Genomic DNA, 244,385 nt, shown 5'->3' with positions numbered 1-244,385 from the left:
TATGAAAATTCAAGAACTGATAATGAAGTTATTTAACTAAAAATTTTGTAATTTATGTGTGTGTCTAATTGCTCTCTCTAACTGTCCATTTAGAGCAGTTAGGGGTCCAATAAACAGGGAGTTACAAGTTACATCCTACGGGGGCCCAAGAAGTCCAACACAGACATTCTCTGTTGAATATGCTATCCGACTGTTTATTGAAACAAGTGGGCCTTAGTTTGGGTGAAGCCGACTAAAGCTTGTCGAGGTTCATAATCATTCCAGCTTACTAATCCGCTGTTTGGTGGTGCCTAGAATTAAGTCTAGATAACATTTCACATCATCCAAATTAAGTATACAATAGTACCATATTCCCTTGAGCCATATGCTCAAATAATACCAGCACAAAAGTTGATTTAATTAACAAGAACGGAACATTTTTTTTTTTAATAAAAGGTCACGTGGTCAAATTTCGTTCTAAGAATCTCTATGAGTGACATATGATCTCGAAAGCATGTTTTGATCCGTGGCGATGATACGAGCTAAATCCACCCAAACTTTTTTTCCTTAAAACAAAAATTGTAAATAATAAAAATAATAATAATGCTATGAAGACCAGGAATGTTAGGATGCCAGTTTATTGAGTGTGAGTGTAATTCCAGTCGGCAACCCAACGTCCAATTCAATAGAAAGGTCATGCCGTTGCTGTCTAAGATAATAGTAGTAATGATTTTGTTATTCTTTAATTACTTTTCCGTTGATAGAAAGGATTCTTTAACAGTGGGTTTCGATGAAATAAAAAAAAAAGACAGGAAAATGATCGAGTGTGAAAAGTTGAGTTTTTATTGGCTGGTTTTGATCAAGTGTGACGGGTGGTATTGGTTAATTTTTTTTGTTTTTAATTATGTTGACTTAGTGGGATAAAGACACAAATAAAAAAACTACAAAGATGGTGAGTGCAATATTATCTAATTATAAAGACAAATTTGCTTTGTTTGGAGGAGTTGTTTTTTGGGATGTTTTTAAAATATTTTATTATAATAATGTATATAAAAAAATGTTACTCTAAATATTTTTAGTGGTGCTTTTAGAATATATTTTGTGATATTTTTAAAGTTTAAAAATTTTTAAAATATTTTTTAAAAATTAATACCACCGCTACCATCCTCTCTCTGCTTCCTCCTCCCTCCCTCCCTTTCCCTCCCCATTCTTGTACATTGAAAGAAGAAGAGGGTGTAGATTTTATTTTTAAAATTTTTTTTTATATATTTGAAGTTGTTTTTAATATATTGTGTAAATGTGATTTTTTAGAATTATATTTGTTTGTATATCACTATATCAATATATATGAAAAAATTGTTTTTAAAAAATTATGTATAAACCTTTGGGCACCGCCCTCCACGTCTCCTCGACAAAAACAAGACAAAATATCCCAAAAAAAAGAGGAAAGAAAAATAATAAAAAGGTGGGAAATTGGCCATTAGGTCCTTTGACCTTCTGGGCCCAAACGCCAAACCTTCGCTCTCAATAGAAAACGAAATCTTATTATTATTATTTTTTGTCAAAAGTCATTCATTTATATCATCAATATCTTTGATACAGTTGAAAAAAATAAAAAAATAAATAATGATATCTCACAAATCTCTCTTCTCGAGACTCTAGAACTGCAAGCGAGGATCACCACCAACGTGGCATGAAAGAGGAGCATATCCAAAATAATAAAAATAAATACTGATAAACACAATCCCAAAATAAAGCGTTCCTCAGAAAAAAAAAAAAAATCAGTTAACAGTCTTGAACTCGTCAGTCGTCACAGGCTCACAGCTCTTATCTTCAAATCTTCAGCATTTGGATCGATTTGGAAACCTCTCTCTTCCTCGATTCTCGTTCCTCTTAAAAAAAAATTATCCAATTCGCAAAATTATTTTTACTGCACACAATTTTTTCCAGCTCGGCAAGCTACCCGAAAAGTGAAGAAATCTATACCCTAGTTTTAGTCTGAAACCCTAATTTTCCAATCCGAGAGTAGGAATTAATACCCAGCGAGCTAAAAGAATTCTGGGTTCTTTTGCATTTGTTCCAGTTCTAAGCTGTGAATCGGATATCCTTGGCTCAGCTCTGCGGCTGGTATTCGAAATTTAGGATTTTGGCTTATTTAGTTGGTTTTGGGATACTGATCTGAGTGTGAGAATTATGATTTGTTCGTTTCGGTTAAATAATTTTGGGTTGCTGAAGTATTGGCGGAGGTTTGGTTTTTAGCTATATAATCTGTTTGGTGAATTATTAGGTTATAAGTAACTGGATATTTTGAACTGCGGAAATGATGTCCGTGGAGAGATCATTCGATGCATGGGAAGAGGTTCAAAGGCATGGTCAGGATTTAGCTGATAGGTTAGCTCAGGGTTTTACTGGCTTGATACAGTCTCATATCACTCCGCCGTCATTTCCATGGCCAAATTCGCAGCCGCCTAAGCTTTTTGATATGGAGTTTGCAGCTCAGAATTTTGTGAAAAGGGATTTTGGACTTGCTGTGGACAATTCAGCCATTAATGGGGTTTCTGCGATTTTCGATATTGGGAATAGGATAGGTCAGGCTGGGGTGGATTTTGGTGCTTGTGTTAACGGCATGGTTCAACAGTTTTTCAGGAGGTTGCCAGTCCCATTTCGGCATGAAGAGAATGTGGTGGTGTCATTGCAGACAGAGGCTAATAGCCAGAGGAATGATATGGGTATTAGTTTACAAGAAGATTTGGCATCAGTGGCCAAACGGTTTAGGGACTACGGGTTCACGGAAACTAAACTGGTTGCTGAGGGGTCTACAGATGAAGAAAATGCTGGTCTTAATGTGAAGGCATCAAAACTCTTTGGTAGATCACAGGTACAACTTGAACAGATAAAAGAGTTACAAGTGTTTATAGAATACTATAGTGCATGCCAAGCCTGTAATTAATGAATCCAATTTAATTTCTGAACAGATTGAGCTCAACTGTAGCATGTAAACAGGAGTTTTGGGTAATTGTGTTCAGTGGGATGACTTTATCGTTAAAAATATACACAAGTGCTTTATATTGTACTTTAGGGCATATTGTCTTTTCTGTGCCTATCAGCACATTGAACAAAACCTAAGTCTTTGTTCTTGTAGTTGACAAGTATGTAACATTTGATTGAGATAAATCTAATGGAGCATAAGTTTTTGACTCTTAATATAACTAAGATGATGTTTATTTCGGTGCTCTAGCTTAGAGAAATCTAATTATGTAACTTGCTTGTGGCATAGCTCTCTTTATTATAGAAAAGGACACAAATTTATTGATAAATAACTCTCTCTTGCGAGGCTGTCCTTGAATTGTTCAGCTTTGTTATCTGGCAGTTTGTGGTTAGCTCATTATTGGGTCATTTAGTGGATTCTAAATGGCTAATTAATGCCAATCTTTAATGGTAATCTGACAAAAATGTGATGCTTGAACGCCATTGCTTGTGATGTGGCTGCTTTCATATTTACATTCTAACATACATCAACGATACGGTGATTGCAGTTGTTGAAAGACAAAAATGGGAAAAATAAAAGCCTGAATCTGTGATATTGATACAGGTCAAAAGACATTCAGTTTTATTTTAGCTTGTTAACCTGAATCTGTCATATTTTAGCTTTTTATGTATATATTCCTTCGAGACATTCAGGTCAAAAGACATTCAGTTTTATTTTAGCTTTTTCTCTATATTCCTACAAGCCAGATTCTAGACTCTGATTTTTCTTAGGTAGGTTATAATAGGTTTGGAACCTTGTTTCTTGTCACAATGAGACCAAAATTGTAAAACAAAACTGAGTTGATATGTATGATTCCATTCCATTTACTCTGTTTGATGGGCAAATTATTTTATGTAGGGTACCATTAATGTTACGTCGACATATGAAAGTAGGACACGAAGTGTAGAAAGCTCTTTGGTGGCGAGGGGGGACTTGTGGAGAGTTGAGGCATCACAAAGTAGTTCTACATCTCGGAACGATAATTCGCTGTTCCTCGTCCAGCTCGGTCCAGTTCTTTTTGTTCGTGATTCAACACTTCTTTTGCCAGTTCACTTGTCAAAGCAACACTTGCTTTGGTATGGCTATGACAGGAAGGTAAGTTTAATATCTTTGTACATTCTGTTGTATATGGATTAAAGTCTGGTTTCCTTGCAAGAGCAAAATTAATGTTGCAGGACCTGAACAGGAAGTTTTAGATGTTGTGATCAACATCTAAAATCAGTTGCCACCATGATGTCATAGATGTTGGATCAACCTCTAAAATTTATTTCTATCACATGTTTGCAGTTGATAAGCTTTTTAACGTGGTTGCATTGTTGTCTATTCTGTCTACTTAAGAGCTGTTTAATGGGGAATTTTGGCAAATGTTCTAAAGCTTGCTTCCCATTTATGACTTGTAGTTTATATGTAAAGTGTAAAGATGATTACTTTATGCAGTTATAGAATGTTTGACCTTTTGATAACTTCATGCAGTTATGTAGAACGTGTATGGAAGGTAAAATTAAACTTTGTTTGGAGATGCTGTTCATCTCTTGATGTGATGCTCCTTATTTGCTGTGTATGTCTATTTTTGTGTGCAAGAGAGAGGATTGGTGGGGCAGGGAAGGATGGGAGTGTGCATATTGCTTCAGCTCATTGTGCGTTCTCAGTAGTGGCCAACTTTCTTTAATGGAAATTTGAAGCTGATATTTAACTTGTATAGCGCATCTCGATTTGCTTGTTATCTAACCAACTTGTCTTCACAGTTGTTTTACTATTAGACGTTCCTCGTATTAACTTTCATGTGAATCATCTTTAATAAGACTTTAAATTTTGCCTTCTAATTATCTCTGTGTGTTTTAATGAAATTGTTTTTTGCACTTCAGTTGGACTTTATCTGCTTCATATGCTCTTTAAGCTTTGCCTTTTTTTTTTTCTGGTTTTACCTAAATTAAGTTGGTTTCTTATCGGCTATGGGCAGAATGGAATGCATTCACTATGTCCAGCGATGTGGTCTAAGCATAGGAGGTGGCTCTTGATGTCAATGATATGTCTCAATCCTTTGGCCTGTGTAAGTATGATTCTGTAATTTGTGTCATACTCTTTAACTATTCTGTATCTGGCTCACTTTGGCTGGTATAATTAATTGGTACTGTCAAATGCGTCCCATGGAAGATATGAAGAAGGGAGAAAGCTGAATATTATGAAAAATTTAAAAGAGTGCTCGTACCAAAAGTTCATGAATGTGCTTTCCTTGTCTTTTTCAGTCTGTTAATATCATTCTCTCATTTTTGCTTTTAACTCGGGAAACTGAAATCTGAGCTCTAGAAGGAGAAGTAAGGACCAAGTATTATTGCTTGTTCTCAAAATGCAACTATCTTGCTTCATTTTCCATGCAGCTTGATTGATGGGTATTAACTGCACCTCTGGTGCAAATATTTCTGCATGATGCACTTCCAGTATTTCAAGAAATAGGTTTTCTTTCTGCAGATTAGCTTATTGACTTTTTGTCTCTCTCTCTCTCTCTATAGTCATTCATGGACTTACAGTTTCCGAATGGCCAAATAACCTATATATCTGGCGAGGGCATATCTACCAGTGCTTTTCTGCCTCTTTGTGGAGGTCTTCTTCAAGCTCAGGGTCAATATCCAGGAGAGATGAGGTTCAGTTTCTCTTGTAAGGTGAGTTGGTGAGAGTAGAAAATGCCTGGACAAGCTTTTGCTGTTTGAATATAATCCTCTCTTTTGGAACTTAGCCAAGTTACAGCTTGGTCTAGGAAGCTAATAAATGGTTGGATTTATCCAGAATAAGCTGGGGACATGCATTACACCTATGGTGCAGTGGCCTGATAAGTCATTCTCCCTGGGCCTGGCACAGTCTTTAGCTTGGAAGAGATCTGGGCTCATGGTCAGACCAACCATCCAGTTCAGGTAAATTTTTATCTACTACACTTCTTGTGCCTAGCTCTATGTATGTTTTGAGTGAAAATTTTCACTGTCATTGGGATATTGACAAAATTACATTCTTGTTATTTAACTTATGGATATGTTCTTTTCTGGTTCCTATTTATTTTTGGTTCATTCAATATTTAACATGCAAGAATGGTTTGTGAAATTTTTTTTTTTTTGCCTATTCATAAAATGCCAAATGTACAGTTTGTGCCCTACATTTGGTGGAAGCAATCCTGGATTGCGAGCGGAATTTACACATAGTCTGAAGGAGGAACTAAGCCTCATCTGTGGCTGCGCACTTGTTGATCGTCCTTCTGCATTTGCATCAGTTTCTGTAAGTTGTCCCTATTTTACATATAAACTTTGGCTTTCTTGTATTACATTGTTGACGCTTGATAGGTTTTCTATAGCTTAAGAGTAATTGGTAATGGGCTGAGGCTTGTGTTAGGAAGAGGGGACCTGTGAATTAGAGCGTGACTGAGGAAATTGACTGATGTGTGCTTAGCTAAGTGCAATCATATTAGAGAGCACACATCTAGTTTTGGAGTCTATTGAGGATAGAATTTAAAGTTTTTACCTCAAAAATTTTCGGAGCTCATGACCAAATATATCATTTAGTTTTAAGGAATCTATCTGTTCTTCTTTTTGGATTTGAATTTTCTTGCATCCAAGCCAAAATTTGAACTCTTGTACTCTATAATTTCTGCCGTGAGATCCCTGTGAACAGCGCAGGCTTGCTATGCTGAATAATAAGACATACTGCAGCAGTGTTGTTATCTTTTAAAAGATGCTTGTTTTTGCTGTTTGCTTTAAGAACGTCACTAGATATGGTGTTTGCTAATGAAGCAGATTGTTTTACCGTCACTAGATTCTGCTTTCCGTTTTCTCCTTGTATTCCATAATTACTCCTCTGACTTAAAATTCTTTTCATCCTCTATGTAGCTTGGCAGGTCCAAGTGGAATGGAAACGTTGGCAGCTCAGGGATAGTTGTCAAAGTTGAAACTCCTTTGGGTGATGTTTGCAGGCCGACCTTCTCTGTTCAGTTGAATAGTGGAATCGAGTTGTAAAGTTTCTGATAGGTTTATCGAAGTTTTGTACAGACTCCGGATTGTCCTTTCTTCTAGAAGCACAGCCTCATCACAATGCCCTAACCCCCCCCGCCCCCTCTCTCTCCTTGACCCCTCTTTAAAAGAGCCAAAGAAGAAAAAGAAAAAAAAAGAATTAGGAGGAGGAAATACAGGAATAAATATTTGTGTAGAAAATTGTATATATCTCATTGTGCATGATTGTCCTTTGGAATGCCAAGATTGACCTTCATCCTAATGTGTTTATTACTTTGTATGTTTCTCCTTGTTGATATGGAGATGATGGCTCGAGAACTTTCAGATTTCTTGTTTTCAATTATTGTAGGTAAAGTTGTATGCTTTGGGGTCTGCTTGGAAGGTTAGTTTTCCTTGTGTTTGGAAAAATTAAAAAAACTTTTTTTTTTTCCTTTTCTCCTTGCTATCGGGGTATGCTCATAAGAAATGCAACCATTTCCTATAATTGATCTTAATGACGAAGAAAAGAGAAATTTGTATCATTCATATTTTCCATCAATCCATGGACAAAAGTACAATGACAAAAGCAGTAGCTGGCTGCTGCAATCCTCCTGCTCTCATGTTCTGACTGAAAAAAATCTTATCCAGTGGGCATAGGAAAAGCTTCTTAACTATTCTTATAGCAATATTCAGTTGAACATTCAGGGATGGCGATCTTATGAAGTCTAATTTGCTACTTAATCTACAAGATTTTGTTTCCAATTGTTACACATTGTACGTAGAAAAACCAAGACCGGGAGGAGAAATATATATATATATATCATGACTTGCTTTCTTCATTTGACAATAAATCTATGACAGAAATGGCTTTGCAAGGACATGAACTTCCTTTCCTTTTCCAACGACATATCAGTAAGGGTTCAACTGAGGCTGCATTTAATTTGAGGGAGCAGAAGAACAGTAACTGAGGACTGTACGTTCGAATGTAGGAGACAACGGTTAAGTAGGCACAGTAAGGACGAGTATTACAATCCTTCTTGAAAGAAAAAGAATGTACGTAAGACATGATTTGCCCTGTGGCCTGCAAAAAGTGATACTCCCTCCCCGTCCCATTGTTAATGTCATATTTCCACTTTTTACTTGTCCCAAAATTTGAGTCACTTTGAAAAAGTCAAATCACTTTTACAATTATTTTTCAGTTATACCCTTCTATTGACAAGTCAAGATTGCACTAACCAATTCTGATGGACCCAGCCACAACACATCATCGGAAGTTATACCCTTCTGATTGTCTTTGCCTTTTAGTCAAAGTGACTTAATGGCAAGTGGTCCCACCAATTTGTTGTTTCACTCCACAAACAGCAAAGGGTACGCTTGGAAGAGTTAGATAAGCCTGTCCCGTAATGCTACTGTACATAAAAAGTGCGTTTCCCACGATGCATTTAAATATTTCTGGAAAGATTTCAGTGGTACAAAGCAGTCAATACATCAGAAAAACTATGATGTAACTATCAGAAGCAAAGTAGCAGGTTCAACAAGAAGTGGTAGTGGTGGTGGTACTTCTTTCCGAGACAGCCAATGGCTCAAATGCTTTTATACCATGAGAGACTTTACTTCTAGCACCGACCACCTTTATTGTTGATCTTCCCGGAAAAATAACTGGCCGACAAAAGATCAGAGCAATAATTAACTCGGTCAGGAATGTTATAATGCTGATCCATACAAATACAGATCTCCTCCAATACCATATCATCCTTTTGATCTGGGGAAGCTCAGATTCGATGTGCAGTGATGCAGCATATATTTCTGGGATACCAAAGCCTGCTTCATATTCTGCTCTCTGTTCAATTATCACCTTAAAGCAAGCAGTTGGCTCATATCCCTCTGTAAAGTCCATGACGCCTATTTTCAAGTGTTGGATTTCTGATTGAAAACCAGCAAGAAGAAGGGGACTTTTAAATATGGTCCCAACAAATCTTATTGGTTGACTTTTGAATTGTAGCATGGTGGGATAGCTTGAACTTGCAGTCACCTTACCTTCTGAAGACAAGCACTCTACCCTCACCTACATTAACAAAGCTGAGAACCATAAGTATTTATATAACCCCCATGAAAGGGACATTCTGGGCGGAGAAGTTTGCACAATTTTCTGGTTCAACTTCTTCAGAACTTTGAGAGTCACCTAGCTTTGTCGTTACAATATGGCAGATGTATGAGCAGCAGATCTTACTTAACTGAAGAGATAATTCTATTTTTGTGTCAATGCAATGAATGTATCTACTAACAGGTAAACTTACCTTGTTCTGAACAATGAGACGTAAAAGCAAGCAGTCAAATCCATAAGGGAAATCATCATTTTTGTTCCGTACTTAGACAAATAATTTTTTGTCTTAGAAGGCAACAATAGCCAAAACTATTCATGCATTGTCAATAGAATCAATTGCCTATATTACATAAGTCGTCATACCTGGAATATCCCAAGGTTTCTGTTGTACTCTGACTCGGGCATTGTCAGCAACACAGTAAGCTGTAGCTTGTGATTGTAAGGGATGGTGCGCCCTCCAGCACTCTTGGAAAACAGCATCCTGTCTTCAGAAATCAAGCCAGGGGACGCACCAGTGACAGGAGAGGATGTAACGGGAACAAAAGCAACCGGACTACTTGTGGTGTAGTCAAAGTTCAGATTTTCAGTTGTCTGTATGGATTCTACGACCAAATGTCTCATGGTTATGCCGCCAATCACGAATCCCATGATTAGCAATCCAACCAGGATCAGATACACGTAAACTGACCAGAAAAATGCCCAACAAAATCTTACAGCCACTTTCAGCATTGACTGTTGCAACTTCAACCGATCACATATAAAGTACATCAAACTAAACCAAAAGTAACTCCGCAATGTCAACAGCTTTTTCATTAAATGCTCTCTAGTTAGAGCTAGAGCACGAAATGGCAACGTTAGCATTGTGAGCCAAAAGTTGAATATCTGAATAGGTAATGTGAAGACGCTTGTGAACAAACTAAGTTGAGCACCACCGAGTTCAAGTATCAGTACTGTCAGGATTCTTAGAAAAGCTACAAAATCCAGTGGAAAGTTGTTATAGAAACTCGAAGGACATTCAATCATCTTTGGAAATTGAACATACATGTTACTGCTTTCAATTCCCGGATTTGATGAACTTGAACTTGAACTTGATTGAAGCGGAGAGCACTCGGACTTCCAACGTACCTTTTCATCCAATTGCATGGCACCTTTTCCTTTCCATTTCCTGACTAAGTCATTCTTGTCCTCGTTAATACTGCACGACTCCAGTTGAGAGGATAGAAATGGTCCTGGTGACTTTCGGGCCATCAACAATTTTTCAGCTCCAAGCAGCAAAGAATGCCTCATCAAGTTGATGAAAAAGTTGTCTGATTCTCGACCACGTTCATTGACATATCCAAATGAATCACTAGGACCTTTGAACGTCCCATGATTACCATCAATGTCATCAATATTTTCTTGAATGTTCGAGTCATCCATTGATTGTTTCTCCAAAGAAGTAATGAAATGAAAGAGTCTTTGTATTTGATCTAAATAATGAAAATGAAATAAAAGTGACGAGGGAAAATCCTGTTAGAAATGAATCAACGGGTATGCTGCATGAGGCCACTTTTATAGTCAACAGAATTTGCTTAGGTGGAAGGACCTCAATCTTCTTCGGGTGATAATTAGATGGTCATTGGACAGTCCAGATTGGTTGGCTCATTAACCAAGATTGGTTTCTTATCTGATGGTTGGGATTCTCTGATCGACTTCAATTCAGAAATTCAGGATAAATTACGTTGCAGAGTGACACACATCTCAACACTAGCTGATAAGTTTTGGACTGTCCAGCCCCCATGCTCCATACCACACGACGAGCCTGGCAGGTCTCATAGGAATCTAAAGCATATTACAGTTCTAAAATAAATATTTTTGCAATACCGCAATTGGGTGTCAGGCCATAACCTGGGATTGGCACACGTATCTAATTACGATTGATTTGGAACTGCCCGAATTCCAAGTCCAGTTGTTCCTTGAGTTTCTGAGCAGCCTTCTTTTTTTTTTCCGGCTCTAGGAGTCCTGCGGATGGAGGTACTCTGCTATGAAACCAGGATTGGAGTAGCAATTAAGAACCTTGATTTTGGGTGGGATTATTTTGGATATAGGCCAGTCATTTTGTGCTTAACAAAATGGAAGTGGGTTTTAGTGCCATAGGTTTCAGGACGTGCGGTGATTCAGATACATTGCAAGGAGAAAATTGATGAACACATACATACTCAGACTGAAAGAAAGAATATGAATTTTGTTACAAAGAGCACAGGAACTCCAAAGGTACCTAAAAAAATGTCAATGACAGAATCTGTATGGCACTAAATAATAAAAGTTTGCGATCCTGCAATCCTAAATCTCATCCTCATAAGTTACTCAAAGTTCGACATCATCAACACCACGAAAGAAGCTTGTTAGATGAAGAAAAATTGCGCATTTCATTCTCACTAGGAAGAGACACTGGTCTGTCAGTCCATGGTCCGTCATCTGTTGAAGTAGTCCGAGCGAACTGACTGTCAATGGAGAGTTTAGAAACATGGATTTGACTGTCTTGTGATAATTTCTCAAGGGCTTGACCCTAATGTCCTCATTCAATGAGGTGCATTTGATTAGTGGTGCCTGAACTGCAATTCTGCCTTCGAGCATACTCACTGCAGAAGACATGGATGGCTGTAAAGTAGGAGATGGATTAGTACATCATAACGCCAAATTTAACATCCTCAGTGCTTCATCTGTACTGTAGTTTGAACCAAGACTTGGATCCACAAGCTCTAAAAGATTTCCTCGTTCTTGCAGGACGTCACGTTGCCACATGGAACAACGGAAACTTAGTAACTCATCCATTACCACCAACGGATTGAGTAACAAAGAAATTCGCTAGTAGAATGTTAAGAATAGACACTCAACTCTATATTTGGTAGAATATTTGCAGCTATGATAAGAATGCACAAGCCAAGAACAACTCTATGATAGGTAGAACATTTCCTGCTATGATAAGAGTGACTAAGCTAAGCTATATTTCCTGCTAAATCAGTCTACGAGATTTCTTTCCAAGAGAGGAGAACGAATTCATGGAGGGATTGATGAATGGTATCTATGATCCCAATCATTGAGTTCTTAGGTCCTGTAAACACAATCTTCAGCCAAAACTCTAATTTCCCATTTTGTAATTTTGATGGTATTGACTACAAAAATTTTTGATAAAATTCATTAGTTTATACTTGCTGTCCCTCCTGCTTCCATCCTCTCCTAAATATTACCCACCAATGTTGACAGACACTCGCGCTACTCTTCATACTTGATCAATTTTTAGGAAGCTCAAGTAAGATGCTATTTCAGCCAACCCACTTTTAGGAAGAGACATGTTCATTCATTCCATAGGTTTCAAGTAATCAACTCCAATTTGCTAATTTAAGCTACAGAAGGTAATTTTTGCCTGATGGATAGAGCTGATATACGAGCTTACCCAATCAAGTGTTTGTGTTCTTTTCCCAATGAAGATCTCCTGGGCAACTACTCCAAACCTGTAAACATCTGCTTTATCCGTTAAGTAACCCTTCATAGCATATTCATGAGCCATTAACCTCTGCTGGAATAATTTATAATACAAATCATAAGATCTTTTCCATGGATAAATGTCATCATGTGTTTTGCCTAACTATGTACTATTACCCACCTCCTGCAATGAAATACAAAAATTTCAGTCAATTTTTGTTGTTATCAACGAAAGATCAGATGAAGAAAAAATTACGAATAAAAGAAGGAAATAGGCTCAAAAGCTGACATTGTTCCGCCAATTCAAGTGCTAATATATGTGTTCTCCACTTCATCAGCTTGGCCAATCCAAAATCAGATATTTTAGCATTGAGATCCTTGTCAAGAAGTACATTTGTAGCCATTATGTCTCTGTGGGCAATTTTCAACCTGAGATTATTCATTAAGATATGCCAAGCCTCTTGCTATCCTAAGCATATCTTCTTCTTTGTCGGCCAGTTTAGATATAGGCACTGTTCCATTCGACCTAATAATGTAAGGCAACAGGGAAAAGAATGTGAAAGTGAAATATCATATTGCAAGCTATGCTTTCTCATAAAGATGATACCAAAATGCTTACCAAATATTGCTCCAGAAAGACAGCCATTTTGCCAGGTATTCATATAGTAGCTACAAATCTATGCAACAGCCATAAGGCCTCACCAACGCTACACCCATAACAGCCATAATGATCTGCATAGTTGAGGAAAGATCACATGAAATCATACAGATCATAGGTGGCTCTCAATAATACAAGATGCCGTATAGGTTGGCAACACATAAATTGGGATTTTCCAAGTATGCAAGGTCCTTTAGATCCACCAAGCAATTCCGTGACACATACAGCCAAGGTCATCCACATGATCATGAACAAACCAAAATGAATGTAACAAAGAGACTTAGTATTTCAGGACTGACGAGTTGCCCGTTGAAGTCGAATAGCTGGAGGATAAGTTCCTGTTGAAGTACAAGATTTCTGATTTAAACCCTAAAATATTCCACCCAGGAAGAAAGCAAAGAAACGCTTACACAGTGCCAGCAAATTCAAATAGTTCAAATGCAATAAATGTCCGGTTTGTGCGCGTGCATGCATGTGTATGATATTTATGTAAACTTGTTTGCAACATTTGCGTCCATTCAACTTTTGGAGAAAAGAGGATATGTGTACCAACATGCATGTTCTGTCTGCTGTCCAGTTCCCAAATGGGTATATCTCCGCTTAATGCATTAGAAGCCAGAAAGCTGCACAAAACAGAACGGCATTTAGCTTGTTCCATAGTATAGGCCGTTATCCGATTATTCAAGAAAAGAATAACATGTTTCACATATTGCAAACAAAACTCAATTTAGAACAAGTGACTTACAGGTTATTGAAGTTCGAACTTTGAAAAGTATTTGGGATTGGACTATTGTAGCTGAGGTCCCTGTGAAAGCATTGCCCAACAAACCCAAAACCAGAAGCAATAGCAGTAGATCTTCTACTCCAATGCTTTTCATTTTTGTATTTGAACTGATCATAGAGCAAAAAATGAAAACCACATTCAATTGGTATACATACAAGTAGCAAAAGGTTCAAGTCTTAATGAAGTAAAATAATTTCAGCTGGAATAAACTAGCCCTCTGGTATAAGCTAGTTCATAAAATATTTAAATCGTTGGAAACAAATGGAACAATGATGCTATATCACTTGCGCCAACATAAGTTAGGCTCGATTGGTAAGAATGGGTCACTTGCTCACAGAAAAGAAAATCGTGTGTTCAGATGTGTTGATCCGTGGTGGTGATCAGAATCGAATCCAGTCAAACTTTTTCGTATAAAAAAAGGGCTATATCACTTGCAATGCAATCAGCTTTCTAATCAGTTCAGAGATTATCAATGACATAGTTCAACAAAATTGCACAAATGCCACCAAGCAAAACAAACTTACAGAGTCTCTAGCTTGAGCATGTTGCCTGTATATTCTGGGATTGGGCCAAAAATTGTGCAATTTCTTAATATTCTGCATCATTTGAATGAAATAAATAAGATTGAACGAGAATTATCGGATCTCTATTTGAAAGGCACAGCAACATCCTACTCACAGTAATTTGCAATTTGCAGGCCTTAAACATTGGGAAAGCTAGTACTTGATCCATTCAAGCCCAAGTAATCGGTTGGCCTAATTCCCTGACTCCAAAGGCCTACCGGGCCAACAGGCAAAACCCTGTCCAGTGGAATGGACTTCAGAGTCGAGACTATGTCCCTTTAACGATAAAAGGTAGGGGTGGCTGCCCTACTTGCTTTTGACAAGTCACGCAGACAACGTTGGCCCCAGTGGCCCAAACTACGGTCTTTTTCCACGGAGTTTCTTCATTGCCTTCACAACTAAGCAAGTGCTTTGTAGTTTAGGTTAATTCTCCATAAACCTAACAAAAGATATGGAGTTTTATGTTATACAAACCTCTCAAGATGTTAAGTAGGATGGAAGAAGCTCAAGGGAGATGGAATGAGCCATTTTGCCCATTAAATAAATAATAACAACATTACTGCTCAAAATTAGGATGTTCTTTTGACATTAATGATGGTACTTGTGTAATATCCATATTGAGATCTTATTTTAGGAATAAAATTACAAATTTTATTATAGAATAAAATGAGATGTTGAATGAAATTATGTTAGTGTTAATTTTGCAAAAGAAAATACATAAAAGAGAATTAGAATTAGCTAGAACTCTTAGAGTTCTATCTACCACCCTGAAGTTTAGAACTCTTAGATCTAGCAATTAAGGGTGGGAAAGGTTGTGAGGACGGGTGGGAAGTTTTAAAAAAAAAAAAAAAAAAAGGGAATGCAATTACGTTAATTCTAACGCTTAAAAGAAGAGGAAAATGAATAGAAAGAGACATCTAATCCATGCGAACTATGATGAGTAAACACAAATATTCTATTCTGGTTGTAAGGTTTTTATTACAAATATGATGGGTTATATATTAGGGAGGGAATTTTATTCCAGTGGTGGATTTAAGGTTGGGGCATGGGCTCTACTGTCCCCCTTAAATTCCTATAGTATCTATAGAATTTTGATATAAGTTTAAGTGTGCTCCGGAGTTTTCTTATGAAAGAAATGAAAGAATTATGTGGTTCTCTAAGTTGGTTCATGAACTAATATTCTAAAAGGATATGTGAACCACAAAATTCCATTTGAAATAAACTTAAAAAAGGTTTTTCATTTCAACTCATTGGTAAATATTTTTTTGCTTAAAAAACTAGAAAAGGAGTAGGAAAAAATTTTAGTATTGTTTTTGCTCCTACTGAGAATTTTTCCTTGCTCCGCCACTGTTTTATTCCATTAAAAATTAACGAGGAATTGTTTAAAATCTATTTATACGTAAAGGAAAAAAAAAAGGTGGAATACTACATCAACTCTCACGGCAAATTTTGGGATCCTGAAATCTCAAAATAATTCTCTTTTACAGACCTCAAACAGCAAGTCAACGATATTTTGGGTTTACTTTTGCCGTCTTCGTCCGTGTTTCCACTTTCCACGCTCAGTCTAGCAGCGTCGCAAGCTGGCCGGGGCCATGCATGGTGTCGGCATTCTGCCTCGTCTTCATTGTTACAATCAATACAAGCATTTTAATTCTTTCAGTGGCATTTCAAAATATTATTAATTGCAGCTCCACACAAATCCTAGTCCTGCAATTAACGAGATGACGACCTTTGAATGATAGATATTCTTGTGATTAGAGAAATCTGATTGATGATGATCAGTTTATGCTACTGTAATTCATCAAAAGTAAATTAAAATTGCTGTGCGTGTGAACTAATCTTGGTTTCTTGCTAAAGTGCGGATTATATGGTGAAAAAGATGGGTATTTTATGCTTAGTCTTTCCATGCAATTATTTGGGGTATTTACATAATAGTAACGATGATTGGAAACAAAGTTCATGAAAGGAAGAATGATACGTACCACTCAGGTAGCCAGACGCAAAATGTCACTTTCTGCAGAACTATTTATTTGTTTGCGGACTCTAAGGTAATTCAGCATGAAGTAGAGGTAGATTTTGTAAAATTTAACGCACATATAATATATACGCAGAGAGAGAGAGAGAGAGTAACCAAGAAGAGAAAAATAGCATTCATAAATGGAGGAAAAAGTGCAGCTTGTTCTCAAATGCCCCACATGATAATGGATAGTTCAGGCGAATACAAATACAAATGCCAAGACTTTTATTAGTCCAGAGCAAAACTCCATCCATTCATACGGCATCTGAACAAAGTCACCAAAACCAAAGACTATTTGTTAAGACCAAGTACAGCTCTCAAAATTTCCGTACAGTGTGTAATTTTACAAACTTTAGGGGAGGCTAGTGAAATGGTCAAAAACCTCATGTGAGGTTTCTGAAATTATCACTTTATTTTAAGCTTCATTTTCAAGGTTCAAGTTGCTGTCCTTTGGTTCCAGTTGACTTGACGCGCTGCTGAATTCCGTACAATTTTGTCAGTCTTCTTACTTGTAATACTCTACAGTAACTACTTCTTGAGGACGCGGGACTTCTTCTTGATGACACACAACAAGATGTTTCTCCGGTGTCATCCTGGATTCTCAGATGCTTCTGCGGCTGCAGCAATATTCATCTTCTTGCTGGTAATGCTTGCCTCTGGAGCCACTTTGGTATCAGATGAAGGTATATACACATATAGTACACGAGTATGAAGTTTAGTTTAAAAGGGCGTGGACGAGAAACACGACTTCAATTCTTTATCTCTACTTCGACTTAACGTATCATACCAGCTGATCATTGTCTGTTTTTTGGATGTTGGTTTCTTCTAGTGGAAGTTTTGAAGGAAATTGCAAAAACATTAGGGAAGACTGATTGGGATTTCAGCGTAGATCCCTGTAGTGGACAATCAAACTGGAGAAATACTACTGCACCAAAGGAGTTTGCGAATGCGGTTACTTGTGATTGTTCCTTTGAAGATAACACTACCTGTCATGTCAGTAGTATGTAAGTACCCCTTCCTTAGGCATGTACAAAAATCATGGAATGTATACCTGGCGTCTTGTGCCAAAGAAAGAACAAGGCATATCAAGAAAATCTGTAGTGTCTACATGAGAAGAACATTTTTGTTTGCCCATGTTATTCTCTACATGAAAAATCCAAAAAAAAAAAAAAATCCGATTTTTATTTTTTCTTCTTGCTCTTTCGTCTGAGGTACAGAGTATTGAAATCACTGAGTCTTCCGGGAACACTGCCAGCAGAATTGGTCAAACTCCCTTACCTCCGTGAGTTGTAAGTGTTCACCTTTTCCTATGAGAAATGACTACCAAATATTTGAGGAAGACTCAAGTCAAAAAATGGAACAAATTAACTCGCTAGAGTGTGTATTTATCTTCAATCTTTGCTATTTCAATCTAGTGATGTTTCTCGGAACTGCCTTTCTGGTAATATCCCTCCAATATGGGGTACCATGCAGCTTGTGAACATGTAAGATTTGCTCTCCTGTTCTATTATTCTGCATTTGTTGTTGGAAATTTATGTATGTCTCAGTATTCAGTACTGACGTGCAAGTTTATGGTTTTTATTATAGGTCCCTCTATGGTAACCGCATATCAGGAATAATACCAAAAGAACTTGGAAACATCAGCACACTTGTGAATCTGTAAGGAACCTCATTGACCCTTGTATTTCCTTTACAAACATATCCCAATTCTTTATTCAGCTTATGACTAATCTGTTTCTTGTATCTTAAACTTTCTGTAGAACTTTGGACTTCAATCAGTGGACCTATACCTCCAGAGCTTGGGAATCTTACACGCTTAAAAAAACTGTAAGCCCTTTTGAGTCATTCCCACGTAATTTGTATCATTTATTGGGTATTATCTGCTTTTGATTTCTTTTGTGTATTCTAGTTATCAGGTGAAGAGAATCTGTAGTCTTTTGCTTTTCTATTTTCCTTTATTTTTAATTGATTTGGGTGTGACATTCAAGAACTCTTACCTCGAATGATTGGAGTGGGGAGTTGCCTGTGACATTGGCTAAGTTGACCGCCTTGACCATTTTGTGAGTTCCTCACTTTCAATTTCAGTCCAACCAGAGGATTCTGAATGTGCAGCACGTTCTACTTCTGTTTTAAAACTGATTCATTTAACTTCTTAAAAAAAAAAAATTGTAGTCGGATTGGTGGCTGCAACTTGACGGGAAGTATTCCTAATTTCATCGAAAACTGGAAAAGTATACAGAATTTGTAAGACCTTGACCACCTGTAACTATTTAAATTCATCTTTGTCCCCCTGTAAATCCCGCTAAATGTTTCATTTTATTGTTCTTCAACTAAAATACCTAATCATGGCAGAGTGATCCAGGGTAGTGGTTTAAGTGGGCCAATCCCACCTGGCATTGCTTCTTTAACAAATTTAACTGATTTGTAAGTTTTTCTTATTTCTTGATTTGCATTTTTATGAAGTAGAGTAAAGGAATCAATGATACAATTGGTTGATATCTTGGCTCTATTGTTCTTTTTGTAAAACACGAACAGGAGAATTAGTGATTTGAGTGGAAATGAGACTGCTTTTCCTCTCTTTAGCAATGCGACTAATATGACGACGCTGTGAGTTATCTGACTTTGCATTTCCCTCTCAAGGGTAATAAATATTCAGTGGCTCTAACTTGTTTTACAATTGGCTATGTAGGATATTGAGGAGTTGCAATATAGCAGGGCAGTTACCAGACTATCTTGGCTCCCTGGCACACTTGAAAGTCTTGTGAGCAGATTTAGATATTTATTTCTTCAATTTTCAAAAACTTGTGCTTGCATCAATCTCAGAGACTTCTCCTTCATAACATGCAAAGCCCTGTTATAGTCTTTCGCTAGCACAAAGTTGATCGTTCCTCAGAACTGGCTACTATTGACTGCCCTGTTAGGATATGATACTATTGTTGGACCTCTAAATGCTAGTTGCATACGGTTAGTGTTTGTTTTTGAACCTTAGATATTGATGCATCAGAAAGTTAAGATTACAGCTTTGTAACAGTGTCCAAAAAGATGTTTTTATCAATTTGTTAAGGATAATAACTTCATTGTGTAAGGTAGCATGATGATCTATGAATTTGCTGCCCAGATTTGGGGCAGGAATTTATGATGCGACAGTAAGCGATTCAAGGATGATAGGATAGCTGCACAGAATGTTAATCAATATCTCAAGAGAGATCCAATGCACTATTTATTTTACCCCCTTGCATCTTGAAAAGTTGTTGGGTCTACTACTCAGTAAGCACCAAAACCTCTGCTGGGTACTGGTTTTCTGCACTTGGCGAATTGCTTCAATTTCTGGAAAATGATTGATGATCCGTTATTACTTATTTAAAATTTGGAGTGTTTGCCTCACCATTTTACAACCTTGATTCCAGTACGGGAAACAAAAAGTAAACGAGATGCAAATGATTCTCGAGTCTGGTTAAAAAAGCAGCCAACTTGATGACCGAAACCTACCCTAGGGTTCTTGAGAATTGTAATAACCTCTCCTTTGTCCTGTTGGTGATGACACAGAATAATTTTGTAATACTTCCTACTTTTAAATTACAATGGCATTCAGCTTAATTGTTTGTCTGGGTCATTTTCCATGTCAAATATTTAAAGGGTAGTGAGCTAATGGTAAAGCTGAATGTAGGCCACTGTGATTTACCCAAAACATTTAGAGTAGACACATAGAAGGAGAACTAGGCAAACAGAATGTACAGGTTACTACAACCAGGTGGGTAGAAGGTCAGGTCACTTGTATTGATTTGAGGGCATCCCTGATGAACAAAAGTACATCAACAATACCAATTCTGCTACTCACTGCTTATGTTTCTTTTGCAGGGACGTCAGTTTCAACAAAATTAGTGGACAAATTCCAAGAAACTTGGACACTTCAAACACGGTTTTCATGTAAGGAAATTAAGTGCTGAACCTTGATAATAAATGTGTTCACTTTTTCTTTAGTTAGTCTACTAATTCAGCCATGTTAAGAACCAAAAGATAGAACGAGAGCCTGACCTAAGTAGACAACGCTGGACTCCACTTAATGGATACTACTTTAATTGTGGTGGAAAATGCCTTGGAAGTCCTGTCTTTTGGTTAATTCTTTCCTTGGGTTTTGGGGAGGTAGTGACTAGAGTTCAGAAGATGATAGAGGAGAGAACTTTATGGTAGACTAAATTTGCTCCTCAGTCTTTTGTCCTGTAAGATATGACCCAGATGTGGGTAGCGGCCAAAAGTTCATTTGAAGTTTTAGAATGTTTATTGTTAGCTTTCTAATCCATGAATGTTGGTTTTGATAGGTACCTCACAGGAAACAACATCATGGGATCTATCCCTGACGGGATGCTCAATAGCAGAGTGTATAGGTAAGTTGGTCTTACAACGGAAATGTTCTAGCAAATTAATATAGTCCTTGCTTTTCCGAAATCGAAGTTTCACTTCAAAGACACCAAGAAAAATAAAAAAAATGACAAGTGCTATGACAGAATAAATAAAATTTCTTCACTTGCATACCTGGTTATATCTTCTTACAGGAATAAAATAGTTCTTCTTTTTATTGTATGTTGCATGTTATGATTTCTCGGGTTTTGATGTTGTATCCAGAGACGTTTCATACAACAATTTTACTCCTTCAAATTCAGGATCCTCGAGTTGCCAAGCCACGAACTTGTGAGATTATATTTACTTCTATTAAAGTAACAATTGTCCGACCAAGTTTTCTGTATTTAATTGACAAGTGCAGTAAATCTTTATCAGGAACTTATTCGCTAGCTCTTGGAAGAACAACAAATCGTAAGTCCTGCACCATGTAGATTTGCTAAATGCTTAAAATGTGACGAAGGTTTGTTTCCTGATTAATTAAATTCTGAAATACCACATACTCCATGTCATGCTGATTATTTCTAACATTGTATTGATTTTCAGGATCACGTTTCCATGCTTGCAGAGTTTCCAATGTCAGCAAAGTGAGTTTAATTAATTTCATATCATTTGGATTGTTTGGGCATGCAGTCGTGGTCCATCTATCCTGTTTAGTACCATATGACATACTTTATTTACTTGAGAACAAATTGCTTCCTTCCGTGCCACTAGTACTTGGAGAAGTAAAACTGAGGCAAGTCTCTTCATGACTACTGAGGCGTATTGAGCCTGGACTATTACTCAAGCTACTATTATGATTTAAATGGTTGTCCGTTTATCGAATCTATATGTAAGAGTAACGATAGGTGTATTCACTGACTAAAAAATGTTGCTTCTTTCAGGATCTAATCATTCTTTTTGATGCCTCTGCTATCTTTCATTAAAATTTCCTATTTTGTAGTTGGTAATGAATATTTCCGTTGGTTTCTCCAGACTGGTCCTCTTTACATATAAATTGTGGTGGAAGAGAAGTAAAAATTGGTGATACGAGCTACGAAGACGATTCACAGCCTGGAGGGCCATCAAAATTCTACCAGAGTGGAACGAACTGGGGATTTAGCAGCACTGGTCACTTCATGGATAATAAAAACGAGTCTCTGACATATGTCCTGAGTAATGGTTCAAGATTTTCAGGGAATGACGCAAATGATTTATACTCGGAAGCAAGACTTTCTCCTCTTTCACTGACGTATTATGGGTTCTGTCTGCTAAATGGAAACTACATGGTAAAGCTTCACTTTGCTGAAATCAAGTTTACTGATGATGGAACATACCGCAGCCTCGGAAAGCGCATATTTGATATACACATTCAGGTATTTTTTTGCTTCATGTACTTTCTGGAATGAGTTTTAGATTTTCAAAGCAGTTAATCGACACAGAGATGATGAACTTATAAGCTACAATTAGTTATTTCATGCAAATTCAAGTTTGCACCTTCATTGGGAATTGGTTGATGTTTTTCCAGGGAAAGTTGATCCGGAAAGACTTCAATATTGAGACCACAATAGGTGGCGTTTCAATAGGTGGCGTCAATAAACCTTTAGTTCTAAACATTCCTGCTGTAGTTATTGACAGTACATTAGAGATCCGCTTCTACTGGGCTGGAAAAGGAACGACTGATATCCCCTACAAGGGAGTGTATGGTCCTCTAATATCTGCCATTTCTGTGGATCACGGTAAGCTTCAAACCTTATAAAGCTTCTAGATTGAAAATTCAAGAATCGAAACAGAGCCATTATTTCTTTTGTTAGATTTGTGAGTGTTTCACAAATGTTTGTTTCTGAACTTTTAGAATGTGTTGAGAAATCGTGGAGAACAATAGAATGTTTTTTTTTTTTTTCATTTCATTTGAACAAATCTGATTTGAAAATCTCACTCCCCTAAATCTTGGGATCATGTTATTTCACCTTATTTTTCAACTTCTTATTATCTTCATTTATTTTCCTTTTCCCCATTCAAATTTTCCAGTACCATCACAACATGGCGTATCAGTAGGTGCTATAGTTGGGATTGTACTTGCAGTTTTGTTTACCGTATCTCTGGTTCTAGCCATACTTCGGTGGAAATTCCGCATGCAACCCAGTCGAACAACGCAGCAAGGTAAAATAAGCTTTTGTTCAAGCAGAATATTGGACGTGGTATTGCAAAACTGGAAATGTAACCCTCGCTTAAGAATTTCCGGCATTAGCAGATAAGTTACTCTATGAGTCCTTGAATTTCGTCTGGAAGTTTTAATTGAACTTCAAATTTCTTCAAATTAGTCCTTTATCTAAAACCTCCATGCATATACTAAATATGCCACAAGCTTTCGAATGCTAGAAGATTATAGTGACCGTTCCAAGGACGTAGAACGGTAGAAAAATTACCAAAGTAGTGCTTCAATGACTTCCAAATTGTGCTATCAATGTGTAGAAAGTTTCAAATATTAGTGAAGGTTAACACACTCTGTTCAAACCTAAATATAAACTTTTAACTACAGCCAAGGACAAATAGCCATATCTAATAAACTTTGACAAATTACCGGGCCTTTTGTTCTCCTAATGACTGTATTCACAGTCATAACGGTTTAACACTTCTTTAGTAATTCGTTTTATTCGATGGTAGACAGGTATCCTTGCACGGGATACGGGATCTCAGGGGAAATAAGTTCTTGGAAGTTGAGATGTATTCATTTCCTGCATTTATAACGAAAATTGTGTGTCAAATTTCAAATGTGTAGTGAATTTGCTCTAACTCATATCAGTTTATTTGGCAGATGTAAGAGGTCTAGATCAACAAACAGGATCATTCACCCTGAGACAAATCAAGTACGCAACAAACAACTTTGATTCTTCCAATATAATTGGAAAAGGTGGTTTTGGTTCTGTCTACAAGGTAACTCAAACCATGGCATACTTCCCAAATTCTTCATGTAGAGAAACTTGTGCTCAAGTGCATTCTAGACATCTGATATTACATTTGTTATGACATCACATCTTAATTGAAGGGAAATCTGTCTGACGGAACCATCATTGCGGTAAAGCAGCTTTCTTCCAAATCGACCCAAGGAAACCGTGAATTTCTGAATGAAATAGGCGTGATTTCTGCTGTACAACACCCTAATCTCGTAAAGCTCTATGGATGCTGCGTCGAGGGAGACCAATTGTTGCTTGTATACGAGTACATGGAAAATAACAGCCTTGGTCGTGCATTGTTTGGTAAGCTAAAATTGCATTTGTTTTTGTATATGCTTTGGTAATCGCACCTTCAAAATCAAAATATGCACATGTATTGGAATGAGTTGTACGTAGATATTATTTGATATGCATTTGAATTTCATACTAAAGATCAATAGGAATAGAATTAATTAGATTAGATTAGTTATCCAATTCAAATAGTGTCTAGGTTCTGTGTAACTTGCATTCCTGTGTGAGTATAGTTGGCGTATCATTGTAAATTCTTGAGAAAAACAGAAATATTTTCCCAAATCTTTTCCTTCTATGTTATAGCATGTAAGTGTGGGTAATGCTGATTTTTCCATAACAATGGCACACCTCTTAACTTACAGGTCTTGAAGAGCACCAGTTGGAATTAGATTGGCCAACAAGGCGTAAGATCTGTGTTGGTATAGCAAGAGGTTTGGCCTATCTCCATGGAGAATCGAGGTTGAAGATTGTCCATAGAGACATCAAAGCCAGCAATGTGCTACTTGATAAGGAGCTAAATCCTAAGATATCAGATTTTGGCCTGGCGAGGCTTCATGAAGACGAAGACACCCATATAAGTACCCGCGTTGCTGGAACCTTGTGAGTCCAAGCATGCAATTCTCTTTTTGGGAAGGGCTTAGTATGATTGGAGTCCTATGGGTGCCCCAGAAACATATCAATCTGTTTACAGTTTTTTTTTTTTTTTTTCATTTTCTTTTATGGGAGAACATGGTCTTGATTTGATTTGCTGATGTTGGATGGGTTATTTTTCAGTGGATATATGGCACCTGAATATGCAATGAGAGGCTACTTAACTGACAAAGCAGATGTCTATAGCTTTGGAGTTGTTCTTCTGGAAATTGTCAGCGGAAAGAGCAACGCTGGTTTTAAACCAAAGGAGGAGGAGGAGTACTTGAATCTTCTCGACTGGGTAACTGCATTTTCTTTCCCTCTTGAGTTACCTGTTACTTAGAATTTCTTGATTTAAGAATTCTTCATCTTCGTGCTTTTTTTTTTTTTTAATTGGTTTGCTTAAGTATGTGGTGTACAGCAACGGTGAGACCTGAGGCTCCTCCTTCCTGACATCTAATATCAATATGCTTTAGTTTGATGCTTTTATGTGCTAAATATTTTGATGCATCAGAAGAATTTAAGCCATCTGCAGGACAGCCCTCTCATTTCTTATAAGCTCAATATGTTTGCGCTGATATTCCAGCATGTTCTTTCTTTGATGCAGGCTCATCTCTTGAAGAAGGAAATAAAATTGATGGAACTAGTTGATTCCAGATTGGGACCAGACGTCAACGAAAATGAGATCATGTTGACAATTGAAATAGCCCTGCTTTGCACCAGTATATCTCCGGCCGCTAGGCCTGGTATGTCAACAGTGGTGAGCATGCTAGAAGGAAGAGTAGAGGATCAAAAGTCGATTCTAGACTCGAGTGCATGGAGTGCCAGTGTGAAGGATATCAGTGATGAGCAATACCTGCTATCAACTTTCGATGAGAGCCAGCCGCAGAGCACGTCAAGTGACCTGCCATTTACTGCATCTTCAACATCTGCTTCTGATTTATACCCCATCAGTCTAGAGACTGGTTTTCTGGACGACGAGTCATGAGGAAATTGTCATCTGCGACTGCCGAAATATTTTGGTAGTATATATTTAAATCGCTTCCTGTTGTTGTGGGAACAAAAAATAATTGTAGATTTTACATTAACAGTTTACCAATTTGCACAACCTCATTAGTGGAGTTGTCTCTACCACCCTGAAGTTTAGAACTCTTAGATCCAGCAATTAAGGGTGGAAAAGGTTGTGAGGAGAGGTGGGACGTAAAAAAATAAAAAAATTTAAAAAAAATTGAATGCAATTACCTTAATTCTAACACTTAAAAGAAGAGGAAAATAAATAGAAAGAGACATCTAATCCTTGCGAACTATGATGAGTAAACGCAAATATTCTATTCTGGTTGTAAGGTTTTTATTACAAACAAATTGGTAAACATATTTTAGTGATGAATATTATGGTTTTATATTAGGGAGGGAATTTTATTCCATTAAAAATTAACGAGGAATTGTTTAAAATCTATTTATACGTAAAGGAAACAAAAAAAAAAGAAAAAAAAAGAGGTGGAATACTGCATCAACTCTCATTCTGGGATCCTGAAATCTCAAAATAATTGGTAAGTTTTGGGATCCTGAAATCTCAAAATAATTCTCTTTTACAGACCTCAAACAGTAAGTCAACGATATTTTGGGTTCCCGCTTTCCACGCTCAGTCTAGCAGCTTCGCAAGCCGGCCGGGGCCAATGCCATGCATGGTGTCGGCATTCTGCCTCGTCTACATTCTTACAATCAATACAAGCATTTTGATTCTTTCAGTGGCATTTCAAAATATTATTAATTGCAGCTCCACACAAATCCCAGTCCTGCAATTAACGAGACGACGACCTTTGGATGATAGATGTTCTTGTGATTTGAGAAATCTGATTGATGATGATCAGTTTATACTACTGTAATTCGTCAAAAGTAAATTAAAATTGATGTGCGTGTGAACTAATCTTGGTTTCTTGATAAAAGTGAGGATTATATGGTGAAAAAGATGGGTATTTTATGCTTAGTCTTTCCATGCAATTATTTGGGGTATTTACATAGTAGTAACGATGATTGGAAACAAAGTTCATGAAAGGAAGAATGATATGTACCACTCAGCTTATTCTCAAATGCCCCACATGATAATGGATAGTTCAGGCGAATATAAATGCCAAGACTTTTATTAGTCCAGAGTAAAACTCTATCCATTCATACAGCATCTGAACAAAGTCACCAAAACCGGAAGACTATTTGTTACGGCTCTCAAAATTTCCGTACAGTGTGTATTGTTCGACTGCTCACGGTCAAATTCTTTTCTATTGCTTTGTAAAACCATCATGTTGCAATTAAAATTGTTAGTCGTCTCAAGAGCTAAGATCAAGTAAAGAAAAAGGGAAAAAAGAAGATATATAAATAAGAACTTCATGTGATTTGAAAAGCTACACAAAATTACTCATGGTTTGCAGTAAAGTGTTAAAATAACAGAATATGCATTTCATGACGGGGAATTAACTAAAATATCAAAAGTACTCGTATATAAAGTTAGAAATTATTTATTAACTACAGAAGGGGATTAGTTGGTAAAACACTAAATCATAAGAATGTTACATATATGGTAAATCACAAAACCGTAGGGGGTTTAAGTGGCATGTATATTATGTTTATATATTTTGGTCATTTCAACCATTTTAGTGTTTAAACACGGATCATCTCGATATTTCTGTGGATTTCGTTGCAGAGGTCCATTTCCATCATCTTAACACTTTAGTTCAAACTATCTGGAGGTTATGTATAGTTTTTAAAATCGCAAGAAAGTTACGTGAAAAATCACTAAATCACAGGAAATAAAGTGTATTTTACCCTAAATAAAAAATAAAACGAGAGGAAGCTGCATGCAAACCGATGAGCATACAATCAAGTTGGTGTATTTTGTTCGCCAGTAATTGGTGCTGGCGTACCAGGAGCTCTACCTGGTTTCGATCAGCAATTTAATGGAGGCACCAATTAACCGCTTCCAGATTGCTATCTAATTTATTAGTCTTTGAAATTAGGTTGCTACTAAATGCATCCTTACCTGTGGAATAGCGACTGATGGAGAGATTCATCCATCGGCCAAGTTACGTTGTTGTCGTGACTTTTGACTGATTCGCATGTCATAAATTCCATTGTGGGAAAACCTCTCGAGATTTATTACTACTTAATGCCAATCTGCCGGAAAACCTGTTGGCATGCTCCTTTATGCCTTGAGTATTTCGTTAGTTCTAGAACCAAATAACAGCCTAACTTAGTGGCCCCAGTACATCAAGCGGAAACTCGAGCTTTTAAAAGGCAAGAGTGTTGGGTATGGTGTTTTTATATCAATCCAAACAAGTCAAAAGCCTTGAGGCGTGAGGTTAAGTCTTTACAAATTTTGATTGATATTTAAAAATAAAAATTACAATAACATTATATAAATTACAAAATATACATGTAAAGGTTACTAGTAAATATAAAATTTTGATAAAATTAAGAAGAAGTACAAGAAATTATTATTGTCTAACAAGTAAAATTATAATATAACAAGTATAACTTGAACCCGTATATTAATTAATCACCTAGAGTCGTGTTAGCATAAAATAAACATATCTTGGTATTAAACGAAAAGAGAAAAAGAAAGGAAACAAATTAAGTGATGGATGTTTTTATTTTGTATTTAACCCAAACAATTTCCAAAGAGAAAATCATGGACTTCTTCTTAAAAAATGAGAAAAATAACAAGAAGGGCAGAAAAACAAAGGTAGGATGAAAGATTAGCAAACTCAAAGTTGAAAGTTAAAAAAAAAAAAAAAATAGAAAATGCCAAACTCCCGATACCCAAAACACTTGAGCATTTGCTCCGTGCTGTGGGGTAAATACCCAACAATACTTATGCCCCATTTGATTGCTCCAAGCATTTGGAGCTCTCCTTGAAACACCTTTTAAAATACTGAGCAAAGATTTCTCAAAACATATCATGAAGATTTTGTCCAAGAAAAAAAATGAAGATCTTTGAGAATTTGCCATAATTGTAATGGGGTTAAACTATGGGGAACTATCAGCCAATAATAATAATAATAACTCAATAATAATAATAATAACTGATGGAGTTAATTTCAGAAACCTCCCCTGAGGTTTATCATAATATCACCTAGTATCTTTAAAGTTTTAGAAATCTCACATGGCTCTCCTTGAATGATAATTTGTGTAACACTATTGTCGCCTGAAGAAGCACGGAACTTCCCCGGACCGAACTGACCTGATGAGTTCGGCGAACTGATGGAAAGAGCGCGTCCTAAGCCTGAAAGAAAAACGAGAGAGTGAACTAACAGGGGCCCCGAGGTAGTCCCCGAGGGCGCTCCGACGGTCAAGTTAGTTTTCCTGTGAGTGGGGAGTGTACTAACAGTAAAGCAGTCGGGAGGGAGTTGCCAATAGTGAGCGTACCTTGCGCAGTCATTGTGCGTTACTACTTATACCTTCTTAGGAGTCCGACCTCCGTACGCTTCGAGACTTGCCCTGAATAGCTCCCAATCCCGCGCTGAGGGGGATTCTTCCCGCCCTCTGCGGGGTAGCTCTCGGGAGCCCTACGGAGCCCTAGCCGCCGCGTGACCTGGGCTGGTTCCCCATGGGCCCGGGGTCCAAGCCCAGCTCGGATCGCCCTGGGCTGCCACGTGTACAGGCCCTGGACGGGGCCTCTGCACTAGCCCCCTAGATTAGGTCAGGCTCCCAGGCAGACCTGATCTATTTCCTTGCCACGTGGAAGCCCATCATCGCACTGCTCTGCTACGGTCACCTCCGGTGCAGTGCTGACATTGGGAAGTGGCGTCCACGTCCTTTTAGTTGTCGCGTCCCCTCGATCTCCGTACCGCTCTTGAATGCGTTCATATGGGACGGTTCAAATTCAAGCAACCGTTTTCCCCCCCCTTTCGTCTTCCATAAATAGGGACTCCCAAACTCTCTCAGACTCTATTTGCCATTTTTCCTTCCTTCGTGCATTTTCAATTTTCCAACAACAAGGCTTCCGGCTTCCAGCACCCAGATTTCGGCGACTTCTCCATCCTTTTTTCACTTCGATCATCAGTAAGTTCTCTCCCCTCCTCTTTCATGTTTCCTTTTCTCCTTTGGCCACCTTCTGCATTTTATGTCGGACCATTCCGGTGTCACTTCCACCGCATCCCAGATTCCGGTCCGTCGTAGAGCCCCCAGAATCTTCATCTCCTCCTCGTCCTCATCTTCATCGTCTTCATCTTCATCTTCTCCTCCTCCTCCTTCTTCTTTTTCTTCCAATCCCAATTTCTCCATTCTTGACTTGTTAGAGCCTATTGACATCATGAGCTCTCCATCCGCCCATTCTCCTTCTGCCCGACTCCTAGAGGAGGTGGCCGAGCTCGATGCCCTCATCGAGCAGCAAGCCACTTCCATCCCCTCCTCCAAGTCTCCACATAACTCCCCTGGCGGAGCCCAGGGGGGAGTTGGGGAGGACAGGGACTCCTCCGACGGGACCCCTGCTTCCGAACAGGGGGATGACCCTGAGTTTAACTACGATCACCCCGACCGGGAGGAGGTCACCCTCTCACCCGGGGCAGTGGCCGAGCTGGCCGCCTCTTTCTCCATCCCTCCGGCCTTCGAGCCGCGAGCCGCCGGACCCACCGTTCGAGCCTGCCGACCTCCCCCGGGCTTTGTAGCCATTTACAAAGAGCAACTGGTCGCGGGGCTCCGACTCCCCATTCCTCCGGCCCTGGCCGAGATCCTGAGCTACTGGGGGCTCAGGATCACCCAGGTCCACCTTAACTCGATCAGGATCATCATCGGATTCCTGATCTACTGTCAGATCTGCTCCATCCCCTACTCTCTCTCTCTCTCTTCCGTGCTTCCTATGCCCTCAAGGCTTCTCTCCCTGGGTGGTACTATTTCTCCCGCCGGTCCGCCAGCAATCGCGGCGGTAAGGGCACCCAGGATCTTCTCTTCGGGGTCCCCTCTTCCGTAAACAACTAGAAGGGGGACTTCTTTTTCGTTAGGACCACCCATTTTTCTCCCAACGCGTGGAAGGTTGGGGGGTCGGGGACGACCCCTGTCCAGAGGATCTGGACCCTGAGGCCTTCGGCCAGCTGCTGGGCTCTACGGTGAAACTGTACGCAGCCAAGTTCTCCACCGAGCAGATTTCCGCGGCCGGCCTGTTGGGGACGTTGTCCGGGTCCCCTGGAGAAGTGGCGTTCTCCCCCGCCGACCAAGATACCTGTAATACTGCACATGTTCCTTTGTTATCTGTTGCTTCATCTTCCCTTCTGTTACTGACCTTTTTTACTGACCTGACGGTGTTTTGCTGCAGTGAGGAAGCTCTCAAGGCTACTGGGCGCGCCAACCGAGGTGGCCGACCCTTCCACGCAGCAGGAGACGGCGAAGAAGGCCCCCGAGGCTTTGCGGCACCTGGGGGCAGCTCAGCCCCCCAGAAGGAGGCCTCCCAATCTCAGTCCCCCTCCAAGCAGACCGCCGGCAAAAAGAAGGCGACGGGGCAGAAGAGGGGCCGAGAGGACGAGCCTTCTCAGCCCGGCAAGAAGTCGACGCAGGCCTCAGCACAGCGCCCTCTCCAGCTGACTTCGGGGGTCCCTGTCCACTTGGGGGTTGGCTCTGCAGAGGAGTACGCCCAGGAGAGCGCCCCCCCGAGCTTGTGGCATTTCCCCCACGTGGCCCCCATGAAGCCGGGGCAGGCCCCCACGATGCACGATCCCCGGCACTTCTGCCTGTCCTGGGAGCTCTCCATCAATGACTGAGCCCAATTTCCCGTGGTGGCTGGCGAGCTGGTCACGGGCTCAGTCCTTCCACGCGACAAGAAGTGCATGGAGCTGGCCAGCCCGTCCGAGCTCCAGGACATGTACTACATCGCCCAGACCCAAGTAAGCCCTCTCCCTTTTAGGCCCCTTGGGTCCCTGTTCTTTCTCTGAATGGGGTTTGTAATATGCTGACTCTTACTCTCATTTCTTCAGGCCAACGCCGCCGGTGCTGCCCTGGTGACCCGCTTCTCCGAGTTGTCTCCCGACTTAGAGAAGATGCAAAAGAAGAATCGGGAGGCTGAGCAGAAGCTCGCCAAGGCCCTTAAGGAGGTAGACTCCCTTAAGGCCAAGCTGGGCAAGGCTGAGAAGGAGCTGGAGGGGTCCCAGGTCCAGCTCGTCTCCACCCGGTCCGAGTTAGACCAAGAGAAGAAGGGCGTGGCGAAGCTGATGGAGGAGCACGCCATTGAGCTCTCCGGCACCGTTAGCCGGGAGCGCAAGAAGGCTGTCCGGGATTTCATCTCTTCCGATCAGTTCCCCGAGGACGTGGCCCTCCTCAACCAGCCCATCCTCCAGGTCGGCGCCACGCGTGCCCTGGACAAGGTGAAGAGCCTCAACCCACCCGGCTTCAACTTGGTGGATTTCAAGGACTACAATTCGGCGGCCGAGGGGAAGCTGGACTGGCTCTTCGATGGGTACTGCAAGGGGCATGCCCTGATGGACCTGATGGGAAGGAGCGACGTGGGGGCCGAGCTGGCGGAGCTTCCCCTGGAGGAGGAGGAGACTCCTGGCAGAGCTTCCGGGAAGGAGCCTGTAGCCTAGGGCAGCGGTCACTCCAGAAACCCTTTCCATCCTCTCATAAGGATGTGACCATGCCCCGCAACTCATGATCTCCACAGATCCTTTTTAACATCCTTCTCCACACGCCCCCCCAACATGCTTAAGGTGTACCTTCAGCTCCCACCTCTCAACATGCTTAAGGTGTACCTTCAACTTCCTCCTCGAGCAGATCGCCAGCAAGAAGAAGGCGTAGCTAGGTTCCCCTTTCCTTGTATAGCTCGGTAGGCCTTGTAATAGATAGGGTCTGAATGTATATATGAGATGAAGTTTTTAAATGAAACTGTCTGATTTGTCTTTCCATTCCCTGCTAACGGCAAACTCTAGTGACCGAAAAGGAACACCGACCTCCCGGATCGAGCGCCAAATAGATCTTCCAAGGCGGCATGCCGACCTCTTGGGTCGAGCATCTATCGCCCTTTAAACTAACAGCTAAGTTGTCAGGGACACCCAACCATCAAGCCATCAGGCTGATTTGGCAGTCGAATTCCAAATAACCAGAGTGATGCGCCGACCTCCAAGGCCGAACACAAAACATCTAGGCTTCAAGCTACGCCAACCTCTAGGGTCGAACGTCAAACCCGATTTAATGAAACGGCGTGCCGGCCTCTTGGGTCGAGCATCGAGCCCCAAGGTTTTTGAGTTGCGCCGACCTCCTGAGTCGAGCGGCAAAGTTCCAGAGGCGGTCCTGCCGACCCCTTGGGTCGAGCATCACGTCCCAGACCTTGAAGGCCTTCCGTCGACTCATTATTTCGACTTGTCCCCTGGTCGCCGACCTCCTGGGTCGAACGCCCAAACATTTTCAAAGGTAATTATGCCGACCTCCCGGGTCTAGCGTCGATTCCTCAAACTTGAAAAAGCCTTTCACCCGTTACGATTTCTCACCCCCAGCCCCCCGCTAGGACACTTAGCTTGATCTGAGTGTGCTAGTGTAGAGGTGAAAGGTTAAACGGAATTGATAGTGAGAAGGGATCTAAAACAAGGAAACTGAGCATTTATTTAATGATGAAATGGTACTAAAATTCCAAAGAATACAATAAGATACCCTGGACAAACCTATCCTACGAATAACCGCAAATTCGAGAAGTGCCAAGTGCGGGGTACCTCTACCCCGTCTAATCTCGCAAGCTTACAGTACCCAACCCGACTTATCTCTAAGACCGTGTACGGCTCTTCCCAGTTTGGATCTAGCTTGTTGGAGCTCTGAACTCGGCTGACTGAGTTCTTTCTCAGGACGAGGTCTCCAGGCTTGTACTGAGTACTCCGTACCCTCGCGTTGTGGTAACGGGCGAGCTGGCTTTTGCACTTAGCCATTCGTATCGCCGCCTCCTCCCGCTTGGCCTCCAGCAGGTCCAAGTTGCACCTCAACTCTTCCTCGTTGGCTGTCGCAACGAAGTTTTGTGTTCGGGGCGAGGGGAGGCCGACCTCCGCGGGCACCACCGCCTCCGCCCAGTAAGTCAGGGAAAACGGGGTCTCGTGGGTGGCCGTCCTCGGTGTAGTGCGGTAAGCCCAGAGGACGCTGGGTAGTTCGTCTAGCCAGTTAGACTGGGCTAGTTCCAGTCTAGTCTTTAGCCCCTGCAGAATGGTTCGTTTAACATTCTCCACCTGACCATTGGCCTGGGGGTGTCCGACCGAGGTGAAGTGCTGGTTAATCCCGAGCTCTGCGCACCAGCTTTTGAAGGGATTTTCAGCAAACTGTCGCCCGTTGTCGGATATCAAGACATGCGGGATCCCGAAGCGACAAATTATGTGTTTCCAGAAGAACTTCTGAATTGCCCTTCCGGAGATAGTGGCCAGGGGCTCGGCCTCCATCCATTTCGTGAAATAGTCGATGGCCACCACGAGGTGTTCGTACCTACCCGAAACTCGGGGGAAGGGACCCAGGAGGTCTATCCCCACTGGGCAAAGGGCCAAGGACTGTGGATGGGGACCATCTCCCGAGTGGGTTGGTGGCGCAGCGGGGCGTGCACCTGACAGGCTCGGCATTTCTGAACCAGAGCCGCCGCATCTTGGAAAATCGAGGGCCAATAGTAGCCCAGGAGAAGGCACTTTTTGGCCAGTACCCGGGACCCCACATGCGCCGCGCATAATCCTTCGTGGACTTCACGGAGGACGTAATCGCCCTCTTCAGGAGTTACGCACTTTAGCCAGGGGGATGAATAAGACCTTCTGTAGAGGGTCCCCTCGGCGTAGGCGTACTTAGCAGCTCTGAGATGGAGTCGGCGGGCTTCGATTTTGTTGGCGGGGAGGTTTCCCGATCTGAGAAAATCTGCGATGGGGGTCATCCATGAGGCCGGGCTGTCTATGGCCAGGACCTGAACCTGATCAACGCTTTTTTGCTTGACCACCTCGACTAGGACCTCCTTGCAAATGTGGGCAAACGAGGAGGATGCCAATTTTGACAGGGCGTCCGCCCGCTTGTTCTGTGACCTCGGCACCCGCTCGATCTCGAAAATGTCAAACAGGGCTCTCGCCTCTCGTACCTTGGCCAAGTATCTCTTCATGACGTCTTCCTTAGTTTCGTACTCCCCGCGGACTTGGTTGACTACGAGCTGAGAATCGCTCTTGACCTTGATCGCGGTTACACCCATCTGGTGGGCTATCCGCAACCCTGTCAATAGGGCCTCGTACTCGGCCTCGTTATTGGATGCCGGGAAGTCGAACCTGAGCGCGTAGGTCAGCTCTTCCCCTGTGGGCGAGGTGAGTAGCAGGCCAGTTCGGCTTCCCTCCTTGCTTGAGGCCCCGTCCACGAACAGTACCCAAGGCTCTTCCGACCAGGCCTCCTCGGGCAGGGAGCTCGGCTCAGTTGTGGACAGACTGGCTCCTTCGGCGAGAAAGTCCGCTAGGGCCTGGGCTTTGATAGCGGTGCGGGGCTGGTAGCCGATGTCGTGCTCGGCGAGCTCGACGGCCCACTTAGTCATCCTACCCGAGACCTCAGGTTTTGTGAGTATCTGTCGCAAGGGCTGATCGGTCCTGACCACAATGCTGTGGGTCTGGAAGTATGGTCGAAGCTTCCGGGCAGCATGTACCAGGGCGAGGACCAGCTTCTCTGCCGGCGTATACCGCATTTCCGGACCTTGTAAGGCGCGGCTAACATAATATATTGGCCTCTGAGCCCCCCCGTCTTCCCGCACCAAAATCGCGCTGACGGCCTCGTTGCAAGCGGACAAGTACAGGAACAAGGTTTCTCCCTGCTCCGGGGCTGTCAGGGTGGGCAGCTCGACCAGATACGCCTTCAGGTCGGTGAAGGCCTTCTGGCACTCATCGGTCCACTGAAAATCCTTGGGCGCTTTTAGGATTCGGAAGAAGGGGAGCCCCCTTACCGCGGACCGTGAGAGGAACCTATTCAGGGCGGCCATCCTTACCGTGAGTCGCTGGATCTCTTTCACATTTCGTGGAGTGGCCATGTCCATGATGGCCTAGAGTTTTTCGGGGTTGGCCCGGATCCCTTCTCGGGAGACCAAGAAACCGAGGAACCGGCCCGACCTAACTCCGAAGGTGCACTTCTTCGGGTTCAACCGCATCCGGCTTTCCCAGAGGATGTTCAGGATTTCCCTCAGGTCGGGGACGAGCTGTGGTCCTGCTCGGCTCTTGACGATCATGTCGTCCACGTAGACCTCCATGTTCCTGCCGATCTGGTTCTGAAATAATTTCTTGACCAAGCGCTGGTAAGTAGCTCCAGCGTTCTTTAGCCCGAATGGCATCGTCCGGTAGCAGTAGGTCCCTTCCTCGGTGATTAACGAAGTCTTTTCCCGATCCTACTCGGCCATCTCTATCTGGTGGTATCCCTTAAAGGCATCCAGAAAACACAAAACGTCAAAACCAACAGTAGCATCTACTAACCTGTCGATCCTCGGTGAGGGGAAGCAATCCTTCGGGAAGGCCTTATTGAGATCTGTAAAGTCAACGCACATCCTCCAGGACTGGTCCTCCTTCTTTACTAGAACAGGGTTGGCTAGTCAGGTGGGGTAGTAGACCTCCATGATGATTTTGGATTCCAGCAGCTTTCCGACCTCCTTCCTGATCACCTCATTTCTCTCTGGAGCGAAGTTCCTTTTCTTCTGCTTCACTGGCTTAGAGCGGGGGTCTATGTTGAGGTGGTGGACGGCCAGGTCAGTCGGAATCCCAAGCATGTCCTCTACCGTCCAAGCGAAAACCTGGGCGTACTCCCTTAGGAAGGCCTTCAGGTCATCCTTCTCTTTGGGTTGTAGCGACGCACCGATGCGGATTATTTGGTCAGGCCTGTCCTCCTTCAATGGGAACTCCTCGATCTCATCCTGAATGTCCAGCTGCCGATCCTCCTCCCCCGGGATGTAAGGCTCCAAGCTGGTCGTCTGGGCGACCACCTTCTCGTGTCCCCGGAGCATGGTTAGGTAACAAGCTCGGGCCACCTCCGGATCTCCATACACCTCGGCAATTCCTCCCGGGGTGGGGAATTTGACGCTGAGGTGGAGCGATGAGGGAATCGCTCGGAGGGCATTCAAAGCGGGCCGACCTAGGAATATGTTGTACGGGGATGGCTGTTTGACCACCACGAAATTGACAGGGATGGTCCGGCATTTGGGTGCCTGACCTATTGTGACCATCAGGGTGATCATCCCCTCCGGATTGATGGGCGGTCCGATAAAGCCTACTAGAGGTGTCCGAACAGAGGTTAGCTGTCCGTCCTCTAGGCCGAGCTCCTTGAACACCCTGTAAAACAGGATGTCCACTGCATTTCCCTGATCGACGTATACTTTCTTCACCCGGTAATTATTGGTAACGACGTCTATTATGATGGCCTCATGATTTCCGGATGCCAAGGGAACCGCGTCCCTCGGTCCGAAGGTGATCTCCTCGTCCATGCGCAGACGCTTCAGTGAATCATCTCCGTCTGGGGGAGGTCGCCTGTTCTTCCGGGCTGTATGGCTGTCTCCGTGGGACCCCCAGCTATGGTGTTTATAACCCCTGCCAAGTTCTGAGTGCCCTGGTCGGGGGAGTGGCCTCGGGCCGCGTCACGCCGCTCAGGACGGTTTCGGCGGTAGCCTTCGCCCCTCTCTTTGCGGTAGGCACGTCCGCGCTCCTGGCCCGGCCGACCTGGCTGCACAAACCGCCCCAAGAAATCACGCTGGATTAGGTCTTCAATCTCCTTCCGCAAGGCCCAGCATCCCTCCGTATCATGCCCTACATCACGGTGGAAGGCACAGTACCGGTCCTGGTTCCTTTTATTCCGGGGCGTCCCCAGCTTGGGCGGCCGTCCTCCTAGACCCTCTGCCTCCATTACAGCCAGGATCTGTGCCCTTGGCCGAGTCAGGGGTGTATAACCTTTTTCCGGGAGTGGCGGTTGAGCGGGGGCTTTATCCTTAAAGAGGCGATCGAAGACGTTCTTCCTGGCTTGGCCGTCATTGGTTTCAGGGGGGTTTCCCCGTCCTCTTCGATCCCGAGTTCCCGATCTGACTCTCGTTTCAGGCGGACGGCCTCCTCTGCGTTGGCGGCGGCGTGAGCCCGGGTCAAGAGCTCTTCCAGATTTTTGGGGGGCTGTTCAGCAAGCTCGTAGTAGAGTTCCTTTACCTTTAGCCCGTTCATGAAGGCAGTCATGACCACCTTTTCATCCTTGTCCCTGATCTGCAGGCTCTCTGTGTTGAAGCGAGTCATGAAATTCTTCAGGGACTCGTCCGGCTTCTGCTTGATGGCCATCAGGTGAGCCGCGTTTTTCGAGTAAGTCTTCGAGGAGACGAACTGGGCGGCGAACTGTCTGGCCAGCTCGGTGAAACTCCGGATAGACCCTGGTGCCAGGCCCTGGAACCAGAGCCGGGCCTTACCCTTCAGAAACATGGGGAAGGTCTTGCAACGGAGTGCATCCGCGGCGGTTTGTAGACGCATGTGCGTCAGGAAGACCGAAAGGTGGTCTTCCGGATCAGTCGAACCATCGTACAGTTCGATGTTCGGGATTTTAAACCTCCGAGGTAACGGGTAGTCCTCTATCTCTCGGGTGAAGGGCGAGGCTGCGTAGTTGTCCTTGTACAGTTGCGGACGCAGGATCTGCTCGAGCTCGTCCTGGACGGGCTGCCATTGGGGAGGGTCCCGCGGCCGGCTCTTGATAGATCGGGCGGGGGAGCGCTCCGGCTTGTTCCGCGCAAGCTTCCACGAGGAGGGATTCCTCGGTCGGCCCCCAGCAGACCGGTCGCGAGAATATCTCTCACTGTCCCCGACCACCGAGGCCCGCGGCCTGGGAGGAGTCCGCGGTCGTTTCCTCCTGGGGGGCTGGTCCCGTGACTCGTCCTCCGAGGGAATGGGGAGCGACTCCCTCTCCTTCCCCTTCGCCTTAGAGGTCTGCGCACCCCCGGCCTCACCCCCCTCCTTCGCCTGCCGGATTATGTCTTCCAGCATGGGGAGGTTCTCGGTTACAAACTGATAGATCTGCTGTCTTCGTTCCCCTGAAAGGGCCGAGCCCCCGGCGCCTCGGGCCGCCTCGATCTCCATTCGCCGGGACCCCTCACCGGCTCCGGGGTCAGTGTTATCCACGGTTCGCTTGGAACGCGTTCTCGCCATCAACGCAAATACTCGTACCTTCGGTTCCCACAGACGGCGCCAACTGAAGAAGCACGGAACTTCCCCGGACCGAGCTGACCTGATGAGCTCGGCGAGCTGATGGAAAGAGCGCGTCCTAAGCCTGAAAGAAAAACGAGAGAGTGAACTAACAGGGTCCCCGAGGTAGTCCCCGAGGGCGCTCCGACGGTCAAGTTAGTTTTCCGGTGAGTGGGGAGTGTACTAACAGTAAAGCAGTCGGGAGGGAGTTGCCAATAGTGAGCGTACCTTGCGCAGTCATTGTGCGTTACTACTTATACCTTCTTAGGAGTCCGACCTCCGTACACTTCGGGACTTGCCCTGGATAGCTCCCAATCCCGCGCTGAGGGGGATTCTTCCCGCCCTCTGCGGGGTAGCTCTCGGGAGCCGCACGGAGCCCTAGCCGCCGCGTGACCTGGGCTGGTTCCCCATGGGCCCGGGGTCCAAGCCCAACTCGGATCGCCCTGGGCTGCCACGTGTACAGGCCCAGGACGGGGCCTCTGCATCGCCCTTTATGTATAAAAGTAATCTTAAAAAATGCATTGGAGGAGAGAGATTATATTATCCTTCCACTTTTATCCTTGTGCAAATTGATTTATGAATTTTAAAATATGACAAAAAAGACAAATAAGATGGAATATTAAATTTAGAATATGAGAAGGTGCAAGTGCAATAAGGAGGAACAACGAGGAAATTAAACATTATAAAAAGACAAAAATTTCAAGAGATTTGTCGCAACAAGGAGGAAATTTAAGAGTAAAGATTTCGTAGTAAAGAAACACAAAAATTTTGCCGCAAAAAGGGAAATTAGAATAAAAATTTTAGGAGATCAGTTGTGGCAATGACGAACATTAGAAGCAAAGATTTTTGAATCGGTTGTGGCAAGGACGAGCATTAAAAGTAAAGATTTTTGCAACAAAGAGGGAGAAAAATATTTTAGATAGCATTCTTGTTATTTGTTTTTAGATATTTTTGCTTATAGATTTTTTTAAAAATCTTTTCCCAACCTTTTGCTACTTAAAAAAGTAGGAAAACATTGGGGGTAACCTTCCTGTCATTTCAACGTCTCTAATTGGGGCATCTAATCACATCATATTAATTGATAGGAGAGGTAATTAAGATTTTTGAAAGTACCAGGTGATATTAGGATGAATCTCGGGGGAGGTTTCTGAAATTAACCCTAACTGACGATCCAATAAAATATCTGATCGATGATGAACAACCTCACAATTTATAAAGAAAGGCCATATATGTGCTTTCATTTTTTTTAAAAAAAAAAAAAGTTTCTATTTCAAAGAATCATGCATGTAATTCTGCTTTAATCATTTTCGAGGTATACGAGTCCCAAGTCCACGCTTTCACTGTCAAGCTCCAAGATAAATTGGTATCTCCATGGTGTCCATGAAATTCTCATTCACCGTCCTTATTTCTTGATCATCAGTTATCTCTTCTTTGGTATTACATAATCAATAGTCTTATCTCTTTCCCTTAAACAGCTCTGAACATGTTCTTCGCCCGGGTAGCATTTCTCCTTGCTTTAGCAGTTCTCCTTGCTTCTGGAACCACTCTTCCTCCTGATGAAGGTGCTTATACAGTACCATATTCAGTCTAAGGACAAAAGATTTTTTTTCTTCTCTGGGCATGGGAAAAGATAAAAGCAGAATCCTTAATGGTTATTTTCTGTTTCTGTTTGTTTGTTTCTCGTAGTGAGAGCTTTGCAGCAAATTGCTGGGACATTAAGGAAGACGGACTGGAATTTCAGTGTGGATCCATGCAGTGGACAGCAAAACTGGAGTACTCCTAATCCCATAGAAACTCAGAATGCGGTTACTTGTGATTGTTCCTTCTTCAATCACACAGTTTGCCATGTTGTCAGCATGTAAAGTTTATTCTCTCGTACTCAAATCATTAATCCTCTGTTGAAGTGCTGATACGTCTTCATTGGTTGTATTTTTATTTCAGATTTGAACACTGGTTTGTTTTGGTTTCTGATGTGAAGATGATTTTGTCTTCGCTGACTGGCCTGATAAATTTTGCAGAATTATGTGATTTTACAGCATTTTGGAGCTAAAGTCCATATGTTCAGCTCCGGGCAAAAAATTTTTTTAAAAAAAGTTCTATACGTACCACCTAGTTCTATGCCACACACACACACACATATATATATATATATGTTTGTATGTATATGTATATAAAAGAAACCAACTAAACGATCGAGATGTCCTGCAGAACTAGTTCTGTTAAACTTTAAAAAAAAAAAAAAAGGATTGTCAAAATCACAACAATGCCAAACAAATCTTTGTTGTAGTATGCGTTACTTTCAAAGTTAGCGTCTGTATGCTACTATAATAATAATTTAAAAAAAAAATCGTCCTTCGGAGTCATTTAGCAGGAAAACTAATCACTAATAGTGCGGACAGTTATCTATATATGAAGAAATTTCCCAAGCAAAGTGTCAAATTCCATGAAGATACTATAAACTATAAACTCCTCTGCTGTATGTTCTGTTATGTAATTCACTTCAATTAATGACTATCTTTTCCAAAATGCAGAATACTCAAAGCTCAGAATCTTCCGGGATCATTGCCGCCAGAATTGATCAAGCTCCCGTATCTCCGAGAAATGTGAATATGGCGGCCCTTACATTAATTACTGTGGATTAAAATCTTAAAGAAAAGAATGCAAACCCATGAAAAAAGATAAAATCTTTATCTAACTCAAATTGTCACTATGTAAATTTTTGTAGTGATCTAACACGCAACTACCTTAATGGTACAATACCACGGGAATGGGGTTCCATGCAACTTGTAAACATGTATGTTTTGCATCTTTCACTTCTTTCCTGTCCCTTTTTTTTTTTCCTGTGAAAAAGGTCTTTTTACCCCACCTTTTGTAAGGGCTAAAATGTGGCTAGGTTTGTTCACTGCAGTTCCCTGCTTGGAAACCGTATATCAGGGTCATTGCCAAAAGAACTTGGAAATATCAGCACATTAGTCAATCTGTAAGAATCTGTCATTGATTTCTCTCATTCCTCGTCATGTACTCTGTATTTCCTGTACTGTGTGATCAAAGTTGATTTTTTTTTTTTGTTTGAATTGTGAATAGAACTGTTGAATTCAATCAGTTGTCTGAAACTATTCCTCCAGAGCTTGGGAATCTCACTCTCATAGAAAAAATGTAAGACCCTTCAAATATATCGAGTTGTTATGCTTTATGTTCGACAATCATGTTGCTTTTCTTTTATTGGAATGGATATCAAGAACTAACAAATGTTCATTTTTTATTGTTCTAAACCCCTGACATTCTAAGACATTTAACCTCAAACAATTTCACTGGCAAGTTGCCTGGAACGCTAGCTAGGTTGACCACTTTGAAGGACTTGTGAGTTCCTCTTTCTGACTTTCACATTTCACAAGTGGATCAGAGTTTTCTGATATATTTCTGACTTCAATTTAGATACTGATTCCTGATGAATTTGTTTGGAAAACACAGTCGCATTGGCGAGAACCAGTTCCTAGGAAGTATACCTAATTTCATTCAGAGTTGGACAAACCTTGAGAAACTGTGAGACCTTGAGCCCTTTTTGATATTGCAACATTTTAATTTTCTTTACAACTTCTTTTCCACCATGTTTTGTTGATTATTGTGCAACTAATTTCTTGTGATGGCAGAGTGATACAGGCTAGTGGTCTAAGTGGGCCAATGCCATCTGGCATCGCTTTCTTGACAAAATTAACTGACCTGTGAGTTCATGTTTTTGTACTTTTCACTATGAGTAGTAAGCGTTTAAACAATATAATCTGTTGAAGTTTTGTTCTCTTTGAATTAATACAAACAGGAGAATCAGTGATTTGAACGGAAATGACACAAATTTTCCCCCACTTAGTGCGGCAACTAATATGAAGACGCTGTGAGTCCCACAAAATTCTGTTGCACTCTCAAGGGAGAACACCCATTATTTTGCTCTGACTTGATGCGGAGTTTGTCTTTTTATAGGATATTAAGGAGTTGCAATATTGTTGGGCAGCTACCAGGGTTTCTTGGCTCATTTAAAAAATTGAAACTCTTGTGAGTAGATTTAGTTCCTTATTCTCAAGTTCAATATGTGATGTTGCTATACAACTTCTGCCACACAACGTGCATACATTGTGCTTGCATTTGCAAATATATGACCCACATTGAACCCGATAGTAGAAAACTGTTGACCTGCATTTGTCTGTTGCAAGTTATGTCAAAAAGAACACCAATAGTTGATACATAAAGGAGAAGAGCTCTACTGCAGTAGTGTATATCATCTTGTACAGCATATTGGACACCCAGGAGGGCAAATAGATTCAGAATTTCAACCTGCTCCGTGTAAGAGTTTGTCCTAGCTAAGAAGTAATAGTTGGGAGGTGCTAAAACAAATAATTTACAAAATTTTCAAATTATCTATTATTATCTTTTGAACCATCATTCCTGGGGTGACTGTTGAGCAAATTGCAATGAGATACCAGTGAAATTGGTGAGCTTGCAGATGATAAGAGGCAAGATAGATTGATAACAGGCAATATAGACTTATTGGGAACTTTGGTGAGAAGAATAGAAGTTAATATGTTCCCTCAATGTTAAAGGTAGTATCCACAAAGAACTAATGAAAAGTACAGATGAGTTGCTGAGGCATAAACATCGTACACCAATACATGCACCTTTAAGGAAAAGGATATATCTACTTGTGCTTTAACTGATTAAACAGCGTTAAATGAAGTGGAATGCTGGCCAACCACAAAATTATCTGGGTAAAAAACGTAAATATGTGTTTGAGGCTGCTCCTTACAGAAGAACTGCTTTGACTAGATTAAAAGAACATTTTTCCTTGCCTCTTTTAAAACCTGCATAGTTATCTTTCTTTTGCAGGGACCTCAGTTTTAATAAATTAAGTGGACCTATTCCAAGGACCTTGTTTGGTCTACCAAAGATCGAAAATATGTAAGAATGTTGATCACTGTTGCTGGATTGATAAGTCTTACTACTGAAACTAGTCTATAGCTGAAAAGTTGCTTGTACAATGTAGGAAACAGGTAAGATTTGCTAATCTATGAATGCTGATTTTTCTAGTTATCTGACTGGGAACTTCCTCACTGGAGCAGTGCCGGACTGGATGCTGACAAAAGGCCAAGTCCGTATGTGAGTTCGTTTTCAAAGATTAGTGAAGTAAAAAATGTCATGGTTGTTTAATGGAGCATGGTTTCGGTAGCATCTCACGTGGTTAATCAAGTATGCGTATCATACGTTTCTTTTACAGTGAACTCACCTTTTACTGCAGAAAAACAAAAAGCAAGACCCTTGTGTTTGTTATCTCACTCTGATCATTCATCAATAAATTGTGTTGTCCAGCATCTAGTTCTTTCAGTCAATGATTATTATTCTGTTTAGAAGTGCTACTTCTTTTTCCTTTCGTTTTCATTCTCATGTCCCACATTGTAACCTAATATGGCTTCTGATGTTGGAGCAGCTTGCTAACTGACAATTTATCATTTTTGAGTCTGAATTGAAGGACTGCTAAGGATTTCCTATGTTTTTGTTTGGTTTTACTTATCATCATATTTTAACTAGGTGGAAATAACTAGAGTGCTTATTATATAACTACTCAGCAAAATACAAATGGTAAAGACTGAAATGAAAATTTTCTTTAAAGGGAACAGAAGACAAGGTGTATATGCATTCTTTAACTGATTATTGATCATGTCGTGAATTTTGATTCAGTGATCTTTCATACAACAATTTTACCAAAAGTTCTGGAGCGTCCGATTGTCAACCGACTGGAAACTTGTGAGCTTACGTTCATTTCTTTGAAAGTAATAGTTCTAATCTCAAGTTTCTGTAAGCTATCTAACATTTGAAGCTAATTGTTATCAGAAACTTGTTTGGAAGCTCCTCAAAAGGCAACACACCGTAAGTTTTCAATGTAACTAATTTATAATGCTACCAATTCCAGTAGATAAAGTAATGGACATAATCTCCTTCTTAATATACAACTCGAATCTCCACATGATGCAAACTAATAGTGGATAATTGCATTGTTTTTTCAGAGGCATTGTCTCATGCTTAAGGAGCTTCAGCTGTCCAGAGAGTAAGTCATCCTTGATTGACTGCTCTTGGATTTTAATAGTTTATGAATCACTTGAAAGAGTGTTGAACTCTCTAGAGAAGGCCAATAAGTTTAGACTTGAGCTAATAGTTATTATCAGATGTAGATCTAAAGAAATTGACAAAGTTGGAGTGAAAATATTGGACTCAATTCACTTGGTTTTTGAGTTTATTCCTGAGTGATAAGTTACAATCATTTTGACAATCAAACAGCTACTAATTGCATCCAACAGCTATTGACCATGTATATTCTAGACCTGAACATCTTAGCTCCGGGAAACTTTGAAGTTTAATGGATTCCTGAATTTTGAATTCCTTGAATGAGTGTCTAGACATTCAGGATCTGGTGGTATAGCATTTATAGTTCACCAAAAAACTAGCTGACTTATATATAAAGCCTTCAACTTGAGCAAATTAGATTCATTATTCTGATCTGACAACTAATTGTACATTTACTTGCTCAGGCTATTGGTTTTCATTTCACATCTTATTACATTTCTATTTTACAGCATAAATCGCTTTTTCCTTTCCTTGTCAAGCAAACAACTGGAGTACCACCAATTCAGAAAGATGGTGAAATATGCATGTGTACTAACTTGGTGTTATAACGCTGATATTCCTTGCCTATCTGTTTTCTTCTTGGTTCCTTTGCTTTACAATTGCATTCATTTTTCTATATTGATACAAGTGCATAGTATGAATAATACAAGTTTCATTTAGGTGGAATCGTACTTTTCTTTTTAGTTGCACTTTTTCAAATTTTGCTTTCTTTTGTTCCAAATGATAAAAAACTTTGAAATTGCTTTATACTAGGTTGGTACTCTCTCCATATAAATTGTGGTGGAAGAGAAATGAAAGATGATGATGATATAAGTTACGATGACGATATAGAGTCAGGTGGCCCTTCAAATTTTGTCCATAGGTTTCGTAGTAACTGGGCATTTAGCAGCACCGGTAACTTCTTGGATGATGACCGCCCCAGAGATTCCTATATTTGGACAAACAATACAGGCATATCTGGGACCAACTCGGGATTATATACAGAAGCACGACTTTCCCCGCTTTCACTGACGTATTATGGTTTCTGTATGCAAAATGGGAATTACACGGTAAACCTTCATTTTGCCGAAATTATGTTTACTGATGACAGAACATATAGTAGTCTGGGGAGGCGCATCTTTGATATATATATTCAGGTATCTTCACACTGTATTTTACTTGTTTCATATATATGTTTGCAGATTTATTCAAAAGAATCAGGAATTTTTGGATTGAAAAAAAAAAAGAAAAAGAAGCTAGTGACCTTGGCAGAAGTATAGAGTTTGAACTTGTGCAAATTTATTGGTTTACTTCTACCTTAGATATTACACATTTCTGCTTGCTTAACCATGCCTGATTTCTGTCATTAATTCAGGAAAACTTGATGCTGAAAGATTTCAATATTGAGGATGAGGCTGGTGGAGTTAATAGACCTGTTATTAAAAAATTTACTGCAGTAGTAACTGACACCACTTTGGCGATCCGCCTCTTCTGGGCTGGAAAAGGGACAACTGGTATTCCTTTCAGGGGAGTTTATGGTCCTCTGATCTCAGCAATTTCTGTGGATCCTGGTGAGCTTCAAATCGTCTAAAGCTATTATTTTTGGCAAGAGGAAAAATAGAACTTTTTGAGTTGGTCCTAATTTTATAGTTTATTTATGCACACCCAATAAGAGCTTCTGTGGAAAGGAAAATAATAATGCTCTAATGACCAGATGTGTTTTCTTTTCACCAGCCATTACTATGCAGAGGGAATTTTATTTGGGGATGATTATAGTTTTCATGTGATTCTTCATTACAGAACATGAAACCCAGACCTGTTGTGATGTGCACGTATGTTGTTTCCAAAAATAAGTTTTTAGAAATCTTTGAAGAACATGGAGCAAAAATGAAAATTTGCTAGCATTTTACTTCTTTTTTTTTTTTCCCATTAGAGATGGTTGGATAATCTCTCTCTCCCCATATGCAGACTTTAGACCACATGGAAAAAGCTTACCAGCTAGTGCTGTAGCTGCGATTGTAATTGCAATTCTGCTTCTTGCCACAATTTGTGTTCTTTGGTGGAAAGGTTGTCTGTGGTGCAGAGATACCTTGGAAAATGGTAAGTCATCCTATTTTATTCTCAGTGCAATATATTTGTGTTTTCCTTGAGGGTTATTAACCATTAGAAATGTCCAAATGAGAGATGATGAGCAGTAGCTTGGTCTATCTACTGGTTCCAAGTTCGGGGATATTGATTTCTTTGGATTTTCTCAGAATTTATGAATCAGATAAGAGATGCTCTCCCTGATAAGTTCCTTTGGCAGATTTAAAGGGTCTAGACCTACAAACTGGATCGTTCACTCTAAGACAAATTAAAGCTGCTACAAATAATTTTGATGCAGCCAATAAAATTGGAGAAGGTGGCTTTGGTTCTGTCTACAAGGTGACCTATACCCATGGTTATTTTCCCCAAAATTCTAACTTTTTTATAACCGTACTATAACGGACCCATCTTCATTTTCTTTTTAAGGGTTCTAACCTGAGATTTCATCTGTACTAAAGGGTCATCTGGCAGATGGCACTATCATTGCTGTGAAGCAGCTTTCTTCCAAATCAAAGCAAGGGAACCGCGAGTTTGTGAATGAAATAGGCATGATTTCAGCTCTACAACATCCTAACCTTGTGAAGCTCTATGGGTGCTGCGTCGAGGGAAACCAATTATTACTCGTATATGAGTACATGGAGAATAACAGCCTTGCTCGTGCATTGTTTGGTAAACTAATTTGTAATCCAACTACAAAAATCATGTGCAAGTAAAAATTTCATCTGCACTCAAGATAATTTATTTTTCATTCTTTGGATGCACATGGATACCGACAGGTCCTGAAGAACACAAGTTGGAATTAGATTGGCCAACAAGACACAAGATTTCTGTGGGTATAGCAAGAGGTTTGGCTTATCTCCATGAAGAATCAAGGTTGAAGATTGTCCACAGAGATATCAAGGCCACCAATGTGCTACTTGATAAGTATCTAAACCCCAAGATATCTGACTTTGGTCTGGCCAAGCTTGATGATGAAGAAAGCACCCACATTAGTACCCGTATTGCTGGAACCTAGTGAGTGCATGCTCGATACTTTCTTGTGAAAGGCTGTAGCATAATAGTATAATACTCTCTCAAAAGGAAGCTCAGCATTCTTTTTTTTGTTTTTATTTTTGTTCTGTGCCAATATGTGTCCATTTATTGGTAAATGAAATGTATTAGCTATGAACCACCTTTCATACTTGAATAGTTTATGGAGGACGTTTTGGTCATGACTTGTCAATACATATCCTAAATCCATAATTATGATTTTTCAGTGGATATATGGCACCTGAATATGCAATGAGGGGCTACTTAACTGACAAAGCAGATGTTTATAGCTATGGGGTTGTCCTTTTGGAGATTGTCAGCGGAAGGAGTAATGCCAATATCAAACCAAGGCAGGATGGCTTCCATCTTCTTGACTGGGTAGGTTCATTATCTTGTTCTCTTGCTTTTATTTATCTTCTAGGATTTTTGTTGCTTCATTTTGAATACAGCCTAATCTTAGGCATGAGAAATAAGAAGTTTTCATTCTTTGCTAGTAGCTTTGGACCTCATTCTTACAAGATTAGGTATTTCTTGCTGTTATTTGAGAACTGTTGATGCAAATATCTTTTTATCATGTATCACATGAAAGAAAAATTATAATTATACAGGCTTACAAGGATACAATTTCTATCTGCTGAAATCCTAGTTTGCGGTTTCTTTAGGCTAAGCTGCTGAAGGAGGAAGGGAAACTAATGGAACTGGTAGACCCGAGACTCGGATCAAACTTGAATGAGGAGGAGGTTATGCTTACAATTCACATAGCCCTTCTTTGCACCGATGTCTCACCAACCGTTAGACCTGGCATGTCGACGGTGGTTAGCAAGTTGGAAGGGCGAGCAGTTGATGCAGAGCTCCTTTCAGAATTGAGTTTCTCGAGTAACAAGGTTGAGCCCAGCAAGGAGATCACCAATCAGCAACAAGTGCCAAATTCAGATGAGAGCTACGCACAACATGTGTCAATGGAAGTGCCGTTTACTGCATCTTCAACATCGGCGGCAGATTTATATCCAATCAATATCGATTCTGATTATCTGATGAAGAGATTGTGACGCCCATAATTCTGTGCTTTTTGTGTTCCAGTCTTTCCATCCTTCCTCTCTTGTTGAAACATAACTGTAAATCTATACCTATGTGTATATATATACATATCCATATGAATCTATCTCCTTATAAAAGTATTTCATTTCAGTTATGATACTAATTAAATGAATGAAACATTACTAATTGATTCAATTTGTTTCATGGGGATATATTGTCGGAACGGGAGGACCTCAAGGAAGGCCTTGATGCATCCTTCATTTTTCTTGGTCTTAGGGAGAGTCACAATTTCACGCTAATCGCAATTTTTAGTAATCTTCACTTCTCCACTTCTCAATTCCAAACTACAAATTCTTAGAGAATTCCAATTCCAAAATATTTACAATGCTTACACAACCGCATTAGTTTTGTTGCAAGAGAATATGAATTTTGTTACAGAAGAACACTGCACCTCCAGAGGTACCTGAAAAATGTCATGAAGAATCTGTATGACATCAAATAACCAAAAAATTTGCGAGACTGCAATCCTAAATCTTGTCGTCATGAAATACTCAACAGTTTGACACCATCTTGAAGATCAGAATCGAAGCTTGCTAGATGAAGAAGAATCACGCATTTCATCCTTGCTAGGAAGAGACGCTGATGAGTCAATCCATGGTCCATCATCCATTGAAGTAGTCCTAGGGATCTGGCTGCTGTCAATGGAGAATGTAGAAACATGGGATTGACTGTCTTGTGATAATCTCTCAAAGGCTTTGAACCTCATGTCCTCATTCAATGAGGTGCGCTTGATTAGTGGTGCCTGAATTGCGATTTTGCCTTCGAGCATGCTCACTGCAGAAGACATGGTTGGCCGAAGAGTAGGAGATGGGTTAGTGCATAGTAATGCCAAGTTTATCATCCTCAGTGCTTCATCTGCAGGGCAGTCTGAACCAAGACTTGGATCCACAAGCTCTAAAAGATTTCCCTGTTCTTGCAGGACGTAAGCCTGCATGTTCCCACGTAGAATGAGGAAAAGGCTATATTATTAACTCAGACATTGGCGTTAACAAATTGAAAAACAGAGAAATGTAGGCAGAATATTAGGATATAATAACACCAACATTTGCTGATAGGATGCATAAGCTAAAATAGCTTTCCTGCTAATTCATCCTACAAGATTATTTTTCATGAGACTACGAGTTGATGACAAATTCATTGATGGATTGATAGCTATGATCCTTATCATTAATTTATGAAATCTAGCAAACAAAATCCTTATCATTAATTCTGGTAGTGTTGACTAAAATGAACTCTGATAAAATCCTTGTTGTCACTCCTGCTTCCACCCTCTCCTCCAAATTACCACCATTGTTGTCTAAGTACCCTTGATAGTTGATACTCTTGATCAATTTTAGGAATTCAAAACAGTAAGAATGCCATCATTTCAGCCAGTTTAATTTTAGTAAAAGACATGTTCATTCAAACCATCGTTTTCGAGTAATCAGCTCAATCACTTGTGTGAGCTAAAGAAGGCAATCTTTCCCCTGGAGGATAGAGCTGATATAAGAGGTTTACCCAGTCAAGTAGATACACAAACTCCTCTTTGGGCCTGTAGTTAGTGTTACTTTTCCCACTGACGATCTCCAGTGCAACTATTCCAAAACTGTAAACATCTGCTTTGTCCGTTAAGTAACCCCTCATAGCATATTCAGGAGCCATATAACCTCTGCAAGAATAGATAACAAAACAAGTCAATAGATGTTTTCGATAATAAATCCCGTCGTATTCTTTTCCAAATAATTTACTGTTGTCCACATCATGCACTCACACACAAAAATTCCAGTCAATAATCTTGCTGCCAACAAAAATCAGATGAAGAAAGAATTACAAATTAGAGAAGGCAAAAGGCATGAAAACTCACATCGTTCCCGCAATTCGAGTGCTAATATGGGTGTTCTCCTCTTCGTCAAGCTTGGCCAAACCAAAATCAGATATCTTAGCATTGAGATCCTTGTCAAGAAGTACATTTGTAGCCTTGATATCTCTGTGGACAATTTTCAACCGAGATTCTTCATGGAGATAAGCCAAACCTCTTGCTATCCCTAAGCATATCTTCTTCCTTGTTGGCCAGTCAAGATATAGCAGCAGTTCCGTTCGACCTAAAAATGTAAAGCACCAGGGAGAAGAGCATGAAAATTGAATATCGTGTTGCAAGCTATGCTTTCTCATAAAGATGATACCAAAATGCTTACCAAATAGTGCTCGACCAAGACAGTTGTTTTCCAGGTATTCATATATTAGCAACAATTGGTTGCCTTCTATGCAACAGCCATAAAGCCTCACAAGATTAGGATGCTGTAACGCAGATATCATGCCAATTTCATTAACAAATTCTCGATTTCCTTGCCTTGACTTTGAAGAGAGCTGCTTGACCGCGATTACTGCACCATCTGATAATAAACCCTGGGAATAGTAGCATCATTTAAGCATGATAAAACATCATAGTGGAATTAGTTGGGTCAACATTTGTTTCCCTTATGTCCTTGGTCCAGCACAAGCATGGCTAGGATGAATTTTCCAGTTCTTGCAATGTCAATATTCAAATGAAACTAAATCAATCAGAAGTTCAATTGTAAGTAGCAACCTTGTAAACTGGCCCAAACCCACCCTCACCAATCTTATTGGCAGGGTCAAAGTTATTTGTGGCAGCTTTTATCTGTCTCAAAGTGAAATATCCTGTTTGTAGATCCAGAGCTCGAAGTTCTGAAATGAAACGATAGAGGTTCACTCCTCCAGAATGAAAGATAAAGAAACTTAAAGTGCAATTTTAAACATGTTTTTAATCATCTCCCTTTCGTCAACCCACGACATCCATAATGTGACTTCAAATCTTAAATTTAAGTACATTTTATCTCGCTGCTAACTAGATTGTAAAACTACAGCATAAGCACCGGCAAATATCCACAATGTTTGTTTGTCCAGGGGCAAACTTTCAAGACACATGGACATCCCTTTCTAACACTATCGTCTCCAGAACACAACATAAATAAACAAACTAACTTCAATTGTATGTCAGCTGGCATTTTTTTTTTTTTTTTTATAAAATGGAACACCTAGTTGTTTTTGGTTGGTTTTCTTGAACTTCCTACAAAAATGCTCTATTTTCTATACAGAAGCATTGCTTCAATGATCCTGCTCTCACAAGAAAAGATTCTTTACTTTTAGGCCCTACTCGTTTCTTTATCTCATCTTATCTTATGGTACTTCAATTGTTTGATCACTTTCCGGATAGCTGACAATCGATTTTTTGTTATAGTCAAAAGAAAAAAACACATTACACATCATCTCACCTTTATCTTCAGTGTCGTCTCCTCCTAAATATCCTTTCAATCGCAGCAAAACTAAAATTAAACATACCACCACACATGAAGCAACTACGATGCCAATAATAGCTCCAACTGATAGCCCTGTATGAGTGTCGAAATCTAGAAGAAGATAGAAGGGATGACTCAGAGATGTTTCTGAAGAAGGAAATATAGAATAAACAAGAGTCAAGATAAACTAACTTGGTGTCACAGTAATTGCAGATATTAGAGGTCCATAAACACCTCTGTCAGGAATTGCTGTTGTCCCTTTTCCAGTCCAGAATAAGTGGATCTCCAGAGTGCTTCCATTTACAATTACATCCTTAAAGTCCTTGGTAATTCCTATCCCAACACCCTTAGCTTCCTCAATGATATTAAAGTCCTTGAGAACTACATTTCCCTGCATTAAAAACTTTCGACTAAGATACGGCAGAAGTGTTTGTGTAACTTCTATCCCAATAAGTTTCTTAAAGAAACTGATTTCAAGCTACGTGATATGCTAAACCCAGAAATTAGCTGCTGGTATTTTCTTACTTGAATTGATACATCAAATATGCGTCTCCCAAGACTGCTAAATTTCTTGTCATCTGAATACATTATTTCGGCAAAGTGGAGGCGCACTTTGTAGCTACCCTTTCTTAGACAAAGGCCATAATATTTAAGTGAAGCGGGGGCCTGGCGTGCGGTTCTGTATATCTCTCCACCAGTCAAATTTGATGATGCGGAACTAGTAACATAATTGGCATCATCTTTTCCTATGAACACTCCTGAGCTTGTATAAGCCCATTTCTCTGAGGAGGAAAAGAAATAAGCTGGACCACGGTTAGTTTGGTCATCTTCATATTCATTTCCCTCAAAACCAATCCTGCTTCCTCCACAATTTATGAACAATGAATAATCTGCATATGCGAGCAAGAATCATTCATGAAATCACACGGATTACAGGTAACTTCAAATTAATAATACAAGATTCCATAAAAAAGGAACAGAATGGTACTTTGGAAAACATACATTGGGATTTTCCCGAGCAAGGAAGGTCCTTCTTCGAACACCACGCAATTCTGTGTTGTATGAAGCTAAGGTCATCCACATGATTTTATTGACAAACTAAAATGAAATCTAACAAGAAGACTTAGTATTTCAGGACTCACGAATTGCTTGTTGATGTCGAATAGCTGGAGGCTAAGTTCCTGTTGAAGTACGGGGTTTTTGATTAAAACCGTGAAATATTCCACTTGCCAAGAAAGCAAAGAAACACTTACACAGTGGATGACTGGCAGCTTGTTGTGGACGATGGAGTAAAATTGTTGTTAGACAAGTCACTGCCAGCAAATACAATCATGCCAAATGTGAGAAATCTATGATATATATATATATATATATATATATATATATCTCCGTATGTATGCTATACATGCACTTGAATTGCAACTTCTGCATCCATTCAGAATTTCAAAAGACAAGAGTATACAAGCACCAACATGTTCTCTCTGCTGTCCAGTAACCAACCGGGTATTTCTCCACTTAATGCATTAGAAGCCAGAAGGCTGCAGAAAATGGTATAGCATTAGCTTTTTGGGTGGCAAGGGCTTTAGATGTACGCAAACCCCATTTGTCTGAAAATCCAAGAAAAGTATCAAAGTTTTGATAATTGGGCACAAAATGCAATTTAGATAAAGTGACTTACAGGTTATCAAAATTCAACCTCTGAAATGTATTTGGGATTGGACCAGTCAGGTTGTTGTAGCTAAGGTCCCTGCAAAAGCATTGCCCAATGAACCCAAAAGAAAAGACATAATAGTTGAGATCAGTCATTACAACTGGAAACACTAATCAGTCACTAGGTTCTCCCACCATTTAAGTAGAAATCTTGGCCTGTTGTGTATGTTAAATCACTTCTTCTGAATGTAAATTGGACAGAACAAAACTTGTCTTAAACCATACTTGAAAGGAAAGGTATGCTTTAACCTCAATCAGAAGGTCTAAATGCCAATTTCAGGCATGAAAGCACTGCTTGTTTATGAGAAAAAGCTAAATCTGTCCACATAATGAATTCTCAATCGGGAATTTGATAGGTTATATTAACTAACGTTCTTAGGCTGATGTTTTCAACTTCAGAATATAAAACCAAGTGAACGGTTCAGTAGATATTCAATATCAATTCTTTTCATGTTGGACTAAAGTTGATTGCAGGACAAAAAGCAAAACTACATTCATTTAGTTAATATATAAATAACAAAAGGTTCAAGTCTTGGTGAAGTGAAATAAGTTCATCTAGAATAAACTAGTCCTACAGTAATAAGAATGTTCATAATGCTGTCTTTGTGTATTTAAATAACTGCAAACAAATGGAACAGTGAAGCTATATCACTTGCAAAGCTATATATTTTTGTTGTCTTAACTTAGATTTATGATTGCACTTGCAATGCAATTAACTTTCTAATCAACTTAGAGAATGTCAATGACAGAGATCAATAAAACTACACAAATGCCTCCCTGCAAAACAAACTTACAGTGTTTTTAGATTGGCCTTGATGCCCATATATTCTGGGATTGGGCCAAAAATGGAGCAGTTTCTTAATATTCTGCATCATGAGAACAAAATAATTAGCAGAATTTTAAAAAGGGATAATTTCAGAAACCTCCCTTGAGGTTTTTAACAATGTCATTTAGCTCTCTCAAGGTTCTAAAAATTACACATACCTCCCTTGTTCCTTAAATATTTTTATTGAAATTCCCTTGTTTGGGATGCTTATACTTAGAATTACTGTTGAATTTATTTTTCATTTTTTTCCTTCGTATTCCTTTTTTTAAAAAAAAAAAAAAAATTTTGCCAATAAAACTGTATAACTGCACTATTATCTCTAGTTTCTATCGTAACCAAATGTCGAACTAGTGATTTTTCTAATGAGTTAATTTATATGTAGTCCAATGTTTTTACTAATCTTTGTTTTTCTATTTTTTGGTATTAAAATTAACAATAAATAAAAAGAAATGCCCTAAAACCACTACTAAATTATGATAATCCCATTACTCGAAAAATTCATAAACTCTATATGAATTATTTCAACATTTTTTTCTATCTTATAAATCTAAATCCATAATAAAATACCATCAAAAGTATCCTATCATAGTGATAAAATTATTATTATATAGTTGTTTATCAAATGGTAGATATGGATATGAAAAATTGATATATTTTATACTAGATAATCTTATAATTGTATAGGAAAATAAATTAAAACTCATTACACAAGGGCATTGTTGGGTATTCATTTAAAAATTTGACCAAATCAATATTATTTTAAGATTCTGTTACTAAAACTATCAAATCAAGAGAGGTAGGTGTAATTTTCCAAACTTTAGGAGAGCTCAGTGAAATTGTCAGAAACCTCAAGGGACGTTTCTAAAATTATCCCTTTTAAAAAAAAATTAGCAGATATCTATTCCAAAGGCACAGCTAGATCCTCCCAACTCACACTGTTCTTATATTTTCCAGGTCTTGCAAATTGGGAAATCTAATACTTGAACCACTCAAGCCGAGTATCCTCCTGAGAACCACAATTTATGTGATCAAGAAGCAGATGTCAGAATCCAATTGAGCATGTTGTAGTAAAAAATCTAGTAAAGTCTAAACAGGAAATTGTCTCACATCTCATATAAATTTGTCAACCGGGAAATTGCAGGAGTAATTGGTCCTTGCATTAACGTGCCTTGCATATGTCTGCGAACAATTGGTTCCGCTTGATGTAAGACAGCATCACCATAGTCCAAAAAGCAAATAAATTTATTCCGAACAGGGAGAAAAGTTGCATCAATGATGCCAAGAAGAACACTCACAGTCTCGTAAGTTTTGTCCAATTGCCAATAAAGTCGGGCATCTTTCCAGAAATTGCATTTCCATCTATCCTACTGCAAACAGCAAAGAAAGCTCACAAATATTTTGAGTCATCCCATTAGGAATTTTATTTTCAATTTAGGAGGAAAAGAAGACTTGAGAGTCCCCAGAAAATCATTTTCTTGTGCTGGGCTCTGAAAGAAAATGAATTCTTATTTTGTTTTTGTTTGTTTCCTGTTACAATTCGGCACACTTAATTGAGTTTTATATCTACTAAAAAAGAAGGAGAGGATATGTAAAAACAATACTGTTCCTTCACATCACAAGTATACTTTACCATCATCCCCACAAGATTTAGGATCCAAATGAAACCTGAAACATTTTTAATTGCTTAAATGTAATGACTTACAAATCTGTCAAATTCGTCAGATTCCCAAATGTCTCCGGTATTGTTCCTGTAAAATTGTTGGCAGAAAGCAGGCTGCAAGAGAAATGTTCATCATCGGTAGACATATCCTTACGACGAAGGGAAAAACAGAACTAATTCAAGTTGAATTTGGTAGAGAATTAATGTTACAACATAGAGTCCATTGATGCAAAAGCAAAGAAATGGTGTCTAAATAAGCAGAAAGGAGAAAAGAATGCCAATCTTGGAAAATTGCATTGTTCCAAGCTTTATAATCAACTGCTGAAGCTGTCTCACTTCTGAAACCTCAGCAGGAGTAGTAGGACTATAGAACCACAAATTGAGAAATAAACGATGCATGAGAACCACCATTAAGTGTTTTACAGTAATAATTAACAACACGATCATGCTAAATTTATCATGGACGGAGTTACCAAATACAACTTCAACTTGTTCTAATGGGAGATTCTCGTTAACTTAAAAGTGCGTGAGATTGCAATCATTTTGCATGTACGGTAAGATTGCCTAAAATGATCGGATAGTCTTACAGTCTCCTCAATCCGCTTAGCCTTCCAAGATTAGCGGGAAGAGGTCCACCAAGCTGATTATCTTCCAAAATCCTGCAAAAACATAGCCCAGTTGAGTATCCCAACTATTTGAATATGGCGTAGACACTGCTCATCGTCTCCACTTACAGATCTTCCAAAGTAGAAATATCACCTATTTCGCTAGGAATTGTACCGTTAATCCGGTTTCCCAATAGTGACCTGTAGTTGACTGACTTGTTAGTGTATCCAAGAAGTCTAAAGCAAAATGCAGAACGACCCTGGATTATTTGGAACAAGTGACTTACAGATTAGTGAGAGGAAGCCGAGCAAAACTTAGTGGAATTGATCCACTGATATAGTTACGCGAGAGGTCTCTGAAAAAACAAGAAGCAAAGTAAGTCTGTGGACAGAAACTCAAACAAAAGAGAGCCGGGGTAGTTTCCTGAGATGTTGGTCTAAGTTGTCATATGAATCTTAGATGAAATAATTCTACTTTAAAATGTGGCCGCAATAATTTTGTCCATCTTACTCGTGATCAAGTTTCATATGTTTATTTTCAGTTATCTTCCAATACAAGTGCCATATGATTTTTGCCAGCTGATAATAATCGCAGAAATTTGGGCATCATTCTGTCAATTAGAACTCCATTCAGGGGAGAATGATTTTGGCATGTGAGAATTAAAATGACCACAAATTTAGTCCCTTTACATCTCCTATTTTCAATGGAAAACAATCATATTGAATGCTTCCCTGGGCTGCCATGCTGGTGCAAATTAATAATCAAAGGAACCATTGCCGTACAACATCCATCTGTTGAACTAACAAACTTAACATTCTCAACAGAATTCCTTACTAGCTACAAAGAACTTACATTTCCCGAAGATGACTAAGATTTGCAAATTCTGCAGGCAAAGTCCCAGTCAAATTAAGGCCTTTCAGCTCTCTGAGTCACCCAAAGCAGAAAAAAAAACATGTATGAGAATACAACAGCAAACAAAAAAAGTCTGCATACCAAGTAGGAATAAGCTCAGAAACATTAGTATGGAGTAGAAAAAATTAACTTTTGACATCTTGAGATGTGGACATCAGAAGGAAAACGTTACTATGTCTATGTCACTGATTCATGAGAGACGTAACCGGGCAAAATCACCCTCCATCCATTTAAACAGCAGATATTTAGTATAGAACGTCTAAACCTCAAGAAACCTGACATTCGCTCAAGAGTCAAGAGTGATAATAGCAAAAAGATTAAGAGCATACATGCTTGTGACATGGCATACAGTGTTGGCACTAAAAGAGCAATTGCAGGTCACATTGCTATAAATGCCATCGCCAAAGGTCCGGTTGAGACCGCTACCCTCACTACAAGAGCTCCGGCTAAGATTCCAGTTTGTGATCTGCAGCTTTGATGATATCGTTTGAAGAACTTGCACTGCAACATGAATTTGCGATCAAAACACAATAATGTGTAATTAATAACATGCATAATTATATTTAAATAATGATTTCAACTATTTTTTTCTTCTCTCTTTTTTTGGAGCATCCTGAAGTCAATTTCTCGATAACAAGTTTTTTTTTTTTGGGAAAAGCTTTGCTTCGATTGAACACCGTAAAGTAACAACTGTAACTCCAGTTGAATAATTTAGTATGTGGGGCATTTTCAGTAAAACACATAAAAGAATAGAAACTGAAGCAAGTTCTTGTAAGAATTGATTCTTTTTTTTTTTTTAGATAAATAATTGTTCTTTTCAGGCAAAATTCCTAGTTAACTTGTCCTTTTCATTTCAAAATTGTGACAATTCTCTATTAGCTTGTCAAAAACATCTTAGATTAGTGGTTATCTTGATCTACTGTATGAACCTAGAATTGTCAAATAAAAACGCCTCCCAAAACTTTCACGGCTAAAATTAACTTTTGACTTGGACACGTCAAAGCCAGCATAACAGTCTTCGCATACTCCATACTCAGATGTCAAGAGGCATGGCAAAGTCCCAATATATGGCCTGACCAAACTCCTCCCAAAGGTTTTGGCCAGTTGCTCATAAGTTCATCTTTGAACCTAATTAAATATTGGACTGACAATTCCAATGCAGAAAATTTGATTATCTGTGTAACTCATGAAACGAGGAAAAAAGTTGCATATATATACACGATTGGTGAAATTAAGATAAACTTAAATCAACCCAAAAATAGAAATTCTGCAAAGAGACCATTCCTGTGAACCAGCCAATTTAACCATATCCAATCCTTCCCTTTCATGTAATAAATACTGCATGTGACGGACCGCAGTTTTTTCACTTATAGTAGTGCAATTGCAATTTTGGGTACATGACTTATTCAATGCAACAACCATAAGGCTCCCCCTCCATCTCACCTAGATTAAGACCAAGCCAATGGTGTCCCATGCCCCTTGGTATAATGCAATTTGCTACTGATCAATATCAACTCTTGGCATCTTTTGTTGATATTTTCATTACCAGTCGTAAGATTAAGCCCCTCAAATGAGTTAGGTTGTCGTGCCAGAATGGGCCGACATCTCAATAATTCATTGAGAGTGGACAGTATGTGATTTTGGGAATTTCCAAAATCGATCTATATATCTTTTAGTTGGATTGGTTTTTCCTGAATTTTGATTCTTTTATCATTGCCTAACCCAGAAAAAGGAAAATTCAATAACAGTATGCCAATAAGGAAAAGTTAAAAGGGTAAGTCTTGCTATGTGGACCTGTGCAAGTAGTGCACTTGTAACATTTTCTTTTCAAGATAGCCATGTCTGGAAACTCCTCCTCCAAAATAAAAGATGCAAAGAAGGCTGGGGAAAAAAAAATCCCCTCGTAAAGGCTGCTTTCTTTCTAGTTTCTATCTCTTGCAACCTATGGATGTTCCTGGTCGTTAAACCCATAATTGTTTGCTAAACCAACAAAACTTTTGTCAAATAAAACTCTATAAATGTTAAAATCCTCAAAAAAAAAAAAAAAGAACCCACAAACATCATGCTTCACTGACCCCGGAAGAACAAATAAGAAGTGAAAAACAAGAGAAAGATTAAGCAAATTAAATGATGTCCAATCATACAGATGCTGCATGTTTGATTGTCAAAGATATAAGTTTGTGGAGTTCCATCTTACCTTCTTCTTCAGGCAATAATTGAGCGAAGGATCTTAAATCATTAGTACAACTGAAGAACTGCAGAACCAGGACAAAATAGACGATGCTGACATGTATCTCCTCAGGAAGTGTCCTTCTTGATGTAACCATTGTTGTACTTAAGAACAGAAGGCTCCGTTGATCTATGCAGCACTTTCTCCAGTACAATTGCAGATGTCAAGAAAACAAGCAAACTAAATATTACAACGTATGACTTCTGAAGAAAACAGACGTTGTAATAAAACGAAAAGTAGCAGTAAGAAACAGAAACAGAGTATTTTAGGACAGAGCACAGGCACAAGCAAGAAGAGGGCGTGAGATTTTTTGAGAAAGAAAGAAAACGGGCCTTGGCCTGTGGGGCGGGGGGCAGCGGTTAAGAATAAAGGCGCGGAATTGGAAATTTTCTTTAACTAAAGGGATAATTTTGGAAACCTTCCTTGATGTTTCTCTTCATCACTCAGCATTCCGAGATTTCTAAAATCTCACTTACCTCTCGTGTCACTTTGACAAGGTTAGATATCCCTTTCAATGATCACAAATTGATAATATTACCATTGCATTCTTAATAATTAATTAACCAAAAATTCCAAAATAAAAGAGAATTTTTAACCCAAAAAATATTAATAAAAATAGCCAAATGACTATTCAATATTAGTCCATATTTCTCTGTATTCAAATGGTGGTAAAGTAGCAAAGGTAGTGGTTAAGTTAAATTTAGTAACGGCAATCACTTCAATGAATTTTGGTAAGTAATTTACACCTTGAAGAATTTTGCAGGACGGATTTAAGGAAGTCAAGCAATGTTTTTTAGCAAGTATGTTTTAATACATGATGTAATTCAAATTGTATTTTATATTAAAAATTTTTATATGTGGAATTTGCATGTAAAGCCTACTTATAGAAAAAAATTATAAATAAGCTAGCATTAATAAGATTAATCAAAAAATGATCTCATGACCAAATATCAAAATATTACCAAAAAATTTTTTCATGTAAAAAGAAAATAGGCAATTTCTACATATTTTCAACTTTACTTATACCCTTATTTTAATTTTTATTGTTCATGTAAGTTTCATAAATAGGATAACATAAGAGTTGTATTGAAAGGAAAGTTTTATCTCTCTTACTTTTCTCCAAAAGGGGCTAAAATGTTACAAAAAAAAAGTCAATCTAAGAGACGTAAGTGAGATTTTAAAAATTTTAGGGGTACTAGGTGATATTATGAGAAACTCCAAGGACAGTTTCTGAAATTATCCCTTAGTTAAAATAATCAAGTGTGTATGTCCCTTCGCCAGCAGCACCGGCAAAAAAAAAAAGGTATTTTGTCCCTTTTTGAGAAAAATGGATTAAGGGTTTGGAAAGTTCAAATCAGAAGAGCCGAAGATCAAATCAAAATCGAATTCTTTTAATGCAAAATGTATGCAACAATTAAGATGGACGCAGTCTTTATAGAAGAGGTGGTTGGGATGTTGGAAATTAATTAGTAAAGAAAAGACCGGTAACTCCTCTTAGACCAAAAAAAAAAAAAAAAATTAAAACTCTTACATCAATCTCTACTGAGTCTCAATTCTTTTTTTTTTTTTTTTGGTAATTCTGATGATAGAAATGATTCCTTATAACTAATAAACTTAATCATTTAGAGAGAAGCGTGTCCGTATAGTATCTCAAACATTACAAGGTACCAAAAAATAATTCAATTTTACGGATAAAAACTTTAAAAGTATTCATGTTTTCCCTACAAATTACTAAATGTGCTTTCACTAACCAAGAGAAAATATTCATCTTAGGTTCAATTTTAGAAAAATGTCTTTTTCATTCCTAGTAATTCATAGAGAGTCAATAAATACATGTGTTTACAAATAATTTGATTACAATCCCTGATAAAGAAACAAGTATAAGCCTAATGTTTCAAGAAATTTAGTCCACTCGTGAGTTTTTCCATCACATAAAATCACACTTGCAGTTGCATCCTTTTATGTTATTTGTTAAATACATATGTCATAACTTATACCTTCCTTACTATGTAAATACTATTATTATCTGCTTCTATTACTAAAAGAACTTTTTCTTACAAATATTAATAGCATTCTATTTATTTTTATGATAGCACTCCATTTTTTTTAAATAATAGCACTCTTACTATCATTTGTATTATATAATTTTTATTTATTAGATTATATGATAAAAAAGATAGTTAGAGTGCTATTATTAAAAAAATGGCTATACAAATGATATTTTCTTTTTTTTTTTTAATTTGTGCCCCACTGAAGGAGGTAGATGTTATATAACTCACCGAATATAAAGTAGGAATAGGTGTAAAATAGAAACTATCGTGTCTGATCAAAAAAAAAAAAAAAAAAAAGAGTACGACCTAGATACATCGAAAGCAAACTTTTACTCTTCAGATTATAGCAAGAGTTCAACTTTTTCCGTAGTATTTAGAACCTTCTATGTTTAATTGTTTTTAAGTTTTTGTTTGCAGCAAAATAGTACTAATCAAGCTTAACCTTCTTTTGACCATAATTAGGGTCCCTTTTATTTTTTCCAACTAGAGTTGTAAAATTTTGACATGTTCCTACAATTTGAGTTTGATCTTTCTTTCCTTTTCTTCCAGATGTATTAGTAGTTGGACTTCTTTTTATTGATATGGGAACTATTTTATTTAAGATCCTAACCTAAATTTTGGACTAGAACAGTATGTGAATCCTGGTTTCCACATGTATGCAGAAGAAAACACCTCGTGGGCTTTTTATTTGGCTATATTTCAAACACAAGAAGATTTTTGAAATTTCGCCACCCTTTACCATTAATGTTTAAAAAACAGTAGATTATTCAGAAAACATAAAACGAATAATTAGTTCCAGTTGATTTTGATAGGTTTCCAAGTCATTTTAAAATGCACCTTTTGTTTTCTCTTTTTTCTTTTGAGGAAAATGGACATTTTAGAGGCTCATAAACCCCTTATCAGGCATGTTAAACATATTTATTGCAAAATTTTGAATTGACATATTAATTAGATGTTTTAAACCTGTAATTCTCTTCCCGAAAACATGGAGAAAAAGGTTGATAAATGCTAGCAAATAGCAAATACAATCGGCAAATAACCTGTGGGAAGGATGCCCTTGGCATTCACACGCTAAATCTTCTTAGAGAAAAATTATCTCTTCAGGAAATCTTCTTAGTGCCGCACATGCACATACACAAGGGCGGATCTACGGTGGGGGCATGGGCCTCCACTGCTCCCCTTAAATTTTTATAGTACCTATAGAAATTTGATATAATTTTAAATGTGTCCCCTGAAGTTTTGTGTATCCATTGATTTATATGTTTCTAAAGTTGGTTTTGATTTTATCTATTGCGACAACTACCGGAGAAAGGGCTTTTTCAGTTATAAATATAGTGAAGAATTGATTACGAAATAGAATGGAAGACACTTGGATGAATGATTGTTTAGTTACTTATATTGAAAAAAATATACTTCGTGAAATTCAAAAATGAAAAAATTGTAAATCATTATCAAAATATGAAAATTCATCTTGAGTAATTGTAAATGGTTTAGTTTGCTTTTAAAGCAAAATTATTATTACATAAATAATTTTGAGTTTGCCTTTTTATGTTTTTCATGGAACATATGCATCATTTGTACTTATTGGTGAATATTTTTTCTTAAGAAACTAAAAAAGAGTAGGTAAAAAATTTTAGAGTTGCTTTTACCCCAATGAGAATTTCTTCTTAGTGCAGCACATGCACGTACAGAATATATATATATATTACAATAGCTGTATGATTTTTCAGAAAATGAACATTATGAAATTGACCGAAAAATAAAACTCAGCTAAGGCTACTAGTTTTTGCACTTCAATTTTTATTCATTTGAAGCAGGGATGGTAAATGCCACTACTCTGAAAAGTCTAAATTAAATGACTTTCTGCAGCATCCTGTTTAATCTTTATCTTTATGAAAAGAAAGTGCAATTCTATGGTCAAAAAACGTCAGCTTAAAAATGATCACGGGTAAAATAGGAAAGCCGCCACAGAAAATTCCAAACTGGAAAAGCAAAAGGGTCCCGAGATTTGGCTCAGGTCGGTGGAGATGGACCCCAAAGTTACGTGCATGGGTGCATCCAATAATTTGTTTTACTACGTTATATAAAACAAAGCTCCGTTGTCCTTAGCAGATTGCTAAAACAGTTGCTAAACTTAAAAAATAAAATCTGTAAGGAATCCCATTTGACAGACCTCTCAACCAACCGCAAACAACACACATCCATCCAGGATCTAAGCGAAACCCACGGCCCAACTCAATAGGCATACTGACTTTCAGGTCACACCGAGGAGCTTAAGTCCTACGCATACACATCACTTACAATCGATGTGAGATTGAAGGAAAGGGGGAGGGGAAACACCAAGACTATTGCGAAACGGCTCACCAACGACTTTTAACCACTCCTAATTCCTTTTCTCCATTTGACAGACCTCAAATGCTTATTTTTAGGCAGCTTTGTTTTGTAGGTAACAGTTACTGTACACATCAAACTTGCAGCCAGTAGAAATTTGATATGATACAATTTAGAGATATCTGTACAATGTACAAGAATATATGCACCCAGGGAGTAGATTGGCAGATTGTGTAAATAATTTTTATTATGTTCTGAACTTCCAATTTTACATTTAGGAAAAAAAAACTAATTTTTACGCTAATTTATTTAATAACATTTGCCAACATAATCACCTTAAATATTGTGACTTTCAAATTAACTTTATCTTATTGAAGAAAATATTACTGATAACAAAATCTGTATATTCATTAAAAAAAAAAAAAAGTCATTTCCAAATTGCACACACACCAATGTGTGCTGACACTAGTGAGAATAGGGTGATTCGTTGTTGTAAATAAGGAAATTGATCTTTGCATGACAAATAAGTGCTCTATAGGTCAATTTTGAAAACTATTAGTTGGATTTAGGTATCTGGAATATAAAATTGTACCCACTTAGTATTTCAAATTAATATTAATTTCTATACTTCCCCTTAAGCCAAATTGAATGTTGCCTCCTTGATCCCTAAAGTTATTCTGTCCACTAACTCTTGGTCTTGGAGTCTATTTTGGAATAGCTTACCCCATGAGGTTAGTTTTAAGGGTTCAATTGATAGAGTAGTACGATTGTTGGACAGCAATTTTTTTTTTTTTTTCATTTTCTTCTTAATTTTAGGAAAACTATAAAGAAATGCTTGAATAGAGGGAAAATTGTACGGAAAAATGAGATAAATGAAAATGAATTTTTTCTGTTTTGAAGAAAAAAATTTGAGGGAGAATGGGAAGTTAGTGACAATCATTAAAATTTTTGTATAAGACCTTCAAAATCGCTGCCAACTTTGAAGGATATAAAATACGAGAAAGTGAAGACAAGTGCAAGAAAAATTTTCAACCTTTTGCTAACTAAACATACATACATGAACGAAAAAGTAATTTACTTTCCTTCACTTTCCCACACCTTTTCTTGCAAACAACAGTACCCACCTTTTGGAATCCTTTAACTTATGGATTTTTTTTTTTTTTTTTTTGAATGGCTTGACCAGAATTGCCATGAGTTGCGTGGAAATTTAACACAGTGAAAAATCATCATGAGAACACATTTTAAGTCCAATTGACCAAAATGATTCATCCCAAGTCATTTTGAAAAACCATCTGATTTCTGATTCATTGATCGTTCATACTGATTTAACTTCATGAACTTGGTAACAGCTTGCAATTGCTGATCAAACAAACATGTCATGGCATAACATACTCCTTTTTTGGCCTTTGTCACACAGATTGCAAATCCGTCTTATCAAATCCTGCTTCGAATTTTATATATATATGCACTCTTCCTTCATTAAAAAAACAAAAAAAACAAACAAAAAAAAGGGCTGACCGAGAAAGGGGTACGTAAAGCTGTCACTATAATGAAACAGGCAGCCAACGATGAGGTTGGTTTCCATGGCAGCAACCTCTCATAGTGTCGGCGCACACACACACACACACACACATATATATATATATATGTATGTATACACGTATAGAAAGTAAACAAGCAAGGAAAAAATAAATCGACCAGGATTCATAGACTCGTTGTTTTGAATGTTTGTTGTACTCAATTGTATTCAGTTTGAGGAAGTCTCAGGTGAGTTTGATAAAATTGAAATCTGAAATTTGAAATTTGAATTCATTAAATTATTAAATATTAAATTCAATACATTTGAGTGTATATCACATTCAGTGATAAGTCAATAGCTTATCACTTAATTTTAGGAACAGGTTTTGTCTAGAAAATTCAGTGCTATTTAATTAATTCAGATATTTAATTTTGGTTATTAAATAATTTGAATATATTAAGATTTAAATTTATTAAATTTAAGTGCTAAATTGAGTCATCAAACAGAGTCTTATTTCAATAGTTAAAATTGAGATTTCAAAAATTAAAAATTTGGAATTTAATATTCATATCTCTTTCCCGTTTCTTAAATTCCATCCTCTTGTATTCCAAAAAAAAAAAAAAAACCCATCAAGTGAGAGGTCCCTCTCTTCCCCATTTTCTTAAGGAAAAAAAAAAAGTCTCCTATCAAGTTGTCCTCTATCTTAACTAATTTTCGTTATTAATGATTTCCACACAACATCGCTGTAGTTGTGAATTCAAAAAAAAAAAAAAATGCAACTTGTTCTGGAACGCCCCCCACAAAAGAATGAATACCACAGGCAAATTTAGTCCAAAGTACAAGGCCATCCATTCATACAGCATGTGAACAAGTCACACCAAAACCAAGTACAACTACGGCTCACGGTTTTGCCCGTACGGCATTTATTGCGTCCCACTTCTCACGGTCAAATCCTTCCTATTGCCTTGAAAAGCCAAATTGCTATCAATTTTTTCTTGGAAGAATTCAATTAAGAGCTATGGTCAAGTAAACGGATAAGCCAAATAAGAGGAACTTCTCTTTTGGAGTTTTGACTTTTAAGTTATATCTCTCGTGTAATTTACCAATTTGAATAAGCAACTCACACCTATTCGGACGAAATACGGAAAGATGAAAAAGGGTTTCGAGTTGGTTTGTTCTTGTATTTTTTTTTTCCAAACGATAGAAACAAGTTGGTTTGTTCTTGTATGATCTATCATTTTCATGACTTCTGACGATTTTGTATCAAACGTGGTAAATTCTATTGTCCAAAACGTCTCTATATTTGGTTCCTTCTGCTGCTCTTCTTCTAGGAGACTTGTTAACCAAACAGAACATGCATGCTCCTTACTTACTTTGCGATCGCGTATGAAAGTCAGAAGTTTGACCAGTCTGGCTTATTGACCACAGTTTATCAAGAGAAAACTCTGAGCAAACCTGACAAGAATAGACAAAAGAAGAAAAAGGGGTGCTCAATAAAGTCATGGAATGAAAAAGTATGGAAAGAATTTATCGATAGTATTGAATCTGAGGTCTGAATTTAAATCATGATTAACTATAACTTCTATAAGGGGAGTTGGAGCCTATACTATAGCAGATGATGAACTAACTTTGTAAGGATTGAAAAATATATTTATCATGTGAGCCGAATGATCATAGCTGTACTGTATTTGGTACGGGCAAATAATTCAGCATTGCAGCATTTCGAGGTCTACGAGTATTGGCTCCAAACCCCCATCTACTTCTGAAGTCTATGCTAACAAAGTCCACGCTTAATTTAATGTCCCAATTGCACTGACAAGCTACTAAATTAGTACTACTGATTGTTATTCTAACAAGAGAAATGGTAGTTATCGGGACTAGCTACATAAGATTTTGAATCACCATTTTATTTCTTGATCATGAGCTATCTCTTCTTTGGCATACACCATCAGCCATAAACATGTTCTTCGCTCGGGTAGTTCTGCATGCTTTAGCAGCTGCATTCTCTTGCCTTGCAGGTCTGGCTTCTGGAGCCACTCTTCCTGCTGATGAAGGTACATACATGCTTTATTCAGTAAGTTGTCGTAGTACAAGATAAGCAGAACTAAGGGTCATTTTCTGTTTTTGTTTTGTTTGTTTGTTGTAGTGAGAGCTATGCGGCAAATTGCGGGGACATTGGGAAAGAGGGACTGGAATTTCAGTGTGGATCCATGCAGTGGACGACAGAACTGGGCTACTCCTAATCCCGTCAAAGGATTGGAGAACGCGGTTACTTGTAATTGTTCCTTCGTCAACAACACGGTGTGCCATGTTGTCAGCATGTAAAGTTCATTCATTCTCTCATACCCAAATCATTAATTCTCTGCTGATAAGAAAACGGAGTAATGATACATATTGGCCTTAGTATCTGTTTAAACAGAATAGTTGAGTTGCTTATTACTTCGAAAACTCGCACTTAATTCATTAGACTTGATCAGACAGTAATTAGCGAAAAATTTCTCAACAAATTTGCCTGTGTTACTTTCGGTCGACTAGCTCTCAACAATGACAGAATAAGTTCAGATTTGAACATTAGTTTGTATTGGTTCTGATGTGAAGATGGTTTTGTCTCCGTTGACTTGGCCTAATCAATTTGGAAGAAATATGTGATGTGACAGTTTATTGGGATGATAGACTGTTATGCGCCACCTGGATACTGAACATTTGATGCTTGATGAATCATATTTTTGTCGAAAAATTTGTACCGCCACCTAGAAAAAAACACCAATGAAGGGTGATTTGAATCCAAGAACTCTAGTTCCAAAGCCTCAACTTTGGCAACTAGGCTAAAGTCTCTAAACCAGTTCATTTAAGCTCTAAAAACACACCCAGAAAAGAAAAAAATTACGAACTCAAGAACTAACTCAATGGGTAGAACCATGCCGTGAGGTACTTGATTCCACCGCTTAGAGACTGAACCAAAAAGAATGAAAAACCCTGAACTCCATGTTCAGGAGATCGAGTTCAGTTGAACAATTGAAAAAGAGAGAGAGAGAGAGAGAGAGAGAGAGAGAGAGAGAGAGAAGCTTCCTTCCTCCTTAAACCCCTGCATCCGGTCATAGTCATTTAGAATCCGCAAATTCTTCTAACAAATGAAATGTTTTCTCAACTAATTAGCAGTAATATGGACAGTTCTTCATATACTTGTAGAAGTTTCCCACTGAAAGTGTCAAGTTCCCAGAAAAATAGTATAAACATCTCTGTTGTATGTTCTGTTATTTGATTGAGTGCAATTGATGACAATCTTTTCCAAAATGCAGAGTACTCAAAGCTCAAAATCTTCCAGGAACATTGCCGCCAGAATTCGTCAAGCTCCCTTATCTCCGAGAAATGTAACAGCACCTATATCCCTACAAATTAAAATATTAAAAAGAAAACAAAACTATCCAAAAGGTAAAATTTTTATGTATTCACTGATGTGAATTTTGTAGTGATCTAACCCGCAACTACCTTAATGGTACAATACCACTGGAATGGGGTTCCATGCAACTTGTAAACATGTATGTTATGCTTCCCCTCACTTCCTATCCCTTCATGTTTCCTTGTGAATAACGGTTCCCCTCTCCATCACACACCCCCCCCCCCCCCCCAACTTTTGTGAAGGCTAAAATGTAGGTGAATGTGTTTACTGCAGGTCACTGATTGGAAACCGTATATCAGGGCCATTGCCAAAAGAACTTGGAAATATCAGCACATTGGCAAATTTGTAAGGACTTGTTATTGATCTTTCTCATCCCTTATCATGTATTGCATATTTTCTGTACCGAGTGATCAAAGTTGATTTTTTCAACTTCTGGATGAATTGTGAATAGAACTCTCGAATTCAATCAGTTGTCTGGAACTATTCCTCCAGATCTTGGGAATCTGCGTCACATAGAAAGAATGTAAGACCCTTCAAATAGATCAACTGTTGTTATGCTTTGAGTTCAACAATCAAATTGCTTTATCTTTCTTTTACTTGAATGGACTACACGAACTGATAAATGTTCCCCTTTTTTGGTTGAAATTTTTTAACCATGTCGTTGAAGACTTTTAACCTCAAACAATTTCACTGGCGAGTTGCCTGCAACACTAGCTAATTTGACCACTTTGAAGGACTTGTGAGTTCATCTATCTGAACATTTTATAAGTGGATTTAGAATTTTCTGATAAATTTCCATTCACAATTCTGTGTACTGATTCTGAGAAATTTGTTTGGAGAATGCAGTCGCATTGGTGAGAACAAGTTTGTAGGAAGTATACCAAATTTCATTCAGAACTGGATAAACCTTGAGAAATTGTGAGACCTTCAGCCCTCTTTGGTATTGCAATATTTTTCATGCTAGCTCTTTTCCACCATGTTTTGTTGATTTTTCTGCGACTAAATTCTTGTGATGACAGGGTGATTCAGGCTAGTGGTCTAAGTGGGCCAATACCATCTGGCATTGCTTCCTTGACAAAATTAACTGACCTGTGAGTTCAAGTTTTCACTTGTTCATATGGAGTTCAGTTAGTGTTTAAACAATACAATCTGTTAATGGTTTGTCGTCTTTGAATTAACACAAACAGGAGAATCAGTGATTTGAATGGAAATGACACAACTTTTCCCCCACTTATTGGGGCAACTAATATGAAGACGCTGTGAGTCTTACAGAATTCTGTTGCACTCTCAAGGGAGAACACCCATTATTTTGCTCTGACCTGATGTGGAGTTGTTTTTAATAGGATATTAAGGAGTTGCAATATTGCCGGGCAGCTACCAGAGTTTCTTGGCTCATTTACAAAATTGAAACTCTTGTGAGTAGATTTAGATTATTTCCTCTTGTTAAGTTCAATATGTTGCTGTTGCTATAGTATTTCTGCCACACGATGAGCATGATTAGAAGGCAATTTTTCACATTTGCAAAGATTTGATCTGCATTGAACCCAAGAGTAGAAAACTCTTGACTTGCATTTGTTTGTTGAAAGTTATGTCAAAAAGAACATCAGTTATAGATACATAAAGGAGAAGAGCTGTATTATAGCCTATACCATTCATCTTGAACAGCTAGGCAAATAGATTGTGAATTTCAACCTAATCTATGGAAGAGTTTGTCCTGGCTAAGAAGTAATAGTTGGGAGGTGCTAAACCATATAATTGACCAATTTTGCGAGTTATCTACTGTCTGAACCATCTTTTTTGGGGCGACTTTTGGGCTAATTGAAATGTGATGCCAGCGAAATTGGTAAGCCTCAGATGATAACAGGCAAAATAAGAGCTATTGAAAATAGCAATGAGTAGAATTAGAAATTACTGTTTTCCCTGGATGTTAAGCTTATATCCATAAAGAACTAGTTAACAATGGGCGACAAATGAGTCGTCGTGCCGTAGACATCGTACACCAATACATGCATCTCTAAGTAAAAGGATAGACCCACTTGTGCCCTAACTGATTAACTACCATTCGTGATATAGAATGCTGGCCAACCACAAATTATGTGGGGAAAAACGTTGGTATCTGTTTGAGGCTGCCCCTTACAGAAGAACTATTATCACTAAATTAAAAGGCTATTTTTCCGTACCTCGTATACAACCTACTTATTTATCTCTCTCTTGCAGGGATCTCAGTTTTAATAAACTAAGTGGACCTATTCCAAGCACCTTTTTTGGTCTATCAAAAACGGATAATATGTAAGAATGTTGATCACTGATCCTATATTGATAAATCTTATTACTGAAACTAGTGTGTATCCGAAAAGATGCTCGTACAATGTGGGAAACAAACAAGATTTGCTAATTTTTTAATGCTGATTTTACTAGTTATCTGACTGGCAACATCCTCAGTGGAGCAGTGCCTGATTGGATGCTGAAAGATGGTGACAGTATGTGAGTTCAGTTTCATATATTTGTACAGTACAAGATGTCATCGTTGTTTAATGCATTATGGTTTCAGTTCCATCTCTGGTACAAGTATGTGTACCATAAGTTTCTACTTTAGTTACCTCACCTTTTACCCAAGAAAAATAAAAGCTTGAGTTTTCTGTTGTTTATCACCTCTCTCTGACCATTCATCAATAAATTGTGTTTTTCCATTATGTACTTCTGTTTCAGTCAATAATCACCATTCTGACTTGGAAATTCTACTTTTATTTCCTCTTGTTTTCCTTCTCGTCCGACATTGTGTCCTAATATGGCTTCTGATGTTGAAGAAGCTTAATAACTGACAATAGGACTGATAAGGTTTTCTGATGTCATTCTTTGCTTTTAGTTTTGCGACATTTTAACTAGATGAAAAATAACTAGACTGCTTTCTAGACCACAACTCAATGAAAACTAAATGACAAAGACAGATATGCAAACTTTACTTAAAAGGAACAGAAGAAAATGTGTAAGATGCATTATTTAACTGCTTTCTTGATCATATATTTGCCATGAGTATGCACAGTTCTTCTACTCAGTCTGTCTTAGAGGTTATAACTGATCATGTCTCAAAGTTTTATTCAGTGACCTTTCATACAACAACTTTACTGGAAGTTCTAAAGCATCCAACTGTCAACCAGGAAACTTGTGAGCTTACATTTAGTTCTCTGAAAAAAATATTTCCAATCTCAAGATTTTGTGTACTAGCTAACATTTGAAGTTAATTGTTTATCAGGAACTTGTTTGCAAGCTCTTCAAAAGGCAAAACATCGTAAGTTTTCAGTCCAACTATAATGACACTTCCAATTCTATAAACAATACAATATTGATATGATCTTCTTCTTAATAAACGATTCCAATCTCAACCTGACGCAATACTGGATTGCTGCATTGTTTTTTCAGAGGCATTGTCTCATGCTTAAGGAGCTTCAGCTGTCCACGAAGTAAGTTATCATTGATTGACTGCTTCCGGATTTTAAGCATTATTCAATTGTGAATCACCTATAGGGTAATAAACTCTGTCGAGAAGGCCACTAAATTTAGACCTGATCCATTATGAAAATCAAATTAGCACAATGGCCTCAATTGCAAAATTATATGATACAATTTAACTGTTAAACCTTTTCTATTGTGAAAAAATATTATCACATGTAGACCTAAAGAAATAGACAAAGTAAGGGTGAAATTCTTGGACTCAATTCACTTGATTTTTGAGTTTATTCCTGAATGATATGTTTCAATCATTTTGACAGTCAAACAAACACTAATTGCATGCAACGGCTGTTAATGATGTGTGAATAGACCTGAGCATCTTAGCTCTAGGAAAACTTGAAGTTTATAGAATTCCTGAATTTTGATCTCCTTGAAAGAGTATCAATAAATTCAGGATCTAGGGGTAATAGCATTTACACTTGACCAAAAAATTAGCTGACTTAGTTAAAGCTTAAGCTTGAGCAAAATTAGATTTATTATTCTGATCTGATATCTTATTACGTATTTATTCGCTCAGGCTATTGTTCCTACCCCACTTCTTAATTACATTTTCATTTTGAGCATAAACTGCTTTTTCCTTTTCTTGGCCTGATTTAACAAGTCAAGCTAGCAACTGCAGTACGGCCAAAGTAGAAAGATGATGGAATAAGCATGCATACTAAGTTGCGTTGTAACCCTGATATTCCTTGCCGTATCTATTTTGTTCTTGGTTCCTTTACTTAATCGTTGCATTCATTTATATATCTTGAAACTAGTTTCAAAATATGATAGTACTATTTTTTCTTTCTTTTTTTTTTTGGTGGAGTCATACTTTTCGTTTTGGTTGTATGTTTTTCACTTCTTTTTTCTTTTGTCCAAATGATGAAAAGCTTTTGAATTGCTTACACTAGGTTGGTACTCTCTCCATATAAATTGTGGTGGAAGAGAAGTGAAAGTTGATGTTAATACAAGTTACGACGACGATATAGATTCAGGTGGTCCTTCAAAATTCTTCCAGAGTAGGAGTAACTGGGCATTTAGCAGCACTGGTAACTTCTTGGATGATGACCGCCCCAGAGATTCTTATACTTGGACAAACAATGCAAGCATATCTGGGACTAACTCGGGATTATACATGGATGCACGACTTTCCCCCCTTTCACTGACATATTATGGTTTCTGTATGCTCAATGGGAACTACACAGTAAACCTCCATTTTGCTGAAATCATGTTTACTGATGACAGAACTTATAGTAGTCTGGGAAGGCGCATCTTTGATATTTATATTCAGGTATCTATACACCCTATTTTACTTGTTTCGTATAGAAGTTTTCATATTTTCAAAAGAATCAGGAATCTCTGAAGTGGGAAAAAAAAAAGAACAAATTCGCTAGAAGTATAAAGATTTTACACTTGTGCAAATTGGTTGGGGTAACTTCTACCTTAGGTATTATGTATTTTTGCTTGCATAATTATTGATGACTTCTGTAATTATTTCAGGAGAAGTTAGTGCTGAAAGATTTCAATATTGAGGACGCGGCTGGTGGAGTTAATAGACCTGTTATTAGAAATTTTACAGCAGTTGTAACTGACAACACATTAGCGATCCGCCTCTTCTGGGCTGGAAAAGGGACAACTGGTATTCCCTATAAGGGAGTTTATGGTCCTCTGATTTCAGCAGTTTCTGTGGATCCTGGTAAGCTTCAAATAATCTAAAGCTTTCATTTTTTGTGCAAGGAGCAATAAATTTTTTTAAGTTGGTGTTAACTTGTTATAGTTTATTTATGGACACCCAATAAAAGCTCCTTTGGAAAGTAATAAATAATGCACTTCCACTAGATGTGTTTTCTTTTCGCTAACCATTACTATGCAGAGGCAATTTTATTTGTGCATGACATTTGTTTTCATGTGATTCTTCTTCACAGAACATAATACCTAGAACAATTCTGATGTGCTTTTATGTTGTTTCTGAAAAAATTTGCTAGCCTTCAGAAACCTTTGAAGAACATGGAGCAAAAATTAAACATTGCCAACATTTTACTTTTACCTTCACAAAAGAGATGGATAAGTCACACACTCTCTCTCTCCCTCCATATTCAGATTTTACTCCACCATCAGAACATGGAGATAGCTTTCCTGTTGGTGCTGTAGCTGGAATTGTACTTGCAGTTCTGTTTTCGATCACAATGGTTCTAGTTATTCTTTGGTGGAAAGGCTGTCTGCGGTGCAGGGATTCCATGGAAAATGGTAAATCAACCATTTTTATTCTAAGTACAATAATTTGTGTTTTCTCTTGAGCATGAAACATTTTATTTATGCATAAGGGAGACAAGATCAACTGTAGCCTGGTCTATGTGCTGGTTTCAAGTTCAGGCATATTGATCTTTCTGGATATTCTCAGAATTTATGTATCAACTACGAGATGCTCAATCTGATAAGTTTCTTTGGCAGATTTAAAGGGACTAGACCTACATACTGGATCATTCACTCTAAGACAAATTAAAGCTGCTACAAATAATTTTGATGCGGCTAATAAAATTGGAGAGGGTGGCTTTGGTTCTGTCTACAAGGTGACCTATACCCATGCTTATTTTCCCCAAAATTTTAACTTTTTTATAACCGTACTATAATGGACGCATCTTCATTTTCTTTTTAAGGGTTCTAACCTGAGATTTCATCTGTACTAAAGGGTCATCTGGCAGACGGCACTATCATTGCTGTGAAGCAGCTTTCTTCCAAATCAAAGCAGGGGAACCGTGAGTTTGTGAATGAAATAGGCATGATTTCAGCTCTGCAACATCCTAACCTTGTGAAGCTCTATGGATGCTGCATTGAGGGAAACCAATTGTTACTTATATACGAGTACATGGAGAATAACAGCCTTGCTCGTGCATTGTTTGGTAAACTAATTTGTAATCCAACTACAAAAATCATGTGCAAGTAAAAATTTCATCTGCACTCAAGATAATGTATTTTTCATTCTTTGGATGCACATGGATACCGACAGGTCCTGAAGAACACAAGTTGGAATTAGATTGGCCAACAAGACACAAGATTTCTGTGGGTATAGCAAGAGGTTTGGCTTATCTCCATGAAGAATCAAGGTTGAAGATTGTCCACAGAGATATCAAGGCCACCAACGTGCTACTTGATAAGTATCTAATCCCCAAAATATCTGACTTTGGTCTAGCCAAGCTCGATGAAGAAGAAAACACCCACATAAGTACCCGTATTGCTGGAACCTTGTGAGTGCATGCACAATGTTTCCTTGTGGAAGTCTGTAGCATAATTCTCTTTCAAAAGGAAGTTCATTATCCCTTTTTTTTTTTTGGGTCTGCGCCAACATATGTCCATTTATTGGTAAATGGTGCATTTTAGCTATGAACCATCTTTCATTCTTGAATAGTTTATCAAGTACGTATTGTGACTTATCAATACATACATATCCTGAATCCATATTTATGATTTTTCAGTGGATATATGGCACCTGAATATGCAATGAGGGGCTACTTAACTGACAAAGCAGATGTTTATAGCTTCGGAGTTGTCCTTTTGGAGATTGTCAGTGGAAGGAGTAACAGCAATATTAAACCAAAGCAGGATTGCTTCTATCTTCTTGACTGGGTAATTTCGTTATCTTGTTCTCTTGCGTTTAATCTTCTGGGTTTTGTTGTTGCTTTAATTTTGAATACCAACTTATGTTAGGCATGAAAATAACCAAATCTCATTCAGTGCTAGTAGCTTACAGCCTTACACACGATGATTTTTTTTTTATCTGCTGAAATCCTAGTTTCCTGTTTCTTTAGGCTAATCTGCTGAAGGAGGAAGGGAAACTAATGAAACTAGCGGACCCAAGACTCGGATCAAACTTCAACAAGGAAGAGGTTATACTGACAATTCATGTTGCCCTTCTTTGCACCAATGTCTCACCGACCATTAGGCCTAGCATGTCGACCGTGGTTAGCATGCTGGAAGGACGAGTAGTTAATAAAGAGCTACTTTCAGGATTGAGAGTCTCGAGCAACAAGGTTGAGCCCTGGGAGATTTCCGATCAGCATGAAGTACCAAATTCAAATGAGAGCTGTGCCCAGCATGTATCAATGGAAGTCCCGTTTACTGCATCTTCAACATCGACTGGAGATTTATATCCAGTTACCATCGATTCTGATTTTCTGATGAACAGATCGTAAGGAAATTTGTCTGTGCCTTTTATGTTTCAGATCTTTCCATTCTTTCTTGAAATTCCACGTAGTTTGCCAAAAGAACTAGTACTAGTTAAGTGTAAATCCATAGAAATGTGTAGTAGGTTTTTCTTCGTGGATTGCTGCTGTACATAAAACAACTGAGACTTCTAATCATAGAGCTCATTTCTGTCAGCCTGGATTTTCTCCAATTTTTTCCCCTTGATCAAGTAGTCCCCATCTCCCGTAGAGCTGCTGGGGAGTCAAAATGTTCATGCTGATCTAGAATAGAGGAAACGAAGGCACAAAGTCGTCGTAATTCTTATCCATCATCATCAACCCAGCCAGAAGCCCAAAGGCAGCATTGACTTTTGCCCAAGCTTTCAAAAGGAGACTTTGAGGACTCAATTCTCAAACTTTGAGATTAAAAAAAAAAATGTGTGGTCTAGATCGATTCTGTTATAACTTCTATTTACAAAGACCTCAATATTTCTTCACAACAGCACATTATGAAGAAATTGAATACATCAATGTCGGTTATAAAAGCCAGGCGAAGATGGTTGGGAACAAGGATGCAATCATAGAAACAGATAAATATAACTGGTACCCAAAATCACATCCGACTAGGATTGATATCTAAATGGTCAAATTACACTTTACCCCCTGTAGTTTAGTATTTTTTTTAACATAACCTCCTCCTATGATCTCAAAAGTTATACATAATCCCCTTATGGTTTGGATTAAAGTATCAAAGTAACGGAGATAATCCCCTTATGTGTATATTTTGAAAACCATAAAGAGATTATATAGTAAATCATTAAACTATAAGGAGATTATATATATGGTAAAACATAAAATCACATCGGGTTAGTGTGTCATGTATTTATAAGGGTAATTTCAATATTTTTAAAAGTTCCATTACGAATGATCATTTCCGTCACTTTGACACTTTAATCTAAATCACGATGGGTTATGTGAAAAAAAAACACTAAACTACAAGAAAGTGTCATTTGCCCTATCTAAATCCATAACATCATCTGCACAGGTGTGTGACTGAAGAGGTATGAAAGGTACCTTTTTTTTTTTTTTGATAATAGGTATGAAAAGTACTTTGGAATTCTCTAGCAAGATTCTTACGTTGAACAAATTTATTCTTACCCATATGTCATAATCTACTGTCAAACCGAGACAAAATATCACCAGTGGCTGACTTTTCTATTGTCATACAGAAAGGAAATCATTAGGGCAATCAGTGCCTGTGTGCATGTGAACCCGGGTGTAAAGCTGGCAATAATTCTTGATTTTTCAACTTGCATTTATTTATTTGATCGGAAACAGTAATGCTATACATCGTCAAACCAAAGCAACTGACTAAAGCCTACGATATTCACCAAGTCGAATATGGCATTTAATTTCAAGTCCTTTCAGCTCATTAATTTGTAGATTAATTTCACCTCATACTTGCCTTTACATATATATTCAGCTTCTGTTTGGCATGTTTTTGACTTGGAATATAGTAGTATTGCTCTGCAACTACCTCTTCTTAATAATACTCAGAAAAATGTTTCTTCGGGGTCGCCTTGGATTTTCAGTTGCTTCAGCTGCTGCAATAATATTCATCTTCTGGCCGGCAAAGCTTGCTTCAGGAGCCACTCTTGTACCAGATGAAGGTATATCCTTGCTATACGAGTATGAACTTGGGTGCAAAGGGCATGCGCTTTCAATTCTTGATCTCTAATTTTGACTTGCTGTATCATACCAGATGACCAATTTCTGTTTTTGGATGTTGGGTTCTTCTAGTGGACGTTTTGAGGGAGATAGCAAAAACATTAGGGAAGACGGATTGGAATTTCGGAGTAGATCCCTGTAGTGGAGAATCAAACTGGAGAAATGCTACTGCACCAAAAGAGTTTGCGAATGCTGTTACTTGTAATTGTTCCTTTGAAAATAGCACGACCTGTCATGTCGTTAGTATGTAAGTACTCCTTACTCAAGCATGTACAGAGATTAAGAATCCATAAACCTGAACGTCTACATGAGAAGAATATTCTTCTTCTTGGCCCATGTTTTTCTTTACATAGAAGTAGCTCGCACACAAAATAGAAGAAGGCAAAAAAAAGAGAACCATGATTCTGTTTCTACAAGTCATGTATTGCCAAATTTTTTTTAATTTTTCTTCCGGGTCTTTTATCTGAGGTGCAGAGTATTGAAATCACAGAGTCTTCCAGGAGAACTGCCACCAGAATTGGTCAAACTCCCTTACCTCCGAGAGTTGTAAGTGCTCACCTTTCCCTATGAGAAAATGACTAATAAATTAAAGACAAAATGGGTCGAAAATGGAAAAAAAAATCAACCAACTTGACCGTTCCTTTATCTTCAATATTTGCTACTTTGATCCAGTGATGTCACTCGGAACTACCTTTCTGGTAGCATCCCTCCAATATGGGGCACCATGCAGCTTGTTAACATGTAAGTTTTGCTCCTATTTTAATTTTCCCTATATGTTGTTGGAATTGATGCATATCTGGCTATCTGAGAATTCAGCGATAATGTGTAAGTTCGTGGTTTTACCACAGTTCTCTCAACGGTAACCGCATATCAGGAACAATTCCAAAAGAACTTGGAAACATCAGCACCCTTGCAAATCTGTAATGATCCCTTTTGACACTTCTTATTTCTTTAACGAGTATGTTTCAATTCTTTAATCAACTTGTGAATAATTTGTTTCTTGTCACTAAATTTTCTGTAGAACCTTGGACTTCAATCAGTTGTCTGGAACTATACCTCCGGAGCTTGGGAACTTATCCCGCTTACAGAAACTGTAAGCCCTTTGAGTATGCCTTATTGGGATTTCTCTGTTTTCGCTGTCAGATTGATTGATTTCATTTGTGTTTCTCAACTATTAGGGAATGAGAATTCATCAGCATTTTTTCTCTTCTTTTTGCCTTCTATGTTAACTAATTTGGTTGCTTCATTGAAGAACTCTTACCTCGAACAATTGGACCGGAGAGTTGCCTAGAACATTGGCTAACTTGACTGCTTTGAAGATATTGTGAGTCCTCTTTTTGAATTTTGGTCCAATGGGTTCTGAATGTCCTATTCATTCTTTTCCTGTCTTAAAACTGATTCCTTCAAGTTCTTTCAAAAAACTGTAGCTGGATTGGTGACTGCAATTTCACGGGGAGTATACCTAATTTTATCGAGAACTGGAAAAGTATTGAAAATCTGTAAGACCTTGAACTACTGGCAACAGTCAATATTTTCTTTAACTTCTGGTTTTCCTATAATTAATTTCTGCCGAAATGATTCTTCTTATTGTTACTCAACTAAAGACTATACTAAATAATGGCAGAGTGATCCAGGGTAGCGGTTTAAAAGGGCCAATCCCACCTGGCATTTCTTCCTTAACAAATTTAACTGACTTGTAAGTTTTCTTTATGTCTTGATTTTCATTCTTACAAAGTAAAGTTCATGAATAAACAATACAATCGGCTGATGTTTCTGATCTATCGTTCTCTTTGAAAAATACAAACAGGAGAATCAGTGATTTGAGTGGAAATGACACAACTTTTCCTAACCTTCGCGGTGCAACTAATATGAAGACTCTGTGAGTGTTCTGGCATTGCATTGCACTCTCAAGGAAAATGACTATAAGTGGCATTGACTTGTTTCTCAATTGGTTGTGTAGGGTATTAAGGAGTTGCAATATAGTTGGGCAGTTACCAGACTATCTTGGCTCACTGACAAAATTGAAAGTCTTGTGAGTAGAATTAGATATTTACTTCATTGTTGTTCAAAGTTGAACTTCTGCATGCTTCTCAGGGACTTCTCCCTCACAATATGCACAGCCTTATACTCTTTTGTTAATGCAAAGTTGATCGCTCCTCAGAACTGGCTACTGATGACTGCCCTTTGTTGGGTATAATACTAAACGTTCAGATGCAATTAGTTGCATACTGTTCGTGTTTGTTTTTGAACCTTAAATTTTGATGCATCACAAAGTCAAGATTACAGCATTGTGATAATGTCCAAAAAGAAGTTTCCTTAGATATGTGTAAGGATACCGACTCATATTGTACAGAGTAGCATTATAGTCTATTAATTTGATATCCGGATATGCAGTAGGAATGTAGGAACGCAACAATAAGCAATTCAAGGATGATACAATAGCTGTACTCAATGTTAATCAACATTACAAGAGGGATCAAGTGGATTATTTATTTGATTTCCTTACATTTTGGAAAGACTTTGGCTCTATTATTCAGTAAGCTCAAAATCTCTATTCAATACTGGTTTTCTGCACCCAGCATAAGGCTTAAATTTTTCAAAAAATGAATGAATTATCCAGTTTTCCTTTTTTTTTTTTAGCATAAGTGAGAGGTCTCGAACTTGGGACATCTCACTTACATTCTTTCCCCCCGTACTACCCAATTGATCTCTCCCCTACTCAGTTATCCAGTTTGTCCGTGTCTAAGATTAGGAAGTGTGCACCTCATTGTTTTACAACCTTGATCCCTGTGTAGGAAACACAAAGTGAGAGATGCAAATGATGCTTGGGTCTAGTTAGAAAAGCTGCTGAGTTGATAAGCGAAACCTCCCCTAAGGTTTTTGAAAATTGCACTGACCTTTCCTTTTGTACTTTCGATGATGACACGAAATAATTTCTGTAAGATAGCATACTTTTAAATTACAATAGCTTCCAGCTCTTTTGTCTTGGTTTTTTTCCATGTAAAAGAATTGGAGGGAAAGGATAAAGCTGATGGTAGGCTGGTGTAATTTAACCAAAACATCGGACTAGACATATATAAAGAGAAGTAGGGAAACAGAATTTATAGGCAACTACAGGTATTTGGATACAAGGACTTGGGCACTTGTATTACTTTGAGAACATCTTTGATGAACAAATGGTGCTATTGACAAAAGAATATGAACAATGCCTAATCTATTACTCTTTATGTTTGTCTTGCAGGGACCTTAGTTTTAACAAAATTGATGGACCAATTCCCAGAAGTTTAGATGCCCTATCAAACACAGTTTTCATGTAAGGAATTTATCTAGGAATCTTAATAACAGAGCTGAAATTTTTTTTTCCTTCCTGTGACTTCAATACCACCAATGTTCTCTGCTATTAAGTGAATCAAGTCATCTGCCTTATAGTTCAGTCCCTTGGTTTTTTTTTCTGTAACTTGGTTTCGGGGAGGCAGTGACAAGAGTTTAGAAGATGTTAGAGGACTCTATACATCGACAACAGTAGAACTTTATGGTAGATTAAATTTTGCTCTTATGTTGTTGTCTTGGACGATATGACTCAGACGAGGATACTACTCATAAATCCATTTGATGGTTTAAAATGGTTATTGTTAGCTTACTAATCCTTGAATGTTGGCGTTGATAGTTATCTCACAGGGAACAACTTCACAGGAACCATTCCTGGGTGGATGCTCAATACGGGAGAATATGTGTAAGTTCATCCTACATTGACAAATGCTTCAGCTAATTAATCCTTTTCTGGGATCAAAATTTCAGTTCAAAGGCACCAAAAAATAAAAAAGATTGACAAAATAACTTAAATTTATATGATGCTGAACTGTTTGCATCTTCTTACTGGAATAAAATAAAATTACTCCTTAGTGTACATTAGATGTTGTCATTGCTGAGTTTTTTTAGTTTTCTCCAGAGACCTTTCCTACAACAATTTTGCTCTAGCAAATTCAGGATCCACGAGATGCCAAGCCGGAAACTTGTGAGATTACATTTGCTTTATTAATAATGTATTCAATGTCTTTTAAGCATTCTGCATTTAAGTGACAAGTGCAATAAATCTGTTTCAGGAACTTGTTTGCAAGCTTTTCAAAGAACAATAAATCGTAAGTTTTCACAATATGTATTTACTAAATACGCATCCTGATTAACTCAATTCTGAAGTTCCACATCCTCCATATGATGCTGACAGTTCCTAACACTGTATCGTTTTTCAGGAGCACCTTTTCATGCTCGCAGAGTTTCCGCTGCCAGCAAAGTAAGCTAATCTTCATTTCAAATCGTTTGGATCATCTGGATAGGCACTTATGAACCATTTATTTTGTTTAGTATCATCTAGAAGTTCCCACTAGAGCACTAAGAGACATGGTCCTAATATAACATACTTTACCAATTTTAATTGAGAATCAATTGCTACCTTCCATGTCACTAGTTCTCCAAAAGTAAACATAGAAGTGAAACTGTGGAAAGTCTCTTACATGATTGTTGAGTCATTGTGAGCTGGGAGTAAAAGTTAAGCTACTATTATGGCTTAAATGGTTGTCCGAGAAACTACAAGTGTATTCAATGAACCAAGAAATAGTTGCTTCTCTTAGGCTTCCGTCGTGCTCTTTCATGCCTCTGCTATATTTCTATTTGATTTTGTTGTTATTTTGGTTGCTTCCTCCAGGCTGGTCCTCTTTAAATATAAATTGTGGTGGAAAAGGAGAAAAAATTGGTGACACAAACTACGATGATGATACACAACCTGGAGGGCCATCAAAGTTGTACCAGAGTGGAACAAATTGGGCATTCAGTTCCACTGGTCACTTTGCCGATGATAATCACAACTTGGACTCGTATATTAAGAGTAGTGATTCTGGAATTTTGGGGAATGAAATGCAATTATACTCAGATGCTCGACTATCTCCTCTTTCATTGACGTATTATGGGTTCTGTCTGGTAAATGGAAACTACACAGTGAAACTTCACTTTGCTGAAATTATGTTTACTGATGACAGAACATATAGCAGCCTTGGAAGGCGCGTATTTGATATATACATGCAGGTATTCATTGGCTTCATGGTACTGTCTGCAATGAAGTTTCAAATTTTCAAGAGAAAGTAACTGAAGAAGAGATGATGAAATCATAAGCAACATCTTGTTATTTCATGCAAATTTGAGTACGCACATTTATTGGGAATTGGTTGATATTTTTCTAGGGAAAATTGATCCAGAAAGATTTCAATATTGAGAATGCAGCAGGTGGAGTCAATAAGCCTGTAGTTCTAAATTTTACTGCTGTAGTAACTGACAGTACTTTGGAGATTCGCTTCTACTGGGCTGGAAAAGGAACCACGGATATTCCCCGTAAAGGAGTGTATGGTCCTCTGATTTCTGGAATTTCTGTGGATCCTGGTAAGCTTCAAAATTGCTAAAGCTTCTAAATTGAAAACTCAAAAATTGCAAGAGAATCTTTATTTCTTTTCACTGATTAACGAGTGTTTCATAAATGTTGTTTCTGAACTTTCAACATGCATTAATGTATCGTGGAGAAGAATAGAATAAGTTATCATTTCATCCAAACAAACTGATTTGAAAATGTCACCTCCCCTAATACTTGGCATAATGTTTAACCTCCTCATTTCAACTTCTTATTCTTCATTTCATTCTTCTTTTCCCCATTCAGATTTTCCAGTACCTTCAGACCATGGCTTGTCAGTAGGCGCCATAGTTGGGATTGTACTCGCAGTTTTGGTTATCATATCTGTGGCTCTAGCCATTCTTTGGTGGAAATTTGGTCCGCAACTCCGTCAAACACTGCAGCTAGGTAACTTAATTTCTTGTTCAAGCAGCATATTGGACGTGCAATCTCAAAACTGGATAACATGTTACCCTTTGGTAAAAATTTCTGGCATTAGCATCTTGGTCCTTGTGTGAAGAATAGCTATTTTAGCAGATAAGTTACTTCATGAGTCCGTGAATTTTTCCAGCAGTTCTACTTGAATTTTAAATTTCTTCATTTCGATCCTTTGAAAAACTTCCATGCAGTCACTAGATATACCACGAGCTTTTGAATGCTAGAAGCTTATAGTGACCGGCAGTTAAAACAAAATTTGTGTGCCAAATTTCAAATGTGCAGAGAATTTCCTCTAACTCATGTTAGCTTTTTTGGCAGATTTTAAAGGTCTAGACCTGCAAACAGCATCTTTCGCCCTGAGACAAATCAAGTACGCAACAAACAATTTTGATTCTGCCAATATAATTGGAAAAGGTGGCTTTGGTTCTGTCTACAAGGTAACTCAAACCATGGCATACTTCCCAAATTCCTCATGTAGAGAAACTCGTGCTCAAGTGCATTACGGACATCTGACATTACATTTGTTATGACATCGCATCTTAATTGAAGGGAATTCTGCCTGACGGCACCGTCATTGCAGTGAAGCAGCTTTCTTCCAAATCAAACCAAGGAAACCGCGAATTTTTGAATGAAATAGGCATGATTTCTGCTCTACAGCACCCTAATCTCGTAAAGCTCTATGGATGCTGCATTGAGGGAAACCAACTGTTGGTTGTATACGAGTACATGGAAAATAACAGCCTCGCTCGTGCATTGTTTGGTAAAGTTGCATGTTTTTTTGTAGGTGCTTTTGTTATCATACCTTCAAAACCAAATACACGCATGCAAATGCAAGTAACATGATTTTTTAATAATCTTCACACGCCTGATAATTTTCAGGTCCTGAAGAGCACCAGTTGGAATTAGATTGGCCAACAAGGCGCAAGATCTGTCTTGGTATAGCCAGAGGCTTGGCTTTTCTCCATGAAGAATCGAGATTGAAGATTGTCCATAGAGACATCAAAGCCACCAATGTGCTACTTGATAAGGAGCTAAATCCCAAGATATCTGACTTTGGCCTGGCGAGACTTCATGAAGAAGATGACACCCATATAAGTACTCGTGTTGCTGGAACCTTGTGAGTGCAAGCATGGCATTCTCTTGTTGGGAGGGGGGGAGGGGTTTAGAATGGTTGGAGTTCCATTGGAGGCCCAGATAGATATGAATCTGTTTACCATTTGATTTTTTTATTCTTTTTTTGGGAGACCATGGCCTTGATTTGAGCTGCTGATGTTGAATTGGTTATTTTTCAGTGGATATATGGCACCTGAATATGCAATGAGAGGCTACTTAACTGACAAAGCGGATGTCTATAGCTTCGGAGTTGTTCTTCTGGAAATTGTCAGCGGAAAGAGCAACACTGGTTTCAAACCAAAGGAGGAGGAGGAATGCTTCAATCTTCTCGACTGGGTAACGTCATTTTCTTTCCCTCTTGATTAGCCTGTTGCTTAAAATTACTTGGTTTAAGAATTCTTCAGCCTTGTGCATTTAGTCAATAGTAGCTCAGAATTCCATTCTTGAAAAACTCTAGTGCCTTTTGTTGGTTTACTCGAGTATGTAGTGTACAACAAAAGTTAGAACTGAAAACTCCTCCTCAAGAACATCTGAAATGAATATGCTTTGATGCCTTTGTGTGCTATTTTGACGCATCAGAAAAATTAAGCTATTCAGACAGCTCTCTCATGTCTTATCATATAAACTTGCAAAGGCATGGCAATTTCCTCTTCAAATCAAAGGCAATACTTTTGTGCTCATTTTCTAGCATGTTCATTCTTTCGTGTAGGCTCATCTCTTGAAGGAGGAAATGAAGCTGATGGAGCTAGTTGATTCCAGATTGGGAACAGACATCAACGACCGTGAGATTATAGTGACAATTGAAATAGCCCTGCTTTGCACCAGCGTCTCACCGGCTGCTAGGCCTAGTATGTCGACAGTGGTGAGCATGATGGAGGGGAGGGTAAAGGATCAAAAGTTGATTCCAGACTCGAGTGTTTTGGGTGCAAAGGTGAAGGAAATCAGTGATGAGCACTACCTACTAACAACCTTCAATGAGAGCCAGCTGCAGAGCACGTCAAGTGACCGGCCACTTACTGCATCTCCAGCATCTGCGCCATTTACTGCGTCTTCAGCATCTGCGCCATTTACTGCGTCTTCAGCATCTGCGCCATTTACTGCGTCTTCAACATCTGCTTCTGATTTATACCCGATCAATCCAAAGAGTGATTTTCTGGACAACAGGTTATAAACTTACACGAGGAAATTGTCATCTCTGACTATCGAAACATCTTGTTATTATTCTTTATATTGCTTCCCATTCTTGTGGAAATATTATCCGTAGAGTTTGCAGTAGTGCATATGTTTAGCGGGAACAGTTAGTTGCAGATTTTGTAATATTGCATGTAATTGTCTTTAATTCTAGATTTTACATTTACAGTTCATCAATTAGTAAAATTGTAGTTTGTATCCATTACTGAAAGCTAGAATTTTGTACTATCAACTATCAAAATTCTCCTTTATCCCACAAACCTGACAAAAGGTGTGGGATAAAGAAGTTTACGCTGAATGGTTTATTCTTAATGTAGTTATAGCCACATTCAAAGGAAAATGGATTAGAATCTGATTCCGTTTTTAGGCAGGAAGAGAGTCCAAGCCTGGTGTTGACAAGATTTATTCCAAATCTGTTATGATTCTGGAAATAAATATCAAATTTTGGGATACCTCGCTCTTATGGCAATGATATGAATTTCTAACCCTTGACACTGAAATTTTCTGCAAGAGCATGGGCGCATGTATTTATTTACCACTTTACATATAAAAAAGCACGGAATTATCTTCTTTAAGCTACTTCTATAGATGACGTCTCTCAGTCTCTATCTTTCTGCTTTATAACTTTCCTTTTCTTTATATATATGTATAAATATATGCTGCACAATGCCACAATCTCGATCCTTACATTCAACTACTGAATCCATGTGTCAGCAAAAAATTGGAAACAGGAGCAAAAAAGGGAAGTGAACTTTGTTTCCTTTCTTCTTAATTGAATACGTTATCATCCTATGCTGAGAAGGAAAATGAATAACGAGTACTCGAAATGTGTCCACACTTCAAATGAAAGATTTTCTCTTTATTTGGCAATGAAGACTTTATGTGGTGAACAATTAGTTGCAAACGGCATAGACACATAAATACTTGCAAACACACATATATAGCAGGCGAGACAAAATTTTCTGAGTTTGGTTTCCTCTATAGCATGATGTTGCTTATCTATTTTCTTCTCTTTCTTGCTTTTCATGTCCTCGAAGCCCATGCAGCAAACTGCAACTTTTTCAGTGATGGATGTTGGGTTTTTGATTCATCCTACCCACTCTACGATTCATCTGCATGTCCCTTCATACAGCGTGAGTTTGACTGCCAGAGAAATGGCCGGCCGGACCAGAAGTACCTCAGTTACCGGTGGCAACCTCAGGGCTGCCGGTTGGCAAGGTATACATATATGTTTGTACATGCATGGATCATAAATTAGTCCCAGCGACAAGAGAAATAGAGAATTAGGAGCTCATGAGGATACTAGCTATAATATTTCTCATTCTGGTGAGACATGATGACAATGGACTAATGCATGAATAATAGTATATTATTGGATTTTTCAAATCTCAATTAGGAAGTAGATAACACTTTTTCATGAAACTGTGATGTTCCAATTCAATTCCAAGAATTTGGCTTAAAATCTACAAGACCATATTCACTATTGTTATGTGTCAAATTGCTATCTTCATATATGCTTTTGCGTGTTGACCTAATCAATTGGATAATTAAGACTTCTTCATAACATCATGTGATTAATTTTTTTTTTTCCCGAACAAAACCCTTTTGTTTATTTAGTACATAATCATACATTCGTAATTGAAATTTCTAACCGAATACATAAGATAACCACGGTGGAATGGAACATGTTTTTTCAAGTGCAGATTCGATGGCGGTGATTTCTTGCAGAAATTTAGGGGAAAAAGTATCATGATCGTAGGCGATTCTTTATCCCGAGATTTGTATCAATCAATTCTATGTTTGCTATACTCATCAGTGCCCGGGATAAAGTATAATCGAAACAGAGTTGGCTCCATTTCCACCGTCACATTTTTGGTATAGTTAATCCGTCATATATTAAAAAAGTGTTTCAAAAAAATAAATAAACTTCTAAACTTCCCTGGATGCTAATTTTTTTTCCAATGACATTATTAGGACTTCGGAGTAAAAGTGAAGTACGATTTGAATCCATTTTTGGTGGATTTGATAGCCACAGAGAATGGTACGTTGTTGATACTAGACTCAGTGGCTGAGAAAGCAAATCTATGGAGACAGAATGATGTGCTCATCTTCAACACCTACCAATGGTGGTTTTACAGGGGAACCAAACAACCGTTAGTAGTCTGATTCTCTACCATCTCAATTGCACCTCTTTGATCACTCCATCTCTGAGAAGCTTTATGCATCTTAACTGGGTGAATTTTATAATTTCATTTTTAGGTGGCAATTTGTTAAAGTGGGAGACAAGATATTGAAAGACATCGACCGAAATATTGCCCTCAAGAGGGCACTTGGTACATGGGGTCAGTGGGTAGACAGCGACATGGATCCTGCTAAGACCAGGCTGTTCTTTCAACCGGTTTCTCCATCACATTACGAGTGAGTACCTTACTATAGTTATAGCTTATTATAACTTTTTCTACATAATTCTGTTGCATCCAAAATTTCAACTATTATGTTCCGTAAATGTTAATTATCAATTTGTTTTTTTTTTGGGACTATCTAAATCTACGCTGCTACAGTCTAAATCCACAGCCCTAATACATTAATGACCTCTACCATGAGCATTGATAACTTGTATCGTATGTATTAAAAGTTGCATTTAAGATGGAGGGGTGCGGATTTAGTCCCTCCCCTTTTTTTTCAATTCAGGATTGGGCGCGATTTCAACTAGACCATGTTGCTGGTGGCTATTCATATTAGGCCATATTAATCTGTATTTGCGATTATGTTACAAAAATTCTACCTTTGAGAATGTCTTCGTGAATTTTTTTTGTGGGCTTATTTTGGCAACAAACAGTGGCAGGGATTGGAACCAACCCGAAGCGAGGAACTGTGCAGACCAAACGGAGCCAGTGCTAGGCTCTGTATATCCAGGAAGGTTGCCGCCAGCTTTAGGGTTGCAGAAGGAGGCATTGAGCTTAATCAAGAAGCCCGTGACATTGTTGGATATAACACATCTTTCGCAGTTTCGCAAAGATGGACATCCTTCCGTTTATGGGCAGGATGGAAGGAGTGGAATGGATTGCTTGCATTGGTGCGTAGGGGGTGTTCCTGATATTTGGAATGAAATCTTGTACAATCTTCTGTTCATCCCATGATTAGTTAATTCATTCGGGAAAAAAAATTACATCAAATTCTAAATGATATAAAATTCGGGCCATGAACCATTGAGAGAATCTGGAGCAGCGACCATATTTTATTGTCAAAACCATCAATGATGCAACTAATTATGAGCGTTAAATAGAAATAAACCAATTAATTTGTGTCAAATAAATGCTATGAGTGGATTTCTCAAAATACTAGTTGGGATATCAGAATGGTTTTTCAAATTCCAAAAGTCTTTCCTTGCCAAAATGATTCGTACGTGTATATTTGGTTGAGTTGTTGTATGCAGGTTCAGCGATAGAAATAAGTTTTATGCAAATGCTGCAACTAGCAAATTAATTGGTAAGTAGAAATTGATTGATTTGGTTGCTCAGTACGAGCATTTTTTAGCAAAAAGGTGCATTATGAATTTTGTGAAAAAGTAAAATATTTTATTTTAGATGTGACGAATAAAATTTACCATTGGTAAATATATGAAGGACAATTGGTGTAATTTTCTATTGTGAATAATTGAAAGTTCATTGAATATACAGTGTTGGTCGAGTTTAGCTTGACTAATCAAATTCGAACGAACTGTCACCAACTTAAACTTGATTTGAGTGCCAACTAATTTAGTTCACCTTTCAATCCTAATTGAGCATAAAGATTGTGAGTTTTAATGAGCTAAACTCAGGTCATTTGACTCGAACCAAACTTGAAAGTTCATCGACTATAAAGTGTTATTCAAGTTTAATTTGGTTAGCTAGTGAATCAAGTTCGAACAATTTCTTATTAAACTGAATTCAATTCGAGTATCATATAGTTTGATTTATGTTTCAGTCCTAATTTAGTATAAAGATTGTGAGTTTTAAAGAGCTAAGCTCCGATCAAACATCTAAAAACTCAAATAGACGGAGCTCGTGTTGGACAAAGCTTGGCTTAAAAAGCCCAATAAACATTCCCAGATATATTTTCCTAACTAATTAATTACTACAACTTCATCACAAATATATTCTTCTTATTTGGTAGTGAACTATTCATCTGTTGAACAGTTAGGTTCCGTTTGATAAAACTGAATCTGAATTCTAAAATCTGAATACTGAAACAATTAATTTGCTGAATTTTAAGCACTGAAAAGAAATATATGAATGTCTGAATTTTAATGCTAAACCTATTTATACTGTTTGATGCTTAATAAGTTAAATTTGACAATTTTGCCCTTATATCTTTTCATCCAAAAAAGAAATAGAACCTATGATTTAATTAGCTAAAAATGTTAGGTATGAAAATGACAATATTTATTTTTAAATCAAATTAATATAAAAGATGAATTATATTATACGAGGAGTATGGAGAAGAAGTGAAAGTCATTCAAAAGGGAGAAATGAGAAATAGAAAATCATTAGATAGAGAATATTAAGTTGTTTAATTATACAAGAATTTTGAATATAATTAATAAACAATGATAGATTTGGTAGATAAGATAAGGTAGTTGAAGTAATTCTATTGATTCTTATCAGAATTAAGCATTCAGTTAGGATTCTTGTGCTGAAAAAAATACACACAAGTTCAGCACTACTTAACAAGTTCAGCAAATGGATTTTCATTTATCAAACATTCAAAACATTTGAATGTCTGAAAAAGTTCAGATTTAGCACTTTTTTATATTATCAAACAGACCCTTAATCGCAAATGCCGTATCCACATACGCAAGTTAAGTTGGTTCCGTCTCAAGGGTGATGCTGCTCATTTCCTTTCTTCCATTTTTTCTTGAGCATCACTTTTTCGCAGGCCACGCACCAAACTGCAGTTTGTTCCATCGAAGTCCGGAAAAAATGGAACGAATTCTTGTGTTGTGTGTAGCGGGTTCCTGGTAATTGGAATGAAATCGTGCACAATTTTCTTTTTAGCCCCGAATTTCGTTCGGATATTCATTTGCTCCGCATTTTGTTTTGATTTTTCAGTTATTTTTTATCTTGGATATATATGATACTCCCCCTCCCACGTCCATTAATATAGTAACTGCCTATGATAGATACAACAATGTACTCTTTAATAAATTAGAGCATCAATTATCATATCCAGGTGATCAAATAAATGAACAGATACACCCTTTTAATTTCTTCTCTAAATTGCCTCAAAACCCATAACATTACCGACATAAATATGGATTGCTAGAAAAGTGTCGAGGCTGCATTAAATAATGGCCTTTATTTTGTTTGGAAAGTATTTAATATCTTTGACACAAGTCTCCTAACATAAGAAATGTAAAACAATTAAAAACCCAAAAGAAAATAAAACAAACAAATCCACGTTATCCACGACTAGAGATATAGAAACAAAAGCCAATATAGATAGGAGAAAGAGAGGGATTAATTGTTAGTTTCAACCATCATGAAACTTGTAATTTTGTATCTCCTCCTCCATCTTCTTCACATATACCAAGTCACAAGTGCAGAATACTGCAACTTCTTCAATGGAAGTTGGGTGTTTGATTCATCATACCCACACTACAACTCAACTACATGTCCCTTTATAGAGCATGTATTCAACTGCCAAAGAAATGGCCGACCGGATGAGATGTACCTCAAATACCGGTGGCAACCGCAAGAGTGTCAATTACAAAGGTACGAGTTTTCTCATTTCTGGGCATCATCAATTCATTCATTGGAGCGTATTGGTTCCTAACACTTTTGGATGATTGGAATGATTTTAACATTGCAATGCATGCATGATCGCATATGAAAGTACAATTGTAGTATTAATCGTAGACACTTGTATCCGTATGATGAGTTCTCATTGCAAGAACATGGAATTGATAGAATATTTCGATTGTTCTTACAGTGCTTAATTAGCAACAATGTAGATGCTGATTCTAATACTACCGGCAATAAAGCCAAAATGGCACCTAAAAAGAAAACTTTTTTGGGTCGCGGCTACATGGACAACTAAGAAATTTTAATCTCGAGCGAGGGAATTTGTTGTATAGAGTTTTTTATTTTGGAAGCTGAATTAGTGCATCCAGAAACCATATTACTGGTTCTTGAAAAAATGAGGTAGTATCAGAAGCTGTTGCATCTGTGATCTAACTGACAAGTTAGTATTGGAAGTGTGCTTGAATGTTCCTTTTCCTCCCCTTTTCAATTGGGATTTGCTGATGTCTTTTGAGTAACTAAGAATATGATTTTTCCGTAAAATTTTGAGCTAAAAGACCAGAATGTTCTTAGGGAAAAAAAATCAAATTTTCGTTCTTTAACGTTGGGGTGATTGAGGAAACCTACTCCGAAAAAAGACAATTCTATTCATGGGGAGTAAATACTGCCACACCCAAGCACAGTAAGATTTGTTTGTTAAGGAATTCAACCCTTGGACGACATGTAGCAAATTGTTCCACTGTGATTAATTTATTTAACTCGTGTCCTTTCCATTGTCTGATTTTCTGGGCAACTTGTTAGGAATGATATCTTAACTCTAATCAGCAATCTTGTCAATCAAAGAATACATTTTTTTTTTGGAAATTTTCAACCGGAAAAATATTTTAGTCGTGGTCCAAAATGTGAAATTAATTTGATGCACTGCAGATTCTGTGGCTTGGACTTCTTGCTAAGATTCAAAGGGAAGAGCATCATGTTTGTGGGTGATTCTTTATCACGGAATCAATACCAGTCGTTATTATGCTTGTTGTACACATCAATGCCCGGAATCAAGTACAAAGAGATGAGATCAGGCGACATCTCCGTAGTACATTTCTTGGTAAGTAAGCTTATCCTGTAGCACAACTTGAGCTCAGATTACTCGTTTATTTGTTGAATTAAATTATGAATAGAGAAATCAAACTCAGCACAAATTTTGGAAAAAAAAATGGGAAAAAATTCAAGTTTATAAAATGATCAAGATAAGTCTATGAAATTAATTGTTCAACATTGCGTTAAACTCCAATTGATTATGTTCTTCAAAGAAACGTTCAGAGCAATGTTATCAAAATCGCGAATCGAATCATAGGATCGTACAATTTGAAATTTTCTTTTCCCATTCTCGCAAATCCTCCTTTCTACCATCTGCTAAATTTCGGAACGAAGAACTTCTTCTGCCCATCAATTATCTTAACCTTTGCAGGATTATGAAGTTCAAGTAAAGCTTGATAGAAATCTGTTTTTGGTGGATGTGGCACGAGACAAGGACAAGATTGGTAGGGTATTAGTATTAGACTCAGTTGCCGGGAAAGCCCGTCATTGGCTGGTAAATGACGTGCTCGTCTTCAACACATTTGCTTGGTGGGGAAGAAGAGGATCTATGCAACCGTTAGTAGTGAAATCCCGTCGATCTGTTAAATCTACGCATAACGCTTCTTAGCTTGAGCAAAATTAAATATTGTTTTCAACATTAATTGAACAGACTTTGATGTGTAATCGCAGATGGGATTTCATTAAACTCGGAGATAAGATAATGAAAGACATGGACCGGCTAGCTGCTTTGGAGACGGGACTCACGACATGGGCTAGATGGGTGGATGCAGCTGTTAATCCTAATAAAACAAGGGTTTTCTTTCAAACCACCTCTCCAGCGCATTACAAGTGAGTTTCCTAAAAGAAATCACTATATCTTTCTTTCTTTTTTTTTTTGGGTAAGATGATCAATGTATAATATATCCACAACACATCACACGTCAAATTTTATTCTTGGTGTCAAATTTATACCATAAACGAATGGGGGTTTTTTTTGTTAATCTGAATTACAAGTTTGATTATAGTTAGACTATCCCCGTCCTTGGTCTCATTTCTATCTTGTAATCATCCGTCAAAGCAGTGGCAGCGAATGGGATGAACCTCACACCAGAAACTGCGGTAGGGAGACGAAACCGGTCCTTGGTTCGATATACCATGGAAATTTGCCGTGGGGTTTAGGCATACAGAAGAAAATATTAAGCAAGATCAAGAACCCTGCCTTCAAATTATTTGATATAACACACCTCTCGCAATTTCGCAAAGATGCACATCCATCTGCTTATGGCGAGTTTGGAAGAACTGGAATGGACTGCTTGCATTGGTGTGTAGCCGGAGTCACTGATACCTGGAATGAGATTCTGTACAATATTTTTCTCTAGAATGATTCATGTTATAGCAAGATAACTAATTGCCTTTAAATTTTGGACCTAATAAACTTATTTCTCTAGAATGATTCAATCAGTTGTTTGACAGGTGGCTGAATGATACCCAAACTTTGAAGTCATCTTTAATTAGCTACAGATAAAAGATAATCCTTCCCCGGTCCTCATTCGTAGTTGAATTCATTACTGTGATGAGGACATTAGGAAATTTAGTTAGAGTTGTTATGTCTAACATTAACTAGAAAACATGTCATATGATTGCATGCATCGAAATCTGGCAAACTGATCAATAATGTAGTTTTTAGAGTAAGTAATGCACCTAATGTTGATTGGGTGTATTTTGCACCTAATGTCTTGAATTAAAAAAAGTTGGTTTCTAAAATTTATCATCAAACACCTTTTTGAAGCTCGAAGAATATTCTGCTTAAATTCAAACGGTGAATGCATATACAGGAAACAGGCTTTTATGATCATGTCGGAATATCTTGCCGGCCTTAAGTCATCTGCTCGATGGTTGCCGAGAACCCAATGAATTTGCTGATATTATTTGTTTGGGAAGGATTTTCTTTGTATTCGTATTAATCTAATTAAGTAACCAGATTTTCAACGATCCCTAGAGTAGAACGAGAATGAATATCTAATGGTTTTGGTAACAAAAATAAATAAATATTCGATATTCATGTATCAGAGAAACAAGAAAGGATGTACGCCAGATTGTTGTTTTTCTTTACTTTTTGGGAGGATAATCTTAGTCCTTGGTAGACATAAATTGAGTCAAAATTCTAACATTTATTAATCAAATACGAAAACAGAGTCGGTGACTCTGTTTGGATCCCTCTGTTTTTCAAAAATTAGTTTTTCAAATACTTTTTAAAAAGTACTCTAAAAAGTAGTCTAAATTTTTTTTAATGTTTAAAAAATATCCCAATATATATTTTAAAAACTCTACTACTCTTGAATATTCCAAAATATTTTTTAAAAATATCCCAAAATATACTCTAAGAATTCTGCTACAGTAACATTTTTCAAAAATACCCCCAAAAACAGCTAATTTTTCTGAGCATTTGCTCTTAGGATGGCCGATGATTAGATGCCTAATAATGAAGAATTTTTCTAATGTGTACCTAATTATGCATTCATTGTCACACTTAAATTACGCATAACTTACTATATTAACACATGCAATCATAATTAATGCACTCTCCTGCATTTAGACTTTTTTTGAATTAATTATACTTTTCTAAAAAAAAAAATATAATTACTAATAGTATTCACTAGACATTCGTTAGTCAAACTGAACGAAAGACCAATCACTTCACCGAAAATGTTCATCTGGGTTCTCTTTCTATTGCTCAAATTATGTACAATTAGTTTTGATTAGTTTACGTAAAACAAAAAATGGCTACTAGTAAGTTCAAGAAATACGTGATAGAATCCTTTTCCCCCAAAAAAAAAAAAAAAGTGATAGAACTTTCATTCTATATCCTTTTCCTTTAATAGTTCTTTTTTTGGGGTGTTTGCTTTCATATTAAATACTTGGATGTTACATCCGCTGCAATCATTAACAGTTTAGTAGCAACAGCAGAAATTGGCATGAAGTAATTGACGTTTGACATGCTTCCAAGAACTACCACTATCTGATCTGCCGCTTCCGACTGTCTATTTGCTAACAATAGCTTCCTTAGTCTTTTACCTGTGTACCTACCTGCATGGGAGAGAGGGAGTTAGTCATGCATTTTATTATTTTTATGCAATCAAATTTTTTTTGAATTATCCTCGTCAACAAAGACCAAAAAAAAAAAAAAAAAAGAGAGAATATAATACGAGTTAAAACAATAAATTTGATTTAAACCTGGTTTTAGCTTTACCATATTGTGATTTTAACCTGGTTTGTCATCAAAACAATGAATGGCATAAAAAAAAAAAAGTTCAAATGCTTCTATTAACAAATCTGTTGCCTACATAGGATTTATCATTGTCCGCTGTTGATTAACATAGTAATTAACTGGCTTCCTAAAATGCCTCCAAGAAACTGAAGAATCCAGGTGGACCCTTAATATGATTCCCACCTCCCTCTAATCTCAGCCCCATCCCCTCCCGCGGTATTTGTTGCCAACCAGGTATATATATATATATATATATATATATATATACGTGAGGAAAATAGATAACATGAAAACCAGAAGGAAAGGAAAGAGGCTCGATCGAGGCCATTCCTTAAACGTTTCTCTCTTGACCAACCGCCAAGAATTCTTGCCTTTTCTCCCCCTCAGAGAGAGTAATTAAATTGTGGGTTCGCTCCATTCTTTAGCATGTTTTTCATCGTTTCTCTTCTTTTTCTTCCTCATCTTCTCCGAGCAAATGCAGAAAACTGCGACTTCTTCCAAGGAAGTTGGGTTTTCGATGAATCATATCCTATGTACAACTCCTCCATTTGTCCCTTCATAGAGAAAGAATTCAACTGCCTGAACAATGGCCGGCCGGACCACCTCTACCTCAAATACCGGTGGCAACCTCAAGGCTGCGATTTAGCAAAGTATGTATCTTGTCCTTTACTGTGATTGGCTCATCCAATTTGTCCGCATTAACCTGATAATGAACCATGAACAGCAGTAGCTTTATTTAAATTCAGGTGATGCATACAACTATAGTATTATATGCATATGTACTAAATCAATGAGAAACTATGGATAATGAACTTTGATAAAGTAGGCCAATTCCCACACACTAATCTTATTACAAAACTTTTTCACCTTGCGTATGTAAATCATTTTCGAATTCTTATAATGAATCCAAATGGGGCCTGAATTGTCTTTTCAAGGACAGTAATAAATTGCTAAATAATTTAGTAAATTCACTTGCTTTATTTGGGAATGTTTTTACATTAAGTGAATAATCTTTTATTGCATAAGCCGTGTCGGATTAATGATTGAATGCCATACGTAACTAATTATCTCCAGGTTATAAGTATTGACTCGTCATTGCACTTGGCTTTGTCATATTAAAGCTAGTTGTGGCGGTTGCTTGAGCATTTTTCTTTTTTCTTTTTTCTTCTTTTGGAGCTAAATTCTTTGTTTGTGGAACTTATCCTAAAATGTGAATCGAGGGGAAAAGGAATAGAAAATGAAATTCTTAGGGAAGATGAATTTCTCCTTTTGGATGTCTCAGCTTCAAAGATTGGCAAAAAAGCTACTTGGAGAAATGACCATGTGATGGTTGGAAACTTGATGGAAAGGCTCCCATTTGAGTAAAGCTATATACCTAATCAAGAACAATTAACTCACTTCAAGCGAGATTAAGAGGGGTAGCTGAAACCATAACCAACCTTAATTAATCATGTAAATAAGATACAAACTTCATTGTAATTTGCGGGACATAAGATTCCCAGACAAGGAATCTAAGATCCATATATACCAATGATTGCCACTATATATACCGTACCAAAAACAAAGATTGCTGCTTTATTTTCTCAAAGAAGTTCACTAATGACTAAACTACATGAATCCAAAACAATAAAAATTCGTGCACTGTTCGGAATCGAAGCTGTTCTGTGAAAAAAAGAAAAGAAAAGAAACGAAAATTAGATAAAGCTGTTCGTTGCTCAGAAGCCTACACACCTTAAAGACTTGGTTTTCTTTTTCTTTTATAATTTTTTTTTTTTGGTAAAGAACACCTTAAAGATTTGGTGGTATTGTCATTTGTTGCTTCATCATTTTTCTCTACAGTCTGACTCAACCATTTAAATGTTATTATGTTAATTAACTAACTTATTAACATATTCGATTGCCCATAATCCCTTTTCTCTCCTCGAGTGATTACCAGGGTATTTACTCCATCAACTCTTTATAATCTGCTACTCGAAAAATACTAAAACCCCAATGTGTGAAAGCGTTGCTGGTCTCATGCAGATTTGACGGCCGTGCATTCTTGCAAAAGTTCAGGGGAAAGAGCATTTTGTTTGCAGGCGATTCTCTGACCCGTGATCAGTATATGTCCCTGGCCTGCTTGCTCTACACTAGCGTGCCGGGGACAAATTACAACATGACAAGAGTAGGCCTAATCTCCACCTTGAAATTCTTGGTAAGCTTAATCTCTTGGCCTGCAGTCCGCAAATGAATGTCATTATCCACTAATATAAACAAATGAATACATGATTGAAAATCTGAATTGAAAAGTTTTGAAGTGTGGACCTCTAATTCTCCAACTAGTGGATAATGATTGGGAAAACAAAGATACAAGCAAGAAGCGTGTAACAACGAATCAACCAACCAAGTTGGCAAGTTGCTTCAAGCCAACTTTGTCCTGGTTAGGCGAAAATTGTTAAGGTGGTCCTCCTGCAGTCCCTTTCTTTTACTAGTGCAATCCTGCATCTGAAACTTTAGGCAGATTTTTCACCTAGCAAAAACTTTGATCTCTATTCTATGCTGAACAACCTGTAGCTAGCTTCGTGAAAATCAACAATGATAATGATCCCTTATCTAACATGATGGTCCAACAATAATTCAATCATCGTTGACATAATTTTATCGGATTTGACGACCAGTTTTAGATCGAATTGAAACTAACCAGACCTTAACCAGTTTTAGATCACCTGAACTGTACTAAAAAATTCAATCCAACTTCAGAAAGTACCTGTTCCTGCAACAACTTGAACTACTAATTCTGCCGCATCAATTATAATTTTCAATTGTATGTTGTCACAGGACTATGGACTCACACTGATCCTTGATAGAAATGCCTTTCTGGTGGATCTGGTGCCAGAAAAGATCGGTGTAGTTCTAAAACTAGATTCAGTTGCAGGAAGTGAAAAGCTATGGTCAGGTCATGACCTGCTTGCCTTCAATACATGGCATTGGTGGGGCTACAAAGGAGCTCAACAACCGTTAGTTCATGTCCCAACAATTTTGATAATCTTTCTTTCCATACTGTATTTGCGAGCCAAGCTCAAGAATTCTTCAAGCAATTGAATTCTTGAATAACTGTTGAATGTGCAGGTGGAAATATATTCAGATAGGAACAAGGCTCTTGAAAGACATGGACCGGATGGTGGCTTTTGAGACCGCACTTGAGACATGGGCTAAATGGGTGGACACAAATGTAGATCCTGCTAAAACCACCGTTTTCTTTCTTGGAGTTTCTCCATCCCATTACAAGTAAGTGCTCCAAAATATCACTTCTCATTTTCGAGATGAATTATGGAGTATCGTAAAAAACATCCTTCGCTTGCGGGGGCCCCAACCAAAACAAAATGTCTTCTTTGTTGACATGATTAGATAATGCCTTTTAGTCACTGAATTATCTTAGATTTAATTCTCATGTCAAAAACCTATCCAACTACCTACTGCTTAAACAACTTTCATGCAGACATATATCAACAAAGACAGTTGAAAAATTGAAAGGCGGTTCTTGTTTCTTCTTTAACTAGTTTTGTACCCATTCGTTGAATGGGAGTTGTTTAAAAATAATAAATTATTTAGTGTAGTTCATAAAAATATTTGCATAACATTCAAACTTATTGTATGATCTATTATAACCTTTCTTAAATATATTACTATGTGCACATTGTTATTCAAAAATAGTCTTATAATGTAAATTTAAACATCTATTTCAGTGATTAATAATTCAAAAATGCAAAAAAAAAAAAAAACATTCGATGATATGATAACATTTAAAAACTTGAAAATAGGCAAGATCAAATCTTGGCTGATCTTCTGTAAACAAAAGAATGGCCAACCCGTTACCAAAACATCAATTTTGGTACTTAATATAAATGGCTTAAAGGTTAATGTGAAAAGAAAAGAAGCCGAATGAAGTATTAATAAAAGATCAGAATTTAGAATCAATCAAGTCATAGGAACACAGTAACCTTCTAAATCTGTTCACAGCTAATAGAAGCAAAATGAAAACATAAGATGTATTGTGCTTTTAAGTAAAAAACATAAAAAATCTAAATAATCCGATGTATATTGCATGACGTGAACTGCTGTATGACAATGAACTTGATGCCTTGCCATTTATGTAATCAGTGACACCTTCTTGTTCTTTACAAACTTTCTACCAAAGTCTAAACAAAAACATTGAAAACTGCACAAAATTTTTTTAACCCAAGAAACCTAGAAAATAAAAAAAAATTAGTACATTGTTGAAGACAATTAATAAATTGTCAAAGGCAATTAAAAAATCGTGTCACTACCCTTCTCACCCCCCCCCCGGCCAACTACCCTTCTCACCCCCCCCCCCCCCTTCTCATGTCAAAAACCTATCCAACTACCTACTGCTTAAACAACTTTCATGCAGACATATATCAACAAAGACAGTTGAAAAATTGAAAGGCCGTTCTTGTTTCTTCTTTAATTTGTCTAAAGTTAAATAAAAAAAATCCTTAACAAATCCACTTTCTTTTTTTTTTTTTTTTTGCCAGTTAACATAATTTAAGATCAAAAAAGAAAAGAATATAGAAACACCTACTATAGGATACTCTATTTTTTATCACATTAATATTTTTTCAAATATCTTTTTATCTCACACACAAAAAGAAAAATACTATACTCTTATTCCGAAAAAATCTTCTATCCACTGTAAAGTCCTCTATACAAAAAGAGGTGATTCGTGATCATGTACCTTTTAAAAAAAAAAAAAGTGTGGAGAAGGGGGAGGAGGAGGAGGAGGAAGAAATTAAACCCAGAACTCTAATTTTTAGTATCTCAACATTAACAACTGCACTAAATTGATATTACTTTTGCCTTTTTCATTGTGAATGTTACATAACCTATAGTATGAATGTGTGCAATTACAATCCGATGCTGTATCTTTCTCTCTATGTCTTCCCCCATTTCACTTCATTCTTTAACTGGTGAACAACAGGGGGAGTGATTGGAACCAACCTCAAGTGAAAAACTGTGCTGGGCAAACTCGGCCGGTGCCCGGGCCAACATATCCAGGAGTATTGCCACCAGCTTTAGCAGTGCAGAAGAAAGTATTGAGCGAGATGAGGGTTCCTGTGAAATTGCTGGATATAACCACCCTTTCTCAATTCCGTGTAGATGCACATCCGTCCTTTTATGGCGCTGCAACTGCTGCTGCTGACTGCACCCACTGGTGTATAGCTGGACTGCCTGATACCTGGAATCAATTACTATATAATCTTCTTTATTGATATACAGAAAAGAAAGCAAAAAAAAGATATCAGAATTAATCATGGATTTCACACCAAATAGTAGAAAACAAGTACCATACAAAATTCTCTCACTTGGGCTGTTGGTGAGATTAAAGAATCAAACCTTGCCTCCTACCGGCCACTACACCTGGCTTGCCACTTTCAGTGGCTTTCTCCGACGGTGATTTTCGTTGGTTAGGTTTTCCTTTCTCCTAGAATAGGATATTAGTAGGTTATAGAAATGTTATCGTTGTGACAAAAAATTAATTACTGTACAAAATTCTCAACTTTGAAGAATTATATTATCATACTGTACAATACAAAGGAGCACCAGAGAGGCCCCATTCATTCAAAATCAAATGTAATCCAAAGGAGTTCTTGATTTTTATTTTTATTTTTGTTTTGTATGTCAATTATATAGGGAAAGATTTCCATGGTGCTTCACTTTAATTTTTTTTTTTAAATTTTTGTCTATCGCAAATCATGAACGGATTTGGTAATCAATGTAAGCAACTTAGGACCGGAGTTAGTGTTATACTTGTACAGCTTAAAATCATGAAATTTGAGAACTCTTTATTAAAAATAAATAAATATACCTTACCAAAAAAAATTGTTCAGAGCTAAATTTTGGAGACGAGCAATTGAGTACCGGACATTTGGTGCCCCTGCCCGCATTGGTACTACTTTCTTCTTTACTTTTACATTTTAATCACAGTTTTTTATTTTGCTGCCATAAAATGTTACATAAATCTAAATTAGTTTAGTTTTAACTAGCTAAGATTGCTTTCTAACTTCTTCCTAATATGGACTTAACATTTCTTTTAAAGTTACATATATACACCTTGAAATGAGAACTGAAGTTTGTTCACGGGTGTCCATCGGAGCGTTCGTTAAGATATATTTTGGAAATGTAAGATTAATTAGAAAAAAGTAAATAAATACAAGTAACGGAAGGTATGATTAAATAGAGAAAGTATATAAATGTACGGGAGGATAATAATTATTGATATGTGTAATATAATAGTAGATTAAGTGAATTTTAAATTTGTTAATAAGTGTCTTTAAAAAAAACTTGTTTCTTTTTAAATTCATCTAAATTAAACAAAGATGTGTGTGGGAACAATCAATTATATTATTCATACTAAATCTAAATTGTGAGTTGCGGAACAATATTTAATTATTCACATTAAATAATAGATTCTTTGTCTCCACCACAAATATACAATATGTCTCTGTTAACCAAAACGATAAACTTGCCTTGTTTGAATTGCATTTTTCTGGATTTTTTGTAAAAAAATTATTGTAGCGATATGATATATGTGAGGTAAAAAGGTGATTGGGAAATATGTTCACGAAAAACGTACCAATTTTTCTTTGAAAAATTGTTGTCCAAACAAGGCCGACCGGTGATGTATTATGTGGCATGTCCTATTAATCTTATAGCGAACAATTATGTTTACAACATTTGAGAATGTTAAGCACCTTAGATTGATTTGGTTTAAGTATCCAAATTCATCTAACCCGGAATAATTAACTATTAAAGAGCTTGTGAATGCTCTCAAAAGATTAAATCTTCAAGACTCTTTACTATTACTGTTAAGGGTTTTCCTAACAGGGTGCCCAATTGACACCGATCAAAACACCTAAATTTTACTCAACCCATTATGTATATATACATACTAATAATTACTACCCTCATTTGCATTTATACATTTTTTATAATTAATCTTATCCTTTTAAAAGTCTAAAACTTGAAATACATTTTAATGAGTCACAATAAGCACTCGTTAGACAGACCCTAATGTTAATTGCTATTGTCCAAACTACTCTGATATGGAGTTATCCAAAAATGTAAGGGTATAATAATTGTAATTTTATATATATATTTAAATGTTAAATTAACTGATCCTTGATAGAGGACCACGGGTTCATTTCACCCTTTATGAACGTAAATATGCGCTATTTTAGGGTCCCAATTGCTTTGCTCTTTTTCACATGACATGACAATTGACACCAAGTTTATTCTTGCAAGCTGCAAGTTGTCAAAGGGACCCATTTCCAAACCAAAAAAAAAAGAATATATATATATATATGTCAAGCGGACAACTCCCTTTATCTAGAACCAAAATTAAAGGGACCCTATTTTCCAAAGCTGTTACACTTCCATTTAGCCATACCTCCCCCAGTTACGAACCTAAAAGCAGAAAAAAGCAAAATGAGCTAATAGGAAATCAAGAAATATATGTCATAGATATGGACGAGGGGCCTCCAGGCAGTTCATGGCCTGGATGAGGCCTCAAAAATTTGTGCAATTCAGATCACGTCTTATAACTCGATTTTCACGCCGTGTGAGACCCACAAAAATGTTGTTCTAGTGTTACTCGCTGTTGTTCTATTGTTACACCTTGTACAGATGATGTTACACCATGTACAAATGATGTTACACCTTCCGGAGCGGTTGTTCTGACAACCGCTCCGGCCCGCATCCCATAGATATACATGTACATGTCCTCCATATAACTATATAAGTGGCTATGTAGAAAGATCACTACAATGTGTGTGTGAGAGAGAGAGAGAGTGGGGGCTGCAAGAAGGCAGGAACTTGTGAGTTTTGACATTTCTCTCTTCACTCCCTCTCTCCCTCTGAAGGCATTTTGCTTTTTCTCACTGCCCTGAAGGAATGAATTTTGTCTGGGCTCACGGCAAATTGGCCATGCTGCTCATTCCTCTTCTCCTGCTTCTCGTTCTTGAGCTTCACCAAGCAAATGCAGGGAGCTGTAATTTCTTCCAAGGAAGTTGGGTCCCTGATTCTTCCTATCCTCTCTATAACTACACAGCATGTCCATTCATACAGAAAGAATTCAACTGCTTGAAGAACGGCAGGCCCGACCAAATGTACCTTAAATACCGGTGGCAACCCCTGGACTGCCAATTAGCAAGGTCTGAGCTCTTCTACCTGTGCATATCTCTGATCATTAGTCTTCTTTTCCCATCTTTTATGAAATTTTGGGTGTTTTGTTGCTGTCCCTTTCAGTATTATCATTACAGACCGCTACTACTGTGCAGTGGCTCATTAAGTTTCTGCAGCACCATAAAGCTGCTCAGACTTAGTCTGCAGAATATTAAAACCATATGTGCCATATTTCTTCCTCACAACATATTAAGTAAAGGTCGACCATTTATTAGCTCATCTTAATCCTGCCTTTCTTGTACATCAGCATAGAGAAATGGGGTTGGCATATGCAGTTTGAATCAGTATAACTAATTAAGAATGTAATTACATGGTATTCATGGGATAGTGCTAAGTTCTAAATCTACCTCTAATTGCTTGCACTAATTTTTCTGCCAACTTTGATTAAGTAAGTTAAGATGGCATGTTAGTTTTGAGTTGTTTAGTTAGGCAGATTATGTATGACCCAACTGTCAAGAACCAAATTGTCACTATATGAGTTATGCGCCTCATGTGACCATAAGATTGATTAGGGTAGAAACTTTTTTGTGATTGTACCTCTTATATTGTGTAACACCAATCAAGTGGTAACAGCAATGATCACCTGATGGGAATCTCCAAGAAAACAATTAAACCAATGCTTGACAGCCATTGGCTATAGGATTCTTCTCTCCCTGCATTTACAGAAAGGCAAATAAATTACTATACTAGGTGATTAACAAACTTATATCTACCAGAAGAGTTAGATTAGTGGGACAAAATGAAGGTTATTGTCTAATCTAATTGCATATTACTTGTCAAGAAAAATTACTCATTGATTATAGGTAGAGAACGGTGAGATGGGATCCTTGTGAATTCCGGCTCTTATTCACGTGGGAAGGAAATGAATTAGATAGGTTATTATTATTCATTGAATCACATCTTACAAGGTAGAATGTCTTGTAGCATTATTCCTGTGCCCTATGTTAGCCGCAGTTTTGGAATTCTTGGCTCAATGTGAATCACATACTAAAACATAATCAAGTTTGGTGCTAAACTAATCATAACAATTTGACGACTCTCGGGTCACCAACAACATCACTTTCTTACCTCACTAGCAATTCTTTTTCGGTCCACAATTATCAATTCCACTTCCCTTTTTTATACTTCTTCCCTTGAATATTACTAGCCCGTTAAGTACAAACAAAATGTATTAAAATGAGACCGTTTGGATTGTTATTTTCTAAAATTTTTGTACAAAAATATACTGTAACAATTTTGAATATAAAAGTCGATTCTCTTTAAACACCATGAGTGCTTCGGTCCAAATATTTGATTCAATTTTGCCATGTTTTTCTTAATGTCATTCGTGATTCATAATGTGACATTGTTGGTTGCAGATTTGATGGTCGTGAGTTCATGCAGAAATTCAAGGGGAAAAGCGTCATGTTTGTCGGTGATTCATTGAGCCTAAACCAGTGGCAATCACTAATTTGCATGCTTTACACCTCCGTCGGTAGGACAAAGTACAATGAAACCAGAGTAGGAGACGTCTCCATTTTCACCTTCATGGTAATTGCTTGATTCACATGACATATTCAATTGCAGCATTTTGCTTTCTTGAAAAATTCAAAGTTTTTCAATTATATCTTGAAGTTTTCCAATTGGATAGGATAAGCTCTTATTTTCACGAAACAAATTTGGTAAATTACCAATTTGACTGAATGAATTAATAATTATCATCCATCATCCACAATTTCAATAATGATTTCATTGATGTAAAAATGAATTTGCCCATCAGATAATTTGGGGTTTCTTGGATCGACTCATGTGTGTATAAGAACAGTAATAGGAGGTACTGGTACAGATCAAGATCAAGGAATGTCCAATGTCACGTGAAATTCTATTTTGACTAAAGGACCTCAACAATACTAAATTGAGAAAATAAAGGAAACAAGAAATGTTGTGGTCCTCCATCCCAAGTCCAATATGAACAGTTGGTCTTCTGGATATGACTGCAAGAATTGATTTAAATCAGACATCAATTACAGAAGAAAATGCTGGCATTGCCAGATGGGTCTTTTTCTTATCACATGCTTGTCCCATAACCCTTGGCTATTAATATAGGTGCCAGAAACCTCATATTAAATCAGTTAAATGCCCATATTAAATATAGGTGCCAGAAACCTCTTATTAAATCAGTCAATTATTAACTTGTAATAATATGCGGTTGTGGGATGAATTTAATTCCTCAGAATTTTAATCTTTATCCCAAGCTGACAACCCCTTTAAATTTGTCTCCTTTTGATTAAGTGAGGTTTCCAATTTAGCAACAAAAAAAAAAATTGTGATGTACAGAACTTGGGACTTAGAATGTGTACTAATCCAGAAAATTTCTTGGAGTGTATGTCTTGTGGCGACATGTATTTATCGCCTTGGAACCCGTTTGGATTGTTTTTTTAGGAAATTTTATAGAAAAATATACTGTAATGATTTGATGTATGTAAGATAAAACGATAATTGAAAAACAGGCTCACGGAGAATCCAAAAATTTTTTGGTGGAAAATTGCACTCCAAATTTAAAGGAAATTTGCATTTTCCTTATTTTTGCAGATTACAATAATTTGATACATGTAAGGTAAAAAAGGCAAATGAAAATGTGTTTACGGAAAACCCAAAAAAATTTTGGTGGAAAATAGCGATCCAAATTTAAAGGAAAGTTGCATTTTCTTTATTTCTGCAGTGAATATTCATTTTAGCCAACCTCTCATGTGATTGCTAATCATATTTTAATTATTTTTAAGTGTTGTTTTTGAATCACATTTGGATTTTTTTTCCCTTGGTAAATACATGTATGTTGCAGGATTTTGGAGTAAAAATTATGCTAGACAGAAATGTGTACCTGGTAGATGTTGTGATGGAAAAAACTGGCAGGATACTAAACCTAGATTCAATTGAGGGTGGAAAGCTGTGGAAAGGCTTAGACGTAATAATCTTTAACACATGGCATTGGTGGAACCGTAGAGGTGAAGGACAACCGTAAGTTCATACAATATACTCCATGGTGTTCGACTATTCTGTGATAAATGATGAGCAAACACAAAACATTGATGAAATTTATGTCATTTGTGAAAATATACTGCTCAGATGGGATTACATTCGAGTTGGAAATCAGACATTCAAAGACATGGATCGGATGGTTGCCTTCGAGATGGCACTCAATACTTGGGCTAAGTGGGTGGATGACAATATTGATCCTGCCAAAACTACTGTTTTCTTCCAAGGAATTTCTCCCTCACACTACAAGTAAGTATTTCTAATGGAAATCCCAGAAGAAGCTGCCAAACATATGCATGTATCAGTTTAGAAATTTCAGAAATCTTGATTTAGCTTTACTAAGTAATTTACGATTTTGCCAATTGAGTAGCATATTTTGGAGGGTCATAGTCTAAAAATGCAGTCTTGAATTTGTCACTTTACATTCTTAATCTAACTATCTTGTTTTGCCAATTGAAAACGGTCTTTGATTAATAATGTAAAGTGGAACTGATTGGAATGAACCGACGGCCAAAAGTTGCGTGAGACAGAAAGAGCCGGTGGTGGGCTCAAGATATCCAGCAGGACTACCACCAGCTCTAACAGTGCTAAAGAGAGTACTCAACACAATAAAGAAGCCAGTGAAATTGCTGGATATTACAAACCTTTCGCTGCTGCGAAAAGATGGACATCCTTCTATTTATGGGCTTGGCGCAGCCACTGGGGGAATGGACTGCAGCCACTGGTGTCTTCCTGGAGTTCCTGATACCTGGAATCTGCTACTCTACAATCTTCTTATTCTTTGATTACTTCAGTAGCCATTAGCCATTTTGATATCATATCATTCTTACTACAATAAATTTGGACTAAAAATTAATAGTAGAAATACAAGTTTGATTGAACATGATCATGCAAGAACGTCTATGTAATGTTGCTATTCTATGCAAACATACAGTATATTTCATGGAGAAGTAGAACTAGTTTTTTAGTTGAATTGATTGAGTCACATTTGGATAATTTGTTTTCTTCCTTACTTAGATGTTACATTATGTAGTCTACGTATGCATGGGACCAGTGAAAGTTACTGCAATAATGCTCGGTGGGTATGACTTGACAAAAGATTAGCATCATATTTGTCTTTTGCAAATTTTAGTAGATATCTCCTTTTTTTTTTGGTGATCGGATGTTCATATATCAATTCATTACGGTACATTTTTTTTATTTAGATAGTCAAATATCCCTTTTTTTGGTTTGGATTGTTATTTTTCTCAAAAAAATTTTCGTAAATTCATTTTTTTACCTCACATACAGCAAATCATTATAGTATATTTTTCTATAAAAACTCCATAAAACAGCAATCCAAACGGTGTAGTTAGTCGTTTCCTAGCTACTTCTGCCATTTTTCCCCCCTCCATGAATATTATTCAACACCGGGGGTTTCATTACGGGTCAAACCACAAACAGCATATTATATGCCTTCGTAATTAGGAGAAATATGGGACCCCATTTTCATGTTAAAGTGTAACAGTCAAACTTCTGGCTAATGTAACAGGCAAAATTATGATCAAACAAAAGTATGTAAAAGAACTACAGAAACAATAAATGTGGTGTCAAATTAACTAGCTTTAAACTGAATAATGAAGAAACAGAACAGGAATATAACATTAACTTCACAACTTTAAGGTTTCGAACCCGTTACCTTCCAGACGAAACCGATATTAATTGTCATCTGTTTTTTATCTTAGCGATGTTGTTGCCATTGTTTCAACAAGCTTTGGGCCTCCCTTGTTTCTTTGAGCAAGCAAACCGGAAATAGAGGAAAGAAGGCTTTCCGTAGAAGACTAGATTTGAAACTGAAACAATCATGGAGGAGGAATGATGGATAAAAAGGAGTATACTCCACTGCAAGGACACAGCTCCCACCAATAAGTTCAGCTGCCAAAAGGAGCAAAACAGGCCGGGGAATCAACCCCAAACCAATAAAAAAAATTGCAGATCCCCCCCCCCCCCCCCCCAAAGCCATTCAATCTAACAACTCAAACACCACTAGGCACCAACTAACAGCCTATCAAACTCATCTTATATGGCCTTTGTTTTCTTCATTAAAAGCTTCATCATGCTGCATTCTCCCTTAAGTTCCCTCACCTCATCTCACTCCTTTTCTTCTCACAAGATGGGAAGTGGTCAATTTCGTTCTGTGAATACTTTTCTTCTAATTATATGTCTTTTTGTCATATTTGTTCAACAATCATCCAATGCCTTGTTGCTAGAGCTTTCTCATAACTCTAAGAGATCATCAGAATCAATTAGCAGCGGCTGCGATATCTTCCAAGGAAGTTGGAGCTACGATGACACATATCCCCTTTACAATGCGTCTTCTTGTCCATTCATCGAGAAGCCATTTGATTGCCAGGGAAATGGCCGCCCTGATCAACTCTATCTCAAGTTCAAATGGAAGCCCAACCGATGTGAATTGCCTCAGTACGTTTCATTATAGTTTACGGTTTGTAGAATAGTATACCCAAGGAGAAAGGGATATCTTTTGTTGTAAGAGTTAGCACAGTTGGTAAGGCGTTACGTGCACTAAGCACAAAATAGATGTTGAATTTTAAATCCTCATCCCATCCCGGCTTGATGATCGCCAATTCCAAAAAACCCAAAAAAAAAAATTTAATGTTTCAACTATAAAAGTGTTTTATTTTTGTGGTGATCACATTTAGTACCATTTTTAAGTTTGACATTTAATTTGATAATTAGATAAGGAAGGCCAAGAATGTAACCTTCATGTTTTTTTTTTTAAATGCAGATTTAATGCTCCACATTTCTTGAGGAAATTTAGAGGGAAGAAGATATTGTTCGTAGGGGATTCACTGAGCCTCAATCAATGGCAGTCCCTTGCATGCATGTTGCACGCAGCTCTGCCCCAATCAAATTACAATCTTCAAAAGAAAGGCAACCTCTCTACTTTTACTTTCAGGGTGAGTTTCTCTGATTTTATGTAGGCTCATCTATTAATTTTTGATCTCATGCATGCCTTTTTAGCTTTGATCATTTAGTGCAAGAAAAGCAGACTCTTCCATTGATTAATTAATTAATCCACATTACGTGAATGATGGCAGGAATATGATGTTTCTTTGATGCTATCTCGTAACGCATTTCTGGTGGATTTGGTGGAAGAGAATAACAGAAGAATTCTGAAGCTTGACTCCATACAAAATGGGGATGCATGGAGGGGTTATGACGTGCTTATTTTTAACACTTGGCATTGGTGGCTCCACAAAGGAAGATCAAGATCGTGAGATTGTGCTACCAATATTCTTCAATTAATGTTTAATGTTCTTGAGAAACCAAACCTTTCTGTTTCGACAAAAATCTGGGTTTTATTCAAGATCAATCTCTATATGGTTTTTAAATCCCAACTCGTAAATTTCAAAAATAAGAAACAAAAACACCATGAATCTTGTTTTTTTTCCTCCTTGGTAACGACTTTGTTTAGGAATACAAGAGTGCAGACCGATTTACCATCACTAGACATTGACATGCATAATTATAGGATCAAATCTTGGTAACAATTGATTAAGATACATTTTGGAAAGGAAAATGCCATCATTGTTAGCAAGAAATTCAACTATTTTCAACATTGCAACAGCTTGTGAAGTCAACCCCTTCGGTATTTTTATAAAAAAAAAAAAAAAAAAAAAAGAAGTAGTGTATGTTCTTACTAGTGTATTTTTTTAAAAAATTTTTTAGTAAAAAAAAAAAAGAGAGATTTTTACTTACTGGTCTATTTTGGATGTCAGGTGGGATTATTTTCAAGAAGGAAACAAACTTTATAAAGACATGGATCCTTTGGTTGCATTTGAGAAGGGCCTGAAAACATGGTCCAGGTGGGTGGACTCTAACGTGGCTCCTTCCAAAACCCAAGTCCTTTTTCAGGGCATCTCTCCAACCCATTACGAGTAAGCCCTTCTTCCCTAACAAACAAAGAAGTCCACTATTGATCAGAGTGTAGTCCAATGGGACTTGTTCAGTCGTTCTGACTTGAAATTATTTATTTGCTTGATTTTAGATTTTAATTTTGAATCATTAATATTTTTGATGTTCTTATTTTTTTTAACACCTACAATTTAGAATTTTTGATAGAAATAAAAAAAAAATTTTAAAAAAAATCTAGAATGGCTTGAATTGATTCTGATCATTTTCTATAATCACTTTCTGTATGTAATCAGCATTTGCAAAATAGAAAACAGACCAAAACAAGCCTTCATTTTGCCCCCTTACTTCTAACTTCTACTAAGATTAATGAAATGACATATTCATATTATCTTCTCTTTATTTCCTCCTTCATATTGTATGGTATTATAGTGGCAAGGAATGGGATGCTCCAATAGCAAAATCTTCATGCATTGGGCAAACTCGGCCGATCCTGGCTCCTGAATACCCTGCCGGACCACCACCACCTGCGGCGGTGGTGAAGAAAGTACTGGCTAACATGTCCACCCCGGTGACTTTGCTAGATGTAACCACACTTTCACAGCTAAGGAAAGATGGGCATCCTTCAATTTATGGTGATGGCCCTGATAGCCATGAAGGAAAGGATTGCAGCCATTGGTGTCTACCTGGTGTTCCTGATGCTTGGAATGCACTATTGTATGGAATCCTTGTGAGAAATGGACAACTAAAATGACAGTTGATTCATTCATTGATTCAATTAATGCAGCTATCTAGTGAAGAAAAACAAACTATTGTTGAATTTTATCCTTTTCTTTTTGGATAGAATAATATTATTTGTTTTTATTTGGTTGAAGCTAATGGTGACTCTTGTACGTGACAATTGCAATCAAAGGAGCATATATTTGCCCTTTCGCCTGGTAATCAGTACAAGGCAAAAAGTCAGAATTTTAATAGAATTTGATACTCTTCTGATTCTCAAATTAGACAACTATGCCTCAAAAATTAACAGAATTCTCTAATAAAAGCAAGAAGTTAGTGGATGAAATGAAAATCCATCTTTCTGGAAAAGTTCATTACAAGAAGTTTGACACTTGAATAAGGCAAAATGCCCCTTCTAGATACATAACCACTGGATCTGCTCTGTCCATTTTTTCAGTCATTTGCATCAATTGAAGTGATCACTTCCTAATATTTAATTGATACTATCTCAATGATGAATTGTTTGCTATTCATTATTAAATAGATGAAAGCTCAGGTTTCCTTGAATTATTGCTAATATATAGAAACATGCCACATAATATCCACAATCTATTTTTGTAAGCTGCATGGCATCCAAGCCTCCTAGGAAACTGTAAAGGACATACTACTAAGAACAAACTTCCACACCCTGTAAACACTTGGCATTTAGGAGATGCCTTAATTGCTGCTACTTATTTTAATAATAATAATAATAAAGTTTCGTTACTCCGTCAGAATTTAACTCTCTCTCCATAAAGGACAAACTTTACCGAAATGGGTACACATGCTTCTCGCTGCAAAATTGTGGTACTCCTTGTTACATTTCTGTCTAACCAATCAAATGTGGAATGTGAAGATGAACAAGGAACACGGTCAGAAAGCTGTGATCTTTTCAAGGGAAGTTGGGTTCTTGATGATTCATACCCGCTTTATTATGATGCATTGAGCTGCCCCTTCATCGATCCTGGGCTCAATTGCCAGAAAAATGGCAGACCTGATAGTATGTACCTAGAGTACAGATGGAATCCGATTGGTTGTGAGCTTCCAAGGTAATTGAATATATCCATTTAAGCTGCCAAGATTGATTGCATGTAGTTTAGCTGTATTTGCTAATATCTTTCATGCCCCACATTCCAGAAGTTCAAGAACGTGAAACTTTGTTCTCTTTTTGTTTCTTTCTGTCCTTTTCTCCAAAAGCTGCTGAAGTTTTTCCTCTGTTGTTTATTAATGTCAATCTGCTAACATTCGAAGAGGGATGCTTGTGAATTTTTTTTTTTTTTGGTTAATAGTATATCTTGCTATGGCGTTTTTGTTTGTTGGGCTGATAATGATGATGAGGACAACTTGGCACAGGTTTGATGGGCAAAACTTTCTGCAAAAGTTCAGGGGTCAGAAAATTATGTTTGTGGGGGACTCTTTAAGCAATAACCAGTGGCAGTCACTAGCCTGCATGCTGCATTTTGCAGTCCCGAGTTCTAATTATACCTTAGTGAGATCTGGTGGAGGAGCACTCTTAAATCTTTCTTTTCCGGTAGGTTGGCAACTTACTGTGGAAAGAGCAATATAATCTGATGAAATTCACTCAACTTAACTTGGCATGAGATTTTAGCCCCACTTTCACTGATACTCTGTTTTTACTTGTGGAAGGAATATGGGCTGTCGACAGCGTTCTTGAAGAATGGATTTTTGGTGGATTTGGTGGTAGAGGAAGTAGGCCGAGTTCTAAAGCTTGATTCATTAAGTAGAACTCAGCACTGGAAAGGGGTTGACATTCTGATTTTCAACAGCTACCACTGGTGGATACACACAGGAAGACTTCAAACGTACAGTTTTATATTCGACTGGAATTATTGAAAACGACTTTGAAATCCGATGAAACAGGGAAATCTTAATTCGAGTACCTTGATTCTTTGTTGCAGATGGGACTATTTTCAAGTTGGTGAGAATTTGATCAAGGACATGGATCGCATGGAGGCATACAGGATTGCCTTGACAACATGGGCCAAGTGGATCGATTCCAATATAGATCCTGGCAAAACTAAAGTTTTCTTCCAAGGAATTTCTGCTGTTCACAATCAGTAAGCTCCAATACTCCTCCTTGTAAAATATTTGGCTTGTCTTAGTTTTAACATTTTTCAGAATATGTTTCTGACTTGTTGCTGGGAATTATATCCAGTGGGAGTGAATGGAATGAACCAGCAGTGCAGGACTGCAGGGGACAAACTAAGGCAGTAGAAGGAGCAGACTACCCAGGCCAACATTATCCAGGGGAAGCAGTGGTTAAGGATGTACTAGGTAACATGACCAAGCCTGTCTACCTGCTAGATATAACATTGCTTACTCAATTAAGAAAGGATGGACATCCATCAAACTATGCAAATGGGGCTCTTGATTGTAGTCATTGGTGCCTTGCTGGAGTTCCAGATACCTGGAATGAACTCCTGTACGCAATGCTGCTAGAGAGCTAAGTGTAATTTTCCTAGAACATCCCAGTATACCAAACTCACTTTGCGTGAAAATCTTGAACTACAGAATGCACATTTCGGCATGCCATTAACTCATTGTTTCGTCAGAAAGGGGCAAGGATGGTTTTCAGTTGCAATCTAGTTTTCGATCACTGACAGAACCGAAATAACTTCTCAGGCAAAATAGAACGAGCTCCCTGTTTGATAGGAATAAATATTTGGCCATCCTGTCCACTTTGCATGTGAATTTTATTAAACTTAACAGATATCATCAAAGCTGTTTTTCTTTTCCTTCATCACCTGGTAAAGAAAGGGAAAATCATTGCTGAATGGAATGGAACTGTTGATATAACTCCTTGACGTGATTTTACCCACGTGTCATGACCGTGTGTATGCAAATAGGCATCAGACATTTTGTTTTTAGAGAATCTTTCTCTCAAAGCTTCAAAGCTAATTAAGAGAAGTATGCTGTATAAGTACCCAATTGAATCTGGTTAATACATCAGTTAGACAAATGAAACCTACAAAATGACCTCCAAAAAAGGTGAAATTTTAATTAGATGCTTCAGATAGAACTGACGAGTTGCTGAACCAAAAGAAGCAGAAGGTAAACTGACAGCTGATCACCTGATAGATTTGGATACCATCTACTTCTGTATCCTTTTGTCCCTTATGGGCAAGTCAACGGGTTTTTGTGCCTCGTGAGGATGGTTTGGGCCTTTATATACTTTCAGATGATTGAATAATGCTCTTCCGAGCTGCATATAGAACAAAGAATGTGAATAATTAATGGCACACATAAGATGGGATAAGCAACAAGTGATTGTTATCTGTGAACTTTATATTGAGCGCAGTTACTCACCCGCCCTTTTGGAAGCATGCCACGGACTGCATGCTCAATGATTCTTTCAGGAATTCTCTTTTGAAGCTGATCAAAGGTTTCCACTTTCATCCCACCAGGTCTCCCTGAATGCCTTCTGTAAAGCTTTTGGTTCCTCTTCTTGCCAGATACGGCTACCTTTTCAGCATTAACCTTTGACATATAAATAGAACATAAGTGCTCACTTGAAGGAATAAGGCAAGGCATTCAGGTTAAGCCATCATAGTAATGTCCTTGGAGACAATTCAAAGACATTAAACAACTATGTCAAAATGTGGACAGTTACACGAAATTACAGGAGAAAACATATCCCACTACAGACTAAAAAATATCAGCCATATAGGCGACACATGCTTTGTCCTGGATAGAAATTTGGGGGAAAAGACAACCTCTTCCCCAACACCATTTCAAGCAGCCAGAAGAATCCTTGCTTCCATCACCTTTAGTTTTCCCAAATATAATGCTTTAGTTTGACTAAGCACAGTATTGAGAAAGTACTGAAGAAAGAAAAAATGTTCAAAATAGAATGAGAAACATGCGAGGATCATTCTATAACTTAATGTACATATGGGAAAAACCAGGAGTTTTCCATGACAACCCACACCAGAAAGAGGTTGGCGGCCAAGAATTAGCAGAACTTAAAACACACAGAAACTCCAGAGTATAAAGAAAGCATACCACTATGACAAAGGCTCCCATGTCCACACTAGGAGTATAAGTTACTAGATTCTTCCCTCTGATATAGATAGCTATAGTTGAAGCTAATCTGCCAAGAATTTTATCAGTCGCGTCAACGATGTACCAGGGTTTATCAGTATTTACATGATCTGCAGCTTTGGGATACCATGTTGTGTTCCAAATATCCTGGACAAGTAGAAAGAGAACAAATGGTTATCAAATTCTCGGTTAAGCACGACATGGGACATCTATATGCTCTTTCCTACAGAATCAACAATCACACTGCATCAGAAAGGCACATATGTAGATGAAATATTAACACTTTTCACCCAGTACTTCCAATACCAATTTGCAAGTGAGAAAATCTATTAGAAGACACACGATCAATGGAGAATCATTAAAGAAACGAATGATGCCTACTTAGTGAGTCAAGATGAGAGACCAAGTATACGACTTCGAAAACAGTCAATATCACATATTATGGAATCAAGTTCTAATTGCAAGGAAGCCATTCTCTTTAGACAGTAAACAAAAGAGTGGAGCTTTCTCAGTAACGTACTAATTCGAATGCGGCAAAAAAATTGGACTGAAATTTACCCAATATGGTCCTGAAATCGCATGCTGAACGATAATTACCATAATGGTGCCAAGGTGGAGCATAGTTCTCTTCTTTTTACTTCTTTCACAGAAACATTAGATTGTTGAATGTCTTTCCCATAACTAGTAAAGTTCGATAGATACGGGCACAGGGGAAAACAAAACTCCCTACTTCCAAATGGTGCTATAATAACTTCCAAGGTCCTTCCCATACAAGAAGGTGCAAGCTGCAAATCTTCTTACATAAACATCCCAAGTTTCTAACAGGAAAATATCATCTAGCAGAAATGCGACAGTTGATGAGATACATCTTTTCTATTTCCTGGTAATTAAACTAACTTTTGGCATTTAACTTCCTCAATACACGAATCCAACAAGGGATTCTATACCCAGTGCAAAATACGAGTCTCAGAAATCACTCTCCATACTGAGTTTATCCAATTATCCACCATCTATATCGTCCCTAAAACAACTTAAAAGTTGCAGATTTTTAAAATAGTAAAAAATGTGGTAACATCTCATTGCTGCACAACAGCTAGAAATTTACTCATCTCACTTAATCACTGTTGCCTCCTAACAAGCAAGTTCTACATCAGCATTTTCGCAGCTTATAGCCACAAAGCTAATCAAAATAGCAGCGAGAGAAAACCCAGACTAATATCATGTTTCCAAAGAATTCAACTGATAGAACCATAAAAATTAAGCGAAAAAAAAAAGCTCAATCTTGAGGTGCAAAAGAAATTCAATTGGAGTTTCCATCTCTTTCCAGCAAACACCCTGATGATGAAAAGATAAAATCTTTTTTACATAATTAAAATGGCAAGGAAGAATTTTTACAGGGCCATTAATTTCAGATTCTTCAAACATCCATCTCTGGTCCACAGGGATGTGAACAGCAGCATCTTTACTTTGGCAGCGGACAAGAGCATTTGGTTTGGTTCTGATGAGGGACGGCCTTGTTGATGATAAGGCGGCAGAAATTGAGAATCCCAGAAAAGGGCTCTTCTTTACAGAAGAAGAAGAAGAAGAAGAAGAAGAAAAGGCCACTGGCGAAGAGGAGCTAAGAAACAGAGAAGATGTAGAACATTGTATTGCCATTTTTGCTGAAAATGGACTCTACTTCTTCCTGTTTGGCCTTTGCAGAGCTCTGCGGGAACTACTAGCAGAGAGTCGCGATAGAGAGGTGAAGATAAGATAGGGAGCAAAAGGACTTTTGCTTTTTCTCTTTTCTTTTTATCTCATTTTCTGTCATTTGTTTTTTATTTTATTTATTTATTTTTTTGGCGTTGTTAATTTGTTGTTGAGTTAAAGAGATCAAAATGTGATTTTGCATCACAAAGAGATTTGTTATGCCAAAATCTCTGTCGAATCCCTTTGACTCTCTTCTCACCATTGTCAAATAAATTGTGTGGGACGATTTTTTGGATTTTGAGTAATAAAATATCTTTTCTATAAAAAATATGTTTCAGAAAATCCAAATACATTAACCCTTTAATTACGTATTCGCCCCATTACATGCAATGATACAATGTATTAGAATTTCATAATTTATTAGAAGAGCTATGTATTCTCTCTTTATAATTGAGTATTCTATTAATCATCATATTCTCTCTTTATAATTCAGTATTTTATTAATCATCTATGTAGCACACATCATGATAATTACGACATACTATACTCTTTTCTTTTAATCAATACTCAAGTATTTAAATTTCATATTCAATTGAAAAAATAATTTCACTATTAAGCATTTACTCATCAAGCCAACGTCATCCCAAAAAAGTGGAATGAATTGAATTTATGAATAACACCTCATTGATAGTTCTACAAACTGGACAAAAATTGTAATTTGATTAATTATTGAGGAACTATCATCAACTGAAATTAGAGGCTTGTTAGGCTGTAATTTGAATGGCATTATTATGTCAAGTTTTGTACTTACTTAACGAATCATCATTAGGTCCTTTGTGCACTTAAAAAAAAGGAAAAAAGAAATATTAATAGTTTTATAAGGATACTAACATCTTCATTTGCCTAAATCTTAAAAAAAAAAAAAAGGGAAACACCATAAAGAACAATAAAAGTTGATTAGATTATTAGACTATCATTTTAGTTGTTGTTGTACTGGTATTTCAAGTCCTTTACGTGCTCGAGTGAAGTCATGAACCAAAATTATGAACAAACCATTTCGGCTGCAATTATTTGTAAAAATATATTTATTTGTATTATCGACATATTTTTTAATTATTTTTTATTTTACATATATTTTATTAAAAAAATGATATAATATTTTTTTAAAAAAATTATTCTAAATAATCTATTACCCAAATACACTAGTATGGATGCAGAGAATGCTGATTTTAGTACATTTACTTCTGTACTGCCAGAAAGTTTTTGTTAGGCAATACTGCCCCTATATTTTCTTTAATGAGTAATTCCTTCCTAAGCACTTTTGGCATCTTCTTTTCCAACTTCAGTCAGCCACTCCAAGTCCACAGTCCCAAAGTGTATGAATCTTCTCAAGGAATGGCAATTCCTTTGTCAACCTTCTTAAGTTTCCCATCATCACCACCATCTCCACCGTTCCTTCACCCTCAAAAACCCAAAATCACAGCATTTCCAACTCATCTCCCAATACCCTTTAAACCCTCTACTTTCTCCCTGAATCCCAGACCAAAAACGCCCAAAAAAATGCTTACCACACCATTAGCTGCGGCCACCGATCTAAGCCTAGTACAACAGGCAATTAAATTGGTCCAATCTTCGCCACCAACATGGCAATCTTCTCTGCTGAGTAATCTCCTAATCTTTATTCTGGGCAGTCCAATTCTGGTCTCTGGTTTGTCTCTATCTGGCATTGCAGCTGCTTTCTTGCTTGGCACTCTCACATGGCGCGCTTTTGGCCCATCAGGGTTCTTCCTTGTTGCTTCGTATTTTGTTATTGTGAGTCAAAATCAAATCTTATTCGATATTTCATGAAGATGCAGTTAAGTTGATTATGGTAACGGGATTTCTTTAAATTTGATATGAGTATAACTAGTTTTGGATTGGCTCCATTTTCTGTTCTTGTGAGTAAAAAGCAAATCTTTATTGATCTTTATGCTGCCGAGTTGATGAGTGTTCTTGGAGGTTTTTCGTTTAATGCTTAAGTTAGATTACACCTGGTTTTGGATTGCGATTTCCATTAAAAGGAATTTATGCAGTTATGAATAGGCTATCATCCTTAAAAAATTAATATAAACCAATTAATGCTAATCCTTGATCCATCGATTGCATATAGAAAGGACATTTTTCTGGTACTTTGATTTTCTTATCTGTTATTCATTAGTGTGTAAATCAGTCTTTTTGTTGTTGTGTTGTTTAAAACTGTTTCAACGCATACAAGTATGTGGGACTGGATAGAAAGTAGAAATATTTGAGAACTTGATCAGGAATCAATCATGTATTCGTGCTACTACAAGAAAGTAGATTTATGAATATAAGTTTGTCAGGGCACTGCTGCAACAAAGGTGAAAATGGCTCAAAAGGAGGCTCAAGGAGTTGCTGAGAAGAGAAAGGGAAGGAGAGGACCTGGCAGTGTGATTGGTTCTAGTGCAGCTGGATGTGTTTGTGCTGTCTTATCGATTTATAGGATAGGAGGAAAGGCATTTTCCCCGCTATGGTTGCTTGGATTTGTTGCTAGTTTCTGTACAAAGTTGAGTGACACCGTATCAAGTGAGATAGGGAAGGCGTATGGCAGAACAACGTGAGTACTGTCTCTTATTTTTCATTGAGTTCTCCTAGTTTCCTACAGGAAGAAACCAACTGAAAAGGGGAAAAAGAAGAAACACATGTCAATTTATGCATGAATAAATTTGACTTTTTATTTCCTAATTCCTTTTGTTTCATTTCACCTAAATTTAATCGTTTAGGTAATCAAAGCTTGCTTTTGGTGTATGTTCTTCACCAGATGTGTCCATCTAAAAGATCTGCATTTATCTTAGAGGGGAGATGAAGAGTTATTCTGGATTAGAAGTCATGGCTTTTTAGGATGTATGTTTTCCTTGCTCTCATGTTTCAACTGTCAATCCTTGAATTGCAGATATTTGGTCACTACGTTTAAGGTGGTACCTAGAGGAACAGAAGGTGCTGTGAGTGTTGAAGGAACATTGGCTGGACTACTGGCTTCAATTCTTCTTGCTTCAGTTGGTTGTCTAATGGGTAATGTATGTCATTTCCATCGGATTCTTCTTCGTTTGGCATTCTCTGTCAATTTACTTTATGCTAAATTTGTAACCTAGAAGTCCTTTTGTCTTCTTTAGACCACACACGCATTAATGGAGTATAAAATACAGGCAACGGTTGATACAATAGAATCAAATGGACTGTCCAGGTATTTGGAGTTTACTCGCAATGTGCTCTGCTTTTTTGTTGAATGTGGGTTGGATTGAGGATGCGCATCACATATATAGGCGTGTGTTATATTATGAAGGTGTCAGGGGGAACTAATTACACCTCGATTATGCAGATTGAAGTAGCAATAATGCTGAGGAATTGTGCTTTTCATCATATGAGGAACATGATTACTTCTGTTAGTGGTCTATGTAAGTGAACGCACTGCATGCTCTCACTAAGAAAATTTCTCTTTTACAGATTAAACCATCCGAGGCCATTATATGTGTAGTAGCTTCCCAGATTGCTAATCTTGGAGAGAGTTTTATTGGTGCAGAATTCCAAGGAAAAGAAGGATTCAAATGGGTAGGTGCTATCTTGAAAATTCTGTTGTCACAATAAGATTCTGCAGCACCCAACCCCTCTCCCTTCCCTCGTCCCACTTCTCCCTAGGGGATTGCTTCTCCCTTGTGTGTTTGATCTATGTCTACAAACTGTCCCATTCCTTTGCTTAACTTAATCGCCTTCCTCCCTTTCGCCGGTTTGCAGCTTAACAATGATGCTGTCAACATCATCAACATATCCTTGGGCAGCATTCTGGCAGTCCTAATGCAGCAACTCATACTCCAAAAGTAGCAAATTTACCGAAAATAGTTCATAGATACACCATCATTAGGAAGCATGGGCATATGATTTCAAGCCAGTTACTGCTTGTGTCAGCAACAAGCAATCGTGCATGGAAGAAAGCAGATTCAACACTGGACGCCATTGAGGGCAACTCCAGGATGTAGCCTGCTATTGTGAATTCTAATGAGAAACACATCCTCGATGAGTGACCCCTGAGATACAACGTAGTGATTAACCCAATCTCTTTATTTAGTGCAAGTGTCTGAACCTTTTCTTCTGAATTCGTTGTACGTCATTCTTCACCGCTTGTAGAAAATTTTCCAGCCTGTAAACTTTAGTGGAACTAATCATTAACTAATTTTATGTACTTTCATGCTCTGTTATTAGCATCGACTATGTGCTAGATGATTGGCAAGAAAACATTTTTAACTTATTCTCTTGCTTTGATACATTATTTCGTGCTTTTCAATGATTGGGTTCATATGGTAAACTTTATAATCAAGAAGAGTTTCAACAGTGCATGCTGATTAAGAAAATGCAGCATTAGAGGACAAATTTGAGCCTGGAATTGGACCCTTTTTTTTTTGTCTTTTTATTTAATTTCCGTTACTAAAAATATTCTATTAGAGGCATTAACAATTTGTCGATTACTTAAAAAGATGCAGAGTATTGGCTGGATCTGGCGATTGTCCAGTGCTCTTTTTGAATACCTGCTAAGTGGTTTCTTGATCTCAAGTTCTCAACTAGTGGGTATTTTAATGTACTCTTTTTCTTGAACAGAAAAGATAGCCTGACGTAGCTAAGGCATCAGCTTGACATCTTTGTAAGAATCAGATTTTTGTGACAAGTCCTTTCTTCAATTAATACGTTTTGCAAATCTGGCTGCAAGGTCCATAATTTTCTTCATTGCAAATTCGAAGAATTGTCAAGGCGTAGTTTTGCAATATGCGAAGGAAAAGGAGGTAAATACTGCCATTAATCAAAATGCTAAGGGCTGATCAAGAAAAAGCAGAAATGCATACATTAGCATGATGAAACACGATGACGCAAGAAAACTAAAGGTTGACTTCAGACAGAAGGCAGTTTCATGTAACTCTTATTCGACAGGCCTAGAAGTTCCATCTGGATGATTATGTGTCTGTCAACAAAATATACTATATTGGACAGTTTGTTTAAATCAACCAGTAATTGCCCTTTACTTTTTTTTTTTTTTTTTTTTTTGCCAAACGATAACAGATGAATTGCCCTTTACATTGCCACTTTGTTAGAGTATATTAAAACAGTTTGAGTAGAGAGCCAACTCCTTTTCTAAGACCAGTTTCCAGCAGCTACATGTGTAAAAGCTATTAGAAGCATGCCCTTCTCGTGTTAAGCTCACACTCTTCATTCGAGTTTCCGGCCTGAAAATGGCATCATTTGTGCAAGAGTTTGTCCTTACTAGCTCCCCTGATGGTCGAATCACTGCTTATGATGCTTACTCAGGTTCTAGCCTGGGTCAGTACAATGGCAGTAGAACGCCTCGTAAAGGGCTAACCATGATCGGTAAGAAGCTGATTGCTGCTTCTCATGTTTGTTCAGAAACTGGCCTTGGCTCAGTTCACCTCTATCACTGGTGGTACTCCGCTCCCTTCCATCAACTCCCCATGCCTGAACCTGTTGCACCCCTTGTTGCTACTCGAGACGGATCGTATCTCTTTGCTGGTGGTGTATCTGGTCATGTACACTCAATCTCACTCCCTTCAGGAGATATAATTCTGTCTGTTGCTGCCCACTCCAAAGCCATAACCTGCCTGGAAATCAATGACGATGGATCACTTCTTTTCTCAGGCAGTGATGACGGAACCATTGCGGTGTTCCTTATACATCAGCTTGTGGATTCATTTTCTTCCAGAAGTTCAAGCTATTCGCCACCACTGCAAAGATTCGTTGGCCATCAATCTTCAGTAACGACCATCACAACAGGCACCGGCGGATGCAATTGCACCATAATTTCGTGCTCGTCAGATTGCACATGCAAGTTCTGGGGCCTCATGCACACATCACCTCTCCGTTCAATTACATTTCCATGTACAATATGGGAGGTGAAAGTAGACCCCCTGGAGTCAGAGTTCTATGGTGCAGGATCAGATGGATTGGTGTACAAATGTGCACTTAAGGTGAGATCCAGAATGATGATGAAACAAGGACCTCAATTGATCACTTGGAAGAGGCAGCATGATGATGCAATCACATCCATGGCCACAATGAACTGGGGAAAGAATCTTGTTACAGCATCAGAAGATGGAAATCTTTGCTTTTGGGACGTGGGACGAGGAGATTTGATCAAAGTTGTTGATCAAGAGAAAACGGGAAGCATCAGCAATGTGATGGCAGTAGCCGCAGGACTAAATGGTCATGTCAGTGCAGCTTTGGCTAGGATGAGAAAAAGTGTTGCTGGTTTTGGTAGATGGGATTTGGGCTTCTCTGGTAAGAAGGACCTGTATGTTCCAATCACGGAGATGAAGGAAATGGAAGAGCATTTGGCAGTTTCAGTAGTGGACAGGAAAAGATCCATTGATACACTAGAATTGGCCCTTGGAGCTTATGAGAGAGTGTTGAAGCTCATGCACAAGGAAGTAAAAGGAAGTGCAAGCAGCAGTAACAGTGTTGATCAAGACAAAACCGAAGGCAACTAAAATCAGAAACAAGATTTGGATTAAGTGCAGAAAAACAAGAGTTAATCATAGTATATTAGTGTGGAATCTTGTTTTCAAATATATAAGTCCTAGTAGAAATTGGAAGCCAATCTCTTTTTTGGGCTAGACAAGATTCGCATTTGGACCATAAGCTTGCTAATTTTGATGACGGAAAAAATAGCTTTTATTTCCGGTAGTAGCTGTGTGATCTCTGTATTACACCTCTATTTTATCAAGTAATTTTGTTGGATGATTATTCTCTAAACCTACAAAATGAAAATTTTGAGGGGGCCATATGCATGTTGCTTTGCTTTACTGCTAGCTTGTGAGGAAGGGAAGGAGTAGAAAGAAAAAGTTTTGAAAAGATATGAAACTTTTTCCAATTATTTGAGAGTAAAAATGAAAAAGACTAGGAAAGATCTGACTTTCCTTAATCTCTTTGAAAACTTTTTCCCCAAAGTTGGGTGAAAAAGAAAGGAAGACACGTAAGCTTTAAGTGAATTTTCGAATATAACAAATATTACCCTTAAAATCGTGATACAAAAAAATTTTAAACTCCGATGAATCCCACCATTACAAACGGCCAAATCTCCATTAGGTTACTTAATTCACATTTGTTTATAAGAAGGGCATATTTGTAAAATAACTTATTTGAGTATATATTTTTTTCATTTTTCTTCAATTCCCAAAAAAAAAAAAGAAATCATTTACTTTCTTTTCTTTTTAAAACTCCCAAACAACTTAAAAACTTGGATTCTTTACCTTCCTTTCTTTTCTTTTCTGACTTATTCTTTCTCTTTTTTTTTTTCTTTTCCATTCTAAACTCCCGAAGTAGTTATTGTGTTTGGATTGCTTGTTTCCGTCGGAAAATATTATCGTTTTCCGTGATCACATCTCCCTATCACCTTTTTCCCTCACATATATCAAATTGCTACAGTAATTTTTCATGAAAAATGACGGAAAATGCAATCCAAACACCTTTTTTTTTTTGGGGGGAAGGGGAAGAACAGCAGAAGCTTCACTGTGCAGTTTTTTCACAGGGGAGAGAGGTGCTCCCTGCATTACTAATTTCACTGGCCGGAGACCATATATTTGGCTTAAGACGAGCTGCCACCACAGCCTTTTGCTGTTAAACTTAGAAGCCACAAATAAAGAAGATGATGATGTATAATTACAGAACAGGTACTCTTTTGCTGCTCTCTCTCTGCATCTTTCGAGAAAAGAAGAGGATAAGATAGCCCACAAAGTAGATAATCCCCTGATGTTTCACGGAAAATTTCATCTCCGCGATACCAACTTGCAGAGAATTATGTTCATCATCCATTTTTCAGGACCGCTAGTACTCCACGGAGGAAACCCAAACTAAATATTATTCATTCACCATTAAAGATCCTTCAAATGTGACATAAATTCAAACATGGGGAACTCATCCAGCAGACAAGTGTCAGCTTCTGACATAATCTTTTCTCCTCACATAACCCTTTTTTTTCCCAAAAAAAGTGTGTCTTTGGACAGAGATTATTTGAAATAATGCTGTGAGAAAAAAAATAATTGAGAATATAAAAATATGTTTAAAAAACTTGTTTATGATGTAAGTAAAAAAATTTTTGCAAATAAGATCGTATCCAAACAAACATTGGCTTTGTTTGGATACCCCATTTTTTTAAATGATATTTCACTTGCATCATAAACGTATTTTTCAACTCACTTTTTTATATTCGCAATCACTTTTTTATCTCATATACATCATATCATAAAAAATGGTACAGTAATTATTCCAAATAACACTCTATCCTAATAGACCCAATATGTTTTCATATCAAATATAATGCTCGTAAGTTACCCATACAATTTTGAAGTAATCAGTAAATAAATAAATATTTTAAAAGATCTTATTCCACATTAAAAAATCAAACGGACTTTTCATCACTTTATAATGCTTAATTTTTTTATTGAATTTGTGTTAGATTGGTAATTAATATGTATTCACGTGCATGTATGAGAGAAAAGTTGAATTAAGCCGTTTTAATACAAACTGATGGATTTGCACCCTTTCTGCACGTGAGTTAAATACGGCCAAAGATAATTTTCCCGCAAGCAAGAAGTAAAATTTATTATTATTATTATTTTACGTTTTACATATTCTCTTCAACGTACACTTTCTGAACCCTATAAACAGCAGCTACTCCCATTTTAAAGAGCACACTCAAATTTTTTTCGGTACACTTTCTGAACCCTATAAATGGCAGCTACTCCCACTTTAAAATGGACACTCAAATTTTTCTTTTACGTTTTACATATCATTTCCAACGTACATTTTTTAAAACCTATAAATAGCAGTTACTTCCACTTTAGGAAGCACACACAGAGCTGACAATATAAACTTTCCTGACAGCTTTCTTCTTCTTCTTCTTCTTCCACTATCTGTTGAATTTACGTAACATTTGCTAGTTCTGATCCTTCTTGTTTATAATAAGAAGAAGACTTATTTAATCCTCGAAAAACATTTCAAGAAAAATGCTTGATTAATTCTAGAAAAACATTTCTACCTCTTGAAAAAATTTCTTAGAATAGTACTATTACGCACGATTCAAACCTCATTTTATTAGTTTTAATTAACATTGTTTTTGGCTATTTTTCCTACACAATGGTCATGAAATTCAAGTAAACATCCTTGTCAATATCCAACGCAGATCTCATTTCACTCGGAGACATTAAAGACACAGCATTTTCATGTATTAATTTGACAATCCTACATCACCCAAATGGAACAATAACACAATATATTTACAATAAGGTAGGAGTGACACCAAAAGCAAATACAAATTACTATAACTGCTCTAAATCTAAGGAAACGAAGCTACTTTCAAACACAACAACACACCAACTTATGAGAGAATTTTGATCCTTTATGACCTAAAGCAAGGAAAATTCAGAGGACGCCTACATCAGAAATGCTTTCGCCTTTTGAAGGTTGAACCATGTGACTGATGATTGTACAAGTTCTGCATAGGGGAGCCAGATATATCAGGCACAAAGACCGCAGTGTCAGGTGGATTCTGATAAGCCTTCTGCCAATAGAGTCCAGAGGCAGTAGGTGGGGATGGAATTTGTGGCACTGCCCAGGAAGCTTCTGGTACCTGACCTAAACAATCATCACCATCTAATTCTTCATCAGCAGCCCTTAAAATTGAGGAGCAATCTGAGCCTCCAAGCTTCCCACTATCGGCCTGGGAGAATTCACCGAAAGAACAGGGGCAATTAGGGCCTGCATCAGCTATTATTCCCTACAGACCTCTACAGGGTCACAGTAAGTTGAGAATGTTGTCTATGAAGGTTACAATTGGGATTTGAGAGGAGAAAAGAGCAGTTCCAAAGGTGCATCAAAAATGAAATACAAACAACAAACAAGGCCTATACATATATCCATTGGAATAAAAGTTCAATTCCTCCAGACAATTAATGTACTGAAAGGGTTCCAAATCCTCTCCTAGTGTGTCCTAATTCTCTTGTTGGGTCAGTCAACAGAATAGCCAAATCAGCCATTCCCAAACCTTTCTGCCCCTTAAACACCTGAAATTGCAGCCTACTAGGAACTGACAAAAAATTCAAGAAACCAAAATGAACTAGCAAGTAAACAAACACAGGGCTGAAGGGTACATATTAAAAAGTACGATTATATATCATTGACCTTAAAAGAACGGTTATATATCATGAACTGCAAGTTCCAGAAAGATGAGGGAAATGGGCTTTTTTTTTTCCTTTTTTTTTTTTTTTGGGGTATGAGGGAGGACCACCACGAAATACTGGTCACTTGTTGAAAGACATGCAAAGGGTTAATTTCTGTGCCTCTCCAACCCCTCCAGGCTCCAACCTTTTCCCTCTTTCATTAACTTTCTGCGTCTTTCTTTTCCCTGGTCGATGTCTTTCCAAGTTGAAGGAAAAAGATTGCATGTTCATGTGATTGTTTACTCAAAAGTCCATAAGGGCACAAGCAGTAAGATATAAGCTCTAGTTTCCAAGCACCATGAAACTTAATGCACCTGAAAACTTAAGTAAATCCATTGCACCTCTAGATTAGCAATAACCAACATTGAGCCTAGACCTCTACCTGAGTGATAAACCCATCCAACTACATTTGCTAATCCTAGGATTCTGAACACCATTTTGGACAATCCGTATATCCTCTGAATCATGCCCAGGCCTTGCGTTTCATGCAAACATTTGAAAACCGGGTGCAATACTTATTTTGTTCCCTACTAGATTCTTGAGTGATGTAAATATCAAGCAATGCCATGTAACATCTGCTGTATACAGGAAGACTGGAGTTTGTTCCACTCCAAGAGATTGTAACACATGTCCAGTTCTCCATGCAGTAACTTCACCTTTGACTGAAAGCAAGTTCATACACAAGCAACAACAGACATATGCAAAGTGCAAATAAACAATTACTCTGTGTGTAATATACATACTCTGTAAGAAACTAATTATCCATTATCCCTATGGAGAATTGTATGATCAAGAAATCAAATGAACGTTGCCAGTGGCCGTAGAAATAGCCTATCACCTATGTTGATCAAAGAAATGCCACAAGATTCATTATGACCTGAATCATACCTTAGATGAACCATTATCAATATAATTGTAACTCTGATTGAAGTCATTTAACCCAAGAAACTCATCAAACTGCCACTGTGGAATACTTCCAGCTGCGGAACCTCCAGTTAAACGAGTCTTTGTTGGGACAAAATCCCCAACCCCATTGACCTGGGTGGGTAACACCTTATTATACTGACTACTGGAGGAAACAGGAGCAGGCCTCCTCGAAGGGCGGAGTTCAGGTTCTGATATTTTCTCACCAGAGTGAGAATTCCCTGACAATGATGATGACCCAGGTTCAGCAGGTTCAAGCCCTACTTTTACTCCAGTAAGGAGGAACCTCTGGTGAGTGGAAACATAGGTATTGGCTGTATGGATGGCAACATCACATTTCCTGCAGAGCAAAGCTCGATCCTCTAGACAAAAGAAGTATCCAACTGTCTCCTGCAGAATAAAGAAATTCTTCATTAACATTCAGTTTTTAAGTTGATTTAGAGGATTAATTTTCATCAGGAATCTTAGCAGTTAAGAAAGTAATAGAGACATACAAATACTCTGATTGTTTTGATGAAAAATGTAGATACTGAGAAATCAAATAATGAAACTTAACCAATCTACTACTTCCTAGTAAAACTAAATCATTGATTCAATACTCGACGATGAAAGCTTACACCTATATAAATTATTAATTCTCATGCTTAAAGGTGGGCCAAAAGCAAGGTCTTGATGAAACTGACACATTGATACAATAAAATAACATGGCAGACCTCAGTGTAAAGCTCAGTATAAACAAGCAAAGCAATTCGCATATCAAAGCCTTGCACATAATTTCCACAACATATCAAAACTGTTGCATTAGATAAGGAAAGAGATTCGTCACGCATAACACTCGGCAAGAAAAAAATATACAACCTTTACCCAATTAAATAAGCCATTATAGGTGTACCAGGTCTTGTACCAGGTCTATCGCTGTCCTCTTAATATTTCAATACCACATAAAAAAAATAGAGCATCTATTTCCCATATCGTTCCTAATTTAGGTACAGCAAAAGTTAGGGACCAGAGGCAGCTTACACCTATTTATAGTTCAGCAACTACCAACCCCCGAAAGCCATTAAGAGAATATATAAAACCAATCTAACCACTCAATGGATTAGCTAAAGGACACAGCATGCAATCCGACCATTAACCCAAAAAAATCGTACCATACGCTTGATAACAACCACAAGCTAAGTACAATAAGGTTGAAAAATCATCACTTTCTCAACCAATCATGAATTAACATGTCATACCTCACCTCTATATAATAACCATAGAGAAGACCAATGGAGAATAAAAAATAAAAACTTTTGCAGTAAAATAATCTTATTCATCAGATATTTCAACCACTAATCAAATTAAATACAAATTTCAGCATCCCATTGTATCCCATCACATCAAGAAACATATTAACAACTAAACATCAGAACTTTTTTACAAAAATAAAATATTAAAGCAGGAAAATGTCCAATAACCATATCATAATTTTTTTAAAAAAAATAGAACTTTACCAATCAAATAAATTTATCCATTCGGGATAGTTTCAACTACTGATCAAATTAAATGCTAATTTCGACATTCCAGTTGCATCCCTTCATACCCAAAAACGAAATTAACAACTAAAAACCACAATCCTCATCAAATTCAGCTGAATTAAACAGACCAAAAAAAAAAAAAAAGACCCACAACAAGAAGAAAGAAATCAAACCTGGCAGATATCACACTTGGGCATCTGAGAAGAAGAGGTAGAAAGAGGAACCCTTTGATGCTTACTAGCAAGCTTATTAGCAGCATGAACTTTTTCATCACAAGCCCAGCAAAGCGCCGCCTCATCAGCACAGCACAGTACACTTGCTTCAGCTACCTCACATACGTTGCACTGAATCTTCATCCTACCTATCCTAAATCTCTCCACCTCAAAAACCCACTTGGAAATTCAATTCAATCTTTTATTTTCCCTTCCCTTTTTTATTTTTATTTATTTATTTATTTATTATTATTATTATTATTATTGGGTTGAAATGAACGAACGAGGGGCGGAGGGTGGAAATGAGAGACTGAGGAGGAGAAAGTGGGCAGAAGGGTTTAAGGAAAGAAGAAAAGTGGTTGTCTGTGTGATATTTTTTGTGGGGATTTTTGGGAAGGGTAAGGCGGTTGCTTTGCATGCGTGTCGGGTCTTTAATAAATTATGAATGCGTGGAGCGAGTACGGATCTGACCCGCTGAGCTGGCACGGGTTGTTAGAATGAGTTGGGATCTTTTTTGAAGACTGGCACGCGCCTTGCTGGAACTGGAAGCAAGCAGAGGACCTCATAAATGTGGCAGCAATTGCTATTCATTTGAAGGACCAAAATCAAAAGATCTTATTTGCTTTGTCCATCTAAATATCTTTTTGGTACTTTTACTCAGTCAAGACTCAAGATTCGAGTTCCCGTCCACTAGTTAAAATTATACTAACAATTTGTATAATTTTTTTTTTTTTTCCGTAGCAGGGGATGGATGGGACATACAAAACGGGAAGAGGGTGGGGGAATTTGAACGTAGAATCTACGGAATTTCTAATTCTTGAAATTTTAATCTCAATTACTAAATCAATGTTTCATCCGCGAGTTTTGTATAGTTGTTTGATTGATTTAAAAATAAATTTTTTCTACGGTAATACCTCTACCTCTTAAAACTTTTTAGTGTTTAATCAGTAGAATGTAAAGAGAATATTCAATTATTTTTGGTAAGGAAAAAAATCAGAAGTATATGAATACTGAAAAGGGCCCTGTCAAAAATAAAAGCTTAGGCTGATCTAGACAGTGTTAATGCATAAATCGAAAAAATACACTTCATGCTAAGTCGTACAGGAAAAGGACCAAGAAACTTTAATGATTTTACCTGGATATTAAATTTTTACCGCTCAAAATCTATTTTAGTACCATGCAGTTAGTATTAGGGCATGCCGACGACGTGATTATGCTTTGGTCCCAATAGTCCTTTTCATGAGATAGGGGGGGTGAAAAGTGTGCAATTTGTGCTGAGAATATCTTCTCCGCCCAAAGCTTTGTGCTATCTTGAATTCTTGAACCCTACTTGCTATTATGGAGAAATTTTCTCAGCCACAACAACTAAAATACAAGATGAATGAAAGAAGCAAAAGACGAAGAGGAATGAGGAAATATGCTATTTGGCCAACATGATGGAGGCTCTGGATCCTTGTCACATTCACGCATTTGGTTGTTATACCTTTTTTACACTGTCTGATTAATTGTTTGATTAGTGTATAAAAAAAAGTAATATTAAATGCATCCTTTTGTTGAGTTAGTGTAAATCAATATTCGATGTGACTTGTATATCGTTTTTGATAAAAAAAAAAAAATGAGAGTATAAATTACATTAAGGGTCTGTTTGATTGAAAGTAAAATGTTTTCCTTGGGAAAATATTTTCCGTGGAAGTAATTTTCCATGAAAATCATTTCCCTTTCATCATTTTCAGGTGTTTGGTTAGCTTATTGAAAATATTTTCTTACTTCATTTTTCTGGTGTTTGTTTAATTTTTGAAATATTTTCACTTTTATCTCTATCTTTACTTTCTACACATTATAACTACATACTTCTTCCCATGCAAAATAAGAAAATTTATCTCATTGTTTAACTTTAAAAAATCTTGGAGAAATGTATATATGAATAAAAAATATCTCCTTAAGCAATAAACAAATTGCTGGCCATTTAGTGTCAAATATCAATCACATGCAATGCTTATTGTGACATATATCTTGCACTCTCACTGTTGAAAGTTTCTCTAGAAAAGAATGTCCATATTATACACAATTAATTACTAGCATAGGATGAGCAGAATGAGGTTTTTTTTTTTATTTTGAATTTACTAGGGGGAGGGTTGGGTTGGGTTGGGTGGTACAGGGGAGGGAGTGTAAGGAAGAGATCTTGGGTTCGAGTCCTCCTGTTTACACAAAAAAAAAAGAAGAACATATTACAAGATGTTTTCAGTAAGTTTGGAACATACTACAGGCGGGATGCATGCATTTCGGAAAACAACTTCAGTAAGTTTGGAAGGGAAGTTGTTTTCCACAAGATGAGTGAAAATATTTTACATAGGAAAATGTTTTCAGTAACTTTTGTGCAACCAAACACGGGAAATTAGGAAAATATTTTCCTGGAAAACATTTTCACCCAAAACAAACGGACCCTAAATATTATTTTATGTCAATTCAGTAGAAAAATACATTAAATTGTGCAAATTTTACACCAATTTAAAGGAGTGTAACACATTCGTTACGGAGAATCCAAACTCATGATAGAGTGTATGGGGTGCAAATTCAAAAGGGATAATTTCAGATACCTCCCCTGAGGTTTCTGATAGTCTCACTTTCTTCCCTTGTGGTTTCAAAAATATCACAAATTTCCCCTGTCAGAATTTAGTTCCCATTTCTTACATCATCATGGTCAAAAAGACTTAAATACCCTCACAAGTCAGCTAATATTTCGTGATTATCAGGACAAATACATTCTAACTCACGTAATTACTTTTTTCTACGCTATATCTAATATCCCTTTTACATGTATACATAGTCAAATAACTAACACCTAACATGATGTACATTTTTTTAACACCTAACCATTTCAAATTTATGCGTACCATTACACGACCTTCTTTTATAGATATATACGGTCAAGTAACTAACATCTAACATGATGTATATATTTGTAAACTGATTGTAACTCATAGATCACCCCCCTGTAAGGTGTTTATAGGCAAATTAGTATTAGTCATATAGATAAAATTACATACCCATTACAGCTTATAAGGAAATGTACAAGTGGGTCAAAGTACCAATAACCATTCCAAATGTATACATACCATTGCATTATGCATATTGCTGCGATGACTAATTGCAATATGCATGTGAACAAATAACTGCATGTTCAATAATTTCTATGCATCTTACTTGGTCAATAACATGGTGTACATTATTTCAACCAGATTGTACATTCACTAAATATTTATATACATGCTACTTGTTGAAGTAAATTGTCTCTCTACTAAATATTTAATGCACTCTCATAAGCACTAATGGTTAATTTAATATGCAATTGGAACAAATAACCATCTAGTAAAGCTTTTGATATAATATTATTGATGAATAACATATTATATCTGAAATTATCCTTGTTTCTAATTTATTTTTGGCTTTTATTAGTTTTCATTATTTCACTACTATAACTTGTACACGTACCTCAGGGCATTTATGAAAATAAAATTCCCTCTCTTTCCTGAAAACACTTTTTTATGTTCACTTTTGACATCATGAGATGATTTTGTTACAAAATCCTAAACCTTAGGGGAGGTTTGTGATATTTTTGAAATCACAAAGGAGGAGAGTGAGATTGTCAGAAACCTCTGAGGAGGTTTCTATCTAAAATTATCCCAATTCAAAATACAAAAATATAAAAAGACTCGTACCTGAGTAGATTCGATTTTCAAAAATTCAATGACTCAAATTGTATTACACCATTTACCGAGTAATATGGCACAATATGAATCATTGTGTATTTGAAAATGAATCTACCCCATGTTTTAGCCAATATAAAAAACTCGTACAAAAGCAATGGAGCAACTTTCAAGGGTCCCATTATATTGATGAATGAAGGTGGTCGGGGAACATGGTAGAGATTCATATTCCACGAGATGGTATTCTAGAAAGTTAATTTTTTTTTTTTTTTTTTTTGTCGACACAGAGGGTATTCGGGTCAATCTTTACGGGGCCCGACTAATCCCCTGCGACCCGGGCCCGGCGCCCCAACCCGGCCCGAACGCATAAGCCGTTAAGTGCGCAGAGGAATCCAGCAGAGCGGAGACTCGAACTTGTGACCTCAAGGTTCACTGGTGAGAGGCGCTGCCGCTGGACCATTCACGCGGGGGCCTAGAAAGTTAATTAGACAACGCGAAATTGTGGAGTTATGTACCTATCCCGTTGTGACTGATTGGACTGAAAATGACTACAATGCTTGGCCGAAAATGACTTCTGTTAATTATACCTTCTTTTTTTTCAAGAAAACAACACTATTGTTCAATGTAGTAGAAGTAAATTAATTTGGCTCAAAATTAAGCATGATAAAATGTAATTTATAGGATGAGAAATGTAATTAAGCATGATACAATAATCTGATCTTTTTGCTCCTGAAAAATGATTATGATGTAGGTCATGTGATAGATTTAGCGTAAAAAGTGATGAAAATTTAGGTTAGAATCAAATTTTATGGACTCAAATTTGTAAGAAACATAATTTTATCTTTTTAAAAGTAAATGACGAAAAATTCATGTGACGAAATTTTGTATGCACGGTCAACCATGAAATCACCCACAAAATGAACTTATTAATTTATAAAGAGAGGCCAACTTAAGTTCAAAAGAGACATTAAAAAAATTTTACAGAGCACAACATTATTTTGTTAATGAGGCCCTATTTTTTTAAAACTTTTTGAATATTTTGCTTGGACAAAAAATAGCACCATACTTGTTTGGATAAGAGTTTATTTGGATGATTTATTTGAGATAATTATTGTAACACTTTTTGTGATGTGATACATATGAGATAAAAAGGTGATTGAAAAGATAAAAAAGTGATTGAAATTTGTGAAGTAAATTATTTTATTTCAAATCTTCTCGACCCAAACACACCAACGTACTATCTTTTATCACATAATCACAAACTAAAAACGAGTGCCCTTGCAAAATGAGGGAGCATCATAAATATTTTTTTTGTACATAATTTGCAAAGCGTTACTCTTTTTAAAAAAAAAAAAAAATTTGTTGGTTTGGGTTAAAATTAGCGCTATTAAGGTCTGAACAGAAGCCTATTAATTAATTATTAAGAGGCCTATTTAAAGTATAAACTCCCGCCATTTTAACATTTACTTGAACCCAAACGTAGCCAAAGGGATAGAGAAAGAGAGAAGTTCCGATTCCGTTCAAAAGCAATTCCAGCTTGGGTTTATAGTTGATTCAATTGCTAATTCCGTAATTCACCTGCATTGTCAGAAATTTGCGATGAGAATGATTTGATTTGATTTAATTTTCAGATACATTTCGATCAGAAAGCCATTCGTAAGTTCTATTGCGAAGCTGTCAGTTTCATTCTCTCTCTCTCTCTCTCTCTCTAATTTTTGTGAGTTCCAGATTTCGCAGCTAGGTTTTTATGAATATCACACTGAATTGCACTTTTGTTTTGTTTAAGCCTTGAAATTTCAGATTGAAATTAGGAATTTTGCGAAGAAGCGAGCGACGGAGTTAGTTCGTAAGAAGAACTTTCTTCTATCATCTGGTAAATAAAATTTCTATCCTCTTGCTTGCAATTTCTGCTTTTGCATTTTGTTGAGAAATTTCGCATGATTTTAATTTCCCTTATTTGCTCCCCTGCTTGATTTAGTAGATTGAAAGTCTTGAACTTGATTAAAGTTACATTCAGCTTGTTTGGCTAGGTGATTAAGAGAGTAAACTGCAAGGAACAAAGTTCAATCTCAAGTTTTCCCCAATTATTGTAGATGATGTTTCTGTTGGAGGAATTTGACTTTTCACAGTTAATTCTACGTCTTACTATGATGCCTATTGCAATTTCAGTGCCATGCTGTCGCATCTGTATTTGCAGCGTTGAATTTGCAGGATTAACTCCGAATTGTCTTTTTTCCTTGGTCTTTTTACCAACTTAATATTGGAATCTTGCTTCTTTTTTCGGTTGAATAGAGCAGGTTCAAGCTTTGTTTAATTGCTTCTATCTGCAACTGTTATGAACTGCAAGTTAACTCAGGTACATGTGCTCAAGTGTCGATGCATTTTGGTTAATTGTTAGATTGCATTGAAGTTACCATTTCCAAGTTTTGATTTTCTAGTTTATTCTTGGTCCTACTAAATGATTTGGCTGTTAACATTGTTAGATCAGTAGCCTAACTAGGAAAATGAGGAACATCAAAGCATATACTTCTCTTATTGTTTAAATACGTATTTCTGCATTCTTTTAACAGTTTTAACCTCCACCTCCCTGAATGCAAAATATGGAAAAAAAAAGATCATTCTGCATCTTAAGACAAAAGCCGTCTTACATCTGGATCATGCTATCAGCTTAGCACTGTAGCTTGTGATTCCAAATATCACATCTTAAAAATGAGTTTCGACCCAAGCTTTTATTGTTTCTGGAGGAAATTGATTAATTGATTTGTTGCTTGAGTTCTCTAAGTTGTCTTCTTTGAAACTAATGGATCACAGCATAGTAGAGACACAAATCTATGAGAGAAGCATGTTGAAACTTGGTTATATTGATCAGGTCTTTTCCCTGTTGTACCTGTCTATTTGGTCACCTCTATCTAAACATTGAAATGAGATGCAATGCATGCTGGCGAGAATTGGAAGGACAGGCAGTTTCCACCACTTGTGGCCACCTTCTTTGTATCCCAATGCAATAGATAGTGCAGATCCTTTTGCAGTTAATGTAATTTCCCCCCCTTAAATTTAGAATCAGTAATAGTTGGGCAAGGTACTCCTTAACAACATTAACAGGTCCCGAGGATGCCAGTAAGATTCTCAGCAACGATGCTGCTTGCCCTATCTGTGATCAGGTGCTCTCTAAAAGGTAAGTAGATGCTGATGGTGAACATAATAGCTTTTTGTTAGATAACCTGCTTGGACATTGATAATGCATGTCTCATGTTTCATGGATTATGAAACTAGCAACGCCATACTACAATAACACAAAAATCACTCTGTTCTTCTCTTTTGGCATTGGACTACTTTACACAGTTTCAAGGTGGACCCTATACTAAAGCTAGTTATATGACTAATATCATTAATTCTGGCATTAGCTAATAACTATGACATTCCACTGATTCTGTTGTACCTATAATGAATTATGATTTTCCAGCCTCATGAAATCGGTGGATATCAATCCAAGTGATGAATGGACAAATGTAAGAATTCCCCTCCTCGAACTATCTTTATTTATTAATTTATTTTTGTGGCTTGGCTTTCTTTCGTTGCTAAGACTTATCATTGCTGATGTTTAAGTATCAAAACTTGGTGAATTTTCATTTTTTTTGCAGATGGTCATGGCTGGGATATCACCACAAATATGTATCCTGAATAACTCTTTCAGAATTTTCTGACATTCATTATTCAGAATTGGCTTGTTATAAGCGGAAACAGGGTAGAATTCTTGGAATATTAAAGAGTAATACTTCAATTTGGCTAGTCATCTGGTGGAATAGGGCAGAAGTTTCTAGAGAACTGAAAGATATGCCTTTTGAACCTTATTATGGTTGCCAAATAGTCCAAAGCTGTAGATTTTTGCTCTTGCAGGCTAGTTAAATGGATCACTTGAACTTTTGAGCTGTGTAACATGCAAAAGAAGCACTTAGATTTGTCAAGGCACATGCTTTGTTTCAAACTTTTTGTATGAGAAACAATTTTATCGGATCTTTTGTTTGATTTTCCTAAAAGAACATAGTGATGAAGAGTGCATACAGAAGTGTGATGTTCTACATCGGGCAAAAGGAGTTGGAGATGCAATTTAAAATGAATAGAATAGTAGCTCAGTGCCGGCAGAAATGTGAGGTGATGCAAGAAAAGTTCACTGAAAAACTGGAGCAAGTACATACAGCATACCAGAAAATGGCTAAGAGGTGCCAGATGATGGAGCAAGAGATTGAGAGCTTATCTAAGGATAAGCAAGAGCTCCAGGAAAAATTTGCAGAAAAGTCTAGGTCAGTCTGAACGTCATCCTACTGTGACTCGTTGATGTGGATTTTACACCACTGACCAGTATTATTATCAAACCATCCCAGACAGAAAAGAAAGCTGGATGAGATGTATGACCAATTGAGAAGTGAGTATGAGTCAACGAAACGATCCGCTATTTAACCTGCACCCAACTTCTATCCAAGGGCAGAGCATGATTTGTTCTCAAATCCTGCCAATGTGATGGATAACAGAGACCCTATCAGAAAAGGTAAACCTGTTCTTTTTATCGCAATCAACACTTGATGAGATGGATTTTTGACATTCTGTTCACTGAGTATATTTAAGCACATATTGCGCAATATACTATTCCTTCTTCAATTGGCCTGGTTGTATTCAGCCAAGAAATACTAGTAACTTATTTGTGGCAGATTGGTCGGTTCTCACTCCTGAAACTCCAGGACCAAGAGAGGATATATGGCCACCAGCAAGGCAGAACAGTTCAAACTCTGGCCCCTTTGACATCTCAAGTGGTTCGCCTGCGCTACAATCTGGAATCCCTGTTGATGCTGGTAACAAAAGGGCTGGTGCTCGTCCTGTTTTTGGCGCTGGTGGAGGAGCTGGTGCTAGCAACCCGTCAATGACTTTGAGGAATCTCATCCTTTCACCAATAAAGAGGCCTCAGCTCTCTCGAAACCGCGCCCAATTGTTCACGTAAGCAAAAATCGTATAATATTATGCTTAAAGTGTTCTTGATTCAATACTGAATTTACAAGAACTTTTCGTTTTTCAGGTTGTAGATTGGTGGCCTTCTTGTTGTTGACTCTTTGATTGACAATTTCAATAGAAAAGGGAAAAGTAGGGCTCATTGTGCAGATGAGATTTTCTTTTTATCTTTGACACGAAGGAAATTGCTCAGAGTATACTTGTTGATAAAGCAACTGCTCCAACTAGGGGGGAAATAACAAATACGCTGCTCTATCAGCTAAATGATCATTGTAAATTTGTAATACAAACCATGGACAAGTCATAATGGAGTTCTAGACTACAACTCTGTGCTTCGGATGTGTTATGTATGTCTACTAGTCTACCTGTATCTCATTGCAATTCTTTGCCTTGAAAGTCGGTTAAGACGGAAATTCCGCTACTTGGATAGAAGGTGATAAGAGTATTATAGGTAAGCCACCATAAATCTTTACAGCAAGAACGTGGGCATTGGTTATAGATGTCTTTGCGCTACATATCATATTCTAATTCATTTATTGCCGTGGAGAATAGCTGACATGTTTTAATGATGAGAACTACTTACAACTGAAAGGAGAAGGCCAAGGAACCAGTCTTCGAGCCACAACACAAATAGTGTACAACATGACATTAAAAGAAAATGAACTTCTCATTACCTAATCAAAAAAATTTATTTGTAACCATTGCAATTTACAGATGCATGAAATGTACACAAATGTCTATTTCTTTTGTACAAATATACCCAGAAAATTCATGGATAATTTATGATAGGAAGTGCGAAGGCAAAAAGACATTTAGTGATGGAGCCTTGGGAGATAGTTCAATCATGTCCCCAAATTGAACAGAAAACACAACGTGGGAACCATCGATGTAGATTAGCCCTTCTTCAGAAAACCATTTGATTTCCATAGATTCATTGGACTTTACAACTCCATGCACACTGGAGTTGGCTCCAGGAGATATTGGCTCTCTCACCAAGTATTGGAGATCCCTAGACAAAATGGGCATTCGAAATCCACCAGCAGAAAGCATTGCAGCTGTTGATCCAGCAGCTGTTGACACTCTCAGACCACTTGATCGGCTGTTCAGCAAAGGAGAACATTGCTCCCCTTCTCTCCAGATTCTGTCAACAGAGAACAATATAATTATGCGACTGAAACCAGCATAGAAATATAGCCATAGTTGTTTTATTTGCAATCTCAGCTTGAAGCTCATACTATGACAGAGGAGAGCTTTCCTCTTACCATTCTAACATTCCTCATTTTAAAAGAGCCCAAGCACATGCAAACATTGTAAAGGGTGGCGCAACAAATTTGTGCCTTAGGATCTTAAGTTGCTATAGTTAAACAATCTAAAATTCTGTATTACCTATATGGGCGAGATTTACCTGAATGAGAATCTTGAGACTGTTGCAGGACATGGATGTGCAATTAAAACGTCATTAAGAGGAAAAATTGAAAGCTGTTTAGAGTTGACATTTATGGACATCCTTGCAACTTCAGAAGGTACAGCCCGATTCTCAAGGATGTCATCCAACATCTGCAAGATGATCACAATCAAGAACTAAGCTAGAAGTCTCATGTATCCAGGGGGTAAAATGATCAATTCCATTAAAAAAGGAATGTTGCCGTAGCTGGTCAAGTTTTACAGATTAAGGTTAGTTATTGCTGTGTACAACAACAGCAGTAGAAGGTCCAATTGACACCTTTCAGACGAGATATTATCAGAAATAGATTACTGTGGCTGTGGCAGATTAGGCTTCACTAGAAAATAGGAGTAAAAAGGATTATTAACAAGCCAAATTCCCAGTAGAAGATGCTCTCTAAAGTATGCACCCGCAATTACCAGTTTCTATTCCTAGTTTATAGTTAATTGTTCTTTATTATTATAGTTTAACTGATCAAGTTTGGATTAGGTGAGTGTGAATCTCACCTGTTCAAAATTTTTAATGGTTGCTGCACATAGATGGCCTGTGCTCCTTGTAGCATCAAAATCTTCACTGTGTTCTTCCACCTATATTGCAAATGAAATGAATTTGGTTTTACACAATCACATGTACCTTAAATTTATCAACTGATGTGGTAGAAATTTACAGAGTGAAACACAAGCATCCCAGGTTCATATTTATTATTGACATAACCTAACCTCTTCAGCTTTAGTGGGGTCGGAATTTATGCCGAGAATTGGGATTGAATTATCCATGAAATGGCTTGCCTGCAACAATGTACCATCACCTCCTATAGTGACAACCAGATCTACATCACGGATTGGCTGAGATAGATTGCTCCTATAAACAGTGTCCCAATCAACAAACTTTTTCTTCAAAATATTCTGACAGAAGTTTATCGCATTACTGTGAACTGTGCGCCTATTGTCTAGATAATTTATGACCTGTGTCATCTTCAACAGAAAAGATATCAGACATATGCGACTTTAATAGAAACAGAAAACATATAGGCACCCAATAGCAATTTGTAATCCGCTGGGATAAAAGCTGTAGTAGCTGGAAACGTATTAGTTGCAAATAATGGATAAAAACAGAAACTTCCGTATGTAATTTCACTAAGCAATTGCTGAACTTTTCTGGTCTCCCAAAACTTCACACCAGTCCCGTGAAATGCAACGGTCTTAAACAGTCCATGCAAAATATTCGAAAAGCAAAAGGAAACTTCTTCTCTCGGTAATACTTTCCTACTTATACTACCATATCTCATGAGCAAAAGGAAAAAAAAAAAAACCAAACAAACAAACAAAGAACTCTACTAAATTCTATTGCAGACAAACGAAAAAGATCAAAAGTAACAATTAACAGTAACATATAATCAAACAGTTAGTCTTCAAGCAGTAAAGACTTTGAGGAAATCCAATATAAATGTAAATGAGGAAATTAATGGGTTTATTGGATTCTTTTTCTAGTCTTCTTGTCTCTAGTGTAAGCTGAGATCAAAAGGGTTACGTACTTTGGGGCTGGTAAAGCGAGAGAGCTTGTCTGATTGGTGAGAAGGGTACACATCTAACGGCTTCAAAAGCAGCAATAACCGCCTCCTCGCCATATTCAATCTTGCTACTGTAATATATTAACGAATCTGATAGGGATATTGTGATTTTGCTGTTTCACCAAACAGGTGAATATGTATCTTTACTGGGATTTTTCAAGTGGGATTGCTTGATTTGGCGGCAAACTCGGGCCAGAAATGGAGGACTTTGATGTCGGACCAGTCAATTTACGCTTTTGATATTTAGATACTTCGCTTGAAGCGTTTTTACCTTTAAATGGAAAGCGTGATAGGTCATACTTACCGCCGAAAAAAAGGCAAAAGTGGTAAGTTGATAATAGTTTTCTGCATTTAATAACAAACGGTTTCTCGCTTCTGTACCAAGTTTCACCGTCTAAACGGAGGGGACAGGAACGGTTGCTTATGAAGGTTTTGTACAAAGTACATGGCGCGTAACTCTTTATATATATATATATATATATATATATATAACTCACTTTTAATAATATGTAATTACATAATAAAATTTTGTGAGTCTCACACATGATATAAGAAACGATGTACAAAATGCAATCTGAAGGTTTTGTACAAAATGCATAGCGCGTAACTCTATATAAATATAGTGTAATTTACTTTTAATAATGTATAATTACAGAACAAAATTTTGTAGGTCTTACATATGGTATAAAAAATGATGTACAAGATGTAATATGAACCACATATTTTTTTTTTGTCAAATCTTGGCCATGAACCTTCGAGAACTGTTATCGTTCCTACCCCCTCCCCCCATCTAAACATAAATAAAGGATTTTTTTTTTGCTAAAATAACAAAAAAGAATCGAAGTTGTCACATGAGTTAACCAACCAAGTGACGAATAATTTCTGATTGGTGGAGCTCAATGGAGCTGGTGAAATTCAAGAAAGAAGGAAATATGGTGTTTTACTTTGTATTTGAACCAAAAGATCGATAGTCAAATTTTCAATTGAACAAGTTTAAGAATACAAAAGACTCACTGTATTTCAAATCTTTCACTTGTAATAGTTATTACAGATTTTTACTGACAATATTTTTAAAGGGGTAGCGAGGTCAAAAGTCAAATTAATAGTGAAAGTAAAAATGAAATATTCCCTACCTAAAACGTACCAAACTATTTCTAAAAGAGAGAAAGGACGGAAAATCCCAATGACAAATTAGATGTTACTGCTATCTATTTTCATAGACAAAACCTAGTACCACTATTAACGGAGAGTAATTATAAGTGGTAACTAGCGAACAGTAATCCAGAGCCCAAGCAGGTCCGGCCCCTGCCCAAAACCCGCATTATACAACCTAACCCAACTAACCTTAACCAAGCCGGACCCAGAACCCACGGTTAGCTCAAGACTACCATACAACTCCTGCGTTGACCCATCCATTTTACCAACCTACCCACTGGGTATACCCAAAATTTCCCCAGATTCCATTTCCGGATCAGAATATCCATTTTCCTCACGACTCTGTAATCCGTATCCTATTCTACCGCTTTTCGGACCCTCCGATCGGATCCTTCCCTGTTAGCATCACCGATTTCTCTCATCCAGCGCCAAAAACCTCAGCTTCAGATCCGGATTCTTTTTCTCGATCCATGTAAGATCCAACCCGAATTCGTTTGACTTTCCGGTTTTTGTTTTTAATCTTTTTTTAGATTATAATTTTTGCAATTAAATTAGCAAATTGACGTTATCTGTGCTCTGAATTTACCAACTGCTGAGAAATTTTTTTTTTTTCCTTTCGCGTGAATTGTTTTACCTTTTTCTGATTTTTGCTTATTGTGACTGAAATTTCTGAATTCATTTTCCTTTCGGAGTCACTGCGTCTGTGTGTGTGTGTGAACCTTTATATTTCAGATGTTTGGATTAGAACTTAGTAACTCTATTCTGGAATTTCGAGGTTTTTAAGGATGATTAATCTATTTTTTCTTGTAGATTTTAAAAAATCGTTGCTCAAGGATCTGAATGTAATAGGTTAGATGAAAATTCTGGTTAAATTTATGTTATCCACTGTAGAAAGTTACACTGTCAAGGATACTTTTTTCAGTGTTGTTGATTGGTGGTGAAAATTTTTTCGTGGAAGTAGTGGTTAATGGGATGTAAACGAGCTTAATCAAATAGAATACTACATTGTTTAGCATGAAATGAATTTATGAATGAGCTTGACACTGAGGCAAGCTCAAGTAACTTTGTTACGTTTATTGAGCTAAGCTTGAACTGTTGATCAGCAATAAATGTTTTTCTGGGCTTGGTTTGAATTTTTGAGGAACTAATTCTCCAACAAGCTCTTTCCTAGTCCAGCTTAGTTCGAGCATTAAGTATTTTGTTTTGCTTTCAGTCCCAGTCAAGAATTAATCTCCATGTCTTAATGCAGTGAGTGCAGATATAAATGCTTAATAAGTAAGTCCTTGCTATGGAAATTCCCGTTGAGACTCCTGCTAAGAAGACGAAGAGGTTGACGTCTGTAGTGTGGAATCATTTTGAAAGAGTTAGGAAGGGAGAAATATGTTATGCTGTTTGTGTACATTGTAAGAAGAAGCTTAGTGGATCGAGTAACAGCGGAACAACTCATTTGCGGAATCATTTGCTAAGGTGTTTGAAGAGATCCAACTATGATGTTTCTCAGATTCTAGCTGCTAAGAGAAAGAGAAAGGATACTGCTGTTAGCCTTACAAATTTCACATATGATGAAGTGCCAAGAAAAGATGAAATTATCACCCCCATTGCTTACAGAATTGATCCAGAACCTCGAAAAGAAGAACCTAGTCAGGCTGTCAGCCTGGCAAGTGCTAAATTTGATCAAGAGCGTAGTAGACTGGATCTTGCCCGTATGATAATGTTACATGGTTATCCACTAGCTATGGTGGAGCATGTTGGATTTAAAATATTTGCGAAGAATTTGCAACCCCTGTTTGATGTTGCGAGTAATAGTGCCACTGAACTTGATTGTATGACAATATACGGGAAGGAGAAACAGAAGGTTTATGAACTGGTACATAATCTGCATTCCAGGATCAGTCTTGCCATTGATATGTGGTTTTCATCAGAAAATGCAAGATATATGTCTTTGACAGCTTACTATGTTGATGGGGACTGGAAGCTACAGAAGAAGATACTGAACTTCATTACTTTGGATCCTTCTCATACAGATGACATCCTTTCTGAAGTTGTTATCAAATGTCTGACAGAATGGGCTGTTGAAAGGAAATTATTTTCCATGACATTTGATGATTGTTTTGCGTATGATGATATGGTCTTCAGGATTAAGGATTGGCTTTCTCAAAACAAACCTCTTCTGAAAAATGGTGAATTGTTTGATGTACGCTGTGCAGCACAGGTTCTGAAATCTATCGTTCAAGATGTCATGGAAGCACTTCGAGATGTGACGGATAAAATCCGAGAAAGCATTAGGCATGTTAGAAGTTCACAAGCAACACTAGGAAAATTCAACGAGTTCTCTCAGCAGATTGGGATTAGCACAGACAGGCATCTAGTTGTTGATTGCCCAATGCAGTGGAACTCAACTTATTTGATGCTTGAAGCAGCAGTAGAATACAAGGGAGCATTCTCTCTCCTACAAGAGAACGACCCTTCCTATATGGCGGCTCTATCTGAAACAGAGTGGGAGTGGGCAAGTGCTGTTACTGGTTATATGAAACTTTTCCTTGAAGTTACCAATGTTTTTGTTGGGTGCAAATATCCTACTGCAAACATGTACTTTCCAGAGCTATGTGATATTCACATTCAATTGATAGAATGGTGCAAGAGTCCTGATGATTTTCTAAGTTCTATTGCAGCGAAGATGAAATCCAAGTTTGACAAGTACTGGAAGAAGTGCAGTTTGGCGGTGGCAATAGCTGCAATCCTAGATCCCAGATTCAAGATGAAGTTGGTGGAGTACTATTATCCTCAGATTTATGGTAGTGATGCTGTGGGTCACATCAAGGAGGTTTCTAATGGTATCCGGGGACTTTTCAGTGAGTATGCCGTAAGCTCGTCTTTGCTGGATCAAGATTCTGCTCTGCCTGATGGTAGCTTGCCTAGTACTATTAATGGAACTAGAGATCGACTGAGAGGATTTGACAAGTTCCTTCATGAAACTTCAATAAGTCAGAGCATGATATCCGACCTTGACAAGTATCTAGAGGAACCAGTCTTTCCACGTAACAATGATTTCAACATATTGAATTGGTGGAAGGTTCACACCCCAAGGTATCCCATCTTGTCCATGATGGCTCGTGATGTTCTGGGGCTACCTGTTGCCACGCTTGGACGAGATCTGGTATTTAGCAACAGAGGTAGAGTGCTTGATCATCATCGTAGTTCGCTCAATCCAGACACTCGAGAAGCTTTAGTATGTGGCCAAGATTGGTTGCGCGTGGAATCAGAAGGTATGTTAAGTAGCTTCAATTGAGTTTCTTTTTAAATATATTTTGTGATAAAGGACTCATTTTTTTTTTCTCTTTGCATCAGAAAACCAAGTTTCCTTGAGCCATCCTGCTGTATCACTTTTCATCGAAGCAAAGTAAGATGATGATGATGGTATGGCACCTTAATTTACCTCTCACTCTCTTTGCAGAATGTACTCTACATTTCCCCTTAAATTTTCTTCATTCTGATGCTTGAGTATTTGTCTTTGTGCAAGGTTGTCAAATGATGACCAAGCAAGCTAACAGGTGTCAAATTATTTTGATGCTTATGCTGGCATAAGCATAAGCTTATGCTTATGCTTATGCTTATGCTTATGCTTATGCTTATTTTGATGCTTATTTTTAGGGGATTTCTTTTATGTGTCAATCCGTGCTGGGGAATGTTACAACTTACAAATAATGCAGGAGAGAAATTAAAAATATAAAACAGCTATTTTTATGACAAGTTGGTTTAAGGGCTAACCGTTTTAGTACTTGCTGCATAATACCAAATGTCATTACATAATTTTGTTTATACATACATATTTTGAAAATATAGATGATTCAATTTGAAAATGTTGTAAAGAACTAAGTACCCAAAGTTGTAGTATTATTCAAGCCGGAATGGAAGGGCAAAATGAAAAATCATTCTTCTTCATCGAGCAGTCTTTTTTTTTTTTTTTTTTGATCTTTTGCCACATAACATTGTAATCATCCAATATAATTAAGGAACCAAATATAATTAATTGGCCAAAATGTTCCTACTAGGGCAATTTCTTCCCCTGAGTCTCTATATACTAGTGTGTGTGTGTGTGGACGGGCGTGCTCAAGCGTATCTGCATGGTGCGGGCGCATGCGTAGAAACAAAAATGAAAAAAATGCTCTCTATGCGATACGTATATCTCATCTTCTTTCTTAATATTTAATCTAGTTTGTATTAACCCAAAACTTCGCATCTCCTAAAGATCGTTTGTTTATCGCTTATATGCAAACTATAGAGAAATTTAGAGTATAATTTGACTGAACATCCTCTAGACTCTGGGTACAGAATAACATTTATTCGTTGTTCAAATTCACTTACAAGATTGTGTAATCAATCAAACACAATTGATTTACAGCAACTTGATTAATCAATATCCTTTCCTTCAATGATCAAAAATAAGATTAAACAATTGCATGAAGCAAAAATTCATTTAGAATTTCTCAAGGAAATACCACCATTTTGTTGTGTATCAAAGATAAACTAATTAGATGTGAAGCAAACGCACGGGTATTTTAATTTTAACAAAAGTTGTAATGAGTGCATTGCTCTTGTTGATATGCCCCAGTGTTGTTTTTGTGACGCATCCTTATACTATATAAGAATGAGTTGTGGTTAAAGAGGGCTTTGAATTTCAACACATAGATAAGGGTTTTTTGGGAATGTGGAATATTGTGTAGTTTTTTTTTTTTTTTTTTTTTACAGTTTTTGGTACAACTGAGCACATCATGTGTTTAGGTATATTTACTGAAATGTCCTCATTTTGGTACATTTCAAGTTTTGATTTATGGAGATATTTGAATATTTCTGAAATATGAAATTATTTTGCAACCGTTTTTCCATTGAGTACAACTCATATAAACTTATGTGTTGGTGTGATTATTAAAATGGTGTTATAGACATATTTAATTGAAGTGTGACTTTTGTTGTGCAATTAACACAAAAATATATTAATACGTTACTATAACTAGCCGTCGGAGGGTATTTCTTTGTCTGAAACAACTTATGTCTCTTCTTGGGCGATTTTCAACTGACATATTGTAGGGGTTTTTTGAGTATGGTAAAATTGTAAAAGTATTGATAAAATAAAATGTACAAGTGTGTGCTGCAATTAGAATGTACTATTATTAGTTTTGTCATATTTAATTAACGACTATGTCTTTTCAAAATGTACTATTATTTGTCCAATGAAAAATCTTCTTTAACCAGAGGTACTAAACACCCCCGCGATGCACGAGCACTCCCCACTCCCCTTTAGTAATTTGATACAGTTGGGACTTGATCCAATGCATTTGTTTTGTAATTTGGACGATGTGGTTATCAATTTGGCAAATTTTTTTTTGGAGTAATTGAATAACTAATTTTTTCAAATAATATTTTGCTTGCATCATAAACACATTTCCCAACTCACCTTTTTATATTTTTAACTATTTTTTATTTCACATACATCGCATCACAAAAAGTGATACAATAATTATTTCGAATAATACACTATTCAAACACAGTGAAAACATGTGTTTTTCGTTTAACAATAATCTGTGTTCTTCTCTTTAATCTTCCGATTCTAGAATCAAGTACTTGGTGGCAAGCACGTAGATCATTGTGGCCCATATGTGATGGAAGCTGGTTTATTCTGAGACTATTGGCTTTTGGGGAAAGCAAAGAGAATTTTTTTTAAAAAAAAAAAAAAAACTCTTCTGGAATGTATTTTGTTAACACTATGGATCTGTGGGTAGGTTATATGGTTTAATTTATTTATAATGCCTTAATTAATGGTTAGATCATTCTAATTTGCTTTTATGTTCCATAATCCATAGAAGTTCTATATATCGTGCTGCTAAAATTTTGTAAATATTACTATAAAATTAACTCTCTAAGATTTAAATATCAATAATGTCATGGACCCCCCGGAAGCCTAAAAGTGAAGCTGAGGCATTGATCACCATGACGACCGACCAGTTGCCTTGCAAAGCCCACAGCTTCTGCAGGAGATATGGTTTTCTGAGGACAGATATCGTGAAAATTTAAATTATGCATTTCAAAAGAACCAAATAAAGGGTAAAAACAGCTGTTAATGATCAAAATATTTATAATTTCTTTCGTTCTCTACATTTTTCTTCGCTAAGAAGGTGTATTCTCAGAAAGTTCTTTTTTGTCGAAAAGAGGCATTTGCTTTGGGAATATAGGGTACATATGGCGCTAGGATTCCCGGTACACGTTTGGAAAACAGCAGGAAGAATGCTTATCCAGTCATATATTCTTTCTTTCTCCATATATATATATATATATATGCTTGTTAAAGGCAGGCAAAAGTTCTAATGGGAATCTTTTTCAAATGCCTAAATTTGCAAATCCAATGCGCTCACCGTCAAAAACAATTATCAGGTCCAAATCGTACAAAGGAATGCAAATCGTCATCATCCACCACCAAAAAAAGAAAAAGAAAAAGAAAAGAAAAGGCAGAGTGGTCTCATCTCTCGAAGATAACAAATAAGCTTGGATCCTTCAGTTCAGCCCCGTAACAAAATTTCCACTTTAATTTGTGGAGAAATATTTTTCCAAAAACGTATTTCTTGGACTAGCATATAATAGTAAATTAGGCAGCCTCTTTGATTATTCAATTCGTTTTTGCAAGACAAGGAGGGAACCAATTTGTCGAGAATATTACTGCATGCATGGAAATGGAATAGATATCGAAATCCTCTTTCCAACAAAAGATAATGATTGTGTCAATTTCAGGGTGTCATCACTCATAATAAGCGTATATGAAGCGACACCTGCCTTCCTTTTTGTCTATTTGCCTTAGTTCCATCCATGGTCTGTCCAATATTCTCGATGAAGGAAAATTAATGAAACCAAAAAAAAAAATGTTATATATAAATTTGTCAAAAAATGAAGCACAAAAAATCGTAAAATGGGACTAAAATATTCGCACCTTTCCATCTTAAATCTGCACTTAGATGTATCGATGACTTGTACTATTAGCATCGAAATTTACACAGGATGTAGATTTAAAATGGAGATTATTGTACTGAAAACTTTTTCTTGAAAACACAAGCTGTCGTATGAAGTGCTAAAAATGTTATATATAAATTTGTCTAATTTGATTCTTGAACGTTAACAATTTACAAATTCATGAAAAACCAAAGAATGAAGAACTTCTAGTTAAGCATTATGCAATTTAAACTTGAAAGCTATAAGGTGATCTCATAGATGGTTAATTATTGAAAATTTTGATTTCATATAAAGTTGCCACAAGAAGGAAAAAATTTCTGAAACCTGCCCAATTAATATAACTTGGCAGAGGGGAGGTTGGGTTGGGTGGAACGGGGGAAGGGAGTGTAAACAAGACGTCTCGAGTTCGAGTCCTCCCGCTTATACTAAAAAAAAAAAATCAATAAAAAAAAATAATGTAACTTGGGATATGAAAATCATGCGAGTTTCTTGAAACGACTAGAAAGTGGTGAGCTGAGATTACTTAATCGTCTAAACAAGCATCATGCATTGTCCCAAATCAAGCAAATGTGACAGGAATCTCAAAGTTTTGCAAGTTGGTCATGACAAAAGTGAAAAGGCAATGCTTTTTGTAAAGCCACACATCCAACTTTTCTCATTCTGCATTGCATGATGGAGTACTACCGCAACACAGTAAAGTGATCAACAGTTCAACACATAGAAAAGCACGTACGGTTGCAAATTGGCTCTAACTTGTTTTGCTCACAATAATATATATACATACAGATATATATATATATATATATATATATGTATATGTGTGTGTGTTGGTTGCAGAGGGAAAAAAATTATCTTAACAATTAATATAATGGATAGCCATAAAGGTTCTGCCACCAAAATAACTAAAAAGCAGAAGCCCATGAAATTGTGCGTGAGCTCTATCTATGAGACCAAATAGTAAAAGGAAGAGGGAAGCAAAGGTCCACTATACGTACTGAAAGAGATCCCCCATGCCATGATACAGAATATATGGATGATTATTGCAGTTGACTCCTCAATGTCTGTTAGATATCTACGAGGACTGGCTGTTAGATCAGATAGATGGTGAAAATCAAGTATGAAATTTGGTATTTGCTGGAACCAGTTTAAGTTCTTCCACATGTATTAATTTGCAGGAAAAGCAGTTAAATTAGTATGGTTCTGGGCCGGGTGACTAACAATAATATATATATGTTTCTTTAAAGTCATCACAGTGCGTGCAATTCTAGCTAGAACCATTTTGGATTTATATCTTATCATCATGAAAAAAGAAAAAAGAAACTGAAAAATGGATGCGATCGAGAAATGAATTCATTCAAATTGTTATTTTTAAGAGTTTTTATAAAAAAAATACATACTATAAATGAATTATTGACTATATATATATATAAGATAAAAATATTAATCGAAGACGTAAAAAGTTTTCCATATATACAAAAAAAAAGCTCCAATCCAAACAAGGCGAATGGCCCCGCACCTCAAAGTGATTGAAATTCACATCTCATAGATCAATTCGGGCCGGTGAGAGCAAAATTTCGGGTGTTGAAACTTGAAGAAACACACGATGTACGTCCCCGTTGATTTCGTTGGGTTACAGGCATGCAGGACTTAGAATATTTTTAGTTTAAGCAAGAAAATTACGAGCAAGAAACAATACTTAAAAAAAAAATAAAATTAAGGATCAACTAAAGTAGGATTTGATGCATTCCTAGCTAGGCCAGAATGAAGAATCAACCATAGGTCCTTTTTACCAATTAAATTGTGGGCCTAATTTTTTTTGACAATTAATAAAATATTTCAAAGTGAACTGAGGGAGAACAAATTCCCTCCATACTGATACGGTTGATCGATCGGTGGCCACCTTTTGGTCTTAATCCTCAAAAAAATTCTTAAAGCAAAACCAATGTCACCATGCCTACTTGTTGGACATGTCTTGAGCAGCCTAAAAGTTCCCGTCCTCTCATGTCTGCTAACCAAATTCACTTTTTTAATCCTTCTCATCTCTTTCTTTGCTGCAAATTCGATCATAGCTTTTGTATTTTCTGATCCCTAGCTATCGTTGATTTTTATTTTATCCTCCTCCTGATTTTTATACTTTCATTTTACGAATGTCGTTTAAAATTCCAAACTATACAAGTAGCAAACATGAATATATATATATATATATATATATGTGTATATATATATATATATATATATATATATATATATAGCAGAAATGTATGTACGTACTGTAAACTGTAAAGTGTGCTTGCGCAACAGCAGCAACAATATACAATAGAGGAGCCTTTTTATTTATAAGCTATAACCTTACTTCTCCAGAACTCTTCGATCGTCTTCTACTTTCAATAAAAAAGCGACTATCCTCTCTTTCTCTCTGGTTGCAGATATCTCAGTAAAAGCTACTGCTGAAGTTCGTCCTTTCCACCATATCTCTTCGCTCTTCTTCGATTTAGAGGTAATTAAGAGCTCTCTCTCTCTCTCTCTCTACAGAAATATGTTGTATCTGCAATCTGCATGTACGCATCTATATATTTAGATATCTTGTCTTTGTTTCCTTTTGTAAAATTCTGTTAAACCATTTTAGAAGTTAAAATTTTTCTGCAAGTAATCGAGTCTATTTCACTTTTACGTAAATCGTAAGCTTTAGTCATTCAACAGAAGCTAGCTGGTCAAGTGTACCTGAGCTTTTCCTGTTCACGCTCGGACACACACACACACACACACAGAGATCAGCCAGAAAGGGAAGGGAAGGGAAGGGAAGCAAGCTGCACGCAGTTGGAGGTGTGGGTGTGAGAGTTTGACAGGGTGAAGGTTTTACTATCATTTATGAAGCATTTCCTCGTGGCTTAGAAAGTTTGGGTAGGTACAAGGTTGGCACTGAAGGGTGAAGGGGCAACTTTAGATTTATGAAACTGTTTTTTTTTTTTTTTTTTTAGATCATCTAATGTTTCGGAAAGAATAAGGCTAGCTTATCTAGCGTCCTCCCTCCCTTTGCTGTTGGTAGAATTATGGTCTACGTGTGGTTTTTGAAGACTAAATTACGACTGTGAAGTAACTTGGATTCTTGTTCATCAACTTGGACTGTCAAAGAATAGGGTTGGTTAGGTTTACCTTTCGGTGGCGGTGGTACGTTATTGTTTTGGTCCAACCCTACATTTCTTTCCATACTAGGTTCTATATATGAGCCAAAATGCCATATGATAGTCAAATATATCGTAAAAGAAAAAAAAGAGAAATTAAAAAGATTGCAATGAAACCTCGAAAGAGAGTGGTAAATCTCGACTTGTAAGTTTACCTGGAACCTCAAGAGGCTAAATTTCCATCCCCTGACTAGATGGCTGCTTCACAACCAAGGTTTTGCTTTTTTGGAGAAACAAGAAGGGTAACAACTAACCAATCCGTTAAAAGCATATTAGTGTCGATTAAAAGTTTAGACAATCACCGAGCTTTGGCTCAGTGATCACCTTAAAGGGATTAAATTTCTCTTTGACATGTAGATCGGAGATTCGAATCTTATTTATAATGGAAAAAAAATTAAAAGTTTGCTGCGGCGGAAAAAAAAGGAGAGTTTTCTTATACTAACATTTGGAAAAAAAAATCAGGTATCCCAGTTTTTTTTGTTGTTCCTCGAAAGTTCCCTACCTAGTCACAACCATCATGTCATGTGACTGCTCAATTTTAGCAGGTAATTATACCACAAATGGTATATAGATATGTTTCTGGCTGGGTTGGTTCATCTTCTTATCCTCACCTACCCTGTATGCTTCTATGGATTTGTTTTTTTAATTACACTATGATTGTATCAACCACGAATTAATAACTAGTCGAAAAGGGCACGACAAAAGAGATTCAATCTCCAACATTTTTGGGCTCTATTCATCGTATGAGACAAAAACTCTTTTTTTTTTTTTTTCCGGTTGGCTGGAGCTATGTCGTCCAACTGAAAAGAAAGCTAAACAAATGTTTTCTTAATCAATAGATGGATTCAAAACTTTTGATTAAGACATTTTTCTGTTGCTTCTCGACAAATAGTATTGATTAAGACCTTCGGATTCCAAAATTAGAATAAGCATATGATCATTGAGTTGCAACTTGAGATTCTTTTTTGTCCAAGTGTTATGTTTTTACAATATTTATTCTCTCAAATATAAATTTGATTTGTCCTTAATTTTACTTGGATCGCTAAAAGCGTAAAAACCAACCATCCATCCATCATGTTAATCTTTTTGGGGTATTTACTCATACAAGCAAAAACCATTCTAGTCTAGTCTCATCTTCGACAGATTTCTGGGTCCATCCCTAGCTCCATGGTTCCAGTATATTGGTTTGAGACCCATAGAGCGAAGAACGCATAAATATATATTCTCCCTGGTGTGTCATCTTAATCTTTACATGAACCTGAATTACGAGACACTACTGCTCATTTGGTAGGAACATGTAATTTTTCTCTGTTCTCTCTAAAACTCATTAGTTTGTCGATTGAAAAATAAATAATTTGAGAAGCACTATGAAAAGAGAAAAATAGAGAAATTTTTTTTAGCCAATACGTACGTAGTCCAGGAAGAATGGACGGACGGACGGACTACTTTACTATAGGATAGCTTACACATTCGCTTGTAAGCAAATTATGGTCTCCAACGTATATTATATTATCGCTGGTAGTCCCTTATAAGCGAATTGTGGTCTCGAGGAGAGTACGTGTGACTGAAATCGAAATCACTGAGTTTTTTTTTTTTTTTTGGGGCTCAAAAGGCCCTTGAACAACAACTACTATAAACTGTTTTTACTCAATTGAAAGGCGAGGGCAGGGACACGGGTGGAGACAAGCCAGCGGGCTCGCGCGAGGATTCTGGTTCGCAGGTTCAAAGGAGAGTGGCACTCCACTTGAAAACTAAAAAGAAAATTTGTGAAAAGGAGGGCATCCGCATCCGCATCCATCAACAAATTTTGGTGGCGTCTGCATGGCTGGAAGGCTTTATGCACCGTGTAAAACGTACACGAGGATTCTCTTTTTCTCTCTCTTTGACAATTCTTTGCCACCCGGAGCCAGAATCTTTTTTGTTTTCCTCTTCTTCGACCCCTCTCTCCCCCTCTCTCTCCCTCATTCTATTACTTGGTATGGTACTTCACTCTTAAAATCACCGCTTTATCATTTGCCTTCTCACCCTTCCACCGCCTCAAATTTCTGGGTTCTCGATTTTAACTCAAGACCCTTGTCATTTTCGTTCGATTAAGGTAACACCCATTTGGCCTGGCATTGATTTTCTTGTTTCTTGTTCTAAATTTGAGTGTTGATTTTTCTGTTCTTTTTTTTCTTCCTCCACTGTTTCTTGATTTTTTCTCTTTCTTTTTCAACTTACTGGCCAGAATTATATTGCATAGCTCTCATAAGTTAGTGCGATTCTTTTGCGTGCATTATGTTTGTATGTTTTTCCTTTTTTTTTTTCTTTTTTCTTTTACCCTCCCCATGCCTCCCTACACTCTTCCTATCTCTCTGGCATACAATTCGAATCTTGAACGTGAACCTGACAGCAGCATTATGTTTGTACGTTACCGTAACAGGATGAGTTGGAAAATTTTCGGCAAAGTCACTTGCTTTCCTTCAACATTTGTTTCCTATTTTGGCCATTCTGATCATGGGGCATGCTTACATTTTCGTATTTATCAAAGGGGTAATTTTGTTACCTGTCATCTCTGGTTTTTTCTTGCACTGAAGTTGGGACTTGGTTCTGTGACCCTATGAATTTTACAGCTGGTGTTATTCTGGAATCTTGGGATATATAATTAGAGGAGGACTTAATGGTAGACCCCATTTTTGCCCTCATTCAATTCTGTGGATCCCATTATCTTTGTTGTCTCTTTGTTTATGCTTGTCCTTTTTGCTAATATTTATTTACCATGAATGTTGATGGCCCTCTTTCTTTTGCCCTTTTCTTTGTCATCACTGTAAAAAGAAAAGGATGGAAAGTTGTTGTACTGCTGTAGAATTTTGTTTTACATTATTCTGTTTTAGGAAAACTGGCCATTATATTTGTCCTTAGTGTCACATTTGCTGGAAGTTTGTTTTGATCTGCGCATGTGCTAGTAATTTGTTTAGTCGATATGCAGGACATTTGGTGGTTCCTGGGAAACAGGAACTCTATTAAATTTAGTATTCGGAGGTCCAATTCTAGATTGCCCGTATGCCTGGAAACAAGTACAACAGCAATTCAGCCACCCCCACATCTCGAATTGAGAGGCTTTTGAGAGTAAGAGAGTTACGGAAAAGCAGCAGAGCTTCTCAGTCAAGTGATTCTATTGATGGCAACATTAGGACTGAACTCTCTGAACACGATTTGCGCCTCAGAGACGGGGATGTCTCGGGAGTTTCAATAGTAGAGCAATATTTGGAAGGTGCCTTGGCTGCACTAGCACTTAATGATGGATGGGAAAGGATTGATGGGAAGCCCATCAGGCAAAGGCTTTTGGTGGTGGCTAATAGGCTTCCAGTCTCTGCGGTAAGGAGAGGTGAGGAAACATGGTCATTGGAGATAAGTGCTGGGGGTCTAGTCAGTGCTCTACTTGGTAAGCATTCTTTTTCTCTTCTTTAGACTTGACTTTATCAGCAATAGGTTCTATTCATATTGTTTTGCTACCTGTATTGAGGATGGCAAACAGAATGTCTAATTCCTGGAAACTTTGAATCGTTCAAGGCGTGAAAGAATTTGAAGCAAGGTGGATTGGCTGGGCTGGTGTAAATGTACCAGATGAGGCTGGTCAAAAGGCACTTACTAAAGCATTGGCTGAGAAGGTGCAATCTATAGGCTTTCTTTTGCAGTCGGCTTTTAGGCCTTATTGATCTTCATTTTTTGCAGGATTCAGCAAAATTATGTTTATGGATGTTGCAGTATAACTGGAATTTCATGTCTGAGGAATGCTAAGTTAGATATTTATCTTACTGCCTCATTGATGTTCTGCAGAGGTGTATCCCCGTCTTCTTGGATGAAGAGACAGTTCACCAATATTACAACGGGTATTGCAACAATATATTGTGGCCTCTTTTCCATTATCTTGGACTTCCACAGGAAGACCGTCTGGCAACTACCCGAAGCTTTCAGTCCCAATTTGCTGCATACAAGAAAGCAAATAAGATGTTTGCTGATGTTGTGAATAAGCATTATGAAGAGGGTGACGTTGTTTGGTGTCATGACTACCATCTCATGTTCCTTCCAAAATGTCTCAAAGATCACAATAGGAACATGAAAGTTGGTTGGTTTCTGCATACACCTTTTCCATCTTCTGAAATTCATCGCACATTGCCATCTCGTACAGACCTGTTACGTGCAGTACTACATGCTGATTTGGTTGGGTAAGGATTGGACAAACATACTTATCTATGTTTTCTGTTGCAGTGGTACAACCCTATCTTGTCAGAAGGGTCATGGATCGAGCCTTGAAATCTAGGAATTCAAAGATAATCTAGTTTCTTTTCTTTTCTTTTTTGTTTTGGAAATAAGTAAACCAAAGTACACAAAGCAATGACTAATTTTTATTTCACACAGCTTCACTTTGAGAGAATAATTATCATTTATCCACCCAAAAGAAACTGAAAAAGCAATACAAGAGCAGCTCAGTAACATGAATGCGGAGTTTTGTCACTGCTATGTTCATAAAAGATACCCTACAGATTATGCTTTGATACCAGCTAGCTTAATCAACATGGATTCCTTAAGCTGACAAAATTCTTTGTGCACAAAGCAAGGCCTCATATTTTGCGCGAGTCTATATATTCTGATGAGTCATTCCATCATGCATATTTGTAGTCTAGTCTGTTATTTAACTGTTTTTCTGGGCTCTGTCTCTGTCTCTGTTCCAAATTAGGCACTGCTGGCATAGTCCAATCTAACTTGACAATGAGTTCAACCTGTTCATGGGTGAATTTCTGCTGGGAAATCCCTTTTCTACTCTCTCTACTGTCTAAAATGTATTTCTTTGTTAATTACCTCATCTTTCATCTTGTAATTGCCACATTCAATGATATCCTGCACTTGACTCAAGCTATTGCATACATCATCCTAAAGTCTCCTTTAATATACTAAGATTGACGTATGGAACTTGCAAGCTGAGTTTAAGCTGAACACGTTTTGCAGCTTCCACACATATGATTATGCAAGGCATTTTGTTAGTGCTTGTACTCGAATACTTGGATTAGAAGGTACCCCCGAAGGAGTGGAGGATCAGGGACGGCTGACCCGTGTGGCTGCAGTATGATAATCTAATTTGTGCTTCTTTTCTTCTTTTTTTTTTCATTCATTTTCTCCTGTATAAGTAATTATTTTTTTCTTTTCTCATTCAATTTTTGTGTAAAAGTAGACTGAAGACTGCGTGATTAGTTTAAACTGCTTCGCTCTTGTAACCCTTGCATCTGTTCTGTTTTGGTGGAAAATAGTTTCCCATTGGGATAGATTCAGAACGATTCATTAGAGCACTTGAAGTTCCTCAAGTTCAGGAACACATCAAAGAACTAAAAGAAAGATTTGCTGGGAAAAAGGTACTCTCTCTCTCTCTCTCCCATACCCTTTTGCCTTCCCATATTTTCTTGCCTTATTGTCTCTATGGCCTTCTGATCTTAGTGATAGAAGCCACTGCTTTATTTAAGTTTGATGAAGTTGGGTAATTCTGTGTGATGTTTGTATGTTTATCTTCATATATGATCTGCATTTGGAGTCCATATGATTGATAAAGTATTAGATTCCTGTATTATGATTTGTATAAATTGGAAAATCTGTATTTTTGTTTGAATGTTTACATCTCATATCATAAGATTTCCTCTCTTCTTCTTTTGTATATTGATGAGCATGCAATATGTATCAGCTGTGGTTGTTCACAATTGTATCCACCCCCTCTGTCTCACTCTGACTTTCTCTCACACTCTCACACACACAACACACACACCCACATCCACCCACCCACCCACGCACACACCCTCCCCAGCCATAACCATACGCACACCCATGGATACATGCATCTATCATATTTGCATAGGCTGTGCGCTCACAAGAGTATCTATACAGACATGTAGGATATCAGCACATTCCCCAATCTTTTTATCGATCTATCGTGCTTTTAGTAGCTTTGTGCGCAATATTTTTAAGTGATTACCCTAATTTTGTATAATTGAATTTAGGGTGGACTATTAATTATATATGCTGCTTTTTACTACATTTTTTTGGCACTATTTACTTTGATTCTTACCAACTCGTGGCATTGAAATCTGAAAACTCAGTTATGTACCATGTTTAGTATAGAAATTGAGCAAAACATGTTGTCAAATATGCTTTGATAGTCATTTCTTCTTGTGTTCATGCACGATCTGATTCTAGGATGTTCTAATTTTATAACCCAGAATGTTTCTTTCAGGTTATGTTAGGGGTTGATCGGCTTGATATGATTAAAGGAATTCCTCAAAAGATATTAGCATTTGAAAAATTTCTTGAGGAAAATTCCTATTGGTGCGATAAAGTGGTTTTGCTGCAAATTGCTGTGCCAACAAGGACAGATGTACCTGAATGTATGCTTTCGAAATGATCAGCTCTTTTAAGTTCTTCTCTTCTTGGCAAAGCCATTAGTGCTTCTCCAGATATCAACTCTTCTTTCTTCCCTTGGTTAGCACATTTTGTATTTCCTTATTTATATCTTCTGCAAAGTGATATTTCTCTTATCTGGTCTTTACAGATCAAAAGCTTACGAGCCAGGTTCATGAAATTGTTGGACGCATCAATGGAAAATTTGGAACTCTAATTGGGGTTCCAATTCATCATCTGGTCAGTCTTTTCATTGATTTTAACGAATCTATTCTTTGCTTTCTTCAATTGAGCACTAGACATGTTTACTACTGAAAATAAACAGTTGTTCTTCCCCTTTGGGCAAATAATACCTTTCACAGCTTGGTGTCCTTAAGTTGATCTCTTACATAGACTACAGTTTTTTTGGTAAAACCAAGGATGGTGGCACTGTTTAATGCATCATTTCCAACTGCCATAGCATTTAGGTTATAGTACACTTTTGAGATTTCTTGCCCAAGGTAACTCACATGCTGTAATGTGGGCCTATACATAATTTCATGCCCAACTTCTAGGTCTTTAATCCTCTTACCATCCACTTATGAAGAATGACCGAAGTATATTCCCTATAAAGTTACTCTGGCGGAAAATCAGTTTTCTCTTTACCATTCTCTAATATTTAAAAGATGAAGAAATATTTTGCTGCTTTTTTTTTTGTGTATGTGTGATTATAAGCAACCCCATTTTCAGGTATCATTTGGCAAAAATATGAATGTAAAGTATCCATCCCTAAAGCAAATTTTTTTTCCTGCAGGATCGTTCTCTTGATTTCCATGCACTCTGTGCGGTCTATGCCGTTACTGGTACTAATTCTATGTTCTCAAGATCTTCAAATCCTCAGCTTTTGGCAGATAAGACTCTGTGTCCTGTATATGGCTAATGAACCTTTCAAAATGTAATTAATATAGTTACTGCTTAGAAGCTAACTGGATTAAGAGCATGATTACCTAAATTGTTCAGGAACGTTTGTAGTCTACTTTTGATTTTGGCTGATTTATTGCCACACTTTGCTTTGAGTGATGCAATTTGTGTGCTAACTTGATTTTGCTGGCTCTAATACATTTTTTCAGTGTTTCATGTTTCTGTTCTTTCTTTAGCACATTGAGTATTTGTAATTGGAACTGGCTACTTGTAGAGAAGAGGTAAATTGAAGAAAATTGATTCTTATTGTACTAAACGTGTATAACTGGTAAAAAGCAAATGGAAAATAAGGGAGAAAAGTTTCATTTGTTTGTTTATAGTTTCTAAGAAATTTTAATTTGCATTTTATTGGGCATGAGGCTTTGGCGTTGACACGTCTTTTCGTCACCTGTCCTCCTCTCAATTCTTTTTAGGGCTGCTATGTAAATTTTCGGTCACCTTGAACGTGAAATATGAGAAGCGATTCATTTCTTTTCCAACTTCGTCATTTTCAGTCCAAGAAGTTACCTTAAACTTTTTTTTTTTTTTTTTGGTTTAATGGTTTCTAGATTCTATGTCATCGGTTTCGTCCACTTTAATCATCTTGAATATTTTTATTTGTGGAACTAGAAATTAGTTGGACACAATGAACTGGTTCATTTTCAGACTTAGTCTTTAAGTCTTAATTAAACTGTGTTTTATGCAGTCTAACCTCAAGCATTTAGGATCTTGCATTAAATTGTAGACTTGTGACCAGGATTTGATGGCTTTGCTGCAATGATACTTAGATGACTCACTTTTCCTTCTCATACACTACCAGTCTCAGATGTTATAATTTGCTAGAGGCATCAACGTCCTCTTCATGTACTTAGAGTATTCTAACCTGTTATAACTCTTTCATATCCTTATCTTCTTGATGAACATTAATTTTTACACATACTAGCTGTCTAGGCATTCACTTATTAGAATGAAAGTAATTGGGTATAGAATATTATACTAATTTTTTTCTGGAACATATTGGGATTATTTCCCCATTTCTGTAATCTAGTCTGAGGGCATGATTCTGTAAGAAACATGTTCACAGCTGAAGCAGGCTGAACCACTGAGCGATGGACCATCTGTGCCCTAAATGATTGGACTAGATTAGGGCCTTCATCATCCTTAACATGTACCTATAACAAGATAAAAGTAAAATATGTGTGTGAAATATTGGCAAGTTAGGTGGTTGTGTAAGCAATTACGAGATAAACATGTTTAATTTTGTTTGAAGGCCTAAAGTAAAGTATGAAAGAATGACTTTCATCATTTCTGAAAACAACTGTCAGCTATCTAAAATTTCAGTCATCTTGATTGCAGAAATTATACTGATATCACCTAGAAGGTTGACTTTGGAAACCACAGTGGAGTTTCCCCAGTATTCATGGCTATTTCACAAATATTTGTTGCATCTTTTAGATCATATTATGCTTCAACCAAATGGTTAATTCTTTTGCTTCAATAGTGCATATTGGATTATAAGAGATGCAACCCTCATATTACTTTAGAAGTATTTACAGTTTTGTTGTCTCTCTTGATCTACATCTGCCTTTAGGCCTTTTAACACTTCCAAATTCCAATCATCATCTGTGTCTTGCTGATCAGATGTAGCACTTGTCACATCTTTGCGAGATGGAATGAATCTTGTTAGCTATGAGTTTGTTGCTTGTCAAGATTCCAAAAAAGGGGTTCTCATTCTCAGTGAGGCAAGTACTGCCAACTCTTTGATACTGAAAGTTGTTTGTGATGATTTAGCGATTGAAAAATGAAGGTCATTTTCAAGTATATGCCCTGAAGGCAATACTTTATGCATCTTCTTGTTAGTAATTAGTTTCATTGGACTCTAGTTTGCTGGTGCTGCACAATCTTTGGGAGCTGGAGCAATCCTGGTGAATCCTTGGAATATTACTGAAGTTGCTGCTGCAATAGGCCAAGCATTGAATATGCCTGCTGAAGAAAGGGAGAAACGTCACCGACACAACTTCGCACATGTGACAACCCATACTGCTCAAGAATGGGCTGAAACTTTTGTTAGGTTTGTGAACTTAAGAGTGTGATTATAGTCTCATTTCTTTTGAAACTCCATAAATGCTTAACTTGTCTCTGCTGTCTAATATGATAAAGATTAGTAAATGTTGTACATATTTATGGATAGAAGACAACTGCTAGACTTCCTTTTCTAGATTTTGTGCTGATACATTGTGAGAATATACCAATTGGTTTTCTTTTTCATTCATGCTACATATTGTAGCCTTTCTACCTAAATTGCCTACATGACCTATTTAAGAAGTAATTTTGTTGCAATTATTCTTCTTATGAGTCTAAATGCTTGAGCACTCCATGACTAATGACCAGTGCTCAAACTTCCAAATTTTAGTAGTAGTTTTGTGAAGGTTTTAAATACGTCGACCAAACTACAATCATATACCAGGAGTACCACTCATATCATGATGGCTTCTTTGAGACCACATGAAAGAATGCCTAATCTTTCTGTGTAAATGTATATAGGTATCTTGTTGGTGGAGTTGGTTCTTTTGACCATAAGAACCATAAGAAACCAATACTTTTGTTTTTATCAGCGCCTTTTCATCATACACTACCTTACCATATACTTTCCCTTCTTTCTCGGCATGTCCAAAAATAATGCCTCCTTTCTAGAAAATTATGCTGATTTAACAGACTTTAGATTTTTATCGACACTATTTTTTTCCCAATTCCAGCAAGATTTGAAATAACTCATCTTTGAACTTCTGAAGGGTCCCAAAACCGGCGCGGAGAAATGTTACAACACTTCACATCTCTTTGGAGTAGATGGTAGACCTTTCTCTCTTTATCAAGAGATTCTTTGATGCAGAATTCATAGTTTGGGGAATCCCACAGAATGGTGAATATGTGGGTTTCTAGTGTCTCTACTATCATTTTGATTTCTTTTTTCTTCTTTTGGTAGATTTCTTTGCACTAGCATTTGTATCATCATCTATTGAAGTTTCGATGGCCATCATACATCAATTTCAAATATACATTTTTACACTTTCCTTATTTATAAATAGTCCTTGAGAAGCTGGGCCTCCAAATATTTTCTATACTACTAAATCTTTGACTTGTAGTGCTTTTACAAAAGATATTATATGGAATAAAATCATGTCAAGTTCAGTCGTACCTTCTAAGAGTTGCAGAACTCTTGTCCTCTTCTTGGCTTGTATTCTTTTACCAAATCTATCTTGTCTACAACCCATCTATTGTGCTTCATCATTTTTCATTGGCCCTGTGTTTGTTATATTAATTATGTGTCCTTGGCCTTGAACCATGGGATTAAATTTCACTGAACCAATACATTCTGGAATCGGCCTCAGTAGTCACCTCCTATCTTTTAGTGATTGTGCATGTGGTGACTGTCAAAAAATAATTTACTGCATTGTTTTTTCCCTTACTGATTGGCCTCTCTATTGTCATTATTTAACTTTATGCAAGTTATAATGATGGCTGAAAACATAAAACATTGAAGTAGGAATAGCATGAAACAGGATGATGTGCTTCTGTTGTAATAAATAATTATCGTAGCTACTTCGTTAGATGACACTCAGTTCTATTCAATATGATAGGATTTGATTTGACATGAAATAAGAAAGAGGAAATGACGTAAGGAATTTTCGGAAACTGAACTACTAGAGTACTCATTCTAGAGTTTGAAATTTGGTTTGCAGAGATAGACGTCTACTTGAAATTGTCTGCTAGTTAACTTTGACCTTTATGTCAATTCAGCCATTGAAGTTACTGTTTAATGGTTGAAGGGAATGGGTAAGATCAGGATCATGTATAAATAAATTGGTTTAGGAGAATTAAACGTATTGTAAGATCCCAGAATAGAATGCATGTCACCAAACAGGTAGGATAGAAACACAGAAATTTTGATTGCAATTTCTGTGTCACACGAAATCCATATGGAAGAGACTGTGTTGTTCAAAAGCTTCAAAATATTCCAGTAAAGTCCTTTTGTGCATCAAATATTAATTCACTATACTGATCAATCAGGACATCTTTACTTGGACATCAAATATATTAATGTAGTTTGAGAAAATTTGAAACATATCTTCGTCCTTTGCATGATAAATTAAATTTCATTTCTAGTATGGATTTGTATAGCTGTCACTCTCTCAACCCTTGGTATAGATTCTATTGATGGAATTAAAATGGTAGAAAGGAGGTGATACGGTTATAATGCGTGAAAGTGGTCATGCAATAGCGAAACTTAGTACAAGGTGAAGTGATGGTGATGGATAGGTATTTATGTTGAAAAAACACTCCTTTTATTCCCTGCTTTGGCATAAATTGTCTCATGCACTTAAGCTGATGGCGAGCCAGAAGCAGATTAGAAGGACTAGGAATGTGTTTAAACACAACTGAGGTCAGTATTGATCATCAGGTGATTGTCAGAAGGAAAACTACTTTTACCCATATTTATCTAGAATTTATTAGTAAGTTGAAAAAGGTAGATTTTGGCAAATGTTTTCAGCTAAAAATACTTAATACAATTTGCTTTGACCAAAAGAAGTGTGATGAATTTGTTCTGTGCTATGAATCTAGAATTTTTTGAGCCATTGATGCTCTTAGCAGGCAAATATAACATTGCCTTGAAGTTAGAGTTTATTGGTTTCCATGCAAACAAGTGACCATTAAGGATCGACTTGGTATAGTGATAACCTTTATCAATCTGCATATAAGTAGGTACAATTGGAGTTGAATCCATTGCTTCGCAGTTATTTTGGCTCGACTTTGTGGTTGTTATGAGTTGATCTCCAAAATCTCATTTTGGCCAAAAAGCCTAATTTAATCCACATGATAGAGGTAGTTCAGTTCTGCACAATTAACTTTTTCAACATTGCTACACATTTGATCTATTTAAACTGTATACGCAGTTGTCAGCCATGTGATATAAACCTCTTCTCTAAGAACTTAATATGCTCTAAACTACTATCCTTAAGTTGCAATTTGCAGAAAAATGATTTACGTACAATTATTATGTGCACTTTTCATTTTTTTTTTATGCCTCTCTTAGGGGATTCTGGCGAGTTCATTTATTCTTTTTACACGTTTATGGCAGCCATAATGGATTCCTATAATGTTTAATTAATTCAATGCATTCAAATGCGGTACGAAAGCAAAATCTGCACAGATTTGTTGCTTTATCAAGAGCTATCAACTTAGTGTGCTTCTGAAAACATTAAAATTGTTGTGATGGTTCAGATAAATACCCTAGCTATTTATGTTGTCTCAATCTCCATCTTTTGCTTTCTTTGCTTAGAGCTGATAAACTGAAATTGAGTGTCTTTTAACTGGTTTTGCAGTGAATTAAATGACACTGTTATTGAGGCTCAGCAGAGGATAAGAAAAGTTCCACCACCGCTTAATGTCACTGATGCAGTGAAATGCTACTTGCAGTCTAATAACAGATTGCTCATACTGGTATAATGATGTCTTTCTCATTTGATTTTTTTTTTTTTTGGTTGATTGAGTAGATTTTGCTGTATTGGGCATTTGAGTTCATAAAAATTGAATGATACAATTAGTACATGCTTTTGGTTGTGATGTAGTTAGTAAGCAATTTTGTCAGTTATATTACGGTATAGAAACAAATACAGACTTGATTTGCCTCTATTTGCTTGTTTCTTGTATTTTACTGATAAAAGTTCTTTGTACAGTTATGTTGTGGTACAGTATCACTTGCTTACAAGTGTAATGTCTTTTTGAATCTTTAAGATATTTTTTTTAGTATATGACATGAAGTGACACATCTGCCAAGGTGTGATATGGAAAATGATGAGAAGAATAAGCTAAAGAAAGTAAACATCAGGATTTATCAGGTCACTGACTCTACTAATTTTGGGAGTTTGTGATATATAGCATATTGGGTGAGCATTAACAAGTAGAAAGAAGCGTCTTTTGAATAAGTTGGTAAAATTACAGGGTGCTTAGTTCATTTTTCTACCCTTACGACAAAGTAGAGAAACTAAAGAACAAAGAGATGAGACATATATAAACTTAGCTCATGGTGCAAGAAAGTAAATGATCGAAAATTGGTAAAGCAAAAATTTAATAAGTGAACTTTTTGATGCATTTTATGCTATAATGCTGAGTTTCTCTATTGCATATTTTCTTTCTCTCTTGCTTCTTGATTTAAGTTATAAAGATCAAGCTTGTTTTAGCTGGTGACATATGTGGTGTAGATTTGGCCATATCAAATCCAAGGATGACATCATGGACTAAATATCAAATATCTATAATGTGGATATTTAGGGCACCACTCATGTATGTGTGTTAGATCGTACCATGATTTCATGGCTGTTGGTTTTAGATCCTATTATGATTTCATGTCTGTTGTTTTTGTTCTGTTGTGAATGAACCAAAACTGTAGGGTTTCAATGCTACACTAACTGAATCAGTAGATACTCCTGGAAGAAGAGGTGGAGATCAAATTAAAGAAATGGAATTGAAACTGCATCCGGAGGTGAAAGGACCATTGACAGCTCTTTGTAGTGATCCAAAGACAACAGTTGTTGTCCTCAGTGGAAGTGATAGAAGTGTCTTGGATGAGGTACGGGATCCCTTTTAGGTTCTTTACTTCAGAATGTCTTGTACGTCATTGTGAAATGTGTGTCTTTGCAGAACTTTGGTGAGTATAACATGTGGTTAGCAGCAGAGAATGGGATGTTTCTGAGATCTACCAAGGGTGAATGGATGACAACAATGCCAGAGCATTTAAACATGGATTGGGTTGACAGTGTAAAGGTATATACATATATGGTGGTATTTTTATTGCATCTTTTTGCCTCTGATATTTGGATTCTTTTGTCTACTTTTCAGCATGTCTTCGAGTATTTCACTGAAAGGACACCCCGATCTCATTATGAACTCCGGGAAACTTCACTTGTATGGAATTACAAATATGCAGGTAACTAATCTGTTTCACTAGTGTTCATCCAAGTTTGTGTTCTTGCAAATTCCCATTGCTACAGTTTTTTTGGTTATTGTCTTCTTCTCTTGGTTCCATGTTAGATGTGGAATTTGGAAGATTGCAAGCTAGAGATATGCTGCAGCATCTGTGGACAGGTCCAATCTCGAATGCATCTGTTGATGTTGCTCAGGGAAGCAGGTCAGTTGAGGTACGAGCAGTTGGCGTGACAAAGGTGAGTGGATTATTCTCCTGTTTTCTTTTTTTTTTTCCCAGCTTATTTTTTCTTGGTTGGAGAGGTTAGTACTCTGCCTGAAATGTCTAAATCTATTTTAGCTTAAAAATTGTCACCAGCTCCATCTTTTACATTTTTAAACCCCCCCCCCCCCTCTCTTTTTCCCAAAAAATATACAGGGTGCTGCAATTGATCGTATATTGGGGGAGATAGTCCACACCAAAGCTATTACAACTCCAATTGATTACGTGTTATGTATAGGTCATTTTCTGCAGAAGGTACATTTATCTAATCTTCCTGAATACATTGAAATTTTCTTGAATTTTTTGGCATCATTTTAAGTACTTCTAGTAAGATTCTTATTTTGCATAATGGAAGATGTTGCTCCATTTTAGTATCTTGGCTAAATGAATAGGTGTTAGACTTTCTTTCTGAGAATGTTTGCCTTGTTTTTATATGATTGCTCTTGGAATGAGTAGCTTCCCACACTTCAGTTTCTCTCTCTCCTTTTCTAAACCTATATAGAAAAGAAAAACTCAAGTGCTAAAAATTACATATCAACAGTTTTCAATCCAAGTTAGCTATACAAGTGGGCTATGGATTCTCCAACTCCACCTGGCTTTCTGCACGGTCCTATGCTGGATAATGGATGATGGGTAAACTGTCAAATTAAAGCTAACATGAGAAACATTTGTGACCCTGCAGATATCATTTAGGGATATGTGAAAACAACAAGTGAAAGCTCCTCTTGCAGAATTCATCACCTTGAACTATGATCATGGAATTAATTCCTGAGTTATCTCTGTGCTAAACAAATAGGTGTACAGAAAAGGGACAGGAAGGATATGTAGCCTGTATTTCTCTCTGTCCTTTGTACTACTGATATTTTTTATGCTCTTGCTGCGTATGTCAGAAAGATTTCACACTATCAGCTCATTCTCTTTCTTCAGTGTATTTTAAACAGAGAGAGAGAGTAAGAGAGAGACCTCCTTTATCTGCTTCTTCTCAGGTTAATTTGGGATATTTTTGAAGTATTTCTGCATGATATTAATGAACTTCTGCCGTCCAATTCTATATGTCAGCTGTTACCTGTAATATGCTTGTCACCATTTGGGAACTCATAATCAGTACTAATAAATATTGCGCTGCCTGAAGATGGCATGAATTTCAATATATCACTAGAAAAGTAATAAGCATGTTCTGTCGGGAGGCTATTGCTTCAATTATTAGAAAGGCATGTCAGTCAGTCAGAACATATAAATACAAAATGCAGAACTGAAAACATCTGTTGTTGTAGAGGCTGCAGTAAGAACCTTGTGAACCATCCCCACTATGCTGGTGCTCATACGCTGGTTGCCTGTTGCTTATTTTCTTCCATGTTTGACTGTTGCTCTCTTTTCTTCAGGATGAGGATGTCTACACATTTTTTGAGCCAGAGCTTCCCTCTGATGCAATGAGCATTCCAAAAATCAAGGTCACTGATGCAATGAAATTCCCTGTTGAACGACGGCCAGCTCCAAAGCTTCCGACCGGCAGGAACAGCTCAAAATCATCCCAGCATAAGTCTCAACGACCAGTCCTCAACTCTGGGGGTGGGAGGCGTTCATCCCCTGAAACAACATCGTGGAATGTGCTTGATCTTAAAAAGGAGAATTACTTCTCCTGCTCTGTTGGTCGCACTCGGACAAATGCTAGATACGTCCTGAATACATCCGCAGAAGTAGTTGCATTTGTAAAGGACCTGGCTGGAACATCTTCCTGAAGCTCCTTACTAAAATGGGATAGTTATCATAACACCTAGGTCAAAGTCTGGATGCTATGTTATGAATGTGTAAGCCAAGATAGCTTCTAGTAATTCTTTTCTCTACTAGTAGGCTAATTGAAGTGTCGTTGTCAAGTCTAAAAAAAACCACAGCAGAATTGTGTTAGTTTTTATGCAGACATCTCAGTTTTTATCTCGATGGAGACTTTAGATGCATCGAAATATATTTATGTGCAAAATCGCATCCTGAGGATGTAGATTTCTACAGTTACAGTTGTAACTGTGACTTGTTCAGTTGCCTTGACATTGGCTCCAAGATGATTTTATCTAGTTGTCCTCTTTTAACTTGCATTTTTTAAGTTTTCTTGTATACGTTGGTGATGTGAAGCATCATTGCTTCAATTAATTATATGTCACTTGCTAAATGTTTAAGCCATCGAAGACCCCAAACGGGCTATGCTTGGAGCTAGTTTGCCCAGAAGGCATGATGGAGGAGACCAAAAATGGAGGTGTATCCAAGAATTGTGTCATCTGTTCCAAGAATTGTGTCACCAAAAATGGAGGTGAAAAAAAAGGAACGAGAAAGCCCAATTCCATAGCAGAAAAATGGATTGTGTCATCTGTTCCTTTCTTATCTGTTGCAAGAATTTGAGCAAAGCTCATGATGCCTGTTAGTTTGATTAACCCTTTCTTATCTGTTGCAAGATTACATGCCACAATTGATATGAAAATATTCGTGAACCGATAGTTTTTTTTAAAAAAAAAAAAAAAAAAAAAAAAAATCCTTTGTCTACTATTACTGAATTGGCAGAAATGGTGGTGTATTGACAAGGTTATGATATCTTTATATTGTATAAGTATTGTTTACCTGTTCATAACTTTTACTTGTTGAACGGCATCTCATGATTATTTATCTTGCAATAACCAGATTATAGGCGAGGGGAAAACGTCACAAATCATACACAAAGATTCATTTTCGCAAGATTATGCCCAGTTTCTGCTTTAAACAAAGGCATCATTCAAGCTTGGCTTCGGAATCAAACAAATCAGATTAGAGGTAGCAAAATGGGTGACTTGGGAGGGGGGGGGGGGGGTTTGGGTTGGATAATATGGGTAATGGGTATAAGTGAGTCAACCCATTTATATCCATTTAATTAGATGGATATAAATGGGTAAGTCAAAAAATGAATTGGGTAACCCAATTACCCATTTATAATCCATTTATTTTAACTTTTGTAACTCATTTAAATTCATTTTTGTAAACTAACTTATCAATTTATACCGCCTTTTGCACCCATCATTAGTTTTAAATATTTACTTATAATGTTCAATAAGCCTAATTATCAATTTTTTTCCTTTCCGTACTTTATGTCGCAAAGTTGCATGCTATTTAATAATTGAATAATAAGAATACAAAAATTTGAACTAAGTACTATAAAAACTAACATAAAAACTTAATCCAAAAATTTTGAACCCCTAACATTTTTTCATGTATAAATTGGTAATGCTGAAAAATGAGCAAGTTAACAAACTAAGAAAAAATAAAATGATAAGATAAAACCAACAAATAATAATAATAATGAAGCAAAAGTAATTAACATCATGACAAAATGAAAAATCTGAAAAAATATATATATAGGTGGAGGAAGACAGGAGACTTGGAGAGAGACAATTCTAAATGGGTTAATTAGATTTGATGGATTACCCAATAATACCCATTTATACCCATATGCAAAAATTTTAAATACCCATATCCATCTATTCATGGACGGGTACGGATAAATTTAATTAAATGGGTTGATTTGCCACCTATAAATCAGACGAACAAGTAGTGTTATAATTGAAACCTTAGATCATCTACATTAGCGCCCAAGGCTGACAAATGTCTTGGGACGATGAATGCATCCCACGTATTATATCGATGAAAATATAGAGAGGACAATTGAACATATATATCATATGATAGATTCCAACTGTTACAAGCCTTGATGATAGGGCAAGAAATTTAAGAAAGCCCTACTCATATGGGAAAGAACTAACTTTTAGTCCGTAGACAAATGAAAAAGAACATGATAATATTCCTACTAGCTATCCGGAATCTGTAACAATGGAAAAAAATGAGCTGACGCTAAGATGAGAAACGGCTACAAACTAACGTACAAAATCATATAATCTCTAATACGGAAAATGCAGAATCAAACCCCAAGAGGTTTGCAATCGTTCTATGCAGAAGTTTTCTTGTTTGGTTCAAAGACATACTTTATCAGCGACTCCTTGATTGGTAGCAACTCAGGGAATTCGGTCTTCAATTTGGTAGCATCCATCTCATTATTGCTTCGAGCGGCAACTATCACCTTTGCTTGTTCTTCAAGGGTAAAGTTGGCCCATTTAAATTCTGGATCAATGTATTTTTTGTACATCTCCAGAATCTCATTATGGCTAACCACCCCAGGATTTGTGAAGTTCCATATGCCCCTGAGATTTCTTTTTGCCATCTCAATTGAGATAGGAAGAAGTTCATCCAAGATAGTCATGCTGTTGGGGATGTTAACCACTTTATTGTAGCGGGATATCTTGGTAATGAAGTTTCGTGGATTGCTGAGGTCTGAAGATATTGGCATCCGGACCCTGAGTGTGCACACATTGTCATATTCTTTCAGCAGCTCTTCAACCTGTATGGAAAAAGAGAAGATCAATCAGCAACATTCTATGTGTACAAGTTCTTCAAGACACGAATATTCTGTCAAGGAAAGAGACGTTACCATGGCCTTGGTCTTTGAATAGAAAGATCCAGCAAAATTAGGTATATCTTCCTCCTTAAACCCGATACCAGATCCCTCTGGATGAGCAGCATCATATTCAAATATACATCCAGTAGCAAAGTTCATCATCAGCAGACCATTGTCTCTGCATACATCAGCTAAGGTGAGAGTCCCCGTAACATTCGTACGAATTGTTTCAGTCTTATGTGACTCGCACCAATCAACATTGGGTCTGCCCGTAACACCAGCAGCATTGAAAACATGTGTCGGCTTGACAGCTTGAATGTCTGCCAAAAGCTGTGACCGATTTTCCAGCCGCCCCATTCCATACTCATAAGAAATCCCTTGTTTCTCACATAATTTCCCGAGCAGACCACCAATCCACCCTGTCCTACCATAAATCAAAAACTTGAGGACTGGTTTATTTGGTGGGTTGCTGCTCTTAGCAGTAGGGACCACCATTTTGCTCTGATGAGAATTCTCTAAGACTTCAGAAGATCCAGATTCATCTAAATGCCTTTCAATTCCACCAGGCATCATCAACATTCTAGGATGAGGAAGCAGCGCTCCAGTGACATCCCCCCACCAATCTGGGTTGCTGATATACCATTCCATAGTCTTTTTTAGTCCTTCTTCCCATATGGTCCTCTCTGACCAACCCAAGTCCTTCAGCTTCTCATCATCCAGGAAGTATCTCTGATCATTGAACGGCCTGTTCTCCACAAATTGGATGTTTGTCTCAGGATCCATGTTAAAAAGTTTGCATATATCTTTAGCAACGTCAATCACTCTTCGCTCCTTCTTAGTTCCAATGTTGTATACATGACCAACTTCTCCCCTGTGAAGAATAACTTCAAATGCCTCGGCAACATCCTCACAGTAGAGATAACTTCGTACATTAGAACCATCACCGTGAATGGGAAGAGGCTTCCCTCTCATAGCCAAAAGGATAAACTTTGGGATTAACTTTTCTGGAAATTGATTAGGACCATAAACATTATTTCCTCGCGTAGTTATTACAGGTAAGCCATATGATCTACCATATGCCATAACAAGCATTTCAGCTCCAGCTTTGGTGGCAGAATACGGGTTTGTAGGAAGGAGTTGTGAGGCTTCATGGTTTCCCACAACGGCATCTTCATCAGTCTCACCATAGACCTCATCAGTGCTCACATGTATAAATCTTCTCACACCGCCAGAAACTTTGCAAGCCTCTAACAGCACATGTGTGCCATAAATGTTGTTCTTGGTGAATTCAAAGCTATTGCCAAAGGAATTATCAACATGGGTCTGTGCAGCAAAGTGCATAATTGTGTCAATTGACTCAGTGATAAGCAAGTAGTTGACAAGATCAGCACTTGCAATATCCCCTTTAACAAACTTGTATTTTGGGGATGATTGAGAGGGAAGCAGGTTCTTCATATTTGAGCAATAGTCAAGCTTGTCAAGGACAACAATCTTGTAATCAGGGTAGCTTCGCACCAGCCGGTTAGCAACATGAGATGCAATAAATCCAGCTGCCCCAGTAATGAGAATATTCTGTGGCTTGTATGGCGCCATTTCAATCACCTCTAAAAATAACAAATCACAAAAACACAGTTCCTCATATCAAGAGACAGTTATAGGAATATACTTAAGCGATAATATCAATTACAACATCCATTTCAAATAAACATCCCCTGGCAATCAAAATATGGAAAATCTTATGCACGACTCCTAACAATCCCCTCCCCACCTGCAATAAGCCCTTTCAAGACATTGTGCTAGTAGTTGCCAATACCATAATGCTATTAACGGACACTCACAGCCAACAGTTATAAAAAAATTGCTACAAAACAATAATCATTGCCCCCTAGCTTTGTGAGGGTGCTTAAACAAAAATACCTCATAAACAAGCATAAATCAATCAAAAAAAGCCCGACATCAGTACTCAGACAGCATGATTCAGCACTTTCCTTAAATCTTTCAAGGTAGCAACAACTTGTTGACAAGGAAAGATTACAAGACCAATTTTCTCCCAACATACATTCAAGAATGAGTAAATAGTACTTGACCACGCTGGAAACGTTAGGCCAATGAAATAACAAGCACTTCAATCAGATCATAACCATCTTAAACACCATAAGCATCAAAAAGCAAACAAAACTCAAAAACTTGCCAAAACAAACGCATTTAAATATTAAAAAGGAAAGAGATAAAAGAACCCCCCCCCCCCCAAAAAAAATTCGGAACAAACTTGCACCTGATTCTATCAGATCCATCCAATAATTTCCGAAAACAAAAACCAACCCATTTTTCCTTTCCCTCCCTTAGTTCAAATCTCTGTACCAATATTAATACCTGCAGCTTCCCAAACAAATTTGCAAAACCCACAAACAATATGCAAAAATAAGATCTGGATCAAATGAAGCAATGCCAATCACAGATCATACACAAATGCATGAGAATTAAGCACATTTCTCTAAAGATCTAATCTATTTCCATCATAACCGAACCCCAGATAATAAATTCCATCAGAATTCTAAAATCAATAACCAAAATATTTTTTTAACAAAAAAAAAGAGCAAGGAGTTGAGTTGGATGGATGATAAACTTACAGGTAAAATTCAATTCAATTGAAGTCTAACCCAGATGAAACAATGCGGAGCAAATATATAGAAAAAAAAAAAAAGAGAGAGAAAAATTTTTTGAGCGATGAAGAGACACCAAGGCGAGAAGTGAGGATGGTCAAGCAATGTCTTTGTTTCTCTCCTTTCTTCTTGATTTATAGGACTACATGCAGTACAAATACGATCAAGGGGAGAGAGAGAAATAGAGAAAGAGAGCAGTGAAAATTCTCATTGCGTGTTCGGATGGGACCGGTTGGGGGTGGATCGAGGGGGAAAAAACATGGGTCGTGTGAAATTACGAGAACGGGCTTTATATGGTGTGGCAACTGGCAACTGGCAACTACGTCACGCGGTTTTCGCGGTGGTGGTGGTGCTGGCCGGGGTGTCGGCGGCGAGAAGAACTTATGCATTCCGTGTGACAAGTGCAGATAGTTACTTGCGCCCACCACACTCATCTATCAGGGAGTTGAGCGCCACGCGTCGGCTGATTTTGGGGGGCAAACATGGAAAGTGAAAAATAAAGCCCCCCTGAAATTGGAAAAGTATTTGTCTAGCCCAGTGTAAATGTTCACATAATACGTGTAAACAGTTAAAGGATGAATGCACATATTTAATTGTAAATCTAGATGGGATTTCTTATTAGTTCTACCAGCAAATCTAAAATTCAATTTATATTTTAGACTGCAAATTGTTTCTGGAGTACAATTGGCTGCTTTGGGCAAGCAATGGTTGGTGTGGATTGTACATTGGTCACCCTTTGATGGGTGGAATGAACAGATTCTTTGTTTCATATTTTTACGAATCTGTCTAACACGTGTCTGCACGATACTGCTTAAAATATTAATATTTTAAAATTTTAAAATTAAACAGGAAAAATGTACAAATACAAAGTACGATAATAATTATTAGTATGCATTCACGTGATAGATTATGTATGATTGAAGTGTTTTAATAAGTGTTAATTGAGTACCCGTTAAAAAAGTCATATTTTATTTGACTCTTTTATTCCGTTGCTATTTCACATTTGTAGGAAACTTCAAAAACAAATAGGGATTAGCCGTTTTTCATTGAGATGATAAACTAAAAGTAAGAAAAACTTTAGGAAGATTTTTTTTTGTCTCTTTAGGTTCGTAACTTTGTATAACAGGCATTGGTTAATGGGCATAGGTAGTAAAAATTAAATCAAAGAGTATATAAAGGTCAGAGTAAGAGAAGTGACAAATGTAAAAATGTATGCAGATAAAAGGCCAAAGATAAACCCGTATTATCCACCTGCCAATTTTAGGCAGCAATCATTAATAAAAGACCAAAGAAAGCTTATTTTGTTTTCATTTTTTTTTCTTTTCCAATTTTCCTTTGGTCTTCCCAAAAAATCAGTATTATCTAATTAAGATTTCAACATTTTGGGTGCGTTTGATAAAATTAAAATTTAAAAACTGAAATTTAAAATCTAAAGTTTGAATCCATTAAGTTATTGATCTGTTAAATATTAAATCAAATACATTTGAATATATATATCATATTCAATGATAAGTGAATAGTTTATCACTTAATTTTGGAAGCAAGTTTTACCTAGAAAATTCAGTGTCATTTAATTAATTTAAATATTTAATTTTTAATTATCAAACGACTTAAATATATTAAGATATAATTTTATTAAATTTAAGTCCTAAGTTAGGTTATCAAATGGGTTTCGTGTCCCTAGCGAAAAAAATATAATAAGAAACACTCTCAGCAATCAAAATCCCTGCAGACAAAGTCCACAAATGTAAATAAGACTGGAGATTGGGTTGGGCTGGGCTGGGCTGGGTTGGGTTGGTTTGTATCCAGAGGTCCATACTCCGTAACGTGGCAGATGATGGTTGATAGATGCTACTGGCCTTGCTTTTGCTCTTCTTCAGATGGTCTGCCACATCCATGATCGAACCTCAGAAATTCGATGTTGAAAAGTCTATGGCCATATCAAAAGCAGAACATGCACACGTACTATGCCAACGCGATGCAATGGACGATAAAGAGATGCCATAATTTTTGAATGTTCTACCAGCCTAAAGCCAATAAGCTTTACCAACCACTAGATATTATAAACACGTGTTGGTGATTTTTAAAAGTGTCAATTGCAACCCAATTATGTTGACTCAGCCAAATTCACCCACTAATAATTTGCCTAAATCCATTCATTAATTTTAAATGAGTACCTAATTAAAATCATGTAATTGGTGGATTGTATATTGACTTGACTCACCCGTTTAAAAATAATTACACATTTAAATTCAACAATATTTAATGAGTGTTAAGCAGATAAATTTGAATTCATTATCAATTTCATAACAATAAAATACTGTTATTTCTTGTCAGACAACATACAAAAAAATGAAAAATAAGTAGATCGGTAAGTGACTTATAAATGGATAATTGGATATACCCATTTATACTCCATTCATATCCATTTCTTTAAACGAATATAAAGGGGTTGATCCAATTATACTTATTACCTAATTATCACTGTCCAACTCTGTCCAATTCATCTATTTTGACACCTTCAACGATTTTGTTAATACTAAATCTAAGAAATTTTTTTTTTTGCTCCTTTCCCCATTACACATGAATTCGTAGCTGCAAAATCTTGAGTGAACTTCAACTTTGAGATTACTCTTTTCTATTTCTTGTTGGGGAACTTATAATTTTCAGTTTAATTAAGCATCTAATATCTATGAAAAAGGTTCATCAATACTTATGTCAGCTGTAAACTATATATAGCAAATTTCAGTCCATTGTAAATACTGCAATGACAGGGTAGGGTGTGCAGAAGTAGGTTAGAAGCTAGTTACCTTGAGGCACGCCCATCAAACTCTGTTCCAAATGGTTGCATGCAACTTGGAACCTGAAGATCTCTTAATTAGTATGGTTTTTAATTCACGAATGAAAAGAGAATTAGGGTCTAATAGGAATATGATGATTTCCATGTGATTGAGATTACGCAGGAATTGCCCCCGACGGGTTGCTCGGGTGGTCGTGTAGCTCTCTTTAAGGTGAGACGGCTTGGGTTCGATCCCGCGCTCAGCAACCCGGCGTAATTTCCTGAGAATCGATGGAGCCCGCTCTCTTCGGGGTTGGGGGACTAGTCGGGTTTAGTCCCGGACACCCCCAACTGAAAAAAAAAAAAAAAAAAAAAAAAGAGATTACGCAGGAATTGTGGAATTGACTAAAGGGAGAGAATTGTGATGATGACGTGAATCCTTTTCAAGAGGGTAATCTATTTATGGGATGTTGTGTAGGCTTAAAAGTTACTCTACTAAACTTCATTGAGTCGTGGAGACCCAAGAACAAAAAATTTATTACCCTTATTTATTTATTGTGTTAACTTCTCTTGAGGGACAAATTGCACTTTATAACATTCTTTTTTTTTATTATTATTAGATTGTGCTTTTTAACTTCTAAGCATGGTACAGTATTCTGGGAATTAACAACGTGTGTGTCAATGAGAGATATTAAGATGTGACTAATGATTTTGTGTGACAGACCGGAAGATTGCAACTCATCGATCACTTTGCACGAAATATGCCCAGCAAAATGCATTTTTTTTAAAGCAGCCAAACAATAGTGGCCCAAGCAACGTTGTCGGCCGCGATTTGAAGCCTGGAAGAAAAGCACATCAGAGCAGGTGATTGATTATGGCAGGCTTTCAATCTTTAATGTAGTCCCATTTTATAGAAATTAAATTCTTGCTTCTGTCAGCAACGTAATGGGATCAAGTTAGTTAACCTGGGTCCTGTTTGCATCTTTAGTTTTTTGGTGAGTTTTTTTCTGCGAGTTTTTTTTAAAAATAATTTTAACTACAGAAACCCTAAATTTTGATAATATTCCTTCTAATCCTGCAATTGCCCCCTCTAAAAGTGTTAAAACTTTTTGCAATTGCTCTTACCTTTTCTAATGGAACCTTGAAACAAAATATACTACACAATGTTACGATTTTTTTTTCCCTTACTAATGTTTTTGATTATGTAATATTGAACTTTTTTAGGTGTTCAATAATATGAATTACAAGCGCAACAAACATCCCTTTAACAGTCCAATTCTGTTGTACATTACTAGCCAAGTTTAGACACTAGATCTTTACTTCTTGTAGTTTTATGCACATTTTAAAGTTTTATGCAATTTTATAAAATAACATGACCTGATAACTATTGCAAATGGTTAATTACTAGTATAAGATTTTTTTTTTTTAAATGTAATATTAAATAAATTAATTGGTGTACTTATAACAAATATTTAGTGATACTAAAAAATTCTAGACCAACACATTTTACATTTAGACTAACATTAGTATTGCACCCCGTGAACAAAGGTCTTAACTCCGCCACTGCAGTCTCCATTCATCGAATAGGAGCGATGAGAGTAACACTTGATTAGACTTGGAGTTGTAGAGTGCCCTTTAGATTTGACTTTTGAGAGTAACTTCAGCCAGTTTTTTCTTTTGTTTTTTTGGGTCAAACATATAGATACACACACGCACTAAACAATTTAAACCGTGACAACACGCGGGAAGCTAATTTCCCTAATGTCTTCAACCTATATAGTAAAAGCGCGAACGGATCTGTTAAGAATGGTGGTTGTTGTGCTGATGTGGTTGAATGGGATTGGTTCAAGCGTGGTCGTCTGCCACGGGGATCTCACGTGCTGAAGCTGAAGAGAAGAATTGGCTACATTTTCCTGTTTTTCTTTTCTCTTGCTTTGAAACAAGTTGTTTTCTTTTACATCGAGGGTTGATTCTTTTACCCAATGTGAGAAACCCATTTGAAAGTCACCAGGTCCGTGTCTACTTTGTTGTCAGAGTGATTAGCTTGATTTATGACAAGTGGTGGTGTTGGGCTCAATGCTAATTTGTTGGTTTTACAATTTTGACCTTACTCTTGTACCCAAAATTACTAGTGCTGTTGTGAATCCTTTCTTGTCCCCATGGGCTTTTGAGTAAAAATTGCTTCTACCGTCACTATTGCAATCTGCCAAATAACAGCTTTTACCTCTTTTCTTTGATGGATGAGAAGACTAATGCAATTTCTCTGCACAATTTGCACACCGACCAATATCATCATCAAGGTCAGTGATAATAGTTCCTTTCTTCCGTTTTCCTTTGTTGCTTTGTTGCTGTTTCTTGCACTCTGGTTAGCTCAGCTCCTTGCTTTCTATTTTCTAAATTCAAACTGTTTCTTGTTTCTCTCTGCATAAAATTTACATTGTGCTGCTGCATTTTTTTATGCCTTTTTTTTTACAAGGTTTATTTTGCTAATTAAACGTTATTTCTCTCCTCTCTCTGTGAAAGATAAATTGAATCTTCTCCATCTTTATCTTCTTCATTTGAACAGGTGAGTTTTTTGGTCGGTAAGTATCTCGATTTTCTTTTCTACTGCAAGAAATAAGACAAAAAAAAAACAAGGAAGCCATGTGGAAACAAGAAGCAATAAGGGAAAAAATAGGTCTTCGGCATCTTCATCAGAACATGTGATTTTTTTTCTCAGTAAGTATTTTTATTTTTATTTTTTTGTGAAATTTATCTTTATCGTCAGTTTTTTGCTTCGTAAGTATTGATACTTTTTTTGCCTGCAAGAAAATAGACAAAAAAAAAAAAGCCACATGGAAAGAAGCAGACAAGTTAAAAACTGGATCTTCAGCATCTTTATTTTGTGAAATTTAAAAAATCACATGTTCTAAGCAAAAAAATCCAATCTCTTAAAATTTTTGAGTTTTTTATTTATTTTTATGTATATTGTTAGTCTTGTTTCCCTTGTTTAGATCTCATCAGAGAGATTAAGAAAGCAAATAAGGATGAATTTGGATATGGACGCCTGTGTTGACAAGATCAAACAGGAATATCCGTTTATTTTTATGTATATTTGTTAGCGTTTTTCTTCCTTTATCGGATCATATGAGAGAGATTAAGAAAGCAGATAAGGATGTGTTTGGATATGGAGGCTGTGCTATTCATCTACCCATAAGATTCAAACGAGACTTCATTTTCTCATCCACCAATGTCCTTACCTCCCGTACCTTTCTCTCAAACTCTCTTTTCAACAAGTCTCTGTTGCCACAGAAGGAAGAAGTTGATTGATCTGACATTGAGGTACCCTACCATGCTCAATTCTAAATCTTAGATTTTATTTTATTTTTACCTATTTCGCATCTCATCATTTGCTCAATTTTTTTGTGGTTTTTTTTATTTAGGTTGGAGAAATCATCAAAAGGTAAGCTTTTTGTGCCCTAATTTCTTATTTTCTTGCTTTATGTATTACCTTTTCCCCCTTTAATTTCTTTGCTTGACGCCTCTTAGATCATTATTAGGTTTCTGCACAATTCTAATAATATAATGAAGTTTGAAAGGCATTTCTGCATTTAAAACAGTAGTATTTTTTCAGCCAAAAATAACAAAAGATGCAGATATTTAACTGCTGACCTCCTGTTTTCTTAACAAAAGACAAGAATTGGTGGCTTCATGTTATCTTAGTGTTTCTGTCGCATTTTTAGAGAAGTTTTTTTTAATGATTCTACTATATCTGCTAGCTTGGTTAGGGTTGATGTGTAATTATCATATCAGATTGTTTGGAAAGTTTGTTATGTTGTTATAGGGAGTACAAGAACTTTACAAAAATGCTAATTTATTCTTTGTAATTTTTCCTCTTCTGATTTCTTGTGTATTAGTGGAAATCTTATGTGATTCTATGTGTCCTTTCTTGTGGTGCATTGCGTTGTTGTCCACTTGCTTAGGGTGGTTCAAAATTCTTTCATGTGTTCGCCTATGGTGCAACAAAAGTAACTTTAAAAGTTTCTAAATTTTTAACTGTTTGCTATTTTAAGTTTTAGGTTTTTTGTTATCTGTTTAAATTATAGACTATTTGTTTTCTTCTTTTTGTTATAGGTGTCTTTATTTTCTATTGGATTTTAAATGTTTGTTACAGGTTGAGCTATTAAAATTTGCAGTATGGTACAAAATGATTAGGGAATTTTTTTTCTCAAGGTGAGTTTTATTTGGGTGTTTTTCCTAAACCAAAAGAAGAAAAAGGGAAATGGTCTGTTTAGTGCAGATCTAAGGTTTTATCTTCCTATTTTTTTCCTTGTGTTAACAGATTTTTTTCCCAACACTTTATTGTAAGTTTTTGCTATCTTTATGCTATTATTGGTCTTTAGAAAGGTGCAGGATGAAGATTAATAATAATGACCTATTTTGTCACTTTGTATGTTGTCGAAAGAGGCAACCAAAATTTTAATGATGTTTGAATGCTGTTAGAATAGTACATGAGTGTATTGTTTCGTCATATTGTATACCGCCACAACATAGAACAGGGAAATGATAGCAGTAAATTCGGACTTTGGTAATAAGCCTGATATAGAAACAACATTTTTAAAGTGTGATCGTTTATCATTCTATTTATTAATTTCTAATATTTTGTGAAGATTGCCTTTTCATTCAGTATGTGCTGCGGCTGCTTCTTTTTATTATACCAACTAGCTGGCTAAAAATTTTGTTGGGATTCTTAGGTTGTGTTTCTATATTTTCGCCCCTTGTTAATTTGTTTTGATTTAGCTTACCTTTCTTAAGATCCATTGTTTTGTGCCTTCTGGTATTGTCAAAGTAAATCAATGCTTGAGAAAAACAAGAATTCGTGACTTTGTGTTATATAGATTTATAGACAGTAGTCTTTTTTTCTTTGTTTCTGCAGCATGAAGCCAATGGTTTAAACCATATGGAATCAATTTGAGGAAGCTCACGATAATCCTATTGCAACTGAGCATGATCCCTTCACAATTATCATTGCCATTAGAGTCAAAGTGACAACAGCCAACTATAACCATCTGCACCTTTTTTTTCCCTGCGTACTTAAACATTTTAAATTGAACATGTTAATAGTATCAAACATAATCTTTCCCTCAACTTAGTCATTATCAGTGATTCTTATAATTCCACGTTTTCGGGAAGTTGTGAATCTACGTGATTGTTATAATTTTTAAATTGTCCTGTGCACTGATCTCATGATCATTATTGGATTTTTTTTTTTAAACTTCAAATCAGGTTTCAAAAGAGTGAAAACTAGAGAAGTAATATAGATATTACTACTGGAATATAGATGTTTGCTATCCAGAGAAGTAATGATGCTACTAAGAGTTTTTTTTTCTTTTTTTTTATAATACTGAATGTCATAAGCATCTACTATGTCCTATGAAGGAATTATGTCATTGCACGTGTTAGAGTTTGCTGGGTTTTCACAAGTAGAAGAATCAAAATGTTACATAAATTCAATTGTAGTACTTGTTATTTGCATAGAATGGTAATTTTTGCCGTACTATAAAAAATACTGTTCTGAGAGTGTATGACCTTTTTAGAAAGTTGGAAGGAGAGAACTGCAATTGGAGTTTTGGTGTTTAAATTCGATTTAAATATGAATTGCAAACTCCTCTCACTACTAAAACCTATCTATTGTCTATGTGCAGCTTCTCTCTGAGACCAATAGTCCATCGCAAAAGAGTGAAAAGCTTTACCTTCTAACTGTTGGTTGTTATAGAAGTGGTGAGCATTCAAGAAGCCTGCAGCTTGTATAGAAATGTTTGGAGGTTAGTTCTCTGCTCCCATTAGTGAAATTGCTCATAGTTTAACATGCTTTACCAATATTAATTGTCAAAAGAAAGAAACTGTAGAACTTTTGGTTGTATTCAAGAGTGGTGCTTTTATCCCATTGGTTTTGTCTTTGTTTGCTAGATTAAACTTGATTGGAGGTAGGCTTTGTACCTTGAGAAGGCAGTAAAAGAACAAATTACAAAAGGTGATAACATATTACTTTGAATCCTCAGGATTTTTTTTTTCGAGTATGGCAATACATGAAATAAAAGTTTAACTTTATGGTGCAGATGGTGTCATTGGAATTGGCATTTCAGTTACTGCTGTGGTACTTATAGCTGGTGGAATTATAACTGCATTAACTAGCAGAAAATCATGACGACGGATTGTTATTTTAAGAGTAATTTCCCTGATTTGCGGTTCCCAATCTTCGAAGATGATGCATTTTAACCCTGCTAACTATGAACTGATGTCCTTTCTATTACTTTTAGTTGAAGTTAAGACTTTGTAAATATCTATTTCAATGGATTTCATATGGTACCTCCGGATCGAAGCATATTATCTCAACTAAGATGTCCCGGCACTCTGGGCAAGCTGAAAAGTCCTATGCGCGGTGTTCACCTCCTAGTCCTCCAAAAATGGTGGAAACAAAAGAAGGCATTACATCAAAAAACTATCAAATCTTAGTTCCCGTGCTACTGCTTCTTTTGCTAGAGCATCAACAAACAGCTCGATTCTCCTCTCCATATTTAGCCACAAAACCTTCGATCAGAAGCCTGATTCACCTATGAACCACCATTAATTTTTTCTCACTTTTATATATATCCCTTGCCTTTCTTGATCTTACAATCTTAGATTAGATTAGCCATGTGTTTATGAGGCTGAATTACTGGGGGGTCTTAGGAATGGCCTTCAAATTTCTCCTCCTCAAGTTCTATTCATTCATTCATTCCCTCTGTTCATCTTAGACTAGATTAGGCATGTATTTATGACGCTTAATCACTTTGGGGTTACATGACATGCAAAGTCATTTGAAACGTCTTTTTCTTAATTATACCTACAGCCTAATAGCCAGCCAGTCAAATGAAGAGCACAACTTTGCTTCGTCCCAGACCTACGACCTTATCATGTTTTCCAAAAAAATCTTGACCCGCACTCTAGCACGACCATTCCAAAAGAAAAGCCTAGAGACCTCAGAACTCGGGAAGCTTCAGTCCTATTGCAATGAATAGTTGGCATATTTTCTTTCCTTCTTTCTTTATTTGAGAAGAAAATTGTAGCAGTGGTTCTCTGATTGCAGTGAGGTAAACTCGATGGCATTGGCTGCCAATAGATCAGATGCAGAAATTTCTACACAAAAAAGAGTATAATTGAAAGTGCAGAGCATTATTTATTGACAAAAATAATAAGGTTGAGGATATTATAGATGTCAATTGAGTGTTTGGAAATTCTCTGATTTGCATAGAAGACGGTAGTATAACTAAACATATCTTGGATTGGGAGGAACTTTTCTTGCATTTTGTGAGTTGTTCCATATTTTGGACAGGGCACAAAAGATGCCCGACATCTAATGCTCTCAACAATTTTCTGATTTTAAGAATGAACTTCTTCCCTACTAATCATATTAGAATTCTTCTATTGCGTGCCTACTCTTGGTTTAGCGACAATTAAAACTTTAACACTAAAGTATCTTCAATTCAAAATTTTATCCTCACAAATGATATCGTAACCAACTCTCTATACAAGGCTTGTTCTAAAAAAATCCAACTCTCTATATTGATAGGAGGTCAAAAGTTCAAATCTTGCCTTCTATCAATATGCCTCTATATAAAGGTTGTTCTAAAAAAATCCATACGAGTGCATCTGGTCTGATAGTGGTTCAATCCCCATTAGATTTCTCCGACTCAGTTGGACCGTCTCTTAGAGTAGGTCCCAGTAGGAATAGATTGGATTAGATACGTCATTACGTTAAAAAAAAAAAAAAAAACTCGCTGCTTTGTTCTGCTTATCATGTGCTCACAAGGCACAAAATAAAATAAAAAAAAAATGAAAAAGTATGCAAATTTTCATTTATATTCTTCTTGTCACATGAAACCATGCTACGTGGAGGCTCCTTATTAATTTTCAGCATGCAAGTCCACTTTTCCACCGTTTACCTCCTTTATGGCGAGATGTCACAGCTTACCAGCTGGCTTCAGCTAGTCGAACACATTATTCTGATTTCTTCTTTTATAAAAAATTGCTAATGCCTTGTGAACCAGAAAATATGCTCTATAGGAAATATAAGGATATCTATTTCTTTTCCTTTTTTAATTTTTGTTTACCAATTATTGTATTTTGTGGTGTTGCCAAAATTTGTACTACTAGCTGTTTATCTAGGTCCATTCTGTTTGAGAGCCTAAATTTAATTTTAACATAGTCCTACGACCATACTTGAAAATTATCAAATTCGGACATTTTCTCCCTCCCATCGGGCATGAATATGCTAGAATTATTCCATAAAAGAGTTTCGGCCGAGGTTGACTTGAAAAGAGCACAAACGAAAAAAACGTGCTATAAAACTCTCTCGAAAACACTCTTCGAAAGAGAGAGACACAAAAAGGGCAGAAATAAAAGTAGGCTGAGACTGAGAAAGGATTCTATTTCTTGATTTTGATTTGTAGTGGTGGAAACTATATTGGGTTTTTGTTTTTTCAGTAAAAAGTTGCAATCTTTGATGGTTTCTCTGGCTTCAATTCAAGTTCTTGAAATTTGTAAAGATGCAGCTGGAGGTGCAGGTATCTGCCTTTTATCTGTATCTCTTCGTTTCTCTTCTTTCTTTATTATTTTGTTCAATTTTAAACATTGCATGCAAGTCACATGCTAAACAGCTCAGAGATTGAAATTCCTCGTTGCTGCTCATTGGTTTTCCGTTTAGATGAAAGTGGCCTAATATTTGGTTTTGCTGGTATTAAGATAAAAAAAAGGATATGTTAATTGATAATTGCATGAGGATTTCTTTCAAAAATTACCCTACTGTTCTTCCTCTTTGGTTGTTCTGTTGGCAGCCAATCTTGGCTGGTGCTTAAAGGGAGAAGATAATTGGCTGAAAACGAGCAAAAGCAGAGACGTGTTGGTCTTTATTTGCATTGTTGGTCAAATTCAACTGAGTTTACCCTTCTTCAATTTCACCTTTTGGTTTGCGAGTGTTTGATATGCAAAGTCCTTACGTTTAGGAGAATCTGATAAAAGAGTGAAATAGAAGATGGTGAATAGAGAGTTGTTGCTGCTGAAACCGGGAGGGAGGTGAGGGGGGGGGGTGCGGTGGGGGAGTAATTTGTTGTTGAACACATAAGCTTGGAAGTCTACATCAATTGTGCTGTTGTATTTCTTTATCCTGTTTTGCTTTCTGTTCATTGTCAAATCAGTGTAATTCCTAGCAAATTGTTCAGCATAAACTTTATCAAAACTCAGGGGGCTTGTTGCAGACTTTTCTGAAATAAAAGACGTGTTTTTCAGAAGACGCATAATTGTTCTTATTCCGCACTTAATTAGCTCTGCGAACATCTACATTAATGTTTCGGTATTGCATACCGCATTTGATTTACTAAAGCGATCTTAGACCTGATTGACGTTAATGTTTTACTTTCTTGCTTCTTGTTGCAGGAAACATCTTTGCTTTTGGTCTCTTTGTATCTCCCATGTGAGTGTTGTCCTTGATCTTTTGATTGTTGTTGACAGAAAATTACTTTCACTGAAAATATATTAGATAAATTATTAATCATCAACCAGCCTCTCTCTGACTGAAAATCTGTACAAAATGGAAAAGTTTTGAGTTCTCATTTGTTGTTCGGTTTGCATCTTTATATCCAGACCTACATTCCAAAGGATTATAAGGAACAAAACAACTGAACAGTTTTCTGGGTTGCCGTATATATATGCTCTCTTGAACTGCTTGATCTGTGCCTGGTATGGCTCACCTCTGATTTCTCTGGACAATATACTGGTTACCACGGTCAATTCAGTTGGTGCAGTTTTTCAAGCAGTCTACATAGTCCTATTCATAGCATATGCTGAAAAGGCTAAAAAGGTTAGGCACTATTCATTTACTAAATAGTGTTCTATTTTAAATCCACGTTCTTATGTTTTCAATTAATGCTTTGTTCACATATTGGTTACAGCTATGGATGCTTGGATTGCTGCTAGCTGTTTGCAGTGGATTTGCGGTTATTGTACTTTGCAGCCTGCTTATAGTTGATTTTGAAGTTCGACGTATCGCCATTGGTTTTCTGAGTTGTGCTTCCCTTATCTCGATGTTTGCATCCCCACTGTTTGTTATAGTATGTCAAACCTTTTATTTGAGAAGTATATCTTTGATTACTTGTTTAATAATGTTCATTGCTTTGTCCTGATCAATGTATTTCCGCAGAATCTTGTGATCCGGACAAGGAGCGTTGAATTCATGCCATTTTACCTCTCCCTTTCCACCTTTTTGATGAGCACATCCTTTTTTCTGTATGGCATCTTTAACTTTGATCCTTTCGTATATGTAAGTTACATTAATTCATACCATTTCACTTGATTTCATGCTTTGGTATGGGCCCATAGAGTACAACCGCACAACAAATAGGGGAATTTTTCTTTCCAATCTTGTTTGCACCGTCACCCTCAGACAGTTGTTGACTGAATTACAGGTCCCGAATGGAATAGGGGCTTTCTTGGGAACTGTGCAACTAGTATTATATGCATACTACAAAAGTGCATCTGAAGAAGACACTAGAGAACCCTTACTAGAGTCTTGTTCATAAACATGGAACAGATATACAGTGAGGTACATAAATCTCTGCTCCATAAGTACTCTATGATGATTAGGCCTTTCATTGCCTCTTATGCTGGTGAATTTGATTTCTGAACATGGCGTTGATAGTTGTCTCTGCTTGTATCCCTAAAATTTTTTATACATATTAGACTGCTTTGTGATTGGTTCAGAAAAGTTTGTGTTCGTAGTTTCTGTTTTATCCAGAGGAATCTTTGATGTCTGTTTGTACAACCAATATGAGCTGATCTTACTGCTCTGAAATGCTTGAATTGTGCTATTTTTTGTTAGGTATTTCTTGATGATCTACACCCTGAATAACACTTTGCATACCTTCAAATCTCTTGAAGATTGATGAAAGTTCCTATGCAACATTGCTTTATGAGCTGCCTGCAACCAATCCTAGTCACATCCCCATCTTAGGTGGTCTCGAGAGTCTGGGTGAAGGATTGTTACAAATATATCAACACTTCCTGGTTTGTCCGACGTTCTGGTTTTCATGGTCTTCTTTTGCACTGAGCCTTTTTTGTTGTAATTATTACTACTCTAAATGAGCATGTCAGTAATCTTTATGTACATGATTAAGATTGAAGCCGGTGTGTAAATTCATCCATTACAAATTTTTGAAAAAATTCCTGTTATCGGTGCATTTAGTAGGTTTGCAGAACATCATAGCGCAAGTATTTGAGTTACAATTCTCCCACTGCCCAACAAAATGACCAAAAATACGATCCAGGTAAAGAAGAAATGAAGAATGCCGGTAGCGGTGGGCTGCTATTTTGTCATGGAGAGAATATTAGACTGCATAATTAGAGTGGCTACCCCAACCGGCCTCTTGACCTTTTATGCACGCAAGATACTTTTTTTTTCCCCCGGAAACGATAGATGATTTTATTAGATTTCTGTATGAACTATAAGTAGTGAGCAAAGGCTCCATTAGAGCTATACAAGTGCCTAAAGGCACTGAGGAAGTAACCACTCCTCATCAAAAGACATGCTTACTGCATGATCACAAATGTCGGTTGTTCTAACACTAATTTCATTCCTAGCTAGAACATATGAGCATCTCACAAACATTGAGCTTAGATCCTTAACATACTGTAGATGAGAAAACAGTCTCATATCTCTAGTCTTGTTGGTTTCTATCATCCTCATCAGCTGCCTCTGTGGGATTCCTACTTCAATCCTCCTCCACTGTTGTTCCCTTGCTTTGATCATAGCAACTTTGAGAGCCATAGCATTATCCATCAGGCTATTCCCTCCACTGAATTCCTTTAGCGCCCACTAAGCCACCAACTGATTGTTTCTAGCCATTGCGTAGATACCAACTCCCATTTGACTGTCTTGTCCTTTGAGTTTTGACAGCAAAACTGATGTGGATTGGGGTCTCTTTGTCTCTGCAATCTTCCTGTGTTGCCCCAGCTGCTATTGTTTCTGGCATGCTCATCATGTTCTCTTTTGCATTTGCATCCTGGAATTCTAACCACTCCATTTGAGCTTTCTGAATTATCTTGATTGAAGATCTCCTGTTTTCCTTAAAAACTTTCCCATTTCTTGCCTTCGAAATCCGCCAAAGAATGTTTACAGTTAGTGCTATAAGTTCCATTCCTTCAGGTCTACTTCTGGCTTCTGTTAGAGTGTTCCACCATCTTTTGAAGTTCCCGCTTTGGTCTTCAATTCCATTCCATTTCACTGGTGATAGATTCCATACTTCCTCAGCATTTCTGCAATGGAAAAGTAGATGCTCCACAGTTTATATGTCTTCACCACAATTTCTTCATATTGGAGACCTCTTCTTTGTCCTGCTGAATACTACCTCGTTCACAGGCAAGGCGTTGTTCAAGCACTTCCAGATGAAAATTTTCAGCTTATGCTTTACATTGAGTTTCCACAGATGATTATCTTCCAAACTTGTCTCATCTCCTGATTGTCCTCCTTGCTTTTGACCGCCTCCCCTACTTATTGAGTTCCTCACACAAGATACTTGTAATACCACCTGTCTGGGTAGACTACTGTACCATAAGGTTTCTCCTTTGATCGTTAAAAGTTTGTGCAATATTGTCTTTATGCTATATGCATTAGAAGATAGTACATTCAATGGCATTGCAACATTTCAATGCATAATTAAGGGCTATGGAATAGTACAGGGTTCAAGTTTTCTCCATGCTGGAAAACAGCATCAGAGCTGGATGATAATTGAACCTAACATCGATCATAGTTGTACTGCTATCCACTTGGTCTGTTGGTTGAACAAGTGGCTGTGACAAAATTCGCCTGCTCAGGATTCGTTGTTTGGACGTTCCTAACAAGTGGAAGCACAACCGTTCTCACTTCTGCATTCTTTGGGATTTTGTGCATGAAACTAATGAAAACGAAAGTCCATTCCTGGGTTGGGGTTTTCTGGCATGTATTAATGGTGCAACTCAGCAGGGGAAAGCATGAAAGAAAGTAAACTGTAACAATCGCAAGAATTCAGCTGTAGGAATTACCACTAAATTCACATTGTGAAAGTTACTTGCATTTTCCCATTTCTTGTAGAAAGGAGTGATTGAAACTGCAAAGGGTCCTAATCTTACAGGCAATGATGGACAAGCTTGACATCAGAAGGTGCTGACCTATTTGTTTTACTAAAACGCGTATGCTGATTGCTGAAAGAGTTCTGCTTTCATTTATCGACTATCTCTGCTGATTAAACTTGCCTAGCATCGGTTGATCATGATATCAATAAAAATTGTCTAAGTAATGTGATAAAAGTAGTAATAAAATTATAGTTACACTTCTTTTCTCTTGCTGGCTAATTATACGTTTTTGATATTCGTGAGATGCAACGATTGCCTAAAGCACTGACCACCGTATCTCTATCTGAAACAGGTAGGTAAGAACAAGAAAGGTACATTGTGCTGAGTAAAGCCAAAACAAGATCTTCATCATACAACTATTTCAAGTTTAACATCCTTCTATGTCAAAAGTCAATCCATGAAAGATGTGCTCTAGAATCAGGTGGGACATAGGACTGCAAATGCATAGTGCCCTGTTGTTCTGCACAATTAATGAAGATGGTGGATCATTTGGCTACGCTGATGATATAGATGCTAGCAAATAAAAATTAAGTAAAGCCGACCAGGGAATAAATTGAAAGGAAGAACGTCCAGCGCTAGCTAGTTTAACCAACTTTTATGCGAAGTCTTCTTTCACATTTTTCTCTTACGGTTTCAACATTTTTAGCACCCAAACACACAGACCTCTCTTTAGACCTGTAGCACACAAATTGCAAACTTATAATCTAAGATATAAGAGCAATTCATCATATCATAGTTCACACAAAAACATTATAAACAAAAGTTCAACCCCAGATTCAAGTGTTGAGTATTGACTGATATCTGTTACAGGAAGTCCCTCAGAGTAGTTCTAACAGAAGCAGATGGTCTTTCCTGATCACCCTGTCACGAATACATACACATCAATTTAGACGGAAATGAGCCTAACTTAGGCCTGCAAAAGACCCTATCACAAGTCTTTCAAAATCTATACTCAAGAGAGTTTATAATCAAAGATGAATACCTGAAAATCATCAATACTTTGAATGTCACCGTGCTGATCGAGTGGCCTTCCTCTTTCATCATAGAGAATAAGCCCACTAAACCTGGGCAACTCACACTTCTCCCCCATCAATATAGGCCTTTGCCACACCGCAGAACTCGAATTATGACTCAACCTTCCCAAATTTTCTTCACACTTTTCCCCTCCGACCACCGGCAATGGTGCAGCTCTCTCTCTCTGACTTCCACTTAATCTTCTTTCTTCCAACTTGCTCACACCACTCCACCTCACCGAACCCATCAGCAACTCCTTCACAGCTCCCCATTTTTTCATCTGTTTCTGATCAGACCGCTTTGCTTCATCTGTTGCTTCAGTATTCATGCATGGTTCTTGATGAACTAGTCCACTTCTTTTAGCCCTCCTCTTTAGGAATGTGGCAAAGCAAACTCCAATGACCAGAAAAGCAGTGCATGCAAAAAATGCTACAGCTTCTTGGGTTGATAGCTTCCACTTATCTTCTAATTTCCATAGAGCTTCCATTGATTTGAGAATGATTAGAGAATTTCCTTTTTCCCGACGTGAAATTTTGGACAAAATTCCAAGGGAAAATGTAGCGTTGTAATGCTGAATGTTTTGCAAGGGTCACGTGAGAGTCACCGACAGATGGGCTTGGGCCGTCGGTCTCTATATCGTGGGCCATACATTGAATTTTTATTTATTAGTAGCCGTTATGCAATTACTCACCGTTGAAGTCGGATTGATCAATTTCACGGGAAACTCCCTATTAGAAGTAAATAAAGACATCAGCTACTGTGTTTTACTAGTATACATTTGTATTAGACTATTAGAATTCAAAGCAACAGTCATGTTTTTTAAGTCAGTTGTCATTTCTTGTTGTGATCAAGCAATATTCTCTAACCAAGAAATCTTTCGCTCCCCAAGTACGCTACAAATTAATCAACCATTCAATGCATTCCCTGTCTTGATATATAAACATAGATTGTAAAGAACAATATAGAAAATTCAGATGCAAGCATTCTTTTTTTTTTTTTTTTTTTTCCAGCAACGATAAATTGTATAACGTACTTTATCCTAATGTAGGGGGAGGAGGAGTCTAAGGAGGCTTGTGTTAGGGGCTAGTAGGTATACAGATCCAACTAGATCAAGGGAGCGCTATAACACTATCCTTAGATTTTTTTGCTGTAGGTGAGGAGGGACTTTATCCCTCCCTGGTGGCCACTGAGCCAAGCTCAGTGGTTAGATGCAAGCATTCAATTGTACCAGAGATTCATATGGTCTGGCTCAGTAGTTAGATGCAAGCATTCAATTGTACCAGAGATTCATATGGTCCAAAAATTTGCATTTATATCAGGCAAAACCAGTCCATGTTATAGCATTGGATCTTTCAAGAACTTCATCAGTGTTCTGTTAGTCCATACTGATGAAACAACCTTGGAGCACTATACAATGTACATTGCATGATGCAGCGGCAACCATATCTCAAACTTGCTGCCCTCATTAACATCAGATGTGAACCTTGTCAGAGTTAGGAAAATGATTTGGTAGTAAAGAAGGAAGGGGCTCAACAATTGCAAGAAAATTGTTTTCTGAAATTGGAATAATGTAGACAATCAATCACCTTCTTACACAATCATTAAAAATTGGAATAATGTTAGCCCAATTCTCATGCGTAGAATGTGCCATCTATATACATATATTCAAGTGTACAAGGAAATATTTTTACATAAAAATGTTTCAATGTTACACCTCTTTAATTGTTGAATAGTTAGCGTTTGTTTAATAAAAACTAAAATTTAAAATCTGAAATCTGAATCCATTCACTTATTGAATGGTTAAGTAATAAATTTGATACATTTAAATATATATATATATATATATATATATATATATATATATATATATAACATATTAAGTGATAAGCGAATAACTTATCACTTATTTTTTAAAGCAAGTTTTGTTTAGGAAATTCAGCACCATTTAATTAATTCAAATATTCAATTTTTTGTTATCAAATGCATATGAACATGTTAAAATATGAATTTATTAAGTTTAGGTGTTAAATTGGGTTATTAAACAGAGTCTTAGTACTTCAGGTCCTCCTATTATTTCAAAGTGCCCCAGTAAAAAGAAAAAAATAGAGATGTCAATTGGGTTTTGGCAAATCTAGACTCGACTAAAAAATTATACGAATTTTTCAATTTCAGGCTTTTTTTATTTTTGGTTAAAATTAAAAGGTTTAAACTCAACTCACACTATTATATGAGTTTCGAGTTCAAAAATTGGACTCGACCCATGTTCATAATTAAAAACATTATTATATATAATATATATTATATAATTATGAATTAGTATAAATTTATATATATGTGTGTATCTGTATATATATATATATATATATATATATATATATATATATATATATATATATATTAATTGGCCCACCCAATTGAAGCATAGACTAGACGGGTTTTTTTTGGGTTGAGTTTGAGTTGGTTCAACTCTACTGACAGTCATAGAAAAAGAGAGAGTGATATATAAGATCGTAGCTGAATTGAATTTAAATTAGTTAATCTTGAGTCCAAACGCTAAGGCCCATTTAAAAGGATCAAGCCAGGACTTTTCTGATATCCCAATTAAAGTCCGATGCGTTGCTATGTGATCTCTCCGCTTCAGAACAATGCTATACTGTATTAGAAGCAATTGTTGCAAAAGAAATACAAATTAGTAGTATCTTTTTTCTTCAATTTTATTTACTTTAGTAATAAGCTTTTAGGTAAATTACACTTTTTAAAATATCCTTTTCTAAAAATAGAAGTTTAACTTTAAGTAAGAAATTTTATTCTAATAAGTTTAGTTAAGGATCCAATATTTAGAGATTCTCGATTCAAATCTCTCAGCTCTTTCAGTTTTCTTAAACCTCATCTCTCCCCAAAGTTTGACTGGTTGAGTTCGTGACTGCCTGAATTGGGCTGGAAACTGAATATTCTACAATTTTGGCGGAACTTGGACTTGGCGGAACTCTAGTCCAAAAGTGAGCCTTTCTGGTCAGGCCTAATCTGCTAAATAAAGCATGGGTCAGAAAGCCCAAAGAGCGGCTTAGAAAGATTAAGAAAAGAGGAGGCAAGAAACAGCATGAAAACAGAAAAGAAAGTCTTTCAAGTTTAAATGGGTTTAAATGCTCATCAAGAAAAGATTAGTGGGGGCAACGTTGATATTCAGGGTAAACTTCAGCAAAGGTTTGGTGACAATTTCATCAATAATCAGTAGTTAATACTGGCCTGAACCCAATTGCCTGGGGTTTATACTTTTGATTACAAAAGCAAAAATTCCAGTTTCAGTTTGCTCTTCCTTCGTCTTTCTCGCAAGCCCCATCATCAATTCCAGGCTTTATAGCTAATAAAAGGTTAATCATCAGATTACCACTTCTCCCTTTTCTTCATTTTTCTATCCTTTTCTATCTGTATCCCTTTTGCGCTCATCTGCATATCTAGCCTTGAATGTGTCTGCTGAATTATCTTTACAGTTTTACTTCTTGATTCTGCTGTTAATTAATCTAATCTTATACTGGATTTTCTTTATGTTCTTGGAAAGATTTTGACTTTTCCCCCCTTTTTTTTTGGGAAGGCTGCGTTGGCTTGTATTAATTGCATATATTCTCCATGTTTGATGGTGTAGAATCTTGATTCTGTTCCTTGGTCTGATAATGTCTTCTCAAATTATTGACAAATGCATATTTTTCGAAGATGGTTTTGCGTTAAATTCAGACTTTAACCGTTCTTTGGCGTCAAAGAGCGAAACTTTGACGATTGTTTATTGACTGGAAGATGACATTTGGGAGTTACGATTGGTTTACCAGAATACCTGCTACTAGGAATTTTTCCAAGCTTCCACAAATTTAAAAGAAAATATTTAGCTAGTGATAGCTTTGGTTTTTTATTTATTCAATTTGATTATCCTTCATATGCTGACTGGCAAATACTTGTGCATCAGTGCCTAATTTATCCGCCATTCAGCTAGTGAGTTTTTGTAAGTAAATCAAGTGAAAAAAAATAATGGCTGGAAGAAATCGTGGGCCTCCTGTGCCAGTCAAAGGTATTGCACATGGTGGGATGCTTCCACCTGTTCACGAATCTCCTCAGTTTGTGAGAGGCCGTGGGCCAGTTCCTCATCCTGCATTGCTGGAGGAAATGAGAGAACCACCGATGGGTATGGATCCTAGACAACTTCTTCCTCACCCTGCTATTATAGAGGAGAGATTGGCTGTTCAACATGATGAGATTCAAGGTCTGCTGATTGATAACCAGAGGTTGGCTGCAACACACGTGGCGCTCAAGCAGGAACTGGAAGTTGCACAGTTTGAGCTTCAGCGCACGCATGAGTATGCAGGTTTATTGCATGCAGAGAAAGATATCCAGATGAGAGAACTTTATGAGAAGTCTGTCAAAATGGATAGGGATCTTCAGGCGGTGGATAGCATGAGGACTGAACTTATGCGAGTACATGGTGATGTTAAGGAACTAACTGCAGCAAGGCAAGAGCTTACAGCTAAGGCTCAATTGATGACTGAAGATTTGGCTAGAATGACTGCTGAGTTACAGCAGGTCCCTGCGATAAAGGCAGAGATTGAAGGTTTGAAACAAGAATTGCAGCGAACTAGGTAGGAACTTATGGTGCGTTTTGATTTATCTTTAGACTTTGCATCTGTATTTTTACTTCTTTCTTTCTTTCTTGGCTTTTAGGACTGCTATTGAATATGAGAAAAAGGGGTATGCAGAGAATTATGAGCATGGTCAGGTGATGGAGAAGAAGTTAGTCTCAATGGCAAGGGAGCTAGAGAAACTTCGTGCAGAGATGGCAAATGCTGAAAAAAGAGCTCGCGCTGCTGCTGCAATTGGGAATCCAGGTACCTGTGGGTATTTTATCTTGCCTCACTGATAAACTGTTAAGCAATGGGCATATGAGATATGTCATCTGTTGCATTCACAAAAAGTTTAAATCTTGCCTCATAACTTAATTGGACGGGATTTTATAGTATGTAAAGGAGCTGCACATCTAAGTGCTGAAAAGCAGCCTCTATGAATATTTTGTCAGGGGCCTTATATTTTATGAGTTGAAATATGCAATTTCAGGTCCAGGTTATAGTGCAAATTACGGCAATGTGGAAAGTATTTATCCAGTAAATCCCTATCCTGCTAGCTATGGCCTGAATCCCATGAATCCCATGCATCCTGTAAGTCCTATCTCTGGCCCTCTCTATCAAACACAAATACGAATACATTCTGTACGATAAAAACGCTTCCACTAGGCAGGGCTTCCTTTGAGGCCCTAGACTTATAGTACCTCTAGGAGACTAACATTTTTATGGCAGGTGCAAACTCCCATGGAAGGTTATCCTCAATATGGACCTGGACCTGGTACCTGGGGTGCTTATGACATGCAGCGAGCTCAAGGACCCAGATAAATAAGTCCATGCTAGACCGTGACCACTTATTTTACCTTACTAATATCTGGTACTACAAATTGGATATTGGCTTGTGTTGGATATGCTGTGTCATGATAGACTTCTTAAAGTCATGTTGGACATCTTTTTTCCTTGAGCAAAAGTAGACATTTTGTATGATTTTAATGCTATGTCCTTGCAAGGAAAAATAAAATGTTGGTTTGTCCTGGCATATATCTACTGGTTTTTCCCATTTGTTCAAATAATTATAAGTTTGTCTCTGTTTGGGAACGTACGATGTACTGATGTGAGCAGCAGATTGTGCGATTCATATGTCTGAGAGCATAGAAAATGTCCTAGATGCTAGTCATTTATATTTAAGTTGGTGCTATGCCTTATTTTCTTCCATTGCTAGGACCAGTAGGGCATTCCTCCTTGATGAATTGAACTACGATTTGAAATGAGTAATAGGTAGACACAATAGCTTATTGGGTTTATAACATTGCATCCTGTAGGCGTCCTGTCTATCAATATTGGAGGTTATATCTTGTCTCCTTCATGTAGTAGTTGAAGTGATGAGATGGAGAAGGTTTCTTTTTAGGTTTCGACAAGCTTCTGACCCTTATAAATGTAGCTTTTGCTTCCAAATTCAAGCAAAAACTAGAGCCTTATCAGTTTTTTTCTTATAGCTGAACTTGTGGAATGAGGGCTTTTAGTGGAGAAGGAATTTTGAATATCTTAAGACTTTGGTGCATTACAGATCTGTAGGCAGGTCTGATTTATTCTGCATACATCCTTGTATGTTGGTTCCATGTTTATGTATTCAGGAGGGGGGCCGCTGGGGTGACGGGGGTGGGAGGTGGAGGGTGAGTGTTGGTTTGCCTGGTTCTGAGTTTCTATAGAGCTTGCAGCTTTTTGTTGCACCAAAGCTCTTCAGCATTCTTGTTGTATTTGGCTTTCTATCTTTAACTTTTTTCGGCGGAATTGACTGTTCTAAAGCAGACAAAGTCGACTCTGTGCAGTCGATGTTTCTAGCTTTTGATTTGATTGCTCAATGACTAGTTGGGATATGTTTTGTTCTGGTGATATTGCCTTTTCTTGCTCAGTGAGGAGTATTAATTGTCTAGAGGATAGAGCGGATTCTGTTTGGTGTGGAGTCATCTGACTACAATTTAGTTTTTAGGTTTTATTTTTGTTCTTTCTACGTAAATATATTTATGGGCGCTCTATATCTATTGTCTAAGAACAGATTTTCCCCCTATTGATGTGCCTTTGTTATAGAAAATGTTGCTCAAAAGAAGTCGAAGGTTAGGATTGGCTTTTTGGGATGAGTGTTAGAGTATAAAGTGGAGTTGAGCAAGGCCTCTGCCCTCTAGTTTGCTAAAGGATAAGCTTCAAAACATGATCTTTTACTTGTTGAGCTAATCTTCCTGGTTGGCAACACTCTTTCTCCCTCTTCTCTCTCTTTCTCATTCTCTCAACTTCAAGGCCATAGTTGAGATAATCTTCCTGGTTGACAACACTCTCTCTCCCTCTTCTCTCTCTTTCTAATTCTCTCAACTTCACAGCCATAGCTTGAGAGGAAAATTTAGTGTAGTACATTCTGTTAAAAAAAAAAAAGATTCTCTTAAGCCAGCCGAATTTTTATGTGCAAACTATGCTGCATAGCTTTTGGGACCTGCAAAGATATGAGAGGAATAAGAATAGTCTTCTAACATTTATGTTCTCTTTTTTCCTTTTGGGGGAGTCAGAGGAGGGGGAAGAGGGGGTGGTGGTGCAGGGTTTTTGTTGGATGTAGCATTGGTAAGTGAGTCATGAGTATTGTCTGTCTTTAGTCTAGGATATGTTGGTTAGGCTTCCAATGAAAATGTACTTCATGATGGGTCCTTTGGACATAACATCAGCTGTTAAGGAATCATAACGATTGCTCAAATCTAAACTGTTGAGAAGACATGTTCGATTATGGAGCTGCAAGATGAATTTCTCATACAAGTAAGTAATGTGATTGCCTCTGAGCTCATCATCTTGTTCCTTTATTCATTCTGTTGGTTGTTCTCTTAAGCATACATTAAAATGTGAAGTCTTTGATAGGCTGAGTTACATCTTTCCTTACACTGATCTAGTAGTTCACTCAGAGTTTATGTCGTTCCCAGCAATTTTCCTTATGTAACATCTTTCAGTGTTCGATTATGTCAAGAAATTTTTTATGTTGTGGCTATCATAACTTGTAAGATCTTGTGTATCGGACTTATTTAGAGATTCTTTCTTGCTGGGAACAGATTTTCAATGTTGAGGCTTCCCATATAGCCACTGTAAGTTATCATCACACTTTTGGCTTAATGTCTGGTTTCACCGACTCACTCCACGTATGTACCATGGGCTTGTGTCCCTTTGCCCCTTTGCCTTCACAAGCATCAGCAGCGATCCCAATGCTCCTATGCTACTGGTGTTGCTTGATTTCTACTATGTGCTTTGGGTGTTAAAAATAGGTTTAGCTATGACGTGGCTGTCAGACTTGAGCTAAGGAAATCAACAGAACATTTGCGTGCCTTTTTGTTTGCAACTAGTACATGTCACGTGTACATTTATTTAGGCACGTGTACATTTCTTTTATTTTATTCCAACCCTAAGCATTTCTTCATAACAACCTATCACTTTGATCTAATCTTTTGTTCAGGGTCTGCCGCTACTTCTGTACGATGTGTATAGACATTTCATCTTCTGCTTAGAAACATATCGTTCTAAAGATATCTTTCTTCCTATTGTAATGCTGACAGTCTTAAGAGAACCAGAAAGTGTCAGACAACAGTCTGAAGATGGTGCACGCTGAGATTGGATGACTGGCAGCTTGAAATCACCTTCCTAAAGTATAAACACATACTACTATGATGATTTAGAATGGCTGAAGTGCAATTGAAGTTTTTCCACTGTGGCATTTATAGATTCACAATATGGATGCTTAGCTGATTGTTTATTGCTTTCAGATTTTGATGTCATTTAACTTGGGACCTTGATCTGATGCCTTAACTTCCAATTGTTCTCCATGAATTGGTAAAAGATGAAATGCTTTTCCTCCTCCCAACGCAAATGAGCTATTGGATTTTGGCCAGCAAAGTTATTAAATGAGTGATGAAAATCTAATGGTTCTAATCACTAGATTTTTTCTATGCTATCTGTTTGCGTGCTTATGTGTTGGTTACATAGTGAATTGTGAAGTGTTTAGGGAGGCCCAGTATTATAGGATTTTTGTCCTGATAATTAGGTCAGGTTATGTGGTTCTGTAGTTTCCTTGCAAGGCTTCACAAGTGCAGGAGCATGCTCGCTTTCCCTTGTTGGTTTTGGACTTGGCTAGTTTACTATTCCATAGTCTTCTTCATTAATAATTGGACTTGGTCCTTCATTCTTGTTTCAATCAATGCAGACTACACATCTGATTGCCGTTAATTTTGTTTTCCCAGTTAGCAATTTATTTATTAATTTTTTTTTTTGTGTGTTTGCAAAGAATTTAACATAGATGAATCTTGCTGGCTATTACTGTGGTATGTTTGACATTGAAATTGTCATTCTTATTCTCCAGGTTGCAAGAGCTTGGAAGTGGGAACTTCCCATCTCTCCTGCTTGATTTGTTGATTTTTCACTTCACAAGGGATGTTCTTGCTTTTTTGTAAATTTGAAGGTAATAGTTACATAATAGATGTCTTAAATTGAACAATTATGTGTTGTTCTTGGACTAGAAAAATATTAAATAATTCTTATTCATTTCCTCCTAACTTAATTATGCTATGAGCATATTCACCTGAATTGCCTAATGTACTGGTTACTCAACAGGAGCTTGTACTGGATAATGTACATGGGGTCTGAGCTGCCCTGAGGGTTGCTAAACGAACTAAGAGTCTTATGGTCGTATTTTACCTAAAATGAAGCGTTTTACACCTACCCCTCAAAGCTGGAAGAAAGCTGACAATCTGTGATCTGGAACAAAGAGTACCAGAGTACTTCATTACGTAGTTGAACTAAGATTTGCCTGTTTGAATTCATTAACATATTTCTGGCAATTTGATTCATAAGGTTTACAATGTAATTGTGATCTTTTAAAGAAATGTATGGGTTGGTATCTGTTTACTGTGGCAGTGCATGGCTTGGCCTCAAAGCAGTATGGATGATGCTCTACATGAAAATGTACCGAGAGGCTTGAACGCAAGAGGATCATTTTGCAAGAGCAGAAACAGATGATAATCTACCTCGCAAACATTCAGCTCCCCTTCAATCCCAAGGGTGCATAACTTGGCATTACTCGGGCTGAAACGTACAAGCGCATGCTCTTTGTAAAGGGGAGTGGATACTTCAATGGAATCTCTTCTTGTCAAGTCTTCAGTACTTGAATGCGAAAGCAGCATGATCCATAATGGTTTTAGGTGACAGGAAATTGTATTTGAATGGTAAAGACCGAGATTAAACTTGTATGAGAAGATCTGCCATTAGGGTTGGTCTCATGTATTTGAGCTGGCAGTTCTATTTGCATTTGGTGCATTGGACCCAATTTACTATGTGTACTCGCAATCCTTGCCAGGACTTTGTTGTATGAAACTTCGAAGAAGTTTAATAAAACAATGAAAATTTTTATGCCAGGGACTCTTTCAGAAAGTTTTCAGCGGTTTTGATCGCTGAGTCCTCATTTTTGCTTGATATAATCTGCTGCAGCGAAGCTGTTTTGTCAATGATGCAGAGGAGGGGGAGGGAAGGGAGGGGTGGACGGGGGAGTTAACTAGGGAATAGTGCGTTCAATTAACAAGCTCTAGGGAATAGTGGTTTTGATTCAGTTTTCCCTCCCCTTCTTCCATTTTAAAAAATTTTTGCTTCTCTCCTTGCGCATTTATTAAAATTTACCCCTCCCCAGCTATGAAATATTTATAAATTAAAGAAAAGGAAATTTGACAAACTGTTGTAATGGTATTTGCATCCAAGTACATGTATTATGCTTCAAAATTTTCTTGAAATTCTACATATACAAGTACGTATTGCAATACAAGTTAGAGGAAAAAAAAAAAGGTACTGCAGCACAAGTTAGGGAAAAAAAATGTGTATTCGTTTATTGTGCAAAGCTAAATTCTAGAATTTTAACAACTTTTTATGATTACTTACTCTCTAACATGTAAGCATTCCTCACTTGATTAATTACACTTGTGCACTTAACTCCGAATATTTTGGGACCCGACTTTGCAGGTGGTCTTTGTTTTCATTGTAACCTTAACAAGTCAGCATGCCCCCCTGTGCTGTGTGAGTCCAGGAGGTCCACTGTCCGCAATCCATAGTCCACTCTCCGAAGTCCAAACTACAGATTCCAGATTCGGGGTGGGGGTAAAAATGCAATCTTCATTGTTCATGATTCATGGAACAGCAAGAACCTGCTACCCAAATTGTAGTAGAATAGGTGGAATAGCTGGGAGTCCCACTTCAAGAAAAAACACATCTTTGAATTTCTCCAATCTCAAACTCGCTAAATCTCAAGAAAACTATCAATTTACAAAACCCATCTCACTAGTCCCAGCTAAACCCAAAAGGTCACTTCTTTGTGGCAATTCTTCGAACGGTACTGTGAGTGCAGATGATGGTGGGAGTAGCAGCATTGCAAGTAATGCTAGCAGTGGCAGGAGTTGGATCGAGGCTGTTGGGGATGCTATTTCTACTGCTTTTCCTTTGTGGGTTGCTATAGGTTGTTTGCTGGGGCTGCTGAAGCCTAGTTCCTATAATTGGGTGCAGCCCAAATGGACTATCATGGGGATCACGCTAACTATGCTTGGCATGGGAATGACTCTCACTTTTGATGATCTTAGAGGTGCTTTGGCTATGCCTAAGGAGTTGTTCACTGGATTTGTGCTCCAATATTCGGTCTGCTTTGCTTCCTTTACTTTTCGGTCTTCCATTTTTCTGTCTTCTCGATATAGCAAACCAAGTATTGGATTGTTCTTAGAAGCTGTTTATGTGATGAATTGTTTGGAGGCTTGTTCAATACTGACTTTGTTTATTTAGCAGTTCTTTTGCAGTTTGAAAATTTCTAAATGGGATTTTCTTCTCATCAGTTTTCTTAATCTGTGGGTGTTGCTTACAATTACACTTACTTAGTGGTAGTATGTAGCCTCGGGTTTTGAGATCTTGTTGAAGAGGGTACACTACTGAATCAAAGTTGCGGATATAGTTATTTGTTAACTATCTATGGGTGGTTTGGACGAATCTTGGACTGTTGGAAAGCTAGCATTCAATCTCTATTACTTGATTCCAGTATTTCCTCCTATCCTATGCCACTTGTATAAAGCTTTCTTCTTCTTTTCCTTTTTTCCCCCCGGTAGCTTCAAGATTCAAAGTAGTGCCCTTGTATTATCTACTGACAAAAGTCAAACCGATAAAGTTGCATTAGATGCAGGCCTCAAAAGGGGTATGTTCATTGACATTGATGGTATAATTCCACACATTTTTTGAGCTTGAATTTTGACCAAAATTTGATATGGAGCAGCTATCAGAAACGTTGGAATAGGTTAAGAAGCATTTAAAGTTGCACTTATAGTTAAATGGATCAGTCATTCTTACTGGTCATGCCTTTGATATATGGAGGAGGAGTTGATGCTCTTTTAGTGTGAGTTTTTCTATTTGACACTTTTGATCCACGGTGTCATCCATTTTACCGTCTTGGAAGTCTCTTCCACAGAAGTTTTACATCTGTAAATGTGATGCTCCATGCACTCAAAAAATAACTGTAGGCTACCCTAGAGCACTGATGGAAGAAGATGTGCTTTCTGTATGTCTGGTTTCAATGTCATTTAGATTGTGTTTATGGGTGAAAGTGGTATAATTGATGGTTTGGAACACCAATGTTACTACAAACTGTATGATATTTGGATTCAGGCTCTGTGCTGAGCTGCTTCTGTTCTTGGTGAGGGAAAATTATCTCACGTTCTCTTTTTCTTCAAAACCAAATACTTGGTTTGTCAGAATGTAAATGTGGCTATTACATAGTGCGGTTCAAATACCACCTAGTACTAGTGTTTAAACTGAGTACTCCAGGGATATCTGGTTAGTTTGATTTCCAATTTGCCTGTAAGGCTTACAGGACTTATTTACTCCTTGCAGATAATGCCACTATCTGGATTTTTTGTCAGCAAGCTCTTGAATTTGCCATCCCATTATGCGGCTGGCTTAATTTTGGTTGGGTGTTGCCCTGGAGGTATGCCTCCATGCCCTTGGATCTTGTGCATAAACTTTTTGTGGCAGTATTCTTTGTCTTCCCTGTTTTCCTCATACAAGTTATGCCATGTAATGATCCTTAGGAACGGCGAGCAATATTGTCACATATATTGCACGGTAGGTAAAAATATAGAAGGTGCTTATAACAATTTTTTTTAAAAAAAATTTTACATGCCTTGGTTGGGGATCTTAATGGCATTCTTCTGTAACAGCGGAAATGTGGCCCTTTCAGTGTTAATGACTGCTGCTAGCACCCTATCTGCTGTGGTTGGTAACTCGTCTTGCTGTTTCAATATAGTTTTTTTTTTCCTTATTTTTTTAAATTTGATTTCAATGGATACTTTGACTGTTCCATTTGAGAATCAGCGCAACAAATGAATGATTATTGGAATTGCTTCATTTAACCTTCAAGCATGAGACTCCTATTTACTGTACTAAAAGTAGAAAGGAAAAATTCTCATTCCGATTTGCGAGTTCTTATTTGAAATATAGCTGAAAAGTGCTGTAGTTGAAATGCTAGTCAGATTTGATGCCTGAAAAGGATTATGTATTTTCATGAAGGCACGTCATCAGAACTAATGAAAGCTTTACTGACCGTTTTAAAATTTTGTCTCAGGTTATGACCCCTGCTCTTACTGCAAAACTTGCAGGGCAATATGTTGCTGTAGATGCACCTGGATTATTTATGTCAACCTTGCAGGTAATTCTAATTCCCTGCAACAGCAGGAATTGGTTCTTCGGTTGGTGTTTTCCTGATCATTCTTTCTTTCAGGTTGTGCTTCTACCTGTTCTAGCTGGCGCGTTCCTTAATCAGTATTTCCAGAGCATTGTTAAAATTGTCTCTCCCTTAATGCCACCCATTGCAGTGTTAACTGTGGCAGTTCTGTGTGGAAATGCAATCGCACAGAGTTCTTCTACAATCCTAATGTCTGGTCAACAAGTGGCTTTAGCCACAGTTCTTCTTCATGCATCTGGATTCTTCTTTGGCTATGTGCTCTCAAGGATGCTGGGCCTTGATGTATCTTCATCTAGAACAATTTCAATTGAGGTTGGCATGCAGGTATGTGCTTATGCAAGTTTTATGTAACTAGATTGTGATTCTTTAAACTGTGAGATTCTACAATGGAGCGTGTAGCGCCTTTTAGAAATGGACTAGTTACTTGTCATGGTGTGAAACATTTACCCAGAATTATTCCTACAAGTTTGAGATAATAATGTATATGGGTAGTATCTGAGTAGTGCTCTGCATTATGGGAGTATTGCTTTACCCTTAAGACGTTACCAGCTTAGGTCCAGTACTGTACTAAAAATTGGTGTGTTAGAGCATTTCCAAAATGTCTAAAACCTTCTACCTGTTAACCTTGGGGCTTCACTTGCTGCTCAAAAGAGTAGTGCAGATGAAGATTCAGCAAGATCATAAAACTTTCTACTGTGAATTTTATCTAACCTGCTGGTACTGGTTTACATTTGATGTTATAGTTGCAAGTCAATGGTGAAGCTTGGGCTTCTGGCTGATGAATGAATGTTAGTATGAGCTTTGAGATTCATTGTGATTTTCTGTTTAGGAAAGAGGGCTAGAAAAATATTACCAAAAACACAAGTGGTAGTAGTAAGATGTAGCCTAATAGTGGTGTCGTGCTTTTAAAAGAGAAATGAAAAAGCAAATGAAAGAAAAAAGGAAGTAAGAGCAAATTAGTATAAAACTTGACTTTGATTTATTGACTGAAACAAGAAGGTATGGCGTATCATTTTTGTACCATCTGACAACGGGGTAAGCAAACGCTGAATGGCGACTGCAGCTAAGTGTACAGAATTTTGCCATTTCAAAGATTTGACTAAGTTTTAAGGGAACTAATTGTCCTCTTTGAATGTGAATGACGTTATGAAGATAAGTTTGTCACTCACTTTTGCTGCTTGTCTTGTTTCAGAATTCGGTGCTTGGAGTAGTTCTTGCCACTCAACACTTTGGAAATCCTCTGACTGCAGTGCCATGTGCAGTTTCCAGTGTGTGTCACTCGATCTTTGGTAGTGCCTTAGCTGGAATCTGGAGACAATCTGTCCCTACGCAAGTGCAGAATTAGTTCATCACAATTTGTAACTGGATTAAGAAAATGAAGAGATTTAGCATGAGAGAATTGTTCATCGAGACAGGTTTGACAGGCAATCTAAATTTTTTTTTTTATCTTACTTTGAAAATGTAAATTATGTGCTTAAAACCAACTGTTACGTACGTACTGATTAAATGCTGGCACATCATTGACTACTTGGTTTCTTTAGCGGCTTATTGAATCTCAATCTATTAGTCCAAATACTTCAGCTCAGTCGTTACTACCGTTAAGTTAATCAACAAAACAAGCAAGAATTATTTCTATAGCTGCAGATTCTGCAAAAGGGAATTCAATGACAGGTTGAATGTTAGTATTTGGATAGGAGGTGGATTTCTAGCTCGAGTTAGAGCTTGCTACCGTGGTTTTCCATATCACGCACAAGGGAATTCAATCATATAGTATCTGAATTACACATGCACCTCAGAAAAGAGACTTGATTGACAATTTGTATAATCTGCCTGCAAATACAAACGTACGAGCACCAACAGCAAAATGAAGCTAATGAGAAATCGCCATCACTTGGGTAAAGTAAAACCCTTTTGGTTTGAAATAAGCTGTCGAACTTTCTCAAAGTCCTGACTTGGAGTTGGGTTGAACGGTCAATTTTGATCCCATCACTAAAAGCAAGAATTTGATAAGATGGCATCTTTTAAACAGGTCCCCAAAACTAATTAAAGCTTGGCAGGGTAAGGCAAGTCTTGGATTTTTTTTTTTTTTTAATTTACTATTATTAATACCGTGTCTGTCTCAACTTACTAGTAAGCCGAATAAACAAGGAATTTCCCCCTGTAAATTCAGCAAGAAGTACTCTATTTTAAAAACAATCTCAAACTTGAAGGGTCTGTTTGGCAGGTTTGTTTATAGCCTATTTTAGAAATAATACAAAGTTTATAGCCTACAAAAATGATGGAGTTGCTAGGGAGCACCGAATCTAGAGATGACAATTGGGGTGGATGCTCGGATTAATGAGACGGGGATGGGATGGGGGTAAAATGCTCCTCCCATTAAAAAGCGGAACAGGGGACGGGGGACTATACCCCTGCCCCGTCCCCCGCTTAAATAAAATTATATATATATTAATTATATACATAACATATTTAATATTATTAGTTATACTAATAATTATATATCTATATTAACACAAATTATTGATTAGTTATACTAATACATTTATACTAAATTATTAATTATATTTTTTACTAATTATATATTTTTATTAATTATAAACCTTTCCCCCCACGGACACCCACGGGAGAAGTGGAGCGGGGCGAGGGCAAGGGCTAACGGGGCGGGGCGGGGCATTCCTAACCAGGTCTCCATTACTTTACTAATAATTAATCAAGACAAGTGACGCTCGAAGGAAAATTTTTCATCCAAAATTTCGAACAGTGGAAGCCCAAAAATTTTACATGAGCCCAACCCGCCAAATTCAAACTAGAAACTCAGAAAACAGGTCTCTTTTTGCCGCTTTTTCTTCCCACCTTCACTTTTGCTCAGTTTCTAACCCCAATCTCCCCAAGAGCAGACAGACTTTCAAAAGTCTCCAAATACATGCTTCTCCAAACCTTCCCCAGTTCTCAATCCCACATTTATCTTCTCCAAATCTCAATCCTACATCATTAATATCGGTATTCTGTGCGACAATTCGTTGAACAAATGGGGAACAAGCTTCATGAGTTGCCTCCCCTCAAGAGGTACAGGCTCATTCAACAAGAAGAAAAGCTGACCCAGAACATCCATCCAAACCACCGCAATTTTCCAGCCCCCTCGTGCCTTCCCGCTAAAAAACGCAAAGAATCCCGCAATCTCCTCCCAATAGATCCCATTTCCAACACAGCCACCTATTCTTTACCTGCCAAGAAAAGAGTTTGGGCCATCCAACCATTCGATCTCAATATCGAATATCATCAGCCTTTCTTGGATAATACCGAGAAATCCCAGAAGGTGTCTGAAGAGGTAAACCAAATCCCAGATGCCAAAGTTGACAGTAACGCACGTGAAGGCAAGAACAAAGCAGAAGACAAGGAGGACAAAGTATCTGAAAGTGAAATCCAGGACAAGGAAGGAAATATTCGACTTGAAGAATTAAATGAAGAAAATAAGGAGCATGTAGACAACGGCGATGGCGATGACGAGGATGATGGGATTTTATGTGCTATCTGTGAAAGCACAGACGGAGATCCTTCAGATCCAATTGTTTTTTGTGATGGCTGTGAGCTAATGGTCCATGCAACTTGCTATGGTCACCCTTTTACAAAAGGTATCCCAGATGGTGATTGGTTTTGTGCAAAATGCTTGGCTTCTCAATCACCTTATAGGACCAATACCTCCAATCATATTAAGCCATTTTCTTGCTGTCTCTGCCCTGTGACTGGTGGTGCTCTGAAGCCCACAACGGATAAAGGCAAATGGGCTCATCTTGTTTGTGCACTTTTCGTTCCTGAGGCATTTTTTAGTGACCCTGAAGGCAGAGAAGGGATTGACGTAACTAAGGTTCCAGCCAGGAGATGGAAGCAGAAGTGCTATATTTGCAAATCCAAGAATGGTTGTGCCATCGATTGCTCTGAGCCCAGATGTCCATTGGCTTTTCATGTGACTTGTGCGCTGAAAGAAAATCTTTGCATTGAGTACTCTGAAGGAAGGAATAAAAAAGTCATTGTTGCTGGTTTTTGTGGAACTCACTCTGATCTATGGGAAAAGGTGAATTTCTACTTCTGCTTTAGATATTGTGCGAGAGTTTCTTTTTCTTTACTTTTTTTTTTTTTTTGGTTTTAAGGGATGTTTTTCTCTTGCCAGCAACAGAGAAGTGGGAAGTACAAGATTGTGGCAAGGGATAAGCACGAGAAGTAGCAAAGATCTGTGGGTTGTGGGATCAAGAAGCACTATCTGATGAAATGCTAATTTTGCCTTGGATTTGTTGGTATTAGGAAATTGGCTGATTTGTGTTACGTGGGATTTTGTCATCGTTATAGGCAATCGTTTGATTTAGCGTGTAATATGTGGATTCAGCCATTACAGAAAGTTTGATTCATTGTCATTCTTTGGTTTCATAGAGTATATTTACTTCGGTAAATAATTTTGTTTATACTAGTCTAACCATGCTACGCACAGTAGAATGTTATGAAAAAATAAATAAATAGTTATAGGAATATATAATACATAAAAATTTAACAAATAGTAGTAGTTTAACATACGAAATATCAAACAATTTTTAGCTACCCTTCCTCCTTTTGGATTTATAAATCAAATGATTTAGGTTAATCATTCAATGAGTCGAACTTTCTGGATGAAGAATTTATATTTTCTGATTTTAAACACAAGTTTGTTACCCCATTTGTAAAATAGATCCACCGCCTAAATTATGGGCAACTTCGGTGGCTTTTGCATTCGTGCTTCAGTTGTGTGCTTGGTCAACTTTGGTGGCTTTTGTGTTTGTGTTTCAGAGTTCAGATGTGTATTTGTATCTTCATCGTATATAGTTGTAGTTGCTTCAGCTCCACTGGTGAGTAGGCGGTGGGTGGTGTCCGAAGCTTTCTGTGGGAGCTGTACAAAGCTCTCTTGTCTGTGTAATCTTGAGAGAAAGCCATGTGAAAAGCAACATATTGGATGTGTTTCTTTCTCCAATTGAAGACCTGGATTTGGCGGTTTTACAAGGTGAAGTTTTCGCACTCCCACCTAACTGATCTTGTGAGCAAGCCATCTCAAAAGCAATTTCTTCTTCCAATTAAAAGCTTCGGGTTCCATAATTTTGCGAGTTGAACTCTTTGCTTTATTTCTGCCTTTTGGCCCTTTTTTTCCTTATAATGTGAGGTCTAATGAGTCCAAATGTTTGTTCAAATCATTGCAATGGTTCACCGAAGGGTGTTAAAAATTTTAGAGAAATTTTATAGGTTTCAACTGTTGTGAAATGGGAGCCATTGTTAGACTTGCTATGGCCATCTTGCTGCATGATTATGGTTTTTCTAGTGATCAGTTTTTATGTTTTTGTCCCACTTGAAAGAATTTGCAGAACAATTGAGTGCATATGATGTATCTACAGGGATTTTTCTAATGCATTGATTACGCATTTTAAGTACAGTTTTGGCCTCAATAAAGGCCTATCTGTCCTTCAAATTTCTTTCATTTAATATGAATGTGTATCGTCTTTGTTGGGTATATTTACTTAGACCAAGTGATGTCATCCTGTATTTTACAAAATTATATCTGTCAACTGTACTTGTTTAACCTAGCACAAGTTAATCACTTCTATGGCATGGTGAAAGTAGAGATTGAAAGTAAAACGACAAGAGATCCCATCCAATTAATGATCTCTTTCTTGGTTGATTAGGTAATTGTTGATCATTCATTTTTTATCTGCTCTAAATTAAAGGTAAGCATATCTCCGGTGCCAGCATCACTTGTATGCACAAATTCATAATACTCGCATGTAGGATCAAGTTTGCTCTTATGCAATTATGTCTTGATGTCTTGTCTTGTTGAATTAAAATTACTGGCTACTCTCTAAGGCCATTAATTTCAGAGTAAGATTATTATAGAATTTACTGGCTTGCCCAATTTGGACCATGTAACAACCTATTACAGTTAGTTTATCTTTATTGTTCCAGCAAAAAAAATCTCGTTGCATTGACTGTTAGATCGTTGATAATTTATTGCAGTTATGAAATACTAATATATCAATACTAATATATCGTATTGATATCTCACGTTAAGTCAATTAGTAGTCCAAGTCCAGTAGGTACAAAAATCTCTTCAGCATCATAAATAAATTGAGTAAACAAATAACGACAATAACTAATTTACCTAAAGTCAAATTCCCCATAGTTACTAGCACCCATCATGTATTTAATATATAACCATTTTATATTAATTCACTTGTCTTCATTTGATCTTCTTTAACATAGACCCAGGGCAACCTCACGCATCACGTGAGGCTGAAAAAAACTAGTAATAAAAAAGATGTGGATTCAGCCGTTACATAAAGTTTGATTCATTGGCATTCTCTGGTTTCATGGAGTATCTTTACTTCGGTAAACAATTTTTGTTTATACTAGTCTAGAATCCATGCTATGCACGGTAGAATGTTATGAAAAAATAATATATAATACATAAAAATTTAACAAATAGTAGTAGCTTAACCTATGAAATATCAAACAATTTTTAGCTACCCTTCCTCCTTTTGGATTTATAAATCAAATGATTTAGATTAATCATTCAATGAATCAAACTTTCTGGTGAAGAATTTATAAATGGATATGGATGAAAATATATAAATGGATAGAGATAAAGATAATAATATGTAAAAAATCTAGCATTTGTCTAGATATTCTCGTAATCTGAAAAACAAATAATAAATCTAGAAACCAAAGTAGATCTTGGAGATAAAAAAAAAGAATTCACAATAATAATTTAGATTAGGATAATACATAATAAAAAATATGTATGGACCAGAAATCAATTTAGAGTTTGAAAATTAAGATTTTGGAATCAACTCATTACATTTTAGAAATTAAAATAAATAGAAAATTTATAAAAAAGGAATTGAGAGTTTGAAAATAATTTAACTTTTGAAATGATGAGAATACAGTTGACAATCACGCTATTGAAATCAACTCATTACATTTTACGAATTAAAATAAATAAAAAAATCTGCAAAAAAGGAATTGAGAGTTTGGAAATAATTTAAATTTTGAAATGATGAGAATATATTCTACAATCAAGATTTTGAAATTAACTCATTACATTTTAGGAATTAAAATAAAAAGAAAATCTAAAAAAAAAAGGAATTGAGAATTTGGAGGTCTAGGATGACTTCTAACCAAAAACCCTTCTGTAATTTATATAGATACAGATTGCCTTTTTATATGATTGAATGATATTAGAATTGTAACTTATCCAAGGTATCGGCTCATTTTCCTCAAAATGATTCTAATTGGCACGAGGAATACACCTTGCTGCATTAATTATGGATTAAAAATGCATTACGATTTGCTGAGTTTTCAACTTAACTTCTTATGGTTTGAAAATTTACATTTAGTTTCTCATGGTTTTAACTAAATTGAAATTGAGATAGAAATTGTCTAAACTATATATTGATGCAAAATGTCAAAATTGCCCTTTAAAAATAATAGGATTACATATCAAAAAATTCTTTATGATTTGCCAAATGTTCAATTTAACTCCTTGTTGTTCGAAAAACTACATTCTAGCTCTTGTGGTAAATAATCTGTATAAGTCTTTTAACAACTACATTTTTAACTCTCTAGGTTCGAAAACCTATATTCTACTTGCTCATGATAAACAATCTCAATGAGTTCTTTAACAATTTCGGAAACCTACATTTTAGTTGTCATGATAAACAATGTCAACAAATTCTTTAATAACTATATTCTTAACGTTCTATGGTTCGAAAACCTACATTCTAACCCCTCATGATAAACAATTTCAATGAGTCCTTTAATAATCACATTCTTCTAGCTCGGAAAATGACCGTGGTAGAAACGTTTGAATGGAGTAGAAGAAAATTAATGCAATGAATTCAATTTAATTCAAACCACGAGGGGCTAGAATGTAAGTTTACAAAGTATAGGGAGTTAAGTTCAACATTCGGCAAATTACATGGGGCTTTTTGATATTTAATCCTATTGTTTGTAAAAGGCAATAATGTTATTTCATGTGCAACCATTAGTTTAGACTGTCCAAATTTCAGTTTAGTTAAAATCACTAGTGGCTAGAATATAGATTTATGAACCATATGGAGTTGAATTAAACATTCGGCAAGCCATAAGGGGCTTTTTGATACCCATAGTTTATCTACAAGATCTTTTTTTTTTTTTTTTGAGGCTTTGGCTGGAGGCGGCTGACAAGTCACAATCTTTAAAGATTGCGAAAGCATTACATAAATGATCGGCATTGCCAAAATGGCAATTATCTGGGAATAGAATGGTTTTTTGTTTTTATTTCCCATGGTCATTTAGGACACAACTTAGTATAAATAAAGCTTGAAAGTGTACCACTATGTGCATGAGCAACTGGATTCGGCATAAGTAAATGATTAAACAGCTATCCATCGAATATCGAACACTTGAAAATGGGGCAGCAGCCATTTTGGTTTTTTCTTGAACTCTGTTATGTTGCTATTTTCTTAGTGGCTTTGAGGCCAAATAGGGTTGCAGGGTGTGGGAAAGAAGAGTTTGAATCAGCCATAGGTGATCCGGGGATGAAAAGAGATGGTCTCAGAGTAGCAATTGAGGCATGGAACCAGTGCAACGAGGTTCACAAAGAAGCCCCTCAAATGGGAAGCCCCAGGCGAGCTGATTGCTTTGATCTCCACAAACACACTCGTCCAACTTCACATGGTAACTCCTCCAACTCCTTTGTGAGGCATAATTTGTTTCTTCCCGCTTGCAAGGTTGTTTTTTTGTTGTAATTTTTTCTAATTAAATGTGCTTGTGAGATAATAATGCGAGCATATACAATTTGTAGAGAATTAACTATTTCATGTTCTGGAAAAATATTTTTAAAGGATTCAAATGCTAAATGACATATTTCATCTTTTTCCTAAAAATAAATCTAGTAAACCAAGCATATACAATTTGTAGAGAATTAGAATCTCATATATGATTTGCTTGTTTTGTCATTTCTATTGAATTTATTATTTATAATTTTGTATTTTATTTTTTTACAAGTCGTAAAAAATTTATTATTCTATGCCTTCTTCCAAAATAAATTGTATTTTCCCTTTCAGTTTGTCATTTTATGAGGGATCAAAAGTTTCGAGTTCATGATGGTCCCTTTTTTTTTTTTGGGTTTGTAATCCGAATGGTCTTATTTTGGTTTAGAATTTGAGAACTTACTATCTCTTTGTAATTAACAAAATTGACAGTATAATAATAAGTCATTTTAGGAACCTTGACAGTATTATGCATCTTTTGGACAAAAAGGAAAAACAATAGCATAAAGTTAGCCATACTCTTGTTCTTAGTTTTATAAAAAAGAATTATTAGATTTCTAAACTTATGTTAAAAAAAGAATGATAACTAAACAAAAAAAGGGAAACAAAAAGAAGAAACGAAGTTGAAGCACAAACACTTGTCAAACTTTCGCCTCAATTCTGTTGATTTCTTTGACATGGTTTTTCTTGTCATTTACGAAATTTTTTTCTTACTAAAAGCAACATTCCACAACATAAAAACCTAGATAGTTACTATGCATCTTCAATTGATCATCTGGCCTTTTCAAGAAAAAGAAGATTTTGATCTTGTTTTACATTAAGACCTTGCATCTTTACTGTACTGCAGATTTTTTATTGATTCATACAGAATATAATGCCATTACTTGTATAATCTGGCAGCCAAGTTGGTTCACAAGGTAAAGAAAAAAGACAATAAGCTTGGCATAGCAAATGCTAGAGCCCAAGGCTTCAAGAACATCAGTGTCGATCAGTATGCAGCATGGAAAGAGCTATTCTTAGGTAAGAAATGCCAGGTGAAAGACAAGCCAAGGCCCTGGCAATTCTGGATGATTATGCTGAAGAGTGGAAACACAGACACATTAGCTGCTATTTGTCGCAAAGATGGCAAGAAATCCAAGCCATTTCCACCGGGGCCTCGTTTTCCATGCTTTGGCAAAGGTTGTATGAACATGCCGAGGATATATCATCAGTATACTAAAGTGCAGAAGCATAAAAAACATAGGAAAAATCTAAGAGGAAGTTTTTTCGGTACATGGGATTTGGACATGGATATAAAAAACGCAGCTTGTAGGAATGACACTTCGTATTATTCAGTTGTATGGAAGAAGAAGATTGGCAAGGGAAGTTGGGTTTTTCATCATCTTCTCAAGACATCATCCAAGTACCCCTGGTTAATGCTCTACTTGAGATCAGATGCCACAAGGGGATTCTCTGGGGGCTACCATTACCAAACCAGAGGAATGTCCAAAATTGTGAGTGCCTCTTATCCACATACCAAATTCTGGGAGTCATGTTGCATATTTTGGCTTAGGAATAATCTTTACTTGTCAATGTTAGAGCAAAACTGCTTTTTTTTTTTTTTTGGCTTTTCTAATTGTCATAATGTTTGGGACTATTTCATAATCAGCTAATGCAACTCAATTTTGGCTTGGAAGATTCCCAAATCACCACATTTCAAAGTCAAATTCACATTGAAAATAAAGAGAGGAGGAGGTCGAAATAGCCAATTCTACCTCATGGACATAGGTAGCTGCTGGAAAAACAATGGAAAACGTTGCAATGGAGATGTGACCACAGACGTTACGCGATATAGTGAAATGATTATAAACCCCAGCACACAATCCTGGTGCAAAGCAAGTGATATCAGTAAGTGCCCCCCTTACCACACCTTTCCAAATGGAACTCGAGTTCATCGCGGTGATAAGGAACGCTTTCCTTATGATGCTTACCACCTTTACTGTGCTCCCGGCAATGCTAAGTATCTTGAGGAACCATACAACCTATGTGATCATTATAGCAATCCTCAGCCTCAGGAAATACTGCAGATCCTACCTCATCCAGTTTGGGGAGATTATGGATATCCGACAAGGAAGGGTGAAGGCTGGATCGGGGATGCAAGGACTTGGGAACTTGATGTTGGAAGACTTTCACAATCTCTTTATTTCTACCAGGATCCAGGCACTAAACCAGCGAAGAGACATTGGCCATCCGTGGACTTGGGAACTGAGATTTATCTCAGTGGCAATGAAATAGCTGAATGGAGTGTAAGTGACTTTGACATAATAGTTCCAAAGAAACACTATCGCGATTTTCGGTGAACGAACATTGTTGAGGTTGAATTTGTGATTATGACTTAGTAATTTCCTTTAGATATAGATGTTTCAAGCTCATCTCTTACTCTATTGACGACACTCACATAATTGTCGAAGTTCGGCGAAGTTAAAATCAACTGAAGCAAACTGAGGTAGACTGGCATTACAAGAACAACTGTTTAATCCAACCTCCATCCGATAAAATAATACATAGACATGACATAGTAACAATAGTTAGTTGAGCCCAAAATCAAAATGCACTCTTTTTTTTTTTTTTATTTATTACACCCTTCTTCAAAAGAACATCTTGATTATGCTTAATCGAAGGGTAATATTTGTCTTTGTGTTCTTACATAGATGTTAGATCACATCTTTCTCCCCAAATTATTGCTTTCGTCCGCATAATTTGAAGTCATTTTCATGTAATTCAACTAAATCATTAAGTTGAATAGTTTAGAGTTTATTCAATCGATCGAATGGTATCAGAGAAAATTGAAAAGTTTATGGGCCGCACTGATGCAATTGGACAATGAGGGGCCGGGGCAAAGTAAAAACTCTATATATCTTCGGGGTGCATTTTGTAATCAATAGTCAAAGTTGTTAGTGGCAATCTTCTATCAGGGGTGTAATCAATTTGAGTCTAGTTCAAGTAGTACACGGTTTGAACTTGACTCGAGTTAAAAAACTTGAACTTGAGTTTGAACTTGATTTCGATTTTATTTTGTATTATTCGAGTTTAACCTCGAGCTTGTGCTCATTGAACCCAATAAAGCTTATTTCGAACTCAATCGAGCTTAATCGAATTTTAAAAATATAAATTGATATTTTATATAATTTTAAATAAGGGACAAAATAGATATATCATACTAATAATTAAAAAATTAAAAAAAAATACATGTGAAGGTCGATGAGCTTTCAAATTTCACATATTAAGTTCAAACTTGACTTGTCAAATAATTCGAACTGCTCAAAGTCAAGCTCAAAATGATCAATATAAGTTCGAAATTGAGTTTTGATTGAGCAAACTTGTGAGTTACTCCATTAAATTAGATTCGTTTACACTCTATTCCACTCTTCACGCCTCAATAAAAGTGGTCAATGACAAACTTCCTACTTGCACTTGTTTAAGCTTATCAACATTCATTTCACCTTTGAATCTTCAAACTTGGTTTTCTTTTTCTTTTTCTTTTTCTTTTTTCCTTTATTTTTTTTTTTTGGCAAACTCCCCACTTGCAGTTATTTACGCTTATTAACATTAGTTTCACCTTTGAATATTCAAACTTTGGTTTTTTTTTTTTTATTTCACATTTTTTTGGGCAAATTTCCCACTTGCAGTTACTTGAGCTTATTAACCTTCCACTTACAGCGTAAAAATAAAAAGCTTACTAAGCTTAATTTGACCTTTGAATCTTCAAACTAGGTTTCTTTCTTTTTTTAATTTCACTTTTTTTTTTAGGGCAAACTTCCCTGTTGCAGTTATTTAGGCTTATTAACATTAATTTCACCTTTGGATCTTCAAACTTGGTTTCAATCCTAAATCTCTTGATCATGCCTCAAAGGTTATCAATATCCTGGAGGGACAGGTTCTTACTGTTCTGTAACCTCAGTTAATTATCAAATGTTTTAGCTGACATGCGTCAAATTTGCAGAATCAATTTAATCAAGCTCATCAATGGTCATTTGAGCTAAGATCACTAGAAAAACTGTCCATTATTTTGGTAGCAAAAGATGTTTTGGTCGCTATCAACTAAAACCCTGAACGGTTTTAATTGTTTTCTTGCACTTCACGAAGATGCAAGGTTGCTTAAATCTAATTAAAGTCAGAGTAATTCGATAGCAACTCTTTTCTTGGCAGCAAGCAATTCTCACTAAATAATGTTGTAGAAAATAGAAGGTGGAAGTAATTGCTGGCTAAAAAGTCAACATGTACTATAATCTTCCCCATGGAATCAAATCATGTATCATAACAGGCAAGCCACCATTAGAAAGCTATGAACTCATGGGGTGCTTTTGGCTCTTATCAACAGAAGAAGACGGAATCTATATCAAGCTAAGCCCAGTGGACCTTGATATTTTCCAGTCAACGAATATTTTATGGACAAGTAATCCTCAATTCTGAATTTCTACTTACAAAGTTTTGAGTGGGAACAAGAACAAAGTCAATGAGGTTCTCAGTCCTCACACATCAATTTCCATCAAGTTGTTGAACTTAAGGAGAAGACTAAGAGAAATTCATGAAGAGCACATCTATATTTCTTTCATGATAGAAGTTTTTTGTGGAGAGATTCTTTTAGCTTATTAAAACGGAAGCATCTGACAAATAATAAAGGCTGGTAATTAACTAAGGCAGCCATGTTTCAGTGGATTTATACTGGTAAATTTGTAGTCCTGATTTCAATGATGGAATTGCTAGTTTCTACGGAGGAAGCTCACATTTCAGCTATTGGCGATCCTGGCATGAGGATGGATGATCTTAGATTGGCAATTGAGGCATGGAATCAGTGCAACGAGGTTGGTGAAGAAGCTCCGAGGATGGGAAGTCCTAGGAAAGCAGATTGCTTTGATGTCAATTATTCTACATCACCAAGTGAGTAGCTAATTTACTGCTATCGCCTCATCTGTTCTTTACTGGGAATTTTATGTTTTCATTGTACTTGAATGATCCCTTTTCGCTGGTGATTTACTGATGATCGATTATGTTACATTGTTTTGAATTCAACTTGGGATTGGAAAGTCAGCTTAGTTCACAAGGTAGGCGAGAAAGACAATGCACTTGGTGTATCGAGTGCCCCTTCGCAAGGGATCGGGGAACTAGATGTCAATCAATATGCAGCATGGAAGGAGCTATATTTAGGCAGCATATGTCAAGTGCAAGACAAATCAAAACCTTGGCAGTTCTGGAAAATAATGCTGAAAAATGGCAACATGGATACTCTGGCTGCAATTTGCCCTGTCAATGGCAAGAAAGCCAGTCCTTTTCGAAAGTCTGTCTTTCCATGCTTCGGAAAAGGTTGCATGAACATGCCATCAATGTACCATAACTACACCAGTGTTCAAGGATACCAAGGTTCTCATACACTAAGGGGAAGCTTTTATGGAACATGGGATCTGAATTGTGATATGAATAAGACAACTATACAAAATGGCACTTCATATTATGCAGTAACTTGGGAGAAGGTAGTGGGAAAAGCCAGTTGGAATTTTCACCACGTACTCAAAACATCACCAAAGTATCCCTGGTTAATGCTCTACCTTCGGGCAGACACTACAGAAGGGTTCTCTGGGGGATACCACTATGAAACCAGAGGAATTTTACGAGTGGTATGATTCCTTCATCCAAATGATCAAATTCCTACATTCACACTAATATTTCAACTGCTACCACTTGCAAACGCCTAGAGGTTTAATATCTTATGGCATCTTCTACTTGGTAAAGAGTCTTGATGCTCTGTGTTTTCTCTTTTTCTTTTTCCTTTATTCCCCTCAGATTCCAAAATCACCATACTTCAAAGTCAAGTTGACACTAGATGTAAGGCGAGGAGGGGGTAGAAGAAGTCAATTCTATCTTTTGGACATCGGTGGCTGTTGGAAGAACAATGGAAAGCCTTGCGATGGAGATGTGACAACTGATGTCACTAGATACAGCGAAATGATCCTAAATCCTGAGGTATACTCATGGTGCAATCCAAGTAGTCTAGGCTCTTGTCCTCTCTACCATACTTTTCCCAATGGCACTCGTGTACACCGCACAGACGAGAAAAATTTCCCATACAAGGCATACCACCTATATTGCTCTCCAGGCAATGCTAAGCATCCAGGGGAGCCCCATAGCTTTTGTGATCCTTACAGTAATCCACAGCCCCAAGAAATTCTGCAGATTTTGCCTCATCCTGTTTGGAGTGATTATGGGTATCCAACAGAGGCAGGTGAAGGTTGGATTGGTTATCCAAAAACTTGGGAACTTGATGCTGGCAGATTGTCACAGGCACTTTACTTCTATCAGGTACTCCAGTAATTACTGCTACAGCTGCTAGCCTGCTACTAACAACCTTTTCTTTTTTCTTTTTTTCTTTTCTTTCTGATCCTCATAAGATCAGCGACCGACCAATCTCTCTCTGGTCCTATATTGCCTGGTTCTTTTCACTTTATTATTCATCATTTCTTTCATGTTAACTAAGAGTAAGGTAACTGCTCGATCAACGGTAGTGAGGTAACAAAAACAAGTATTCTATCCATTTATGAGGCTTCTTCTTTGAACTACTTGGTTCCTCAGGATCCTGGCTCCCCACCGGCAAAGAGATATTGGCCGTCGATCAATGTGGGCACAGAGATTTTTGGCAGCGAGGATGAAATTGCAGAATGGACAGTTAGCGACTTTGATATTGTCGTTCCAGAGGAACAATATTCCCGAGGAACACGGATGTCAGTAAAAATATATCTGGTCTGCTGTTTCCTCATTTCTTATCCAATCATTTATCAAATTTTCCGTACATAAAAGTTTCTTGACCAAAATACTAAAAAACTCCCTGTGATTTACCAAATATTTAATTGATCTCTCTCTATTTTGAAAATATATAGTATAACTCCCTGCATTTTCAACTAAATTGAAAATTAGATAGAATACATTCAATGCAACGATTGTACGTGAAATGTCAATATTGCCCATGTAGAAATGAACTCTCTATGGTTTGCCGAATATTTAATTTCACTCCCTCTAGTTTGAAAAACTATACTATACCTCCCTTCAATTTCAACTAAATTGAAAATTGAATAGAAGTCATTTCACGTATAGTAGAGGCAATATTAACATTTCATATACAACCATTAGATTGGATGATTTTCGTTTAATTTTTAATTTAATTGAAATCACAGAGAACTATAATGTAGGTTTCCAAATCAAAGGAAATTAAATTAAACATTTGACTATCACAGAAAGTTTTTTTGGTATTTTATCCCAAATTTCTTTAGGAATAGACTCTTAAAGGTCTTGAATGTCAATGTCCAAATCATACACATAATGATGCTTCCATGATATTCTCTGATTCTGGTCACTCTGTATTTCCTGTTGCCCTTTCCACTCTATTATGTGTTGAAAATTTTCAAAATTTGTATTATGTGATTTTAAGATGTATATACATTGTGATAAATGTATATTCATTCATGAATTTGAAAGTTTCATGAATATATTCATGTATGTGGAGTTCCATGAATGTAATGATAGATTCATGTCTTTGATCATACAATCATGTGATGCATGAATTAAAGTACATGAATGTGTATACAATACCTTAAATCTATTTATACAATTTTTTAATAATAACTTCACTTATTTTTTAAATAATTTTTCCTATATAAAGAGATCAAGTAGAGAGTGACTGGCCACAGGAAATCACTTTCTTATTACTTTGAATTCTCCGAAAAACCACTCCATAATTCAAGAGAGTTTGTCTTATCTTGTGCAAGAGTATTATATCAAACAAATAAAGCTTAAAGAAAAATGATAAACAATCATGATTTAAAATTAATTCTTATTACTATATTTGCGAGTTGATTATAATACTCCTAACCTCATGCATGTCAATTCATTGGTTGAAGTCATGAATACTTGAAAATTTCTTTCATAGTTTCAGATGGAGGCAAACGGAGGATATATATATATATATATATAGTTTTTTTTTGGTACCGAAGAAGCGTACTCATTAACCGCTCGTGTGATTGTACTCTCACAAGTGCCCCAAATGAGAGGCACACGTCAGAAACACAAAATGGAAAAGAAAAAAAGAGGTTCAACCCAAGTGCAATCTACTTCTATCGGTGATAACTGATAAGAAGTTCAATGGCTAATCCAGACACCCTAAAATTCCAACGGCAGTCGAGTAGAGTATTATTTCAATTTAAACGAAGAACTCAACGACGAAAACCTATTTTATTACTTAAAATCAATTTTACATAAGAATAAACTTTACAGCGACTTGAGAACAAGAAGTAACCATCTCTCAAGTCTCAGGATACTCTGAATTTTATAGTTCAATGCACCCCCCTAATCCGGCCAGACAGCAAAGAACCCCTAAGTCAGCCCATACTGAATGGCACCAACCTCTCTATGAGCAGCAACAGCAACAGCTGCGGCGCCAACTGCACCAAATTGAGACTGTGCCTGTAGCAATTTTGCATCAAGCGCAATTTGACCATTTAACTGGACGGATTTTGCCTGTGACTGGTAATAGAGGCTGTGCTGCTGGTGGTGATTGTTGATATCAGTGGTAATGACAGGAGTTGACTTGGCAGGCGGGTAGTGGTGTTGATGCGGCAATTTTGCCTGAGCGGAGGAGTTCTTGACCGCTTCAGGAACATGCTTATCTTGATTCTTCAAAGTGTTAGCGGTCCTAAAGAAATACTGCGGAGACATGGCCTGAGGAGGAAGGACGGGATTCTGAATGTACGCTCTTCCATCATGGCCATGATTTATGTTTCTGACGTTCTCATACGGTATAACAGGTCCCACAACTCTTCCAGGTTTAGCTACGAAAACGAACGAGTATCATCAGTACAGGGAGAAGCGCAGTAACAGTGATCAACTAACAAAGACCAAGAAAATTTTGAAAATACCCATCATATTAATGAGAAAAACAAAGTAGGACCAAGATAGAATTGGAAAAGTAAAGCTTTACCAAAGCAACAAGATACACACTGACCAGCAAATCTACCATGTAAAATGCCCACTAGATACATGAAGTAATAGTGAGTTCCAATATAACGTTTTTTAACCGAGCGGAAAAGCAAACAGTGGCTTGAAGACAAACTATGAACATATCATGTCATAAATGTCAAACAATTTCCCGCCCGTAACAGGGTTACTTGCAAATTCAAGCACCACACCTCTCTTTCTGCAACAATAAAATAGCTGTTTCCTTGTATTTCAAACCAGAATGCAACTAAAATCTGAAAAATTCAATTCTAATCATCCATACGTATTAGACAATAATCACATGAAGTCAACTAGAAGAAATAGTTTGACAAATCCAAATTGATGATGAAACATCCATGCTCAGGTAATGACGTTGTGTGTTAGCTGGAAGGAGACAAAATGGTTGCTTGATATACAGTACAAATTAGCAAGTAATATTAATGGCACAATAAGAGGGGGAAAAAAAGTTGTGAGAGAGGAAAGAGACTTCGGATTCCATTTCCAGTAACACCAAGTTCATTGCCCCGGGTGGTTTTTTGGGGGGGCGGGGGGGGGGGGGGGATTGGTTTGAAGGAGGGTGCCTTGAATACCTGGTGGCACACGTGGTGGTGCCCGCAAAACCTTCGCTGGAGTCCCAGAGATGGTTTCTGAAACATTAACACTGCTCGAAACTTCTTGACTGCTTCGTCGATTATCAAAAGCAGAATCATTCTGATCTGATTTAGGAGCGATAATGCTTGAATTGACGGTAGACCTAAAAAACACGTGACAGACTAATGTAAGCCAACAAACCAGGAAAAAGGGACAAAAAGTTTCAAATGTTTTATTGTTAAAGAATGTACTCTTGAAATAACACATTCATACTGATGGAACAGAAAGACAGGAAGTGGAACAAAAAACTACCGTGGAAGAGAGACGTGCTTTCTCTCAGGGGGAATAACAGGCCCGCTTTTGCCACCATTTTCCTCGAGATAGGCAAATTGTTTTCTAAAATGACCAATAGCACTGCAGAGTAAAAACGAACTCCACTATTACTACTTGATACCAATAAATTACATCACCACATAAAAAGTAAAGAATTTGAAGCAGAGAGTTGTTAGAACCTAGGATAGAGAAAATTTGCCACATCATTTCCAGCCATGTAATCCTTCAGCAGTTGAGGGTGGTATTCTAATATCTCCCGAAATATTAATTCCCTAACGTCCTCCTTAGTCACCCTTCGGCGCTCAAACTCAAACTCTAGCTTTGAGATTGGCTGACAAGAAGGTTCCCTCTCAATCTTTGCCAGCCCCTTGAAATAAGGATGAGCCAATGCCTAATAAACCATATAAATCAAGTTTAAAACCAAATTAATCAAAATAAATACTTAATTCTAGCCTGTACTTCCCGTGCTAATAATACAATCATATTAACTTCCATTTTGAACAATTTCGACTGAGAAAGCAAAAAATACCTCTTCAGCAGTTGGTCGGTCCTTAGGATCAAAAGCTAAGAGCCTTTGTAGTAGTCGAAGAGCCAAAGGATCTGCATTTGGAAATTTCTCAATAAAAGGAATCGGTTGCTTTCTCCGCATATCAGTCAAATATTTTCTTGCCTTCTCATTGCGAACCTGCATCCACAACAGAACACAAGTTCAAACACACTCTTGATTGATAATAGCCAATCCTAACTATCAACTAGTGACACATCGCATAAAAAACATAACATACTCCAGATATCGTATCAGCTGATGGTGTCCCCAGAAGATCAGTAATCAGTTCCAACTGATGAACGACACTTTTACCCGGAAACAGAGGCTTTCCAGTCAGTACCTCAGCGAATATACAGCCAATACTCCAGATGTCAATTGCAGGTGTATACTGCAAGCCAAAGCCCACATTAATCAGATCAACACTATCAAGCAAGATTAGAAAGATGGTCATAAGACATTCAAAATTTGATACAAGACCTAACACAGTTACCTGAAGAAAGAAATTTCAACTTCCAGGAGAGTTCAATATCCTCCCTGAACAAGGAATTATTTAATCTACACATCACTACTTAATGCACGCAGAATACATTTCAGACAGAAATGAAATGAGTTACTGAAGCATTAAAATCACAAATTCTACTTCACGACAAAAGAAGTCAATACAAAGAACTCCCAAGTTAATCACTGTTTTACCCTACTTAGCCTTTCAATTGACACATATATTTTGAAGCATACTACAATGTAGAGTCAAAAAAAGGGGCACAGGAAACAAATTGCTCACACACACACACACACAGAGATATATATATCACACACACACACACAGATATATATATATATATTTATATATATTTAGCCACTCTGCTTCATACCAATTACAAAATGTAGATTCCTGCTTAATTCTTTTTCACAGGAAAATTATAGAACACCCAGTGAAACCATTCTTTTTTCATTTATGCTGCAATGCTAAGTGTGCAAAACATACTCATGTGATCCCAATTTTACAGAACGAAAAAGCTAGGGGACATACATGCAATGCCTTATCAATGAAATTTAGCAGGTTTACTTGAGGATGACACAAAGATAAATACATTTACTAGATCCAATAAGAAGCATACGGAAAATTGACAACATAGGACGATCATTTTCAGCCCCAGCATTCATCTTTTGCAGCAAATATACCACATTCATGCAAGTTTCTAACCTAAACACACAGACTCACGCATGGAGGGAGTGCAAGAGACCATGGAACAAATGACAATTCAATAACAATGCCTTACAGTTGAAAAGCAATATCATGCCCAAGTAACAATAGATGAAGGCTATGCACACCACATATCACATGTATCTCAAAGGACCTTGGGAAAGGATTAATTCTGCCATATACACATGAAAAGACAGTATACTCAAGTGCAGCACTACCTTTGAGAAGAAGGATCCACATAACTCGGGAGCCCTATACCATCTTGTAGCAACATAATCCTACATGGTAGCACCGAGGGGATTAAAGGAATCAGTATCTCAGAATTTCTTTTGGCAATCATAAAAACAAGAAGAAAGCCATGTGTGTGTGTGTGAGAGAGAGAGAGAGAGAGAGAGACTGGGCAAGCCATACCGTCCAAAAAATTGTTGTAGGAGTATCACTAAAAGCAACTCTCGCTAATCCAAAATCACATATTTTAAGTTTGCAGTTTGCATTGGCCAATATATTTTTTGGCTTAAGATCCCGATGATACACATTCGCTGCAACCAATGAGCATCAGATCAGAATGGAACTACTTATCAGAACCCTCTTAAAGAGATGAAAATTCACAGCTACGTGCTTCAAAATCAATACCAGTAAGAGAATAGATAAATTTCATGAGAAAATTACTTGCAAGCTCACTGATGGACTTAATCTACTTTATTGAATGCATTCCGTAAATAAAATCAAATATCTCTTACACGAACCTGTATGCATATATTTCAGTGCACGTAGCATCTGATAAAGGAAAAACCGATGATGTTCATGCGTCAAATCATCATTCGCTTTAATAACTTGGTGAAGGTCCGACTCCATAAGCTCGAAAACGACATAAATATCTCTAAATTCTCGCTTTGAGGGTGGCATCATAATCCGCTTGATTTCAACAATATCAGGATGTCGTAAAAGCCTAAGCAGTTTAATCTCGCGCAAAATTCGAATAGCATCAGAAATATGCTCAAAGATGTCATTTATCTTCTTTATTGCTACTTTTTCTCCAGTATGTGTGTCAATGGCTGCACATACAACTCCATAGCTCCCCTTCCCTATTACTTCCAGAATTTTGTAACGGTTGGCATCCCCATACTCCGTAAAAAAATCTGCCTCCTTGGAGCTCTATCAGATGATTAAAAGTCAGATAATAACATCTTTGTTGACTAAGCAAAGGTGACGGACTTTACCATCAGCAGGAAATAGTGATAATGAAGCAAGTAAAACAAGAGAAAGATCACACGATGCCAGAAACTCACCAAGACACAAACTGGGTTAACATGAAATATCAGAACCCCACAACATTATATACTGAAAGCAGCTTAGTTACGTATTATACTCAAGGATGAAAAACTCAACTTCGACTTCGCAAGGAAAAATTGATTTTGAATCATCATGTGGCAATGCATTTAGTTTTACAAGAGAGAAAGGGAGAAAAAATCTCATTTCACAATGCATTGAAGAAAGATATACAATCAAAAGCATACAATCAAGCACGACAGCAACTCTGCAAAAAGAAGAAAAGATACCACTAACAAATACTGGCAGGTACAAAGAAAGAAATCACAGAATATTGCAAGCACATTTCACCACTGAATTACCAACACACAGATGCATCAATAAATCTATCAACGGAACAAGGCTAGTAACTTTGTAGCTTTTTCTTTTCTTTTCTTTTCTTGGGTGAAAGGAGTAGCCTGGTTGCTGAAACATAAGAGCAACAATTTAATACCAAATGATCAGCGACAAGCATACCCTTTATCACTCAACACACTCTTGACTCAACAACTTTCCAGAGTAAATTCAATAAAGAAAACAAGTTTCTGCAGCCAACAATCCTTCTAGAACTTATATTTTAGCACACTCAGGATCTACATTTCCCATTGCCACGAGTTGCATAAATCTCCGTTAAAATCCTAAATTCTGATCAGTTAATTATCACCACACCTCAATTACACCCCATCTTTTCCACAAGTTCATAGAAGAGTTAATGCAAGCACCCAAAAGAAAAGAAAAGAAAAACGACCATCAAAAGAACTGTTACGCATTAACTTCCCAACCAAAGAGAAATAAAACCCTCAGAGTACTTGATCAAGATCGATTCTTTTCTCCCAGCACAGGACCTCTCTTCCTTAAAAACCCAAAAACAACCACTTCCCCCCACCCAAAAAAAAAAATTAAATACTCAAATGTTTTAAGCAAAAGCAAGCTCGGAAAAAATTCCTCAAGATCTCTCCTTCCATCTTCAAAATTCTACAACACTAGCACACAAAATTAACACAAAAAATCGCTTCAATGTATAAATAAGATTTTACATCAATAAGAACGCCAAACTACCAACCTTTTTGCGTTGATCTTGCTGCATCTTTCTCCAACCTCTATTCAAAATACCAAAAACTCGTTGTTCTATCGGATTCACTTCTTCCTCTTCAGTAATAGAACCGATCAGATCCAACAAAACACACCAACCACAAAAATAGTACCAAACAAAGAAACAAAAACCCCGAACACTTTAAACCAAAATTACTAAATTGAAATTATAAACCGCATTTCCTCCACCGACGCCCGAAGTTCAACCACTAATTACAAACCCGTCGGTCCAATATTTTATTCTAAACCCAAAAGTCTTAACCGAACCACCACCAAATTTCCCAGCTCTCTTAAAAAATCCAACTCCTAAAAATGCAGTCTTTCACGAAGAAGTCTCGGAAACTGTATACAAAAGAGCCTGGAATTTCAGTATAACGGCGGAGGGGAATGGAGGAGACTAGGGTTTCTCGGGGAGATCTGATCGGAATTTGATCGGAGGAATGAAAAGAGAGAAACGGAATTGTTGAGGTAGAAGGAGTTTTATAATGCAAGTGTGGACTCAGTAGTATACAGTGAGATGAAGAAAGGGGCAACGGAAATTGTTTCTGTGGTTTTGCGCGTTTTGGATTGGAAAATGGGAAAAATAAATTTTTTTTTAAAGGAAAAAAAATTGAAAATGAAAATGGGGTTGGGATGGGTTATCTAACGGCTATTACTATTAGTCTTCATACTTATAAAGGTACGGAATTTGGTCGGCTGTTTCTTTCACTCGTCTCTCTCGTCTGCACGCGCCAGCGGCTTCTCTCCTGTAATTTCACCAACATCCTAAGGGTATTTTGGACCTTCTGAATATTGTACCATTTTATACAAGTTTGTTTGGATTGGATTATTTAAAGAAAAAATTGTTTATTATTCACAAATTAAGTTTTCTAATCACCTTTTCTATTTCACTTATATTACATAAAAAAAAAGTGGTATGATAGTAAATAATACACGAAAAAAAAATTCAAAAGACCTTCAATCCAAACAAATTAGGGATCAGGACTACTAACAAAAATAGAATAAGAACTATTACTAAAAATAGAATAAGAGGACGAAGAATTGTTTCACTTTTTGGTGGCAGAAGAAACTGATTAGTTGATGGTTTTAGTTAGGATATTAATTGATCACAGTCATAAAAGGGCTAATTTGGTTCATCGATAATATGATTGACTCCAAGTTTATCGCCATGATTCCTACCCCTATTTGCTACTAATTGTTTTGTCAAGATTTTCTATTAAAAAGGTGAGAGCAAGATTCCATAAAAAACTTTTGGTAGGTGCAACCTCAAAATGAAGGACGCCTCTTATCTAATTTTTCTTTTCATGATGACTCTTCTTTTTTTCTAGATCTTTTAATGAATTGAGCAGTTCGCGCGCGAACATGTTTGCTCGGCTCGTCCAAGTTATTAAAAAAAAAAAAAAAACTCGATTGTTTAATAAATGAATCAAATTCGAACACGATATTAGACTCGTTTAATAATCGAGTTGAGTACGAACCTATTCGTAAGCTATTCACATAGTTGTTAACACATATATAATTATAAAAATAAATAAATACAAAATATAAATACATTTAATAATAAATTATATTTTACTAAAAAAGTAATTATACATAAATTAGAATTATTTATTTTTTAAACCAAGAAATACATTTAAACTTATCCTAGAATATAATTAAATCATCTCCAAACTCAAATTCGAGCTAGAACTCAAATTTGGTTCGCTCAATTTAACAAGTTAAATTCGAACTCGAACTTTTGAATTCGAATATTTATACAAATAAATTAATTAAATTCGAGTAATATTTATAATTCATTTAATATTCAAGTTGAATTCTAACTCTATTCGTATAATATACGACAGATTCGACTCATTTAAAAATTCTATTTCTTCCCCAAATCAAAATATCAGGCCAAAAGAAGATAGAAAAAACACAAAATATTAATAAGCCTATTTTGGTACATATGCGGTCGAATGAAATTCTCTAGTCGAGTATCATGTTGAGCACTCAATAATACAATGATTTGACATTTTTGCCTGCGCGATAGCCCCACTAACTGTGACGAGTTTGTCTTATATCAAATGCTAATTCTAATTATGAATCCATTAAAGAATAATTTTATGATTACAACATACTCTTTAATTTCTATTTTCTACAAGGCATGACCCTGTAATGTGCTACTCTACCAAATGGATTATAACACACCAGAGATCCCTATTGTGAGAGAATCTTGCATATACTAATTAAATAATTTGATGACTGATGGCTGGTAACAATCATGATTAAACAATTTTTCAATTAATTTGTTATTTAACAAAAATCTTTTAGTCATCTAATCAACAACTTTGGAAAATGCTGCACCAAAGTCTCACTGGATCATCTGAGTGGCATCAAAGCTCAAATGCCAGTTGCACTCGAGAGAGATATTTCTTCATATTAAAAAAATTACAACCAAGAAATTTTTTTTATCCCAACTAGATTTGTACAATGTTACTTTCAATCTTTCCTCGACGGCTCTACCACATTAAATGTTGAGGCTCATAAAAATATGTCAAAGAAAAATAAGTTCCATGGTTGTCACACATGCCATATATCAAAAGGCAGTCCAAGATAATAAATTCACTTGATGATTCGCCAAAATCAAAAAGTAGCCTCCAGTTTCTTCACATTATTGGGGTCAGCAGATGAACATGTTTGTCAATTCAACTACAGATTGGACCAAACAATAGACATTTCCACCATTGATTGGCTCAAACGGGCAACGAAATAATCATAAACTAAAAATCATTGGACCTGTCAATTTCATCCGCATAATTGGCTAAAGCCTAATGATTGAGAGGCAAAATTCTTTGTTTCTCTTATCGCATCAACTAAGTATACACTCAACAATCCTAAACTTTTTTACTTATGAAATCTTGTCCTTTTCTTGATACGGGATTAATTACTATTCCCTCTCTGTCCCATTTTGATAATTTTATTTTTTTTTCACACAGTTTAAGAAAAAGTAATTAATTTTGTTGGAAAAACAAATTTAGATTGCTATTTTCCTAAAATACCCTTACATTAAATAAAGTTGGCTTTTCATATATATTAATATGTTTTGAAAAATCTAAATGCATTAAATGGGGTAGGTTATATTCAATACTAACAATCTATATTAAATAAGATAGTTTATAGTAATAACAACTTACATTAAATAAGGGTATTTTAGAAAAATTAAAAGACAACTACATACTTTAATTGGAAAGTAGACTACAATTTGGGACAGACGAAAAAGGAAGACAGGATTATCAAAGTGGGACGGAGGGAGTAGTATTTACGTGATTTGTAGACTATCATATCCAATTGGAGTCTGGATCCTGAATGCCGTTGGCGTTTGAGTAACCTTGAAAAAGAAAGAAATGGCTAGAGGCATCAGCCCAAAGCTTAGTTAAATGTTTTGGGATCGCATGGGTGGTTATCAATAATATTTTTCAAATTGGTATATTCTTTTGGATTGTCCCATTAGACTAGATGCTTTTTCCTCACTTTGATTGGCATAGTGTTTATCACTGTTTCATAGGCAAATAATTTAAAATTAGTGCATGCTTACGCTTCCGTTGATTTTTTTTCTTTTGACCTTTGTTTGAGGCAATATTGAGTTACTATTGCAGCCCGCTTAAAGCATATTCTCTAGCTTGTACCTTAGCACTTTCAATAGAGCTATGGATGATGAAGTTGGTTCCACCAATAAATTTCATCCACTTGTATGAGAGAAGTTCGAGTTTGAATAGTTTTTTTTCAATATTTTTTAATTTACGTACGTTATACTAGAAAAAGTGTTACAGTGATTATTCTAAATATTATTTTAAATATATTTCCATCCAGCTTTGGTACGGGCTAACTTCCATCTCCTTCTAAATTTTTTATTTATTCAAGGGAAAAAAGAAAGAGAAAAAGAAACTAGAGGAGGCTATGGAAGCCCACCTACCCTGGAGACTGTTGAAATGGACTAAAGAAATAGACCTTACAATTAACACCAGGGGCAAGAAAGGGCCACTAAAGTGCGAAAGGGCGATCGAAAGAAGCAGGTGGATCTGTATCCTGCCTTCTGTTTCAATCAAAAGTTTCTCAAGAATTGTATTTTACCTTTTTAATTTGGAACCAGTTTTGCAGATTACGTTTATTGGAAGTGAGGATAAAATACTTCCAGACACCACCTTAATCTTAAAAAAGGTAAGGGAAGCAGCTTGGCAATGGAATTCATATCATGTCCAACATCACCAATTTTATGGTTCTGCTCAATGTTAATCCTTCTTTTTTTTATTTATTTATTAAACTCAATATTAATACTGAATCAACATGCATGCTTGACTTCTTCATTTTTTAACAATTTTCTTGGTCTCTATATGGTACGACAACTTAGAGTTTTGAATCAATTTAACGTTAACAACACAAAATAGGGTTAGTGAATAAGTGCCCAGTGTAACCGTTGAGTTTTGGCTCAGTGGCCACCAAAGAGAGTTAGTTCCTCTTTGAACGGTAGGTCGGGAGTTTGAACTCTATCTGTGATGAAAAAAATCCAAACGAGGTGTAAGAGCACCCTTTAATTTAGTCAGGTCTGGGTTCCAAAAGAAGGATTAGTGCTCAGGGTAACAAGATTGGTCCCAATTGGTCTAATTCAACTCGTTTAGTTCAAACATATTTTTATTCTCCAGAAACAATTTGGCTCGGCAATGGATGAAATATGCCTTCGTTAATTTTGGCCTAATCGATGTTAGCCTCGTTAGGTGTCTTGGTGAGCTATCAACATTTTATAGACCTCAGACTTTCCCAGTATTTTGACATATAAACCGACAAAATGATTCCAACCACTATGACAACTACTGGTTTTAGCCCGTAAAATTTCCTTCATTTTTCTGTGGTCGGTTTGTTTGAGCACCATCTTTTCTAGTAGCATGAAATGGATGTGGAGTGTGAACTTGGGAATTTTGCTATTCTTCCTCAGGAAACAGAGAAAAAAATATCTGAGAATTTACAGAAAGCAGCAATGCAACCAAAAGTAAACGACGCAGGAGACATTGTTGAAAATTTTCCAAGAAAAGGTGAATGCTGCTGACCAAATAATTGCACCATAAGAAACTCATGCAGAAAATTTTACTGTACATATTTTGACGTATTCACAAAGCACTTGTCCGAGACAAAGTCGGAACGAACTTTCCGTAAAGTTATGAACAAAGTCTGCATGAAACTTTCAATAAAATCCATTGAACATGCAATGAGCTTCTGAATTACGACGACTACTGAGATTATCCAAAAAAAAAAATCTGAAAAAAGTATATAGTCCTTCGCCTTTGTTAACAACTTTTCAGAAAATTTCAGTACCAAGAGTTCTTGCCCAGTCTACAGAGCAAAGCAACATGAAACTTCAGTACTAATATGATCTTTTGAGACAAAGTTAAAAAGGAGTTAACACGTTTTGCAGCTTTCCTCCATTTCATTCAGATTTGAGAAATGGCAATTATTAACTAGCTAAGTTTAAAAAAGTATCAAGAGTCAAGACATTTGTCAAAATATCCTCACGAAAAACATTAAATATTTCGAGAATGTAAGATGAATTTGTTAGATTTCTGTTTCCATTTAAATAAGCAGTGAAAGCAGACCAGGCAAGTTCAGAGCCAGTTCTTGAATCCAGATTAGTCAGAGATAGATGTACAGATAGAGTTGAGGATTCCATAAACTCCTTGTCGTCCACGAGGAGGGATGAACTGATGAGATAGAATCCCAGATGTACTTGATGAAATTTTCTAATCATGCAAAATCCTCCAGTGAAATCTGCAAAATGTATTCACGGGAGAACCACGAATTAGAAAAGCAGGTATCAAAGTTATCAGAGGAAGTGAATAACTGTCGAAAGAAAGAAGGCGTAGGCCTTTTACATTGTCATAATCATAAATGTTAACCTTAATTCGCCATAAACAGCTTCCGAAAATGAGACGTGAAGAGTAAACTTCAACTATATATTATTCACCTGGACATGCAAGGAAATACCTCATATAGCAGGTGGAAGCTTCAAGTTTCCATAACATCAAACATAAATGCACAAAAGAACTTTCAAAGCAAGAAAATGAGGGGAAGAAACTAAGTTACAAAAATAAAAAACATGAAAAGTTTATTATGTCCACTTATAACAAAAGCATGCTGGAAAGGGATTGTGAGTTCCTGAAACTTCAATGTGGTGGTTCTTCTTTGATTACATTTCCAGTGTATTGGCTATCACCGTTAAGAATGGATTCTTATTCAGTAAGCCATCTAATTTCCCATTTGCATGCTCTCAAAGATACAATATAGAATGTTGTCCAAACAAGCACGAAACTGGAAAACCATGGACATGCTTTTAATATAACACTTTTACTTCTGTTTCCATCATTTAAACTGCTTTGGAAGATCATATGAAATATGGTATTGCTCTGAAGTAATCTTTTAACAATGCCCCTATTACCCCTAAGCCTAATATGCCAAAATGAGTCGTGTTGAATACGTCACTGAAAAACAGAAAGTAGTTAAGTATTCAGGCCTACAGTACAATATAAGCACTGCCTAGATCCCAGAAATGCTAAAACTTTTTTCTTCGTGTGATAAACAAGAAGTAGACCCGTAAGAATCAGTATAAAAGCACAGAAGCCCGTTTGCCTTGGAAATATGAACTTTGAGTTTCGGATGCTTATCAACTAAACTATGCTCCTCTCTTAATGTTTGCCCATTTGTTCCCTACCTCTTCTCCTCTTATCATCCCTTCCACTCTCTTTAAACCAGCTATGTAACAGTTCAGTACTACACTACAATTTTGGAGTTACATTTTTGTCTTGGTAACTTGATTGGGGAAGGGGCATCATTCCTAATAATGGATTTTGGTGTTTGTCCAAAATTAATTCAGGAATCATAACCACCAAAGATATGAAGAAAGATGACAATATGAAATAGGCAAAACATATACCTACTTGTTATAAACAATCAAGATAAGAAACATCCTCAATTTGAGTGAAGCAGCTGCAAAACAGATTTTCTTTCAGGCATACTTGGAATGGCTCCCTTCACTTGAACACAAAGTGAAGCTGCTGCAGCTGCAAGTCATTAGGGTTTTTGTCAGACTACTAGTACTCAACTGATTCTCACATTATAAGGGAATTAGAAAACTACCAGCAAATTTTAAGCACTCTTTCTGGGATTTTCCCTCTGCAAGAGCCACAGCAAATGCAGCTGTAAAGGTATCACCAGCCCCTGTAGTATCAATAACTTTTGGAGCTGATATAATAGGCTGCCTAATTGGTTCTTCTCCTTCAGTGAAAAGAGCTGAGCCTTTAGCCCCAAGTTTCACAAGGACTTGCTTCACACCCTGAAAACAAATTTGTGGACCTATCATCTACATTAACATCATATTCAGGTTTACTGAATACATAATCATAGTGACACTAATTACAAGTTGACGCTCGCCATTTTACAGTGAAGCACCAGAAGTAGAGAGTAGTGCGAAAGTTGTTGATATTTCTCTCTTTTTACCATTTTTTACAATCCAAATTAGAATAACTTTATCCGGTCAGACTGCCACCTAACATAGTTCAATGCCTCAAAGTAGCATAATAACATCTACAATCCAAATAAAAAAACTTCAGCTTTAATGGACCAATGTCCATTAAGCATCAAACAACTAACCACATTATGGCATTTTCCCACGGCTTGCTTGATTTGTTCAAAATCTTCTGTTGGCATATTTGTCAAGCGGGCAAGTTCAGTTTCATTTGGGCTCAGAATATCAACTACAGCCACTAGCTCAGGAGGGATTGGTGACTCAACTCCTCCAGCATCTAAAATGACTGGAACACCTGCACTTTGGGCGGCCTGAAGACATGACAACGCTTGTTATAATATGGCTTCATTGTCTGGATTGAATTGGCATTAATTCAGACTAGGATAAGCCTTTTTGGGTTGGAGTTTAAGAGTTGAAAAATATACATGAATACATGTATAGCAACCTTGTAAACAGCATACATCAGCTAGCATACAGAAAGTGCACCATGAGTTCAAAAACTAATATAGGCAAGTTAAAAGATCTCTATGAGCTGTTTGAAAGACACGCTCTTTTCATCTTTCATAAAATTTTCCTTTCAGAAATTATCCTTAAAAGCGACAAGTTACTTTCTGTAGGACACCTACTAGGATAGGTAAAGAAATCCCTAAACATTAGCCTAAGACCATATAAAGTCTAACTCCAATGTATCGTTAGCTGCTTCTTACAAGTTTCAAAAGAATTTTGTAATGGCAAAAGAGTTTATGAATCCAAGAAGCAACGATCTTCCGATTACCCTCATGATCCTCAAAAGCACAGGAGTTTGCAAGACAAAAGATTCCCTTGGATACGGGGCAGGAGCGGTCGTCAGGCCGACCGCTCCTGAACGGTCCTCTCACAAGCAAAAACATGAGGAGAAAAATGATCCACGTCAAGAAGGCTTAAGAAGGGGCAAAAACGACGCCGTTCCAAATTAAAAAATTTGGGCTTCCAAACGGAATCAGACGGAGCAAACGGTAGAGTTGAAATTTTGAAAAGCAAATTGAAATTTTGAATTAGCCGCACAAAACGAAATTGAGGGAAGAGGCTTGGCGTACTCCGTCTGAAGATAGGGAGCTCAGTTTTCTTTTTTCAGAAACCTCGTATCTCAGTTTTCTTTCTTAGAAAACTGTAGCACAAAATTCACAGAGCTGAAGGAAGAGGCTTGGCGTGCTCCGTCTGAAGATAGGGAGTTGACAGAAAACTCTTATCTTAGTTTTCTTTTCTCAGAAAACTCGACACAATTTCCGTCCGAGAGTGTTACCGAGAAACTGAGAAGAGACTTTGGTGACTGGGTCAGCAAATGTTGTATCCATTTTAAATGCTTACAAGGCTTGCAGGAAGGTAGAAGCAAACAGAGAAAATTCAACATGTCATAAAACACCAGATTCTGTCCTTCAACTTAATAGCAGAAGCAGCTGCACTCTCTGAATTTGGTGAAATGTAGAGTGTATTAGCAGACGAAGGTAACGTGACTGAACCATATAACTAACTGTGGCCAATTATTTGTCATCCAAATGCACATCTGTTAAATGAAAGATGAAATTAGATTCACTGAAGACATCATATGAAGATGATAGAAGAATAGTAAAATTGTACCGTATCTGTGTGTGTGTGTGTGAGCATTTAGCTTTTCAGTGATGAACTATAATGGGATAGTAGTCATCGGAAGACCCAGGGGTATGTATTGAAATCAAGCGGAATTAGTGAAAGATGAGAGAAATAAAGTCACATTTAACAAGTGAACGAATGTACATCCTGTTGTAAATTAGTTACATGTTATAGGTACTGTATTACAATTGATATGAATCATTGTGCATCTAATAGTTGGTCCATACTCATGACACAATCTTAGTTTGCCCTTCTCTCCTGACCATGCAGTGTGTATATAATGGAGGTGCAGAATTAAATGAGGTAAAACAGAGGAAAAGACCGACCTATGTGAATAATAAATGGGTGTACCTGGTGTTGTAAGTAAATTACATGATGTAATAAATATATTACAATGAGTAGAAAATGCTTATTTGGCCCTCAAAATATAGAAATAGTAAAAAATACGGAGTTGGCTTAGGCGGTTGTCATTGACGAATGACATAAGGTCCAGTGAACAAAGTACCTAGAACCTAAATATAATCATCCGAGTGGATGTACATACAGTTAAAATATACTTACAACATGTGACCAACACATTACAATATGTATAACTTATTGTACACGGAGTTGTATTTGTACATACATAATATCGTTGTCTTAGAGTATAATAGGATTTGGTGTACGAGTATTTGTACAATATTAATCATATCGATGAACGTAATAATAGGATTTGGTATACGAATAATGTGTGTAACATAACACATTATGAATGGTAATATACATTTATGTTGTCGTTTATGTACATACCATTCATGAACTGCTGCAAATTAAGGTGTTTGATGCATAATTAGTAGGAGCAGAAGTAACGGATTGTAACAAATTGGTAGAAGATAGGACCCCTGAATTAGAAATGGAGTTCAATAGTGAAGAGGATGCGCACAAGTTTTACAACAACTATGCCTTTAAAACGGATTTTAATGTATGCAAAGACTATCTAAATAAAGACAAAGACGGTGTGACGACGTCTAGGAGATATAGTTACTGCAAGGAAGGTGTAAAACGCAAGTACGAAGGTGATGTGATGCCAAAAAGGACACGAGCGCCGACGAAAACAGGGTGTGGAACTAAAATGGTTATTGTGTTGCTTAGAGAGATAATGAAGTACCGTGTACATGACCTTATCTTAGAACATAACCATGAGTTGCACATTGCTTAATGTTCGCACATGATGCCATTACAAAGAAAAGTGAGTGAGGCTCAAGGATTCCAAGTTGAAACAAGCGAGGATGCTGGGATTTCATTGAAACAGAGCCATGAGCTTATGGGAAAGGAGGCAGGTGGGATGGAAAATGTGGGATATACTCGGAAAGACCTGAAACGATATCTTCGTACTCGACGGGAAAGGAGTTTGAAATATGGAGAAGCAGGTAACATGCTGAATTATTTTCAAGAGCAAACACTCGAGAATCCATCCTTTTTTCATGCCGTACAGCTGAATTGTGAAGGGCAGATAACTAATATCTTTTGGCCTGATGTTCGCGTTGACCATTTTATTTAATACCATAGAATTTAAAGTTATAGAATCTAAGCCAGCAGTACAAATATTAAATTAAGAACTTTCACTTAAATGTAGTATTGTATATGCATGTATTGTATTCCATTCTTGAGAGCATGTGGGTCATTTATGGATTGATAATGTCGTCATGTAACTGCAGGTTGAGTTAAATGAGCTGTATAACGTTGCTGTTAGCAGCCAACGAAGAATATTAAAGATTGCAGAAATGCTCGCTTCTCAGCCAAGAGCAAAAGCTTCCACTTCTGGGCCTGAAGCATTGGACAAAGGAAAAAAAACCTATACAGGAGGACTATACAATGCACAAGAGTCCTGATACCGAAGAAGAGCTGGAATTTCAATCTGCCAAAGAAGGGGGCAACGATGAGGAGGATGATGCTGATGAATTTGATGCGGAAGGGTCTGAAGAAGTTGAGTATAATGCATTGCAGAGTGAAGAAGACGATGCTAATACGAGGACAAATATTGAAGCCATTCCAAACCTAGAGCTGAATAAAGATGTAATGGGCATGGAGAATCCAATTCCTACCTCATCAGTCGTATCCGATAACATCAGTCAGGGATTGCAACAAGGGGCCACCATGACAACAACTGAGCAAGGAAGCATTATACACCTTCAAGAGCAAGAGCATGAGCAATATAGGTCAAATGTCATAGAACTTGCCGAAAAAGATCAATCAACGGTGCAACCACCTTTGAACGCTAGTGCATCGACGTCACATCTACATCCGCTAGAAGCACCATGTAGGTTGCGATCATATGGTCGAAAGTGGAAAGGTTGGTACAGTTATAATATTCATAAGGTTCTAATTCAAATAACATGACTGTAACAACTATATACACACACGGTAACTCTGTTTATACCATCATGATGCTATGTATATGGGTCTGAATTGTCACTAGTCATCATTCAAAACTTGTAGGCATAGTGTTATAACACACCAATGTCAGCTGCATATAAAACGGACACGACAAACTGAATTGAGTATAATAATTAAGTATGACTTTATTTCAACCACATCCAGATAAGCCTAATGTCATGTTAAGCCAATTGGGAAGTTACAGTGTGTTTGAAAAACTGTTAGTTACATCGTGTTTGAAGATTGTTATAAAATAGTTATTAAGAAGTTACAGTGTGTTTAAAGATTGTTACGAAAAAAATTACTTGGGACGTTACAGATTAAAAATTAATACAAAACTTCATATTTAAAGACTGTTTACAGTGGGTTTATAGTTTGTTATAAAATTAGTTATTGGGAAGTTACAGTTTAAAAATTAATACAAAACTTCATATATGATGACTGTTAGTTACGAATTGTTTGTAGGTTGTTACAAAATAGTTATTGGAAAGTTATAGTGCGTTCAAAGACTGTTACAAAATAGTTATTTGAGAAGTTGCAGTTTGAAAATTAATACAAAACTCCATATTTGAAGACTATTGGTTACGAAGTGTTTGTCGGTTGTTACAAAATAGTTATTGGGAAGTTACAGTATGTTCAAAAATTGTTACAAAATAGTTATTTGGGAAGGTATAGTTTGCAAATTAGTACAGAACTCCATATTCGTAAACTGTTAGTTACGAAGTGTTTGTAGGTTGCTACAAAATAGTTATTAGAAAGTTAAATGTTATTGAAAGTTGTTACAAAATACTTCATTGGGAAGTTAGAATGTGAAAACTAATACAAAACTCCATGTTTGATGATTACATGTTACAGTGTGATTGTAGGTTGTTACAAAATAGTTATTGGGAAGTTATAGTGTGTTTGAAAATTAATACAAAACTGTTTGAAGAGTGTTAGTTACAGTGTGTTTGAAGGGCGTTACAAAATAGTTATTGGGACAGTTACAGTGAGTTTGAAAATTAATCGATTGATGTTTCTAGACTGTTAGTTACATTGTGTTTGAATACTGTTACAAAATGCTTTACAATTTGTTACACAACAACAGATAAATTGTATGTGAAATGCATGTTCTTTATTTTTTAGGAGGTCCTGACGTTGAGATGAAGCACAAGTCTACACGTGCAACAAAGAAGAGCATCGTTCTGCGGTCAGCGGAGTTCATTCTACCTGCACCTGTGACAGTAAGCATGTACGATAAAAATGTGGTTGCATATGCATGGGACCCCAACAAAAATCCCAAGTAAGATTCTTGACAAAACTATTAATTCGATCTTGTGAGCCATTTTCTTCGATAAGTACGCATGTGGTTCATTGTAAGATGGCCCAGGAAAATAGTATGAAAATGGATGAGAATTGACTTCATTATTACATGTCCGTTTTTTGGAGTACGATTATTTTTTATTAGTAAATCGTTCAATTGTGGCTCGGATTTGATAGGGACATACTTATTCAAATGTTTCAATTCTCACTGACACGGCTTGACTTGAAGACACTCGAAAATGGCATGCATGTATCGAATCGGGTCAGTAGTTTATTATGTTTATTAAAAAAATTTGAGCGTCAATTTATTGATTGATTAGTGATACGTAAACGCAATTGTAACAGTCAATTACATGTTTTGGAAACCATTAGATATTGATTAGGTGGTTGACATGTTTGCCCTTCTCATGAATTGGGGTGGAAAAACTACCAAAAGTATGAAGTTTGAATGCTACATCGTTGAACCTCTAGCAGTTGTGAGTTTGAAATTTGGACTGTATCCTATTATGTGCTAAATTTTGTCAGCATCATATCTAAATTGGTATTACGAGCCAACGCACTATTACTGATGTCTTTTACACTGCTCATACTCGTCCATGTTATTGGTTGCAGGAAGGAATTTTAAAAATGGAAAAATTCAATAAGCTGTCTGATGCCAGCTTATCTGCCAGCTTATCTGAAGGGTAATAGCACAAACAAGAGAAGAGGAAAGGTTAATCCAATATTAACTAGTTGTATTATCACTAGTTGTAACATCGGGGAATATCTAGTTGGAATATTATTCAGTTTTAAATACAGCAGACGAAAAGCTGCTGATTGCAAATTCATTGGTTATAATGAATTGTAACACACACCTAACTGGTTGTAATACAATCCGTACATAGTGAAACGTACAGGTCACTGATGTGTAACTCTTTATACACGTGACTCTAAATATTGGTGCACAGGTCATTTCATTACAAAATCTGCATAATTTGTTTTATTGTCTGAACAGATTTGACATAGTTCAATGGCATACATCGAACTCTACAGTTTCTACTGCCATGACAAAATTGTTTGGCCTGGAATGCGTTGTCTAGGCATATTTTAGCACATTGTGAGGGTCCTGCGCACTGTAAAAGGGCGTGGTTGCAGTATTATATCCCAGTTAGAGAAAATTTTTTTCGTTTTATTCTTCACACTTTCCATTTTATTCTACTGAAGGGTAACAATGAACCCGTGCCTGAAATTTGTTATTAGTATTCTTCAATC

The 244,385-nt window shown here is 37.0% G+C and overlaps 32 protein-coding genes, 5 long non-coding RNA genes and 1 pseudogene across 67 annotated transcripts; 24 read left to right on the top strand and 14 right to left on the bottom strand.

Annotated features, from left to right (window-relative positions):
- Positions 1–1,776: 1,776 nt before the first annotated feature.
- Positions 1,777–7,261, top strand: LOC113688501 (uncharacterized). The gene is made up of 7 exons (XM_027206328.2): positions 1,777–2,857; positions 3,866–4,102; positions 4,968–5,057; positions 5,518–5,667; positions 5,792–5,916; positions 6,142–6,271; positions 6,880–7,261. Exons 1-7 carry the CDS (start codon positions 2,300–2,302, stop codon positions 7,003–7,005), a joined length of 1,416 nt encoding a protein of 471 aa, XP_027062129.1. The 5' UTR covers positions 1,777–2,299; the 3' UTR covers positions 7,006–7,261.
- Positions 7,262–8,459: 1,198 nt separating this feature from the next.
- LOC113687630 (seipin-2-like) lies at positions 8,460–10,501 on the bottom strand. The gene is made up of 2 exons (XM_027205196.2): positions 9,446–10,501; positions 8,460–9,043 (listed from the first exon to the last, which is right to left on the bottom strand). Exons 1-2 carry the CDS (start codon positions 10,499–10,501, stop codon positions 8,510–8,512), a joined length of 1,590 nt encoding a protein of 529 aa, XP_027060997.1. The 3' UTR covers positions 8,460–8,509.
- Positions 10,502–11,353: 852 nt separating this feature from the next.
- On the bottom strand, positions 11,354–13,749 carry LOC140006712 (uncharacterized). Its single transcript, XR_011814409.1, has 3 exons — positions 13,167–13,749; positions 12,837–13,073; positions 11,354–12,731 (listed from the first exon to the last, which is right to left on the bottom strand). It is a non-coding gene; the product is annotated as an uncharacterized lncRNA (long non-coding RNA).
- An 8-nt stretch (positions 13,750–13,757) lies between these two features.
- LOC140006713 (uncharacterized) lies at positions 13,758–14,589 on the bottom strand. The gene is made up of 3 exons (XR_011814410.1): positions 14,514–14,589; positions 13,951–14,096; positions 13,758–13,828 (listed from the first exon to the last, which is right to left on the bottom strand). It is a non-coding gene; the product is annotated as an uncharacterized lncRNA (long non-coding RNA).
- A 2,506-nt stretch (positions 14,590–17,095) lies between these two features.
- Positions 17,096–25,955, top strand: LOC113743233 (probable leucine-rich repeat receptor-like serine/threonine-protein kinase At3g14840). Its single transcript, XM_027271197.2, is given in 25 exon segments — positions 17,096–17,252; positions 17,399–17,573; positions 17,787–17,858; positions 17,985–18,053; positions 18,157–18,228; positions 18,330–18,344; positions 18,346–18,396; positions 18,558–18,629; positions 18,742–18,813; positions 18,922–18,993; positions 19,105–19,176; positions 19,259–19,330; positions 20,428–20,496; positions 20,889–20,954; positions 21,193–21,258; positions 21,346–21,381; positions 21,514–21,554; positions 21,943–22,322; positions 22,475–22,685; positions 22,978–23,109; positions 23,765–23,883; positions 23,996–24,206; positions 24,557–24,794; positions 24,969–25,125; positions 25,432–25,955. Coding segments are annotated over 25 exon segments (3,045 nt in total). The 5' UTR covers positions 17,096–17,128; the 3' UTR covers positions 25,813–25,955.
- An 8,338-nt stretch (positions 25,956–34,293) lies between these two features.
- LOC113687629 (uncharacterized) lies at positions 34,294–35,811 on the bottom strand. The gene has a single exon (XM_027205195.2). The coding sequence runs from the start codon at positions 35,809–35,811 to the stop codon at positions 34,294–34,296; it is 1,518 nt and encodes a 505-aa protein (XP_027060996.2).
- Positions 35,812–40,381: 4,570 nt separating this feature from the next.
- Positions 40,382–49,465, top strand: LOC113743235 (probable leucine-rich repeat receptor-like serine/threonine-protein kinase At3g14840). Its single transcript, XM_027271199.2, has 24 exons — positions 40,382–40,533; positions 40,658–40,829; positions 41,503–41,574; positions 41,697–41,765; positions 41,880–41,951; positions 42,056–42,127; positions 42,260–42,331; positions 42,443–42,514; positions 42,622–42,693; positions 42,789–42,860; positions 42,947–43,018; positions 43,847–43,918; positions 44,048–44,116; positions 44,696–44,761; positions 44,849–44,884; positions 45,022–45,062; positions 45,893–46,275; positions 46,494–46,689; positions 47,087–47,218; positions 47,424–47,542; positions 47,662–47,872; positions 47,980–48,217; positions 48,460–48,610; positions 48,895–49,465. Exons 1-24 carry the CDS (start codon positions 40,455–40,457, stop codon positions 49,279–49,281), a joined length of 2,997 nt encoding a protein of 998 aa, XP_027127000.2. The 5' UTR covers positions 40,382–40,454; the 3' UTR covers positions 49,282–49,465.
- A 135-nt stretch (positions 49,466–49,600) lies between these two features.
- Positions 49,601–60,922, bottom strand: LOC113743232 (probable LRR receptor-like serine/threonine-protein kinase At1g53430). Its single transcript, XM_027271195.2, has 24 exons — positions 60,538–60,922; positions 58,670–58,841; positions 58,281–58,352; positions 57,715–57,783; positions 57,557–57,628; positions 57,410–57,481; positions 56,865–56,936; positions 56,458–56,529; positions 56,270–56,341; positions 56,097–56,168; positions 55,131–55,202; positions 54,305–54,373; positions 54,099–54,164; positions 53,880–53,939; positions 53,769–53,807; positions 53,629–53,678; positions 53,152–53,516; positions 52,819–53,017; positions 52,603–52,737; positions 51,897–52,015; positions 51,505–51,715; positions 51,174–51,411; positions 50,828–50,978; positions 49,601–50,258 (listed from the first exon to the last, which is right to left on the bottom strand). The coding sequence occupies exons 1-24, from the start codon at positions 60,665–60,667 to the stop codon at positions 49,848–49,850; spliced, it is 3,060 nt and encodes a 1,019-aa protein (XP_027126996.2). The 5' UTR covers positions 60,668–60,922; the 3' UTR covers positions 49,601–49,847.
- Positions 60,923–68,370: 7,448 nt separating this feature from the next.
- Positions 68,371–87,743, top strand: LOC113743231 (uncharacterized). Its single transcript, XM_027271193.2, has 48 exons — positions 68,371–68,525; positions 68,618–68,792; positions 69,771–69,842; positions 69,942–70,010; positions 70,145–70,216; positions 70,323–70,394; positions 70,539–70,610; positions 70,718–70,789; positions 70,891–70,962; positions 71,059–71,130; positions 71,215–71,286; positions 72,089–72,160; positions 72,290–72,355; positions 72,974–73,036; positions 73,125–73,160; positions 73,292–73,332; positions 74,272–74,651; positions 74,861–75,056; positions 75,461–75,607; positions 75,812–75,930; positions 76,050–76,260; positions 76,368–76,605; positions 76,834–76,984; positions 77,167–77,546; positions 78,919–79,211; positions 79,342–79,516; positions 79,744–79,815; positions 79,942–80,010; positions 80,118–80,189; positions 80,291–80,362; positions 80,522–80,593; positions 80,697–80,768; positions 80,894–80,965; positions 81,077–81,148; positions 81,230–81,301; positions 82,511–82,582; positions 82,937–83,002; positions 83,219–83,284; positions 83,373–83,408; positions 83,520–83,560; positions 83,972–84,348; positions 84,504–84,699; positions 84,971–85,111; positions 85,460–85,578; positions 85,691–85,901; positions 86,021–86,258; positions 86,434–86,590; positions 86,964–87,743. The coding sequence occupies exons 1-48, from the start codon at positions 68,432–68,434 to the stop codon at positions 87,423–87,425; spliced, it is 6,309 nt and encodes a 2,102-aa protein (XP_027126994.2). The 5' UTR covers positions 68,371–68,431; the 3' UTR covers positions 87,426–87,743.
- Positions 87,744–88,430: 687 nt separating this feature from the next.
- On the top strand, positions 88,431–90,605 carry LOC113688009 (protein trichome birefringence-like 41). Its single transcript, XM_072049819.1, has 5 exons — positions 88,431–88,663; positions 89,149–89,320; positions 89,420–89,598; positions 89,705–89,863; positions 90,285–90,605. Exons 1-5 carry the CDS (start codon positions 88,431–88,433, stop codon positions 90,583–90,585), a joined length of 1,044 nt encoding a protein of 347 aa, XP_071905920.1. The 3' UTR covers positions 90,586–90,605.
- Positions 90,606–92,948: 2,343 nt separating this feature from the next.
- Positions 92,949–95,768, top strand: LOC140006328 (protein trichome birefringence-like 41). The gene is made up of 5 exons (XM_072048153.1): positions 92,949–93,198; positions 94,153–94,324; positions 94,688–94,872; positions 94,987–95,145; positions 95,378–95,768. Exons 1-5 carry the CDS (start codon positions 92,966–92,968, stop codon positions 95,673–95,675), a joined length of 1,047 nt encoding a protein of 348 aa, XP_071904254.1. The 5' UTR covers positions 92,949–92,965; the 3' UTR covers positions 95,676–95,768.
- Positions 95,769–97,829: 2,061 nt separating this feature from the next.
- On the top strand, positions 97,830–103,228 carry LOC140006710 (protein trichome birefringence-like 41). The gene is made up of 5 exons (XM_072049103.1): positions 97,830–98,214; positions 99,587–99,758; positions 100,382–100,560; positions 100,673–100,831; positions 102,543–103,228. Exons 1-5 carry the CDS (start codon positions 97,991–97,993, stop codon positions 102,832–102,834), a joined length of 1,026 nt encoding a protein of 341 aa, XP_071905204.1. The 5' UTR covers positions 97,830–97,990; the 3' UTR covers positions 102,835–103,228.
- Positions 99,304–100,387, bottom strand: LOC113688529 (uncharacterized). The gene is made up of 2 exons (XR_003447979.2): positions 99,869–100,387; positions 99,304–99,777 (listed from the first exon to the last, which is right to left on the bottom strand). It is a non-coding gene; the product is annotated as an uncharacterized lncRNA (long non-coding RNA).
- Positions 102,354–103,028, bottom strand: LOC140006711 (uncharacterized). Its single transcript, XR_011814408.1, has 2 exons — positions 102,910–103,028; positions 102,354–102,800 (listed from the first exon to the last, which is right to left on the bottom strand). It is a non-coding gene; the product is annotated as an uncharacterized lncRNA (long non-coding RNA).
- Positions 103,229–105,383: 2,155 nt separating the features above from the next.
- LOC113688020 (protein trichome birefringence-like 41) lies at positions 105,384–109,793 on the top strand. Its single transcript, XM_027205592.2, has 5 exons — positions 105,384–105,774; positions 107,164–107,335; positions 108,627–108,802; positions 108,911–109,069; positions 109,305–109,793. The coding sequence occupies exons 1-5, from the start codon at positions 105,515–105,517 to the stop codon at positions 109,603–109,605; spliced, it is 1,068 nt and encodes a 355-aa protein (XP_027061393.1). The 5' UTR covers positions 105,384–105,514; the 3' UTR covers positions 109,606–109,793.
- A 1,024-nt stretch (positions 109,794–110,817) lies between these two features.
- LOC113687759 (protein trichome birefringence-like 41) lies at positions 110,818–113,606 on the top strand. Its single transcript, XM_027205294.2, has 5 exons — positions 110,818–111,280; positions 111,606–111,777; positions 111,919–112,094; positions 112,600–112,758; positions 113,165–113,606. Exons 1-5 carry the CDS (start codon positions 110,883–110,885, stop codon positions 113,484–113,486), a joined length of 1,227 nt encoding a protein of 408 aa, XP_027061095.1. The 5' UTR covers positions 110,818–110,882; the 3' UTR covers positions 113,487–113,606.
- Positions 113,607–114,168: 562 nt separating this feature from the next.
- LOC113688317 (protein trichome birefringence-like 42) lies at positions 114,169–116,052 on the top strand. Its single transcript, XM_027206115.2, has 5 exons — positions 114,169–114,540; positions 114,845–115,022; positions 115,139–115,314; positions 115,411–115,569; positions 115,668–116,052. Exons 1-5 carry the CDS (start codon positions 114,266–114,268, stop codon positions 115,957–115,959), a joined length of 1,080 nt encoding a protein of 359 aa, XP_027061916.1. The 5' UTR covers positions 114,169–114,265; the 3' UTR covers positions 115,960–116,052.
- A 226-nt stretch (positions 116,053–116,278) lies between these two features.
- On the bottom strand, positions 116,279–119,317 carry LOC113688318 (large ribosomal subunit protein uL13c). The gene is made up of 4 exons (XM_027206116.2): positions 118,949–119,317; positions 117,515–117,700; positions 116,819–116,989; positions 116,279–116,714 (listed from the first exon to the last, which is right to left on the bottom strand). Exons 1-4 carry the CDS (start codon positions 119,207–119,209, stop codon positions 116,604–116,606), a joined length of 729 nt encoding a protein of 242 aa, XP_027061917.1. The 5' UTR covers positions 119,210–119,317; the 3' UTR covers positions 116,279–116,603.
- Positions 119,318–120,523: 1,206 nt separating this feature from the next.
- LOC113688438 (protein VTE6, chloroplastic) lies at positions 120,524–123,542 on the top strand. Of its 2 annotated transcripts, XR_003447968.2 has the most exons (6): positions 120,524–121,054; positions 121,603–121,856; positions 122,193–122,316; positions 122,413–122,483; positions 122,744–122,848; positions 123,032–123,133. XR_003447968.2 is itself a non-coding variant. In XM_027206254.2 (5 exons), the coding sequence occupies exons 1-5, from the start codon at positions 120,539–120,541 to the stop codon at positions 123,116–123,118; spliced, it is 1,086 nt and encodes a 361-aa protein (XP_027062055.1). In that variant the 5' UTR covers positions 120,524–120,538; the 3' UTR covers positions 123,119–123,542. The 2 variants fall into 2 exon arrangements, 1 of the variants encoding a protein (XP_027062055.1); XM_027206254.2 differs by lacking the exon at positions 122,413–122,483 and having other exon boundaries at positions 123,032–123,542.
- Positions 123,543–124,515: 973 nt separating this feature from the next.
- LOC113687625 (protein ROOT INITIATION DEFECTIVE 3-like) lies at positions 124,516–125,784 on the top strand. The gene has a single exon (XM_027205192.2). The coding sequence runs from the start codon at positions 124,516–124,518 to the stop codon at positions 125,782–125,784; it is 1,269 nt and encodes a 422-aa protein (XP_027060993.2).
- A 2,710-nt stretch (positions 125,785–128,494) lies between these two features.
- LOC140006709 (B-box zinc finger protein 22-like) lies at positions 128,495–132,574 on the bottom strand. Its single transcript, XM_072049101.1, has 3 exons — positions 132,131–132,574; positions 130,402–130,827; positions 128,495–129,014 (listed from the first exon to the last, which is right to left on the bottom strand). The coding sequence occupies exons 1-3, from the start codon at positions 132,311–132,313 to the stop codon at positions 128,733–128,735; spliced, it is 891 nt and encodes a 296-aa protein (XP_071905202.1). The 5' UTR covers positions 132,314–132,574; the 3' UTR covers positions 128,495–128,732.
- Positions 132,575–137,360: 4,786 nt separating this feature from the next.
- On the top strand, positions 137,361–140,869 carry LOC140004565 (E3 ubiquitin-protein ligase CCNB1IP1 homolog; annotated as a pseudogene).
- A 656-nt stretch (positions 140,870–141,525) lies between these two features.
- Positions 141,526–144,302, bottom strand: LOC140006707 (NADH kinase-like). 3 transcript variants are annotated; one of them, XM_072049100.1, is made up of 5 exons: positions 143,856–144,302; positions 143,041–143,182; positions 142,828–142,908; positions 142,283–142,434; positions 141,526–142,018 (listed from the first exon to the last, which is right to left on the bottom strand). In XM_072049100.1, the coding sequence occupies exons 1-5, from the start codon at positions 143,906–143,908 to the stop codon at positions 141,658–141,660; spliced, it is 789 nt and encodes a 262-aa protein (XP_071905201.1). In that variant the 5' UTR covers positions 143,909–144,302; the 3' UTR covers positions 141,526–141,657. The 3 variants fall into 3 exon arrangements, with proteins under 3 accessions (XP_071905201.1, XP_071905199.1, XP_071905200.1); XM_072049098.1 differs by having other exon boundaries at positions 143,041–143,295; positions 143,856–144,301; XM_072049099.1 differs by having other exon boundaries at positions 143,041–143,286; positions 143,856–144,301.
- Positions 144,303–145,250: 948 nt separating this feature from the next.
- On the top strand, positions 145,251–150,880 carry LOC140003996 (zinc finger BED domain-containing protein RICESLEEPER 1-like). 4 transcript variants are annotated; one of them, XM_072049096.1, is made up of 4 exons: positions 145,251–145,518; positions 146,296–148,312; positions 148,395–148,463; positions 150,659–150,880. In XM_072049096.1, exons 2-3 carry the CDS (start codon positions 146,335–146,337, stop codon positions 148,448–148,450), a joined length of 2,034 nt encoding a protein of 677 aa, XP_071905197.1. In that variant the 5' UTR covers positions 145,251–145,518; positions 146,296–146,334; the 3' UTR covers positions 148,451–148,463; positions 150,659–150,880. The 4 variants fall into 4 exon arrangements, with proteins under 4 accessions (XP_071905197.1, XP_071905196.1, XP_071905198.1 ...); XM_072049095.1 differs by lacking the exon at positions 150,659–150,880 and adding an exon at positions 148,567–148,813; XM_072049097.1 differs by lacking the exon at positions 150,659–150,880 and having other exon boundaries at positions 146,305–148,312; positions 148,395–148,813.
- A 3,506-nt stretch (positions 150,881–154,386) lies between these two features.
- LOC140004270 (alpha,alpha-trehalose-phosphate synthase [UDP-forming] 1-like) lies at positions 154,387–171,922 on the top strand. 3 transcript variants are annotated; one of them, XM_072049092.1, is made up of 18 exons: positions 154,387–154,542; positions 158,196–158,651; positions 158,780–158,877; positions 159,047–159,435; positions 160,217–160,331; positions 160,516–160,617; positions 161,487–161,637; positions 161,802–161,890; positions 162,444–162,492; positions 164,231–164,331; positions 164,473–164,660; positions 167,971–168,088; positions 169,038–169,217; positions 169,289–169,411; positions 169,487–169,574; positions 169,679–169,809; positions 169,989–170,087; positions 171,215–171,922. In XM_072049092.1, the coding sequence occupies exons 2-18, from the start codon at positions 158,270–158,272 to the stop codon at positions 171,569–171,571; spliced, it is 2,760 nt and encodes a 919-aa protein (XP_071905193.1). In that variant the 5' UTR covers positions 154,387–154,542; positions 158,196–158,269; the 3' UTR covers positions 171,572–171,922. The 3 variants fall into 3 exon arrangements, with proteins under 3 accessions (XP_071905193.1, XP_071905192.1, XP_071905194.1); XM_072049091.1 differs by lacking the exon at positions 154,387–154,542 and adding an exon at positions 156,889–157,322; XM_072049093.1 differs by lacking the exon at positions 154,387–154,542 and adding an exon at positions 156,889–157,322 and having other exon boundaries at positions 158,185–158,651.
- A 1,579-nt stretch (positions 171,923–173,501) lies between these two features.
- On the bottom strand, positions 173,502–177,113 carry LOC140006706 (trifunctional UDP-glucose 4,6-dehydratase/UDP-4-keto-6-deoxy-D-glucose 3,5-epimerase/UDP-4-keto-L-rhamnose-reductase RHM1). 2 transcript variants are annotated; one of them, XM_072049089.1, is made up of 3 exons: positions 176,931–177,113; positions 174,334–175,904; positions 173,502–174,243 (listed from the first exon to the last, which is right to left on the bottom strand). In XM_072049089.1, the coding sequence occupies exons 2-3, from the start codon at positions 175,891–175,893 to the stop codon at positions 173,794–173,796; spliced, it is 2,010 nt and encodes a 669-aa protein (XP_071905190.1). In that variant the 5' UTR covers positions 175,894–175,904; positions 176,931–177,113; the 3' UTR covers positions 173,502–173,793. The 2 variants fall into 2 exon arrangements, with proteins under 2 accessions (XP_071905190.1, XP_071905191.1); XM_072049090.1 differs by lacking the exon at positions 176,931–177,113 and having other exon boundaries at positions 174,334–176,034.
- A 4,772-nt stretch (positions 177,114–181,885) lies between these two features.
- Positions 181,886–186,103, top strand: LOC113743217 (uncharacterized). 4 transcript variants are annotated; one of them, XR_003461043.2, is made up of 6 exons: positions 181,886–182,042; positions 182,309–183,063; positions 183,165–183,184; positions 185,427–185,546; positions 185,692–185,755; positions 185,841–186,103. It is a non-coding gene; the product is annotated as an uncharacterized lncRNA (long non-coding RNA). The 4 variants fall into 4 exon arrangements; XR_011814406.1 differs by having other exon boundaries at positions 181,982–182,042; positions 182,266–183,063; XR_011814405.1 differs by having other exon boundaries at positions 182,004–182,107.
- Positions 186,104–187,813: 1,710 nt separating this feature from the next.
- On the top strand, positions 187,814–190,986 carry LOC140006705 (bidirectional sugar transporter SWEET2-like). Of its 3 annotated transcripts, none has more exons than XR_011814404.1 (7): positions 187,816–188,327; positions 189,196–189,232; positions 189,403–189,619; positions 189,711–189,869; positions 189,959–190,044; positions 190,224–190,360; positions 190,637–190,986. XR_011814404.1 is itself a non-coding variant. In XM_072049085.1 (7 exons), the coding sequence occupies exons 1-6, from the start codon at positions 188,267–188,269 to the stop codon at positions 190,335–190,337; spliced, it is 708 nt and encodes a 235-aa protein (XP_071905186.1). In that variant the 5' UTR covers positions 187,820–188,266; the 3' UTR covers positions 190,338–190,360; positions 190,637–190,986. The 3 variants fall into 3 exon arrangements, 2 of the variants coding, with proteins under 2 accessions (XP_071905188.1, XP_071905186.1); XM_072049085.1 differs by having other exon boundaries at positions 187,820–188,327; positions 189,959–190,078; XM_072049087.1 differs by lacking the exon at positions 190,224–190,360 and having other exon boundaries at positions 187,814–188,327.
- A 2,235-nt stretch (positions 190,987–193,221) lies between these two features.
- On the bottom strand, positions 193,222–194,514 carry LOC113743260 (uncharacterized). 2 transcript variants are annotated; one of them, XM_072049088.1, is made up of 3 exons: positions 193,907–194,514; positions 193,694–193,785; positions 193,222–193,599 (listed from the first exon to the last, which is right to left on the bottom strand). In XM_072049088.1, the coding sequence occupies exons 1-2, from the start codon at positions 194,423–194,425 to the stop codon at positions 193,729–193,731; spliced, it is 576 nt and encodes a 191-aa protein (XP_071905189.1). In that variant the 5' UTR covers positions 194,426–194,514; the 3' UTR covers positions 193,222–193,599; positions 193,694–193,728. The 2 variants fall into 2 exon arrangements, with proteins under 2 accessions (XP_071905189.1, XP_027127020.2); XM_027271219.2 differs by having other exon boundaries at positions 193,474–193,785; positions 193,907–194,513.
- Positions 194,515–196,992: 2,478 nt separating this feature from the next.
- On the top strand, positions 196,993–203,974 carry LOC140003991 (protein FLX-like 1). 9 transcript variants are annotated; one of them, XM_072049084.1, is made up of 8 exons: positions 196,993–197,309; positions 197,897–198,563; positions 198,646–198,809; positions 199,036–199,136; positions 199,275–199,416; positions 202,124–202,213; positions 202,924–203,022; positions 203,175–203,974. In XM_072049084.1, the coding sequence occupies exons 2-5, from the start codon at positions 197,959–197,961 to the stop codon at positions 199,365–199,367; spliced, it is 963 nt and encodes a 320-aa protein (XP_071905185.1). In that variant the 5' UTR covers positions 196,993–197,309; positions 197,897–197,958; the 3' UTR covers positions 199,368–199,416; positions 202,124–202,213; positions 202,924–203,022; positions 203,175–203,974. The 9 variants fall into 9 exon arrangements, with proteins under 9 accessions (XP_071905185.1, XP_071905183.1, XP_071905182.1 ...); XM_072049081.1 differs by having other exon boundaries at positions 196,994–197,309; positions 199,275–201,338; XM_072049082.1 differs by having other exon boundaries at positions 202,124–203,022.
- A 594-nt stretch (positions 203,975–204,568) lies between these two features.
- LOC140006704 (probable sodium/metabolite cotransporter BASS1, chloroplastic) lies at positions 204,569–208,848 on the top strand. Its single transcript, XM_072049076.1, has 7 exons — positions 204,569–205,235; positions 206,472–206,565; positions 206,669–206,702; positions 206,798–206,852; positions 207,202–207,285; positions 207,358–207,645; positions 208,514–208,848. Exons 1-7 carry the CDS (start codon positions 204,711–204,713, stop codon positions 208,664–208,666), a joined length of 1,233 nt encoding a protein of 410 aa, XP_071905177.1. The 5' UTR covers positions 204,569–204,710; the 3' UTR covers positions 208,667–208,848.
- A 1,192-nt stretch (positions 208,849–210,040) lies between these two features.
- Positions 210,041–211,730, top strand: LOC140003989 (uncharacterized). Of its 3 annotated transcripts, none has more exons than XM_072049073.1 (2): positions 210,041–211,393; positions 211,470–211,730. In XM_072049073.1, exons 1-2 carry the CDS (start codon positions 210,350–210,352, stop codon positions 211,581–211,583), a joined length of 1,158 nt encoding a protein of 385 aa, XP_071905174.1. In that variant the 5' UTR covers positions 210,041–210,349; the 3' UTR covers positions 211,584–211,730. The 3 variants fall into 3 exon arrangements, with proteins under 3 accessions (XP_071905174.1, XP_071905176.1, XP_071905175.1); XM_072049075.1 differs by having other exon boundaries at positions 210,044–211,393; positions 211,496–211,730; XM_072049074.1 differs by having other exon boundaries at positions 210,049–211,393; positions 211,490–211,730.
- A 3,436-nt stretch (positions 211,731–215,166) lies between these two features.
- Positions 215,167–218,535, top strand: LOC140006703 (uncharacterized). The gene is made up of 3 exons (XM_072049072.1): positions 215,167–216,048; positions 217,044–217,636; positions 217,820–218,535. The coding sequence occupies exons 1-3, from the start codon at positions 215,781–215,783 to the stop codon at positions 218,480–218,482; spliced, it is 1,524 nt and encodes a 507-aa protein (XP_071905173.1). The 5' UTR covers positions 215,167–215,780; the 3' UTR covers positions 218,483–218,535.
- A 1,374-nt stretch (positions 218,536–219,909) lies between these two features.
- On the top strand, positions 219,910–223,670 carry LOC140006702 (uncharacterized). The gene is made up of 4 exons (XM_072049071.1): positions 219,910–221,063; positions 221,211–221,797; positions 221,964–222,479; positions 222,750–223,670. The coding sequence occupies exons 1-4, from the start codon at positions 220,829–220,831 to the stop codon at positions 222,969–222,971; spliced, it is 1,560 nt and encodes a 519-aa protein (XP_071905172.1). The 5' UTR covers positions 219,910–220,828; the 3' UTR covers positions 222,972–223,670.
- A 699-nt stretch (positions 223,671–224,369) lies between these two features.
- On the bottom strand, positions 224,370–230,706 carry LOC140006701 (mitogen-activated protein kinase 19-like). The gene is made up of 10 exons (XM_072049070.1): positions 230,211–230,706; positions 228,586–228,994; positions 228,251–228,378; positions 228,058–228,117; positions 226,874–227,023; positions 226,618–226,773; positions 226,268–226,479; positions 226,068–226,169; positions 225,755–225,918; positions 224,370–224,998 (listed from the first exon to the last, which is right to left on the bottom strand). The coding sequence occupies exons 1-10, from the start codon at positions 230,232–230,234 to the stop codon at positions 224,544–224,546; spliced, it is 1,860 nt and encodes a 619-aa protein (XP_071905171.1). The 5' UTR covers positions 230,235–230,706; the 3' UTR covers positions 224,370–224,543.
- A 5,058-nt stretch (positions 230,707–235,764) lies between these two features.
- On the bottom strand, positions 235,765–238,130 carry LOC113690849 (ribokinase). 6 transcript variants are annotated; one of them, XR_011814403.1, is made up of 5 exons: positions 237,914–238,130; positions 237,401–237,596; positions 237,198–237,324; positions 236,140–236,231; positions 235,765–236,035 (listed from the first exon to the last, which is right to left on the bottom strand). XR_011814403.1 is itself a non-coding variant. In XM_072049069.1 (4 exons), the coding sequence occupies exons 1-3, from the start codon at positions 237,968–237,970 to the stop codon at positions 237,233–237,235; spliced, it is 345 nt and encodes a 114-aa protein (XP_071905170.1). In that variant the 5' UTR covers positions 237,971–238,130; the 3' UTR covers positions 235,765–236,035; positions 237,198–237,232. The 6 variants fall into 6 exon arrangements, 2 of the variants coding, with proteins under 2 accessions (XP_071905170.1, XP_071905169.1); XR_011814401.1 differs by having other exon boundaries at positions 236,164–236,231; XR_011814402.1 differs by having other exon boundaries at positions 237,202–237,324; positions 237,914–238,129.
- A 553-nt stretch (positions 238,131–238,683) lies between these two features.
- Positions 238,684–243,320, top strand: LOC140006327 (uncharacterized). The gene is made up of 3 exons (XM_072048152.1): positions 238,684–240,826; positions 241,115–241,749; positions 242,958–243,320. The coding sequence occupies exons 2-3, from the start codon at positions 241,272–241,274 to the stop codon at positions 243,116–243,118; spliced, it is 639 nt and encodes a 212-aa protein (XP_071904253.1). The 5' UTR covers positions 238,684–240,826; positions 241,115–241,271; the 3' UTR covers positions 243,119–243,320.
- On the top strand, positions 240,310–240,615 carry LOC140007104 (protein FAR1-RELATED SEQUENCE 12-like). The gene has a single exon (XM_072049818.1). The coding sequence runs from the start codon at positions 240,310–240,312 to the stop codon at positions 240,613–240,615; it is 306 nt and encodes a 101-aa protein (XP_071905919.1).
- Positions 243,321–244,385: the final 1,065 nt, after the last annotated feature.

The sequence above is a fragment of the Coffea arabica genome, chromosome 5e (genome assembly GCF_036785885.1).
Source record: "Coffea arabica cultivar ET-39 chromosome 5e, Coffea Arabica ET-39 HiFi, whole genome shotgun sequence".
Taxonomy (NCBI): Eukaryota; Viridiplantae; Streptophyta; class Magnoliopsida; order Gentianales; family Rubiaceae; genus Coffea; species Coffea arabica.
This window is presented reverse-complemented; position numbering and strand designations above follow the sequence as displayed.

Bases quoted from the DNA above. Each gene is read 5' to 3' on its own strand.
- LOC113688501 (XM_027206328.2), top strand. From the start codon at position 2,300: ATGATGTCCGTGGAGAGATCATTCGATGCATGGGAAGAGGTTCAAAGG. The intron at 2,858-3,865 runs GTACAACTTGAA...TATTTTATGTAG, and splicing joins AACTCTTTGGTAGATCACAG to GGTACCATTAATGTTACGTC. The intron at 5,668-5,791 runs GTGAGTTGGTGA...GGATTTATCCAG, and splicing joins GGTTCAGTTTCTCTTGTAAG to AATAAGCTGGGGACATGCAT.
- LOC113687630 (XM_027205196.2), bottom strand. From the start codon at position 10,501: ATGGATGACTCGAACATTCAAGAAAATATTGATGACATTGATGGTAAT. The intron at 9,044-9,445 runs GTATGACGACTT...TTGTTAATGTAG, and splicing joins GAAACCTTGGGATATTCCAG to GTGAGGGTAGAGTGCTTGTC.
- LOC113687629 (XM_027205195.2), bottom strand. From the start codon at position 35,811: ATGGCCACTCCACGAAATGTGAAAGAGATCCAGCGACTCACGGTAAGG.
- LOC113743235 (XM_027271199.2), top strand. From the start codon at position 40,455: ATGTTCTTCGCCCGGGTAGCATTTCTCCTTGCTTTAGCAGTTCTCCTT. The intron at 44,762-44,848 runs GTGAGCTTACGT...AATTGTTATCAG, and splicing joins TGTCAACCGACTGGAAACTT to AAACTTGTTTGGAAGCTCCT. The intron at 47,219-47,423 runs GTAAGTCATCCT...TTCCTTTGGCAG, and splicing joins CAGAGATACCTTGGAAAATG to ATTTAAAGGGTCTAGACCTA.
- LOC113743232 (XM_027271195.2), bottom strand. From the start codon at position 60,667: ATGGTTACATCAAGAAGGACACTTCCTGAGGAGATACATGTCAGCATC. The intron at 54,374-55,130 runs GTAAGTTTGTTT...ATGCTTTTGCAG, and splicing joins AAGGCCAATCTAAAAACACT to GGACCTTAGCTACAACAACC. The intron at 51,412-51,504 runs GTAAGCATTTTG...TTACATTTTTAG, and splicing joins TCTTGGTCGAGCACTATTTG to GTCGAACGGAACTGCTGCTA.
- LOC113743231 (XM_027271193.2), top strand. From the start codon at position 68,432: ATGTTCTTCGCTCGGGTAGTTCTGCATGCTTTAGCAGCTGCATTCTCT. The intron at 71,131-71,214 runs GTGAGTCTTACA...TGTTTTTAATAG, and splicing joins GCAACTAATATGAAGACGCT to GATATTAAGGAGTTGCAATA. The intron at 72,161-72,289 runs GTAAGAATGTTG...TGATTTTACTAG, and splicing joins CTATCAAAAACGGATAATAT to TTATCTGACTGGCAACATCC.
- LOC113688009 (XM_072049819.1), top strand. From the start codon at position 88,431: ATGATGTTGCTTATCTATTTTCTTCTCTTTCTTGCTTTTCATGTCCTC. The intron at 88,664-89,148 runs GTATACATATAT...TTTCAAGTGCAG, and splicing joins CAGGGCTGCCGGTTGGCAAG to ATTCGATGGCGGTGATTTCT. The intron at 89,321-89,419 runs GTATAGTTAATC...TGACATTATTAG, and splicing joins TTTCCACCGTCACATTTTTG to GACTTCGGAGTAAAAGTGAA.
- LOC140006328 (XM_072048153.1), top strand. From the start codon at position 92,966: ATGAAACTTGTAATTTTGTATCTCCTCCTCCATCTTCTTCACATATAC. The intron at 93,199-94,152 runs GTACGAGTTTTC...GATGCACTGCAG, and splicing joins CAAGAGTGTCAATTACAAAG to ATTCTGTGGCTTGGACTTCT. The intron at 94,873-94,986 runs GTTAGTAGTGAA...GTGTAATCGCAG, and splicing joins AGAAGAGGATCTATGCAACC to ATGGGATTTCATTAAACTCG.
- LOC140006710 (XM_072049103.1), top strand. From the start codon at position 97,991: ATGTTTTTCATCGTTTCTCTTCTTTTTCTTCCTCATCTTCTCCGAGCA. The intron at 99,759-100,381 runs GTAAGCTTAATC...ATGTTGTCACAG, and splicing joins TCTCCACCTTGAAATTCTTG to GACTATGGACTCACACTGAT. The intron at 100,832-102,542 runs GTAAGTGCTCCA...GGTGAACAACAG, and splicing joins GTTTCTCCATCCCATTACAA to GGGGAGTGATTGGAACCAAC.
- LOC113688020 (XM_027205592.2), top strand. From the start codon at position 105,515: ATGAATTTTGTCTGGGCTCACGGCAAATTGGCCATGCTGCTCATTCCT. The intron at 107,336-108,626 runs GTAATTGCTTGA...TGTATGTTGCAG, and splicing joins TCTCCATTTTCACCTTCATG to GATTTTGGAGTAAAAATTAT. The intron at 109,070-109,304 runs GTAAGTATTTCT...AATAATGTAAAG, and splicing joins ATTTCTCCCTCACACTACAA to TGGAACTGATTGGAATGAAC.
- LOC113687759 (XM_027205294.2), top strand. From the start codon at position 110,883: ATGGCCTTTGTTTTCTTCATTAAAAGCTTCATCATGCTGCATTCTCCC. The intron at 112,095-112,599 runs GTGAGATTGTGC...TTTGGATGTCAG, and splicing joins CACAAAGGAAGATCAAGATC to GTGGGATTATTTTCAAGAAG. The intron at 112,759-113,164 runs GTAAGCCCTTCT...ATGGTATTATAG, and splicing joins ATCTCTCCAACCCATTACGA to TGGCAAGGAATGGGATGCTC.
- LOC113688317 (XM_027206115.2), top strand. From the start codon at position 114,266: ATGGGTACACATGCTTCTCGCTGCAAAATTGTGGTACTCCTTGTTACA. The intron at 114,541-114,844 runs GTAATTGAATAT...AACTTGGCACAG, and splicing joins ATTGGTTGTGAGCTTCCAAG to GTTTGATGGGCAAAACTTTC. The intron at 115,023-115,138 runs GTAGGTTGGCAA...TACTTGTGGAAG, and splicing joins TCTTAAATCTTTCTTTTCCG to GAATATGGGCTGTCGACAGC.
- LOC113688318 (XM_027206116.2), bottom strand. From the start codon at position 119,209: ATGGCAATACAATGTTCTACATCTTCTCTGTTTCTTAGCTCCTCTTCG. The intron at 117,701-118,948 runs GTAAAAATTCTT...CTACTTGTCCAG, and splicing joins AATCTGAAATTAATGGCCCT to GATATTTGGAACACAACATG. The intron at 116,990-117,514 runs GTATGCTTTCTT...TATATGTCAAAG, and splicing joins TGGGAGCCTTTGTCATAGTG to GTTAATGCTGAAAAGGTAGC.
- LOC113688438 (XM_027206254.2), top strand. From the start codon at position 120,539: ATGAGTAATTCCTTCCTAAGCACTTTTGGCATCTTCTTTTCCAACTTC. The intron at 122,317-122,743 runs GTATGTCATTTC...TCTCTTTTACAG, and splicing joins TTGGTTGTCTAATGGGTAAT to ATTAAACCATCCGAGGCCAT. The intron at 122,849-123,031 runs GTAGGTGCTATC...GCCGGTTTGCAG, and splicing joins GAAAAGAAGGATTCAAATGG to CTTAACAATGATGCTGTCAA.
- LOC113687625 (XM_027205192.2), top strand. From the start codon at position 124,516: ATGGCATCATTTGTGCAAGAGTTTGTCCTTACTAGCTCCCCTGATGGT.
- LOC140006709 (XM_072049101.1), bottom strand. From the start codon at position 132,313: ATGAAGATTCAGTGCAACGTATGTGAGGTAGCTGAAGCAAGTGTACTG. The intron at 130,828-132,130 runs GTTTGATTTCTT...TTTATTCTGCAG, and splicing joins CCAAGTGTGATATCTGCCAG to GAGACAGTTGGATACTTCTT. The intron at 129,015-130,401 runs GTATGATTCAGG...GAATTCTCCCAG, and splicing joins TTGATAATGGTTCATCTAAG to GCCGATAGTGGGAAGCTTGG.
- LOC140006707 (XM_072049098.1), bottom strand. From the start codon at position 143,948: ATGGCGAGGAGGCGGTTATTGCTGCTTTTGAAGCCGTTAGATGTGTAC. The intron at 143,296-143,855 runs GTACGTAACCCT...TTTCTGTTGAAG, and splicing joins CTCGCTTTACCAGCCCCAAA to ATGACACAGGTCATAAATTA. The intron at 142,435-142,827 runs GTGAGATTCACA...ATCATCTTGCAG, and splicing joins CCATTAAAAATTTTGAACAG to ATGTTGGATGACATCCTTGA.
- LOC140003996 (XM_072049096.1), top strand. From the start codon at position 146,335: ATGGAAATTCCCGTTGAGACTCCTGCTAAGAAGACGAAGAGGTTGACG. The intron at 148,313-148,394 runs GTATGTTAAGTA...TCTTTGCATCAG, and splicing joins GTTGCGCGTGGAATCAGAAG to AAAACCAAGTTTCCTTGAGC.
- LOC140004270 (XM_072049092.1), top strand. From the start codon at position 158,270: ATGCCTGGAAACAAGTACAACAGCAATTCAGCCACCCCCACATCTCGA. The intron at 160,332-160,515 runs GTATGATAATCT...GGTGGAAAATAG, and splicing joins GGCTGACCCGTGTGGCTGCA to TTTCCCATTGGGATAGATTC. The intron at 170,088-171,214 runs GTACATTTATCT...TCTTTTCTTCAG, and splicing joins TAGGTCATTTTCTGCAGAAG to GATGAGGATGTCTACACATT.
- LOC140006706 (XM_072049089.1), bottom strand. From the start codon at position 175,893: ATGGCGCCATACAAGCCACAGAATATTCTCATTACTGGGGCAGCTGGA. The intron at 174,244-174,333 runs GTAACGTCTCTT...TTTTCCATACAG, and splicing joins ATTCAAAGACCAAGGCCATG to GTTGAAGAGCTGCTGAAAGA.
- LOC140006705 (XM_072049085.1), top strand. From the start codon at position 188,267: ATGGTTTCTCTGGCTTCAATTCAAGTTCTTGAAATTTGTAAAGATGCA. The intron at 189,233-189,402 runs GTGAGTGTTGTC...CTTTATATCCAG, and splicing joins GGTCTCTTTGTATCTCCCAT to ACCTACATTCCAAAGGATTA. The intron at 189,620-189,710 runs GTTAGGCACTAT...TATTGGTTACAG, and splicing joins ATGCTGAAAAGGCTAAAAAG to CTATGGATGCTTGGATTGCT.
- LOC113743260 (XM_072049088.1), bottom strand. From the start codon at position 194,425: ATGGAAGCTCTATGGAAATTAGAAGATAAGTGGAAGCTATCAACCCAA. The intron at 193,786-193,906 runs GTATTCATCTTT...TATTCGTGACAG, and splicing joins AAAGTATTGATGATTTTCAG to GGTGATCAGGAAAGACCATC.
- LOC140003991 (XM_072049084.1), top strand. From the start codon at position 197,959: ATGGCTGGAAGAAATCGTGGGCCTCCTGTGCCAGTCAAAGGTATTGCA. The intron at 198,564-198,645 runs GTAGGAACTTAT...CTTGGCTTTTAG, and splicing joins CAAGAATTGCAGCGAACTAG to GACTGCTATTGAATATGAGA. The intron at 199,137-199,274 runs GTAAGTCCTATC...TTTTTATGGCAG, and splicing joins CCATGAATCCCATGCATCCT to GTGCAAACTCCCATGGAAGG.
- LOC140006704 (XM_072049076.1), top strand. From the start codon at position 204,711: ATGCAATCTTCATTGTTCATGATTCATGGAACAGCAAGAACCTGCTAC. The intron at 206,703-206,797 runs GTAGGTAAAAAT...CTTCTGTAACAG, and splicing joins ATTGTCACATATATTGCACG to CGGAAATGTGGCCCTTTCAG. The intron at 206,853-207,201 runs GTTGGTAACTCG...ATTTTGTCTCAG, and splicing joins CTAGCACCCTATCTGCTGTG to GTTATGACCCCTGCTCTTAC.
- LOC140003989 (XM_072049073.1), top strand. From the start codon at position 210,350: ATGGGGAACAAGCTTCATGAGTTGCCTCCCCTCAAGAGGTACAGGCTC. The intron at 211,394-211,469 runs GTGAATTTCTAC...TTTGGTTTTAAG, and splicing joins ACTCTGATCTATGGGAAAAG to GGATGTTTTTCTCTTGCCAG.
- LOC140006703 (XM_072049072.1), top strand. From the start codon at position 215,781: ATGGGGCAGCAGCCATTTTGGTTTTTTCTTGAACTCTGTTATGTTGCT. The intron at 216,049-217,043 runs GTAACTCCTCCA...ATAATCTGGCAG, and splicing joins CACTCGTCCAACTTCACATG to CCAAGTTGGTTCACAAGGTA. The intron at 217,637-217,819 runs GTGAGTGCCTCT...TTGGCTTGGAAG, and splicing joins CCAGAGGAATGTCCAAAATT to ATTCCCAAATCACCACATTT.
- LOC140006702 (XM_072049071.1), top strand. From the start codon at position 220,829: ATGTTTCAGTGGATTTATACTGGTAAATTTGTAGTCCTGATTTCAATG. The intron at 221,798-221,963 runs GTATGATTCCTT...TATTCCCCTCAG, and splicing joins CCAGAGGAATTTTACGAGTG to ATTCCAAAATCACCATACTT. The intron at 222,480-222,749 runs GTACTCCAGTAA...TTGGTTCCTCAG, and splicing joins AGGCACTTTACTTCTATCAG to GATCCTGGCTCCCCACCGGC.
- LOC140006701 (XM_072049070.1), bottom strand. From the start codon at position 230,234: ATGCAGCAAGATCAACGCAAAAAG. The intron at 228,379-228,585 runs GTTCGTGTAAGA...CATTGGTTGCAG, and splicing joins ACTGAAATATATGCATACAG to CGAATGTGTATCATCGGGAT. The intron at 225,919-226,067 runs GTAGTTTTTTGT...CGTGTTTTTTAG, and splicing joins AAGCACGTCTCTCTTCCACG to GTCTACCGTCAATTCAAGCA.
- LOC113690849 (XM_072049069.1), bottom strand. From the start codon at position 237,970: ATGCCAACAGAAGATTTTGAACAAATCAAGCAAGCCGTGGGAAAATGC. The intron at 237,597-237,913 runs GTTAGTTGTTTG...ATTTGTTTTCAG, and splicing joins TGGGAAAATGCCATAATGTG to GGTGTGAAGCAAGTCCTTGT. The intron at 237,325-237,400 runs GTAGTTTTCTAA...AATGACTTGCAG, and splicing joins AGAGTGCTTAAAATTTGCTG to CTGCAGCAGCTTCACTTTGT.
- LOC140007104 (XM_072049818.1), top strand. From the start codon at position 240,310: ATGGAGTTCAATAGTGAAGAGGATGCGCACAAGTTTTACAACAACTAT.
- LOC140006327 (XM_072048152.1), top strand. From the start codon at position 241,272: ATGCACAAGAGTCCTGATACCGAAGAAGAGCTGGAATTTCAATCTGCC. The intron at 241,750-242,957 runs GTTGGTACAGTT...TTTATTTTTTAG, and splicing joins ATATGGTCGAAAGTGGAAAG to GAGGTCCTGACGTTGAGATG.